This window comes from Paroedura picta, chromosome 13, assembly GCF_049243985.1.
Source record: "Paroedura picta isolate Pp20150507F chromosome 13, Ppicta_v3.0, whole genome shotgun sequence".
Lineage (NCBI taxonomy): Eukaryota > Metazoa > Chordata > Lepidosauria > Squamata > Gekkonidae > Paroedura > Paroedura picta.
In genome coordinates this window covers 10,999,523-11,287,880 of record NC_135381.1, presented here as the reverse complement: position 1 = coordinate 11,287,880, position 288,358 = coordinate 10,999,523, and the positions used below count along the sequence as shown (strand labels likewise).

The window sequence follows — 288,358 nt, the reverse complement described above, 5'->3', positions numbered from 1 at the left end:
GTGGGGGCCATCTTGCTTGCCCCTCCAAAGAACCCTCTGAGCCGCTCTGAATCTGAGAAGTTGGATCACTACTTGCTTTTTGTTGTTCCATGGCCATTTTATCCCATTGGAATCTCATTACTGTAGTAGGAGGTAGGACCCTCAGGGAAATGCTATGTAGGATCTTGTTAGTGGCCCTCTGCCTGGGTCTTTTGCTCCTCTGCATTTTCACTTCTCTTCCCCGACTCCCTACTGCCCCATCATTCCCATCCCTCTCCATTCGATATTCGCCTTCCCTTCCACCCTGGCTTCCTTTCCCCACTTCCTTCCACTCCCCTGTCACTTTCCTCCCTCCCCTCCACCCCATCCCAGCATGCCTGGAGCTGGAGCTGGAGCAGGGAGAGTCTGCAGAACCTTTAATTGCTGCTCTACAACCTGATGTGGATAGGAGGTGACATTTCCCGAGAAGGGAGCTGCAACCGTCTTGGTGCATATTCCCTCTGTCGGAGCGCATCAGAGCAGATGTCACAACCTCGAAAGCTAGAAGCCACGGGAGGAGCAGGGAGCCACTGGAATCGTCGCGAAGCTGGCATGAAGCATCAAAGAGGTTGGTAGACCTCGCTTTCTGCAGCGGGTTCTCCCAGCGCTTTCTGCACTGTTGGTCTCGGGCGGTGAGCAGTTACAGGAACTGACATCCCAGGGTTTGCATGCAATGCTACACCAGGGTTTTTAAGCAAAACAAATGTTTGCTTCCATCCCCGCCATGGCTGCTCGGCTCCCAGTGGGAGAGTGGCGTTCGGTAATTGAGCGAGAGGGTGTTTGGTGGCACGGGAAGGAGCAGAGAACGGATGCTTTGGCTTCAAAGATGCTTGACTTTCCATGCTTTCCACGTCACATGGAGAGAAGAAGAAGAAGAAGAATTGGTTCTTATATGCCGCTTTTCCCTACCCGAAGGAGGCTCAAAGAGGCTTACATTCACTTTCCCATTCCTCTCCCCACAACAGACACCCTGTGAGGTGGGTGAGGCTGAGAGAGCCCTGATATTACTGCTCGGTCAGAAAAGTTTTATCAGTGCTGTGGTGAGCCCAAGGTCACCTAGCTGGCTGCATGGGGGGGAGTGCATAATTGAACCCGGCATGCCAGATTAGAAGTCCGCACTCCTAACCACCACACCAAACTGGCTCTGACAGCTGAATGGGAAGAGCAAAAGCTGCAAATCCATGTTGTAGTCCTTGATCCTAGGACATGACCTTCTGCTAAATCTAGTTCGATATGATCTGTTCTGACTGATCTCAGGTAGACAACGGGTCCTCCTGGATGTCCTTGAACTGGAAGTGCTATTCTGTGCATTGCGTATGCACAAGGTCCCCCATGCTTCCATTCTTCAGTGAAAATGGTCTTGAGTCTCAGGCCATGGGCAGTAGAGTCAATTAATCAGCTGGGGAGGAGTTTTGACAGGCAGTAGAACATCTGCTGGACAGGCAGGAAACCCCCAATTCAATCCCCAGTATTTCTAGTTAAATCAATAAGGTACTAAGTCAGCCTTTCTCAACTATTTTACCATTGAGAAACCCCTGAAACATTCTTCGGGGTTCAAGAAACCCCAGAAGTGGTACAATCATGTAGAAAATGGTTGGGAAGCATAGCTGTGTACATGTCTACCTGGGACCTCTCCCCTTCCCACCCCCTCCAGGCCAATCATTGGCCATTTGGGGAGGGGGGCATATATGGTCATATCAGCCAATATTTGTTTAACAAATGTTATCTATAACTCCCACCCATTCAAGAACCCCTTTCAGAGCCATCAAGAAACCTCAGTATTTCATGAAACCCTGGTTGAGTATACCTGTACTAAGTGATCATGGATGCTTTAGGCTGATCCTGCATTGAGCAGGAGGATGGACTAGATGGCCTGGACCCTTCTAACTCTATGAGCTCTGCCTAGCCCAGGCTGGCTCAGTCTCTTCAGATCTCTGAAACTAACTTCCCATTTAGATATATGTGCCCAGTAGCAAGGGGAAGTCCTTGCTGCTGTGGTTTCCTTGTCTTGAATTGGATGGGAGGCTACCATGGAAGTCCATGATTACTATGCAGGAGCAGGCAATGATGGCCTAAGTCAAGTGTGAGATAGAAGGAGAAGGAGAAGAATGAGTTGGTTCTTATATGCCACTTTTCTCTACCCAAAGGAGTCTCAAAGCAGCTTACAATCGCAGTCAGAGCTCTCTCAGCCTCACCTACCTCACAGGGTGTCTCTGGTGGAAAGAGGAAGGGAAGATGATTGTAAGTTGCTTTGGGAGTCCTTCGGGGAGTGAAAAGTGGGGTATAAAACCCAACTCTTCTTCAGACATTTGGATAACCTGCACCTTGAGCTGAGTGGACCAGTAGTCTAGGACCCTTCCCCCTTGCTGAGGGTCTCTGCCCCATCTATATTTATAGGGAAATGCCATTTGGCTTCCTTTCCAAAAATTTGCTATGACTGGGCTAGTTAGAGGGCAGAAAAGTCCCATGTGATAGTGAAGTTCATTCTCCACTGAATCATGTTAGAAAGGTGGCAGCCACATATCTATCTGCCTCCACCCTCTGAGTGCCTCCAGCCTCTCGATGTGTCCTTCAATCTCGCAGTCCCTGCTTGCCCCCAGCGCACTCCTGTACCAGTGGTGATGACATGCTTTCTGCCTGCCCCTAAGGCACTGATTTGCATCAAGCAGCCCATCACGCCGGACTTTCCCCCGGAACTTTGCCCCAGAGTAGACACAGTGAGATTGCATCTGTCACAGGAAGCCCCTGGAGAAGGTGCCAGATTCCTTCACATTCCCCTCACCACCCCATCCCCAGGTCCGAGGCGTTTGCTGGAGGCAGACATGATTGCTGTGCTTTCTCAGAGCGCCTGCCCATAACGAACGGTGTTTATCTCCACCAGAAAGCTTCTGCTGTGTGTAGCAGGAGGAGCTGAAGGCAGTTTCCCCAAGCGCCAGTACTACGGGAAACAGGATGTGAGCCAGGACAACGCTCCTAAATGAGAGAAATGCACGTTCCAGAAGAAGCTCTGTGGGGGAGGAGATGGGACCAGGCTCTCCACCAGCCTCCACCATGCCTCGACCCAGCTCAACGTAAAACCACCTGCCTTCCAACTTTCCCTCTTGAGGACCTTCTGGAGATGACATGGTTTCCATTGCAACTGCTTGTAGGCTCCAAAATGAGAGGAATGTGTGGTCCAGTCTTGCTTGAACACTGTGGAGGAGCTGATGGGACCAGGCTCCCCAGCAGCCTCCACCATGCCTCGACCCAACTCAAGGTCAAGGTGAAACCACCTGCCTTCCAACTTCCCCTCTTGAGGTCTTTACAGTGAAGGGAGGGAGATTACATGGTTTCCACTGCAGCTGTTTACAGGAAAGGAAGCATATCTGAGAACTGAAAATACCCAGCCTCAGTTTGGAAGGAGGATATTTGGGGAAAGGGGTGAAATGGGAGAAAAGGCAAGGTACATATACCATTCATGCGTTGGTTGCAATATTTTAAAACCTTTCTTTGTTATTGGCCATGAAGACTGAATAGGCTCTCCATGTCTGAATGCCAGTTGCTGAAAAGCAGCAGCACAGGGAGGTTCTGGCTTCCCTGTCCCATAGGACATCCCACATCTTTGGCCCTCCTGAGAGTACTGATGCTCCAGAAGACACCCTCTTCCCACCAGAGCTTCAGCCTGAGCTATCCAGGAGGCATCATGGCAGGAGAAACGAAAGCAAGACTGTGACGCACAATTGCTGTATTATTGTATATGAGAAAATGTCTATGCACACGAAAGCTCATGCCTTGAATAAAACCTGGTTGGTCTTAAGGGTGCCCCTGGTCTATAAACTAGACCACAGGAAGTCCATCCAACCAAGAACTGTACAAGGTTCCCATCCTTTCGTTAAAGGTTTGCAAAGAAGGGCTTCCTGAGGGATGACAGTCTCGGCTTTCCATCATGGATCAGAAGCATTGAGGAAACAGGAAACATCCCTCCGGTTTACCCAGCAGATGCAGGACCCTGCCAGAGCCCATGTTGACAGGAATTCATTTATCAGCTCTTGTGCCAACAGTGACCTCCTCCAAGTCTGGGAGAGCAGGATGAAGAGGAAGCCAGACCGTGGCTCAGACCGGTCTTTGTTGGCAGAGCAGCTGTCTGGCATCAGGAAGGCAAATAGCCGGGGGACATTGTAATAAAGTTATTGTCTGTTCCAGAGAAAAGGAGGAGGCACAGAGATGGATCGGTAGAGAACATGGAGATGGCAGGAAGAAATAAAACAATCCCCGAAGAGTAAAGGAAATAGAGGCTGGGCAGCAAAGCATGGTCCTGGGTTACCCCGCCCCCTTTAGCAAAACAGATTTCAACCATTGCTAAACAGGAGGATAACTAAATAAAGAAAGGTTAGGGAGCTTTTGGAAGTTTGCCTTGAATTGGAGTTGCAAATGGTAGCCCTGGACGCTGCAACAGCCTGTGCCAGCTCTTGGGTTTCTTCTGCAGGTCCTTGTGAAGCAGATGAGGCATTCTGTCATTTGGCAGCTGGAAGGGCGGATATGGTGCTCCCCTCCTGGAGGAGATGGTAGAATGGTGGACTGTTTCTGGGCATAGCTACATTGCAGCTGTAAATGGGTATATTAGCCACCCCAGTAGGTATAAATAAAGCCTGCTGGATATGAGCAGGGATGTTTTATCCAAGACAGCCAAACGTAACATTGGAAGGAGTAACTTCTCTCCAATGAGGAGGGCTTGTGAAGTAGAAGCTGAAAGGAAAGGTAAGGGGGGACAAACACCAACAGGAATCTTGGAGACTTTTTAAAACTACCATACTGCAGGACAGGAAAGGTACCGCTAGGTATTAAAAGGCCTGCATAGTAAACCAACAATGTAATGGAAGCAGTAAAAAGTAAGAAGGATTCCTTCAAGCAGTGGAAGGCTAGTATGAATGAGAGAAATAAAAGAGATCACAGACTACAACAAATAAAATACAAAGACAGGCAAAAGGGACAACGAGGAACATATGGCCAAAAACATAAAGACCAAGAATAAAAAATTCTTCAAGTACATTAGTAGCAGAAAACCAGCCTGGGAGGCAGGCAATGAGGCCTCTGGAAGACCAAGGGGTAACAGGATCACTAAAGGATGCTAAGGAAATGGCACGGAAAAGGAATTTATTTTTCGCTTTGTCCTCACTGTGGGGAACTGCAGTTTCAACTTGAAAATCTGTTTGGGTTTCTCTTCCTGTACCAAATTGAACCCATGTGTCTTTAATCTGCAAAGAAATCTATAAAGCCAAGAGTATAGAAAAGTAGAGAATTGGAACCACAGACAAATATATAAATGAATATAAAAAGAAACAGAATCGGGAACGTTGGCCCGTTCCTGCTTTTAGTACACATACGCGGCTATAACAAATGAAGAGAAGCTCTGATCGTCTGCCAGACCTTCACCACTGAGAAACCATAACACTCTCTGTCCTTTGAATGCCTAATCTGCTGGCCTCCAGTTAACACAGAAGGAAGGAACAGCAATGTGTTCATAGAATCATAGGGTTGGAAGGGGTCATGCAGGCCATCTAGTCCAACCCCCTGCTCAACGCAGGATCAGCCCAGAGCATCCTAAAGCATCCAAGAAAAGTGTGTATCCAACCTTTGCTTGAAGACTGCCAGTGAGGGGGAGCTCACCACCTCCTTAGGCAGCCTGTTGCATCAGATAAAAAGCAAAGAAACAAAATGGCTGCTCCAAAGAGCAGGCCAGTTGGAACCAAGGAAATTAGTCTTCATGGCTACAGTAAACACCTAGAAGATGGTTCCTAAACAGGTCAATGAAACAGGAGCCACTGAAGAATGGATTCTAAAGTACTGTAGCTCGGATGGACAAATTTATTCTTCAGTCTTAATAGAGTTGGCACAGAAAATTTGTTGTAAATCAGGGAGTTTTCGATTGGAATCTCATTTCTGCTGTGAACACAGTAAGAGCTGCATTGTCCTGGGAATCGGCCCCATGGAATAAATCTCAGTAGAAATCTTTAGGGTTGATAACTATGTACAGGATATTCTTGGAACTCGTCAAAGTGTTGCGTAATCATATTGTTTTAGATGCCGGAACATGATGATCAATTGGATCCATGAAAATTCATAGTCCGTTTTATACCAATTGACAGTATAGGGTTTTTAACGCTCCCCCAAATCAAAACAGTTACTTGGTTTGGGGATCAGAGCTGAGAATGTGTGATTGCCCCAATGTCACCCAGCGAGTCTCCATGTCAGAAGAAGAGCTGGGTTTTTTTATATGCCACTGTTCTCTACCAGAAAGAGTCTCAAAGCAGTTTACAATTGCCTTCTCTTCCCACAACAGACACCATGTGAGGCAGGTGCAGGTAAGAGAAATCTGATAGGACTGCTCCATGAGAACAGAACTATCAGGACTGTGATGAGCCCAAGATCACCCAGCTGGCTGCATGTAGAGGAGCAGGAAATCAAACCCAGCTTGCCAGATTGCAAGCTGCCACTCTTAACCACTACACCACACTAACAGAGTGGGAATTCAAACATGGTTCCCTGAGATCGTAGTCTGACACTTCACCCATTAAACCACACACCTGGTTTTGACCTGAAGCAGGAGGAAGGAGCATTCTGAAATCATTCCTAGACCTAGTCTGCACACAATAGATAATGCACTTTCAATGCACTTTCGAAGTAGGTTTTCCTGTTCCGCACAGGAAAATCCAGCTGCCAAAGCACATTGAAAGTGCATTATCCTGTGTGTGCAGACTAGGCCCTAGAGTAGACAGATATTTCACCTGAGCTTTCGTTTTGTTCTGCAGAGCAGCAACAGGTTTGAGAAAGAACATTCTTTTTGAATATGAGAAAACAAATCACAGGCAGTTCGAATCTTCAGTCTGCACTGGGCTTGTGTCCCACTGAAAGTAATGGAACGGTATATAAGAGGCTGGGTTTGAATTATGCTCTTTCGAGATGCAAAATGAAGAGAGATACATAGGAAACTCTCAAACGCCGGTGAAAAGATCCTCTACAGCAGGGGTAGTCAAACTGCGGCCCTCCAGATGTCCATGGACTACAATTCCCAGGAGCCCCTGCCAGCATTCGCTGGCAGGGGCTCCTGGGAATTGTAGTCCATGGACATCTGGAGGGCCGCAGTTTGACTACCCCTGCTCTACAGCTTCCACCCCCAATTGCCCCTCAAAGCTTTGTTTAAGCAACGTGACATCTTCTTTCCTCTTTCTTCCCTCCCGGCTCACAGGCCCCGTTTCCGCCGGCAGGCCAGGAGAAACCCGAAGGCAACGTCAGCTGCCAGACACAAAAGGCGGCAGAAATCAAATAAAAGGAAAATGCGGCAGCCACAGGTCAGCCTAGTATAAATATTTATGCTGGAGGAAGACACGGTGCCTGAGTAATGACCTTGTAGCTGGTATTAATAGAGATAATGTGAGGCTGGCTGCCAGATTGAGAGCAAGAAACGGAAGGGTTTTAAAGCTCTGTGTTGTACTGCTGGCCTAGCTGACCTCTTCTTTGGAGTTTGCCTTTATGTGTTCAAATGCCAGTCCCTCCCTGCCTTGCGGGGTTGCTAGCCTCCAGGTTTGGCCTGGAGTCCTCCTCGAATTACAGTTGGTTTCCAGATGACACGGATCAGTTTCTCTATAGCAGGGGTAGTCAAACTGTGGCCCTCCAGATGTCCATGGACTACAATTCCCAGAAACCCCTGCCAGCATTCGCTGGCAGGGGCTTCTGGGAATTGTGGTCCATGGACATCTGGAGGGCCGCAGTTTGACTACCCCTGCTCTATAGCGTTATATCCCGCTGAGGTGCTACCCCTTCTGTTTTCCAACTACCTGGTGGAATGAGCTCTCGGAGCAGATTGGGCCCTGACAGAGCTGGTACAGTCCCACAGGGCCTGTAAGGTGTAGCTCTTCCACCAGGCTTTTTGTTGGGACCAGAGAAATAATAACAGCCCCTAGGTCTCCCCTACTAAATATACCACCTGACTGAAAACCAGCTCCGGGTGAACTGATGAACGGTCTCCCACCGGGTCTTTTGCCATTCAACTGCATCTTTGTGGACGGAATTAACATTGTTATGCAGACTGTCTATTTGCATGTTTGATTATTTGTTTTATAATTTTATTTTACATTTTGTTTTAATGGCATTTGACTTGCAGGAGGGCATTCCAGCAGCACTGTCCCTCCCAGCAAGCCCTCCGCCGTGTCAACGTTCAGCTGAGGTAAGTCTCGGCCGGGTTTTTGATTGTGTTTTAGATGTCTAAATGTTGCACGCCGCTCTGAGCCAGTTCGCTGGGAGGGCGGTATAGGAAATAAAATAAATAAATAATACTCCATTCTCCCAAGGCTCTACTCCAGGGGTAGTCAAACTGCGGCCCTCCAGATGTCCATGAACTACAATTCCCATGAGCCCCTGCCAGCAAATGCTGGCAGGGGCTCATGGGAATTGTAGTTCATGGACATCTGGAGGGCCGCAGTTTGACTACCCCTGCTCTACTCCATGAATTTCCAGGAAGTTTCCAACCCAGATTTGGCAACCTTACTCTACTATGACATCTGAGCAAAATTGTCTTTGGGTGTAATGGGCACTAACATGTCGCCCACTGAGCTTCCATGGCATAATGGGCATTCAAATCTCATAATCTAGCGCTAACCTTTGTACTGCACTAGTTTATGTTGGAAGGTGTGGGTTCGCCTGGGACAAGCATGTTTCATTTGTGTGCCATTTGAGTAGTAGGATGAGATCAAGGCCCTGTGCTTCAAAGCTTGTATTCCTCCTATGTTATCCCCAAATCAACCCATTCTACCAGTTTGGTATAGTGGTTAGGAGTGCGGACTTCTACTCTGGCAAGCTGGGTTCAATTCTGCAGTGTTCCACATGCGGCCACGGCACTGATAAAACTGTTCTGACTGAGCAGTGATATCAGGGCTGTCTCAGCCTCACCCACCTCACAGGGTGTCTGTTGTGGGGAGAGGAAAGGGAAGGTGATTGTCAGCCACTTTGAGACTCCTTTGGGTAGAGAAAAGCAGCATATAAGAACCAACTCTTCTTCTTCTTCTTCTTCTTCTTCTTCTTCTTCTTCTTCTTCAGTAATATCAGGGGTCTCTCACTCTCACCTCAATCACAGGGTGTCTGTTGTGGGGAGAGGAAAGGGAAGGTGACTGCAAGTTAGAGAAGTTGTGGGAAGAGAAAAGCGCCATATAAGAACCAACTCTTCTTCTCCTTCTTCTTTACAGAGAGAAGCCAGAAGGGGAGCTGCAGGTCCTGATCTATTAAGAGGAGGACCCAGACATGAAAGGAGAAAGTAAGCCCCACAATTGCCTCCATAATGGACCACACGTGAGAAATTAAATAAACATCATTCATCACTGGCCTTTGTCGGCTTACAGCTGTATTTATTCCCAGGCCTGCTGGTTATTTATGGGTTCTCATGATTTGTTGAGAAGCGGGGCTGATGGGCAGTGTAGGGGGGGGGGGGATATCAAGTGTTTCATTGCTTAAACCAACACTCAATCCTCCCTCCCCAAAAAGCCTCCAACCAAACTACACCTTCCCTGTTTCCCATTATCTAGTCCTGAGAGGTGGCTTGGAAGCCAGAGGTCTATAGTCTATAGCAGGGGAAGTCAACCTGTGGTCCTCCAGATGTTCATGGACTACAATTCTCATGAGCCCCTGCCAGCAAACGCTGGCAGGGGCTCATGGAAATTGTAGTCCATGAACATCTGGAGGACCACAGGTTGACTACCCCTGGTCTATAGTCTTTAGCCACTGGTCTACAGCGCAATCATGGGAGCTAAAAATTATGTTCCTGCAAATACAGAAATCATATCCAAGAAACATTTGCTATGTTTCTAGTAATCCTGGTGCTGTTCACCAAGAATACTTTGAGAGCACTATGTAAAAATAAAACTGATAATGAGAACTGGCTCGTAAATAGAAATGCCAGCCTGAGACCTGAGAAGGGAAGGGCATGAACCACATTTGTGCAATTCAGTTCATGGCTCATAGCTGAACAATGAACGGAGCCATGAACCCATAAGAACCAGGAGACTGATTTGCAAACCAACCTGGTTCAAGTTGGTTTGTGAGACATTTAAAGTTTAAACCCCTGCTTTCTGCTCCCTGATGTTTTTGTGGGGAGCAAAAAGTCGGGGAGGAGGCATTTAAGACAAACAGCCGAGCAGCAGTGATCTCCCCAATGCTCAGCTGTTTGTTTTAACTTTTAACTTTAAATATATATATTTAAAAGATACTGCTAAGTGTTTGATAACATTTATGAGCATTTGATCAGATGCTTTCAACCTGCATGTATATATTCACACATAGTTCCCCAGTTCCCCACCCATCTTCTAGGTCCCTCACCTCCTTTACAATATCTCTCCGACGGCAAACTTCGGAAAAGGAGTGAAATAACCTGCCATTCATCTTTAAAGGAAGATAGGGTCTAGCTGTATTATAGATTTCTCAATCTTCCCCTGGGTAACTTCTTGCTGATGTTGATGGGAACTGTAGTTTGCAAAGGTTCCCAGATTCAACCAGAAGGCCAAGAAAATGACAGCTTCCATCAACCACAACAATTCAATAGGTTCTGAGCATGTGCCAATGGTGGAGACTGGCCAGCTGCTTGTGTGATGATAAATGAATGCTCCTGCACAGACACAAGACACTCCACGTACTGCTCATTCTAAATTGTGAATAAATCACCTGGCTCAATGCAAGAGAAACTGGGCGTTGGGAGAAAGAGACAGGCCAGCTTCCAATCTGTTGCAAGGACTGCAACATTGCTGATTGAAGGCCTGGTCAACAAAACCTTAAGAAAAAACTAATTATCATTACAAGTGTGGGGAAACTGAACTCAGTGCAATCTTAAAAACATATTTTCATAGGTAGGTGCAAGAGAGCTAGGTGGGATTTATCCCCCAGTAAGATTGCTTAGCATTTTTATTTTGTTTTTGGGTGGGTTTTGTTTTTGTCATGAAGTCACAGCTGACTTATGGTGATCCTGTAATACAGGCTTTCTCAACCAGAGTTTCATAAAACCATGGGGTAGAGAAAAGTGGCAAATGAGAACCAACTTTTCTTCTTCTTCTTCTTCTTCTTCTTCTTCTTCTTCTTCTTCTTCTTCTTCTTCTTCTTCTTCTTCTTCTTCTTCTTCTTCTTCTTCTTCTTCTTCTTCTTCAGTACTGTCAGGGCTCTCTCAGCCTCACCTCAATGTGGGCTACGGCAAAGTAATTAACAGGCATCCAAAAATCCTATCTAGAAATATATGTTGATGGGCTCCAAACTGGTGGCAACTGAGTAGTTATGAGTTTCCTGCATTGTGCAGGGGGTTGGACTAGATGACCCTGGAGGTCACTTCCAACTCTATGATGCTACAGCTCTATGACCAGGAGAAAGATCTTGGAGTGATGTCAGATAACTCACTGAAATGCAACTGCAATAAAAAAGGCAACTGGTATTTTATTTATTATTTTTATTTATTTATCATACTTATATACCGCCCTCCCCGGAGGCTCAGGGGATATTCTGGGGATTATTAGGAAGGGGATTGAAAACATAAACCAGGATTATAATGCCCATGTATAAATCTATGGTGTGGACTCATCTGGAATACCTTGTACAGTTCTGGTCACTGCACCTAAAAAAAAAGTTGCCGAAATGGGCAACTAAAATGATTAATGGAATGGAACATCTTCCCTATGCAGAAAAGCTAAATACATTAAGGTTCTTTACTTTGGAGAAATGAGGATTGAAGGGATAGAGACTTACAGATTTATGTATGGGAAAGAGAAGGTAAAGAAAGAAGTACTTTCCCCCCTTTCTCACAATACACACACCTGTGAACGTTCCATGAAATTAATGAGCAGTAGGCTTAGAACAGATAAATGGAAGTATTTCTTCACCCAAAGAGTAATTATCATATGGAATTTAGTGCCACAGGGTGGTGGCAGCTAAGAGCAAAGAAAGCTTTAAGAGGGGACTGGATAAACATAGGGAACAGAGGTCCATCGGTGGCTAGGAGCAGCAAGGTGTAGATCAGGGGCTCATGGGAATTGTAGTCCATGGATATCTGGAGAGCCACAGTTTGGCCACCCTTGGTACAGATGGAATACTTTGTATTCTTGGTGTTTGGGGCAGGCTGCTACTGGAGTTCTGACCCGAATGGAGGATCCCCTGATGATATCTGAGTTCTGGCCCTAGTGTTATATACAATAGCATAAAGATTACTTTCTCCAATATCATAGAATCATAGAGTTGGAAGGGGCCATGCAGGCCATCTAGTCAAACCCCTGATCAACGCAGGATCAGCCCTAAGCATCCTAAAGCATCCAAGAAAAGTGTGTATCCAACCTTTGCTTGAAGACTGCCAGTGAGGGGGAGCTCACCACCTCCTTGGGCAGCCCATTCCACTGCTGAACTACTCTGACTGTTAAAAAATTCTTCCTGCTTGCATACATTGAAAACATGGTACTGAAGTACATGTACATTATTACATTGGTCATATGGTATACTGTTATAGGCATCTGTGTATGTTAGTAACACAGGAACGTGGACATTGCATTAAAGGAAAATGCAAATGGACTGAAGGAGTTCAAAACTGCTGAAGAGTCTGGCTTGGATCCCAGCTCGGGCTTCCATTGGCTTAAGGATTTCTGCCCTATGATTATTACTTTCTCATCTCCTTCATCTCATGGCACCTCAAAGGGCCTCTGAATCTTGATCCTGGAGGATAAAGAATCCTCCTCTGCCCCCCCCCCCAAAAAACCCAGCATTTTGAGGAACATTCTGGGCTGTCATAGGGAGGAGTGAAAAAATTACACACCATGCCAGAAACCCTGGCACCCACAGTGACATGGGTCATTCTGAATCGAAGCATTGGTGTGCTCTGATTCTGGAATTAACTTATAAATTATCTTAATTAGACAGGCATTAAGGCAGAATGAACTATTGCAAAGAGAAATTATGGCTCAGATATATGAACAGAGGCACCTTCTGGGTAAACCCGGGGCAGTTGAAAAGCAGCTCCTTTTCCTTTTCGGTATTTTGTTTGTTTTAATCACTTGGACATTGGCCTAGTCCTGCCTCCATCAGCCAAACCAGCACAGCTTTTTGCTTGGAAACCTTCTGAACCGTGGCTAAGGCAGCATCCATAAATAAAGCCCAACCTAATGAGCCTTTAATTAGGTATTTACATGACAGTCCAATTACGTTCCTGAAAGAGCGGCTAAAGACTATTGGCTAATTACAGAGATTATTTAGAATGAATTTTGAACCACAAAAGAGAGAGAGAGAGAGAGAGAGAGAGAGAGAGAGAGAGAGAGAGAGAGAGAGAGAGAGAGAGAGAGACGTGCTTATAAGATGTAAGCGACTGCCTTAAAACCACAGAAGCATTTGTCTGAGGCAGGAAGGCTGACTTTGGAATGGCCATGAGCTCATGTCGCTCAGGCCGTTGGGCCTCCTGCCTTGCAAACAAAACCAAGCAGAAACTTTGGAAGATTAAACCAAGCCCATTGCAGTAAATAGGAGGAAGTGACGGCTGCTACGTTGAGTGCCTCCTCCTCCAACCGGCTTGCCTGTCTGTCCAGCGGCCAGCCAATCACCTTCTGTCCCCCACTCCTGACCACCCTCTCCTCCTTCCACTTCCCTCTGAGGCTCGGAGGCTGCAGATCCCTGCTGCATGAGAGCTGCCCCTGCTGGTGAATTCCCTTCCTGCGGGGCCTCCTGCCTGCAGGCTTTCCAGGTCCTGGGGAGAGGGAGAGGCCATCTGCAGAGTTCTTCTGCCCCCACTCCCCCAAATCTAGTATCCACTGTAGTCCTGAATGCAATGGGCTTTGTCCCTAGTTTATTATATTTTTACCAGCCACTCTCGGCAAGCTAGCTTGTAGTGGGTTACAACATAAAAACTCCAGAACGATAAAATCCCATTAAAACAATACAAAGCATTACGAAAAAACAACATGACAGAAAAACCCAATCCTTCCCCATATGGTACTCCTTCCACCAGGCAGAAGAGGGCTATGTCATCCATGATGTTCTAGCACATTACGTGTTTCCTAAGGGGGGGAACCAGATCTTCCTTCTTCACCAGCCTCAACCATAGACCTGGTAGAAGACCTGTGGAAAGCAGACAGCTCCCGCAAAGCCCACAGCTCTTCCAGAAGCTCATCCCACCAGGTAGGGGCCAGGACCAAAAAGGCCCTGGCCCTGGTCGAGGATAGGTGAGCTTCCCTGATGCTGGGAATTACCAACAAGTTGGTATGCAGAAAGCCCAAAGCCCTGTGGGGGGGCATAGGGCAACAGTCAGTCCCTCAGATATGTGGGTCTCTGACCACGAAGGGTCCCAGACATGTTTTAGGATGTGAATAAATGGTGGCAAGATGTGAATGAAAGAATTTATGAGCCCCCAGTCCCACCAGCTCTCTGAAGTGAATGAGTGAGGGCCTGTTATTAAAGGTAGCTGGGCCTGCTGATATCTGTGAATGAGAGAACAGACCTGAGAGGTGACATGGTCACAGAACTCCAGAGATGTTAAGAAGAACAGGAATGATACTGAGGTATTATTGGAACCCTGAACCTGAGACAATGAGGTGTAGAGGGACAAGGGGTGTCACACCTGCCTCTATCACGTATCAACCACAGGCATGATGTCTGGCAAAGACACAAACAACCGGGAGCCTGTGTCTGCCTAGCCAGGCTCTTGTCAGCTTATGCTTCTTTCACTTGGGTTCCACAGCATTATATAACCTGACCTTATCGTGCACCCGGTGGGTGTGGCCGAGGCCAGCCCTACTCCTTGCCGTTCCGCCTGTGGCATGGGACTGTTTCGGAGGAGAAAAAGTTAGCACTGAACTCTGCAGAAGGAGTCAAAAGAAAGAATTGCCAGTAAATTAAATGAGTGAGCAAATGACACATGGGTGGGGTGAAGGATTGTGTGTGTGTTTTTAATGGAATGTCTGGTTCGTACACAGTTCCACCATTTCTGATTCAGGCACTCATCCCATACGGGTGGCAATAAATAAGGAACTCCACCCAACAGCACCCATCTGACATGTTAGATAGATCAGAATGGCAGCAGAGTCACTGGGTGACGTTATGTCCTTCCAGCAGGAGAGTTCAAGGTGACCCTCAAGAGCCTGGCTCGTTTCCTAGGATCCACATTAGTTGCTTTCTTTGTAGGCCCAAATTCATAACCTAAGTACGAAAGAGTCTAATTTGGAACTGGGTGGCTTTTTGAGCTGTCCGAGTCATGATAGCTCTTTTCAGTAAGGCTTCTTCAGCGCATTATGAAACCCTCATGGTTCCACTTTAAAGTTCCAAATATTATACACAGCACAATGTATGAGCAGTTTGCTGCAGTCTTCCATTCTTTCCGTTCACAGGCCTCTTTATCCACTCTGCTGTGAACAATGATAAAACGCTGCAGGAATGTTGCCTTGTTGATGACATGGACATCTGGAGGACCACAGGTTGACTACCCCTGCCCTACACAATACAACACAGCTACCCCTCACTCCCCCAGAGCCCCCTGCTCAATGCCCAGAGGAAAAGGGGAGAACTTCCAAGATACCTGGATCAATATGGCCGGCAGGGAAATTCCTTCCTGACTCCAAAGCGGTGATTGGCATTATCCTGGTCATATAAGAGAGGGCCATGAGAGCTTTGGTTCATCCCTTCCCACCCGCCTTCTCCCAATCTGCTTGATTACATGTGAATTAGTGCTAAATTGTCAAGGTCAATATTGTCTATATGGACTAACAGGGTCTACAGACTTAGATCTTTCACATCACCTGTTATCTGATCCTTCTTTAACTGGAGACACTGGGGATTGAACCCCAAACTTCTGCATGCCAAGCAGATATGCTGCCACCAAGCCACGCCCATTACCCATGTGCCAAAAGCCAGCTTGGTGTTGCAGTTAAGAGCAGCGGCTTCGAATCCGGAGAAGCAGGTTTAATTCCCCACTCCTTCTCCATCTGCAGCCAGCTGGGCGATCTTGGGCTAGTCCCAGTTCACTTACTCTCAGCCCCACCTACCCCACAGGGTGTCTGTTGTGGGGAGAGGAAAGGGAAGGCCATTGTAAGCCATTTGCAAACTCCTTCAGGCAGTGAAATGCAGGCTACAAGAAAGCAGCTCTCCCCCTCTTCTTGTTTGCTGTTACAACAATAGAAATTGAGAGAGTGAGAATAAACAAAGTAGGGGGGCCCTGGGAAAAATAAAACACAGCAGCTCCTTCCATCAAAGCAGCTTCCAGAAGCAAAAAGCAAACCCTACCGAATGTCTTGCAGCCCTTTTTCTTCAACAGTTAAGAGAGGACCTTGCCAAATGCCTCCCCCCCCATGGTTTTGCCACAGATTTCTGTGAGATTCCTAGAGCACCCCTGCAAAGTGGTTTCATCACTTCTAGTTGTGGGGGGGTGGGGCAGAAATGGTTTTGCAGCACCACACTCATCAGTCCTGCCTCTCCACAGTCCCCGGACACTGGTAAGAATCCTGTCAGCTGCCAGCCAAGGTGAGGACAGCACCTTGGGATGACTCCAGTAAAGGCACTGTTCCTAGTGAAGAAGAGTTGGGTTTTATATCCCACTTTTCTTTTCACTGCCTGAAGGTGTCTCAAAGTGGCTTACAATTGCCTTCCCTTCCTCTCCCCACAACAGATGCCCTGTCAGGTAGGTGGGGCTGAGGGAGCTCCGAGAGAACTGTTCTGCGAGAACAGCACTACCAGGCATGTTGATCATTTAACTGCACATCTAAGTCCAAATTAAATTCACAGTCCTCATCAATCCCATCGTCCTGCTGCAGATGGGGAGGGGCAGAAAGGGAAATTTAAACGGGCCAAAGCTACAGGATAATTATGTTTCCCCCTGGCTGAGTTCTGCGAGGAACTAACTGGGATAATATGGCCTCTCACAAAATCTGCTCCTGTCCATGTCTTACGAGCAAGCCAAAGAAAGAATTCGTGTTGTTGAAAGATAACATGAGCGAAACAAAATTAAGAAATGTAATTTTTGGTGTAACTACCCTGAGGATACCAGTCATGCCCTACCTTATATACCTCAATAATTCTAATTACAGGAGAGCCTTCACTTTAATGAGGCACAATGTGCTCCCGTTTGTTGTTCTTGAAGGCAGATATAGAAAGATGCCATTTGAAGAACACTTATGCCACTGTTGAGACGGGAATGACAAGACTCTAGGGGTAGTCAAACTGCGGCCCTCCAGACGTCCATGGACTACAATTCCCAGGAGCCCCTGCCAGCGAATGCTGGCAGGGGCTCCTGGGAATTATAGTCCATGGACATCTGGAGGGCCGCAGTTTGACTACCCCATCTTGGAATTGTAAAATCTATAAGCAGATTCATGAGGATCTCATCATTCCTTCAGTAAAAGTTAATGTTTTCCAGCATTCTACCACTCTACAATGTTTATTGTTATAACTATATTGTAGCTATTGTTACTGTTGCTACCACATTGCTATAAACTGAGTTGTTTGTATTGTTCCCGTTTCATGTAAACCACCCTGAGCCTTCAGGGAGGGTGGTATATTAATGAATTAATGAATTAATAAATAAAAACACAATGCTCCCCTGGAAGCCCCTCTTGTATGTTATCCGATAGGAATAAAGAATTCACTCTTAAAGTGGTCAAGTTTGGACGGCTGGCATCTAGCCTCAGAAGCCTCCAGACTAATAGAAGAAGAAGAAGAAGAAGAAGAAGAAGAAGAAGAAGAAGAAGAAGAAGAAGAAGAAGAAGAAGAAGAAGAAGAAGAAGAAGAAGAAGAAGAAGAAGAAGAAGAAGGCCCACCAGGAGGTTTTGCGGTCAGTTGCACGGACAGTCCACCCCATTATCTGCATAGAATCAGTGATTTCACCGCCTCAAACCTAAGGGAAGGCTCTCAGCCCCGAAGAATGTCAACCATGAAAAATTTCCATCCCAAAACTAGAATATCTGGGAGGGTCATGCCCTCCTGAAGATCACACAGCTTCAGAAGGTAGGGAACACCCGCCCAGCCATCCGGACCAGCCGGATCAACCCTGGCGATCAGTGGGGTGACGGATGTTGCAGCTAGATCACCCTCGCATCCAATTAGATATCAACCAAGCTGAGAATTGGTTTCTATAAAACAAAGCCAGATAATGTGTCTGGTAAACAGAGAGTCCGAACACATGCATTTGCCACCTTCCGGAGGTGCCTGGCTCTTCCTGCTCCTCTTCTGTTTTGTTTTCACGCAGCGCTCAGGGAAACAGAGCTGAGAAGGGGACGGCCTGTACTGCATGGCTCCGAGGGCAGCATTTTGTTCAGGTAGGGAGCGTCCTTTTCTACAAGGTAATTATATCTCTGTGTGCAGCTGTGCCCATCCTTGGACTAGGGAAGGAGTTTCAAGTGAGCTCTGAGAGATTTATGGCGACCCAACTGTACACATGCATCACCGGGTCAGCTCAATAGCCACATTCCTAAACAGAAAAGGGCCAGAGCATAAGGCTTGCTACTGGGATGGTCAGCTTCGGGTTTTGGGGAGCCATCAACAATACGCCCTCCTGTTTTGCACCCTGCTTCCACTGAAGCATGCACACTCCTTCCACAGCAGAACATGGCTTTTTTGCACTCCTCTCCACTCTGTTGAGGGCAAAAGAAGAAGGGGACGACAGAGAATGAGGTGGCTGGGTGGAGTCCCTGAAGCAGTTGGTGCAAACTTAAATGGACTCCAGGGAATGGTAGAGCAGGGGTAGTCAATCTGTGGTCCTCTAGATGTCCGTGGACTACAATTCCCATGAGCCCTTGCCAGAGTTTGCTGGCAGGGGCTCGTGTTAATTGTAGTCCATGAACATCTGGAGGACCACAGGTTGACTACCCCTATGGTAGAGAACAAGAAGGCCTGGAGGATCATTGTCCATGGGGTCATGACTTCCCACCTAACAACAACAACCACTCCGTCGGTGCCGGTGAGAGCAGAAAAGAGTTACACTCTAAACCCATCAAGCACCTCTCCCAGCATGAACGGGGGGGGGGGGGGGTTGTTCCAGACGTCTCCAGTGATCTGCCATTCCTAGTAGGAGCCCGAGCAGATTCCGAGCATTTTTGGGCTTCAGCAAACGGCCAACCATGCTCAAGGCTTCATATCTCCCTTGGAGCTAGAGCTGATGACTGACGCAAGCCAGCTCCCAGTGTGTTTAAGCCTAGGTCAAGGAAACCTTTTCGTTAGGATTGCCAACATGCAGGTGTCATCTGGAGAATTTCCAAGATGCGATTGATCTGTTCCGGGGGGGGGGGGGACATGGGCTCTATGGTAAGATAACCTCTGGGGTCTCCCCACTCCACAGACCCTGTCCTTTCCACTCCACTGTCCTTTCTCCCTTTAAAATACAGAGAGAAAATCCATTTGTGGCTCTTCATTGGTTATGTATCCATTTAAACTGCCTTATAGGTTCAAGAATCTCACATCTAGTCCTACAAACTAGACTGGGTAGCAAACTAACACGTGCCTGGTTGCTTGTTACGGTTAGTGAGAACCTAGAGGACCGTAGAGTATTCGTCGAGCACGTTACGGAAAGCAGAGGCCCCAAATTCCCCCTCTGATTCACTGCCACACAATCCTGTTTTTTTTCAAAGGAAACTGGCAAACTGGCATGCCATAAATTAAAAACCTGTTAAAAAAGAACCTTAGGCGGGACAAGAGAATGCACCCAGAAAGGAGGTGTGCCTACAGACACCACCCCGGCCATAGCCCTCTCTTGATCACACAAACGTTTCAATCCCAACCCTGGTAGGTGTGACCTTCAAATACCAGACTAAACAAAAGTCATGCGACACCCTGAAGTCTAATGGATTTATTATGGCGTACGTTTTCAGGATAGGGCTGCCAGCTCTGAGTTGGGAAATACCAGGAGAATATGGAGGTGGAGCCTGGAGAGGCGGGGCTTGGGAGGGGGAGAGGTCCCAGTTGGGTAGAAGGCCATAAACTCCACCTTCCAAGGCAGCCATTTTTCCAAGGGAACTGATCTCTGGAGATGGTTTGTAATCCCAGGAGATATCCAGCCTCTGCCTGGAGGTTAGCGACCCTATTTCATGGGCCAGAGCTAGAACCAGAAGGTTTCCCCTGGCCACCAGCAGGGATGGGGGATATAGTTACCAGATCAGGGTTGGGAAACTCCTGGGAATGTGGGAGTAGAATTTGGGGAAGACAAGGGGATCGGTGGGGTATGGTGCCTCAGAGACCACCCTCCAAAACAGGGGAAAGTCTGGAGCTGAGCTGTAATTGGGGGAAACTGCAGGACCCACTTGAGTCTTTTGTCCTTGGGGCAACAGCCAAGGAGGCCAGTTCCCTCCTCCGGAACCTGTCTGCAACTCAACGAGACTTTGAGTTGATCCAAGGCCATTAGCCAAGCAATCAAAAGCAGAGACAGGCAGCTTGCCGAAGCCTCTTCCCTTCACACGCCGCAAGAACATTACTGTAAGGCGTAGAATCCTTCTCTAATTTCATCGTAGCCACTCCTGCAAAATGGGGGATCCTTGATCCTTGTGGGGCCGTGGGCTGCTCTTTGAGCTCAAGCCGGCTGGTTCGCACAGACCCTCCTTTGTGGAGGAACACGCGCTGGAGAAGTTGGCTAGGAATCTCCTTTGTTATTTTTGGCAGGTGAGCGGCGGCTATAAGCTGAAACAAATGGCAGTTCCAGGAGCCTGCTGCGATGTTGCATGTTCCCAGAATCGTCTGGTATGTTTGCTAAGTGGCTGATACAAATCATTTTATCCTGGCCGATATGGGCCTGACTCACGGGGGTGGCTGGAGGTGCCGTTGAAAAGCCCGGGACTCAGCAGGCACCTGCTTCGACATCTTCCTTAAATGCTAACAGAGTCGTTAGCCGGTCGAAGAGCATGAAGGCCTCCGTTTTCCAGCAGGCAAAGAACTGCTTTCTCTTTAGGGCGCCGCTGCTCCGTGCAGGCGCTGGGAAACTTGCTAGTTGACGGGAGCAGCTGAAGTTCAAGAGACTGACAATTAGCTGCACTAAGGAGCCACCGGGATTATTGAGTGACGGTCTGCAGCTTCACAGAGGGGACTCCAAGAATGTGGCTTTTGTGTCCATCCAGGGAGGTAGCTGGGGGTTGCCAAATGGATGGGACTTTTTCTCCTGTGTTTAGAACTGGCTGGATTGTTCTTTGGAGCAGCGGGGCTTGATGCTCTTCAGTGCCTGTTCAACCTGTATCATGCCTTAAGATCATCCAATAAAAATAAATTAGCAGTCGCTGGCCCAAAAGAAGTACGTCTGGCTTCAACCAGGGCCACGGCCTTTTCGGTCCTGGTCTCGAACTGGTGGAATGAGTTCCTAGAAGAGCTGAGGGCCCTGACGGAACTGGTCCAGTTCTGCAGGGCCTGGAAAACAGAGCTCTTCCACCAGGCATTTGGTTGGGGTCAATGAACATATGGATGACTTCTTAAGCATCATTGGACATGTTGCAAAGCAGTGGGGCTTGTGAACTGTGCAATTGACTGAAGAATGGCCTAGGTACTGGTGAGAGGTGGAACATAGTGTCTGGCAAGAGAAAGCCAAGGAAACAGCATGGACGTTACACTGGAGAACGCCTTTGAAACATCTGTGTCGTTCTAAAGGTAAAGATAAAGGTATCCCCTGTGCAAGCACCGAGTCATGTCTGACCCTTGGGGTGACGCCCTCTAGCGTTTTCATGGCAGACTCAATACGGGGTGGTTTGCCAGTGCCTTCCCCAGTCATTACCATTTACCCCCCAACAAGCTGGGTACTCATTTTACTGACCTCGGAAGGATGGAAGGCTGAGTCAACCTTGAGCCGGCTGCTGGGATCAAACTCCCAGCCTCATGGTCAGAGCTTCAGACAGCATTTCGGCCGCCTTACCACCTTTCGGCCGCCTTACCATCCTTCTCTTACCCTTCTCTAGCACTGGCTAATTTTTGGCTTGGAGTAGGAAGGCTAAAAACAAAAAGGAGCAGTGCAGTATTGGAAAACATGGAGACAGCTGAGCCATAGGATCGCCAAGAATCGGACACGACTGAATGGCCAGCATCACATCGCAGGGAGACTTGGGTTCGAATGCCTCTCTAGCCATAGTTGTACGTCTGGCAGCTCTCTTAAAGCAAAGTCAAAAACGTAAAAAAATAAAGCAAGTTCCTGGAAGCCAACTGCTCCCCGCCCCTCACCCCAAAAGTAGCAATTATAATTTTCTGACAGCTACAGATTTCCATAAAAAGAGGTCAGCCGACGGCCCTTCCTAAAATTAACGGGCTGCATATACCACCTGTGTCCACGAAGATCCTCTTGCTTACTTTTTTTCACACGCATTAAGAGTCTGTGTTCGCTTATGTCTTGTGTGCGCATGAGGGGTCCATGACTCATGGCTGGGAGCTGCAGCATTTGCAGGGATCCTCGGAGAAAATCGGCCAGCAACTCTGAACAGGAGCCGGCTGTGTGGCTGATTTGTTAGGTATTCTGCAAATGAAAATCCTCGTTGGCTGGAAGCCCTCTCTGGAATATTAGCAATGAGTTTCTTCAGGCCAAGACAATGAGGTTTGGCAGGACAGGAGAAAATGGGAAGGTTCCTTCTGCATTCAGTCAGAAACTCAAGCCCTCCGTTAAATGGATATGCCGTTTTCTCCCAATGATTTTCTTTAAGGAGTCCCCATTGGCTTAAGCTTTCTGCTTTGCAGAAACAGTTTGGCTGAATGTGCTACAGACACGAGCCATACCCAAAAAAAAAGAAAAGAAAAAAAAAAGCGACTAGAGCTGGGGAAATGAATGGAAAAAAACCATTTGGCTTCATTCATTTGGGGCATTCTAAAAGCCTGAGAACTCTCAGAGCCAACGATAAAGATCAGGTAAACCCTTTTACGCCGGGCGCTGTTTATTCTAGTACATAATGCAGATTGCAACACCGCAGCTATAGCCCCATCTTTGTAAAAGATGACTCGTTTTTTCAGCTGCGTAATACTGCTGCAGGGTATAGTGGAGCTGCTAGTTTAGGGGGCTTCCAAAGGGGGTTGGAGAACTTCATGGAGTGTAGCTTCATCAAGGGCTTTTAAAATGGAGCTTACCTGTCCAGAGATAACATATGCCCAAATGGCTGGGCGCCCGTAACACAAAGGAGGGTTCTTTTGGCCTTTTGAGGGCGATGGCTTGGCCCCTCGACCAGCCACAATTCTAGACTCGATGGGCCGTGAAATCTGACCCAGTTGTTCTCTTCTTGTGCCCTAGATACTAAATGAAGCTTCATAGATAGCGTTGTTAACCTCAAGGTGGTGAGTGGAGATCTTCCACTATTGTAAACTGCTGCAAGTCTTTGAGAGTGGCGGCATATAAATGAATGAATGAATGAATGAATGAATGAATGAATGAATGAATGAATGGATGGATGGATGGATGGATGGATGGATGGATGGATGGATGGATGGATGGATGGATGGAATAGAAAGGACCAGGAAGGATTCCCATCGCCCCAGTTCCACTCTGGGTGCATGACAGGATAGTTACAAACTTCAAGTTCCATGCAAAAGTCAGATAGGAAGCATAGAAGCATCCCTGCAAAACGAACTTTCCTAAATTAATGTCTGCTGAAAAATGGATGCCGTGGGGAGGAGAGAAGGCCTTGAACAGTTCCACAGGGCCTGCAAAAGGGAGCTCCTCCATCAGGCATTTGTTTGAGGTCGACCCATGCCCTCACTTCCCAAGGGCCCTCCTCCTGAGCCCCCAACTATGACACCCACCATAGCTCCGCCCAGCCCACTGGGCTATCAGTAGGAGTTAATTTAACATTTCCCACATTTTTTCTACCATTCCATGCTGCTTGTGGTTTCACTTCATTCATTATTGTTAATCTAAGTCATCTGTATTGTTCCTGTTCTGTTCTAGGTGAACCTCCCTGAGCCTTCGGGGAGGGCGCTATATAAATATAATAAAATAAATTAAAATAAATAAATAAAATTGTACCATTTTCCGTTTACAAGGGTTAGCGGGCCAGGAAAAAAAAAAAAAGATTGGGATAGTAAAAAGTGTTGCACTGGACGCCTGCCACCCCACCCCACTGCGCTTGAGCAGAAAGCATAGCCAGATGGGTTGTGTGAGCTGGAGGTAATCACATGCCCGATGAATCTGTCTGGAAGGGTTTCCTGACCTGCCAGAAGACTCAATGCGAATAAGGCTGAGGCTGTGTACATATTGCATGGTGCAGTTCCCTGGGAGGACAGCTGGATGTAGGATTGTTTTAATCAGGCAGCAAGGGTCCCTTTTCGGGGTTTTCTGTGATCATCTGGTATCACGTATAATGCAAGGAAGCCTTGACTCTAGCTCCTTCCTCTCCTCAGCCCGGCAGCGAGCCAAGGTTTCCTGTATGGCTTTGCCAGAGAAGGACTCGATCCTGGTCCTACCCCACACCCCTCCTTTTGGCTAAAAGCTCTGCAAGGAAGTAGAACGATTTGAAGACCAGCTCAAGGAAGGGGTGATGTCCAATTTCTCATCCCCACCGTTTCGACCTGAAAATTCGCTTCTCCCTTTGCACGAATCAAATCCCTGATCTGGCATTTTTGTGTTGCTTTCTATTTCTTCAGTCTGAACTTTCATATACATTTTCAGCATTGTTTGTGCAGCAATTCATCAGCATTGGGTAGGATGGCCAAGCTGGCAGTGAGAAATTGCTGGAGATCTGGGGGTAGATCCTGGGGAGGGTGGCGTTTGGGGAGAGGTGAGACCTCAGTAAGGTACAGTGTCATAGAGGTGACCCTCCAAATCAGCCATTTTCTCCAGGGGAACAAATATCTGCAATCTGGAGATTCATTGTATTTTTGGAAGTTCTCTAGGTCCCTAGCATTAGGCTATTCTCCACTCCCCCACTGACACACACAAGTGCACACAAACATGTACACAGTATATCTGTGAGGGAATTTGTGCCCCATTTTTCCCCTTTCAAAGTGGAACCTAAGACTCTGAACTGGCAGAGTTGGGTTGAATTCTTTGTGAACTCAGGCCAAGAGACCAATAGGCAGGGAATATCCTCTCTGCCAGTTCTGCCTCCTAGGCCACAGTCCTTTGGCTGAGTTAGCTGCCCAACCTCCTGTCATGAGAATGTGGGCCTGGCTGGTGAACTCAGGGACCAATCAGAAGCTTATACAGCTCCCCTCAGATTGGTCTCAAAGAGGGTTCCTTTTTTCACTAGCTCCCGACAATTTTATTTCTCCAGTGCTTTTGTGACACTACAACTGAACTCAAGGGTTGTTTTAGCAAAGAATGTTTTAGCAAAGAATTTGCTGTTTTAGCAAAGAATTATCCTATGGCTGAATTTGGATATTGTGACATGGTTTACTAATTTACCGTAATTAGCATTTGCCTTATATTTCCACTGTTATGATGTTTGTTCATTAGTCTGAGGAAGGGTGCCTGCACTCGAAAGCTCACGCCTTGAATAAATCTTTGTTGGTCTTAAAGGTGCTATTGGGCTCTAATTTTGTCCAGCTAGAGCGTTCAACTTGGTCCTCTTTAGGGTATGGCTGCGTGCTAGCTCAGGATGGCAGGAATAGCAAGATTCGTCATAGCCTAGGTCGGGACAACTGGAATGGAGAGGAAAGCTGGTGTGCTGCATTGCTAGAGAGTCAGATGAGAACAGTTTGCTGTGGTGCTTACTCGAGTGGCCCTGTCAAACCGAGAAAGAGACGCTAAATCCGGCCCCCAAAAGGTCGCAGTCTTATTCATACATGTGTATAAACTGCTGTCAGGTTACAGCTGACAGAGTCACTGCAGGGGGTTTCAAAGCAAGATACATACAGACCAATTCCACATGGCGGCAGCTGTACTGGGCGTCTGCCGGGAGTTTGCAACAGGGCTTTTAGCCCCACCACTTCCTGATTCCTCATGGGGGACAATTTTCCCTGCCGGACCCAGTTTGCCCTGGACTGCTTCCTCTACATGAGGCAGCTGGGGGGGGGGGGGAGATTCCATCATGCTCTGCAGTATGACAATTGCATCGTCATACAATCCCACCTTCCTGCAAATTAAAAAAATGCCCCAGTCTGCCCTGTGCTGCCTCAAAGCGTCACGGAGCTGGCTGGGGCATCTTTTGTCCCTTATGAGATGCCATAGGAGGGGAAGGAGCTGGGCCTGGAAGGCCTGACCTTCCCCGTCCACACAGGCCTGGCTTGCAATAGATCCTGTTGGTGCCCGGGGCAGAAAAGGGAATGTGGACTGCCCGGGGCAACAGAGGTCTTAAAGCATGCCAGGCCCAGACTGGGGCTAGGCTGGTGCCAACAACATGTGGAAGCAGGGATTAGACCCTCTGCCATTTGAGCACCTGCCCAGCCTTTTAAACCCATGTGGAATTAGTCATTACCTGGCTCAGTCTGGCAACCTTGGATTTCAATGGGAGTCTCCAATTTGGTTATTTTCCAAGAACTGAAGAGATCAGGCTAGTCGGGGCCATTAAGCCAGCGCTATGTCCACATGCTCACTGAATAAAATGGGATGTACTTCTTAGTAGGTATGTCCTGGATTGCGCCATGAGACATTGTGCAACATGACAATAAATACCTGAGACTTGGATCTTGACAGCTTTAAATGGCAAAGCCTTGGCACTGTGAAAGGTCTTCTCTTTCAGAGGCCAAAGATGGAACAGTTCCCGGTGCTCCAAACAACAAAATAATTGCTATTGGCGTGTTCTTATTTCCTCTTAAGATACATATGTATTTTGAGCACAGGGGAGGGGGAATTGTTTTAATTTTCAGGGGTTTGAATCAGGTTAAACTGTGATTCTCAGAGCTCTCCAGGATTCTTGGTGTGTGTGTGTGTGTGTGTGTGGTAAGACCTATAGCTCACGGGCATTCACACATTTTTGGGTATTGAGGTATGCTTGCACTACAACATTCAGAACTCGGTGTGTCTGTTTCGGCAGGACAATCCAGGGGGTGAGTGTTTGCTTTTGCACAGTGTCAGTCAATATTCAACGGTGTGTAGGTGCAACCTATAATTAGGGACGATTATGAACTTCTCTCTGTTTCAGTCCCTGAATCCCTGTTCTAATTTTGCTTCTCTTTTGTAAAAAAAAAAAAAAAAAGGGGGGGGGGAGAATTGCGATTGCTCAGTTTCTGCTTCCTTGCCTCTAATTTTCCTCCATAAAACATATGTATTTTCAATGTTGTTGGTGCATCGATAAAAAGACATTATATATTCAGTGTTTGCACCACACCCGTAAAAAACAATGTAAGCTTTGTAAGTTTTGTGTTGAAATTGTTTAAGAGGAGTCGATAATCCAAATAAGAAAATAGCAAAAAGCAGAATTCTGGAGCCATTCTCCAAAACAGAACGGAATTCAAATTGAAATTACACATTCACCAGTTTTCAAGTCATGATAATTTTAGGGCCAAACGACTCATTACAGCAACTATGAGATTGACCCCCATTTTACATAAGAATTTGACGATCGGTGAGAGACAGACCTTGATTAGGAGGGACTGAAACCCAGCAGTATAGCTTGACGTGCAGAAGGTCTCAGGTTCAATCCCTGAAATCTGCATGTAGAATGTACATTAATATACAAATATAGTATAATATGGATTTAGTATTGTAACTTCTTGTCAGAGCATAACACACAAGAGTTGGGCATTTGTTCGTGTTTGGGATCTTTGGGGGGGGGGGCTGAAAGCTTGTGAAAAGTACCTGGTGCTTTCCTTGTCTTTTCTTCCTCACCTTTCACCGCTACGCTAATAACAGGTTACACCACTTCTCCGTGAGCTTGTAAAAACAGTCCCCGCTCTCCAAGACGTGAGGATTTTGAAAATAGATCTCTGATAAAGATAATTTAATCTTTCTGTAGAAGTCCACGCAACGCCTCAACTTCCCAGAACTCTGTTGTGGCAACAGTGTTCCATTTTTGTCAGTTGGGCACAGTTGGTGAGTTGTCGTGCATTCGTAAAAACGGTTGGGTGTTTGTTAAATCCGAGGGTTCAGGAACACACCCACTATGGAATCGTTGCAGCTCTGTATGCACATGACCCAAGTAGCACCAAAACTTCACTGTCTCCCCCTCCAATGAACCCCACAATATATGCACATAGGAGAAGCATGGATCTACCCACAGCTGTGGGTGATTGGACACACTAGGTATAAATCAATTGGATCCCTGGAGGATCCTGCTGCAAGCTGACCAAACAGGCTGCGGCTAGCCCATTTGAATCCACTGGCTCCCGCAGGGAAGCCCGCTAGCCATGAGCCAATCAGAGGCTGCAAATCTTGTTCCTGTCTTGGACCCAAGCTCGGTCCTTGGCAGTGCTGCATACAGGACAATATCTATTAAGATTTGGGCGTGACGTTGGACAGATGTCCTTCTGTTCCATTCTAAATATATTCCATAGTTTTGCTGCTTCCCTCAACCTTCTATCGATCCTCTAAAAATGTCAGTGAATTTAATTTGGGTAGGTAGGCCCACGATGCATGTTTTGTGTAATGCTTCACAGAGGCTTGCTATGCTCCCCAAGCTGTACCTCCATAGATCTGTTTGGACTTGAGCAGAGCCAGGAGAGAGAGATCAGGCCCCCGACGGAAGTAGCTAAGTTCCGCCAGGCCTGCAAGATGGAGCTCTTCCACACAAGCCTATGAGTGAGACCAATTAGAACTTACATTAGATCAACTACCAGGCCTTTCTCTTCTCCCCTGTTCCCGCCCCCTACGATGACTCTTACTTCCTTGTATTGCTATAATGTACACAATCAAATTAATCGCTTTTACACTGTGATGAACGTAACCTGATTATGATGTTCACCGCTCCGCGATGGCAAGTCTGAAAGGGGTGGTATATAAATTAGATAGATAGATAGATAGATAGATAGATAGATAGATAGATAGATAGATAGATAGATAGATAGATAGATAGATAGATAGATAGATAGATAGATAGATAGATAGATAGATAGATAGATAGATAGATAGATAGATAGATAGATAGATAGATAGATAACATTGAGTTTAGACACATCATTAGAAAATGGGCAGGGAGAGACTATTCACAGAATTCCATACTGCAAAGCAAGGGTCTCAAATTGGATCATTCTTTTCTCTGAAGGATCATTACTGAGAAGAAATCCAAACCATCCCTGGCAGGAATGCACCAGACTCCCTCACCTACCTTAAGAAATTGTTTTGACATTTCCTGCATCTTTCTCCTTTGAGGGTGTCTCCATGTTTGACTTCTAAAGCAACCTTTGGTGATAAATCCAGATGTTATCGACTTGGCTCGCCGTGCAACCCGTCCCTCCAGAAACACCGGACTCCCCACGGAACACCCAGCACTGATGAAAGGCTCTCACGGTGCCGTTTGATGGACAGGCTACACAAATATTTTTGAATGATGATCCAATCCTTGCGCGGAGGGCATTTGAAAAATCTGAACTTCCTCTGCTCTCCATGTGCATGTTCCCACAAGCTGAGCATCCCGTACAACTGATGACTTGTTTGCAGTTAGAACATGAGCGAGGGTTTTGAAGATGTTGGCCACATTCAGCATGATAGCTGGCCAGGTAGCTGTGGTGTTGGTGCATGTTCACAGTTTAAGGCCCTGCAGAACTGACATTTTGAAAGATTAAGGCTAATGTTGCAGAGAACATCATCTAGCTTTGAACTATAGTATGAAAATAGCTTTGGAAGTAGAAGGGCCAGAATAGTCCTCGAAAGTGCCTTATCCAGAATCTCAATTTTGTAGCTTCCAGGTTGTAATTGCCTATCAGATATTACTTCAGTCCCGTGTATATATTATGCAATTTTACAGTGGAAGAAGAAGAGTTGGTTCTTATATGCCGCTTTTCTCTACCCGAAGGAGTCTCAAAGCGGCTTACATTCACCTTCCCTTTCCTCTTCCCACAACAGACACCCTGTGCGGGAGGTGAGGCTGAGACAGCCCTGATATTACTGCTTGGTCAGAACAGCTTTATCAGTGCTGTGTTGAGCCCAAGGTCACCCAGCTGGTTGCATGTGGGGGAGTGCAGAATCAAATCTGGCTTGCCAGATTAGAAGTCTGCACTTGTAACCTGGCATACCTTCTGGCCTAACAGGCACAGTAGATCAGGTAATTGCTTTGAGCAATCCAGAGTTTGGTGATCCTGACTGTCTGCTACTTATATGTCCAACAAGAAATATATTTCCCCGAGTTGACTTCCAGGGACCAGCAACGTTCTGATGAGTCCATGTTCCTAAGAAACGTCAAGAACCTAAAAAGGTCAACACAAGGGAAATGAACTATGTAGGGTAGACAACAGTTTTAAAAATATAGTAGTAGTATTTATTTAAGGTAAATACCCAAGGCTTATAGCATAGCCTCAATAAAAATCAATGCATACATGCATACTAATGCCTCTACTGACCAGTCGTGTTTCGCCATGACCGCCTTTATCAAGGGTCATGTCTCAAATAAAACCAGCATGCATAAAATGCGGTAAGTACAAGAACTGTTATATGTGGTTAGCTCCTTTACATAAAATGATATGATATAAAATTATATACTCAGGACACTGTGGAGCTATAGTCAATTCTGTGGAGCTTAAGGCCACATAAGACTATTCGAGGCCTCTAATGTTGCCAAAGGTCAAGGTAAGTACTTTCCAGTAGGACCTAACCTTCATCCAAAGTATGCTGCAGATTCTTCCAAGAACCTTCAAACAGAATGTAGGCCCATGAATTATTCCTGCTATATACTGCTCAGGTTTTGATTTGTAAAGGGAGTGAAACCAGCACTTTTTGAGACTCATCCATTGCAGGTAAACCGACAGTCTCGAAAACCACAAACGGTTGTTAGAAACCTTAGGATCCCTCCCCCCCCCCCCCGCCTATTTGTAAATCACAATTGAACCCAAAGGGCTGGTTTTGTTATTCTAGCAAGGACCTATCCAGTCTCCATTCTCATGCTGGATATTTGTCTTTTACTAATTTACTCCTTATTTACTATCTCCTTATATCTGTACACTTATGAGTCTTATTCCATTCTCCAAGGAAGTGTGCCTGCACACAAAAGCTCACGCCTTTAGTAAAACTTGGTTGTCCTTAAAGGTGCTGTGGGACTCCCATTTTCTTCCCCGCCTATTTGTCTCTCAACTTTACACGAGGCATCCTAATTCGTTTTTCTTTCCATTTTCTTTTTCCCCTCTAGGTGTGTTCCCCCCCCCCCCACACACACACACACTTCTCTTTATCATTTAAAGTTGGGTGTTTTTTTTTGTTGTTTGTTTTTTGGAGGGGGAACACGTCGTCTGCTTTTTCAAAGCACTGCAATGTCGCGAGTCCTGCACAACCAGTTTATTTTAGACGTGCAGGAGAAAAAGTCTGGTTTCTCCCTTGCCAAGGTTGGAAGAAGGGGGTTGCTTTTACCTTTTCACCTTGTATTTTGTAAGTGATTCCTCTGACAACGCATCTCAGTCTCCGGGCTGTCTTTCATCATAGATTTCTGCGGTGAAGATTTACAAGGAGCCGAGCGCGATTTCAAAGGAAGAACAGAATTTGCAAAGTGAACCTTGTTTGAAATCCTCCAGACGACGTCTGGGGAGATGCAGAAGGATTTTCCTCTATGCAAAAAAAGGTGGGGAGGGGGATGCTGCTCTCGATAGCACTCCCCACCCCACCCCAACCCCAACCCCCATTTATTTACTGGCAACTAATTCTGCACAGAAAATCTAGGAAGCAGACTTGATCTGTCTTGGGGGGAGGGGGGAATGTCATCTAAACACACTTTGATTTAAATAGGGGCAGGAGCAAAAAAGAAAAAGTCCACTTTTTGGGCCGCTTTGCAGGTCTGTTGGAGAAATTCCATAAAGGAACCGTGGCGAAATGCTTCCCCCCCCCCTCCCCAAACGTCCACAAAGCAGTGAGCGAGTTTTTGAGTTCACCAGAACCCTTTGTGGGGTTTGCTCGGTCCAAAAACAAGCAGGGGGGTTGATATTTCAGAGTGGAAATGTGCAAAGTCTGCTGGTTGTTGAAAGGTGGATGAGGCAGAGCTACAGATATCGATTCAATGGTTGGTGGAGAAAAGCGGATTTTAAGGGGCACCTGGGGTGACAGGGACTGATGAGCAGAACCTGGCCACTCCGCCTTTGAAAATCAAAACGCCAGAAATTTGCCCAGGTGCTAGAGGAGATTGTCGAGATGAATGCTTAATTTCCATGAAATAGTTTCCTTGGGCATTTCTGCATGTTCTTCTCCCCCTCCCCAGACCTGACTTGTAAGGATTCAGTTTATTCCCCTTAGTTTCCACAAGCATTTTGGGGCCTTGGTTTTTCACTTTCTTGGGGGGGAAAAGTATTTTTCCACAGTATTTCCACACTTTCCACACTTTATTTTTCTGGATCTTTTAAGATCATTTTCCTTCTGATCTTTTTCTGAAAGCCATTTTGGCAATCTCATTTGTGCATAACATTTCTGTCTCTTTTATTTCACACACACACACACACACACACACACACACACTTCTGCCCACCTCCATCCCCCTTTTTAATGCTTGGACTCTGGTGGCCAAACCACCCCTTCTCCCTCTCCCACCCTGAAGAGCAAGACTAATGTCTTCTTTTCCTTTAAAAAAACAAAACAGCACTGAACTATCGATAACACTGCAGCAGTTTCTCCAAATTCCCAGCTCTTAAGTTTTTAAAAGAAAAGTAAGTCTCCAGTTCCCTCCCTTGGGGACAGATGCATTGTTAATGAAACCTGGGGCCTCAGAGAACCTGCTAAACCTATCATTGCAACCCTCTAGTGATACAGCAGTATTTAGTGCCTTTTTCCCCCAGAAATGGAGGTTTGCTATGATGCCCCCAATGATATCACCAATGATGAGAGTGTCATTGCTTGAAAAGCCTCATTACTTAGGCAGAAGAAAATAAACTGACTCTATAATTGGGCAAATGCCCAGGGAGGGAAGACTTGTTGAAAGACCATGCCCGAACTGATTTCAGGGCTTGTGGATTGCTTGCCAAAAAAATCAGGGGTAAATTGGGCAAGTTGAATATTTCCCCGCATCTCTCTCTCTCTCTCTCTCTCTCTCTCTCTCTCTCTCTCTCTCTGCATCCTGTAAACCCAAATGCTGTTTGTAAATCTGCTTTTCATATGGGTCTCCTAGACTGACTTGGAGAAACAGGAATGGCTCGACGCTCCAGTCAAGCAAGCCCTTGTAGATATGGCTGTAGTTTCCTGGACTTTTCTAAGAGCTCAAGTAGCATTCCTCCTTAGTATTTTTAGTTCCCGAGATTTTCGAAAGAAGCAAAACCTTTTGTTTATTTGGTTTGTAAGACAATCCGCCCTGTAAAAGCCAGGATCAGAGGAAAGCTTTCTTCAATGAAAGCCCCAGTTTCACCGTTTTTTTTTCCTCTTTAGCTCTTAATTTAATGAATGGCTCTTTCCTGCAGACTAGGAGATACAATAACAGATATATAAAAAGACACAAAAGCCGGCACCGGACTGGTTTGTATTAGTTTGCTTTTTCTTTTATTGATGCCATTGTTTTTAACAAGAAATCGTCCAAAGCAGACCACGCAAACCCAACTTGTTTCTTGTTGGCTACTATCGTAGATCGGCGTCTGATAAGCATTTAATTAAAGGCACTTGCACATTCCAATTATCTTTCATGTTCTCTTTGCATTTTGAACCGAAAGACTCGCAAAAATAAATCTTTTCTAATGCCCTCGTTCATTGTCCGCGGCGGCAACCCTCTGGCCAAACTGCTACGATGCTCAGAGGCCCAGATTCCTCCTCTCCCTCCCCCCCCAAAAAATGACTGTAGACAAGAGACTTGCTGAGGTTTTCTTTTTAAAAAATGTTTCCCAGCAAATAGCAATTCTGCCAAGAGGGGAGGTCTGTTGCCTCTGTGCTCTGTTTAATGGCGTCCCTGATACATCCGTCTGGGTCACTATCAGAAACAGGATGCTGGACCAGATGGACCATTGGGCAGATCCTGCAGGGACAGTCGGATGCCGTTGACACTCCCCCTCCCCTTCATAAGCATTTTCCTTCCGAGAGTGATCAGCTCCAGCATGCGAATCCAAAGCCTTAACTGAGCTGGGAGTGCAGAGTTATGGCAAATATTTTTCATTGTTACTATGATCCACTTGGTTGAATTCGAGTTTATTGCTTTTAACCAAAGGTCAACATGAGGGGTGGGCATGTGGATCTCCAAGGAATATCACATGCCACATAATAAAAGAAATCAACATTGGATTCCAGGTTTTTTTTTTTTTTCTGTGCTAGTGGCCTCCTGACCATGGTGCTACATTTTTGCATCACACATTTTTCTCGGATAATTTCCCCCCCCCCCCTCAACAGTGTGGCCTCCCTGTTCTGTTTAGGACCCCCCGTAAAATGAAGGAAGATCATTAAAAATAAATCACAACCAACCACCAAGAAAAGAATCCGTAGAATTACAAAGTGAGGGCAGAGAGGGACCAGTTAAGGAAACAACACTTCGCCCTCCTCCTGAACAAACTTCTGTTCTAGAAACTTTAGAATTTGAACCTAACAGAGGTCCTTGGAGATGGAATTTAGGAAGAGAAAAGCTGAACTGATCTGAGCTTACCTCTTAGAGATTTCTCTTAACTTCTCTTCTTGGAAGGGAACATGATTTGTTAAGGGTCCCTTTCCTATCCCCCCCCCCCAAATCAAGTCACAATTGACTTTCACGGCAAAAGACATTCAGAGGTGGCTTGCGATTTAAGCACGGAAGAATGTTCTACTAAAGCCCTCAGTGCTGAAGACAGTAATTTTTGAAGCAGGAAACTTGTAGGGGAGATGTTCCTTGTATCCTGGATGGGAATGGCTGGATTTCTCTCCCCCCCCCACCCCGGTAGTTCTTTCTACCGATCTAAAACATTGCTGTCTGCCACCTTTCATAATTCTATTGCCGTCAATATTGCTGTCTGCCCCTCTTCTGTAACTCAGTGTAAAGAGCAAGAATTTCTAACACAGATTTCAGAAACGGCACCTGGCATGTTCGCTCTCCGGCGCTACCTTTGACGTTAGCGATGCTCACGTTCGGGCTGGCGAAGCACTGCCAACAAAGTAGCCAGGTTGCAATCTCACCTGTGAGATATTCTGTCTTTGTGCACGCTTCTGATAGTTTACTGATGTACTGCATGTGCCTGGCTAAAACTCTGTAAAAAAAAGAATTTTCTCACAACCCGACATACAAGAAACAGTCAGAGTGTTCTTTTGCCATGTTTTATCCACGGGCGCATGCTCCTTGTTAATGTGCGGAAGGGTGAGATGCAAAGGAACTGAAAAGCTACTGAAAATGGTACACATATCACACGCAAAATTCCGACATTAAAAAACAGAATAACAGGGAATTTCGTAAAGCAATTTGGAAATAAGGCCAGGTGATTTGGACCCCCATAATTCAGACGAGGAGAATTTCAAATGCAAACCTCAACCTAGACAAGGGCCATTCTGACCTTTTAAAATCAACATCAGTGTTTTCAGTTGTGGCTGGAAGGCTTCTAGCTACCACTGGCTCTTAGCCCCCCGTTTTTGTTTCTTTTAAAAATAATTTCAAGTATATATTTTGTTGATGGTTTCAGGAATTTCCTTTTCACTGTCCCTTTTTTGGAAGCATTTGCATTATGTATGCATGCTGTATGTTTTTGATATGCATTTTATCTGACACTTGCATGTAAAATGTACATTAATATACCAGTATAGTATAATGTGGATTTAGTGTTGTAACAATGACAATTGGGGAAATGTGCATTCTTTACAGGATAAAAATCAAGGCAAGGAAACAAAATCATGCAGAAATAAAGAATCATGTGCCAGATTTTCAAAGCAGAAGCAAAATCAAATTTGAGGGTGGGGGGTCTGAAACGGCAGGGAGAAATCTTCCAGAATTGTCCCACCACTGAGAGATCTATCTGGATTTTTTTTAGATCTCCACTAACATTTTATATCACATATGACATTTTTTTAAATGGCTTAATATTTTTAATAAGTAGCATCATTATTTCATGCTTTTACTTTCCCATCAGCAATTTAAGTTTAACACCTTTGTGTTTTATCATTTTACTGAGTAGGGAATTTTCCAGTCTGGGGCTCCTCTTCAGTGTTAAAGGGAGCAGGGGGGAGAAAAAAAAATCAAGCCATCCTAAATCTTTTTTTTTAAGCACTTTTAAAATGAAGCAGTGAAAAGTTAGGAGAAAAGAAACTTTTTTGATCTGTCTTCGTAATGATTTGTCCTTGCAGTAATGAATAGAAGCAAGAGCAGAGAAAAGAGAATATAAAAACTCTTCTGGTTTCCTTTTTTCATTTCCTTTGCTGGAATACAATTTTGGAACATCTAAAGAGACCAAAAAAAGATTGGAAATTGGATTTGCTTTTCATTGGGCTGTTGAATTAAAAACCCTGCCAGGAATTGTCTGGCATAAAAGTTTGTGGTGTCATGGCACCCCCTGGAGGAAGCTTTACACTTTCCTTTTTTCCCTTTGGAATTTATTTTCCTTTTTTCAGTGTTGGGGGAACGGCCTTGGTTCAGAAAGTATAAGGGACTGAATGTTCAAGTCTGGATCCTTCTGATGAAGTATGCAAATTTCAATCACATTCATTGGTGTGGTGTTTATTTTGATACATAGGCGATGTCTTATATGTATTAAGAGTATATGGAGGGAAGGCTACATGTTCTAGCCTGGTCTCATCAGACCTCGGAAGGTACACAGGGTCAATACTTGGATGGGAGACCATAAAGAAAGCCTCTGCTGAGAAAGACCATACATGATTTAAAATGGAGCATGGTCACTTTCTCTCTCAGCTTAACCCACTATACAGGCTTATATGGGGACATAAAACAGAAATGTAAATACATAATCTGTATAGTTATGACATATAGCCAAAAGAATTCAGAACTGTCCTCAAGAAATTGGGCATTGTCCAATATTTTCAGGATCTTAACTGTTGGAAGATTTCTGAAGGAGCTTCCCAGATATTTTAAATGTGTTTTTATGCATTCACATGGCAAAACATTTCTCATGTTTCAATATTCTCCGGCTACCGATCTCTCTTCAGCTTCTAGTGCCAAACGGTTACTGTTTTGCCAAGAAGTTTCTAAGAGCACAGATAATGCATTGCTAGAATTCCAGTAATTAAAAAATAAATCCCATTTCCTTGGTAACTTATCTGCCATCTGTCTTCATCTTCTTAAATGTACTAAATGTGTCGACCGCTCCATCTCCAGGATACCATGAAGTTTAACAAACAAGTCCTGAGGATTCTTCCATTTGTAATTGTTATTTGGGTTGGAGTTTTGCTTCTTTTAGCCATTCTGTGTGTTTTAATCACTTCATTATCACAGAGAGAGACCCTGTTTCAGTATATAGCACATTATTTCATATATATTTTTCCACACATTATTTCAGTATTTTCAAAATAAGGCCGCTCTGTCCAAACAAACACAAAAACATATTTTTCATGATTCTTTTTTCACTATTTAATTTTCTAATGGTGTGCATTTGTTGCACCTGATTTTTTGAGGGTGTTCATTTGTTTACGTAATGCTAAAATTCTATGTATATATACTAAGCAGAAAATCCCCTAAGAAATTCAAACCTGATTTAGTTGGAGTGAGAGGGAGGGAACCCATCCATGTGCCGAGCATCTTACTTAAATTGTGCTGCTATCAATTCAGCATTAGCACACCAGTGCAACAGGTTATGGATCTCTGCCATGTATAAGGTGGTCACAATGCTGCAGTGTCAACAGGCTTGTGGAACATATTAAAAAAAACTTTTATGGATAAGGGGTTAGATCCAGACGACTTTTCTTTTCATTCAGTCTCACCTAATTTCCCTCCTCACTGCAGCTCCTGTATGGGCAACTCCCATGATCCTTGCCATGTGTCCTTGCATTGGCCAAAGAGAATTAGAATCATAGATTCATAGAGTTAGAAGGGTCATCTAGTCCAACCCCCTGCACAATGCAGGAATATCCCCCCTCCCTTTTTCACCTACAAAAAAAATCTGGTTGGATCTGACCCAAAATCTCTTTTCCGACCTCCATCAAGTTTAATTCAGGCCTTCCACCCAGGTAAACGTAATGTAACCACACAGAATTCTAGATGCCAATAGGAAATAACTGTTATTTATATTAAGGAACCCGCCCTTTCGATGTGGTTTTGCTGCTAGATTTTCCTGTGCGGAACAGGAAAATCTAAAGTGCATCGAAAGTGCATTATGTAACCTGTGCGTGGTCAGGAAAACTTTGGTTTGATTCGGTTCATGGTGAGCCCAGTTTGTGAACCACAATTTTAACTGTCAATGAACCATTAAGGTTGATAATGCAGCAGAATAGCTCTGCGGTTTGCTACGGACACCAAACTCACAGGGGATCTCTGGATGACTCTCCTCTACCTGCCTTCCAAGTTTGGTGAGGACTGGATTTACAGGATTCAAGTTACAACCTCTCCCCCCACCAAGGTGCTCCTGGGAATGTGATTTCTGGGGACACGACAGGTGCAGGTTCAGTAGTGTAGAGGACAGACACTGTTTGTGCTAGGAGCATCAAATTCACAGGTGATGTCCCCTTGATGTTTCTCTACATGTCCTCCAAGTTATGTGCAGATTGGATTTATGATGTTCAGGATATGAGCCTACTAAGAAGATGTCCCCAGCAAATGCACAGGAAACCTATTGGTGTTTCCAAAGTTGGAGAATTCAGCTCTTTTTTTGTTTTGAAGTTGCTTCGTTGTTTTGAAGTTTGGTGAACATGTTGAGTAAGCAAAGACAGCCTGTCTGAAAATGCATCCCTTGACAAACCCCCACAAACAGCTGGAAAGTTTGTGGAAGGTTGGTTTGTGCCAGTTGACGTGCCATGAACAGGCCGAAATTTATCATGGACTTTATCATGCTACACCTCAAACTGTAACATTAACTAGGGATGGGCATGAACCAGCTCATGAACTAGTTACAGTTATAAATGTGTTGTGGTTTAAGGGGGTTTTATGGGGAGATTGTTATGGTTTTAATTGTTAGCCACCTTGAGGTGACAAAAGTAATGAGAAGTGGGATATAAATCCAATAAATAAAACAAACAAACAAATAAATAAACTGCTCCTGATGAACAGGACCAGTTCCGTTAGGGTCCTCAGCTCGTCTGGGAGCTCATCCCACCAGTTTGGGGCTCCTGTAAATATTCCTAAATTTCTGCTTTTAAAATCCATTCTGTATAATATGGAGCTACAAGCAGTTCTGATATGCTGCCTTGCAACAGGGTACCAGGAAGTCTTTGAACTGACACCCTGGCCAATCAGGGAAGACTGCTTTGCTACGTTAACATTGCAGGCACTGAGCAGGAAGTTAATAATTCGCAAAAAGCAAAAGTCTACACCTATACTGGGGCCTTTAAAAGCTGGGTCTTCAAATATAGCGAGTTATATCCACTCCTGGATATCACAGGGGAAAGGTAGGGCCACTGTGGATCAATCATGCGTGTTGCAGAGGGAAAATTTAAAGCACCCAAAATCAAAATGGAAATCAAATTCAGTGTAGACGGGAGGGATTGATGTGAGCTGGGAGTGGATTCAAAGCAAAGTGCAGACTCGACCCACGGCTCAGTCCACACACTTTTAATGCATTTATAAGTAGATTTTCCTGTTTCCAACTTCAAAAACATATTGAAAGTGTGTTATCCACCATGTGTGGAATGAGCCCAGGATAGAAATACTTAGAAGGGATGGGTAAGACGTGTTTTGTTAAGGTGTTTTACTTCTGTGCCCAAGGCATGAGTCCATCAATGCAATGCTGTGCAAAAAGAATCTTTTTCATTTTTTAATTACTTCTTTTCACAACCAAGAGAGCATCTGCCACTAATCATGAACCGAAACATTTTTATTCCCCTTCTGTTTTTGTGCACAGGAATTGAACCCAAAGGACTGATCAACTGTGTTATTCAAGCAAGATGTTGTGCTGCATATTTGTGGGCTATCTTCATGATGCTGTTTACTAATTTCCTGCTAATTTACTCTGTCCTTATAGCTGCAATCTGATGATTCCCGTTTCATTGTTGGAGGAAGCATGTGTGCACACAAAAGCTCACACCTAGAATGAAACTTCATTGTTCTTAAAGGTGCCAGTGGACTCAAATTTTGTTCTGCTTCCCCAACCCGTCTACACACCACAATGCTCAGGTACACACTACACAGTAATGGCATTGGGTGGAGAATTGATCCTATTGGAGTGAAGGGATCCGAAGAAGTGTCTGATTCCATGATTAATTTTTTACCAGTTCTCCAGAATTAAGGAGGAGTGAACAGTAGCCAAGAATTAACTGATGAAATGATAAAGGAACAGAGATGCACCAATCCTGAGAGCATCTTTCCAGTGCCGTCTGTTTGGTCAGAATTTTTTATCCATTTATTCAAGATTAAGCCACACTGTACAGGCTACTAAATCAAGGAAAAGAGACGGGTTTTCATACGCTGCCTTTTACTGGGGTGGACCTCTGCCGGGCCTGGAGCATATTAGGCCACTGTCGCCGCACTTTAAGGGAATGCGGATGTTTTCGACATTCCTTTAGGTGCTTCGGGGGCTAACTGGGCCTAGCCTGGTGGTCACCCATGCAGACATGCCTCCCTGTCCCATGGAGGTCTGGAGGGAATAGAAAATGCCCCACTCAGATCCACGGTGCTTCATGCTACCGCAGGGCCAAATAAGGCTCTTTTCTTTCTTTCTTTCTTTCTTTCTTTCTTTCTTTCTTTCTTTCTTTCTTTCTTTCTTTCTTTCTTTCTTTCTTTCTTAACAGATAACATCATCATCATGACTGTATATGGTCATGTCACACACACCACCCCAAATGGCCAATGATGGGCCTGGAGGGGGTGGGAAGGGGAGGGGCCCCAGGTGGGCGTGTCCACAGCTCTGCTCTCCAACCTAATTCTGCACCATCCCACCACTTCTGGGGTTTCTCGAAGCCTGAAGAATGTTTTCAGGAGTTTCTCAACGGTAAAAAAGCTGAGAGTGGCTGGCCCAGAAGAAAGCGTTTCCCTGCCTCGAAACCCCACACGTCACTTTCAGAGAAAGAACAGGAGTAAGGGAGGGACAGAGTGTCGTTTTAGCTTTACAAGTCAGCCATGAAAAATCTGTTGTACCGCCCGGTTTTTTTTGGTGTGTTTCTTTTTTCCCTCCCAAAGGAACAGGCATGTTACAAAGTGCCCAACGATTGCTTGGTACTGAGATTCCATAAAGGAACCCTTGTACCCCTGGAGCGCTGTTATTTATTATGGTTGGTAAAAGGGGAAACTGGTTTGGTAATCTTAAATGTATACATGTAAAAGATTTATTGTACATTAAAAGCCTTTATTGGTTACGGGCCTTTTCACCCCATTGTTTATTATGAGCAGGGGTAAGGCTTAAACAAATGAAACATTGAAGGCACTTCCTTGTAGCTGAGCCTGCCAGAGAGTGCGGCTTCTCCGTTTGCCACAATGCAGCCCTTCTAGCGCACAGAGGTCCAGATGCGTGCACTCTGCACCAAGCAGCAGGTCCCTGCAGCTGCCCTGAGACCAAGTTGCACATGTGCTCCCATGCGCACACATGCATAGGTTCTCTATTCGCTATCTAGCTCTTTTCTTTAAAATTATTTATTGAGGAAAGAAAAAGACGCGGCATATTGGAAGGTGTAGGAAACAAAAAGACACAGCATGTTATGTTTACAGAACTACACATTACCGCAGTGCATATTATGTTTTCTAAATCTTAGAGGGTTTTTAAAGTCACTTTTTAAAAATTTTATGTATTTATTTATTACATTTTTATACCACCCTTCCCTGCAGCTCAGGGCAATTCACAACACAGTCCAATCTAACACACTCAAGTATAATATGCTCTAAAATTAGTCTCAGTAAAATTGCATCAACATTTAAACCATAAAAAAACATTTAAAACATTTAATCATAACTCAGCAGATTGGCTGGATTGTAAATTACTTCACAATGTACCCGGTGGGCATTTTTGATGGGGGGGGGCGAGTTCTGGAGGGCCCAGTCGATGTTATTGGCTCCTTGGCCCCAACCAAAAACTTCCTGCTGTTTTCCCACAATGCACAGGTCCACACCATACAATGTGGGGTGGGGAATGATCCTGTTGGGTGAGTAATGATCCTGTTGGAAGGAAGGAATCCAAGGACGTGTCTGATTCCATGATTAATTTCAACCATGTGTTGTGAGTTAAAGTGAACAATTGTTTTTTTTCTTGTTGAGTATATTTGTTTGTTTATTGTTTAAATTTCTAGACCACCCCTGTTGAACCTGTCATCTCGAGGCAGGTTACAGCATTCATAAAATACAATGAAAACAGTTTAAAACAATTCAAATCAACTGTATATGATCATGAATGGTACCAAAACTATACGCCAGGCCTCATTGGTGAGACCAGTCGGTGGACTTGATTCTGGGTGTTTCTCATCCTTTTCATTTGGTGGAAGGCAAGCAAGAGTGGAGAGCTGGCAATATTTCATGTTATTTATTTATTTTATTTCAGCAGGGGAGGCCCGTCGATATTCAGGGTATTTAGTTGTCCAAGCTGGCCTCAACCATAAGTCTGGCGGAAGAGCTCTGTCTTGCAGGCCCTACGGAACTCTGTGAGTTCCATCAGGGCCCTGATATCCTCTGGGAGCTCGTTCCACCAGGTAGGGACCAAGGCAGAGAAAGCCTCGGCCCTGATCAAGGCCAGTTGCACTTCTTTGGAGCTAGGAACTAACAGACAATTTGCAGTTGTCATTTGGGCAGTTTGGGCAAGCCTGGCTAGATGTTCCTCCCATTGTTCTTCTCAATAGGAGCTCCTCTTCCACTGATCTCTGGGCAGTGGAACATTCCCTCCAGATGGCAACTAGTACCAGTCCACCCAGCAAGGCAGGGAGGCGGTGGCATGCTGCAGACACCCCAAGGGTGAAGTCCCTCCTTGCCCTTTTATTGGATCTGACCACATGAAGTTGCCTTACAGTGTGTCCGACAATTGGCCAGTGTCGTCTGTTTTGGACAGTGTCAGAACCTTTGTTTCCCATGCACGAGGCCCCCACTTCAGTCGCCAATGTCTCCAGTTAAAAGAACCAGGCAGGAATTGTTGGGTGACTTCAACCTGAGACCCTGGAGATTCACTGTCGGTCTGAGCAGACAATACTGGTCCATGGTCTGATTCAGTAGAAGGCATTTGTGTTTGCGACTGGTGGACCTCCAGAGTCAAGGCCTTCCCTTTCACCTGCTACCGGATTATCTCTCATCCCAATATTCACCAGGGCTAGCCACGCTTAGCTTCCAAGGTATGAAGAGATCAAACTAACCTGGCCCATCCAGGTCACGGCAAGTTGCACCTTCGCCATCAACAAATAGTTCAGTTGACAGTGGCTAATATAGCTTCAGGGTCAGGGGTCAGCGTTGGCCTTGATCAACTTGCTGGATAAATGAGTCACCAAACCAACAGGCTCTGCCAGCGTTCTTCAGCCTTGGCCCCTGCCAGTCCCGGACGCCAGCCTAGGGAATGTGGATGCTATTCTCCTGCCGAAGCTAAACAAGCCTTGAAGGCACCTGGAAACCATCTGTGCACCATTCCCAGGTCCTCCGAAGAAGAGCAGGGTATAAGTTTAATCAATGCTAATACGACCAAGATGTTACAAGATGTGGTTAGGACACTAAGTAGCTCATCTAAATAATGAGATAAATCGATGAGGGCAGCTGAAGAGGAGGGAGACGAAAGATGACCAAAAGCAAACAGAAGATTTGGGGCAATCTTTCAGTCTTTGGGACAAAAGAGTGTTTTTGCAGAGCCTCAGATTCCCTGTATCCTTTTCACTCCTATCCATTGCCTTCATTTCTGCTACTTGCCTCCCCTCTGAATCAGTGTCCATCTTTTTCCATTCCTCACTATGATGTTTTGGAGTTCGTCAACCAGTCACATGGACAATTTTAGCTAATTGCGATCACTGGATGAAACATGCCGTACAGTCTGTCCTCCACAGAAACCATTTTCTCCCAGAAAGCTGATCTCTGTATCCATGGGATTGGTTGTAATTCCAGCAGGTCTCCAGGTCCCATCTGGAGGTTGGCAAGCCTAGTTCTGTGGCTCCGTTTTACTAATGGTGATGCTTCCCCCTCCGCCATGTGACAAGAGGCTTGCAGGTAGTCAGCTCCAATGGATAAATTTAAAATATTGATGCTAGTATTCCCTCACTGAAAGGGGATTTTTTCCTGGTGTTGTTTCTACATTCTGGCAAAAGGCTTTTTAAAACTAATTTTATTCATCATTACAGCTTGGTGTAGTGGTTAGGGGTGCGGACTTCTAATCTGGTGAGCCGGGTTTGATTCCCCGCTCCTCCTTCACTTGCAGCCAGCTGGGTGACCTTGGGCTCACCACAGCACTGATAAAGCTGTCCTGGTTAAGCAGTAATAACAGGGCTCTCTCCGCCTCACCCACCTCGCAGGGTGTCTGTTGTGGGGAGAGGAAAGGGAAGGCGATTGTAAGCCGCTTTGAGTCTCCTTCAGGTACAGCAGAGTGGCATATAAGAACCAACTCTTCCTTCTTCATCATCATCCATTTTTTATATGTTGTAATTTTTTTTGATAAAACCTTTATTGGCATAATACATAATATTTTAGATACTTCGTGGTGAGCAGAAAAAAAGTGTGTGTGTGTGTGTGCGTGTGCGTGTGTGTGTGTGTGTGTGTGTGAAGGGGTGGGGAACTCTTCCTTAACAGAAATGTTTTGAATGTGTCAAAAGTCCTTTCAAAGGGTGAAAGAGAACATTTATTTTCTGCCGCTGAAATTCCAAAACAGAAAGGCAGGGAGAGAGAGGAGGTGAAACGAATTTCACCTGCATTCTTTTGTCACTGCTCGATTTGGGCTAGTAAATGATTCCTTTCACTAGCCAATAAAACCAAATCAAAAGCAGATTTTGGCATGGGGAGGGGGGAAGCGACATGTGAAGCCAGGCCTTTGAAGGACAACTGTAAACGTGCAGACAGCAAGCTTGTCTTCATTCCTCCCGACCTTTGGCCTGTATGGCCCCTTCCAACTCTATGATTCTAGGATTCTATGATCTACGTAGTACCATCCACTTTATTGCGTGAGCATTCTGTCAGTGGGGAAGGACCACATTTTAATGCTCCTTTTCCATTAAGATTTTCCTCTCTGTTTTCCCACCTGCAGAAATGGAGAGGGGGGCAACCACCCCCCAAAAGTGGGTTTTGTCCCTGTTATTTCCCCTTGCCTGTGAAATGCCCTTCCTCTGGGCACTTTTCCAGCTCCTCCTCTACTCTCATAGGACCGCAAGGCCAAAACACTTATTTTTAACTGGGCTTTTAGGTAATGGGTTTGATTTTTAAAAATTGTTTTTTACCTTCTGCTTTCAACCTGAGGACTGTTCAGCACTAATCATTTTAGGCTGCTTAAGTCTGTTATGCTCTTTTTAAGTCTGGCTAGGTTTTTTTTTTTAACAGTTTGATTGTAATTATTTTTAAGTTAGGTTTCCATCATATTTTACTTTGTGAGTCGCCTCAAGCGGGTCCTCCAGAGAGGGGACCCTATAAATTAAATAAAAGCTTGCCTTGCAAATAAAATTTAAAGAGTAGAAAGGCTCTAAACCAGCCTTTTGCATGCTGTGCTAGTTTTCTATGCAGGGGATTATTAATGTAAGTAGGGGAAGTTTGCTCAATATAACCTCTCACCTGCCTGCATTTCAAACTGGCAGTCTGTTCTAATGGGAGCTTAAGAAGATCTTCTTAGTGCCCAGTCCCTTGTGAAGGATGGTTTATTTCATAATAATTGTGTGCCAAGTGGCTGATTACTTGTGGTGACCCCGGGACTATGGGGTGTCCAAACCAAGAAATGAGCAGAGGTGATTTGCCACTGCATCTGCATAGCACCCCGGACTCCCTTGGTGATCTCACACCCAAATTCTGACTCTGCCTGACCCTGCTTAGATTCCAAGATAGGACAAGATCCAACTAGTCATGGTTATCCATCATGTATAGCAGGGGAAGTCAACCTGTGGTCCTCCAGATGTTCATGGACTACAATTCCCAATGGAAATTGTAGTCCATGAACATCTGGAGGACCACAGGTTGACTACCCCTGATGTATAGTACAACTTGAACCTAAAGACCATTGCTGGCAGACGTTTGAGACTTTATGGAGTTACCTAAGTTCTGGAAGGCTTGCAAGATGGTACTCTTCCACCAGGCATCTGATGGAGGCCAAGAACCACCAGCACCATCAAGTCGGGCACCAAGCCAGACCCCCCATTATCCTCTGTTTCTGTTGGCGAAAGGAGGGTTTATTTTGTATAAAAGAAGCAGAGTTAATATAAAAACAATGAGACCAGACAAGGCAGAGTTAAAGTATCTAAAAAGACTATTCTACTAGCTCACAGGGTAGGGAAAACTCGAAGATAAAACGAATAAAGATAAAACTCGAAGAAAAATGAATTGCTTCCTATGAGCTCAGCCAGGAGCCCTAAACCTCAGCTGTCAACATGGTGAAGAAAATATTCAAGATGGCTTCCCCTCTGTCTAAAGCAGATGTCTTCTCAGACAAAGAGAGGAAGGAGAATCCTTCTCTTCCTCTTAAAGTTGAGGCCGTGTAGAACAGGCACATGGCCTATGACCCCTAAACTTCTTTGCATATCTATAAGCAGACCACATGACCCACTCGGCCTGTTCCCACTAGCAACAGGTGTAAACAAACAGTTTAACCCTTTAACTGACAGTCAGTGGTTGATGTGCTAAAAGACAAAGGCCAACAGTTTTTGCCTTGATTGACCAACTACAACTTTCGCCCCGAGATCGCAAGGAGAGGGGTGACCTATAAATAGTAATTAATTCTGCATGTCTTTAACTATCAACATGGTAGGGTAAGACTACCAAGAGCAGTTGGCAGATGGAGCATTTTGCGCTGAGGAAGGGGATATCATGTGATGAAGTGATGTCACTCGACTACATCCCATTGCACAACACTCTATTTCCACCCAATCTCTATGGTCTTTATCATAGAGATTGGAGAGATTCCCAGAATGTCCCAGACATAGCAGGCACCTTAATATGCTTACAGCAAGGAGTTCTCCCCTTTCTTTTCCCTTCATCCTACTTTCTTTGGATGAGAATTTCCTCACCTCCGTGTGAATTCCATGGTTTCCCTTCTCTGGGAAAATGGAGATACAGTTTTTCTCACTTTTTTTTTTCTCTTTGCATGGCATGCAGTGGCTTGCACGAAGGGGTTGCTCATCGTGCACAGAAAACAATCTCACTTGCAAGGCTGTATGAAGTGCCTCTGTTTCTTCCCTCTGATCTAGCATTTTGGGTTTTGTTCTCTGGACTAGGTACACCATGTACCGCAGGCTTCCTCGTGCGCGCATGGTAATGGTAACATTTGAGCAGGTATGACATAAAAGCAAATTTATTAGCGTCAAGATAACTGCTTTGGCACTATCGTATGACACGCCTGTTCCAAAGAATTATGGGATTTACAAGTGTAGAGAGGGAAATAAAGAGACATTTGGGCAGGAAGGAAAAGGGTTGAGATAGTAGGGAGAAGTGTGTAATGGCCATTTGCAGAGCCCAAAGCTTGGCATGGTTTCACGGGTAAAGTGCGACTGGCTTTTGGCTTGTACCGTTGTACCATTGCTTCCATAACAGTGAAAAACAAATGAAGGAAGACGTATTCGGGATCCGTCTTGGGAATTTCAGTAGTACGTACAACAAGGGGCAGACCAAGGAGAGACAAGGGTCTTCCAACACTGCAATTTTATTCTTTTGGGAAGTGTATATCTCACCTTTAAATGGACTTCAAATGGACTTCAAGAAATGGTAGAGGACAGGAAGGCCTGGAGGATCATTGTCCATGGGGTCGCAGTGGGTCGGACACGACTTCTCACCTAACAACAGCAATCTCACCTTTCTTTTCAAAGGAGTGGGGTGTCCAAAGCGGTGACAAAAAATAAAATAAAGTAACTAAAGTTTATAGATTGATTGCTTCATTTGATTTATATACCACCCCTCACTATGACGTCTTATTTACCTGGTGGGGCCTGCTTATGTCTTTTGTGGCATATTTTCTTAAGTTTTTCTTAGTCAGTATCATGATCAAACCAGACCTGTTACTACCCAAAGTTCGGAGCCTGTGGGCATTTCTAGAATGTTAAGAAAGGGGTAAGTGTTTGTGACAGACTGGACTTTTGAAAGCTTAGAAGTACTGTGTAAACAGATAAAAGACTGTGAAGGGTTAATTCTTCACTGAAACAGGGAGCCTGGAGTGATTGGTTAGCATCAGCTGAGCAGATGAAGACTTGAGAACTGCATGCTGAGGAGAGAGTCAGTCAGATTCCTGCCTTTACTGAAGAGGGTCTGATTTCACACTTGGCAAAGAATGAATTAACACAGACAAGGAATCGGCAGGGGAGGTTGGCAAGGAAGTTTGGAAAGTAGATGAAGACTCCCATTCAGGCCAAAGAAAGTCACTTCTGAATGGATGTTCAAGATAAAAAGCTTGATGCCTCCTGGGTTCTTCTGAAGCACCTTTTGTTCCACTAAGGTAGTAAAAATTTAGGACTGACATTGGAGAAGAAGTAATTAGAAAGACATCAGGGTGCTTGCTGGGTACCCCATTGGGAATTACAATCATAAACACATACCTACCTTCTATGCCTTACCTTGATTGGTAGGGTGTTTTTGGAGCTTTTCCTCCATAACTAAGTTTAGAGAGGACATTTACCTCCTTAGCCTTAGCCAGCATTTAATGGCTTCTTTCTTTCTTTCTTTCTTTCTTTCTTTCTTTCTTTCTTTCTTTCTTTCTTTCTTTCTTTCTTTCTTTCTTTCTTTCTTTCTTTCTTTCTTTCTTTCTTTCTTTCTTTGCCTTCTTGCCGGAAGATTAAGATGTATAGCCTGTAAATTGCTTAAACTTTTCCAGACCCTCTCTAATAGGGTTTGTGCTTAACTTTTTTTTTTTAAAGCTTTCCTTAACATGACCCATATGGAAATATAAAGTTAAATTTTCAATGTAGACTAGATTATGTGCGACATTTCCCCCCAAATTAAAATCCATGCTTCACTAGCAGCATGCGTTCTAAATGATGTCAAAGATATTGCCGTGGCCAAGTGGTTTGGCTCGGGGAACTCTGGGAAAGCAGGACCTTTGGGCCCCTGACAGCGAGACAGCCCTCCTTGCGAGCACGATAATGGGGCCTCGTGAGGAAACAGATTCTGGAAAGGAGAGTGGAAGGCACAGAGATCTGAATGACCCTGTGGGCACAACCCACCAAGACATTGTCCCGTGTCAGCCTTGTTGAAATAAACATCAGTATGAACTCCTGTCCGTTCGGACGGGGCTGAACGTTCCTGGTGGATCGGGTCCTGTGTAAACTTATGAGAAGGGATGCCGCTTGGATTTTCTGCCTCGGATGACAAAGAGTCTAAGGCTGCTGGCACAGATTTTGCTTCTGTGTGGCAGCAAAGCATGCTGGGGGAAAGTTGCACCTCTGGAGCAGCTGTTGGGTGAGGACACCAGTGGCGTCCTCAAGCAACTTATGATGCATCTTCCCCCTCCACCCCACCCCTTGCACGCCTATCTACAACTTAGCATGCATGCCCCAGGCAAATTTGGATTTTATGTTTCTCACTCCATTTCTTAAAGGCTGTAGGTGGAAATATACAACCGCCTCCCTCTGCATTAGCTCTTTTAGTGTGAGTTGTCTTTTCAGGTAAGGTTTCTGATGTTGGTAACGCCTCACCCGTCGCCAGTGATATTTTATGATATGTTACTATGGGCGGGGACAGACTAATTTCCCTGATGTTATCATGCGCGTGATAGGTGTGGAAGGGGGACTATGCCGTCTTCTTGTGGTTTTAAAGGGGATTGGTTTTATTGGAGCTTTTATCTGCTTTATGTAACCCGCCGCGTGCCTACAGAAAGTGGCGGGATAGAAATCGGATGGATGGATGGATGGATGGATGGATGGATGGATGAATGGATGGATGGATGGATGGATGGATGGATGGATGGATGGATGGATGGATGGATGGATGGATGCAATAATTTCACATTGCTGAAGGATCTTCTTTCCCACCTGTGTCTGTTCCCCCCTGCAATAACCTGGCCTCTAAAAATTTTAAAGGTAATGGTTGCGTGTTCTTTCAGTATAGGTATCCTAGGCTCTGCTGAGAGTGGCAGGCAATAAATCAAAAGTATTATTATTATTATTATTATTATTATTATTATTATTAACCTATAATGTGGTTTGGTTTAATACCAAAACATGGTTTGAAATTCACTGCTTTAGTGATGTTGAATTGAAAAGCAAAACAAATCTGTCTTAAGTAGGGATGCTTGAACCCCACTTTGCCGTCTGCCGATCACAGAAAGGGAGCTTCTATTTTTCCCCAAGATCGGTTCAACCATCTGCAGCCATTCAGCGGGTTGCTTCGCTGTATTCCTTCCTAATAATGCAGAATAGCACAGTTAGTTCTGTGCACACATACATTTTCACACTGCTAGAGTTATATTCCTCCCTCATCCTTGCTGGAAGTAAAAGAGCCGGGTATTTGTACCCCACTTTTTACTACCTAAGGGCGTCTCAAAGCAGCCTACAATTGCCTACTGTCCTTCTACCTTCAACAGACACCCTGTGGGGTAGGTAAGGCTGAGAGAGCTCTGAAAGAACTGTGACTGGCTCAAAGTCACCCAGCTGGAGGCATGTGGAGGAGCAGTGGGGAATCGAACCCGGTTCTGCATATCAGAGGCCACGTCTCTTAACCACGACACCAACTGTTCAGTGAGCAGTTGCTTATACAGGCAATTAGATCCGTCCGAAATTATTTAAATTGATCATAAATAAAGGCTGTTTTTAAAATAAAATCTGTCTATTCCCTAGCGATGGTCATGGTTGCTGCCTGCATGGAATCGAGAGCACCGTTGTGCATGCTCATGTTTGCAAAAGAAAAAAAAATAGGTGCACATTTGTTTGACAGACTTTGCAGCTGCTCAGTATGAATCGCACAGACCGGGTGATGGGCACATGTTCCAGTCATCGCCCTTGAATGTGATAAATTGGACTGTCGAACAAGTTCATGGTGAAATTTGTGAAATTTTCGTATTTATGGCAACATTTCCCTGTTCTTTCTTAAGCCGTAAAGCGCCTCTGGACAGCTGACTTAAAGATCTCCGAAAGTAGAATAAATAAAATTAATAGATTCCCACAGGCCAGTCTCTGTCCTAGATCAGGGGTAGTCAAACTGCGGCCCTCCAGATGTCCATGGACTACAATTCCCAGGAGCCCCTGCCAGCAAATGCTGGCAGGGGCTCCTGGGAATTGTAGTCCATGGACATCTGGAGGGCCGCAGTTTGACTACCCCTGACCTAGATCTTGCTGAGGGCCAGGCTGATGTGAGACACTCCCAAGTGATTTTTTAAAAGGTAATTTTAGACCAATGGGGTGCAAAGAAGATTGAATTTCTTCCCCCTTCCACCTAGATCGGAACCGTCCTTCGACCAGTTTTGCTGTTAGGCTTGGAAGGGGGAAATGAGGGGCAAAAAGAAACGCCTTCTCTTTTCCTTCCACAGGCTAACGACTGCGTGGAGGAGTTGGTTTCATGCGGCAAAACCACGCGGGGAGAACGATCAAACCCTTCCTTCCTTTCACGATGGCCCTGATCCAAATCCAGGCTTGGCCGGCAGACATAACACACACGTGCAGCGTATCTGATCGCTCCTATTTCTGAAAACCATTCTATCATTTCCTTCCAGGTCGGCCCGTTATTGAATGCAGCTGGGCCGAGAAAATGTTAACTATTCCTAAAGCACGACTTTCATATGAAGCCATTAGTGGACGTGGGGTGTGAGTAGGATAAGTCACTTGAAAGCTACGTTTCAACAGTTGGGGGTCAAATTGAAGGGAGAAGTGGAGAGAAGTGAAATTTATAATCTATAATATGAAAATAAAGCAAGGGTGAGGCAATCTTATTTGAAGAACTGGGAAGGAAAGGCCCGTGATATATTGCCTGATACAGCCAAGGAAAATGAATGCTGCCATTTTGCTATTACCTCGCAGACAACCCCATGATCTAGAAGGCCAATTAAGGCTCTCTCTGTGGAAATCTAATTACCTCAGACAAACGATCTCTGATACCGGGGGTGGAGAGAGGCCCCCTCACGCTGCTTGACTTCCACCACAAAAAACGGTGTGGTTTGTGGTTAGATCAAGCATACAATAGGCAGGAAAGGAAACCTAGCGGACTTTGGCATGACAATAAAAGCAGGGAATCCAGGCCGAGGAAGTGGGCCGCAGTTCAGATCTCGAAAGAGAATTTAGTGAGAAAAGGTGACCGAATGTGGCAGCTGTGGGCTTGTTTGGTTTGTTGTTGATTCAGTTGTATCCGACTCTTGGCCGATCCAATGGCGCAACTGTCCCCATGATCTACGATTCCACACTGCCTCCCTCAGCCATGCAATGTTCTGGCCAGGGTTCATTTCATAATTAATGTTAAACATTTATTGGGTGAGATTCACGGAAAGCTCATTCCGTGAATAAAATTTTGCTGGTCTTCAAGGTGATCGTTGATTCTACATTTGTTCTGGTGCTTCAGATGAACAAGGCTGCCCCTGCTTGGTGTACAAAGAAGAAGAGGAGAAGACCCTGAAGTAGGCAGCAAGAAGTCAATTAGATAAGATATTTAGGCAAAATGAGACCGTTCGGACAAAACGTGATAATCATGCGCAAATTAAAGAACAAATCCAAAGGCAATGGTTTGGCCATGTCTGCAGAATGAACACCAGCAGACCGCCTTGTAAACTCCTCTGGCGAGAACGACCAACTGAAGGGAAGATCCAATGACTGGTGCCAAAGAAAACATGACTTAGAAACCAGCAATTGACTGTCCATGTGGCCAAAACTACTGTCACCAATCGCCAAGACTGGAAACATATTACAAACAAGGCAAAAAGCCAGCGGCAACTACATCAGCATATTGGCTGAGAGGACAACGTGCTCCACCAATTGCCAGCTAAAGCAGGGGTAGTCAACCTGTGGTCCTCCAGATGTTCATGGACTACATTTCCCATGAGCCCCTGCCAGCGTTTGCTGGCAGGGGCTCATGGGAAATGTAGTCCATGAACATCTGGAGGACCACAGGTTGACTACCCCTGAGCTAAAGGATAAAAAGAAGAAGAAAGAAGATCCTGAGAGCAACATCTTCTTTCTCCAGTTAAGTGTCGTTCCTTGGCTGTGTCCCTATTGCTACTTTTAGGGCAATTTCCCTTTTCTTCTCAGTTCTTCTCATCCATCTCCCTCCTTCCCAGCGAAAGGTGTAGTTGGGAACCTATCTCAGCCTCTCCTCTTTCCCATCAAGCATACTAGTTCCTAAATGAACCTTCATTTACTCTTCAGTCAAGTTTTGCACCATCGCTGTGTTAATTACTCTGCCAACATAAAGAATTAGACTTGCAACTGCTGAATGTCCTTTTAGCCCATGTAAGTTAGTTCTTGAGAGTAGGGTCATCAGGTAACCCCTGGCCACCAGTGGGGAATACAGAGGCATGCTTGCCAGAACCAGGTTGGGATACTCCTGAAGACTCAGGGATTGAGCCTGGAGAGGAGCTTCAGTAGGTCATAGGACCATAGAGTCCATTCTCCAAAGCATCCATTTTCTCCAGGAGAACTGATCTCTGTATTGGTGAGATGAGATATAATTCCAGGGGAGCCCCAGGTCCCACCTGGAGGCTGGCATTCCTATGGGAGGAAAGACAGCATGGTGTAGCCTCTCTCATCTCATCAGGTCTCCTAAGCAAATAGGGGTCACTACTTGGATGGAGAATCACCAATGAAGACTCTGTAGAGCTGGGTGATATCAAACCACCCTTGCTTCTCATTTGCCGTGAAAGCTCCTTGTTGGGGTTTCCATAAGTCTGTTGCGGCTTGTAGGCACCTATGTACATAGGTCAGTGTTTGGTACGTTGCTTGCAAAATGGAGGCTCGGGGGAGAAGATTTTAGAGGGCATCATATCATAATTACCTTCACAAAGCCCGTCTTTCAAGTACCTCGGTAAACCTGAAAACCCCTTTCGTGTAGGGCAGGCCAGGAAATGAAGTGGAAAGGCAAACGGCTGGCATCGTGGAGGTGCTTTTCACTTTGGACTGAGTTAGAATTTATTAGCGGTGGGCGTATACCTCGTGCAGGTCAGGGCCGGGTAACGGTTCGAGGACCCGTAAGTTGGGCTTGAAAAGGGAAACTAACAAATGAAGCAAGCTTATGTTTCTTGTCCTAAGCCAGTAAGGACTTATAAAAAATATAGTAGTTTCCGTGCCGATTATACCCTGGCACTCTATAAATCTGGGGGTGCCGTCATAGGAAAATGTAGGCTGTGATTTGGTACCCTACAAAAACGGGCCAATACGGTTTCCCAGTATCTCCTATGACATCATTGCTGCTCAATGCCCCTTTGGAATAAATAACATCTTCCATATGTCCCCCAGCGTGGAGCTCCTGAAATACACTTTATTTGATATAAGGTTCGAGGATGCCCTAAATCACATAGGCTAATGGGCAGGTATAGGAGAAGCAGAGGAGGAGGGGTCCCGTTTTAATTTTCATTACTCCATCAAGCAATGTTTCAGATGAGGTCATTTTGAAACATATCAGATACGGTGCGGGGCAATCAGGAAATCAATTGTGCAAGAAGGGGAAGGGACGTTTGCCTCCAATACGGCAGGACAATATCTTCATGGTGTAAGTGGTTAATAGAGGAGGCATATTTCTGAACGGTAACAAATCCAGAGGCACGTTTCTGATAACCTTACATAGTCCTGGGCCTGAGTCGACATAAGATTTGGCATAAAGCAAATTTCTGAAACAAACTGGCAGATCTTTGAGAAAGCAAAACAAAGAGTTCCTTCCCGCATTAGGCTTGCTATTTGATTATCTGCAACAGGTAAACCCTAAAGAAATTGAGAAGGAGAAGAAAAAAGGGCAAATGGTCTCCATAGAGAAATTCTAGGAAATTCCCCATGTATCTATGGTATTTGCCACAGAGATTAAGGATATTCCTAGAACATTAACTGTTGTGACATCAAATACTCTATAAACCCCTCCCCTGCCCCCAGCATCACCCTCAACATCTCCCAGAATTTGCTGAACCTTTGTTTGTGTTGTAATATTGATGAAGTCAGTCTTGAAGGGCTGTTGTTAAACTGTTGAACAAACTGAGCTGTATCTAAGTGCTCACTAGTGGCATCAAGTGGTCACTGGTGAGTTTGCAATGGAAAGACCCTGAGAGCCAGCTTGGTGTGGTTAGGAGTGCAGACTTCTAATCTGGAGAGCCGGGTTTGATTTCCCGCTCCCCCACATGCAACCAGCTGGGTGACCTTGGGCTCTCCACACCACTGTTAAAGCTGTTCTGACTAAGCAGTAATATCAGGGCTCTCTCAGCCTCACTTGCCTCACTGTTGTGGGGAGAGGAAAGGGAAGGTGAATGTAAGCCACTTCAAGACTCCTTCAGGTAGAGAAAAGTGGCATATATGAATCAATTCTTCTTCTTCACATGCTCTGGGGATTCCTTTGTTTAAGGTGGGTTCCTGCCCACTTACTCTTTCTTCAGGAAGAGAGGCTTTGTGTGCTTTGCTGAAGCAAGCAAGCAAGCAGTCACCATTAGGCTCAGCTCTCTCCATTTATTTGTTTGTTTGTTTGTTTGTTTATATTTCTATACCGCCCATTTCTTTGCAGCTCTGGGCGGCTGTCTGCTGATGTAAAGGTAAAGGTAAAGGAATCCCCTGTGCAAGCACCGGGTCATGTCTGACCCTTGGGGGTGACGCCCTCTAGCGTTTTCATGGCAGACTCAATACGGGGTGGTTTGCCAGTGCCTTCCCCAGTCATTACTGTTTACCCCCCAGCAAGCTGGGTACTCATTTTACCAACCTCGGAAGGATGGAAGGCTGAGTCAACCTTGAGCCGGCTGCTGGGATTGAACTCCCAGCCTCATGGGCAGACAGCTTCAGACAGCATTTCTGCTGCCTTACCACTCTGCGCCACAAGAGGCTCCTCCTGCTGATGTATAAGCATGTAATCTTCTTGCAGCCTAGCCATAGACGCTTGCAGTGTGCTGTTTTGTAACTACTCTTTACGCTTTTGTACTCTGCTTCAGTAAGGAGACTGAAGCAGATTAGTATGATATTTATTTGTAAATAATCTTTCCAGTAAAGATTTCTCTCTTTTAAACCTCAAAGTGCTGTGAGCCTGGATCTGTGCCTCATCCACAAAGGTAACTAACAACTGCATATCTGCAAATGCTCTGTTACTCTATAGCTCTGTTTCTCTGGAGGGACTCAGGATTAACTCAAGTCCAAAAGTCCCAAAAGCTGGAAATCCTTCTCCACACAGAAAAGCATGCTAGCCTAACTCCCTGACAGTTTTCCATGAACATGGTCCCTCCCAGTCCTGGCTCTACCCTCAAAGATTCCAAATATTTCCCAATCCAGAGCTGGCAACCCTATACCATGCTAAACTGTACGTGGTTCAGGAATTCTGTGTTTGAATATCCAGGCATATAATTTGTCCCTTAAAAGTTTCCATAGGAAAGAGACCAAGGGCTCCACTACTACAGAAATTAATTAAAACATTTATGCCCCCAACTTCTTTTGCATGTTTATATCATATGCATTTAAGAATAGGAGCAATGGTAGGAAATAGCTTCCTAAGGAGGTGGTGAGCTCCCCCTCCCCAGTGGTCTTCAAGCAGCAGCTGGACAGATACTTATCCTGGATGCTTTAGGCTGATCTTGCACTGAGCAGGGGGCTGCACTAGATGGCCTCTCTGGTCCCTTCCACATCTATGATTCTATGATTCTATAAGCAGCAGCTGGACAGAGACTGACCCTGGATGCTTGAGGCTGATGCATTGAGCAGGGGGTGGGACCAGATGGCCTATATGGCCCCTTCCCATTCTATGAAAGCCACACATGCACCAAACTGCCATTCAGAACAATTCTGAGTACTCAATAAATAAGTAAATGTTGTTCTTTTGAGTTAGATTCATGTGAGTCGCCATGCTGGTCTGAAGTAACAGAACAAGGTTGGCGTCCAGCACATTTCTAAGTCTCAATTGTCAGAGAATCCCCATCTATGAATGGGTAGATGTATATGAATGCACACACATCCACCAGATTGCACCTCATATGCATGGCTGTTTACAGTCATTTCCAATCAGTGGCAAACTGTGACTAGTTGTTTGTGGATGGGGAGGGACAAAATCTCCCGAGTTTCCTCTGGCATAGGAGCATCTGCAGAATGCATTTTGGACATCTGCAGAGTGGATGGCTGTTTACAGTCATGTCCGATCAGAGGCAATCTGCAGCAAGTTGTGGGAGGGGAGGGACAAAATCTCCCGAGGTTCTTCTGGTGCATGAGCATCTGCAGAGTGCATTTTCCTTCACCTAGGCAAGCAACACTCATTTCACAAATTAAACACTCTTTAAACTTTCTTTCCTGGAGGCAGAACCATTTCCTTTTCCAGGCTAAATGAGCTTGTGTAAGCTCCTCAGACACTCAACTCTTGCGTCTTCAACTTGAAAAACAGGCCGTCTCCATGGAATTCACCGCGCAATTCAGACCTATACAGACTGGGAGAAGGAATTATGGTGTCCTTTGATAAAAGACAAAGACTTGTTTTCTTTTCCCTTGGACAAATCCCTGCTCCAATAATCTAGACCAAGCTGGTGAAATATCACACTGTATGGATAGTTAACTCATTAATTGCCACACCTGCCGCATTCTGAAAATATTAAAGCAGCAAAACTAACTCTCTTCTGCACCATTTTGCCTTTACAATAATCCAGTGCGGGAGGCTGAGTTCAGACAGAGTGTGAGGAGAGCAGGGTCTCACAGGGAGCTGAGTGGGGGTTTGATCGTGAATCAAGGTTGCCAGCTGAATGTTCAGTTTGTTTTTAATTGTGGTTCCAAGGTTTTTGTGGGGGAGAGGGTATTTTTAAAAATTATTGTAACATCCCTTGTGCCAGCGTGGTGTCATGGTTAAGACTGGGGATGCTTCTAATCTGGCGAGCTTGGTTTGATTCCCTGCTCCTCCACATGTAGCCAACTGGGTGACCTTGGGTTCATCACAGCCCTGATAGTGCTGTTCTCACAGAGCAGCCTTGTCAGAGCTCTCTCAGCTTGTATCTGTTGTGGGGAGAGGAAGGGAAGGTGACTGTAAACCTCTTTGAGAATTCTTGGGGGAATGAGAAGCGGGGTATAAAACCCAACTCTTCTTCTTCTTTTGGGAGACAGGCTGGATAGAAATGTGTTAAGCAAAGAAATTTGTTTGATATTTGTTCCTGTCTTTATCAAGGGATTGGAGTCTGCATTTTTCACTGTTTTGTACATTCGTTTTTACTGCGTAAGGAAGTTTATGTCTTAATGCAGTGTATGTCATATGCTAAGGACAGTTCATTTCAAAATTTTTGTAAGCTATCTTTCCCCTGGTGGACTCAAGGTGGTCACAGAAGAATAGCCAACATTATTCAGAGAAGCAATAAATAGGAATAAACAGCTTTAAAGGGGAATTAGATAGATTCATGGAAGATTGGTCTAACAGTTGCTGCTAGCCATGGGGATTGAAGGAACCTCCGGATTCTTCTGACCTCCAGAGCCAGGAGGAAACATCAGAGGAAGACCTCAGCCTCGATGCCAGTGGTGGCCAAACTGTAGCTCTCCAGATGTCCATGGACTACAAGACCTATGAGCCCCTGCCAGCATCTGGAGAACCACAGTTTGGCCATCTCTGTTCCATGCCCTGTAGTTGACTCTCCAAAGGAACAGGATGTGAGGCTGGATGCTGGACTAGATGAACCATTGGTCTGATCTCACAGGGTTCTTCTTATGTGCTTAATTATATTAAATATAGCTAAAATTCCAACAATATATCACTCATCCACCCCAAAAACATGCGAATTCCCCACCCTATACTAAACACGGCAATTCTCTAGCCACTTCCACTGCCAGTTCACAGTGCCTTATACCTCTTTCAAAAGAATCATTTCTAATTTCCTCTGGCAGACCCTTTAAAGTGGTGGCACTGCTGCTAAGAAGTTGTGATCTTCAGCAAGGAAAGATACATCCTTCCCAGAAGGAAATCACAAGCAAAATCCCATAACCAATGCCCAGAATTCCGTAAGGAGAGATGACTCTTCAGATAAGTCAGTTCAAGCTTTTGAAGGGCCTTGAAGAACCAGCACCTTAAATTGAGCTCAAAAGAAATAGCTAACCAGTGAAACTGCTACAATATATGTGTCATATGTGCTCCCCAGTTAATCCCAGACAATAACTGGACAGCCAAATGGAAGTTCCCTGAGTGTCGTTAAGGGCAGCCCCATGTATGGTGTATTACAGTAGTCTATCCGTGAGTCTACAGAAACATAGATCAGCAAGTTAAGGTCAGATGAATCGAGAAGGAAGGAGAACTCACAAATAATATTGAAAATGCTTATAGTGACCTCTGCTGTTTGGCCAGAGGAAGGCAAAAAATTCCAGGATCCTTGGACCAATCTGATCAGGCAGGAATTTTTGCCTTCCTACGAACATACAACAGGAGTCACTGGAGGATTGGGGGGGAGGGGGTAGCAGTGAATGTTCTGCATTGTGCAAGAGAAGACTAGATAACCCGCGGATATCTCTTACAAATCGATGTTTCTATTTTACCAGGGGGAGATTTGGTGTGAGGTTATATACCATCTCATGAAAAGAAAGAAACAGATGGGCAAATTAGTGTAGGGCAGAGGTAGTCAAACTGCGGCCCTCCAGATGTCCATGGACTACAATTCCCATGAGCCCCTGCCAGCGAATGCTGGCAGGGGCTCATGGGAATTGTAGTCCATGGACATCTGGAGGGCTGCAGTTTGACTACCCCTGGTGTAGGGAGATGCCTATTAATCTGTCCATTTTGAATGCACATCCAAACTGAACACGGAGTACGGTGAACAGGTGAAGGAAAGGCACGTGATGTTTTCTGCCTGAAACGGTATCTCTTTTTCAGACAGGAGATGCAGCTACCCTCCTAGCCCACTGGGTGCCCAGCTTTATCATGAAGACCAACCTGTTGCCAGTTAAATTAGCAGGATATTTCCCACCGTCCTTGAGGTGCTCAGCTGACTGCCGACAGCTCTGCCCGAGGAGCAGCCCTTGTGTAAACCTCCCTTCCGCTCCTGCTTGATTCTCTCCCAAACACGCCTCCTGGAAGGACCTCTTGCCATTCGCAAAAGGAGAGTCTGCGTGAAGGGAGAAACGGGGCCGGGACATCCTGTCTGTGTCCATCTCCTCCTCCTTTGTATTCTCCAGCTCCTGCTCATTAAAATCCCACTTTAATGGCTTCCATCTGGGCTGGTTAGCCAGGCTGAGGATATAAAAGCAGGCAGATCTTGAACTTCTGAAGGCCACAGCAAAAACAAGCTGGAACACCCATCATGTTCTCCTAGGCCCAATGCAAAGAAGAAGAAGAAGAGTTGGTTGTTATAGGCCGCTTTTCTCTACCTGACGGAGTTTCAAAGCGGCTTCCATTCGCCTTTCCTTTCCTCTCCCCACAACAGACACCCTGTGAGGGAGGTGAGGCTGAGAGAGCCCTGATATTACTGCTTGGTCAGAAAAGCTTTCGCAGTGCTGTGTTGAGCCCAAGGTCACCCAGCTGGCTGCATGTGGGGGAGTGGGGAATCAAAACCAGCTCACCAGATTAGAAGTCCGTGCTCCTAACCACTATACCAAGCTGGCTTTTGGCATAGGTCACGAAAGCTTTATTCAAGTTGTAAGCTTTCGTGTGCTTCCTCATCTGCTATGCCCCCAAATCTTACAACTTGAAGAATACTTAGGTTGATTGGAAAAGTGCCATCCGCAGCAAGCCTACCCAGAATCCTCCTCAGTGTGGTTTAGTCCTAGGAACTAGTTCTTCAGATTGCGATGTAATCCTCACAGCCCTCTTCTCCTACTTCTCACGTGGGGAAGCCAAGGGCCCTTTCTGCTACCGTCTGCTCAGTTGCCTTCCTGACTCGGCATCCCAGAAACCACCCCTTGTCCCACAACACATCCTGCCTGCTTGAAGCACTATTTCCCCCTCCCTGCAGCTCTGCTTTGGCAGTATGAGGCCGGGCCAGGATGACAGACAGCAAGCCCAGGGAAATTTAGTGTAGCAGACTATAAATCGTGCTCCCCCTCCTCCCCTCTTTATTGCCTGTCTATGGAAAACACAATCCGATATAAACCAGAGAGAGAGTGGAAGCAGGGTCATAAAACTGTATGGCCCAAGCATCGAGTGTCGCAAGGGTGTTATATTACTGGCATACCAAGTGGCTGATGTCAGACAGCGCGCAGGCGGGTCAGCAACCCACCGGGACAGGCGCAACGATGCTCCGGCTGGGCCCACCAAAAGATGTTCGGGTGCCTTGGGCAGAAAACCCCAAAGGCACCAATGCACACATGCTGATTAAGGCAAGATGGCATGCGCCAAGAAGCTTTGCACAACTGCTTTGAGATGAGCAGGAGCATTGCAAGGGTCAGTGCTGCCTATTTCTTGGTTTGATGCCATTAGTGGTGCCTAAAATCTTCAACATGACCCTTCTCGATATGCCTCCTGGTCAACTGTGTTTTGCCGGGTGACTCACAAGTGTAAGATTGGCTTGAGGATTGGTCGTCTGTGTTGCAAACATAGATGCAGGGCTGGTTTATCCATGTAGCTCAGTGGTTCTCAACCTGGGGGTTGGGACCCCTTTGGGGGTTGAATGACCTTTTCACAGGAGTCACAGCAGGGCAAGCAGCTTGGCCGGAGGGGGGAGCATCTACACAACAGCCTTGTGGGGTAGATCAAGATAGAGCGTTAGTCTGTCTGGAGCAGCGGAAAAGAGCAAGATTGGCATGGTGGGACAAGAGGCAGAACTGAACTGAGAAACCTCGGGAAAAAAGCAATTTATATACAATCATGAACAATGGATCTTCACGCCATTGGTCAGTTTCGGTTTAATTTCTGTGAAAGAACCCTTGTATAATTTTATGGTTGGGGGTCACCACAACACGAGGAACTGTATAAAAGGGTTGCGAAATCAGGAAGGTTGAGAACCACTAATGTAGCACATGCTACGGGCTCTGTGTTTCCAGGGGCCCCACAAGGTGCCTCCCCCCCCATGGATTAGGGCTGCAGCTCCACTCTTTCCCCCCTTTTCCCTCTATAAGGACATTTGAAGTGATGCCCATTTCCACCGTGGGGCCCCCTTCACTCCCATTTTGACTGTATTCTGCTAAAGCCCCACGAATCCGTAGACCACTCCTACATATATAGCTGCCTACCAGTTAAACTGTCAAGGCTTCCCCCAAAGAATGAAATTATTTAGTATTTGTACCGAGTTCTCAAGTGGTCCAAGAGACTGCTTCATCCACATTATCTTTACGAGCCCCCTGTAAGAAAGCCCAGGATTATTACCATTCTGATGGGAAAGGACCCTGGTCCAACTTCCCGTGTTGGGTTTTTATTCCCCATAGAATCATAGAGTTGGAAGGGACCTCCAAGGTCACCTAGTCCAACTTCCCATCCGACCATCTTGGGAGGGAAGGCAGGATGGTGTAGTACAGGGGTAGTCAACCTGTGGTCCTCCAGATGTCCATGGACTACAATTCCCATGAGCCCCTGCCAGCAAACGCTAGCAGGGGCTCGTGGGAATTGTAGTCCATGGACATCTGGAGGACCACAGGTTGACTACCCCTGGTGTAGTAGACTGAACTTGTCAGACCTCAGAAGCTAAGCTGGGTCAGCTCTTGGGTGGGAAACCACCAGGACAGACTCTACAGAGGAAGGCAATGGCAAACCACCTCTGCTTCCCAGTCTTGGAAGCCCCTTGGGGTCGCCATAACTTGGAACTTGCTTGAACGGATGGGAACCGAAGTACATGCTTAGGCTGCCTAACGTGGCCCAGCAATTCCCCCTCCTTTGAGAGTACCAACAATGACCGCCCATTCCTAGACTTGAAACGAAATGTGTGGCTGCTGTCTGTCTGTATGGTTATTCTTTCATTTTTAAAATGAGTGTGTTGTTACCGCCTGCCTTGGGTCCCAGGTTTCTCTGGAAAAGGCATGCCTATACAGGCTTTACAGGAACAAAATCAAACAGGATAGAGCACATTTATTCATCCTGGATGCTTGAGGCTGATCCTGCATGGAGCAAGGGGTTGGGCTAGATGGCCTGTCTGGCCCCTTCCAACTCTATGATCCTATGATTCTATAAGGAGTGGCTGGACTGATACTTATCCTGGATACTTCAGGCTGATCCTGCATTGAGCAGGTTGCTGGACTAGATGGCCTGTCTGGCCCATTCCAACTCTATGATTCTATAAACTGTAGCAGGACAGAGACTTATCCTGGATGCTTTAGGCTGATCCTGCACTGAGCAGGGGGAGGGACTAGATGGCCGGTCTGTCCCCTTCCAACTCTATGGTTCTGTGATTCCATCCTTACTTAAGACAGCCCTAGCCAGGGGGACTGTGTCCTTGTGGCCCTGGACTGAAAAGCTGTTCTCACTTAAGAGCAGTGTTCCGCTTTGACGGAGTGACAAATAATGACCCCTCCAGCTCTGCATGTGAAGAATGAACAAGAATCTCCTCCGCCAAAGCCAGCCTGTCCCCCCATCTTGCAGCATGGGGAGTTTCTTTCTCCTCCTAATCTATTGCATTAGCTTCTGGCTATTCAAGCACCATCTACTGAATTGCTCGGGGTGAAAGGTCAATGCATTAAGCGTAGCAGATTAATACGCCACAGTAAATCCCAGAGCCGGCACTTTAAGGAGCCAGTCATATTTCACACGTGATTGTTCTCTCAATTGATTGCGCCGTCCCACAAGGGTGTGCGTGTTTCCTTTTTTACAAGCTTTCCCAAGTTCCCCTGTTTAGTGGCAAAGGCTGAGTCCCACACCAGTTCCACTTTGATCAGGGAAACTCAATACCTGAGGTCTGGGCTTTATAGGAAAGCAAGGTCCAGATTAAGGGAATTAGCCACAGTATATCACAACCAATAAAACAGTGATTGCGCCCCACCACAGCGCTGCCCCAGGGGACGGGATGGAAAGGAGGGGGGCACGGGGAGGGGGAGGAGGGCAGGCCCTGGTTCATATTATAATTAGAATGAGCGACTACCTGCACAGGGAGGCTTCCGAGTTGTTAATGCTTCTTTAGGGGCTATGAAAGAAAGAAAGAAAGAAAGAAAGAAAGAAAGAAAGAAAGAAAGAAAGAAAGAAAGAAAGAAAGAAAGAAAGAAAGAAAGAAAGAAAGAAGAGGTAAATGTTCTCCCCCAGTTGGTTTTTATACCCTGCTCTTCCGTACCAGAAGGAGTCTCAGAGCATCTTACCTTCGCTTTCCTCTCCCCACAACAGGCACCCTGTTAGGGAGGTGAGACTGAGAGAGCCCTGATATTACTGCACAGTCAGAACAGCTCTATCAGGCTGTGACTAGCCCAAGGTCAGCCAGCTGGCTGTATGTGGAGGAGCAGGGAATCAAACCCTGCTCACCAGATTAGAAGCTGCCACTCTTAACCACAAGACCAAGCTGGTTATAAAATCTAGAAATTGGCCTAGCTTGAGCAATACAGTTCATGGCAAGACTGAATGTAGAACCAATGACTGATGATTAAGAGGCATTCCATATGTGAAGACCCAGAAAACAAGAGGAGGTCCAGTGCATTCCCTTCCCTCTGTCCAAGCTCACATATGAGCCTGACAAAGTATCCCCATGCCAGCATGCCTGAGGACCTTCTAGTTTGGGTTCCATCCTGCTCAAGAAGACATCCAAAACATGCCTTGAGCTAGGCAAATGTGTCAAATGTATTTAGATTTGTCTGCTTTGTATGATTATGTTGCTTTCTTCAATAATCCCAGTAATCTTCTTTTGCAATAGTCATATACACCCTGCCAGTATTCTCTTCCTGCCTGCCGATTTTTAAAAGCTATATAGTTAAGGGGGAAAGAAAAAAATTAATTTCAACCGATGAACACTACTTAGGTATGTCTCCATCAGCCACTCACAATGTCTCCCTCCGTTTTCCTGACATCGGCAACATTATTATTATTGTTATTTTAACTTTGTGCCGATGAGCACTATTACATCCTCACGCCCAAAATATTGCAGATTGGTAGAAATGGTGTAATGGCACCTGTTAATAAATACTGAAAGTCTGTAGAGTCTGTAGAGAAAGGATGGGTAACCAATGTAATAAATAGTAACAATACTAATAAGGCTGATAACTGGAAGAGCCAAAGGTGCAATGACTGGGAGCACCATAGAATAAGCAGCTGCTGAAGCTATGCAAAGCTTCTTGTCGCTAACCAAGGCAGTATCCACAGAGCTGGGAGCTCTCAACACTTCTGATCAAGGGAGCTGAGAAAGGGATGTTGGTCTGATGATCCATGTCAAAGTTCCCATCAGCATAGCCTCAGGTGGGGCAGCTGCTGGGATGTCCTCTGTTCCTTGACAAATGTGCTGCAAGCCACGACATCATCAGGTGGGACCAATGACCGGGGAAGGCACTGGCAAACCACCCCGTATTGAGTCTGCCATGAAAACGCTGGAGGGCGTCACCCCAAGGGTCAGACATGACTCGGTGCTTGCACAGGGGATACCTTTACCTTTATATTTTAATGGGGTTTTTACTGGGGTTTTAGGTGAGGACAACTGTAACCTGCCACGAGCAGGTTCTGAAAGTGGCAGAAAATAAATAACAACAACAACAATAATAGCGAACTTTGTATGAGCTTTGTACTTGAGTCCCTGGTTGCCCACAGAATGTTTAATAAAAAGCTACGGAGGCAGATTTAATTATTTTCCTCCTGTCTGTCTCTATAGACAAATGTTTTAGATAAATATTGTTTGTTTCAGAGGGATCAGGAGAGGACTGCTTCCTCCTTCCTAAGCCTCCCTTTTATGTCTTGCTACGGAAAAGAGTGTTTTAATAAGCTAATTTGTTTTTAAGTCTTTTTGCCAACTTGGCCTTTCATGTTGGAGAGCAGAGTGCCTCTAAGAGCCAATTTCTAGACAGAGATTATCTCTGCAGTGGGGGAAAAAGCATGTATTCTTCCCATCATGTGTGAATTGCATGAGAAAAGCATATGTTAGCCACAGCTGATGTTGAAATCCTATACCTATTTAGTTAGGAGTGAATCCGGTGACACCAGTGGAATCACATTCCAAGACCTGAGGGCTAAGATTGCCCTTGGATTCTTTTCAGTAGCATTGAGATGCACCTAATCTCTGCCCATGTGTGCCAGTAGCACATGGATCACGCACGGATCATACAATGGCATGCCAGCTATTATTAATTCCAAAGTCATAGGTATCTCGCCAAGTGCAGAGTGGGGATCTGAACTTGGGCGTCCCAGATCCTAGTCTGACATTCTGACCAATCTTCATTCTTACACTGCTTATTTGTTGCGACACTGTTTACTAATTTACTACTAATTTACTCTCGCCTTATATCTGTTCTCTTATGATTCTTGTTCCATTGTCTGAGGAAGTGTGCCTGCTCATGAAAGCTCACCTCTTGAATAAAACTTTGTTGGTCTTAAAAAGTGCCACTGAACTCACATTTTAAGGTTTCTCTGTGTCCCTTTCAAGCCTCCAGCTGTGCATGGTGTCCTAGTATGTAAAGGGGAATTTTTCTCAAGAGAGACAGCTATTCGGTGTAAAATCAGAGTCCAATGGCACATTTAAGACCAACAAAGATTTATTCAGGGCGTGAGCTTTCGACTGCAAGCACTCTTCCTCAGACTATCCCTCAGTTATTCGGTGTGTTACCAAATTGCACGAACACACCCATTTACTTCCCCAAAGGAGAAAATCAAGGTACTGCTTCAAGACGAAGTTAGGCAAATAGCTCTCTGCACAGCTAAATTTTGCACTGCTGCCATGAAACTGCGTCCTATGTATGTGGATCAGAAAATTTCTATCTGATCCAATTTCAAAAGTACAAAGAGCCAGTTGTCACTGGTAACTTAAAGTATGTTTTAAATATTGAATCGAACATCTTAAAGTTCCTATGACGTCAGACCTTTTAAAAAATTTATAGTATTAGTACTGTTTTCTCTCTTTTTAAATTGTTTTAGTTTTTAATTACATGAATCTGACGTTTGGTCTGAATGGCCGTAAATAAATATTGATTGATTGAACACATCCATTGGATTCAAAAGTTCCACTTTCTGCTGGTGTTTCTTCGAGTTTCAGAAGATGTTCAAGTCATCTTCCCCCCCCCCAGCCCACTAACAAAATTTGATAGAAAAGAGAATCGTTAAAATTGACACTTGTTTTTATGTTGGTTGGATAAAACGGTGCAAACACTGTATTTAAATTGACATATAGGTATTTGGAAGGGGGTGTGGCTCAGCAGTAGAGCATCTGCTTGAAGGTCCCTGGCTCAATTCCTGGCCGTCTGCAGCCAAAAAGATCAGGCAACAGGTGATATGAAGGACTTCTACCTGAGACCTTGGACAGTCACCACCAGTCTGAGAAGACAATATTGACCTTGAAGGACCAATGTTCTAATTCAGTATAAGGCAAACATGTATATTAAAGGCATAGAAGTTGATTAAAACAGCACAGTTCTTTTAAAAACTGGATTATTCAAGAGGGTTCTTCTGCATGGGTAATTGGAAAAAACAATTTGCAAACGTTTGAAAAAACAACTAGGAAATTAATGTGTCATGCGAACACTCATGCTGTGCTCCATTTCTTTCTGGTTCATTCCAGACTTCTGCTGATTGTACTGTCTCATGATTTGTGATCCACCTGGAGTCCCTGAGAGGAAAGAGCGCTACAAATAAAATGTAAACAATAAAAAGTGTTAAAACACCACTGAAAAAAACAAAAAACTCAGAAAAACCAGGAATAAAAAAGGACAAGACAAACAAACAAACAAAAAAAAGCTCAGAAAGACAACATGCAAAAACTAGAAGAAACTTTTTAAAGTATGCATCTTGAACCAATGAGGTTGGGGCTGACTCCAGCAGGATGGGTCAGAATGGAGCACTGCTGATTTGCAGGGAATATCCTCCACCATCCATGCATATTTTAAATAAAGATTTCCTCGAACATAGAACCGAATTTTCGCTCACTAAAACTGCCAAGCTGTCACCATGATTCTCACAGTAGGGAAAGAATCAGCTTTTTAAAAAGTGGGGTAGATCAGTGCTCTAGGTCTGGTTGGTGCGTTTGCTGACCCCAAACTGGTTATAGACCCATTGATGGGCCCTGTTAAGTGGCAGATTTCAGGGGCCACAGACACCCCGTGTAAGCTGCATGTCCTTCTCAGTAATGGAAGCAAATAGCCTTCTTTGTTTCCCATTGTTCCTTGCTGGGCTGTTTGCTGAGATAATTTAGCCTGCTGAAGGAGCTCTTTGGGCTCTATTGGGTTTCTAGAGACAGTAAACCTCTCTAGGTTAGCAATTATGTGTATGCCTCACCCCCCCCCCCCCCCATAAGCTGATCAAATAGCCTTGTCGATTAGTCTTTATGAGAGAAGAAAACAGGAAGATGGTTTATTTCTCAGACAGAAGGTTATTGGGCAATTATGCTTTTTATAGAGTTGCGTAGGACAAATGACCGGCCCCTCTTGCCTTTGATGCAACCGGGCAGACGGCCCAATAAAGATCAGAACAAGGCAGGGCAAGGAGGGTCAGGGACAGCCCTGCTGGTGGGGCCCCTGCTTTGGCCTCTCTGCTCTGAAAACAGACACCGTGGCCAAAAGTCCTGCCTGGAGTTTTGGAGGGGCCTCTGTGCTAGATGTAAACCTCGCCAGATTGACACTTCTCCATATTTCGCAAAGAAAGAAGCGTTAGGTAGGGACCAAAGGAAATGTATCATCATCAGCTAAAGAAAAAAGCTGAATTCCGGCAAACAGGGTTCCTTTTCCGTAGGGGGAGCCCACGCAAGGGAGGAGGAGAATATCAAGAGAGTCCTGACCACTCATTCCACATACAGCTTGGCACTGAGACCCAGCTTGGCATAGTGGTTGGGAGTGGCAGATTCTAATCGGGTGATCTGGGTTTGTTTCCCTGCTCCTCCAAGTGCAGCCAGCTGGGTGACCTTGGCCTAGTTACAGTCCTGACGGAGCTCCCCATAACAGATACCCTGCGAGGTAGGTGGAGCTGAGTGATCTTCTGAAAGGACAGCTAGGTCAGAACAGCTCTATCAGGGCTGTGACTAGCCCAAGGTCACCCAGCTGGCTGCATGTGGGACAGCGGGGAATCAAACGCGGCTCACTGGATTGAGAAGTCGCCGCTCCTAACCATTAACCCACGCTGGTACCTGCTTCATCCTCTGTACCTCTTAACCTCTGAGGTTCTATCAAAAGCATCAATTGAATTACACTGTATTTCTTAATATTCCTGTGCACCCTCTTGTTTTTGGTGTCTTTATTTAAAGCTGACCAAGAGCCCCCCCCCCCAGCCTCCACAGGGAGCATGTGGCCTCCTGTTTGGACTCTCTGGTTGATTTTAGCAGCCTTGGACTGGTGTGACTCTGAGTCAGATTGCACTACAAATTAATTAAAACAGATGTACCGAAACAACCCATGCCTCTTCTTTTCAAACTTCTTGCAATGTGCAGATCTTAGGCGTTCCCATGTGGCCAGACTGCCAAATGTCCATTGATCGGAACCGGAATCCTCTGCCTGCCCAATGCCTACAGACCAAATCTCACTTCTATTTACACTAAGGAGGTCGCCAAGAAATGCAAACACACGAGGCCCGCTCAGGTCTAAGGATAAACAGGGAACGCCTTGAACATGAAATGATCCGTGATTCTGATCACCGTCCAATAGCCGGACAGCTCAAACCCTTCTGGGAAATCCGAAGCATCCATCCCCGTGCCCTTTTTGTTCTCCACATCCCTGCGACTTGCCCCGGAGTCAACTTGGACTCTGTAATTCACCTGCCTCCCGAAACCTGCAAAATCTCACCTATGACAGCTCTCCTGACAAACGGGGTAGAGGGAATCAGAGCCTTTTATCTGGGTGATGAACTGCCAGCCTGTCAGGACACGGGAGCATCTGTGCTGAGACACGCAAGGGCTGCCCCAGGGGAAGGGGGAGTGGAGCTGCCGGGCTCTGCTTTGACCTTGGCAAGCACGACAGACAACAGGGACTCGGAGGAGCCTAGGAGACAGGAGCTGCCTGTGCGGATGTGTACTGAAAGTGAGGGCATGAGCACAGCAGAAGCATAAGGAAGAAGGCTCTGCTTTGGAAACCGGAGAAGGGCTCGGTGATTCCCAGAATATTAAAAGTCCCTCTCGGAAGAGAAGCCATCATTCAATAGCAGAGGGCATGCTTGGCATGGGAAAGGTCCCCCAAATATGTCTCAGGCACCTCCAGGTTGCCAGGGGATCTCAATGAGAAAGGGACCGGGAAAGACCTTCTCCTGAGACCCTGCAGAGCAACGACCTGCTGAAATAGACAAGAGAGAACTCCATGAGCCGACAGTTCCGTTCAGTCCTTGTTAACCTTCAAATCCATTGCACGAAGTCTTTGTAAGCGAAGGTGCTTTGGAAGGAATGCACTGAACCAAGGTGTAAACCAGGGGTAGTCAAACTGCGGCCCTCCAGATGTCCATGGACTACAATTCCCAGGAGCCCCTGCCAGCGTTTGCTGGCAGGGGCTCCTGGGAATTGTAGTCCATGGACATCTGGAAGGTCGCAGTTTGACTACCCCTGGTGTAAACACTCCAGAAGTCCCATTCCCATCCATACAACTCCGTTCCTTCACAAAAGGTCCAGTGAGGCGGGGAACTGTAGGGGAGTCACGCCAGCTCCGACAGACACCCACAATGCAACGGCAGCATCGTTCTGCACCACGCAGGGCGTGCGTGTATGTTTAAAGGGCAACCAAATTGCAGCCGAATTCTAGCAGCCCCATAGGGCTTTCAGGGTAAGAGATGTTCAGAGGTGGCGTGTCATCGCCTGCCTCTGTGTAGTGACTCTGGACCTCCGTGGTGGAGTTGCTCTTCTACATGATTCTATTCTGTCCTGAGGATCCCTAAAACTGAAATCTTTGCAGGCAGAGTGGATGCCTTTTATCTCCTCTGCATATGCACAGGTGCCAGCATGCATGAGCACAAAAAGCTCTATCCAACACCCCCAAAATATATCAAAAAATCATAGAGTTGGGAGGGAACTCCGGGGTCATTTAGTCCAACCGCTTGCCAAAGAGAGGAACTAACTTTGACCAAAAGAAGAAATAAAAGAAGGTGAAGTTTTAGCAAAGATGTCATAACAATGGTGATAACAATTGGGGTGATAAACCTGCCAGCAAAATGTATGTCAGTAACAAGGAAACATTACCAGCATAAAGGAAAATGTTCTCTATATGTGATTGCTATGTGGGATTTATAGCCGGAACATGTAGTGATGGCCATAGGCACAGGCAGCTATAAAAGCTGATTCGAAAGATTCTTGGAGGATAGACCTATAAACGGCTCCTAGCCATGGTGACTGAAGGGAACTTCAAATTCAGAGGCAGCCAATCTCTGAATGCCACCAGCACCAGGAGGTGACATCAAGGGAAGGCCTCAGTCTCTATGCCCTGTTGTTGTCCCTCCAGGGGAACTGGTTGGCCTCTGTGTGAGACGGGATACTGGACTAGCTGGACCACTGGCCTGAGCCAGCAGGGCTCTTCTTATAGTCGTGCAGGTGTCAGAATTTTAAAACCCTGAGGTCTCCTCTAAGTTTCGTCTAGCTGAAGATCACTAACTTCCAGAAATACCTCTGGGAAGCCACCAAGGCAGACCTCAAAAGAAATATCCTTACCGCGTTTTACTTGTGTAGCAGCTTCACGGAGCCCTTCCAAAGTAAGGGAAATCCTAATGAAACCAAGCTATTGTAGGCTGGCAGCAGGATGGGAAGTGTCTGCAAACAACCCCCCCCCTTGCCGAAAGCCCTGAACGTGAGCATCCACGACTGTCCCTCTAGCCCACCCAGATGGTCTTCCCTTCCTGGGCCATCTTTCCATACAAGAGTTCTGTGCCGCTGACCCCTATTTGAAAAAGTGGAACTCCGTGCAGCCTGCCGGCAGCTCGAGCCGAGATATGTTTATCTGGAGAGCTGTGACCTTGATCACCGGGAGCTCAGGGTTAATGCTTTAAAAGACGGTAATTATTGTTATTATAATCATTCAGCGCCAGCAGTTTACTCGGTGCTTGATAGACAAGTATCAAGAAAGCGGGGGAGAAGGTCATTCCACTAAAGGGCTTGCAATCCAAATGACTCTGAATAGGAAGAATTATCGGCTTTATTGAACACAGCCCCCCAGGATGGATGGGCGTCTGAATAGAATCGCTATTCAGAGAGAGGAAGCTCGTGGAAGTTACGGAGTCTTGGAGTGCAAAACGTCCAGACCCCTTTCCTGCAGAGGCCCTTCAATGGAAAGCCCAAATCAACTGAGGTTGCCAACCTCCATGTAGGGCCTGGAGATTCCCCCCCCCCCCCCCAGCATTATCCTGATAACAGAGATGGCTGCTTTGGAAGGTGGACTCTCATAAAATCATGCCCTCCTGACGCCTCCCCCCCCCCTCCAGCTCCTCAAACTGTCCAAAATTTGCAGAGGGAAGGGGCCTCAGAATAATATAATGGCTGGTTGGTTTTCATAGAGCGTTTTTCTCGAAGTGGCTTACAGCCGCCTTCCCTTCCTCTCTCCGCAAGAGGCACCTTGTGAAGTAGGTGGAGCTGAGAGAGTTCCGAGGGAATGGTGACTGGCCAAGGCCAACCAGCAGGTCTCATGTACCACAAAGCAGCTGACAATCTTCTTCCCTTCCTCTCCCCACAACAGTCACCCTGTGAGGGAGGTGAGGCTGAGAGCCCCGATATTACTGAAGAATAGTTGGTTCTTTTATGCTGCTTTTCTCTCCCTGAAGGAGTCTCAAAGCGGCTTACAATCTCCTTCCCCTCCTCTCCCCACAACAGACACCCTGTGAGGGAGGTAAGGCTGAGAGAGCCCTGATATTACTGAAGAGGAAGAAGAAGAGTTGGTTCTTATATGCCACTTTTCTCTCCCTAAAGGAGTCTCAAAGCAGCTGACAATCTCCTTCCCTTCCTCTCCTCACAACAGACACCCTGTGAGATAGGTAGGACTGAGAGAGTCCTGAGACAACAACGACTGGCCGAAGATTACCCAGCAGGTTTCATGGGGCAGACTGAGGAATGAAACCTGGTTCTCTAGAGTCTGCCACATCCTTCCCTCCAGAGCAGCCATTTTTTCCATGGGAGAACTGTTGTCACTTCCACACCTTTAATAATTGTGTGGAAACTGGTAGCTTTTCCTCTCGCACCATTTACATTTGCCAGAACTCCCTATTATAGAAAAAACATGGAGAACAGTAAATCGACGCATACAGATAGCCCAGTGGGTTGGGGGATGGCCCTTTGAAAGTGGTGGTTCAGGTCAACCCCAACCAAATCCCTCAACCAACATTAAAGAAGCATGTGTGTGTTCCTCCCCAAAATACATGTGCATGTACTGTTTCACAAGCATTCTATCCAAATACATAGAAAATAATGATCAGAAAATATCATTATTTTAAAAAATACAGTGTCCTGAGCACATAGGGAACATCTGACGCAGGCCCATAGAGAAACTTAGTTCGTGTATTTTAATGCTAATACAGCCAAATCAGCAGGAATGTGCATCAGCACATCAGTTCCTTGCCTAAACATACCGCATGAGCGAATACATTCAAGCACACTACAAGCCAGGCTAATTCCATCCGCTGCATTGTGAATAAGCTCAGCTTCCAGGGAATCGTTTAGTGCCTCTTATGTGCCAGCCACCCCTCATGCTTGGAAAGCGATATTTGCATTCTGGAAGCTGATCCCTATGTGCGGTGACACAGGCATGCACGCTTCACCGACAGGTTGGGAGCTGACCTGCAAAGGTAGCACCACAGACCCAGGCCAAATGTCACGGGAGCAGTAAAAGGAGGTATAGTGGAGTAAGCAGTAACAAATTTAGGAGACTTAGCTGTTGCAGCACCTTGCTTACGGGCCTCCCTTTCTGGACCGTTACCTGGCATTGTGGCACCCGTTTATTTATGTCTTTATATCCTGCTTTCCTCCCCAGGTTCAAGTGCCCTGGTCACTCTGGCATTTGAGGTTTGCTTTCTTAACGGCGGGCTGTGCATTTTTGGGATTGTGTGTGTGGTTTCAGGATTGGGTCTACGGGTGGTTTTAGAGGTTTTGCTTTCATTTTGTGTGGTTTTACAGGCTGCTGGCTGATGGTTTTATAAGCTGTTGCTTTTACTTCTACTGGCTGGTTGTTTCGCTCACACAACCCCCCCTCCATCCCCCCGCCCGGCTTTTAATATGGTAGTTTAATTTCTCTTCTTTTATGTTATAGCATTACTGTTCATAACCGGATTTTGTTATATGATTACCGTTTTATTGTATGGATTTTTTTTCCTCCCCTACGTGAACCGCTGCAAACAACATTTTAGAAAGAAACGGTCTACCGGTATCTTATAGAAATAAAATGAACAGCAAGGGATATCTGTGGCACTTCTATAATTCCCAGTTTTCTCGTCCTATTGTTTCCTCCCTGAGAGATCAATGGCACAAAGTCACATTTGCGGGTAACTTCTGCATTTGGTGATTTCAGGAAATCTCCAAGCACCCCCGCAGAGAGCCAGGGGACCTTGTCTGCATGGACATTTATTTATATGGTGCCTTAACCAGTGAAATTGATACTGTGTTCAGTTTCTCAGAGATACTGTGTTCAGTTTCCCGGATAAAATACAGGAGTCCTCTTCATGGTCGAGGAATTGGGCTGTGCTCATTTCAAACCCTAATCTGCAACACAGCTATCTAAAGACAGGGGAAGTTACTGGATTGCTAGGGAGGGCAGACAATATAACCAACTGGCAGGAATACTGGCCCATTCAGCCATTAAATTTACGTTGGACTCACACCATCTCCACTCTCATGTCTTCGCCCAAAGGATCTTGGGAATAGTAGTTTTCTGAGACTTCAGTTCGAGATTCATAGCAATGTTCACCGAACTCCTGTTTTCAGAATCCTTTTAGAGAAGAGGGAATGATTATTTTTCCCCATTCCTTATGTATCATTAGCTCCAGTGGACACAAAGGGATTCTGTCTTCCTTTCTGGGAAAGTCCCCCTGTCTGAACAGGTAATATTTTCCTGGTGATGGTGATTTATTAAAGGAGGATAAACGGAGGAATTCCCCCCCTTCTCTTTCTACCAGAATATCATAACGCGGTTTCTTCTTCAAGCCGTATTTCTACATGTTTCATTATTTCTGTGACATCCATCTGATCCGGTGAAACGGCTGAGTTCTCTAAAGTGCTTATTAATTTTTACAGCATCACTATTTCCTGCATTTTTATGCACTTCCTGGCCTAGAACATCTGGGATACACTGCCTGTCACTTTGCATGACCCTTTTTATAATGTACTAATAGTTGCGGGCTCCGTTTTCTTGTGGTAGGAGCTAACGCCTGTTAATTCCGACAGTATATAAAATATGGAACTAGAGAACATTTGCTGCAAAATAAAGGGAAATATCGTCCTTCTCCTGCTGGCTGTTTGTTTCTATAATCAGTATTTTCAAAAATATTTGGTGCCTCAGTCATTGGCTAGATTCCTGCTTCTAAATGTCCCTACATGGGTACCTCTTGGGATCCATACCATGGGTTCTAACTTCCTGATTGCTTTCCCATAACATCCTCTGAACTGGGCAAATTCGACTGATACCATGAGAGTAGAACAGAGATGATTTCAGATTTCTTATCCATGATGTCTTGTCCTCAAAATCCACATCTTGCTTTAAAATAAGCCATGCGTCTTTATTTTCACAGCATTTTCTGTTCTCTTGCACCAAATCTTTCCTCCCTGTGGACCGAGCAGCAATATACAACACAGTCCCAAGAGGAATTGTATCTTTCTAAGTCCATTGACTTCAGTGGAATTATAGTGGTATAACTCTGCTTAAGCTTGCCCGGTTTATCAACATGAGATGTATAAATGCTGTAGATTATACATATAAATTCCATACAACATGTACGCTTGATGAATGAACCTGCAAGACCTGGAGAACTGATGCCTTTGACAAAAATATGAAGTCATGCAAAAAGAATCAAATTAGGGATGTTCGGTTTCAGCCCTACGGCAGAGTGAGCATATAGCTGAGAAATATGGTTTGCCAGGCATTCTCTCACTGTCTGTATTTACTGGGGCTAGAGCTCTTTTCCTTACTATATTTGTCCCTGTTAAACCACCATCCTCCTTTTGCCCCAATAGTTGTTTGTTTGTTTGCTGTGGAAAGACTTTTTCCAATTTTGTTAGCTTCCAGTACTATCGACCCTTGATGGTTAAGGTCTTTAAGTCTTAAATCTCTGAACCAGGTTTTTGGGGGATGCTGGGGTTCCATGAGAGCTCTCCAGGGGTTCCCCGGCCTTTCCCAGATGTTTAGATGGCCACTGACATCACTAGACATCACTGGAGCCCACTTCCCCTGAAGCTCTACAGGCCCAGCCTGTTTCTCCACGGTGGAAACGGCAAATGAACGCTCAGTTGGACTCTCAGTTGGACCCACATCTTGCTTCTACACCTACTTCTCTGAAGGGGCATGTCACCACTTCTGGGGTTCCTCGAACCCTGAAAAATATTCCAGAAGTTCCTCAATTGGTCAACAAGTTGAAAAAGGCTGGACTACAGTAATGGCGGGTGGACATTGTTCCTCATGCATATGCATATTACTGCAGTAAGATGGAAGAATACAAATGAATACAAAAAGGAACAATTTACTCCTCCTTAAATCTTACCAACTTTAGAATCACCCGGTACGGACTTCAAGGCTAGAGACATTCAGAGGTGATGGCAAATCCCCCCTGCAACCCCAATCTGAAATTGTGATCGGCCATGGGGGGAGCGGGGACTAGGGATGTCTGAATCCTGGCTGCTCAAGTTATGTTCTGCTCGCTTGTTGCTAACAGAGCAATTTTGTTTGTTGAGCAATTCAAGCCAATCTGTTCAGCAGCTCACGGTCTACATATTCCAAGCAGTACAAAACAATTGGTAGCATTTTTTGCCTGCACATTTTCAGAAGAAAATTGTATAATGTTGCCTTTTGGATGTGTGGTCAAAAAACATTTTCTGTATAAAATGTTTTGCATTTTTTGGATATTCCAAAAATATTCCTGATGAAGACTCTGTTGGAAATCAACTTTATCCAGGAAGTCACCTGAGGAAATTTTGTGCATATAGATTTTTTTCTGCCACATTTATAGTGTAGATGTTTGTACATAGCTACTTTGACTTGATTCAAGTGGGTGGCCATGTTGGTCGGAAATAGCACAACAATTGAGTCCAATGGCACCTTTAAGACCAACAAAGTTTTATTCAAGGCGTGCGCTTTCGTGTGTCACAATTTACTTTTGCCTTATATCTGTCTGCTCGTGGTCCTTGTTCCATTGTCTGAAGAAGAGTGCCTGCCCCCGAATGCTCTTGCCTTGAATAAATTTTTGTTGGCCTTAAAGGTTCTACAGGACTCAATTTTTGTTGTCCTTTGACTTGAGTTTTGCAATCAAACTTTAGGAGATTTTTTTCTCCCTTTGTGAAGCGCTTGAATGAAAAAGCTTAGATAAAAGGAAACAGTTTTATACTTCATAGGAACACTGCATTAAAACTATTTTTGCATTTTGTCTCCAATGGTTTTTTGACTATTTTTTTGGCCAACTTGTCTGTTTGGCCGCCGGGTGGGGGCTGAAGATCTCCCACAATTACAGTTGATCTCCTGGCCACAGAGATCACTTCACCAGGAGAAAATGGCTGCTGGTATCTGTTGTATTATGCCCCATTGAAGCCCCTCCCCTCCTCCAACCCTGCTCTCCACAGGCTCCACCCCCAAATCCCCAGGGATGTCCCAACCGGGAACTAACACCCTACTTATTTGTCAGCCTCTAATCCAATAAGCTATGCTAGTTTTATTTTAACAAATTCATTTTCTCAAAGTACTGCTTCGGGCTTCCCCATCTGTGCTTGTTGCTACCACTGTTGTTACCGAGACGTATACAGAGAATTAGTCCTAAAATTAATCCCTTCTACAAGGTCGTCCAATGACCAAAAATGCACTGGCTTGGGGGAAGGGGGGGGAGGGAAGGAGATCCTTCATGGAAACGTTCCAAGTTCTTCAAATTATGCATCAAAGCATCAAGCCGAAGGCTCCGAGGTGATAGAACGATCCCTTGAGGCACAACTTCTGTGTCAGGAAGACTGTAAACACTAGGGCCATAAAACAATATTTGAAGAAGGGGGGGAGGCAGAACACCGAGAGTAAGAGAAGGAGAAGGGGGGGAAGCCTCTTATTAGCTACAAACGACGCCTTTTTGATCGCAATCTCTGACAAGGAACAGTGCTATTTGGACAGTAAATCATCCGGGCTCCATTGAAATACCTGCTCTGATAAAAGGAGCCTTTGACAGACAGCTGAGAGAAGACATTCAGGTCAGCTTGTAGGGAAACTTTTCATTCCCCACAAAAAAATACACACACACACACACACCAAAAACAGGTACAGACAAGCAGCCAATCCAGAGCTCAAGCCCATAATGGCGGTTGGGGAACAGATATGCAGTTGCTCATTCAGCCAAGACAGACAGAAAATATTCTAGCTCCATACCCTGATTCTGCTTTTGGAGAGAAAATTAGGCTTTTTTTTCTGCACTGGGTTTCACGTTTTGCCACTCTAAAAATGCTTCTCACCCATTTGGAGTGAACCAATTGGCCGTTGGGTTGGGTCTTGTTTCATTCTGGCCTCTGTTTGGCCTCTCCCCCCCACCTCCAAGTTTTCAGTTATGTATATAAATCAGTCTAATGGATAGTACACCTCATGCGCCTGACATAATGAGTTCTGACTCATGGAAAGCGTATGCTGGGCTGGGGGGAGGCAGGCTTCAAGGCACCATCGTGGAAGGCTTTGCTTTGCTCAGGTCCTCCCGAGTTTGTTTTCCCATTGCCACATTTCACAGACAGAAATGGGGACATGTTTGAATTCTGCTTTGGGGGAAAGGGAGCTAAAAGGGCCTAAAGAAAGGAGAGCAGGGTCTCCAACGCTTATGAGTGCATGGGCACATTTCGAATTCTGACAAAGGATGGGGGGTACAATCACAAAATGGCTGCCATAGACAGACAGACAGACAGACAGACAGATGATTGGCAGGCAGGCAGACTGATACATAGATGATAAACAGACGGACAGATGGATGGACGGACGGACAGGCAGATAGATGATTGGCAGGCAGGCAGGCAGAGAGATAGATGATAGGTGGGTAGACGGGCGGGTGGACGGATGGATGGATGGACAGATATATAGATGATAGGTGGGTGGACAGACAGACAGACAGACAGACAGACAGGCAGGCAGGCAGGCAGGCAGACAGATAGACAAATAGATGGAATGCATCAACACAGCAGATGTATACAAAGGCCCTATGGTACTAGATGTTACCGTGTGCACATTTTGGATGCTTGTGCCATTCCCTTAATTTCAGAATCCATTTCTTTCTTCTTTTTTTTAAGGACACATAAAGGACAATAACACATATTTTTCTGGTGTTGCCATTGTAACTCCCTGCGAATACATAGGGTGTTATTCCCCAGTGAATGACAACCTGTGATTTTCTCATGCTGGAACACACTTTAAAAGTTTATTATGAGACTGTGCCCTCTGCACCACCTGCACCTCTTTGGGTGGGGCCACCTATTAATCATAACTCCCATAAAAAAAATTAATTTCCTTTGATACTGGTTCTTGGTAAAAACTGCGCCTCTGAGGGCAAAAAGGTGAACTAAAAGCACGGCAAGGTGGAGGAGACAAGGTGGGTGTCCCATTGGGGTCCTATTGGGGGGGAAAAGTAGAGTATAAATGTATAAAGGGGGAGAGATGGTAGCACAGCATAGCCAGCCAATGACAATAGTCAGGTAACTGTTATTTGTCAGCTACTCAGTGTGTACAATCCATCTAATACTCAAATTTCCCTCCCTGCTTCTTCCTTTCAATGTCGATCCATGGCTTTCAGGATTCCATGACTCCTGGAGTATGCTCAATGCTTACCAATCCCCCACCTCCATGTAATTTAACTGAAAATCTTACCCATAGAAGTCCCCTAAGTAAGACAGAACCAATTTTTGTCGACCAGTTAAGCTGATTTTGTCATCCTTGGGAGGAAAGCCATCTTATTAGGATCTGTAGAAGAAGAGCTGCATTTTTTGTAGTACCCCACTTTTCACTACCCAAAGGAGTCTCAAAGAAGCTTCCGATCGCCTTCCCTTCCTCTCCCCACAATAGACACCCTGTAGAGGTTTGATTCCCTGCCCCTCCACATACAGCCATCAGGGTGGCCTGGGACCAGTCACAGTTTTCTTCAAGCTGTTCTTGCAGAGCAGTTCTGCTAGGGCTCTCTCAACCCCACCCAGCTCACAGGGTGTCTGTCGCGGGGAGATGAAGAGAAAGGGGTTTGCAAGCCGCTTTGAGAGTCCTTTGGGGAATGAAAAGTGGGGTATAGGAAAAAAACAGCTCTTCTCTTAAATGGCAAGGCCCTCATGCCCTGATCATGAGTTTGAGTATTATGCGGGCTGATTGCATGCGGGTGGCACAAGTGCATGCCTCTTTTCTCCCAGCACATGACAACTTTACACAAAATTATTACAGAATTCAACATTATATTGCAAGGCAGGCTTTTTCAGCCAGGGGTTCCTGAAATCCTAGGGTTTCCTCACAGCCCTGGGAAAGTTTCCGGAATGAGTGGGAGTAAATTAATGTTTTTTAAAAAAATGTTTTAAACATTTATCGGGTGATTTGACCTTATATGGTCATGTTAACCTCCCCCCCCCACCCAAATAGCCAATGATGGGCCTGGAGGGGGTGGGAAGGGGAGGGGCCCCAGGTGGGCGTGTTCACAGCTCTGCTTCCCAACCATATTCTGCACGATCAGGCCACTTCTGGGGTTTATTGAAGCCTGAAGACTGTTCTGGGGGTTTCTCAACCATAAAAAAATTGAGAAAGACTGCTGTAAGGTCTTTGGGGCAGGGACCTGCCTTATGCATATATACGGCACCCCAACGGTTGGGACTTTATAACTAGTAATTTAGACATGTCAAAAGAAAGAACATTCCGAAATTTCCTTGCACGCACCGCTTCTGGAAACAATCGCCAACCAGGACGGAGCAAAGGAAGACGGCAAAATAATTAGCTCACAAAGCTATCATTAATATTTCTTTGTATAAATTATACAATGCGAACCTGCACCCAGGGAAGGGCAATTAAGAAACTGCTTTGGGGACAAAAGGAGCCTTGCCATAAACATGCGCTGGCGTCTTTGTTTGGCCACGACATCCTTCCTCACAGTATAAATCACCTGCTGTCTCCACAAAGAGCAGAGGCTGTGATCCGGGCATGTTGGTCCCCCGTCCCCCACAAAGCCATCCCTAGAGCCAGGGGAACCCAAGTTCTTTCACGGCCAGTTCCCTCCGTTACCAGTGTTAAGGTAACTGCAGGAGATGATTTGTCTCCGAGGAAGTATTCAAGATGGGCAAGTGTGGATCTAAAGAGAACCTTTCCTATGTTCTGCTGCTGCATATGGGGCTCCTCAACCAATCAGGGTGCTGTTTACACAAGGGGGAAACCAAATCAAAATTGTATTTCTTGGAGATTTTCATGTTCAAAGTGCAGTGACGGGAAAGTTCCAAATCATCCTTATCAGTAGGAACTGGCAAGACTGACCTAGAGGGGCCAGAAGCCATCTCCTGAAATTTTGGGGGTTCAGAACTTGACCCCTAGGCTGAACTTTCCAGTAAAACCAGGCGCTTCCGTAACACCCTCTCTAACCACCAGGAATAAAATCAGAGTCCAGTAGCACCTTTAAGACCAACAAAGATTTATTCAGGGTGTGAGCTTTTGAGTGCTTGTAATGAGTTCCTAGTCCGAGGAAGAGTGCTTGCACTCGAAAGCTCACGCCTTGAATGCATCTTTGTTGGTCTTCAAGGTGCTCCTGGACTCTGATTTTATTGTGCTACTTCAGACCAACATGGCCACCCATTTGAATTTAACCACCATGATCTTCGCCCTGGTGCATCCAAGTTATGTGTTTCGGTGCGCTCTTGGGGCAAACAGGCTACTCTGCACAGCCCAAGGGATTAACTTGGGCCCCTACTGCTTCTAACGTGATTATATTTTGGACAAATGGACCGACTCTTTAGCATATGGCAGAGAGCATCTGCCGAAATCTCTCTCTCAGAGTAAGGCGGGGAGCCGTAGCAGTAAATCCATTATCTCTCCTTTTGTTCCTTGCAAGGAAAAGGGGACGGGGGAGAATTGGTACCAAGAAGAACCCCATAATTGTAGCTCCTGAGTATACCATCTCGAAAGTCGCCACGGCAACCTATCCGCCAACGGAGAAGACGCAGATAGCTGAGTCAAGATGAGGCTGTTACAAATCCCCAACGGGCGGTAATCATATAGTAAAACCGATGTTTTTCAAAGGCCCTTGTGTGAAGGAGCCAGAAGGGAACAGGAATGAGGAGAAATTAATTTCCTCTTATTTCCCCCCCCCCACACACACACACACACAAATACACACACGCACATCGCTTGCCTGTTGATTGAGGTCCAAGAACAAATTGTTTCCGCTGGCCCTGCACCTGGGCCAGCAGCGCTGGCAGCTGAGGGCTTGCCCCTTGTCTAGCAGACACAACACTGGCCTTGCAGCAAAGACGCTTCCATCTGAGGAGAGATAAATGCTGTGTTTTCCAACAGGAGCTCTTGGGAGCAGGCAATCTCGTCTCTTGAAGTCCTGGCGCTCCCTTTGTGATGGGTCTACAAGGCCTTCGAAATGAAGGAGACAGACTGGCAGGAGCATTGCTGTAGAAGGCAGCATCTCGAAGGTAGACCAAAATAGACAGCGCTCGGAAATCGGACAGGAGACAGGACAGGTGCCAATTTGGTCTGAGCCAAACGTTCGTTTGTCTGGCTTCCAAAGATAAGATTGGGTCCCACAAAATCATAGAAAGTTTGAATCCAGTGGCACCTCCAAGACCAGCAAAGCTTAATTCTTCCAATCCACTGACAAAGACTTCCCCAGCCATTCTTATCCGAACATATCTGAAGAAAACTTATGCCACAAAATCCAGTGGCACATATAATTTTGATCTGGTTTTTATCCTATGTACAACTGTTTTATTGAGTTTTTAGACCATGTAAACCACCCCGAAACGGATGACTGAGACTAAAAGGTAAAGGTAAAGGTATCCCCTGTGCAAGCACCGAGTCATGTCTGACCCTTGGGGTGACGCCCTCTAGCGTTTTCATGGCAGACTCAATACGGGGTGGTTTGCCAGTGCCTTCCCCAGTCATTACCGTTTACCCCCCAGCAAGCAAGCTGGGTACTAATTTTACTGACCTCGGAAGGATGGAAGGCTGAGTCAACCTTGAGCCGGCTGTTGGGATCGAACTCCCAACCTCATGGGCAAAGCTTTCAGATGGATGCCTTACCACTCTGCACCACAAGAGGCTCTTGACTGAGACTATACATACATACATACATACATACATACATACATACATACATACATACATAAGACTTTATTGTTTCCAGCCATAGGCCATTACAGCCATAGGCCATTACAGTGCAATGCAATCAATATATCAGTTGATATAAAAACAGTAAAAGTAAAAGAACAGTAAAAGAATTAGAACAATACATGCGGTAGTCCATAGATAATAAAAGACAATAAATAGACAGACAGACAGACGGACAGACAAAGCCAACAAACTTTCATTCTGGTTAGGAGCTTTTCTATGCAGGGTCTGTTGCTTCCGACCAACATGGCTACCCACCTGAACACATAATTACATGCACACTCTGTCTTCCTGGGCAAATGTGAGGTGAAAGAATATTTTTGCCCTAGGGAGTTTCCCACTGATGAGCAAAGTATAGGGATGGGCCGCACCTAGACAGTCTGTGGACAAACGGGCAAGTCAGTGTTGTGCAGTAGCTAGATCGCAAGGCCTTGATCTAGAGGGATTTACGATTATTTATTGTTCTTATTATTTATCATGTGGCGTGTGTGGAGCATAGCCAGGAGATCCTGGGATTGTTTGGCAGCCAGGCAAGAGGCGTTTGGAGGTGGTTTGATCTCGCCTGCCTCCATGTCATGACCCTTGGATGTGTCCCATCCAAATACTATGCAGCCAATGGACAGAGTACACGGAATGTAGCAGGTAGACCCCAAATGAATCCATGCAAGCTCAATAAACAGTTTAATGTGGAAACCGCCAAACAGGAGTATGCCAGTTTCCAAAAAACAACAATCAAGTCCCGTTGAATTACCCTTGTTTTGGTATACTTTGGCAGCATATAATGTATCAGTCAATGGACAAAGTGTGATAGAATGGAAAACGCTTTGGGCCATTCTGCACCCGAGCGATAAAGTGAAATGCTTACCTTATGCAGACACCATATTTTTGGCGTTTTACACGTCGCCAACATCCAGCGTCCAAGCAGCAAACCGGTAGCTGCATTCTCCATTTTAAAGTGCTACCTGGGGAATCACATAAGGTGATTCTGTAGTGCTACCCAGAGGAAAGCAAGCAGCAAGCCGCACACATCAAAGAAATGTGTGGAGGCGAAGTAGCGCTATCTCTGCCTCCAGTGCAACTCAGAAGATCCCGTGCTGCCCCCTGGGGGCTAAAGGTGGATTCTCTGCTTGGAGGACTAAAAGGGAACTGGAGTGAATAAGTACAAGACCATTTTTCTCCCCAGGAAAGGGGGATCTAAAAGTTTTAATATGAATATCCAGTGGAAGTTGCAGTGGCTTTCGTTATTTGTTGCCAAGATCAGGTTTACCAATCCAGAATGGAGTTCCAAGCATAGAGGGCAACAAGGAAGAACACCCAGAACTGTACAAGGAAGTACGACCCCTCCCAATCACAGAAGCGCTAGTTAGACTAACTGTAGACTAACCCATAAACATACATTTCAACATAGTTCCCATGGCTGCTTAAAGTGGATGGGTTGGACATTTAGGTCCATTGGTGGACTTTCTGACTTGGGGCCTGAGCAGATGCCCCAATGTTCCACTCACCTAAGCTGGCCCAGGTAGCTCATTTCCCAACTGGGCTGCCCATCTACAGGTGGGACCTAGAGATCTGCGATTCTGACTCATCTCCAGGTACCAGAGATCAGTTCCCCTGGAGCCAATGGCTGCTTTGGGTGCTGGACTCCATGGCACTGTGCCCTGCTAAGTCCCTCCCCTGGCTCCACCCCCAAAGTTTCCAGGTATCCCCCCAACCCAGAGCTGGCAACCCTACTTCCCAGGAGCATCCCATGATCAGTTTCCCAGGGCTCCTGCAGAGCTAGGCTACAGACCATAAAAGCCCGTGACAATTGACAGTCTTCCCCAACTGGGCCTCCTTGTTTCTTCCCAAAGGAAATTATATTATGAGGTTGGGCAGTGGGTCTCCGTTGCCACCTGGTCCTTTCCAGGCCCGAGGAAATATTTTATTCATCCTCTGGGAAATGATGTTTCCTGACTTCTCTTTCATGCTGACTCCCCAAAGTCACAAAGCCGGGCCACCTAGGGATAACCGGTGTGAAAGCAAAGCTGATGGAAAAGTCTCAACCGCGGTGACTGGCAAGAAGAACGTTCGCTATTTATTCAAAAACCTGCCTAAATCTCCCCCTTTTAACCGTTTTAAACATATTAAAACGCCACCGCTTAAGCTGAGAGATTAAATAAGTTTCAACCTTATCATCTCGGGTCGGAGATTTAATTCCAACGGAATAAGGAGGGGCCGAGAGACGCGTTGTAACACGAGCCCCCCGACTCAGGAACTAATCACCTAAAAAGCTTTGGGGGAGGGGGGAGGGAGGGAGAGGAGAGGAGAGGGGCACGTGGACGAGAGGATCGAGCAAACAATACAGCCAAGCTCCTGGCAACCCGAACAGCTTGCCATGGAGATGTGTCAGTGGAAGGCCACACAAAGAGCAGACAACGCAAATCTCTTCTCCAGCAGCTGGGCCCAGAGAAACGGCATTTCTGTTGTGCCTTACCTGCGCGTGGTGTAGTGGCTAAGAGCGGCAGCCTCTAATCTGGAGAACTGGGTTGGATTCCCCACTCCTCCACGTGCAGCCCGTTGAGTGACTTTGGGCCAGCCACAGACCTGATTAGTGCTGTTCTCACAGAGCAGCACTGTCAGAACTCTCTCGGCTTCATCTACCTCACAGAGTGTCTGTTGTGGAGACGGGAAGGGAAGGCGATTGTAAGACACGTGGGGGCTGCTGAGAGACCTTGGGCCAGTCTCTCAGAACCCTCTCAGCCTCACCTCCCTCACACACTGTCTGCTGTGGAGAGAGGAAGGCTAGACTATTGTAAGCCACTTTGAGGCTCCTTTGAGTAGGAAAAAGCGGGGTACAAAAGAACCCAGCTCTTCTTCTTCCTGCTTTTTGCAGGTGTGAGCCTATCTGGCATCTTTTAACAGCAAAATGGTAGCCAGCCCGTATATTTCAGAGATGTAAGCTAGGCTATACAATGAATATGTGAAATATTTTGTGGTTTGGTTCAGGGTTACCAGACACATACCACCCCCTGGTAGAAGCAGGGGTCCCCCACCACCAGGTCATGCCCCCCGACCGTCCATCCGTCAGTGAGAAGACATACCAGTAGAAAGAGGAAGGTAACAACATATTAATCAACAAATGAACGAACAAAAGAACAAACAAACAAACAAAACTACAATATCATCATTGAACATTAGATTCTATTCCATGGGCCTTACTCGCAGGAAACAGTTCTTAGATTACAGCCTCAACCAGACTGACCCAACTCCAGAGTTAAGCACACCCCCTGCTATTGATTTTAATAGTCAAGTGCTTCTTGCCCTGGGAGTGTTTATCCTGCTTCTGTGTAGCAGAAACTTGATGTTGAGGCCTTTATGGACAACAGAGCTTTAAGGGGATTCCACTGTGCCTGCTGATTTCTTCAGGTCAGGTTTCCGCTGAAGGCAGAAGGGAAGACTGGACTCCATGTTCCTTGATCATTTGGCAGCCCTACATTGGAGCAGTCAGTTAAAAATCAGAAGGCTGAAGAGGCTTTTTTAAAAGGTGGGAGTCACAGCATTAAAGGATGAATGAATGAATGAATGATTCAACCAATCAATCAATCAGTTAATCAATCAATCAATCAATGATGCAATTTCCATGACTTGTTTGGGTTTGCACTCCATCCCTAGTCAGAATCATCACCTAGCCTAAAGGGATTTATCCTATCCCTTTCTTCTTGAGTTGCCATTTCCTTGCCACCAAGGCTACGGTGTTCAAATGGTCAGATCACACGTTCCAACTCTTCCTGCATAGTAGAGATGGGCCCTGTCTTCTAGTCCCTGCCCCAGGGCTATCACCCTCCTTATTTTGGATTTTTGGATTTGGGGGAAGTCTTTTTCAAATGTTGTGTGCGCGTGTTGAGTTTCTGTGCAGCAGGAAATGACAGGAGCAACTGGTAAAAGTACCTGCTCTTTGGGCTCTGCCTTTTCCCCAAGCTCTTTGGCCCCGATTTGTTTGAAATCATTCTGATCTCCCCCCAGGCCTTTGAACTTGAATGGGCGTATCAAAGCGCGTCGTGTGATCTTTCTGCTGTGACCAGGGGCTCTGGGGAGGCAGTTGTTGATTGCCGGGCCTGCATTCGGTTTTGCATTAGCGTTGGCTATTTTTTGCATGACTATTTGTATTTTTAATACGAGGCAAAAGCCACCTAAGTGCCCTGACGAGGCACTCTTTAATGCACAATTTGTATAAATCCAAATCGATACATTAGTCATGAATAACAACGAACAGGGAGAAAGCACTAAGTTATGGGAACAGGGCACTTCTCGGTTCTTTAGCTATGCAGGCCATTAACGGCGGAAAGTCCGAAGCCAGGTCTGTGTAGCAAAGGGACGGATGAGCCAAACACGGCCCTGCAGAACAGCACGGGGGTCTGGCAGGTGCCTGGAAGGACTCTCATTTTTGCCAACATTGAAGGTTCATCTTGGACTGCCCTGCATGGTGATGGAGTTATTTGGCTCCTGGGGTCATACAAGTTGGACGGTTCTGCTCCCCAAATTCTAAGGTAAAGGTAAAGGTATCCCCTGTGCAAGCACTGAGTCGTGTCTGACCCTTGGGGTGACGCCCTCCAGCGTTTTCATGGCAGACTCAACACGGGGTGGTTTGCCAGTGCCTTCCCCAGTCATTACCTCTTACCCCCCAGCAGCAAGCTGGGTACTCATTTTAGCGACCTCGGAAGGATGGAAGGCTGAGTCATCTCCATAGAATCCCACCCAGTTTTGAAAATGAAGAGTTCCTTGTTATGTCCAAAGCATCTCAGATTGTACCTGCTGTTTCCAAAATATAGCATGAGCAATCCCTGGCTAGTTCCTCTTGATAGTCTGAGAGCATCTCAGTCCTTTCTGCCATATTCCCCGAGCATGATGTATGCACCGCCTAAACAAGCCCAGCAGCTGTGACTTGAGCCTCACAGGGAAGAGAAACAGGGAAGAGCAGAGAAGGCGATAGGCAAAGAAAGGGGTTGAAAAGTGGTCTCCCAAAAGCCCAACATACCCCACCCCACCTCATCTCCAACAGGGCCCTCGTCCTGCAAAGAGTCAGGTCCATCTTCTCCTACCCTTGTTGAAGCAAGATTTAGCAACGGTGCTAAGTAGGTACAGAATTGTTGCTACTTCCGGAAGCTTGTCTGGAAAAGCCCTGCAGAATCCCACAGAGGTTTCTCAGGGTATTTGAGCTTCCCGGGATGTTTCTGAAGTTTCATTGGATGTTTCAGTGAACCAAAAAATGGCCTCACCACTTCTATAGTTTAGCCCTGACAGTGAATTAGGAACAGGAAGTCATATTATGAATTTAGGCAGATTGGGAGTGCGTGGGAAGGGATGTGCCAGAATTTTTCTCTTGTGGTATATATAGAGAGCCAGCTTGGTGTAGTGGTTAGGAGTGCGGACTTCTAATCTGGCTAGCCGGGTTCGATTCTGCCCCCTCCCACATGCAGCCAGCTGGATGACCTTGGGCTCACCACGGCACCGATAAAGCTGCAATGATCGAGCAGTGATCTCAGGGCTCTCTCAGCCTCACCCACCCCACAGGGTGTCTGTTGTGAGGACAGGAAAGGGAAGGCGACTGTAAGCTGCTTTGAGACTCCTTCAGGTAGGGAAAAGCGGCATATAAGAACCAACTCTTCTCCTCCTCCTCCTCCTCCTCCTCCTCCTCCTCCTCCTCCTCCTCCTCCTCAAAGGGCCATGGCCTCCAAAAAAACATGCTGAACATGGCTACTCTAAAGGGCACAAGAAGAGCGCGAGTCAAAAGGTGAATAATCATTCATGTCTTTTTTTATTGTTTCCCATCAAATCCCGCCTGTGATTTTTCTTTTAGGCTGAACATTCAAAATCCCCTTGAGATGAACAAGTGCTACCTGTCCGATTTCTTCCCATAGTTCGTATTTCAGTGTAGATTCTTTGCTTTCCACCGGTGATTTCATAGATTCTTCTTGTATTTCGTATTTCGTTTTTTTATACCTAACATGCCGCTGGCATGTTATATGTTATACCTAACATATAGAAGCTTGTAGTATGGGATACATACAGTGCTCATGGATTGATGCCGCTCTTGTCACTGAACAAGGCATCCTCTGAAAGGGGTGGATGCTGCAAGGGAATATCAAGTGGCAGCAGAACGGTTGATTTGCAACAGGGGAGAAGCAAAATTGCGGTGGGGACATTTGGATCAAAAGATCAGGGAGGTCAGATCTTAACAAAAAGAAATCCTCACCAACATTTAGATAATTACCAGAAGAGTCCTCAGCGCTTCCCCTCCTGACTCAAGACAGGTTTGCCAGGTGTTCTTCACTGGGTGATGGGCCTCTTATCCGACCTGCAATTTCTGCCCTCCCCTTTCCACCCCGGCTGCCTTTCTGCCTTCCCCTTTCCGCCACCGCTCCGTTCTGTGGGCCTGTGGGGACATCTGCTGGAGAGAAGCAGAAGCCAACGGTGTACAGCGGGGGGACTTCCCCTGGGTGCTGCTGCCAGGAGGCAGGAAAAGAAATGCCCTCTTTTCCGTGGACCATCAGCTATTGCCTTGGGACTGCAATGTAGTCCCCTTTGTGGTCCCCACCGGCGAAGACGGATGATCCAGCTTCCTAGCTGAGCTGCAGACACCTGGTTCCAGAAAGCCTGTCTTGCTGCAACCTGGTTCTTGGCAATCCAGAAAAAGTCAGACCCTTCAACAGGGGAGAGAGTTACTTTCAATATTAACCAAAAGCCCTTTGAACCTGAAAAAACAAGTCGTGCAAGACCTTGGGAAAGAAAGCAGGGTTTGAGCTTGCTGCATGGGCTCAGGAAAGCTATTCCAGGAAGCTGGGGCCATCGGATCCAGGTCTGATTTCTGGGGGGGCTAAAAGCCACCATTCTTAACCACTATACCAGGGGTAGTCAACCTGTGGTCCTCCAGGTGTCCATGGACTACAATTCCCATGAGCCCCTGCCAGCATTTGTTGGCAGGGGCTCATGGGAATTGTAGTCCATGAACATCTGCAGGACCACAGGTTGACTACCCCTGCACTATACCACACTAGGCCCCAAAGCACAGTAGTGTTTTTAAGGCATGAATTAATAGGAACACTTAGCCACTCACACTGCGAGCTGCAACGTGCTGGTCAGATGTCCTCCTGGCAGTAGTGGCCCAATTGTAGAAAGAAAATGTCTGCCAGCACCCTTCCCTGCATTCCATCCGGACATAATAGGGGATCCAGTGGTAGCCAAGCCCAGCGGTAACCTCCACAAGCCTGATCCTATCAGAGCTCAGAAACTAACAGGGTCATCCCTGGCTGGTATTTAGGAGACCTGCGGGGATTTGGGTGGTAATTACTCCAAGGAAGACTAGGGATCATGGTGTTGGGGCAGGCAATGGCCAACCACCTCTGCACATCCCTTGCCTGACCGCCGGACTAAACTAGGAACACCTGACCATACTGCACAAACCACGTGCTAAATAAATAAGTGGCCAGGTACCTCCGTGTTGGGGAAACGCCTCCAAGCTCCCTCCAGGTCTCTTTCTGCTTGTAGTCTCATACTTGCTAGCCAATTCCTAGGACATTTAAATCCACAGAGGGAAAAAGCACAGGTCCCTTGCTAAATTGAGGGCTGGATATAGAACCGGCTCGAGAATCCTGGACTGTGTTGGTGCTTTTGGACTCCCGTCTCCTGTAGAAGATAAACAGTCGTGATTGTCTGGCCACTTGAGATGATGAAAACGTCGAGACCATCCGCGTTTGACCCGAGCTCTTCCATTTCCCTTTTGTGTGTGTCGTAATTGGACAGGAGGAGGAACGAGAGGGACAGTGGAGAGGTGGTTGCCGGTTGCTATGAGTGCCACTCTGTACCACGTGACCGGTGACACACGTCCGCTCTTCCCCTGTTGAGGCTTCGAGGATCAGAGGGACGCAGGTGAGACTTCCAGAGGTGGCCAGAGGAGAGGGTGAGCATCAAAGATGGACAAGGGAGGCTATTTATTTTCACTTTATTTATGTCTTGATTTATATGCCGCCCCTCTCGGCTAACCCATCTCAGGGCGGTTGCCAAGGTCTGAAAAACTCAATAAAACAGCAGCACATGAGATAAAAGCCTGGTGAAAATTATAGAAGGCCACAATGCAACCCTGTTGCATGAGTGTTTATTATTGAAGTCCAGATGTAGGCAGCAGATGTTGGAATAGGCCATGTCTGGTGTACAAAGTTAAGAGGAAGAAGAACACCCTGAAGGGGCAGCAAGAAGACTGTTAGACAGGTCAGAGAGTTCAGGACTTTTCTATCTTTTGTTTATTTATTTTATTACAACTATTTTTTATTAATGTAAGCTTGTAACATATCAATGAAGAAAAAACAGCTAATAGCTAGATGGATAATATAAAGAAAATCCTTACACGATACAAAAGGTTAAAATGTCAGCCCTCCTCGCCATATCTATGCAAGTCCATGTTAAGATTTAACATACCTAGCTTCCTTTCTTTAAATAGTTCATACAATAGCTCCATTGCTCATCATATTCTTCCTAGGACCTTTCTATCTTTTAAGTGTGCTTTTTGTCTATCCCTAGATTGCTACTCTCAGGGCAATTTCCTGCTTCTTCTCAGAAACTTCCTCTCTCTTCTATTCAGGTAGTTAGACAGAGCGGACGTCTCTCTCCATCCCTCTCTGCACTATCCCAGTATGGTGTTCCATCAATGAATCCTTTCTACCTCCTTTATTCTAATTACAGCATCTGCATATCCTTGACTTATTCACCCTAACAGTTAACAGATGGGAGGGGGAGAGGAAAAGGAGGGGAGAGAGGGCAGGAGGGAGGCCTGATATTGCTAGAGCTGTTGTCTAGCTATTTGTCTGTCTAGCTGGCCTCAGCCATAGGCCTGGCGGAAGAGCTCCATCTTGCAGCCTCTGTGGAACTCAGATAGTTCCGACAGGGCGTGGATCTCAACTGGCAGCTCATTCCGCCAGGCAGGAGCCAGGGCCAGCCGTATTTCCTTGGGGCCAGGGATCCTCAGCTGGTTAGAATTGCTTGTTGTTGTTGTTATGTGCGAAGTCGTGTCCGACCCATCGCGACCCCATGGACAATGATCTTCCAGGCCTTCCTGTCCTCTACCATTCCCCGGAGTCCATTTAAGTTTGCATTGCTTATAGACTGTCATTCAACTCAGTAGCCATACTGTAATCTCCCCGGGTATGCAATTGGGTAGGGGGAGGGGGAAGAGTGAGCTGAGGGTTGGTGTGAGGTGGGGGTTAATGGGGGGTGGGTGGGATGGGGTTTTATTGTTGCTTTGGTTTTATATGAATTGTTGTGATCCACCATGAGCCAACTGTGCTCAAAATGGCGGAATAGAATGAATGAATGAATGAATGAATGAATGAATGAATGAATGAATGAATGAATGAATGAATGAATGAATGAATGAATGAATGAATGAATGAATGAATGAATGAAGGGGAAGCCACTAGGAATTGGAAGCCATAGCTTTTCTCCCTCCTGGCATGCCCATCATCATGCTCATCGCTTCAATGGTTAAAAGCTGCTCTGGTCACTCCCCAACAAAACCAGCCATGTCAGGCTTCTTCGTCAGATGGGTAGCCAAAGTAGCACTTACGGATGAAGTAATGATTTTGCAAAGTGACCTAAATGCGGAGCAGCCACTTCTTGATGGAGCTCTGAAAGGTGAGCTGCCTTTGGTCCAGAAGCCGCTTAGAAAGGATCCAGTGACCCTAAGCCTTGCTGAGACAGCCACAAGCCCAGCTGGAGGCAGGGAAGAGAATGTCAGCCATGCCAAATGCAGCCACTGGAACAGCAGTCAGAAGAAAGGAGGCTTCCCTGGGCCAAGTACACGTCTCCAGACATGTAGCCACCAGCCTTGAGGTTTCAAACGCCCAACCAGGGGTAGAGCGGCCACTGAACTTACAGGGAAGGTTCCTGGTGGGCCACTGCAGGAGGCACACAGAATTCTGATACAGGGTGGTGGGCACAGCCAGAAGACGACCACGCAGTATCTGGAAGTGAAGTTCTGCATATCTCTAGTAATAGTGCCTCAGCGTTTTGGACAGAAGTTCAGTTTAACAGGATGCCTTTTGATTTGCACAGCTGATCAGAACTCTGTTACCCAGTCAGAAGCCCTGGTGGGAAAAATACCCTCCAGATCCCACCCGCTTGCTAAAAACCCTTGTTGTGTACCAATCTGACGACCTCGACATTGGATCTTCACTTACTTAGAAGGTGTCTAATGCTGCCTAATACGATGTCCAAGAAACGTGATCCGACATCTCTCTCACTTCAGTTGCTCTACGGCCGACGCAGGACTTCTCTTGCAGTTAGGAAGTTGATAATAATGTTTAACTAAATCGACTCCCCAGAATTTTGTTTTATTGACATTTCTGATTTGGACTCCTTGATGACTGCAGCAAACTGCTACGTCTCTGTTTTCTGAATTCATCTTAAATAGTCATATATATTGTCTCGTTCTTTTGTTGTTTAAGGTTGTGTTTGGCCCTCTTATTGACCTAAATTAATGCGGCTGATATAAATAACACAGCCATTGATTGTAATGTCTTCTAGGTCGACATTGTGCGTTTGATTCCCCTCCATGGAACTCATTGCAACAACTGTGCATTTGGGAATTTGTGCAAAGGACAACGGCCTTTCCTCTTCTTCAAGGGGGTCAGGTCTCTTGTTGTTGCCCTGACACCCCATCACGACCTTGAACCTGTCTCTGTTTCCTCTTGAAATGATCCCCTGAAGCAGCCAGGGTGCTTGTTCTTATATATAACTCAATCGGCTGGCTCCCGCATCTCACTTCCGCGCCCAGTTCTCTGAAAGGCCACGTCACCACTTCCGGGGTTCCTCGAAGCCTGGAAAATAATTCGGCGGTTCCTCCACAGTCAAAAGGTTGGAAACCATTACACAGCCCTGGCTCTTTGGAATGTGCCAGGAATGGAGTGCAGGGCAAAGGGGGTGCATGAAACAGCGAGAAAGAGAGGGCGGTGGGGGGAGAATTCATTTACTTTTTCTTGCACATAAGACTCTGTCTGTTAACTCGTGAATTATTATTAACCGTCCAGGACGGAGAACATCATTCCATGCTCCCGCCACCTAGCACACTGGTTTATTTCACTGCACGGGCGATTGCCCTGGCAAGAACGGCTCCTGACCCCCACCCAGGCACCCCTCCGCACCTTGCTCCAGTGCACACTAAGACTGGCCTGCCTTTCCCCAGGCACTAATGAGATTACCACTGTAACTGATTACCCAGTGGGCAGGTTAGCTAAGCAGCTTGTGTCTGGGGACAAGGTTGACCTTTTTATGGCTGAAACTTCAAAGCCTGGAGTTTAGTTCAGGACTGGGTGTTGGCAGAGGCCCCCCCCTGGCTTATTATTCCGGATGGAGTTTACAGATTTGTCGTCAAAGCCTGCCCTCCAGTGGACAAATCAGGGTATGGCCGCAATTTCCTCAATGCATCGTGACAAATGGGAAAGCGGCAGGGTTTCGTTGTCTGAAATGTGTGGGGTTATGATTTAGCAGGAAACAACACAAGAGGAGCTTAGCCAGTAATGGCTGGAAGGCTGGGTAATTGATGGGATTTCTGAAATGAATAAACATGTGTGCATCATGTTGTGCAAGAGAAACTGTGGAATGAAGTGCATCCCCAATTGCTAGCCACTGCCCAACTTCCTTTCCATCTACTGGCGCGCTCCCTGGGGCAGGACAAAGGGAGCGCGCCAGCAGATGTGTTTCCACATCATAAACAGAAAATGCTTTCCTATTAAGTTAAATAAGATTAAAAATGCTCCAGGAAAACTTAGGTGAGATATAATTGCAGGGAGGTGGAGAGGTGTTCTTATATATAACTAATCTCCAAAACTCTGAAGTTCCTCCTTGCACATCCCATTTATTTCTAGGGGACTTTAGCAGGAGAATATGTGGCACTGAGGACCAGGCTTTGAGCAGACTACATGCAACGGAGCCACGATGGCTTTTCTCTGAAAAGAGGGGGATATTTAAGCCTTCCCCCCATTAACGTCTCCATTGCACATCTGCAATGCCTATTGAAAAACTTTTGGAATAGGGGGTGTGACAGACGGAGGGAGGAGAGCTCCGTGGGGGGGGGGGTGTTGTTGGAACACGAAAAAGCACAAGGAAAAGTTCAGCATCCTTTCCGCTGCTTCTCTGCTCCGAGTGGCTTTTCCTGTAAGACAAGCCACTAGCGTGGCCTGTATTTCCATGCACCGCGTCACTCAGTTTTCGCTGTTTCTTTGATGCTGACAAAATGCAGAGGTGGAGTCTGTTCTGGCCTGAAGGCATCATCCTTCTGCCCAGTGCAAACATTTGCCAAAGCGATAAGATCACATTTCAAACACAAGGAAATCGGTAGCTTGCCGCTGCTGTGGCAGACCAAAGTCTTCCTGTTTGGGGTTGTGGAGGATGTTTATGTTTTCATTCCGCATCGGGAGACGTTTGACAGAAAGCCTCTGTTTATTTCGTGGGGGCAGCCTGCAGCCTCCCCGTCTCGAGACGCTCGCACTAGTCAGCCTCGCTTTGAACTGCATGCTAATGAAAGCCAGAAGCATTTCACAAGCCAATGAGGAGCTCTCCCAGTTTGGAGCCATTTCCTGCTCGCCATCCAGAATGGCTAGGCCTGCCGAAGAATGAGAGTGTTTTGGGAGCACTACACCACCAGCTTTCTGGGATTCTCCAGATATAAAGCTCAACTGTTTATAGTGGGGTGATTTTCTGCATTTTCAATTGGCATTGATAGCATCAGCTATTTTTAGCATTTAGAATCATAGAATCATAGAGTTGGAAGGGGCCATACAGGCCATCTAGTCCAACCCCCTGCTCAACGCAGGATCAGCCCAAAGCATCCTAAAGCATCCAAGAAAAGTGTGTATCCAACCTTTGCTTGAAGACTGCCACCACCTCCTTGGGCAGCCTATTCCACTGCTGAACTACTCTGTGAAATTTTTTTTCCTGATATCTAGCCTATATCGTTGTACTTGTAGTTTAAACCCATTACAGCGTGTCCTTTCCTCTGCAGCCAACAGAAACAGCATCCTGCCCTCCTCCAAGTGACAACCTTTCAGATACTTAAAGAGGGCTATCATTTCAGGAGCTTAGATAGAGTTTATGATTGAGGGTTGGACAGCCCCAAGCTGCATAAGGTTTTTGGCAAGCAGACTTCAAGCAGCAGCTGGTTAGTCATCAAGGATGCTTTAGGCTGATCCTGCATTGAGCGAGGGTCACAAGCAACCCAAGAGAAATAAGCTCCAAAACCACACAGAAATTTCAGTAATTCAATAATTTATTCATCTAAAAAAGTGTGTAAAAGTATATAGCTCTCATCCACAAGGTATATATGAATGACATTTAAAATGGAGGTCTTTTATTTATTATTGTTTCTTCTTTTTATCAAAGTCCTTTTTTTAGTGTATTGTACCAGCGATATACTGTAGATTTAAAATGAACCACATAGTTCTTTTTTTTTGTTTTGTTTTGTTTCAAATTGTTGGCTAGATATAAAAGAGGCTCACTGCAAAATGCTCAAGAAAAAAAAACAACCAAAAAAAATCAGAACTCCCCAAGAAATGTACAGCTTTTACATTTAAAAAGGTTCGGAAATATACATACAAGCATGCCGGACATCCCCTGCATAACCCCCCTCCCTCCTTTTGCTCAAACTGTAATAATTCTGATTTCTGCATGATTTCCAAAATTAGAAATTAAAAAAAATAAAATAACTTTTTCACTCTGTAGGAAAGCCAGGGCTTGTACATTTTTCAGATTAATTCAGTAAAAAACTCACAAGTAAAATAATGCATATTTAAGGGAAATATTATACAGATTTTTTTTCTCACACTGAAGTACATAAGATTTTTTTTCTTCTTTTAAAATCTATTGCCATTCATTTATTTTTGCACAAAAATGTATAAATATGTTACCAGTTTTCTCTTAACTTAAAAAAAAAATTAAATAAAAGCAACACCAGATGAAAACAACTCCTTACTGCCCCCTCCCCTCATTTGGAGGCAGGGGCGGGATATTAATTTTTGCATTAGAACTGGATCACTGGGGAAGAAAAACCCCTTGATAAAAACTGCCCATTAGAAGAAGAAGAAAAAAAAAGCTAACCAGAATCCAAAGTTCAGGTGAATCTTGGGAACAAATAAGCCCAAAGTAGTAAAAGATGCCTTTACATAGTATTCCTCACCATTAATTTTTTTTATTTTGTATACAAGTTTACAATCTTCATCTTTTAATGCTCTTCAAAAGGCCTTGAGAATTTTCCTTTCTGATTAAGAAAAAATAGCACTGCAATATTCTTAAAATCAATTTTACACTGTATACATTAGATACAAATGGTTTCGATATATCCGATTCTCCTCCTGTACATTGCAAAGGTTCCCCAGGTGGACAGCCTAGAGCAGAGAATAAAACAATCCATTTTTACAGGGCCCTCCTCTGACCGGTCCTTCCTCACTCTTGTGTGGGATTAATTCTTCTAATAATAAATTTGATTTAAATGTTACATCATCCTTTCAAGAAAAATATTTCTTTAAAATTCATAGAACTTTTTATTTTATTTTTTTTAACCAGAACAAGACAGACTTTTGGAAGAACTTCAAAAATGGTTAAGAGTATTCTCCGAGGACGGCCTGTGAGCCAGTCCCCCTAGCCCGACTCCTCTTAGAAGCAGCCCCTGCCTGCCGCACAGTGCAACGACCAACGCCAGAAATGGGAGTTCACATAATAAACCTCTCGAATCCTAGAATTAAGGAGTCACAAAAATACTATGATTTGCTTTAAACTTTTCAAATTGGGAAACGTTTTAGCTAAACCATCATTTCCCCCACCACTTTCAAGTTTCACTTTCAAGTACTAATTTAATGATATAACTTTTAAAATTAATTATTTCTTTGAAATAATATTTTTTTCCCTATAGATAGAAAAAAACACACACACACCAGATTTTAAACTGATTGCGTGTAAACAGAAAAAAAAATCTCTGACAAATAAGGGGGGACTAGTCTGTCCCGATTTACGGATGATCCAGGCTTTAGAGATAATTATGAAATTGATTAGAGATTCCTCCAAACCGAATATTTGCCTTCCAATCTGCCTGAATGTCGGACTCTAAAATGGGTTATCATTTCCCACTGTTCTCAGTTATTCTGCCTCATGTTATCTTTCATCTGAGTTATTTAGATCTCGCTGCAGAAAGCTTTCATTAATCCAAAATGTCCCCTAAAACCTGGCAACTCCCAATGGGTCTTGCCAACTTGCTCTTCCTAACTGATATTTGGATTTTTAACGGGTTTCGCCCTTTTTCTCTAGGTCAGGAGAGTGAGAGGTATGTCGATAAATAGTTCTGAGCAGAACGGAGCTGGATCACCTACTGTACCTGGTCCTCTATAATTTAAAATATCCCCCATAAATAAATTAAAAAAAATATCTCCAGACCATTCATATCTACATGGACAGGTGTTAAATGCAGGCATTCATCCCAATCCACTTCTGACAGGAATTCCAGGTAGACAGAAAATCCCATATTCTTAAACTAATACAGCTGGTTTCTCCTTTGTAGCCAAAGTCCCATCTTTTTCCAAAGGACAGCTTCAGGCCACCCAAACAGGTCAAAACACTATTTTGCTTCCTCTTTTAAGCGAAGAGATCTGTGCACAGGAATGATGCCATCTTCTCCGTGGCCCCCAGTTTCACAATGTTCAGCCACCAAATTAACACTGGCTTGAGGACGCTGTAATACATCCGCCATCCGAGACTCTTGGCAGAAGTGCCTACATGCTCCGTTCCTAACACTGAAGGGACCTCCCCCTTCCATTAAGCACGGCTTGGGCCCTTTGAGGCTGGTCTGAAAAGTAGGAGAGTTCTAACCCTTGCAAGGCCATGGCACATTTTCTCAAGGTGAAGGGGATAACCCGCCAGGCGTTTCTTCCCTATGACAGGATATTCATGATGGCATTGTATAGCTGTGTGAGCACCACAAAATGGACAGGAAGGCAGGAACTGCGGTCCTGAGTTGCAGGGTTGCACGTGAGCCACGACAGTGCATTGTACTGTTCTAGAACAAACCTGCGGGAGACAGAGGGGGAAACAGAAAGAAAGGCACATCAGGCTCCGAGCTGCTGCTGGCTGGGATGAGCATTTTCCAGGGGCCACAATGAAAGTGTCATACCATCAAACTGTTTCTTCCTGAACATTACGACATTTGAGAGAAAACCAAGATGAGTCCCCCCCCCCCCCCGAATGATGAACAAGAGATGGGGAGCTACTAAAGCTTTCGTTAAACTGATTTTGTACCCTCTGCTTTTTCATGAGCCCAGTGGCATTTGCACTTCCCACTCCTGCGCCGTTTTCTTCTCTCTCTCTATATATATATATATTTTTTTAAAGGTACAAGTTTCTCTTGTTCTGAATGGCTTCAAGCTTAATCAGAGTGTAACCTTATTACTTTTTTCAAAAAAGGGCACAAAGGAAGAACAGCATTTCCATCACTCTGAAGTTGCATGAATACTCTGGGCGTTTGTGACCACCATCTCCAGAATTTATACTGTGACCTGCCCTGAGTCTGTTGAGATAGGGCAGAATAAAGGCTACAATATAAAAAAAACCCAAACAGCTGTGGGAGGAGGGGGGCAGGGAGTAAGCTCAGCTCTAGATGGAATCTTGAGAGCCTTCTGAAAGCGGGCAGTGATGGAATCTCGCAGCCAAATTAAACACTGTTGAACTGTGGCTATCATACTTCGGGGATTATTCAGGATTGGCGATGATCGACAGCCAAAAATACACCCCCTCTATACCTGGCTGAAAGAATAGTTGATAAATACTGATAAGGTATTTTTAAACTTTCTTTTCTCAGCCAAATGCTCACCCCTGCCCTTATCCTACACATTTTCTGACAGCTTGGATTAGAGACTTCCACTGCTGTAATTCTTAGGCGTGGATTTCCCAACAAGGGGGGTGGGGGGAGTTGAATCCTTACTGTTTAAGTTCCCATGCCCCTCTTCTGCAAGTCTCCACAGAACTCTTTCAATTACTACTACTACTACTACTACTACTACTACTACTACTACTACTACTACTACTACTACTACTACTACTACTACTACTACTACTACTACTACTACTACTACTACTACTTATTAAATGAGTGAAGATTTAAAAGAAAAAAATCTTGTTAACTCCCAGACACGGAGAGGGGAAGAGGGGACAATGAGAACGCAGCACTTGAAGGTCCATTACCTCAGGACATCTGACGTGGTTTTAGAGTCCAAGGGGTGGGGAACCCTCTGTGAGTTCCGGGCAGGGAGGAGCTCATCCATCTGTGCTACAGAGATGTGATGATGCAGTGATGCCTAGTTGTGGAAGAAGACAGGCATCAGAGTAGAACCGTTTTCTTTCAGATTTCACGACAATCACACGCTACTGTTAAGCAACCACCACTACAAGGCTTTGTCTGCCTGGGACGATAACCTACTGACTTGCTCTTCCTCTAAAAATGACAGCGTCCCTCCTCCAAATGCCTGAATATATCTCTGAAAGGTTCTTAGCCAAAGTTTGAAACTTTGAAATTATATGAACTAGGGTAGGATGGTTGGGGAACCCAAGAAACCCACCACCCAAGGACCCACCGTTTTGGGGCTCCGCTGCACGTCCGCCCAGCATAAGTGCATTGCACAATGACATCACATAACATCGGAGCTCCGTGAAGAACACAGAGAACGGTGGTACGTCTCTGTCCTCCCATTTTTTTTCTGCAGGAAGCAGTTGAGCTGCTATTTGTCCCCCCTCCCCCCAAGAAAGGGCTTTACAGGAGGGTCATTATAATCACAAGCCACTGCTTTAGCCCCCCCCCCCCCCCCCGTGGAGGTCATCCACAAGACAAGTTCCAAACTACCAATGTGGTGCATCAGACTTGGACTGGAGAGACCAGCATCCAGACCCTACAAGGACAGAGGCTGTTCTCAGACTAGCCTCTCCTAGATTATTGTAGAGAAAACAAAAAATGGGAAAACCCCACACAAGCTATCCGGGAGCTCCCTGAAGGAACAGCAAGAAGGAAGTAAATAAAGGCATTCCAGGCTGAAAACTGCTCAGGCACATTTGTTCTGCCTCCTTCCAACAGCCAGCCGAATTTACCGGATCAGACCCCTGGTCCATTAAAGCAGGGGTAGTCAACCTGTGGTCCTCCAGATGTTCGTGGACTACAATTCCCATGAACCCCGCCAGAGTTTGCTGGCAGGGGCTCATGGGAATTGTAGTCCATGGACATCTGGAGGACCACAGGTTGACTACCCCTGCATTAAAGCCTTCCATTCACTGCATCTGCTGACAATATCACTTCGGGAGGAGAATCTCAGCCCTGCTAGCCAAGATCTTTTTGTCTAAAATACTGGTGACTGAAAGAGGAATCTTCTGCAGGCAAAGCATGGGCTGTACCACTTGATTATATGCTCTTTTCTTTATAGTCTCACATGCACTACTAAGAAGCGATGCCCGTAGCACTAGCACAGCAGAATATATTGCTGATCAAGAAAGGCTGCCTTCCAGTGACATTTGTCAATAAAAGAGGGATTTCTACTGTCCGACCAAGTGTAAGGTGCTCCACAAACCTTCAGAAAGAGGGGGCACTGGTTCTGGGCCTGCGGGCAGGATGACCAGAACCACTGAGGAAGGTTCTCAGCTTTGGCAGTAGAGACGAAGTACCCCAGTGCAAGAGGCTGCTGCTTCAGCTCTTCAGGGGCTTCACGGGAAAGGAGACGTTCTCCTTGGCTCTGGAGAAACAAGAGGAAGGAAGGCAAGTCAAGCATCGAAAGCAAGTAACCTGGGGGAGGGGACAGGACCCACTTGGCTGGTGGTCAGGATTCAGGCAGAGGCTGATGACAGGAGAGACCATGTTACGCTGCCAATTTGGGCCTCCCCTTTCAATCTTGCAAATATAACCCTTTTCCCACATCTCCTATTTTTACAGCATTCTAAGCTGATTCAAGAGGCCGTATGCAAGAGCTAGAAATGTGCACAGGACAAGAAACATCACTGTCCCCAATGGTTTCTCGTTGCTAGTTAATACTTCAGGATTTCTGTATAGATTGCACCATTTTGTCGTGGGCTGATGCAGTGAGCTGGGAGCAACCAGCCTCAATGGAAATGGTGCCATTCCCTGAAATTTCTTGACCCCCCCGCCAAAAAAAAAACTGCCACCACCTTCTTTATCACTGTCTGCTCATAACACTGTCTGTACCCCAAAATCCCATTCACACACACTTCTACTCAGCAGTGTCTCTCCCATCTAGTGGGCATACTGCTCATTCCTGTGACCCAGATGTAGAACTCTGCACTTCTCCTTACTGAACAGTGTCTTGTTCTTATTTATTCACTTTTCCAGCGTGTTCAGATCTCTATCTTCTGTCTTCACTACTCCTCCCAATTTGATGTAATCAAAGTCCCTCTACCCCTTCATCCAGATCACTGATAAAAATGTTTTAAAGTACCAGATTCTGTACCAAGCCCTGTGACACCCCACTGATCACTTCCCTCCAATCGGATCAAGCACCACTGACTCCTTGTTTGCTGTTTTCTAACCATTTCCCCATCCACCTAACTATCTGAAAATCCAGTCTGCAGTCCTCCAGTTTACCCATCAGAACCTCACGGGGACCCTTGTCAAAAGCCTCACTGAAATCCATTCACATCTCCAAGCTGCAGCAATCAATTAGAAGGGCCATGGATGAAGAGGTGCCCTCCCTTGCAGGGGGGCGGCTGATCGCACACTGCTGGTTTTATAAAAACAAAAATTACACCTCAATTACCAGAGTTGTGTTAATGGTTAAACAGAGCTGCTTCAAAAGGCATTCACCTAGAAGAGGCCGTGTCACGTTTCCAAGCTCCCTGATCACTCATCTCATTGCAGCAGAAACTGAAACAAGGCAGTGTGGCCACTTGGGTGTGCAACAAAAAACATGCAAGCATTCCTAGAAAAAAGACTAAGAAAATTCCTGTTGGGGGAGGCATTTGTGAACAGGTGTGTTGCTACGTGTTTAGCATAATATGGACGTCAAAAATGGGATATTGCTAGACCAATTCCGCATGAGAAATTTGCCCCTCTGGACAGCCTCTTGTTGCTCACGGGTTTTAGTGCTGCTTCCTCATGATGTTGGCAGCAACCCGGAGCTCTCCAGCGGCTGGCACGAGTTTTTGTAAGATTTGCTCCACAATGAGGGAAATCGCAAAATCACGATTTGCCACTTCTTGTTGCACTTACAATTGGGCTGCAAACCGGGGCAAGCCTGTGTGGAGGGAGAAACGCGTGACAGCCCTGTTAGACAGCCCTTCCCTCTCCATTTCCAGATCGAGAATTTATTATTGTTTTTAATGGCGCAGTCCGTGTTGCTGCAGGACCACCAAGCTACGTGGCCTCAATAAAAATGAAATGTTCTCCTCATTGTGCTCGGTAATTTTGGGATCAGATGCCCCAAACACATTCTTGTGCATGTTTTCTGGCGGTGGGGTATTAACAGGGAAAGGGTGTTTGTGAGAGAGAGATGAAGCAGCCCTCTCCCTATTAGCTTGGCGCCCATGTTTTAAACCTTAACAGTGAACACACAATCATTGGGGTCCAGTTACCATGGCCAGCTTATCACAAATGTACTCGCAAATAAAGAGAGACCATTATAAGAATCCTGAAAAGAGATCTAAGGGCAACACGAAAGTGTAGCTTTTTTAAAAACAATGCTTTGCTGTGGTGGCATTTCCCCATAGCAACGTGGAAGTGCTTTTTTTTAAAATTAATTTCGGGGGTCGGGGGAGAAGGAAGTTGGAGTCCCCAAAACAACAGCTCTGAAGGGATTGTTGGCTTCCTTTGATTCAGAAGCTGAGGAGCGGGCAGAGAAGATTGGGTTGTTCTCTCTTCCAGCTTCTCCGCCACCTTGTCGAGAGGCAAAAAGGTGCAACGAGGTGGCAGGAAAATGAGGGAGGGGGCTCCCATCAGGAAGCTTGCAAACACATGGCTTCCAATCACACGTTTGCAAGCAGGAAACGGAGCATGTTTTACGACTCTGTGCAGAATCAGTCTTAATACCTAAAAGGGGAGGAGAAAGAACCTCTATACAAATAATGCAAGTGACTTCTCTCTTCCAACTTTCCACCTCACTTACAGCAACTGCCAGGACTGAGATTCCTTTTTGCCAACCAAAATAAATCTACATACTAGCCACCTGTGGCAATAAAATAACCTGGACAAAGTGAACATGTCTGAGGAAGTGTCCCTGCACACGAAAGCTCACGCCTTGAATACATCTTTGTTGGCCTTAAAGGTGCTACTGGACTCAAATTTTGTCATGCTACTTCAGACCAACACGGCTACCCACTTGAATCCACTTCAAGACTGAAGTACATCCACAACCTTCAACATTTTAAGAAGTTATAGAAGTTCTGAGTGGAAGAAGGGAACAGATGTTTCTCTTATTGCCACCGTGAAACCCACAGATGTGGAATCACTCGGGAGAGAAACATCAGAACCTTTCTGCTGACTTTATAACCCCCATTATCCTCCGTTCATTCGGAAAGAAGATGAAGCAACGTGTACTCTCAGGAAAAACACTCCAAGTCCTGCTGCTGCCATCATGTTAAAAGAGCACTGCCTACAGGTTCACTGAATTTCCAGAGCAAAGGATCATGGACATCGATAATAACCCCCATGAAGTGTTTCACACCCCAGAGACTGCGAGTGGTGAACTCCACTAAATGCCTCCGCATTATGCGCCGTTTTTAAGGTTTTTAAAAGAAAAGCATTTTCTCTCTAAAATTAACAAAATTAATTTGCATTTTAAATGAAGCTTTGATGTTGGAACAAGCCTCTTAAAAGCCACTTTAAAGCAAAATTAACTACTGAGCTGCAGGCACCCAGGACTAAGAAAACAAAATTTGCATAAAATTCCAGCACCTGGAGAGCTTGCGTTCCGATGTGCGGTTTTATGATTAGCAGAAAAACCCTCTTCTCTTACGGAAACTCTTCTATGGAGACTTAAATCAGCCCTATTTCCAGAACGAGCTTCTTAAACATGGTCTCCTGATACCAAGGGTACCTCAGTGCACAGTGGAAAATCCACCTTTGTGCTAAGCTACCATGATTGCTGTTGGATTCCAGGAAATCATTAATATACGCAATATTACCTGAAATAACACAGATTTCTCTACAGTAAGCTCCTTGGGACTGAACCCGCAGAGAGACAGGCAACAGAAAATGCTTGAAAGAAACACTAATGCAGAAAGCTGAATCATGAAGAAGAAGAAGAAGAAGAAGAAGAAGAAGAAGAAGAAGAAGAAGAAGAAGAAGAAGAAGAGTTGGTTCTTATATGCTGCTTTTCTCTACCCAAAGGAGTCTCAAAGTGGCTGACATTCCCTTTCCTCTCCCCACAACAGACACCCTGTGAGGGAGGGGAGGCTGAGAGAGCCCTGATATCACTGCTCGGTCAGAACAGCTTTATCAGTGCCGTGGCGAGCCCAAGGTCACCCAGCTGGTTGCATGTGGGGGAGCGCAGATTCGAACCTGGCATGCCCGATTAGTCCATCAGCCACTGCATGACTTTGGCTTGAAGTCAAAGACGCTTACCCGACTATGTTGGAAAGATGGTCCTACTCCAATCCCAGAAGGAGAGCCAGGTGAAGGGACAGGGGAAGAATTTGGAGATGAATGGAGGTTCCCAGTAATTAGAATTCCAATGTCATTGTCCATGTCATCCGGGAAAGGAAGGTCAAACATGTCATCTGAAAAGAAGAAATAAAGGCAAAATAAAGGCAAAAGAAGAGATGGGTAATGTTTGCTGTATGGTATATGGAACTCCTGCATTCCACTTGTCACTTGCCAGTACTGTGTTTTTAGAAAGAAAGGCATTTCCACTCACCGGTATACTAGCCATGGCTGGACCCGCAGCCCCACAAGGCCTATTAGGTGATAACTGGCCCACAATCTTTCAAACTAAGTGATTCTGCTACTCTGACTTCTTTTCAAGTAACTGAAATCAGCTGCTCACAATCAACTGCTCTGCATTGTGTGTTTTTGTACACCATTTAAAAGACGCTGTAAACAGAGGTAGCAAAATCTCTCCTATAAGGAGGCTACATGAAAGGAAAGGTTACCAACAACAGAAGGTCCCCTTCTGGGATTATTTTCATGATACCCTTTGAAGAATACCATTGAAAGCTGAATCAGAGTCCAGGGGCACCTTTAAGACCAACAAAGATTTATTCCTCAGGAAGAGTGCTTGCACTCGAAAGCTCATGCCTTGAATAAATCTTTGCTGGTCTTAAAGGTGCCACTGGACTCTGATTTTGTTTTGTTGTGCTGCTTCAGACCAACGTGACTTGAATCTATCTTCACTGAAAGCTGCTGTGATAAGCTGGGAATATCCGGCAACTGGTTTGGACAAGTGGTGGTGGAAAACGCCATCATCAGAGCCAATTTATGAGGACCCCTTAAAACTTTCAAGACAAGAGATGAACAAGGCGGTTTGAAATTGCCTACTTCTACCTAGTAACCCTAGACCTTCTTGGTGGCCTGCCATCCAAGTACTAAAAAACAAGAACCAACACTGCTCAGTTTCCAAGATCTGACAAGATTGGGTAAGCCTGGCCTGTTTCTATACAAAGACAGCACCATAGGGCATGGCTGAAGGGAGGTTACCTTAAGGCAGGGGTAGTCAAACTGCGGCCCTCCATGGACTACAATTCCCAGGAGCCCCTGCCATCTGGAGGGCCGCAGTTTGACTACCCCTGCCTTAAGGAGTTCATTAGAAATACCTTAGAATCCAAACATCCACCACAATCTCATTGCAACAATGGATTTAAAAAAAATTAAAACCTTCGCATCCCACCTGTCTACCCAATTAGGTCCCTCTAGGTGTCGTAGAGATTAAGAAGTTTAAATTGACATTTTAAAAAGTACTACATGTAAGAACAACCAATGGCAACGAACAAGAATGAGAGTCAGTAAGGGAATGCTTAGGGAAGCAGAAAAGCTCCCAGAAGACAATGAGAAAGGAAGTCAGCCAAACTGCCCCTGGGCAGGGAATTCCTTCATTTTTGTGCCCCAGCTGAGAAGGCCCTTTCTCAGGGCGCTACACGTCCAGCCTCAGATAATGGGAGCACCTGAACCAGGACATCTAAAGATAGTCATACTGGTTGGGTTGGTTCATATGGGGCTAGATGGCCCTTAAGGTAGGCAGGGGAAAGTGAGCTTTGGAGCAAATTAGTTTTATTCTGCGTCACTGACAGAGAATAACTCGTAAAGCTATAATATCTGCACGAACGCTCTGGTCAAGTTCCCTGGAGTTATCATTGATTATTTTATCATCTCTGGGTAGAATGCAATTATACATCCAGTTGTCTGGGAGCTAAGGAACATGGAGAGCGTAATGAGCTTTTTCAACATCTGGTTCACACAGGAGTGGGAGAGAATCATCCAAATTCAACAGGCTGCTTTTTAGGTGTTTCAGAAATCACCTATTTTCCTTGTGTCAGGTGCTCATAAAAAATGAAGGGTACCAAACTAAGGTTGTCCTTGAAAGGAGCCAAAGTCCTCACCTGCCCCTTAAATAAGCAATCTACCATTTCTGCAGGATGAGAAGTGCTAACAAAGATCCTGAATTCCAAACAGACTTTTTTTTTCCTTGCCTGCTGCTTGGTTTAAACTGATGATTTGTTCAGCCTATTAAGTGCACTTGTAATCTTTTTCTTTATTTCTTTCTAAAGAACCCTGTGTGAAATGGCTAAGACCGTTCATCGGTTTATTGATGCAGAAACACTGTGACACTTTACAGGTCTCAAAAGAGAATTTTTTATTTGCAATGGGTCCCTGTTAAAGCCAAGAAAGCTGCATATGAAACACACATTCTTATTGCTCAGTCATTTGAGACAGAAGTTATCATTACTTGACTGCTTCAGATGATGGAAAGTTAGTAATTTGAACGCAGAGAACAAAATAACTTTACACACTGTGTCAGTTTTGATGCTACAGAGGCACAGTCCTTTTACGGTGTGTGCAGCCTGTACCAAAAAAGGTACAAGACAGAGCAAAGATCAACCTTTGCAGCTCAAAGTAAGGCTACTAAATGGCAAACCACTTCTGCAGAATTGTTTTCTCAGCAAGAAGGCTCAAAGATTAGTTCTATATCTTACAGAGACCTTTTCTACACCCAGAATTCGTTGCGGCCCAGTGCTTGTCCAGTTGCGTGGCTAATTCCTGCTTCCGGATGTGGTCCTGGTCCTGGCATAACTCAAACCCTCAGTTGGCCCACGGTAACCCAATTTATCCGTGTCCCCTCCTTCCTTGCCGCGAGCCTCATCAGGCCGGGGCGGTCTGGAAGGGGGAAAGTCGGGCCGTCCTGGCCCGGGCTTCTTCTCACCCTTGCAGTACCGCATTCCTAAAAAAAAAAAATGTTTTTATGCCCCAGGTGGTTCTGCCATGCTGGGCATTTTTTTTAAAGGAACGCGGTACTGCATTGTGGCGTAGCACACTTGTTCCTAAAAATAATTTTTAAAATCGGTCCACGCAGCCTTGGTTTCCTTGTGCTGGAGCATGAATCTGAGGCGGGTGGGGGGAAGCGGTCCAAATGCTCCCCCCCCCCTCCGGTGCAGTACTGGGAAGACTCAAGACGACCTGCCCCAAGCCAAAAATTAGGTAGCAGCGCGGCACAATGATCCCTGTGCGGTAAGGTTCAGAGGTGGAATTTAGGTGGGGGGAAGTTTAGGGTTAGGGTAGCCCAACTGGGCCTGTTGGCTACTCCATTCATTTTGGAAGTGGGTCACTTCCATCATAGGAGTCCCATGCATCTTCCTATGCCACAAGTGATTTTAATCCTGTTTATTAAACTGTCCTCCCCCAAGCTTGCACACAGAGCAGAAACTGCAACATGTTGTGCTTAGCCCCCAAGGCACAAACGAGAGAGCTAATAGCTGCAAAGCCTTTTTAATTATTAAACACAGAACAGGGTTGAGAAAATTCAATCTAACGCCCTTTTGGAAAACGCTACCCTTTGGACTAGGTTCCAATTAGCATGGGAAACCCTGAAGGGCCAGGTTAATACAGGTTAAATATTTGTAAACATCGTGTTCGGGCAGGAATCTGGGGCCGTGAAAGGATAGTGGCACACAGGTATTAAGATTAGGCTTCTCCTGTGAGGCCCACTAAGTTCCAGCATCAGATCAAAGCAGGCTGTTTAATTTAAAAGAGGGGGGGGATCCACACTGCGACTTGCTTCGTAGTTAAATAATTGTCCCTGTAACTGCTCCCTTCAATTAGTTTGGAAAGACACTGGAGAACAATTTTGTGGAATTAACTAGTTTATTTACAAAGTTAATTATAACCTTGACACCTTCCACGTACTACAGACCTGCCTTTTACTGAATCAGACACTTGCTCAGTCAAAGTCAATATGATCTCCACTGAACAGCAGTGGTGGTCCACAGTCTCAGGAGGTCTATCGCAAAACCTGCTACTGGATCCGTCTGACTGGAAATGCAAGGGGTTGAACCTGGGACCTTCTGGATGCAAAGTGAGCCAAGTCACTTCCCTAACAGTATCATCCCTCTGGCAGCAAAGGGTTTTAACCTTTTCTTTTTGCTCCTTGCTGAAAGGGCTCACACCCGCCCCCCGGTAGCCCTCCTCCTCTGGATCATTACAAGTTCTGCAGCTGAGAACTGTCCAGTGATTACAGCAGGTTTTCTCAACCAGGGTTTTGTGAAACTCTAGGATTTTTTGATGGCACGGGAAGGGTTTTCTGAATGGGTGGCAGTTAATTAATTTTTAATATATTTTTCAATTTTTCAAACATTTATTGAGTGATATGACCATCTCAAAATGGCCAATGATGGGCCTGGGGGGGAGAGAAGAGACCCCGGGGGTCCACAGCTATGCTTCCCAACCATATTCTGCACGATCGTGCCATTTGTGGGGTTTCTTGAAGCCTGAACAATGTTTCAGGAGTTTCTCAACAGTAAAATAACTGAGAAAGGCTAGTTTACAGTGTCTGACTAGGACCCAGGAGGCCCAGATCAAGTGCCTGTTCTGCCAAGGAAAGTTATCATGGGACAGTCAAACATCCCCATCCTAACCTACTTCACAGGGTTGTTCCAAAATGGAGATGGGGAGAATGGTATAAACCAGGGGCAGTCAACCTGTGGTTCTCCAGATGTCCATGGACTACAATTCCCATAAGCTCAAGGGAATTGTAGTCCATGGACATCTGGAGGACCACAGGTTGACTACCCCTGGTATAAACCACTTTGGGGCCCCTCTAAATAGAAGGAAACCAGGATTCCAGCCTCCATTTAGCTGCTAAGTAGCCTTGGGCTAGTTGCTTGTTCTCAGCCTGCTCTCCTTTACAGGACTGGTGGGAGCATGAAATACGCTAACTCCCAATGTTTCCCACACTGAGACGGTTGGCGGAAGAGCAGGACACTGTTACCAGTGAGAACTTCCAAACACGAGCTACGTTTGGGAAAATATTTATTTTCTTAGATTTTTAGACCGCCCTCCCATACAGCCCAGGGCGGTTACATGACTCCACCGAAGGAGGGAATAGCTGCACCTCTGCAGAACCATTTCAAAGCATTCCCTTTCCTGCCACAGGATTCTAAAATCCAGACAAGCCCCCCCCCCATCCAGTTTATGCCACGCTACCTGAATAGGACGTTGCCAGCCATGGACAATAAATCCCACAATAAACCCACAAAAATATTTGTTTTGTTTTGTTTTTGAGCGAAGAGCAGAAAATCACACTTTTATAGAGTCTTTGCAAGTAAGGCAGCTGGGAACATGCCGTCTACAGATACTGGTCTGTCTGGGCTTTCTCAACGAGTGTCATAAAAGCATTGAGGTTGAACCACCTGTTCCAGGAAAGCCCCATAATCTTCCATTTCTCAGTGAATGATGAGGAGGTTCGATGGAGCCAGCAGGGCTTTCAATGGAGTTTTAGGGCAGAAGTCTTGTGACAAATCCAAAATGGCAATCAGTCCCACCTTCTTTGGACTTACCATTATTAGGGCTGAATCCATCCTCGTTTGGATAGTTCGCTGGAGCAACCTGGATGGTTGCCGAGGTTGGAAACACCAAGATGTGTGTACATGAGGCATCCTGCGGTGTATTCAGCTGGGACGACTGCAAATTCAGGGCAGTGCTACGGCCAAACACAGACCCCATGGTGACAGCATCTTTGAACAAAAGCACAGGACAGCTGTCAGGGCTCAGGTATGATCGCAAGTGGGTGAGAAGAATAAGACTCTGTCAAGAATAATAACACTGTCAAGGAAATTGGCTTAAAGGGTTTAAACTTTACCCTTTAATCTTTACTTTTTTAACATTGCCCTTCCTCCACCCCCCACCCCAATTTGTATAACTGCTTTTTCCTTATTCTGACAGCCTGAAATGTTGATCAATGCAGTTCAAATTTTCATTAGTTTCAGGACAGAAAAATTCTTTGTCCAGTTCCCATACTATATATTTTCACAAGGTGTGGTGTTTAAACATGGGCCAGGAAGGTATTTCAACCAAGAAACAAGTTATCAGTGCTATATTGAAAATAAATCTAAATAAAAACATTGAAGAGGAAATGTCTGTGTGGCCCTGTCCATCAAGCAAGACGTCAGCTAGCGGCCAAGATTTACCTGGCATCACCACAAATGACCCTTGAGGCTCCATGGCAACCAAACAGGCACTGAGAATGGAGGGAGAGTCTGCAGATGAGATTCCACACATCCGACACACCTCCTTCAGCTGCTTGCTGATTGTCTGCAGCGAACACTCCCCAAGCAAGATACTCCAGTCTGGAAAAGAAGGCAGGAAGGGGGGGGGGGGGGTAAAATGCAACTGGTCTTTGGGAATATTCCCCCCCCCCCATACCGAAGTCAAATTGTAGCACAATAAGAGCCATCACAATGGAAAAGAACAGTACTGGGAGGGACAGGCCTCAGCAATGAAGTAGTTTTAAAGCAGCCTGCTGCTGTCATCTCTCCTCTCTGCGTCTTCTACAAAAACTCTTCCCCTTGCTCTAATGTTCCCTTATCTAGGCTACTGATACCTCTGCTTGAGAGGACATCTCCTCCTACAGCAGGAGTAGTCAAACTGCAGCCCTCCAGATGTCCATGGACTACAATTCCCAGGAGCCCTTGCCAGCATTCGCTGGCGAATGCTGGCAGGGGGCTCCTGGAAATTGTAGTCCATGGACATCTGGAGGGCCGCAGTTTGACTACCCCTGTCCTACAGTCTTTCTGCTACCTGAGTCTTCCACTCACATAACTGTAATGGCATCACTTCTGCATCACTTCTGCCCCTTCCGCTATCTGCTTCTTTCCGTCCCCTTGCAAGTGTCTGCTCTTTATGCTATCTTCCCTTCCTTCTTGATCTCCCCCCCTCCAACTTTTGGCTAGCCACCAGAATTTATTGCATCTCTGCTGTTTTGTTTTAGGGATTGCAGTTTGTTTCCTTTTGTGCTTTTAGGGGCTGGCATGGAGGCTGCTGTTGGGGGCTGCTACTAAACCCGCAATCAATTTGAAAAAGCCACACTGTCAAGTTCCTGTGGTCATCCTCACCATTTAATATCCCAGTTCGTGCTTTTCTCAACTACAGGGAAGCTTAGCTATTCATTTTAGTGGCAGTCGTTTTCTTCCTGGGCAAGCCTGTCAAGATGGGCAAAACTACAATGCATCTCTATACCAAACTGGATGCGACGCAAGCACAAATGCGAAAATCCTGTATCCAGCCCTGCACAATGGGAATACAACGCAGCAGCCAGCTCACTGCACAGTGGCAATACTGAAACTGGAGTAGATGAAACTGCCTGAGCTCCAGCCACTTAACTTGGGAGGTATACCCAGGGTGTGCAGTGATCCTCCCAGAAAGAGAGCACCAACCTGTCATCCTAATTATCCAGCTGTTATTACAACTCAGCACTTGTCTCATTTGTAACTGACCCAAAACAAAAGCAGTTTGCACCTGGCTAACAAGCTTCTGGATGGAGTCCTTGGAGCATTAATTGCAAGGTGACACAATTTCCACAGGTTCATGTGAGTAGCGTGGAATTTTGTTCAAACCTAACCAAGGGGGCCAAGGAGAAGGCAAACAGGCATCGTTTCTGGAAAATGGATGCGAGACACCTTGCAGAAAAGTTCTTTGTATAGTTGTCAGCTTAGCTATGAAGAACTTCCATTGCTTGATTTGGTGTATCCTTTTTGTATATTATAGCAAGAAATCTTGCACATAAATGAACTGACTCAGAGCCAAAGGAAAGGAGTTACTGAGGAAACTCAAGTTTTCAATCTGTTCCTTATTTTCACTCCCTCTCCGGTGGCTGGCATCGTAATCAAGAGAGAGAACCATTGCCTTTCCTTGCAGGAACAGATGCTATTCATTTTTTTAAAAACCTTTATATTTCAGTTTTTAAGTTTTATCATGAGTTTCACCATTGGTATTGTAGGACAACTCTAACATGCTGTTTCAGGTGACTACTCTCCAGCTCAAAACACCTGCTTCATGTTCCACTTCAGAAGGTGAAATCACATTGTCTTCTCTAATTATTGCCATATAAATAGAATAGGGAACTGTGGAAAGTCACAGTATTGCTTGAAATAAGAAGGGGTCAAATGCAGAGATGACAACAAAGAGAATTAAGTTGTGTAACTAAGGTATGGGATTGGAACAGCTGAACTCTGATAATTTAAAAGGACCTAATAAGCATGACCGTTAAGAATAACTGTGGTGTGAAAATTGATTGTTCCAATTTGTACATTAGTTAAATACAGAGAAATCATGCGTATGCATTTGAGTCGCTTCATACTTCCCCTGTACCTTTCTTTCCCCTGCGATTTCCTCTTTCTCTTCTAACTTTTTCGCTTGATTTTGCCAACACTGGCTGCTCATGGATCTTTTATATTTTGTTGTTACAGGACACAAGTAAGAAACAACTCAAGATGCAGAGTAATTTAGGAGTTTCTTTGGGTGCTGCTATGAAGAAAAAGCTACATGTGCATAGTACAGATTACCTGCTAGACCTCACATTCCTGGAGAAACACAGAATGTAAACGTACAGAACATCAATCGGCAAGAAACCTGTATGCATGCTGTCACTTCAAGCAAGGGCGGAGGCCTGTTTCAAATTACGTCTTAGGCCCAATGGTGTCATGACCCATAAGAGCGGAGGGCGGGAAATAGAATTTGCCTGCCTCTGGTCTAGACTCGCTAACAAGGACACTGCTTAATGAAAACATTGTGTACTTTAGTCACTATGTGACTCCTTATACACTACAAAATAATGTAAAGCATTAGAAAAGTTGCTAACTGAGTAGTTCTGCCATAAAATACACAGTTTATGGATGGTAGAAAAGTCCTGTATCCTTAGGGGATTTCCGAGGAAGGGCTGGATTGGCACAACTCAAGGAATGCTCCGAGTTCAGCGTCTGTTGTGTGACAGCGGCTCCGTAGGATTCTTTTCGACAATGTGCAGTCCCTTGTGTTAAGAGGTAGTACTAATACTTTGGGCTGTCTTATGATTGGCTCCTCATTGGTTCTGCTTCGGTTGTAAGCACAACCGACTGCAAGTAAATCCTATTATTGTCATCATAACCTGAACATGAAATATGTTTAGGCTCTACCAGCCACCGGTGAATACTAACAAACCTAAAACAGCAAAATAAGGCATCCAAAGCCTAGTAAATGAAGAAAAAGTAAAACTGGTTCCAATGCTAGCTAATTAATACCTCAAGGGATAAGTTTTGCTTTTTTAATTTTCTGAGAAGCCCACAAGGACACCCTTTCATCTACGGTTGCTGTTCTCAAAGCAACGTAATTATAACCGTTCACATCCTAATGAACATGCAGGCCAACAGTTATCATGATGCTCAGCAGACGATGAAGGAAACAAAAGATAATTTAACAACCTTTCAACTCCCCGTGGCCGAGTCGCCCAAGGCGACCAATCACAACTCTCCAGGGCAGTGACGTCATCTGGACGATTCCAATGCACCATTCCCACAGCTTCTGCAAACCGATTTTCCGGGCAGATACCTTGCATCGTCTTGATCTGTAAAGAAGAGAGCACCAGGGTTCTTTTTATGTCAGCCAGGTATTTCTGTCCCTGCAAACCCTCATCCCTGATGATCAGAAACTCACGTCACCTGCTTTTCGATATCATGCGGCCAAACAGTTCTCTTTTCTGATTTTTTAAAAATTCAGTTAAATTGGGGAGTCACAAGTTAGCCTTAGGCAAGCCGGTATCGGTAAGCTTGGCACCCCGCAATAAGGGAACACAGGGCTGTTCTGAGAATGCATTGATGTGTGTGAAGTGCTTAAAATACCCAAATGCCCTACGCCAGTGGTAGTCAGCCTGTGGTCCTCCAGATGTCCATGGACTACAATTCCCACGAGCCCCTGCCAGCAAACACTGGCAGGGGTTCATGGGAATTGTAGTCCATGGATATCTGGAGGACCACAGGTTGACTACCCCTGCCCTACACGAATAGTAAGTATCATCCCTGACTTCACAGTATCAAAGCCAGTTATTGCAACATGTTGTACATGGAGTTGTCCATGAAAGAAATTGGGATACTTGAGTTGGTTCAGAACACACTGGCCAGATTACTCACTGATGCAAGCTGATCAGAATACATCTGATTCCAGAAACAATTTAAAGGTGCTGTTTTTGACAGACAATGCCTGCGTCTGCATGCCCCTGGATGAACAGGCTTGGACTTCATTGCATTCCCAGCTCCCTCAGCCTTCAGAAGAGCAGGAGGCAACTGGAGACAACCGACTTCAGTGGTGGCTCTGTGGTATTCTCCTCAGGGACAGTCAGCTGGTGTCTGCTTCAAGGCCAGGGGAATATAATTGATTTCTCCCAAGTTCTGAAGATAAGTTTCCAGATTGTATCACTGTTGACCTTTCTGTTTTATCCTGATAGCATTGTTTTGTTTAATCCCCCCACACACACACGCGCAACATTTTTGTTCCGCTCTTATCCACCTGCCTTGAGAGCAGACTGGAAGGCAGAGTCAAAACTATCCGGGGCAGGCTGTCTCAACCAGGATTTTGTGAAGCCCTGAAGTTTCTTGACAGCCCTGGAAGGGTTTCCTGAATGGATGGAAGTTAATTTTTAATATCTTTTGTAAATTTGTTAAACATTTTTTGGGGATATGGCCATATACGGCCATGTTGACCAACTCACCCCGCCTGAAGGGGAATGGAAGGGTAAGGACTCTAGGGTTGGTATGCACACAGCTATACTTTCCAACCATATTCTCCACCACCGTGCCACTTCTGGGGTTTCGTGAAGCCTGAAGCATTTCAGGAGTTTCTCAATGGTAAAAAAGCTGATAAAGGCTGATCTAGCCCTGATATTACAGTCGCCTTCCCTTTCCTCTCCCTACAACAGACACCCTGTGAGGGAGGTGAGGCTGAGAGAGCCCCAATATTCCTGCTCAGTCAGAACAGCTTTATCAATGCTGTGGCGAGCCCAAGGTCACCCAGCTGGCTGCATATGGAGGAGGAGCAGGGAATCAAACCTGGCTCGACAGATTAGAAGTCCGCACTCCTAACCACTACACCAAACTGGCTCTCTCTTTAAAGAATGTAACTAGCCCAAAGCCATACGGAGAGCCTCATACTGAAGGGAAATTCGAGTCTGGGTCTACAACCCTCTAGCCAGGTCTCTTACGCACACCATCAATGCAAAATAAAGAAACACAGACTGGGTGATGCATCCTACCTGTTTGGCAAATCGATGTTGACAATGCATGTTTCCAACAGCTCCCCATGCAGGTCAGTGCAGGAGGCCAGAAGCCAGCGCTGGTCATGGGACAGACAATATCCAACGAAGAGAACATTGTACTTTTGACTGGCTTCTCCAAAGGTCTCCCCGAGCTCTGTCTGTTTGTCTTTGATGGGTGCCAGGATAAATGGAGGGGAGTACAGCTGGATAGGACTAGGCCGCTGTAAGGACAGGATATCAGATAAAGATTTTTTCTTTAAAAAGAAACATTATGTGGATTAGTATTAACTATCAAGCAATACATGTTAAGAGCATAGCAGCTATCTGCTTGCAGAAAGTATTCCGTGACTGTTTCTGCACTGGAGGCTCTGTACCAGGCTGCGGGCTGGAGTTAGGGACAGGGAGAGGCCATCCACAGTGTTCTTCCACCCCCACCCCACCCCCAATCTAGAACCCGTTGGATTCCTGAATGCAACGGGCTTTGCCCCTAATCTGGGATAGTCAGCTGAAGTCACAGCAAAACTAGCCACAAAAGTCAGACCTTACAATGGTGGCTTCAGCCAAATGCATATAAATGGATGCAAAGACAAACGTGGGAAAATTAAACAAATCAACTTGCAGGTGGGTGTTTCCACACCCCTGCTGTATACGCTAAAGACCAACCTTAGCAACCATAGTGGACCACAAAATTCAGCTTCAAATCCCCACTTTCAGAGTGGACACATAACCTGAAATCAATGCAGTACCAATTCCAGAGTTTAATTTTCAAGAAAATTTAGGATGCTTAGGGCTGATCCTGCGTAGAGATGGCCTGTATGGCCCCTTCCAACTCTATGATTCTGTGATTCTAAAATATGCTGAAGTAAGACACCAAAGGAATGCTCCATCTGTGAGGGAGGCAAGGAAAGCAGATGGTCCCATTGCCAACTCAGAATGAGACCAATGCTCTGCAAGCAGCCTGAGCGGGAGCCACTGGGCAGGATAAATCTAGATTCCCTGAAGATCCATTGACTGTGCAACTGATTAACTACCAGCTGTATAGAGGGCTCTTCCAGCAGAAGCACTTTTAAGGTCCCTTTTGAAAGGGCTATATGTTTCAGCAGTAGCTTTACACCAGCAAAATTGGCGTTTAAGTCAATAAAAGCTCCAATTTAGAGTAATTAAGGCTGATGAGAGGAATAAGTAACCTCATCTGTGTATTTGCCTCAGTCCAAGAGAGAGCCATTGAAATATTTACTAAACAGGTGAAAAGGAAGCATATTATCCCTCGGCTGAGACTTCTGGAATTCAAGGAGGGAAATCTCACAACCCTCTGCAAATGCAGTTGTACAATTAACTTATTTCATACACAGAAACAGGTTGAATAGCCCTGGAGATCGCTGATGCTTAAGATTCTCAAGAACCACTTGGAAGCATGTGCTGTGCAGGTCACTTACTGTCCTTTATGTCTGCTCCTCCTGGTAACTTGAGAAAACAGTAATTCGGCATTTGGTTTACACACCATCTGCTATTTTGACTTTTCTGGGGAGGCTGAAATTCCCACTGCACCTCTTTGGTTAAAGTACTCACCTCGGGGTTCTTGAGGGTCATCTCAATGCTGGCAGCTGGCCCAAAGCCAGTCAGAGACTTAATGTGAATCTGTGTGGGGAGCGGCCGCCTGCACTGGCAGTAGACTGAAAATGCCAGAGATTTCAAGTGCTGAATATAAAAGACCTGCTCATCCTTCATGGTCTGCAGCATGTATTGGCAAGGCACAATCTGGAGTGTGACAGATGTACAAGTCAAGATTAAATGGCCATTCTGCTTAACGTAAGACCTCTCTTGTGCTGTAAGCGTGTAAAGAGCATGCACACAACCATTTTACAATGCTACAAAAATGCAGGAATGCACACAACATGCAAAAACAACCCACTACCTAATGGACCGATAAAGGTAAAGGTAAAGGTATCCCCTGTGCAAGCACCGAGTCATGTCTGACCCTTGGGCTGACAGATAGCATGAGGCAAAACCACGGTTAGCAATTATGTAATGTGTGAAGCAGCCGTTAAATTGTTCCACCTAAAAAAGGAATAGGGAGACGCCTTTGCTACTGATTGCAGCAACCAACAGGAAGTTCACCAAGCTCTGAACGTGGCCCCAGCAACGCAGATACAAACATACATAGGTTTAGTTGTTATCATTGTTGTTGTAGTCTGATTTATAGGCTGCCCCTCCCTACAAGCAGGTTTGGGGCGGTTTACAGTAAGAATTTTAATCATAATGTAAGTAAAGTAAGTGACTCTTGTTTTCTTATAATGTGACCAAAGTACAGTATAGGGAAATGTGCTGTACCTTGTATTACAAAAAAATTAAGTGCAATACAGCAATAAACATGGAAACACACAGCTCTTAAAACGTCTGTATGAGCTGTGTTCTTAGGAAGAATCTTGAAGGGAATGTATTGCACTTAGTATGTCCTTGACTTCTATTGGCTAAATGCCCTGTCTTGGAAAGTCAAGCTATGGGTGCGTGTATATAAACCTGATGCATCAAGAGCTAGCAGAAATATTCTTTAGTTCTAAGCACACATGCATGTTATTGGCCTATGGGTAAGTGCAGATACCTCTCCTTGGCACATAACTGTTACAGCTCCACTTTTATGTTTTTGGGAAACACTAGAGGAAGAATTACCTGGAGTATGAAAGAATTCCTCATCTTCTCAGGCAAATTGTCCAGCATCTCTGTGTAACATCTCATCAGGCTCAAGAGCCAGAAGTTGGCAGAGGCAGATTCCTCATCTGCAGTGTAGGTAAAGGGATCCACCATATAGATGACAACAGCAGGGGGGTAGGCATGGCTATCTGCTGACTCTGGCTCAGTGGGAATGCCTATCCGCTCCCTCTCCGTAGAGCTAGAAAAGACGCAGGTCATGAGGCGTTAGTTTAAAAGTTCCTTTACAAAGACATGCAAAACAGAAGACTGGTCCAACAATGCAGAAAGAAAGAAAAAATAGTAAACGTCAAAGGGAGAGCTGTCTTGCTGAAAATGAATTTAATGCAGTCAGTAAAAACAAATTACAGAAATGCGCCAGCTTAGAGATGCGTGTTCTCTTGTCCTACTATCAAACTTAAGCATGAGCTGTCAAATACTCTGAAGCTACAGGCTACAACTGAACACTTAAGGCTCGATTCAGACAACATCAAACCACAACCTGCACTAACCTGTTAGAACCCGGACACACGACGTGAGGTTCCAGCAATACAGGTCCATTATAGTTTAGAGCCGCTGGCTAGATTTCGATTTAATATCAGCCCAGGCCCTCACCCAGCCCTATTTAAAAACCACAACATTCAACAGTTCCCTACTAAAACCCACTGGAGTCACGCTCCTCCGCTCAACTTACCTTTCCTGCCCTTCTTGTTGCTGTTGAGAGGGGTTATGTCCCATCTCTGTGTCTCCTCCTGAGACTGTGCTTCCTTGGGGTCTCTCCGTGGAATTGGCCCCAGGGGCTGAGTTTGGACCTGGAGGCAGGCTGCCACTGAACCCTGAAGAGGAGGTAGTGCTTGTCTGGTTAATACTGGGTACGGCAGAGGATGCTGACAGTTGTGGCACCGTGGATCCAGAGGCTGAACTGCTACCAGCTGGGAGGTTTGTGGTCCCACCACCACTGGGTGTGGAAGTGAAGGTAGTGACAGTGGGGGGAGCACCTGGTGCGGAGAGACAGGAAGAGTTGGGGGGGACTGATGCGGAGTTCCCAGATATAACCTGCTCCTGGCTTGAGGGTGGCGGTGCAGTCTGGTGTTTTGATGGGGTCAGCAGGCTGCTATCGAGTTGCAAAGTGGCTAAGTAAGGTGCTGAAAGAGCATAAAAATAGAAGGAGAGGTCAGAGACTGACTGGGAATCAATGCGATGCAAAAGAGAAAGCACTATACTGATTAGGGTTTCAAAATGGCATCCAGGTAGGCAAATGGAATTTTTTCCATTACAAATCCGTTGACGGACTGGGGGTTAAATGCCTTTGCAGAGTTCCTGCAGTATAACGAGTGGGAGGAAAGGAAAGGAAACGCACTTGACTTGTTATTGCCGGTGAGAGCTGTGGAAGCAAGAGATTTGTGGCTGGACATGACTTCCAGCTTTACAAAATGTTCCAGGACATGGCCCAAAGTTTCTTATTAGAAAATGTCACTTCTCTGGGATGTCCTTAACTCAGAACTCGTTGTGCAAAGCTCTCCAGAATTGCCAGCTGCCCTGAGATTATCCAAAGAGCAGGAGATCAGAGTCCATCCAGTAACTAGAGGTCCAATAGTTGATGCAACCCCAATGTCCCTTTCTACCAGACTCAGTGTCCCCACATACTGGCACTCCCCACCCTTGTGGCCAAGGAGAATTTGCAGTTATTTCTGGCTATTTAGCAGGCTGCATCTCGTATGCCTAGATTCTTCTACCTAACCTGCACAGTCTTGCATAGTCACTATGTCCAGGCTCATCTGTAGGTCTGTTGTCTGGGGAAAGGGGGGGGGGGAAGAGAAGGACATGACAGATCAGACATCGTCTGCCAGACCTCACATCGCCTACACGTGCTTCAACTTAAAGGAATACACACAAACATACTTATATTGACAAGATATAGTAAAAGGATCCATTAGGTCAAGAAAGGCTCCTTTTCAAGTTCTTTACAAAGACAGCAGGTGAGTTTCTGAATTAAGCAGGACTATTGCAACAATGTCAAACACGCTTCTCCCAACTTAACTGCCTAGCTAATCCTGTTCTATAGAGAAAACATTATTAGAGCACTTAAACTCTTTTACAATCTCCCAGTGCTCGGTTGAGTCAAATATTTACAGCTGAACGCTAGGTCTTCCTCAAGAACAATTTGGCCAATGCTGTTATTCCTGAACTGGAGAATTCTCCACTGACTTATCTTTTGATAATATAAACTACAACGGCTTTCTATGATGAGAAAACTCTTCTGACAGAGTACCAAACTGGCTTTACACCCCGATGCATCCTGGAATCACCTCTGTAACACAGCCGCCAACAACTGGTGCTGAACTCAGAGCAGGTGTTACCTTCCCCGTCCTTTTTCTTCTTAATGCCTAGATGGGAGCAAAACCTGATCTAAAACCTTTTAAAACTCAAATGGCTCTCCAGCCATATGATTTACTCCTCTTCCATACTAACTAGACTGACAATAATGCATTCTGAGGTCCAAATCACACATTACAAAGGGACGCATGGGGGCCATTGATCTGTGTTTCCCTGACTCACACGCTTCTCCCAATAATGTGCAGCTGAAAAACCACCTGATACAACATCATATTAATGTTCCTTTGCCCCCAAGGACATCACACATGCTGCTTTCCATCTACAAAATATCAGGGAGAAACAAAGAAAACTATGGGGCAGCAGCAATGAATCTTTTCATAGCGTATAGTCTGGACCGAAGAGGTTAAGAGCTAACTGTGGGTATAAGAGCTTTTAAATAACCCAAAGGCCAGGCCAAGAAACTGTTACATAAACTACTCTGTGATTCAGATATTTCAGGACAACTGCTACAAAATCAGCCGTGTAAGAAAACAAAAATTAGTACTCATTACGTCGCTCTGGTATAAATGTTAAGTTGGAGGATGACAAGATAAAAAATTACAAGCATTCAGCATTACAAAATTGTGCCTAAATCACAATTTGGCCACCCTGATTTGGAGCTTTCAAATTATGGGAATGAGCAGTTTGGCTCGGATGAGATTAAAAAGCACCCAAACCACCCATGTCTACATCAAAAATACAGTATTCATCAAGATTCTGCATGATTTATTTAACAGCTAGCAAGCTTCTCTCTTTGCAGGGGCACATACTTTTTAATGCACGATGGTGGCCTATAGGACACTGGTCTGAAACTCCTGATCAATATGCAGATGAAGCACAAGGAAAGCAGCTAATTGAAATCTGACTAACACAATTAGTCAAGTCTCCCAGAACAGAGCAGTCAGTCTGGCAGGAAAGGATTGCACATGATCGTATGAACAACAAGAAATAAATGCTAATTTGTTGAAAGATGCCACCCTGGAACAAAGATTAACTTAGTTTGGAAATCACAGCCTTTGGGCCAGACTCAAGTCTATCAGCCAAAACGGATACAACTGACACTCAAGAAGTTCATCTAATCTTTTCTGATCCACCAATTTAAAGCCGAGTGCCACGGCAAGAGAAAATTACTTCGGATGACAGAACAGGAAATCACTGCAGAAGCCAAGCTGCACTTGGCGCTAAGGCAAATTATTCAACCATTTGAACCTACCCAAGATGGCATTAGAAGGGTACTAGAGGAGCTCATGGAAGACAGATGTATAAAAAGCTATTAACCATGACAGCCAAACTGATGAGCCTCCATGTACAAAAAATCTCAGAAAAAATCAAAAGGGTCACAGAAACCTTTGGCAGCATGTTGACACAGGATTCTGGATTAGAGGGCCTTCTACTCTCACCCATTAGGGCTATTCTCATTGTCTAAAGGTTAAACTACCTGTCCTCAGTTAAGCCTATTCAATATGTATCCACATTTCCACGTCAACCCTCAGGGTACACCTATGGGAAGAATGAAGAGTGACTTGACTTTTGAATTAAAGAGATCTGTCACATGAAGGAAAAGTACAGAAGATCAGCCACATCAGTCCTTACCCATCGCTGCTTACCTAGGTGGTGACGACAAACTTGAGCATAAAGTTTGAGCCTGGAATGATTGTCAGAGTCTTCATTGCCCCAGGGTGGGTTAAACCAGTCGCTCACAAGCTCATCTGTTAGCTTCTGGGCCACCGTCTTTCCCACTCGCATGATCCCATCATGCAGCACTTTACAAATTGGCTTATGCTGGCCAAGCCGACACATCTGAGGACACAAGGGAAGAAATGATTGCAATAGCATAATACTCTCACCAATTATGCGCCCATACAGACAAAGAAACTCTGAACAAGTGCGCGCATCTTCTGTTCGCATAAAAAATGGATTTTTCAATCAGTAAATTGCACAAGCAGAAAATCCATCTTTCACTCTCTTTCAATTAGATTGTAATTAAGAGACGGTCTTGAAGACAATTTCCTTTCCAAAATTTTCAACTTGGCTGCCAAACTGCTGTTTCGGTGGCATTAACTGCAGTTCCACTAACAGAGCAGCATTTCCATTGGTGCAGGACTTTGCCCCTCCCTCTCCAGACCTCCATTTTGTTCCCCATACTGTCCTTAGAGGTCCACTGACCCCCACAGGAGTTTGGAAGGTGGGGCAGATGGAAAAGTTGCCTTCCTCCACGATGAGACTGCTCACACTGAAGAAGAAGAGTTGGTTCTGCTCGGTCAGAACAGCATTATCAGTGCTGTGGCAAGCCCATGGTCACCCAGCTGGTTGCATGTGGGGGAATGCGGAATCAAATCCGGCTCACCAGATTAGAAGTCCACATTAGAAGAGCTATGAACACTTGCTTTGGGTGCACCCAACAGCAAGCAGATACAACAGAACTTTGCACCATCCACAGTATATACAACTGCGGAAAGAGCCATGCTCTTTCATGGCTTGAGCAGGACTGCATCCTAGTGGATTAAAAAAATATTGCTGCTATTCAAGACTGAAAAAAACAGGCCTGTGATTCCAATAACAGCAGGCAGGTGAATGAAAGGACTGGCTTAGATACACAGTGATTTGGCTGACATTAATAAAGGTGACAGAAGACTATGTAGATAGTTTTAATGCTCTAAACTTGAAATTATAGGTTTTGTTTCAGTTGACTTAATTTTGGGGTCAAATTTACTTTTGAGTTTTAAACACACAAACACACTGCACCTGACCACAAATGTATGCAGATTTCAAAATGTAAATAAATTTAGATTTTTGAAATGCAAATGAGAAGTTAAATGAATTAGTGTAATTTAAATCATGTGGTGGAAGAGCTGGAAGTGTAATCTGAGCTCTTCCCCACTGATTTTGAAGTCCCAGTGATGTTTGTAATGTCACCAAAATTCATTCTTTCTGAAGGGTTTCCCTGTACTCTGTGGGATGAGTGAGAACAGCATTACATGGCATTGCTGAAAGTAGGCAAGGCCACATTAAATACCAAAACTACTTCAATTAGAACCTGCTATTTTAAAGCCCCTGTTCATGAATTCTCTCAAACTGGATTAGCCATAACATTTCAGGAAGAGAGTCCAATAGCACCTCTAAGACCAACAAAGGTTTATTCAATGTGTGAGCGTTCGAGTGCAAGCCCTCTTCCTCAGACTAAACGAACAACCATCATAAGTGTGGAGACATAAGGCAAAACAAATTATGGCAAATTAGTAAACTGTGTCATAATATCCAAATTAAGCCATAGTCTTTGCTAAAACAGCTAATCAGTCCTTTTGAGTTCAGTTTTGAGTGCAGGGATGTTTCCACACTTGGGTGGAGATGGGGCCAGCAACAACTGGAAAAGTGTCTGCCATTAATTACTAACGTGGACAGTTTTATTTCTCCAGTGTTTTTGTGAATTCAAAAGGACTGATTAGCTGTTTTAACAACAAATTATCATATGGCATCATATGGCTTAATTTGGATATTATGACACAGTTTACTAATTTGCCATAATTTGATTGGAATGTCCCCTCTGACATCAGCGTCCTTCCTCCTCAATGTTTTCTTTTTAATGTTTCTGAATATATTTTAGCTTAGTCTTTAATTGTTTTAATGATGTGTTGGGGAATGGGGTCCCTTTAGTGGCTTTAAAATGTGATTTCATTAGGTACACTTTAACTTGTTAACCAAATCGGTAGCCTTTGTGAGAGCTGAAAGGTGGGATAGGAAATTTTTAAAGTATATAAAAATCAAACCTCGTATACGGCACTCAAGTCCCTGAAGAAAGTTTTGGCTCCGTCAAGCAAGGCCTCGTTTTCTGGACACACCACAATGTAAGCAACATCTCGATGGCCCCCGTATGGGTCCAGCAGTAGCCTCTCCCAGAACGGCAAGGAGAATGGAGAGATTGTCAGGAAATCCTTGTCGTACCCAACCAGCAACGTAGGAATTGGAAGAGGCTCGGGAGATTCTTCTGAACCTGAAGCAAAAACAGGGTGTTAGAAAACCAACTGTGAAGAGCTGATAATGTACTATAGATGGGGATATTAATGATTTTTTACAAAAGTGTTTTTTTGTTTGTTTGTTTGTTTGGCAAATCAAAATCATTGGGAACCTCCAATGTCTTCTGTTGAGAAGCTTCTTTAACGGCAAATGTACCACACTTCCCTCTACTCAAACTGCAATGTTTTGATGCCTGGGGAATACAATTCTTCTTGCAGCATTGAGTGTCATCATATGATCATAACTGGCACTTAATGCCTTATGCCTGTAAGTGAATATGATGATCATGCTGCCCTGCCCTACAATGTGATAAAACTGCTTTAAAATAGTGTTGGAAGGGATCTCATGGGTCATCTAGTCCAACTCCCCTGCACTATGTGGGACACTCACATCCCTATCGCTCACCCACTGTAACCTGCCACCCCCTTGAACCTTCACAGAATCAGCCTCTCTGTCAGATGGCTATCTAGCCTCTGTTAAAAATCTCCAAAAATGGAGAACCCACCACCTCCCAAGGAAGCCTGTTCCACTAAGAAATCGCTCTAACTGTCAGGAACTTCTTCCGGATGTTTAGATGGAATTTCTTTTGAATTAATTCCATCCCATTAATTCTGGTCCATCCCTCCGTGGCAAGAGAGAGCAACTCCATCCTCTATATGGCAGCCTTTTAAGATGTGAATGTTCTCATCGTACAACACACTGTACCGTAAGTTCCCCGTCCTGCCATTTTATGGAACTGCTGCCAGGTGAGGGGGCCTTGAACGTGCTGGATGTTCTCCCAGGTCCTGCCGGTCCGCTTCTTCTGGATGGCATCCTGTAGAAAAGGCTGGAGAGACAGGAGCATGCGTACTGCATCCTGGGAGGATAACATGCTGATGTCTAGGACTGGGGGAGAAAAAAGAAGGTGGTCTCAGATTGAGTGAGACATGTATCAGTATGGCTCAGTTCCTTTACCTGCTTCTTTGTTACACATTCCACTTTTTTAGCTCTAAACTTAATGACAACACTCCTTTTAATATTTTCTCTTACAAAACATCCCCAATATCAAAGAAACTGCATTTATTCCCTTTACCAGAATATCAGTCTTCATAAGATTGCATTCCTATTACTATTTTTAACCCTGTTTTCCTCCTTCCTACCACATGCAGCCTCCTTTCAAAAGACCAGTGTGAGAGGTAGGCTACGATTGTGTCACCCAACAAGTTTTACCGCTTTAGCATGAATTTCGCAAGTGGATAATGATCAATTCTACTTATCAGTGTTTTATTTATAGCAAGGTAAAGTCGTTTCTTAAAATTCAACTCATTCAAGACATTAAATTGAATGAATTTTGGTAGAAGCAGCAGTTGAAACAAAATTGTGGGCACGGACACAATCCAGAGAAAAGTGAGTTGTGATCAATTCATATTTAAATAAGTTAATAGAGATGAAGCTATAAATTAAAACTATATCAAAGAAGCTGAGATGCAATTGATAGGCCATTTAGCTCATTACGTTTCCAAAACATGCAACTTGGATACTTAATATATGACTGTGACAAACACATCCTCGCAAACATTTATATAATCCAGCAACACTCAGCAAGGAACTATTTAGCTTTAAATTGTTCTCTCTTGATATAAGAGCTTCCTGTTCTAACCATGCCAAAGCTATACATAAGCTACAGTCCAGAGATAAGGGTGCCCTGACATCAGTTTAGCAGAACTGGAAAGAGGGTTGCAAATTACCAAATATACTCGAGTATAAGCTGAAGGGGGGGGGCTTTTTCAGTGTAAAAAATGTGCTGGAAAACCCGGCTTATACACGAGTATATACGGTAATTCAAAAACTTGCTTTTTATAGGGCACATAGGCTGTGAAAAAGGAATTGTGAATAATCCCTTGTACAACTGATGAGAGTCATGATCACACCTTTTCAGAGATGGCTCACTCCTGCTGAAAAAGACTGGTGGTACAGACGGCAGCTCTAGACCCTCCCCTCCCAAATTCCCCAGGAAACGGCTGTATGAAGACACTGATAAATGACCATTAGAATAATACTAATGAATAAGTGGACACTAGTGCTTTTGATTACAAAGCATGCTAATTTATCTATACTCCCCCCCTCAGCAATACTTGCACAAATTGTGTGTTGTCAACACGTTTCGGTTAAGTCTCTTTAAACTGGCAAGTACAGCAAATGCTCCAAAGAAAATGTTTTATGAAAACAAAGAAAACCATACCGTTGCTGTGAGGCCAAGAGTGAACTGTAGCACTTCTGACGAGGGCTTCATCCACTTTCCCGCCTGTGGGGTTATCCACATACTGCCTGCCTTGCTCTAGGGCATTGAAACACTCCATCCAGGAGTCGTTGCTCTCTGCCTGGACTCTGTCGTAACTCCAGTTGGTGTAAGAGAGTGTTTGCCGGCCGCTGGCAGACATGTAGTCCAAGTAGCTAAGGGAGGCGAAAGGCTGGGTGTGTTGATTCTGGAGGAGGAGGAGAAGGCTCACGGGGAGATCGTGAGCCCTTCTGGACCCCTCTCCTAGCTGCGGAATCAAGGTGGTCTGGCACATCATTAGCCTCCTCTCTGCAACTTGGCCAATGTCTGAAGTCCTGCCAAAAATATCCAGCTCATCCTCAATAAACAACCCAGAGCTGTACCCTAGTTTGCGGTTCATAATTGCACTAAATCCACAAGTGCACCGATACTGGTCCTCGTTAGACGAATCTGGGATATACAGCCCCACATCTGCACCTTTAATATTCATGTTGCAAGCACAAATGCAGCAGCTGTCAAAGTTGCTGTCTTTAAAGATATTCAGCACAGAATCTGACAGAATGAGTGTGACATACAAGCTGTGAGCTTCCAAAATGGGTTGGACAGTGGCCGGCTCCACAGAATTGAGAGGCCGGGTTGTGGATGGAGTAGAGGCTGGGGACCCTTGGTCCGTGCTGTCGTATTTTACAGATCCTTGCCCGCTCGCGGTGCCCCCACCCCTAGGAGTTCTTGGGGTCCTGGGTGTGCGTGGCGTAGGGACGGAGAAGCGAGGTGTGGCGGGAGAAGGCAAGACTCCCGCTCCACTGTTGCTAGCTGGGGCAGTGCTGTTTAGCGTCAGAGGAGTGCTCATTTGCGGAGTGTTCATCTGAAGATAGTCTTGGTCGGCTAGGCTCCCAACACTGGGCACGTTGCTGCAAGGAGATAAGCGGAACAGAAAAACTCAACTGGTTGGCTTTATTAATTTCTTCACCGAGTGCTTTGTCTTCGGGGGAAGCAGACAAAAGTAGCCTTACAGGAAGTCCCCCAAGTAATATAAAGACATTTACACATCGTATATAAGGTCTTAATCACATTGAGCAAGTTTTGTGCGGACAGCTTAGGTAGCGTGAAATACCAAATCTTGCATTTGTAGCGTGAAATACCAAATCTTGCATCGTGACCACATTGCAATATTATGAAGAAAGAGCAGAATTCTAAATAAATCTATCATGGGACCCCCTGCAAATAGGATTCATTAAATTTTTTAAAGGAATATTAGGATTTAAGGGGCTTACATTTTCAGATGGGAATTTAAACAGATCAGACCTATTGAAATATAGAAGCTGTTTGTCATGCCTTTTAGCCGAGCAACTGTTAATTGGTGATACATCTGTTTGTGCCAGTGCTGCTGGGGGGGGGGGCATCAGCACCTGTCATTGCATTTCATATTAATTCTATTATCTGTACAATCTCTGTACTCAGAACATGGCAGCAACTTTCAGAGAGCAGATCATACTGTCATGGAATTTCACAAAGCGGGCAATGTGGGTAATGTTGTTGTCAGGTGCGAAGTCGTATCCGACCCATCGGGCCTGCCTGTCCTCTACCGTTCCCCGGAGTCCATTTAAGTTTGCACCTACTGCTTCAGTGACTCCATCCAGCCACCTCATTCTCTGTCGCCCCCTTCTTCTTTTGCCCTCGATCGCTCCCAGCATTAGGCTCTTCTGCAGAGAGTCCTTCCTTCTCATGAGGTGGCCAAAGTATTTGAGTTTCATCTTGAGGATCTGGCCTTCTAAGGAGCAGTCAGGGCTGATCTCCTCTAGGACTGACCGGTTTGTTTGCCTTGCAGTCCAAGGGACTCGCAAGAGTCTTCTCCAGCACTAGAGTTCCAAAGCCTCAATTCTTTGACGCTCGGCTTTCCTTACGGGTAAAGATCTCCATAATTAGCCCTACTTGCATTGCTAATAAAAGCACTTTTCTTAAAATTCGCTCCTAACTGCAATCACTCCCTTGATGAAGAAGTGGAAGCCTGTAGGGGTCCCCCCCCCCCCCACCAAACACCTCTACATTCCTTTTAGGTTAATCTGAAGGCTTAAATATTCATTCTGATCTCCCATTTTGCCACCCATTTGAACAGGAAATGCAGTGAGACCTGATTCTCCGGAATAATTTTCTTGTTATCTTTAACGCACTTGAGTGCCAGCCAGGAGAAGCGAAAAGAGCCATCCTCAGGTTCAGAAAGGAGGCCGAGGCACAGTGAGTGCCTTACAAAAGGTGACCTAGAAATCTTGATTAGCAATCACCTCTTGGGCAGAAGCCTGCAGTAGCAGTCTGTGTTCTAATTGGATTACACTGAAAATAAAAGATTTTTATCCCAATAAATACCTGCAATTAATAATCAGCTCAAGCCTGGGTAAGCAGTTGCTATTACAGAAAACTGGGAATTAAATTGCTGCCTAGACTGTGTCAAGGGCTTCACGATTCTTTTGTGCAATTCCTTTGAGAGCACTGCAAGACACTTTGGAGCTGGAAAGTGACTGATATAAAAAGACTGATATAAAGATACAAGCTGCTTCCTCTCTCTGAAATTAATTCACTGCTACAGGAGAACCCTACACTATATATTAGCTTTTAAAGGGCTTTATACATTTAATAGTTTCAATCCTTGCTGTGCTTCGAGATCAGCCACTGGGGGTTGAGTTTCGTGTAAAGACCTAAACTGGGTTGCAATTAATTTTCAGTTAATATCCTGGCACCCGTTTCAGGGTAGGCACGATTAGGCACAGCGAGATGACAGGTTGTTTTATCCAAAGTGGGGAAGAGGCACCAAAATGAATAAGAAATTTAGGAGAGAAACATTCCATCGGGATTGAAGGCAGCCCTTTTTTCCCTTACCGGCTGCGCTGCTAAAATATTTATTTCAACAAGTTATCTTCTTATATCTTAATAATAATACAGTAAAACATACGCAGTTTGTCTATTGTCAACAACAACAGCTAGTCATACCTTGGTGTCTCTATGAAGCTGTGAAAATAATGTACTTAAACAAAACTGCTGTTTTTACATTACACAGTTTGGAGATGAATAGCTGAGCAAGCAGCTTCTTCCCCATACTGCCAGATTCATAGTTACTATGCCACTGAGAATCTCTGCTTCCTGGGAAGCCTTCAGGTGACACCATTGGGGGTTGACTCCAAGGTCAGGAATGGGATACAATCACTAATGGAGCCGAAAAGGATTCCTGTGACCAAGGATGAAGCCTTCTCAACAATCTACTTTCAAGCAAAACAAGGAAAACACAATTTGAGTGTGGCTACAATGCCACAAATAAAAGGATAAAAAGAAAGAGGACAGGTTAAGAAAGGGCAGGAGAGATTACCCATTCCCTAATCTCTGGGACTACTCAGGGAACACAGTGCAAGGTTATATGAGGATAACCAGGCATGCACTTTCTGTTCTGAGAAGAGTTGTATCTATTTATCTCTTGCATTTATATACCACCATTTGGAAGAACCAGCCCCTATTTGTAGTAAGTGAAATCCAGTAACTAGGAATGCTGTGTGTGTGTTTGTGTGTGTTTTATGACGCTTGATGGTCAGCTGCAAGCAATCAATTATTTTGATATTGTTTGTAGGGAACAGAAGTGGAGATTGATCCCATTCTTTACAGAAAGGTTCAATCTCCACTTCTGTCTAAATATTCTAGATACAAAAACTATTTTAGCAATTTTTATCAGCTGGCAATTTTAAGTCTCCATCCCACAATGATGGGATTTTCTGTCTTGAGGCAGACAGAAAAGGCGTAAGATGCACATCAGTGAATGAGGATGCTCATTTTCCTATGCAAATATACCCTGCTTCCACTGCTGGACTTACTTGTAACCATCTCTGATGAAAGCAGCTGTAGGTGGTAAAGGAAGTTGTTCGATTTTTGGAGGAATTGCCCAGGAAGGCCGATAGACACAGGCCTCTGGAATCTTCAGAGGTAGGAGGCACTGGCTTGGGAGCATCTTCAATGGAGCAAACATGGAGGACCCCATAAAAGGATGAAAGGTTGGAACTTTGTGCACAAAGGAGAAATCCTGCAATGCCAAAAGAATTGCACTAGTTTTTTTAACACATTTGTCCTGGCCAACTCCATTGCTTAAATCACAAAAAGTTCATTTGACTTTCCTTGACTGAAATCCATCAGCTACTAGACATTTTCACTGGGGTGCTATGATTTTGCAGGAAGTAAGCGTGGAATTAGGTATTGCCTGAAAACTGGGGCTGCAGCCAAACACAATGGCCCTCCCTCTAGCTCCCTCTTTCTGTTCCCTGTAATACAGAGTCATACAGCATAGGATGAAACACTGTCCTGATAGATGTCTTAGCATCCATTGGTGGGAAGGCATATTAAACTTCCCTGGATAGGAAAGATGGACACCAAGGTCAGCTGGTGGCCCAATCTGCTCCACTCAGTTCCATTACTCTGGCATCCCTTCCGCACAAAGCACCTGGAAAGAACATGGGATGCTGACACATACCTGTATGCCATTATTGGCACAAACCATGGTTTACAAGCCTAACACATTGCTCATTCTGGTAGACGAGCCAATTATACTTCATAGTTAGGCTAATTCAGGTATCATTATCAAACCATACAAACTTCCTTAACCATGGCTTAGTGCAATAATTGAACTCAGCCCATTACACATAATAATTACTTAATATAAAGGGGTAATGAGCGAATCAGCCATCAAGTTACAGAATAAAGCACACAACATTCATATTTAATTTTATAGATGGTAGAATAGAAGAGCAGACATGTCAGTTTGTAGCTGCAAGGTAATGCTGAAATACTATAATTTAAAAGCTGATTACTGTGATGAGATTTCATCGGATCAATACTATTATAGCCTACGAAAGCTCTTGACATGAGATACTAGTTATGTTCAAAGTAAAGCTGCCCTTGAAGTGGATACTTTACAATGACTCTGGGATAAGGATTTCTTGATACCGAATTCGCACTGGCTTACCTTGATCTCTTCAGGTTTAGGGCTGCCTAACCCGTCTTCTACCTCCATCTTAAACTCGGTGAGTTGATTTGTGACCATGTTGACCACAGGACTTTCCATCATCCCCAAGGTTGTCACTGTTTCTGAACTGATGCCATCTTTGTAGCTCATCACAGGGGAGAAAGCAGGATGCTGCTCCAAGGACGGTGGCGTGGGAAACATCCTCTGCAGATCGGCCACGGCTGAAACACAGGCCAGACGCAGGCCTTGTAAAACTCAACCTTCCAAGAGGCTCAAAAGACAATGGACAGAAAACTACAAGGCTGAAACCTGAGAGAGTAAAAGAAGGCAGACTTGCTGCCAGGGTCAAGATTTTGCCCCACGAATCAGTTGCAGCCCGTAAGAGCAAAATCCTGCAGAGAGTGCCTACGCTTAGTGTTCAGTTCAAGAAGTAGCATAAGCTACCAGCTACATTCTTACAGGTAAATATTTATTTATTTAAAATATTTTTTATAAGCCACAGTGAGCAGCAACGGCTAAGAAAAAGCCCTCCGGACTGCTCCAGTGCTCTGCACCACAAACAAGTAATATTTCACAAAACTGACCAGGATACCTCATGCAAAATCCTTCAGGCACTTGTTACAATAAGCATCCAAGGCCTTTAAAAGGGGCCTGGGCTGTACCTCTACACCTTTACCCCATACCTTGGGGAGGAGGGAAGTTACAGAAGTTAAGTTTTTTCCAAAGCTAGACAAAGGCTGCAAGTGCTGCCTTGGATTTAAAAACCTGTGAAATTCCCCATCTAATCAGCCTCATAACCTAATTTAGGAAGACTACAAAAGAAAGCTATTCCGACTCCTAAAATGCAGTTTGGTAATTAGAAATTTTGCCTCAAGACATCTCTGGGAGAGCAGGCACGCATCAGAAGAAATTGCTATCGTTGCCTCATGACTCGCAAAAATGATTTTTTCCCCCAATGGACATTTATTAAGCATATTTATTAATTTATTTGTTTCCTTAACAGGGTCAGTTTTCAAACTGGTGGTGTCAATATGCACCAAGGGTTTTAAAAGGGTGTGTTTGAGCAGGCTCTATCACTGATCAATATGCAAACGCGTGCATAATTTTCCAGTGTTGCTTATTTATAAAAATATTTTATAGGGCAGAAGAAATCCCTAACAAACACATCCACTACAGGAACAAATCGGTAAGATGCAAATACCAAAAAGGCACTGTTCATTCTAACAGTTGATCACATGAACAGTTGGAAGAAGAAGAAGAAGAAGAAGAAGAAGAAGAAGAAGAAGAAGAAGAAGAAGAAGAAGAAGAAGAAGAAGAAGAAGAAGAAGAAGAAGAAGAAGAGTTGGTTCTTATATGCTGCTTTTCTCTACCCGAAGGAGGCTCAAAGCGCCTTCCCATTCCTCTCCCTGCAACAGACACCCTGTGAGGGAAGTGAGGCTGAAAGAGCCCTGATATCACTGCTCAGTCAGAACAGTTTTCTCAGTGCTGTGGTGAGCCCAAGGTCACCCAGCTGCATGTAAGGGAGTGCAGAATCGAACCTGGCTCACCAGATAGAAGTCCGCACTCCTAACCACTACACCAAACTGGCTCTCGCTGTGTACTCTCGCGGCTGCAAAGGCAAAAGAAGCATCCTTTCTGTTGCTGTTTGCTAAAACAATGCAGGTTGTTCATACTGGTCCTCTCGATGACATCACTCTGTTCTATAGGCACCAGAACGAGAAGTAACAGGCTGGGAAGCATTACGAGGGATCTAATCTCCAAGCCTTACCAGCCAAATCTCATTGATAGAGACCTCTAAACCTTTAACAATCCCACCTCAGTCACCAATTGTGAACCAGCCTATAACTCTATAAACTTGAACACACACATTAAGGGTACAGAAGCAACTCTATCGTATCTCCTTCCTGAAGGCCCCACGACCACTCTGAGCCAGCTTAGCAGCAGAAGCATCACTGAGACATCCCTTTCCAGTGTGTAGGATGTGAAGGATGCAACTCGCATCGGATGTCCTTGTAATTTCTCAGTGACAATAACCTGAGGGGATTTCTGAGGAAACAATCTAATGGAAATCCTTCACAGAGGGATTAGATTTCCAACTTGTCACAGTGCAGTGCTATGAAAGACAGGTTCTGCTATCGAGCTGTCTGACATATCCTCCCACTCCTCCCAAATTTCCCCCCACACACATCCTGAACACAAATGGCTCTATCTAAAAGTAACACCATGGGCCAAACCATATCTGCTTAACTCTTTCCAAACAGCTCCACGGTATACCACTGGGGGGAGGGGGTCCCCCTCAATGTTTTAAAAAAATATTCTGCTATGCAGTGTCTTAAAAAGAATAAAAATGTTTAATTAAATAAACCCACAGAACGAACTGGGTCTTATTATTCATTTTCATATGTGTCATGCTTGAGAAAGCCTTGCATATTTTAAGAAGCGATAGATCTACTAAAACTGTCAAAATCCAATCTCTGTGTACCTCATAGTTCTGCATTTGAGTAAATCAGCACTGCTTTTATGGGTCCATAAAACTCTCTGACTCATCCTTGTGACACCATGGTTTTTCCCCTCAATTTGTTCTCATTACCAGCCAGAGCTAATGAGATAACATTCAGGAATGATTTGCAGGGGAGTGAGATTTTTTGCTTAGAGTAGCCACGGTACCTTTCCTTCTGAAGCTAAGAATCTTATAATTCACAATGACATCTGTTACGATCACACAAAATACTATTTCCAAATACACATAAAACATTTCTAAAGTATATCACATACATGAGGATTGAAGGGTTGGGGTGGAGAATCTGGAGATCTGAGACAAAACTCCCAGTTCTCTGCAGTTTCTGTCCAGATTGAAAAGAATGGCACTGAAATCTCTACGCAAACATGTGCAAGATCTAGAACCTTGGCACAACCTAAATGCCCTTTGAGTTCGCCAAAGCCGTTTAAAGGCATACTAAGAACCAACAGCTGTACCTTTGACAGCCTCAACTTCTCTCTTGCTCTACGGATTTAATGAAGATATATAATACAGTTTCAATTAGAAACCATTGGCTTCCATTACACACAGTAAATTCCACCTCCACTCGTAAATTGATAGCTTCTAAATGAAGACAGCTCAAATTAAAAATAATTACATTTCCCCCACAGTTCTTGTACAGTCATATTTGGGTAGCAATACTCTGCCTCAACAGAGCAGCTAATAAACCAATGATGATTTTTGCGAAGACGGGTATGTAAGAGGAACGGCTGCTCAGCTTATACCAGGAAGATAGAAGCAGCTTGTTTCAGCAACAAAGACTTCTTTCAGAGAGAAAACAGTAAGGAAATCACCCCAGATCACCCAATTGCTACTCAGATTAACAGATTAGTGCATATGTGCAATGTATCATTTTTTTAAAGATGGCTTTTAGTGATCAGCTCCTACCAACTTTCACCACAATCAGAAGCCAAGAGCCATCTTGGTTGGGTTGAGACCTCATCAAGAAGCTCTCCACCGGAGCATATTTAATGACAATTTAATTCCTAGACTGACTTTTAATGGCCTCTGGCCAATTTGGGGGTGATAGATGCGATACAAATTCACATCCTGTTTTTTATTCTCTCGTTTCTGACAGTCCTATAAGAGAGGGGAAACGCTAGCAACTGGCCGAATCCGGGAATAAAGCTGCTATCAGGCTCTGCTACTTACTTGGTGGATAAGGAACTGCTGTTCTGCCATCCTTACCCAGAGGGCGTTCTTCAGTTCCCACAACGGGAATTTTTGATGATCGCAGGGCAGGGGATACAGCCTAGGCATAGGAGATAAATCAATAAATAGATAAATAATTAAATAACTAAAACTTGCAAAAAAGAAATTAAGGTGTTAACTTAATTACAGCATGAATTTCAGAGCTCATCCCAATGCTGAAAAGATGATTAATTTTTTATTCCCAAATAGACAACAGTATCCGTTCATAGCATTTTTTTATTTGAATAGGGAAATTATCATTGGGGAACAATAACTAAGTCATTTACTTGCTCCAGTTTATTCCTAATTATTAAAAGGTCTATATATCCTTTTTAAAATTAATTAAGTGCCCAGTTAATTTTCATGAGTTTGGCACATTTTGTGATCTGATAATGAGAAATGCCTGCAAACAGTATAAAGCTCCTGCTATCATAGGCACTAACGTAGAGTACAAAACCAAGTTCATGATCACAAAAAGCACCAAGTTATCAGTTACATCAGTAGGAACATTCCTCTTCTAGAAGCCTCCTTTGAGATCACAGGAAAACAAGTTGTGTGATGCTCCTTACCCAGTTCCTTGCCTAATTCATTCCCTGGGACAATAGGAAGAAGAAAGAAACAATGCCTGCCATTCTCCCAATGGAATCAGATATTATTCTATAGCCACACAGAGGCACAAGGTACACACAGCACAGCTCCCCTCATCATGCACTTACTCCAGGCTCATCTTCATCTGAATTATCAAAGAGGTTGTCTAAATCATGTAGTGATGGAGCCAAGTCTGTTACTTGTGTGAGGCTACCAGAACCAGCACGGCCTGCTGCATTATCTTGCCGGGTGTCTAGGAGAGAGGAAAGGGGGGGAAAGGGCTTCAGGACTACGGCAGAAAACATGAAAGACACTGCAAATTAAATGGCAAGAAAACACAAGTGTTCCAAAGTTTCTACTAGAGATAATATGAGCCTCCACTGAAATGGAGACAGTTAAGTATAGAATAATAGATGCTGAATGGCATCATTACAGTCCCCAGTTTTCTTCTTTATCAGTTCATAGCAAAGTTTTATGGCAATGAATCTTGACAAGTTTTCCTCTAGTATTCCTTCCAGGAGGTGTGGAAGAGATTTTAATATACCTGTTTTAGGAGCAGAACTGAAAATGGACATTGCATCTTTCCCATCTGGCATGGTAGTAGAATGACCGGATGCAGAAATCTCCTTAGTTACAGTTCCATCTTCTGACTGTGAACATAGAGTACACAACACTATTTGTATCAAAGGTTGGGATATCCAGGAGGAAGATTTTTAAAATGGAAGCTGTGTTTGTCATTTGAACATATTTACCTGTGCCTGCATTGAATGGCCAATGTATTCGACACTTTCCAACACAAAATTATCAAGAACCACATAGAAAACATGGCCCTGTGATTAATACCAGGAAACAAGAGACCATGGCCTCTTCAAAATCATACTTTAAAGCTGTGCTTACCAAAATCAATGCTTGTAGAAGAGAAATGTTTAAGCAAATTTGAATCACTGCTTTCCAGAGTTGCAGGATTATTAGGAAGTACCAATATAAATGGTAGCAACGTGACCACAGCACATGGATCCCCCAACCGTGCTCAAGGCACAGCTATTCTATTGCAGATGATCTTCAGGTCAACTTGATCCTTCTTCTCCTCTGCCCTAGCACATGGCAAGCCAACTGCTTGCTTCTGGGCTTCTAGAAAATATGGGGTGGTACATTATAGGCTGTGACCACAGAATATGCTTTCCTTGTGCTTTCCCTACAAACCGGAATGCCAACCAAAAGGGACAATCATTGTTCACCCGTTAAAATCAAATGCTACCATTTTGGACATTAGGGACATGAATGCTAAATTTCATACTATTGTGGTCACTATTGTGGTCACTGTTCCTAACTTCTGCAACGATCTGTACATCTGTCACCAGTTCCTGTTTCCCACTCAGAACCAAGTCCAATATCACTACCCCTCTCATTGACTTTGTAACTAAATTTCAAGTGCAGTCATGTATGATGTCTAGGAATCTCAGTTCTACAGCATGACTCAGTCAATAGGAGGGTAGTTGAAGTTCTATCTATCTATCTATCTATCTATCTATCTATCTATCTATCTATCTATCTATCTATCTATCTATCTATCTATCTATCTATCTATCTATCTATCTAGATCAGCAATCCCCCCCTTGCTTTGGGTCACTGCTGGGAGGATAAGGTTCTTTAAAACATATTCCTTCATTGTTTTTTTCTGTTGATTCACTATACCAACGGTTCCCAACCTTTTCGATATGGTGACCCACAAGTCCCAAATTAGTTGCTATGGAGGAAGCATCCAGGACTGACTCAAGTTTTTTGGTGAGAACCAAAGAGGATAGGGATGAAATCAATTTTATAAAACAATATAAAAATTTATTAGAGCTCAAATATTTTAAAAAAAAGAATATCAGTTGGCAAATGTAAGATATCCAGTACTGCCAAATTGCTAGGACCTGGACTTAACCTGTTTCAATCTAAGAGATCATTATCAGAGGACAATTATACAGATGCACCCATACGTAGCTAACGTATTTATACAATTTTAACAGGAGGCTGAAAAAACGTATTTGTCTGGTTAGCAAAATCCTCAGCCAGCACAGGTCTTATTCCTCCCCTGGGCATTGTGTGCTTCTCTGAAGAAAGATGCAAAATCAAATGGGTGATACTGTTTCCAGTGTCAGATCTTGATTTCCAAAATACAAAAGACAGCAATGGAAAGGACTAGGGCAGTCTTTGGTGATGGCACTTTCAGAAGCTCGATGAGCCACTTTTGGTTCCCAGTCCACAGGTTGGGAAACACCGCTCTATTAAGTGCTTTCTTCATAGAACCTAAACTGCCTTGAGTCCTGAGAGGTAGTAAAATAGGAAGCGTTTCCAAATAAATAAAATTAAACTGATCCACTCTAAGAACAAGGTACCTTATTCTTCTTCAGAGAGTCTCTCTCAGTCCCGAGTTTGCATTTTTTAGTGCCAGTGAAGCTGTATTTGATGTCACCGTCCTGAAAGGTATATGGATCACTGACATCTCCCAAGCATTCGCCGGGCTGCTGTATCAGAGGTAAGGAGTCAAGGTAATTCATTGCCGACACTGGGGGAGTTTCTTCCAAGATTTTAAATCGTTTATTAGGTTGTGCTAAGAGCCTAGAAAAAGGAAATGGAAAAACATTCAGCGAAGTTTGTCCGGCAGGTTTATAGATTTTCCTTACAGAAAAACAGCCGACGTAATCCCCTTTTCTGACTCCGTACAATTGAAACAAAGTATTTCTCTAGGACAGCATGACTAAATTCCTGACACTTTTAAACATTGGCTGCTGCTCTGCACACTGACATCCTGGGCCAAAAGAAAGTAGATATTTACAGGTTCGTCACAGATTAGCAAAATCAGCAACATTTCAGTGCGTTTCCAGTAATGGGTGCCAAAGGAAAAATGGTACAAATCTATCTTCAGTGTCTGCTTTGGACATTATTTTACTTCACAGGAACAGGATGCACAATGTCCATGCACTGCCTTTTCCTATGAAACAGCATGATGCAAAATATGTAGCCCCATCATCTGTCTCCCATTTGAGGCTATTTTTGATGTAATGTCATTGCATAGGAAGGGATTGGTCCCTACATAGAAAAATAATGCCGAATGGTACTCTCAGCCATCTCCTGTCCGCTATTCTTACAGGTCTAGTTTTCAGCACTGTTGATTCTAACCAACACGGAGAGGCATTTTTGCAAATCCACACTTATTTCTGTGAAAGCGCACCATTCTGACATTTGACAGGGGGAAACAAGTTCAACAAGCCAAATGAAGCAATATGCTATGGGGCAAAGTTCTGCTCACCTAGAATCCAGCCTACTACCTAAGTCCCAACAGGAATAGAACATTTTTGGGTGTGCATTTGAGATCTCCTGTTTTATCATTTCATTCTGTGTGTCTTCTCTATGCAACATGAAGCTGCCTCACAGTTAGAACACTGGTCCATCTTTCTCAGTATTGCTTACTGTAACAGGAAGCAGTTCTTCAGGGTTTCATGAATAGAAAAATCTTGTCCAATATCCACCAACCTAAAGCCAAAAGGCTCTGTCGAGGTTAAACTTGTCACCTCCTGCATACAAAGCGTTAAAAAACCCATGGCATTCAAGTCAACTGACCAGTCAAATTTTATTAATTGACCCCCTCAACTGACCACCTACTACTTCACGGGGATAAATACTGTCAAGTTAAAGCACATAACCAAAAACGCCACTATAGAGATGGCAATTTATCTATTATGATGATGGCCGTTAGAAGTAAAAACTCTTTGCCTCCTAACTCTGCAGCAGGTCAAGGACAGAGCAATGCTATGCGGATTGGTCCCCTACATCTTCAAACTGGAAAAAATGACCTGGTCCCTACTTTGCATAAGAGCCGTTCAAAAACCAGTTTTTAACAGACACTACTTTGATTTCGTTTAATGTTATTTTGATAAACTAGTTTATTATGCTTATTAGCGAGAATGATTAGTTTACAAAACATAGCTGGTTTGTTTTTGGAATTACTATAAGTATTGAGTGTGCTCATAATGGAAGCATTTTTACTAACCGAGACAATATTTGAAAAGTCGAATGATGGCCAACGTTACACGGAAGCAAGTAATGTAAGTAACTGAACCCACTAAACACACGGCCACATGGAAGCGAGGGACTTTTGGGGAACGGGACGACATGGTGAATGGAAGTAATCAAATCCAGTATCTGTATGCAAAACCATTGTTCTCAGGAATGGTAGCCAATCTCAATATGAGAGAAATTGAGCAAAACTAAGATTTCTAAGACAAGTGCCATGCTGAAGATGCCCCTGCAACAGTCAAGTTATAGCACCAATTGTAGAATTGTCAATTTGTGCACCAAACTTTGAAACTTATTGCACAATGCAACATTCCAACCCTTCTCCTTGATGACTAACATTCCTGTAAATAAGTTCTTTGGTCTTGCTGCCCCCCATCTTCTTTCTCAAGCTTCCTTCTTCAGCGTCTACCTTTGGACTGACTTAACCAGTGATTCTCTTGAACTTGTCTTCTGTAAAATTCCCCTTCTGGCCATCACCGCCTCTCTTGCAACGCGGTATAATCCCCACCTGCTTCCCCACCTCCTCTCTGCCCCTCGAAATTAAGTGATTATCATTCTTGAGCCTATGAAAGCCAGCTCAGCCAAGACTTGAGGAGTGGATTCACAGTGTTTGCTTCCTAGAGCTGCCAATAAAGTATTTGTTGTATCCTTGTATAATCACATCTTACCCTCAGGGACACCAATTTAAAACAACCTTTTCTTCAGAACCCACATAATCATCTTTAATCCCAGGCTTACAACTATTTCCTTTGGCCTGAGATCTACAGGGCTTCATGGGTGTGCCAGACAAGAAGCCTCTTTTCTCTCTTGCGCTGCCTGCAAAGGGGCTTGTATAGTCAACATAAATATGGACAATCTTATACAATTTAGGGATGCATTTCTCTGGCTTCCCCCTACACCCTGGTTCCTCTGTCCCTCTCATGCACAAAAACAATCTGTTTTAAACCAGAAGGGGGGGGGGCAAAACTAACTGGTGAAACAGCTCACAGCCTTTTCAACCGGTGGGGGCAGCTGTGCCCATTCCCTCACTTGGAAGGGAATGTTCCAGAAAGTAAATGTTCCAGGAAGGCACCTTCCTCAAACACCCATTTGGAGGCTCCAAACTGGCTCAGGTTTGTGCCAAGTTTGGATTGTGAGCCAGTTCATGCCCATCCCTAGTCTACACTACAGCAGAACTGAAAAAGCACAGGAAACCAATTGACATTATGGAAAGGCACAGGGCAGTCCCCTAAAACAACAGCCTCACATTTCCCTCTTTTTCTCCTCCCCAGCGACATTCAGTTATACAAAATATGTACTATGTCATCACGGTACTGTCAGCTTCTGCACCCTCCTCCCAGTAAACAGTAGCCAACAGAGAAGTGGTGAGAAGAGTCATGACATGGCCACATGCTGGATTATTTTGCTGTACGAGACGTTAGTGCAAGAAGAGGAAAGAGATGCTATTTAGGTGGCAGCTACACAATGCCTGTAAGGTCTAGCTTTGCCCAAAAGATGATGGTTTTGAAATGCCTACAAGGGTTGGCAACATGGCCCCATTGGTAGTATTCCATACAATTTTACTAATCCATAACTGAATTTGAACTGGGAGTCTTACAGTGGCTCTATGCCAGGGGTAGTCAAACTGCGGCCCTCCAGATGTCCGTGGACTACAATTCCCAGGAGCCCCTGCCAGCATTCGCTGGCAGGGGCTCCTGGTAATTGCAGTCCACGGACATCTGGAGGGCCGCAGTTTGACTACCCCTGCTCTATGCAAATCCATAGCGATTGAAATACAGACACATCACCTATAATCACTTGTAACTCCTCCTGAACTTTACCGAATACACCCTGCTAAATATTTGTGGGACAGAAACATTTTCACCTATGCTAGTTCATCTCAATTAATTCATGTCTATACATGAGCATAACGTATACTTAAAAAGCAAAGGTTCTTTCAAATTTGTTGTTATATTTAAAAAACTCCAGGAACATGTAACTCCAAGACAAATAATACTGTCTGAAAGTCTATAAACTAACAAACTTCTACCACACTTATATGCAAAAGCCATTTTACTTTTCTTTTGTTAAAAATGCATGTAAATAGATTTAGGAAGGAGATATTGATGCAATCTTCAGTGAAACTGTTACTTTCAATAGTTCAACACAAAACAAGAATCAATATTTCAAAAGGTATTATACACACTATGCGTTTGGCCTTAGCACTGTGTGATAATCTGAAGGCAAGATCTAAAAGCTCATGGTTCAAATGATCTAGGTATTTCTCCCCAACTGTGCATGCATCACCTCCACTGCCCCCACCATTACAAAACTTATGTGTTGATTTTTTTAATGCAATAACATTTTGTACTCTTGCAAGACTCAAACCTTTGGGAAACAAAACTAACAAGACAAGGCCTAACATGTATATCTGACCTTGAGTCTTCTTCAAAGGCTCACAGCCCTACCCCATCTTCATTTTCCTCCTGGTAGGGAAGGGCAAAACATGAGTACCCCAGTGCATGCATGTTTGAGAAAAATCTGCATAGGTCTAAAGAAAACCCATCTACTGTGGGCTGGGAAACCATTCTGGAAATGCTTCTAGAGTTCATTTCCTTCCCATGTTCCTGCTTGACATCACTTAACAGCAAAATCTAACCTGGGAAATCATCATAGACAAAAATATCTCAAACAACAACAACATTTGGGACATGCAATACCTTAGGGATCGTGTTACCTTTTCAGTGCAGTGCTATCAGAGACTGTATCCGTCTTGCTGTCGTATCTATCACACTGGAGCTCTGGTGGCCTGAACTCTGAATCATCAGTTGAGGGAAGAACATAGCCCTGCCACTTAGTTGACGATTCTTGGTTGGGTAAGACGCCGCAGTATAAAGCTGTCTCACTAACTTCTGCCATCAGAGGCAGCCTCTGGCCTACAAGAACTGTTCGGTCCTCTGCACTGGCCATGGGCTGAAGTTCTAATCCACTGTTGTAGAGGGCTGGATTCACAGGAACTGACGGAAGGTCTAAGCTATCGGTTTCTTGTCCTCTTGGCTGGGGGCTAAGTGTGGGAGGCAGAGGAGATGTGGGAGAATGGGGGGAATCCATAGGATTCAAATTTGTCGGTTTGCTTGGGTGCCTTGGCGGCAGAGAGAGCGGCTTCTCATATTTCCTGCTACTAGAGGCTTCCAAGGAAGGGTCCATCCCTGCCAAGGCCAACTTCTGTCCTGATGGGTCCTGCTCCATACACAGCTCTTCACTGACAGAAGGACGATGGTGAAATGGCAGCAGTGACCTCTTTTGAAGTTTTTCTGATTTCTCCTGTCTCTCAGTGGTTTTGTGCTTAGAGGCAGGAGGTGGCAAGGAGGCAGAGGACAAGGATCCCGCACCAAATCCTGGCTGTGATATCGTTGGTGGACGACTCGAACCCACAGCGCAACGTTGCTTGAGAAGCTTGTGCCTGCAAAAGTAATCGGGAAGCCTTTGCTGAATGGGTTGTGAAAATAAAAAGGGCATGGGACAACCCCCCTGGACGCCCCAGTTACTTCTCAATCTCATGGGAAAACCACCTTCCAAATGTAACGTAACAGCCATATTTTCCTTCTGTTCTTTTAACTTTTAAAAATAACCACTCCCTATGAAGAAAGCTTTTGTAAAGTGGATATGAACAAGCTTCTTTCCTTTCTGGCTGTGGTAAAACATGGAATTACATTGGTATGTAATAGCAGACAAATAAGTGCTTTGGGTTTAAGGGGTGATAGTTACTTTTGTGGGCTTGTTCGTAATGCTGTTCTAGTAGGAAAAGTCTCTTCTGATCAAACGTTTTTGAAGCACCTTTATAGACGGCTCGTCTGAGTTTAAAAATATAGAATACAATGGTTTAGAATCATAGAACCATAGAGTTGGAAGGGGCCAGAGAAGCCAACTAGTCCAACCCTCTGCTCAAGGCAGGATCAGCCTAAAGCATCCAGGAGAAGTATCTGTCCAGCCATTGCTTATAGAATCATAGAATCATAGAGTTGGAAGGGGCCATACAAGCGATTTGGCCAACTCCGTGCTCCATGCATCAGCCTGAAGCATCCAGATTTACTTCTGAAGGCTGCAGCTTCCACTTCCCTCATTCAGCAAGAACTGACTACAAGGGATCTAGAACAGTAACTGTTGCTCACACTCCTTTCACACTGCAGGACAGAGATGGCATTCATCTCTATTATACAAGTGCTTACTCACTTCCACATCTCACTGACCCAGAAAATAATAATAAATTTAATACCATCCTCTTGCATGTCTGACAAAAAAGACAAGAAGTACCATGGGTACTCCCTCAACAACCCCTCTTTCCTAAACAATATTTTAATTTTTTGTATGTTTTTTAATGTGTTTTAACTTTGTTGTAAAACTGCTTTAATGATGTCTGGTTGGGAGCGGCATTGATAAGTAGCCTTAATAATGTAATTTTATCTTGTGTGTTTCAAATTATTAGCCATCTTTGTGGCCCTTGTAAGAACAGAAAAGTGGAATACTTTTGTAAGTCAGCAACAATATGGGCTACTTCAATGTAGTTTGAAAAATCATGACAGCTCCAGATACAGACTTTATGATTTATGACTAGTACGATGGCAGCACTACCCACTTTTGCTATGCAGAAACTATACAAAACTTCTGTTTGTTCAGAATTCCACCATGGTGGCATTTTTGATGGCACCTGTGCCCTAGCAATGTGAATGATGCTGACACTGTCCTCTTTTTTATTTTTTTTTTGTACACACCTGGAACAAGAACAGCAGACTCTTTGGACCGGATCAACAAAATCCCAAGACACACTGTTGTTGGGGGCTTCTTCCTCCACAACTGTAGCAGTAATCTGATTCCTTCTGAAAGGGGAGGGGGGAATACACAATTGTGTCAGTACACTGACAATCCTCCATGCATGGTTGTATATGCTAACAAGAAAACCGTGGAGACTAAGTGATTATTTAAGTCCAATCGGGTTTGTTTCTATGCATTTCAGGGTTTTTTTCCTGACCTGGACCGTGAACAGAGGGCAAAAAAATATTTACAATACTTGCTAAAGGGAATTTCTAAGAGCCAAAGACTAGGGAGAAAACAACCCGTTTCCTGATCACTGCACCAACCCAGTCACCCAGTCAGAGTCATTAAGTATTAATTCTGAAGCGGTGGCTGTAGATTGGAGTTGTGCAAGAGGGCAGTGATGCTCAACAGACAATGGGCAGGGACAGAGAATATTCTGTAACAAACTTGTTTCATCATCATTTAATATAATTTTCTTTTAGATACAAGTTCAGAAGGAGAAGACAACAGTGACTCCAGTTCCATGCCCTGATGAAGAAGAAGAAGAAGAGTTGGTTCTTATATGCCGCTTTTCCCTACCCGAAGGAGGCTCAAAGCGGCTTACAGTTGCCTTCCCATTCCTCTTCCCACAACAGACACCCTGTGGGGTGGGTGAGGCTGAGAGATATCACTGCTAATATCTCTGCTCGGTCAGAACAGTTTTATCAGTGCCCTGGCGAGCCCAAGGTCACCCAGCTGATTGCATGTGGGGGAGCGCAGAATCAAACTGGCATACCAGATTAGAAGTCCGCACTCCTAACCGTACACCAAACTGGCTCTCCAACATGCTGCCCAGCAAGACATCATGTTAATCACTTCTGCCTTATGGCAGTAAAGGTCAACTTTCACAGGTTTAACTGGAAGTTGATTGCTAACCTTCACAGTGGCAAAAATGGGCAATGCTCCTATGACTATGAGGAATCTCCATGTTCAGACACAATGCACCACTGAACACAGGTTGCAGAAGGGAAACAGCATGAAAGGGCTAATGTCTTCTTACTTTGCTCGCCGGTTTCCAAAACTAAGACTGGACACCGTGGGAAACAGGGTGACTGACTAAACGGACCTCTGATCTGATTCAGCGAGGCTCTTACAGTATTTCACACTGAATGCTAACAAAAATGCAAGTGAAAAAAATGATATATGTGAAATAACTGCTTGTTAAGAATCTGCACAGGCACCCAATCCTAAGAGAGGAAGCTGCTGATCTCTTACTTGGATGGTGGCCTGTTGAGGATGCATTCCTTCCAAACTCTGTGGACCATGCGATTCTGGAATTTTGGAGGGATCTTCCCTGATTTCTTTGGACTCTGCACAGTGACCACCCCGTCTGGTGCTGCCGAGTGACTGACTATGCTTGGAATGCCTCCACTTTCCCCTGAAAAACAAATGGCAACAATGCAGAAACTGTCAGAAGGGCAAGCGCTATTTTCCTGAAAAGGTGCTCTTTGGAAACCTGATGATCTCACATGCACACTCAGGTCTTCTGAAACACTTTCACAGATCTAGAATTGGTTGCCCGGAGGCTGATGCTGAAAGAACTGTGCGGAGAACGATGCATAACCTTTGCTACTGGTGATATTACAGAAATCAAAGATACATATTTGAGGGGGTGATATCTAATGAAACATTTGCATCACCACAGTTACCGGAAATCCGAACTGTTTTAACACTGGGTATGTGAAAATGACATATGAGCACACCAACAGTATAAGACATCTTTACACCTAGGATTTGGGGTGTGTCCCCCCCCCCCCGCTTTCTTGAATTTCAGTACTGAAGAGGAAGTTCAGCCTCACATTTATGGTAAGCTGCCTAACATCCACTATCAAAATGTTCCAACGCTACGTGCAAGCCATTTATAAATATCTGTGCAAAGCTGCCAAAGAGCTAAGAAAGCATTCTTTGGATGCTGTCCACAACCATGCAAGAATGAGAGCACGTTATTCCCATTCAGGAGCAGTAAATTATGTCATAAACCCCACAAGCTACAGCTCCAGTTCTTGCCGTTATGAGGACATGTGCTAGCTGACTGCAAACCCAACTTGGGCAGCAGAGGGAGCTTTTAGTTTTCTTCGTCTCCTGGCTGCCTACTACATGCTCTGTGCTTGAGCTGGAAAAAAAGGTAATAGTACAAATCCTCAAACAAGGTCAAAGATGTTTACAGAACTCCTTGTCCTTATGTCTGGCATGGGCAGGGAGGGGGGAAAAAACCCTTATGAATAAAACACTGAAAGCAGCCAAAGCAACACTACACCAGAGGCAAAAAAAAGAATCTACTTGTTGATAGCTGTCTTCTACAACTATAGAAAGGCTTATAAGCAATTTTTTTTTGCTTCAGTTTTTATTATTTTGATGGCTTGCCAACCAGACTCCTGCCTTCACCAGTAGCTTACTACACTCGGTCAGCACAAAACTCCCTTCTAAAACTTGCTCGAATCCCTTCTAAGACCGTTTATGCACTGGGCACTTCACTGCTCCAGCTCCCGTGCAGGAGCACAAACAGGGTGTTGATAAGGTGCACCAGGCCAAATGCTCCCCCGTGTGGGTGTAGGAAGAGGTGGGGCAACCTGCCATGATTAAAACTCCAGCCTGCAGCACAGCATGAAACCTCCAGTGCATAAACGGCCTAAAACTTACTTGAATCAAAAACAAACTTTTCTATCTGATTCAGATTCAGAGTACCTTTATTGGCATTTCTGATCTTTAAGTAATGGCTTAGACGTTGTCTAAGCTGCTGTGTCACTGGGACAACCCAAACATGGTGCTTTTTCAGGGTAAAAATAATATTTCAAGTCCCTGGCTTCCACCATCACAAGGTTTGACGTTTGCCCACAGGAGGGGGTAAAAATATAAAATCACATTTCGGGGATATTCCTAGTGCTGACCTTCGGTGCTATTGCACTCCCACATTGTCACAGGACCCTTAGCAGTTGGCTGCTTATGCTCTGGTCCTGCCAAAGCCATTAGCTTCTTGTAATGAATTTCTGTTTCGAATTTAGAATTTACTAAACTGTGCTTTTGAAATAAACGGCTATACCACGAAAAGGCATCTAGAGAGAAATTTTAGTGGAACAATCCTTAGTTTAACAAAACCCAACTTACCCACAGCTGTCAGAAAAATGTTGAAGAAAACACAGATGGCCTTAACAATAATTCACCAGTGTCTAAATTCTAAGATTTCAATTATTGCTGGAGCGCTTCACTGAATTATGAGCAATCAAAGATCCCAGACATGGGAGCATGCACAAATGTACTGCAGAACATTAAAAAGTGGACTGCAGAAAGTCTAAATCGGTTCTGAGTGTGTACAATCTCTGCAAAGCAAAAAAGTCCGAATTAATGTCATTACACCAGCCTCTTGCGGCGCAGGGTGGTAAGCGACAGAAATGCTGTCTGAAGCTATCTGCCCATGAGGCTGGGAGTTCAATCCCAGCAGCCGGATCAAGGTTGACTCAGCCTTCCATCCTTCCGAGGTTGGTAAAATGAGTACCCAGCTTGCTGGGGGGTAAACGGTAATGACTGGGGAAGGCAGTGGCAAACCACCCCGTATTGAGTCTGCCATGACGCTAGAGGGCGTCATCCCAAGGGTCAGACATGACTCGGTGCTTGCACAGGGGATACCTTTGCCTTTGCCTTTAATGTTATTACGGATGTGGGGAAAACAAAAACAAAAAGGAAAGCCACCTTGCATGAGGAGGAAGGGGCACTTGGCATCAAGGCAAAAGCACTGAATTACAATTTTTTAAAACAAATCTTCACTTGTTCAATTTACATGCCTCGGGTTTGTTTTATTTACTGCCATTATTCACTGAACTGCCCTGCTCTGCCACCACTTAGAGGATCAAGTGAACTGTGAGACGGAAATCAGCTTTAGCAACAACCTACTTGGACAGTTCCCCTCTTTCCAATAGTTCTTTAAGAGTTGCTGTTACATTTCATGGTATCCAAATCATTACTGGGAGGTATGAGATACGCAAAGAATCTGTTGACTTTATCACATATATATATAGAAATAAATAACTTATTCAAATTCTCGCAACTGTATGTTGAATGTATGGATGGGGCAAACGGAATATTTCTTCCTAAAGGCATATTTGAGCCACATTCTTTGAAACAAAGAAACACAGCTGGAGCAGACCTCTAAAATAGGGCACCGGCAGCACAGTAAGGCAATCTCTTTAGCATGTTGCTAACTGATGAGCCTCTTGTGGCGCAGAGTGGTAAGGCAGCAGTCTGAAAACTTTGCCCATGAGGCTGGGAGTTCAATCCCAGCAGCCGGCTCAAGGTTGACTCAGCCTTCCATCCTTCCGAGGTCGGTAAAATGAGTACCCAGCTTGCTGGGGGGTAAACGGTAATGACTGGGAAAGGCACTGGCAAACCACCCTGTATTGAGTCTGCCATGAAAACGCTGGAGGGCGTCACCCCAAGGGTCAGACATGACTCGGTGCTTGCACAGGGGATACCTTTACCTTTAACTGATGGAAGCTCTTTCTAACTTCCAATGTTACGGGATGATGTATTTTTCTGGAGCACTACACTACAGATTGCTATGCGAATTCTGCTCCTTTCCCCCAAATTTCACAGCTGAAATATTAGGAAATGACATTTACAAAAAGAACAAACCAATCATGGAACCGACTGCAGCATCAACAAAAGTTGAGCAACTTAATGTTCCCAGAAAATCCTTTGATTATCTCTAATGGCTTTCCACGTGTCATTTATGTTTCGTGCTTCCTTATTACATATTAATTGCCCACGTTTTTTTCATTCCTCAGGCCTCCCCATATAGCTGTAGTGTTCCTTCAGATAGAAGAATAATGATTAATAGGTACAGGCATGAACCAGTCCATGAGCCAACATTCATAATGAATTTGGCCCGGTTTGTACCCCCTGAACATTTCCCAGACTTCTGTCCAGTTCAGGGGTTCTCACCACTCAATCTTAAGAGCAGCACAGGGTGGTCCACCCATCAGCTGCTAGGTTTAAATGGCTCAGAGCCATATAAACGGTCAATTTCACTCCCCCTTTTCCAAGCGGAGGGAAGTGAAGCAGACCACAGAAATGTCTCACAGCCATTTCAGCCTAACAGTGTATACCACCCCACTGTTAGGCAGTCACAGCAGTAATCCATTTAACTCCTCCATTTCCCTTCTCCATGCTTGGGAGGGGGAGAACGCAAGGACTGCAGCCGTGGCAGTACAACGCGGACTGCAGCCGTGGCAGTACAACAGCAAGACGCCTGTTCAAGCAGCAAGAAGGAAGACAAGAGCTTAAAATGATCACAGCTATGACAGGCCAACACCAGGGTGGCTGCCCCACTATTGGACTGTCAAGCAGTGAGCCATTTAAACCCTTGTTTTCCCCTCCCCCAGCTGAGGGGGGAGAAGGAAACAGAGAGTCCAGCACGCTGGGCTGTCAAGCACTGAGCCACCGAAGCCCATTTTCTTCATTTGGAAGACTTAAAAGGATCGCAGCCATGACAGCTTAATACGGAGCCACAGTTGGGCTCTCACAGCTGCAATCTTTTTTAACCTTCTGCTTTCCTCCCCTCCTAAGTGGAGAGAAGGGAAGCGAAAGGCTACAATGGCTTGTTGCTTGCATGCTTGACTGAAGTTTCATTGCGTGTTTCAGCTCCAGTTGAATCTCTTACTTCCTGAAACCTGGAACTAAGTTTGTACAGATTAATTAATAATCTGGCCAAGTCACTGCATATCAAGAGTTTATAGTTATTTTAACCTGGGATGACCATATGTAATAATATTGCACCTGTGTGTTAAAACATGGTTCATCACTAAATTCATACAAAACTGTGTGTGTGTGTGTGTGTGTGTGTGTGTGTGAAGTGGTGGGCCATTTAAACCCTTGTTTTCCCCTTGCTTGCCTTGCCATTTTAGGCTTGCAACCCCTACTTCAATCTTGGACCATACTATCTGTCATTCAAACAATCCGGTGACCATAAAGTTAGAGGTCAAGTAAGCAATATACAAAGCGTTATCAGCCAGTGGTAAGTAATTAGCTGTTAACAAAACATGGGTCTAAGAAACCCTTTTTGAGACAGGTGGTCTCCTGCTTACCGATTACAGTCTGCTCTGGTGAAGTGGGTGGTGTGAGTAACATTCCACAACCGCTGGGATCTTTCGTGTTCCCCGCTCCCTGTTGTGCCACACTGCTATGGCCTCCTGGCGTAGAAGTGCTCTGAGACACGGGAATGTCATTATGAGAGACAAGAACAAAAGCTGAAGGATAGACCATTCGTACACCACCTGTTAAACAAAGGGGAAAGAAAGGACAACAGTTAAGTTTGGTATCTAAACACACTTTTCATTTAGCAACAAAGCAACATCACCTGCTTCAATATACCAGCTTTTAAAATATATTTAACAGAGAAAAAATAGTGATCAATATCTGATGTGTCATTTTTTATATAACTAATCCAGAGCACAAACAAATAACTTGAGGTTATGGTAACCTGTGAGAAAGAAAATGTCAGATTGTAAAGTGAGTTAGTAGCTTGGAACTCCCTAGTAATCAGATCCCATAAGCTGCTGCTGTTGATTTATTAATTTTAACTGGAGTGGGAAGGAGAAATTCTTCAAGCAAAATATTGACTCTCACCAACTATGACTTCGACAGCCACAGGAAAATCGTCATCGTATCCGAGTTCTTCTTCCTCTTTCAAGCTCTCTTTCTTCTTCAGCACCATTGGGTAAAAATATTGCCATTCCTCAATTAGCTTACGGGTTGCTGGATCAGACATCTTGTACGCTTGGCCCGTCAAAGTACCGCTTAAACCATAAGGGCTTATCAGCACTGATAAAACAAAACAGACTGTTCAGTGTGCAGGTTCCAACAGTCCCTCAGCTGTCATTCAAACTTCTTTCTCATTAAGTCAAAATTTTGTTCTAATGAACAGATCCTTCCCTATTCATCGGCCACTGAAAGATGCAAGAAATATTTCACAGTACATTTTCCCCAATTCAGAATGTGAATCAAGAAATGTGTTTTTATTCAAGAAAATTGTTTAACACTGTCACAGTTCAATTTAAAGTTGATTCCTCAACCAATGAACCCTCATGGCCTCTGAGGTAGTCTGGGCAGCTTGATGCCATGGCACACTGGAAATGTGATGGCAAATATTAAGCAGTGCAAATTAATTATGTATAATCAATCTGCCAGCCCACCCAAATATCTTTTCTTAAAACTCGACTGATTCATTTTAGATAGGAGAGGTGTGGGTTTCAAGTCTTTGGAGGAATAACACTGGAGTACAAATATTACAAAGTAAGCGTGATGTGCCCTCCAGCTAAAGCCTGGCACACTACTAACATGCAAATTATACTAAATGTATATTAACTGGAAACATTTCTCATTTCTTGCTTTGTTCACCTCCACAACAACCAAACTTTTACAGCCTTCAGTCATCTTAAAGCATTTCCAATCCTTTCTCTTGAAATGCCGTTTCAGTTAAACACCCACAAAGCCTCCTCAATTTTATGATTCATATTTATTGGTGTGAAATAATTCTTTTGCTGTCAATTGTTCGGATGCTCCCCCTCTCAAAAAGAACAAGGTTCAAATCCCAACACTACACCAGAGAGCTGCTAAGTCCTGTATTATTTTACAAGAGAGGTTTATCCATCTAGACTGGGAGGAATATTTGGCTACCATGGAGAATTATCTTCCAAGGCTGATAAATACTAAGCAACTAGCAGAGGTAGAGACTGAAAGTCTGGAAAGCCAGAGAATGTCCAGGGTTTCCCTACTGTGGACAGGCCTGCTCTATGCCCAATGAGGCTTATTCCCATTTCAACAAATTCACTGGGCTGGGAAGGGTCACCAAACCTTGATTTTTTTCCCAGTTTTTAAAATCAGGAATGCCCCAGAGAATACCACATTGGAAGCACACACACTAACCTTGGAATGGTGTAGGGGAGGACTGAGCCATGTGGAGATACTCCTCACTGACATGATAGATTGGCTGGTGTTGGGCAATCTCCACACTTGTACACACATTGCTTTCCCCATGAAGGAAGAATGTGAAGGCGCAGGATAAATGTTCACTGAAGGAAAAAGAAGAGAAAAACCTGTTTATTACGGTATCAATGCCTCAGATGGCAGTGTTGGGATCCTATGCGTTTTGAAGCCACAGGACAAGTAAACGTCGTCATTAAATCCAGTAGATTTCTGTGCTTTTATCTTCTACTAAAAGTCTCTCTTAAGTAGAATTTGCCACCATCTCCGCCTATATGCAATCAAAATGATAAAAACACATCTGTCCTTTTCTCTACTCAACTAAACAAGCTAAGCAAAATCTCCTTATGAAAAACCAGAGAGTCAATTAGGGAAAGGATTGCAAATGTTCACTATTACACACTATTCCAAGTTCAGAGATCAGGTGTGGTAAAGCTGTTGTATATCGAAGATCCTGCAACAATAAGCCGTTCTTCTGAGTCAACACTCCATTTTTGTAATCTCATATAATCACGAGTACCTAAGAAAGTTGCCAAATAGGGAACATACATGTTGTCCTATTAAGTCAACTGTTCCCACTATTATTTAGTTGTAGTATTAAAGAACTCGGGAAGGTGAACAACAAGGGGATTTCCGCCCCCTCTAAAAATAGCGAGATACTTACCTTTCATTGTCATTATATTTCAGCCCCACCACATGACGTTGCCAACATGCAGCATCTGAGCAGTAAACAGCCGGCTACATCCTCCATTTTAAAGCGCTAGTTGGTGAATCCCAAAAGTGGATTCACCAACATATGTAGCGCTACCTACCGGAGAGCAACCAGCAAAAAAAATGTATGGAGGTGAAGAAGCGCTATCTCTGCCTCCAATGTCCCATCCTCACACCCGCCTCTCTCTCCCTTTTCCCAGAGAAGGGAGTTTTTTTTTTTTAAGTGAACTGCCTCAAGCAATAAATAGGAGTTCAATTGTGCAGGCAAAGGAAAAAAAATCCCCCAAAATTGTAGCACAAAGCATGCCTCTCTAAGCTTCCCCTCCCCTTATCAGGAACGAGATTTATTTTTACAAGAAGCAAGACTTGTGATTCCATAAGCAGTGGCAATAAAGAAGAACTATGCATGTATGATCAGATGCATAGGAGTTTCAACGGAGAACTATTGATTTAAAAAAAATTAGTGGGCATCGCTAAAGAATAGAGAAAGGGGATTGGCTGCCTGGCTTGGTTGACAGGCGGAAGAGAGTCATGTATAAATTGCATTGCTCTCTTTCTCCATTCCCAGCAGGGAGGGAGAAGCACGAAATGGTGGCAGAGAAGAGCGAGACAGCAAAAAAGGTGAGGAGGGGCCGGGAGGTGCGATTATATGTAGCATTATGCCACTCAGCTGGCATTACGCTATTTTAAACCATGTGCGGAAATGGCCCCAAAATTGAGTCCAATAGCGCCCAACAAAGATGTATTCAAGGTGTGAGCTTTTGTGTGCAGGCATGCTTCCTCAGACAAAATGGAACAAGAATCATAAGAGTACAGATAGGTATAAAAGGTAAAACAGTGGCAAATGAATAAACTGTGTCATAGTATCCAAACGGTATCCAAAAGCGAAGGAATGGTCCCTGTATTATTTTCTATCTTCCTCACCTGACCCCAGATATTTAAGAACCAGGGAACTATTGTTTCTGCAAGTTCCTAGCTGTCTTTAACTCTGCAGCCTGACCAAAGGAAATTCTATTGCAATTCACTGTTACCCATGAGGCAGGACTATTTCACTTATATGCAAACCCAGAAGGAAAAGCACTCTATTCTCAGGAATTGTAAAACAGCAGCTCTCCTCTCAGCCTAACATTTTGAGCCAGCGGGAGAGTGAGACACTACTCAGTCCAAAGAATGAACTGCTTCTGAGTGATATTCTCTCAAGTATGAGTGTTAGCTTAGATGATTTTGGCAGAATTACAAGGGCCATGTGTTTCATCCTAGTTGCTACCTTTGGAATAAAGCCAGCCCTAACAGCAACATGCTATTCAGGTCAACACATGAGAACACTTGAATGAAAGAATACAAACAAGTGGGATAATTTAGTAACCCTCACTTCCAATCTCTGCAGTAATTGAGCTAATCTATTTTTCATTTACTATGAATTAAAAGTTGTTTCTGAAGATTAGCAATAAAGGAAAAAAGATTTACTAAAAATATTATCTGAGCAGACTAATAATTTATAAATGCACTGAAACCATTATTAACTTTATTTTTACTGCAGTGTCTCAGAACCGTTGCCAAATCATTTCAGTTAACCCTTCACAACACTATAAAGATACAGATCTTCTTCTGCCCTGCCTCAGGGAAAACTTCAGCTCACATCCTGATCATCTCTTATTTTGACTACTATATACCTACCTCTTTTCATTTTCACGTGGCCTACTAACACACCTTAGCCACTCTCCTTTATCCAGCCCTCCATCAGCAAATCATTCGCCTCTCATTTTTCTGACCATGCAACACCGCTCCTTAAATCTATACACTGGCTTCCGGTCTATTCCGACATCTACACCATGGCTTTGTTTTCCACTATTACTGCCTTTTCATCATCATCACTTGTGTGAAGGTTTCCGCTCCCACAAATGACTCCTCTCTTACTGCTCTTTATATGCTTGGCTATATTTTCAGTCACTGTCTTTTAAAAAAAACACTAAACTTAACATTACACTTCGCTGTATAAATATTTGCCCAGAGCCCTCCTAGGCGGAGCTGGTCCCGCTTCTGCTTCCAGTCCCTGAAACGTTACAGGCCAATCCTGATTGGGCTGGCCCTACTCACACTTACCCCCAACAAACAGGGCAAGGAACACTCTGGCACACTCGCTGCCATTCCCAGCCTGAATGCTGCTGGAAAAGGAGGTCGAGAGGTTCATGAAAGGGTGGGAGTTTATATGTGCGTGTGTTTGTGCATGTGCCTCCACCTCCCTGACTGAGTCAGGGAGGGTACTTAACCCCCAGAGGTACAGGACACTCCATCCCCAACTGCCTCCCTCTCTGCCTTCCAGCTGCACAAGGAGACAGCAGTCAGGTAAGGTGGCACCCACCATGAGCAGCCCTGCTGCAGCCTCACCAGGCTTCAGTGGAGCTGCCTGGGTGGTGGGGAGGGAGGTAGGGAACCTCCACCAGAGCTCACCACTGCCTCAAGCAGCCCCGCTGCGGCCTCACCAGGCCTCGGCAGAGCTGCCTGCTTCGGAGGGGAGGATAGAGCCTGTTGTATTTTTTGTACAACGGACTTTTCTGCTAGTTTGACTATAAAGTGATAGAGGAAAGCGAAATTGAAGTATTAATAGCCTCCGACAGATCCACTGTGAAGGAGAAGGGCTACAGTCTGTAGTATCAAAGGGAAAGCTAAAAAACTATTTCCTCAAGAGCAGAACCAGCTCCCTTTGTGAGTGAATTTGCCAGGTTAAGAGGGGGAACTGGCAGGCTGACAGTCTTCAGCACAAGCCAATTCACTTCCAAAGAAAGGTTGGAAAACGTTGTATGAAAGGCTTTTAGGTGAACCCACTGGGGTAGGGTCTTCACAATGAGGGCTGCAAAGATCCACCTGAAAGGAACCCCCCCACGCACGCACACACCTTCCTCCCCCTTCAGATCAGCCTGTGAAGAAAGGCAACTGTGAAATGGGAGACAAAAGTCCTTCCTTGTCAGCTTGTCCACTCATGAGTAAGAATACTATGAGTCAGCACTATGCAAAATGTACAGTGCTTGATATTGATGTGAATATTTGTTACCTAGAGATATAGAAATTAATTTATACATCTTTTATCTCTAATATTAATCTTTCTGGAACAAAGGAAATGTCCCTTACATTCATAAACTGTTGCTGAACAACACACACGGCACAATCCTATGCAGGCTTACGCTGACAATTCAGCATAGAATTGCCTGGCTGGTCAAAAGACAGTCAAATTTTCTAAAGTGAATATCACTGTAAACGAAATAACATAATTTATAAGTACACCCAGATAGTCTCCTGGTCCCACCAGCTTCCTATAGTATTGATTGTGAAAGCTCTGCTTGCCTGAGGGAGGAAAATGGCTTGCATAAGACTACTGATTAAATATATGGCGGAGAGCCAACTGAAGACTACTCATACCTTAGTCTCTGCTACTACGCTGCACTGGCTGTGAGTACCCCTTTCAGACATTTCGAAATGCAGTCATAGAAAACAGAAGACAGAAAAGTAGCATATCCTTTCATTGTCTAGTCCAGGGGTAGTCAAACTGCGGCCCTCCAGATGTCCAAGGACTACAATTCCCAGGAGCCCCTGCCAGCATTCGCTGGCAGGGGCTCATGGGAACTGTAGTCCATGGACATCTGGAGGGCCGCAGTTTGACTACCTCTGGTCTAGTCTATCATCCAAAGCCATCCTAAAATTCAATGTTACATCCCCTGCATGCTAGAAGAGGCCAAGCAATATTATCAGGTATGTCTATTTAGGGTTGCCCTCCACCTGCATTCACACAATTCACACACACAACCTGCATCCACCTGCAGCCTCCACCTGCATTCACACAATAAGCAAAGCAAATCCAAACTGGGTATGAGATCCACAGCATATTAATTAGTGTCCACACATGCAAGAATGAAGAGGCAACTGTAGGAGTACTCAAAGCCACTTCAAAAAGGAGGCACTCTGACCAAGAACTGAAGCGAAGGTAAAACAAACTCAGGTTTTCAGCCTCCGGCGTCTTTGAGTGAACATTTCTTCAATCAAGTTGTGGTTGGTTTCGACGTTTAATGCCTTTGATGAACGATTTATATATGAGCAGTAAAAAGCTCCTTTGGTCTTCCTCCAGAGGGCTCCCTTGCAGTAAGAGAATGAAGTGGAAGGTACATTAAGTCATCCCTCTGGCAAGAGACTCCAACACTTTTTTAAAGCACTGCTTTCAAAACCCCAAAACAATTCAGATCAAGGCTTGGGGACTCCCTGATCTCTCCTTCTGATCTTTTTTTTTTTTTTTTTTTTTTTTGCATTCTCTACAAACCACATTTACTTAGCTATCATTATCTACATTTTATTTTTTTTTAAGTGTTGTGTTGGTATAGAATGCCGTGCTTCTTTCAAGAAACAAGCACAACTTGTTCGCTCCCTCTGAAAGAGATCATGGGCGGGATGCAGAAAACCACACTTGAAAAAGAAGAGATTCTGCACAGGCAGAACACACTAAAGCTTTGTCTTGTTGTCCTAACCGCTGGCCACGTGCATGTTCGTAAACTGATCTCTGATGAATAAGAGACTTCAAATTCCTCCTTTAGCCAAACATTTTAAGGAGCTGATGTCTTTATTAATGGGAGCTCAACTGGAGATGTTTGAGCATTGCTCCCAGAACTGGAATCCGACCCTTCCTTCTAAAATTACAATAGTTCTGACAGTCTTCTGGTTGACAAGCGTAACAAGTCACAGATTTAGATATATCTGCTTAGGTTGCTTTCCAAGCAAAACATGGAAAGATGTTTTGTTATGCTGTAGTTATCTATAGCTGCTTAGGTCGGAAAGATGCTATCTGTTTCATAGGCCCTGTCATCTTCCACAACTATATTATTATATACTATATTAACCATTAACTGTTAAAACAATTTTATAAACTCAAAATATTAACTCTTAAGAAAATTTTATAGACTCTATTAACCATTCCTTCAAAATTAAGGAAGGGGAGGGAAGGGAGGAAAAAGAGTTAGAGAAAGGTTAGGTACAAAGATAAATCCAGCAAAAGGGTGAAGAGCAAAAGCTCACACCACTGTACTCCCTGCGAGGTAGGAGAAAAACTGGAGAAGATGGGTGGTTCTACCAACGAGACAGGAAGAGGAAGTACTTTTTTTAGTTCTGCCTCCCTAGCAACAATAGTAGGAGTCACCCATCTGGGATGGAGTCCTACAACCAGGAGAGAATAAAATAAACGTTCTGTGTTTTGCACCAAGGCTACACTAAGTTGGGTTCAAGAAGAAAGGTGTTATTATAACAGTGAGGGTTTAAAAAAAAAACTTTGATGTTTCCCACTGTTAAAGATATTTCTAGTATCAGGAGACCCAACAGGAACACAGAATGGAAGGGGCCATACAAGCCATGTAGTCCAACCCCCTGCTTAATGCTGGATCAACTTAAAGCATCCATGATAAATATCTATCCGGCCGCTACTTGAAGACCTCTAGTGATTCTTCCTTCTATTTATTTTAGTTATTTATTTATAGATTTATATGACCGTCCCTCCCAGAAAGCCAGCTCGGGGAGGCGAACATCATTATATAATAAATGACATTTAACACAATCGTTAGTTGAAAACCGATTAAAACAGTACCCTTCAATTCTGTTATAGCCGGTAGGTCTTAGAACTCCTCTCAGGGACCTATTTTTACCTCAGCTTAAGGAAAACAGATTCTGCTGCCTGAGAAATGTCTCCTATCATAGTCTGTCCTTGTACCAAAGCAGCATACTGCTAAAAGCAATCTATATCTTCTCCACGTTGTCCTCCCATGGCAGCATTCAGAGATTTTCTCCATTATCCAATAAACTAGTGATAGCTTAGTGGTGCGCTCACTTGGTTTAGGAGCCTCATGCCAAGTTCCTACTTACCATGCAGACGTACTAACTAATTCAAAACTAGAATGAAACACTAGTGTGGGTAGGGGGGAGATACTTCAGTTCACCTGGGCACCTGTACATACAGTAGAAAGAACAAGGTGAACAGGTGAGTCTAGCAAAAAACTGTTTTAATACTCATCACAGGTGAACCTCTTGTCTATGATGCCACTGGTGCCATGAACATTTGTAGACTTGTACCTACTTGATTGGATGTATGCAATAACCTGGAAAATAAGCACGGGTATGTGTGCAGGTGAGATAATTCTATATAAATAATGTTATTTTTTTTAATTAAAGGGGGCAGCATGGAAATCAGAAAAAACTATGACATATAGAGGAGGAGCTAATGCAGAGATGATAAATTAGGAGATTTGATTCTTCACCAGACAAACCAGGGAGTCGACAACAGCCCTGCTCCCTACTTGTCTTAAGATAAGCCTTCTAGTGGTACTATGGAGGAAGTATTGAGTTCAGTCTCATACAGAAGGTGAAAGGAAAAAAAATTAATATCCAGCCTCTGACTTCTAATGTTGCAAAAAGTCTGGTTTCCCTCTAGGAGCCTTCCCCCTTTTTCTGGGTCAGCAAGTTCCCCTTCCTGATTTAAGTACAACCTGCCAGATGTTTATTCAAAGCAGTAGTGCTGAAGACCTGAAAACGTGGAGCTAATCTGAATCAGGAGCCAGGAGGCTAGGTGCTTTTGGCATTCCAGTGTGGCACCAAGCCCAGTTTCCCCTGTACCCTGAGTCTTAGCATGAAGTAATAAATGTACCCAACATCTCTGACAATCAGCAAGGAGTAAGGAAATCCATGGGTTCACAATTCAACAGTGTCTACTGTGGTAAACCAGAAAAATATATAGAAACCAGAAAAGTATATAGAAAAATATATAGCGAACAGGCAACAGGCGGTCTGGGCCAGTGTACCTAAGAGACCGTCTCTCTGCCTATGCCCCTCAAAGAGCTTTATGCTCCACCACCTCCAACTGGTTGCGGATCCCTGGCCCCAAAGAAGCACATCGGTCCTCAACGAGGGCCAGAGCTTTTTCTGTCCTGGCCCCCACCCGGTGGAACAAGCTCCCTGAAGAGATCAGGGCCCTGCCTGAACTCCCACAATTCCATAGGGCCTGCAAAAGGGAGCTCCTCCACCAGGCATTTTCCTAAGACCAACCACAGGTCCCCGTCAGACATCCCCTCCATGGTCTAAACCAGTCTGACCTCTCTAAGGGCCTTAGCTAAGTTCCTGCTCCTGTTATATTGTTGTTTAAGATCACTGAAATTGTGTTATTTAGATTATTGTTGTTGTTGTATCTGTTTATGTTATATATTAATTAGTTCCATGTATCCCCCATGTTGTCGTATGTAAATCGCCCTGAGCCATATGGAAGAGCGGTATAGAAATCAAATAAATAAAATAAATAAGCTCTCCAAACATACACAGGAAATGTTCTAGATAGGCTCTGGTAGCATATGAGAACACAAGTCTCAGCCTTTTAGCACCTTTAAGACCAACAAAGATTTATTCAAAGATTGGGCTTTTCACAAATCACAATCATCATCATCATCCTCATCATCAGTTTAATGCTGGTAGATACCGTACTTGGTCTGCCATACAAAATGGGCCTGATGCTAGTTACCAGTGCAGTGCAAATCAATACTATATTATATATGCCTATTCAAATTGCAGCTGGGAAATGAGTGCATGCTGCTTTCATAGTGCATATTGCTTTTCATGACACTGAATAACTGAAGCTGAATTTGGGGTCAATTCTGAAGGGAAGGAATTTTCTCTGTACAATCCGACACAGTGTTTCAGCACATTCTTCACTCAATACACATGGAAGAACAACTGTATTTCCACTGGCAGTTAAGTAATTTGTTGGATCACAGCCAGAGTATGTTCTAAGCCACAAACTGCATAAATGTTAAGGAAGAGCTGCTAGAAATGTTGTAGGAAGAACAGGTTGTTCTGCACAGAGCTTGAACATCTATTCTTTCTATCTAGTTCTCTATTAGAGGACAAACTTTACTTGTTGCCTCAACATCCTCAAACTACCTTTTAATCTCAACCAATTAAGGAGCCCAATGATTTTTTTTTAAAGATCATCCTCCATTTACAACCTGTTCTTTTATTTTATAACAATCCTTTGGCATAATCATACATGGAAATTATAAATTGTTTCTTTTTACCTATGCTATCAACTGCATTAGAATCCACCTTGTCTCTACTTTAAAGTTTGGACACTGTGCAAAATAAAACCTCACACTTTAAGTTCTCTTTGGTATTAGAACAGGTTTTCATAAATGAAGTCAAGATATTTAAAACCCAGAGCTAATGTAAGGTTATATGTTCATTCTTATGTTAATTGCATATGGGGTACATCATGGGGCCCTAGTGATTTTTTTAACCCAAGCCCACCTTTAATTGAAACCCACATAAATATCCTTTTCTTATCCCATTAGAAGAAAACAGTAGGTAGGGGTAATGGGGACATACAATTTTTTTAACCTGTATTTTTCAGTTCGGGTCTATTGAACCCCCCAAATTACTTGGATTCCTGAAAAGAGTTCATCACTCTTAACCACTTAACCACTTAAAACCAAAATAAACTATTCTCTGCTTTGGAAAATGTGGAGGGCTACTGATGCAATCCACTTTTGACTGGGGTAGGGCTCATTTGAAAACCTTGACCAACCAACTAGAGATCTAGACCTAAATTGCTCTGAGGCCTACCAATGACTCTGCTACTGCATAAGAACTATCAGAAGCTGAAAGATTTGCTTACCCTCTATGAATATTAATTAGCCTGTTTCTTTCAGTAGCATCAAGAGTGTTGCGATAACAGATTCACAATGCAGAAAGTGTTTAGATAACATAGAAAGTGTTTAGATAATGTTATGAACCCATTATCTTGACACTTCGTACGCTTTCTTGCCAGAACTAAGTTGCTAGAACTAATTTGCTTGACTCTTGATATTCGCTTCTCACTGATTTTATCTCTAACCCTCTCTTACCATTCCCATTCACAAGCAAAGCTGAAAGGGATCATAGAGCAGCCTGTGCTCCTAAGAGGGCTGTCATCGGCTGACAAGGCGATGCAAAGGCAGAATCAGGCACAGGGAATGCCTCACAACTGCCTACATCTTGGCAGACAGCATTCTGATCCATGTTCACATTTCTTGCAAACTGATTCACAAAAGCCCATTTCAATATTGTCAAATACTGTACTCACTCTTTGATCTGAGGTCTGCCCTGTACCGCCTGTATACACTGTTTAAGCTTACCGTATATACTCGTGTATAAGCCGAGTTTTTCAGCACATTATTCACAATGAAAAAGTCCTCCTCGGCTTATACGCAGGTATATACGCGGTACATATACGCGGGTATATGAAATAACCGCCTCCTCCCAGCCAGCCAATCGTTACATTGCTTTGCAAACCTCCTGCAAGCTGAAGCTGGCTTGCTCTGGCTGCTTGTAGGACAGCAACGGTTTGACTGACGGACTCTGATCATTTTTTTTCCTTTTGCCTTCACTTCTTCCAAACTATTATTTTGGTTTCTGTGGGGTGGGGTGATGTGGGTTTTGGGGGTGCTTTGGGATTTACTGTTTCTCCTAGTGTTTCTTTCTTGTTTTATTTGAGGGGCAGCATTGTTTGCCTTTTCTTCTTGGAGTTGTGTTTCTTTTAAAGATTGATTTTTACTGTTCTTTCTTTCAGTGTTGAGTTTTACAGTTCTTTAGTTCAGTGTTTTGTTCTTGGGGGGGGGGGGGCTGCAGTTGTAGTTAGAGTAGTTCATTCTTCCAGTTTGGTAGCTGTTGTACTTGTTGTAGTAGGTTGCTAACTTCTGCTCTGGTTTGCTGGCCCTCTTTTGCACTGACAGAGCTAGTTTTACTGTTTTTCTTTGAAATAAATATTCAAAAACATTTAACCTACTGTTGCCTCAATTTACTAAATTTACCAGTAACTGCTGCATTTCTCACCCTCGGCTTATATGAGAGTCAATAAATTTGCCCAGATTTTGTGGTAAAATAACGTGCCTCGGCTTATATGCGGGTTGGCTTATATGCCAGTATATGCGGTATTTGGCCAGAGCGTTTCCAAAACGGTGGGCTCACCAATCAGAAGACAACATCCTAGTAATACTACATACATGTCAGCATTGGAATTTTTTTTTAATGTAACCTGAGCCCATCCAGCAACTGCAGGCAGCCAAGTACCACACATTCCAGAAGATAATATAAGCAGAGGACCGCAGAATTGGACACTCCATATTATTATCCTGCAATTGTATTACATTAAATGACCATATTCTTTTGGTCTTTTATGCACTGACTTCATATAACTTGGTCTGAACGACTATAATACAGTTTGATTGATTGATTATCCTGCCTTTCTTCCATCACTGAACTCAAAGGATCATACAAAGGCACAGTTCCTGCTGGAGGATCTGGTAGAGGGCAGCAGGTGGTCCACTGTCAGTTTAGTGATGGGCTTTGGCAAATGCAGCACAAGTCTCTTTGACTGATTCTGCAACAGGATGTGAGTGCTGACATGAACTCTCCTCCCTAAACATTTCAGGAGAGTGTGGAAAAATGAGCCCTGCAGTCACCTCATTCTACCACGGGGATTCGCTCAACCAGCCCTAGTGTCAAGTTTCTAGACCTCAGTGGGGAGGGTCATATTTACAACTGTATCTCTGCACGTATTTACGGCTTTATCGCCGCACAAATATACAGGACTCCATTTCACTGCCAGCAGTTTGGGAACAGGCGTACTTGTCTAGCAGCTTATCAAGAATCAGACTGCCAGTCCAAATCACTATGGATGTAGGGGAAAACCTAAGAAATATCACTTGTCAGAGTAATTCAAACCCAGGTAAGCATCACTCTGTCTTTTATTTTTATCTTGGTAAGCCAAGTTAAGCTTTTACATTTGGGTACAGAGACTGTATTCTCTAATATTCATTGGCTACAGAAAGAAAAGGAATACAGCTGAGCCACTAACTAAAACGTCCAAGCAAAGGGAAATAAAATGAATGATACGTGCATCTTCTTACCCTGTGCCAAGCTTACCCACTGCAAGATATTAAGATGCAGACAGAGTATTCCTAAAGCTTCCAGATAGCTTGCTCATGCTCAATAGCATCTACTTATTCTGCCATCATTAACCTTGAGATTTCATGTACCTCTCCCTTCCTAAAGAACACCAATATCTTCATTCTCATCTGACCATCTGAGTTCATCTGAGTTCTTATGTCTTACAAAAAGATCGGGGATTTTCTATATCATATATGAGACTTCTCACCTGCTATTTTGAAGGGAAATGACCAACTAGATGCTAGAAGGTTGTGGCTACCGTCACGGAATACTGCTGCTTCTTAGAACCTAAACTATGGCTAATCTATCAGAATATGAATTGGCTTCTCTTGCCTTTGCCGAATGAAAGCAGGAATGAAAACTTTGCTTTGTAACTTCCTGACTACCTGTCAAGGCAACATAAGTTTAGCCTTGAGCACCGCCCCAAGATGCAAATTCTACATTCACCTTGCAAAGTGTTCCATTTAGGGAACTGCTGTTATCTGCTTTGGGGCAACTGGAACTTTTGACTGGGCTTTGTACACAATAGTGATATGATAGCTATGTCTACTTAAAGAGAGGAGTTTTTTTTTAAGTCGCCTATTAACATTCACACTGTGCTGGGGGAGAACAAGTACTTTAGGCACCTGTTCAGTGATAAAGGAGACAACCTGCAGGGCCTCAGAATAGGCAATGGTTTTGCTTGCTGGCCAGAATACGGAAAAAGAGAAGATTCAGAACAGCAAAGACTTAACTTTAATGTTAATAGACTTAGCCAGAGCAAAGGGACCTGTTCTTCAGGGTTCCAAGGTTTCAGCATTATGTGCCACTTCATTATTCTGCTTTCAACCTCCTTGTGATTTTCAGTAGCTTCACTATGTCCTCTGTGTTAAAAAGCCCTTGCGTGTGAATGTGAATGAGAGAATAGTTAGCACTGCTGATGGTTTCTTTTTATAACAGGTCACTACTCTAACTGCAAGGAATTGAAATACATTACTAGTAAAAACACATTATTTTTCTACTCCCTACAGCATTTTGCCTTTCGAATAGCACTAAAGGTTATTTACAGAGCTGAAAATCTCAAGTGCCTAAACCACATGATGCTGACTTTCAGGATTTTGAAATATTTCCCCTAGTTATCTACATTGTGCAAAAAAAATAACAGCTGGAGAAGCTGTACTATACAAGCTCAGTTCTGACATTTAAGAATAAATTCATCTACAAATAAACCTGGCATTTAAACATTTTATTCACTAGAACATTTATTTTTATTTCAAAAATTCAGCTCTGAAAACACATTACACTAACGCCACTGAATTTTACAGCTTTTGAGCAGTTCAGCCAAAGGATAAAACAGGCTCTGAACAAATGGAGGGGAGGGGAGAGAACGTACACACACACACACACATACACAAAACCATTCATGGAAGGCAACAAATTCTCATAAATTATATAAGTTCCTCAATAATTGTTTATTATTATTATCATCATCATCATTTAAAATTACCTTAAGATTACCAGACACCCTACAAGGTCTCAATGGCTGAAACCAGGCAACTGCCACCCATTCAAATATTTTATGCCCTATTTCTCTGAATATTGTAGCACAACCCTTTTCTGTTCGCACAATCCATCATTTCACAAAAACGACTAAGCAACAATTCAGACATCAGATCCAAAACACATGGAAGCTTGACTGGTTTGGTGCAATCTCTGTATTATTAAGCCATAGTTAATTGCCAGCCATGAAACCAGAATCAGAAACCATGGTTTGAAATTGAGCTGCAAACCATAGTTTTTGCCTATGTTGATGTGGCATCTGACTTACTGCTGCTCCTCTGCTTCCAGAGTCAATTAACTTCAGACTGAAATGCTGATCAAATAGAAAATTAAAGCAGACAAGTAAGCTCTAAACAATTATTTGCCTGTAAATTCGGAAACCCAAACTATTATCTGAATTCTAAACTCTGCTTTATATGAGACATAGTTTGGAAGAAAGCCTAGACTGAGGCAGAGTCCTTATGATGCCACTGGAATTCTTTGCCAAAACTCACAACTGTGGATAGTCTTCTGAAATGTTCCTTATTAGAAAAAGTAACACAAAAGCTTTACTGGCACCCCTAGATAAAGCTATTACAATAACTATGTTCTAAACATTATCAACCATAGCTTTTGTATCGATTCAGAGCTCAATCTAATTTCTTAAAGAGACTGATTCTTGGAATAGAGACAACATGCTTTAACACAACAGATGGAGCACCAAAACGTTGCAGTACGACACAAATTTAGCATTACGTATAAAGGAATGTTTTTATATTGTCGGAAAACCAATTTATAAGGAAGATTACAAGATGAACCTCCTGACCTGTTCACTTTCTTATCATATTATCTTTGAGACTAGGGCCATTTAAAGCAAATCTATAAGAATATAATTTAATTACTTTATTTTAATTGCACGTGAATGACAACAATGATTGAATCCTGCTGTTCTGTAGGTGCCTGAATTCCTTGAGTAAATCCCGAAAAGGCTCAGCCCTTGACAGAGCGTTCAGCATCTTGGCACAGAGTGGCATGTGCTGCTGACTCAGGAGCTCTGCCAGATCAAACAACTCTGTGAATATTAGCTGTGCAGTGAAATCTCAACCACAGGCGGAGACAAAATAGTTGGAGTTTGAGGTCAATTTGATGGCATTAACTTTTATGGTGGAAATTCCCCATTTGCTGGTGGGAATCATAAGCCATTTTAGCTGAATGCAATGTGACATCTAATCAGAGCTGGCAATTAGTCTTCAACAGCTGGCACTGTATTAATTACTACAGAGTAGCCACATTTCCTGCACAGACAGATCTGCATGAACTGTGACCTCGGGTTGTTAATTCTGGCTAACAGAAGGGGTAAAAAAAAAAAAAAAATGTGAGGAGGCACCACTGAAACAGTCCGTCTAGCAAATGCCTCCTAATATGGAAATTTACATTTTAAAAAGATAGTCAGCTCCTTGCCAAGGACTTGCAAGGCATTTCTAACCCAGGTTCATAGGCTTTTCCATGTGACTGTTTCCACTGCTGTATCTTGACATCATTTGGACCTTCCATGAAACAAGAAAAAAAAATACTAGTCAAAAGCTCAACAGGTGTTCAACACGCACTCAAAGCGCTTTGACAACAAAATCTTACTTATTCGCTGCTGTGTCAGTAAGCGTGAGTTAGGAATGCCTCTGCAAAGCGGTCTGCAACATTAAAGAAAATCCAGAACCTTTAGTACACATATCTCCAGGCATTCACTGGAACACTTAGAGAAGTGTTTGGGCATTTCACCCAAAACTGACAAAATTCACTAAACACTAACTTTGGCAAACAGACTTGGTTATAGAAACTGATAAAGAGAAAAAAAAAACTCAACACAACTATCAGGTATTAGGATATTTTCTAATTTTATATGCACAGAGCCCTCCTGGACCCGACCAGTTTTTAAGTTTCCAAGAGACTACTCAAAAGTAAGCTCCAGGAAGTAACTTATATAAAGCAATGGAGAAAAACTGAATAATATGATGGATGAGAGAAGAAGGTGAGAGATTTTTGTATCCAAAATTACTTTCTTGGTGTGAGCCATATTATCTTGAAACTAGTAATCAAGTCCGTTGTACTTCCAATACAGCGGGCGCTAGCGGGGCAGCGCGCGGCCGGCGAGTCCAGCCCACTCTCTTGGAAGTTTAAAGCACAACACAAGGTGACTTCAGGAAGTGCTGTGGATTGAAATGAGTATGTTGGGGGGGGGGGGGGAGGACGACTGGCCCAGGAAAAAATTCCAAGTCCTTGTTTTGGAACATGTACAAACAGTGGACAGAGTTAAGAGCTTCCTTCTTGCATCTGCTGCCTTATGTTCCTTCCTTGATACATGGCATTGTCTTCTTTCAGCAGATAAGTTTGAACAAATGAGCGCTGTTATAAGAGTACAAAATTCTACCATGAGATGTTATACCAGGTTTAGAATCCAACAAGCACCTCACTGTGGTAGGCAAGGGCTTCAGCTGACGTAACCCAAACCCAGCTATATCTCTGAGGCCGATCTGGCTCTCAGTGATTTGAACATACCAGTTTAACTGAAACATTATTAATGTTATATACTGACATTTCTTTTAAAGGTTTTCTGGTAATATTCTTGCAAAAAAAAAACCCTTCACGGTCACAAAAAAAGATCCATCTCATGATTTTCTGCAGCTAGGAGGGGAAAAATCGGAAGGCCAGCCTACCTTATGATGTTTTAAAGTAATTTATTTTTAAAACACCTGAACACATATGTGGTTTGAGCCAATGCTCTTCTGCTGACATCATGCCTATTTCTTTGCTACTTAGAACCTGTTACCATGGCAACAGCTAATGTCTCAATGTCACACTATGAATAATTGCTGGCTGAAAATGAAGAGTGCTACAATCACAGCAGTTCTATATTCAAAAGCGAGGGGGGGAAAAATAAAGAGTCTTATGTTCAACTTGACATTAGAAAGTCAAATGTTTAAGTTACGGCAGCATTTAGAGATCTAAGAACAAAGCAGAGGATCCTTTGTCTTAAGTAGAGTAGGGAGTGTGTCTCAGATGAAAATGGGGTTGTACTTACCTGTAACCGTTGTTCAGCAAGTGGTCTTCTACGCAGGGACGCTTGGGGACTGCGCTTGCGCAACCCGGTCACCGAGAGGAGCTAGCAAGCTTTACAGAGAAGTTTCTAGAGCCCAAGGAGGGGGGGCCCCTCCCCTCTATCTTCAACATTACCTTTCCTGGCCAAACGGTCACTTGACAGGAGCGGCAAGCACTCTACCCTTCATTCTTCCATAAGGTATGGAAGGTCATAATGTGCAAGAGAAGCCCACAGTGGGGATAGGGGGAAGGTGAGCCTGCACAGAAGACCACTCACTGAACAACCTTTGCATTTTCATGGCTTCTGTCTAATCCCACATGGAAGAATAGCGTGATCATATACTGAGGAAGGGAGGAAGAGGGGGTGGGCTGGATCAGCAGAAGATGCCCTGCGATCCTGCTTTCTCCACAGCTGCCTCACTCCAGGAATCAACATCGATGGAATACTGCCATCGAGGGCATTGACCAGGTGGCTGCCTTGCATATATCATCAAGTAGTAGCCTGGATGAGAACGTTGATGAACCTTAGAAGTTATCCAAGACCACCCCAGCACCCCAGTCCTGGACCTACTTGTCTCCTATGCCACCTGACAGCTGGAGAGATTCAGCTCAAGGTTTTACCATCAAGAAATGGAGATGACAGACACCCCGACAGCTAATTGGCTGGGTGGTCTCTTGTATGGGTTCCCTCCCTTCCCATCCATTCTGAGACTACTCTGTTCCCCTTCCTATAACTCCCATGTTGGGTGAAGCCCATTCTTCAGCTGCCAACTCCAAGAGGTATAGAGTTACAGTATCTGAATTAACTGTCATAACTTAACAATTTGAATAGCTTAGAACAGGAGACATTTGACAAAGGCAAGAAATAGGAAGCAGATGAAAATTCAGACCCCCATGTGGTGATTCATATATATCTTGGCTGTTTCATTGTCTGTACAAATTAGTATAAGAGCATTGACAATTTGATCCTGGTTATGCTGAAGCACTGGAAAGATGGACTTTAGCTCCAGAAAATTTATTGTCTCTTGACTGGACGATATCTCCATCCTTTTAGGCTTGAGTCGGTGAATATCTGAAGTCCCTTTTCTATAAAAAAGAACTTCCCTCTAGTCAGGTTGTAGGCTTTTCATTCAAGTGATACCTTGATAGAGATATCTGTTGTTGGTATAGCATGCAAAATTTTTGCAGATGTCGAGCATGGAATTTGCCCCCATTGGATTGCCTCACAGTTGGACACCAGAAAACCTATCAGACTGGAGTTGTGGTAGCTTGTGTAATGGCTACTACGGCCACCACTATGATCACACCCAGTTGTTCTAAACGCTGGGATGGTGACAGTGAGCTCTTTGTCATGTTGACAAGAAACCCATATTTTTGCAAACATTCCATAGTGGAGTTGGTGTCCTTGGAGAACTGTGAATTGGACCCTGACCTTATCAGCAGGTCATTGTGCAAAAGGAGCATGTGAATCCCCTGTAGCCTCAATGTTACTATGGGATTGATGAGGATCTTTATAAAGACCTATAGGGTTGCAGAGATGCCAAATGGGAGTGCGTGAAACTGGAAGAGAAAATCTGAGGTTCCTGCACTGACTTAGTAGAATGGGTATGTTAAAAATTCTTATTGAGTTTGACCACCAACTGTTCAACTTAGTGAACACTGCAATAAATCCACATGTAGATGTAGAAAGTAGTAATGGAGGAAGTCAGAATGGGTAGGAGATGACTACAGAGAGATAATGATGGAGCAGGCACTACCCTATCACCTAGCATAAGGTTATGTGGAATATATATAAAAAACACAGTAAAATAATTATATCCAGGGTCAGTTTTCCATTTTTAGGGAATAGTGTAGAAATTTTTCAAGCTCTTCATATCTCTAGCGTATTTGAATTGTGTACTATAATTATTGGAATTTATTCTTTTCTCTGTATAAATGCAGAGTCAGCTAATTACATTTTTCATAACTTTTCTCTGATGAAGAGCTAATTTGCTCAAAATGCAATGGGATTCTCACTTTGGTATGAACCATTTGTTTTACATCTGCTAATTTTCTTTTTCTTCCTTTCTCCTTTTTTTTCTTTTTTGGCTGCTGACTGCTTAATAACCACATTTTGAACGCGTTTGAAACTAAACAACGTTAAGTGGTAACAGTTGTGCAGACATAAAGAGAGCTGAAACAAAAAAGAGTAAGATTCCATGTTGCAAATTTCTTGGTACCTAAAGAGATCATTTGGGGGATGGGGGGGGGCAGAAGACAGACCAAATATGAACAGTGGTTACTGATAATGTGTTCACTCATCAACTAGGATTGTCCCTGTGAACTGTAAAAAGAAATGCTATTAATTTAAAATGTGCCATTAGTGGCATCAGCCAGTAGTCACATCTGGCTAGTCACAAAGAACATCACATTACTGTATTTAACTGGACAAGAACACTTGAGGAAAAAATGAAATGGGGGGGGGGACTAGCCACTAAAGCAGAAGCAAGGAAATATGGGTTGTATGTAATGAGTATTACTGTGTGGGTTTCCATTGAACTCCAAAATCACTACTTTGGAGTTGAAAATCCAAAATAGAGAACATTCTGGTGAACTATGAGTACAACACCGTACCATAGTTAGGATTGCAAAAGGAAAGGATGAGAAGGTAAATAACCATTCTATTCAGGTCTGGAAGATTTTTCCAGACCCTAATCAAGGTTAAATTGTAAATACTATGCCCAGACTGAGCTAAAGTGATACAAACAATATTTTATTTATGAAGGTAAAGCTAAAGGTATCCCCTGTGCAAGCACCGGGTCATGTCTGACCCTTGGGGTGACGCCCTCTAGCGTTTTCATGGCAGACTCAATACGGGGTGGTTTGCCAGTGCCTTCCCCAGTCGTTACTGTTTACCCCCCAGCAAGCTGGGTACTCATTTTACCGACCTCGGATGGATGGAAGGATGAGTCAACCTTGAGCCGGCTGCTGGGATTGAACTCCCAGCCTCATGGGCAAAGCTTTCATACGGCTGCCTTATCACTTTGAGCCACAAGAGGCTCTTTTAAAAATTATTATTATTTTAATAAATATTTTATTTATACACACATACAATTTTAAGCACTCTCTTAACCGTTTGGTCTTTTGTTGTGACACTGCACCACAAAAAAATTGTTTCTCCTCATTCCAAATAGGTAGCTGCCTTAGTCTGTGAAAGCAAAACACCACAGGTGTCCAGTGGCCTCTTGAAGACATGTTTATTTCCGTCTAAGATTTGTTTATTTTAATCAGAGCTCACCCTTCTCTCTGAGGCTCAAGATGGGTGACAGAATAAAAACAATGGACTTATACATCATTAAGCCACTCGATGAACAATACAACACAGGATTAATAGACAATGCAAACAAGAAACTGCATCAGGCAAGACATAAAAGTGACTTCCAGAACATTTCTGTCTTGCAGATTATATAGAACTAGGTGCCAAGGCACATTGAGAAAAGGAGGTTGAAAGGGGAAATGATAGCCCTCTTTAAGTATTTGAAAGGTTGTCATTTGGAGGAGGGCAGGATGCTGGTCCCATTGGCTGCAGAGGAAAGGACACGCAGTAATGGGTTTAAACTACAAGTACAACGATATAGGCTAGATATCAGGAAAAAAATTTCACAGTCAGAGTAGTTCAGCAGTGGAATAGGCTGCCCAAGGAGGTGGTGAGCTCCCCCTCACTGGCAGTCTTCAAGCAAAGGTTGGATACACACTTTTCTTGGATGCTTTAGGATGCTTTGGGCTGATCCTGCGTTGAGCAGGGGTTTGAACTAGATGGCCTGTATGGCCCCTTCCAACTCTATGATTCTATGATTCTGTGATTCACTCACGAATACAACGGGCGCTAGATTTGGGGGGGGGGGGAGAACTCTGTGGATGGCCTTCCCTTCCCCCCAGGACCTAGATAAATGAAGAAGAGGAGGAGTTGGTTTATATACCCTGCTTTTCACTACCCAAAGGAGTCTCAAAGCAAACACGGTCTGCCAGATTAGGGTCCGCTGCTCAACTACTAAACCACAGCTGAATTACCTTGCTTCTCCAGCAATAATGCTCGTACCAATGTAACCTCTAGGCTCTTAAACCGAATCAGAGTTCAAGCCATCAAATAATTACATTGGACTAATTTTGTTGGTCTTTAAAGTGCCAGTGGGCTATTATTGTTGTTGTTGGTAATGCTGTTTAAACGGAGTAAAGTCACTTTGGGAAGCCCTTTGGGAAATTCACAAAAATACCCAATTCTCTCCTTGAGGACTGATTCATAAAACTGCTAAGGTTTACAACAAGCTCTCAACAACTATCACTGGAACAAAAATACAGCCCTTGGGCTGGAAGGGAAACAAACCATGCCCTGAAGCATCTGATAGCTAAAAACAACTCTCTTTATAAAACCACTATAGAACTGAACCTCTTCAATCTCCCAAGGCATCTTGCTTACCAAGGGAATGTTCTTATAGTTAAGGAAGACTTCGCTAAATTGCCCCAGTGAGGCAGTTTTCCTTATTGCCTGTTGTCCAAACCACTTAATGGTCACAGTCCTGGATGGCCAAATTAAGGGAGGGGGGGGAAACAGGCACATAAACAGCCGGCACTGCTTTGAATGCTCTTATTGCAGCTGGTCCATCTGGCAGAAGAGGCAAAATCCTGTTCTATTTAAAACAAATTTGCCTGTTGAGCTGGGAAACTCGCTACAATTTAAACTTCGAAGACAGATTTTTGTCTGCTCACGCTTTCCGACTCTAGTCCTGCATATGTCTGTACAGGATTCTTTTTCATCTTATCCTTTTGCTAGTTCTAATTATAGTCCATTTGCTGACCTCTGCAGACATAATCACTGATAACGTGCTGTTTGTGTACCATCTCTGTAGGGCAAGTACATGTCTTAAAGAGGCTGGTTCAATTTGTTCTCTCTAACTTTAATGATATGTCATATTAGTGCCTTTTGAAGCTACTTAATTTTCAAACCAGGACCTGTAAATTATTCCTTATCGCAATATAAGATTGGCATCCATGACTACTATGATTTCTGACATCTGGAATGGCAAGGCAAAGCATGCTGGGTTTATAATGTCTTTACTTGTTTCAACTTAACAGGCTCCTAGCCAAGGTCACTGTAAATTGCAAATGGATTATGAAGCACAAGTCCAAACAAGGTGTCACAGAAGTAATTTTCTCCTCTGTTGCTTGATGGGTGACTGTAGTATGTGCTAATCCTATTTGTGCCCAGATCTTGACAGTATACAGACCATCATTCCTGTACAGGAACAGCCAATCAAATTAAAAGCTTTGTTAAAATGGATAAGACTAGCTGTCTGTCCAGCAGCTTAAAAAAATAGGGCTAGTGCTTAAATTTCCTTGCCCCCAACCTTGCACAGGCCTGGTAACTTTGAGCAAAAATGATTTTAGTACTTAGGAATTGGAAACTATTTTCCAACCATGCAAATAAGGTAAGGTTAATGTAATGGGCCAAAAAGCATGACAAAACGAGTTTGCCATGATTTCTGTCCCTAGAAAAACTATAGTAAGGTACCTTACTATAAGGTGCAAAACAAAAGTGCGTTTTGTCAAGGCTATGGTCTTCCCAGTTGCAATGTATGGCTGTGAAAGTTGGACCATAAGGAAGGCCGAGCGTCAAAGAAGTGAGGCTTGTGAACTCTGGTGCTGGAGAAGACTCTTGTGAGTCCCTTGGACTGCAAGGCAAACAAACCGGTCAGTCGTAGAGGAAATCAGCCCTGACTGCTCCTTAGAAGGCCAGATCCTGAAGATGAAACTCAAATACTTTGGCCACCTCACGAGAAGGAAGGACTCCGTGGAGAAGAGCCTAATGCTGGGAGCGATCAAGGGCAAAGAAGGGGACGACAGAGAATGAGGTGGCTAGATGGAGTCACTGAAGCAGTAGGTGCAAACGTAAAGGGATTCCGGGGAATGGTAGAGGACAGGAAGGCCTGGAGGATCATTGTCCATGGGGTCACGATGGGTCGGACACGACTTCGCACCTAACAACAACAACAAAGGTACCTTAATTTCAAGTTGGCAAACTGGGATGAGGAACAATTACCACAACTGCTACAGGCAAGGAAAGCAGAATGGGTGACAGCTATACAACTGCTATACAACTGCTAGTTTGCCAGCAGTATATCCAGTGGACTACATTGTCTCATCTCCTGGATCTCCCTGAAAGGGCTGCATGTAGCCATAATGAAAGAGAATGCACACACGTGAGCCAGGCTGTGTGTCATGAACCTTAAAGCTCCAAATAAAAAATTAATGGGTAGCATCAGCATTCATCAGATAAACCATGCAATTAAACCAGTGAATCAGTCGCTAACTGAATACATGGCTAACTAATGAATGAGGTCCACTACCCAAAGGTGTTAAGCAGCATGGGCACACTTGTTTTGCAACGGCTAGAGGTGCTTTTCGCCTGTACACACTGGTGAGCTGGCTGTCATGATTCTCTCAAAGGATTTTCTCCTCACATAGCATGGGGATTGCTACAATGTGCTGCCTATGAAGACTTATTCAGAAGTTCCTGCTAGTGCAGAATATTACGGTTCATCCACCAATGAAGAAAGGCCACAGGAAGTATATTATTCATCTTGCACCTCAACTGTACCGGCTTCCTGTTAGTTTCTAGAGCAGTTCAAAGACCTTGGGGACCGTTTAAAAGCCCCACACAACACCACAGAGCCTTCTCCTGTTTTCAGCTCCACATTCCCACACTACTGTGCAGTGTATGGAAGCCGCCATGCATCATACCCATGACACCTTTGAACAGCAAGGGTGCAAGGCTACAGCCCTTCCATAGTAGCACCCACAGCAAAGAACACAGGTTAAAGACTGAGGTTCGTCTGATATCATCCATGCCGGCTTTATCATAAACTGCTTCCTCTTTTTGGTTTCATGTGTGTGTATTACTGGGATCTGTTATTCCTGGCTACTTCCTGGTTTCTTAAATTTGTGTTCTGAAATCTGTAAATTATTTCACTGTAATTACAAACTGCACCGGGAGTCATGTTTCTGGTAGAGAATGCAGATGGGATGCCACAACCAACCTGAGAGTACCAACCTACACGTTTTCAAAGATCATTAGCTTTAGGTCACTATGAGGATGGGATTTTAAAAACATCCCATGAACCTACCAAACTGGGATTGGAGAGTTCTCAAATAGTTTTTCTTTTAATGGATTGGGTCCGGCATACTGAAGACATGTTGCAACCCTTGTAGAAGATCATGAAAACCGAGCATCTCCTGCAGGGCTCTCCATATTAAGAGAAGGCATTGAATGACACAGCACAGTTACTCTTATTGGCTAGCTTGTGATAAAGATCACACCTGCACTAATTAGCCAATTTGATGCCTGTCCTCTCTAATGCATTATTATTGTTGTTGTTGTTGTTAACAACATTCATGTGCTGCCCTTCCCTGGTGGCTCACAGGATTAAAATACACACAATCTAAATATAAAAATTTAAAATACTATTACAATATAATGTAAAATAAGCAGCACCAGTTCACTCTGAATCATCTCCTATTTCCAGGGGATTGGGAGTGATGAGTCATGGAGTATATCTTCAGTAGATGTAAATGGGTGAATTCGGGCAGGAAGGCCAGCAGACATCAGGTGTAATCTTCAGGCCTCAGCCATATACTTGGTGGAACAGGTCAGTCTTGCAAGCCCTGCAGAACAGTTTGAGGTCCCGCATGTGAACATGATTGTAGCTCAAGTCGTTATTGGCTGTAGCCATTTATCAACTAGAACTGAAGGAGAGAGGCAGTGAACAAAGCTTCATCAACCCACCTTGCCAGCTAACCATCGCCTGTCCTACACTCTTTCAGGCATTCTGCAGCAGAAAAGAAAACAAGCAAATCCCTATTCCGTTGAACTATTTTCATCCATTTGTAGTTTTATTTTTTGGCCATCCTGAGGGGTTCAGGGCTGTGCGGAAAAGGATGGACTATAAATATAATTTAACATTTATTCTTAAACATAGTATTTGAACAGTAGCCTCATGAAAATAAGCAAACTCAATTCAGTCGGGCCTTTTGTTTCCTTGACAAAAGAGCAGCATGTGGCTTTATTTAGACCACAAGGAAGAATACCTTCTACAATCTTATTTAATTTTAATTTATGAGACAGTCAACACTCATTCCAAGTTCCCTCTCTTTGAAACTGGTAGGAATTAATATTTAATACTAAGTATAATACTTTTTTTTTTACATAGTGTGGTGTTATTCTTAGGAATGTGTAAATCTAAGCAGCCAAAGCTGTAAAAGCCCTCAAATGATGCTGTAATTCATCTCATCTTTAGAGATGGCTACCTTCACACGAGGCAATTAACTTGCAAGAGTTTGCACCTTCCACAACTTATATGATTTAGTGGTATTCAAGATATGTTTGAGTTTTATTACATGCTCAAATGGTTCTCTAAGTAAGCGTTCTGACTGCTCAGCATACCACAGGCATCTGCACTAATATGCAAGAATTACTCTGTGTGAACATGACTGACCCCATTTATCTTGTCCTATTGTTTGACCCACAGGATTCTCGGTACAATTGTATGGGACATACCATATACCATATTTGGGATCATCTCCTCTGTATCATTTGTCACACCAGATGTCCAAAGCTATGATGTAGCATCAAACTTCCAATGTTGTTTTGAGAGATTCTGAATGGAAAATTTTTTTTTGGGGGGGGGGGCGTGCAGAGGACTGGATTTTTAGTTTTAATTTTAGGATATTTTGTCTATGAATGTTTCAATCTAGGTTGTAAACTGCCCTGAGCCCACTTGTGGGGAGGGGTGGTCCATAAACTGAATAATCAATAAATTACTATGCAATGTTTCTATTTCTAAATATACTTTGTATCATAAAAATAGTGTAAGAATATGCAGCTTGACATGCTGACTTAGATTAATACATGCATTTATTGTTTTTCCCCTTTCTCTGCCTACACATCATTAAAATATAAATGTACCTTTCTCAAGACACCTGAAAACAATAATGACAACTTTGAAACTGCTAAGCCTGTCTAATAATGTACTAGCAATGGCCCAGAAGTGAACGGCAGCTGATCATACTTTGCCCAATAGCTATGTTAAAATATTTAGCAATAAGAATGATACATGACCCTTGTTCTTTTTCTATGAAATATGAATTAACATTCCCGGGGGGGGGGGGGAGAATAGCCAAGGTGAATACATTTGCACATGACAGCAGACAAATGAATCCCATTCCAATTCAATGCACAATGCTGAAGTCAGTAAAAACAATGCATATTTGTTGAAGATCCAAGGAGGAAATGAAGGAGGCAGAACAATATGGTGATAAAAAAGTTATCTGATTTACAACCTGACCCATCTCCAAAATTCCAAATTACTTACACAATATTTATTTATCTATTTTACAAAGGGGCCAAAGATTCCAGCCATAACGGAATTTTGTTAGTGAATCCAATAACAGTTTATAGAGGTTAGTATATATTTATACTGGGGGGGGGGGGTGACTATCCATTTACTGGAACTAGGGGGGCCACCTCTTCACTTCTGTAGCTACAGACAATTAACCATTCTGTACACAAACAGAAGTGAAAAGACAAAACGACAGAGTCCAAGAAACTTAGTTTGTGAATATACAGGGAGCAAATCTTTTGTATCTACGCTGTAGTAAATTCTCCACCAGGTGCAACATACTTAGCCATTCTCCACAAACCGCAAAGAAAAGTACTAGTGCCAATAGATGCATTGTGAATTTTCAAGGTTTCTGGAAATCCGGCATGCCTATGAATCCCATCAAAATAGATAATTAACTTCATTTGTCTAGGAAAAATATTACAGAATCTATGAACCCACAGCCAGGTATGTCTATTTCAAGTAGCCTCCCTTTTTGCTTAATGTTGTTTAGCTCAATCTCTCTCGCACATGTATACTTCAGGAGACATCGTTATTGAAAATAACATTGCAGATGTTTCCATTGTCAGGTGCTACAAATGACATTACAAGAGTATCAAACTGGAAAGTGAAAATATTCTCTCCTATTGCATTTACTATCACTTACACACCTATCTGTATTAAATTAATGCAATGCTCTCTGCATGTTGCTGCCCTTGAAAAGTGTCCATAAACTTCGAGCGGTGCAGAATGGGACCATATCACTCCAGTCTTGGTACATTTACGCAGACTTCAAATTTGTTTCAAGCACAATTCAAGGTGCTGGTGTTGAGCTCTTTGTTGGCTGGGGACCAGCTTACCCAAAAGTCCACCTGCTCCATTATGATCTTACCTGACTGCTATAGTCAACTTCTGAGGCCGTGTTTCAGGTGCTCCCCCCCCCCCATATCTTCTGAAGTTAAGTGGAATGGCATCCCAGGAGCCAGCCTTCTCAGTGTTGGCACCAGAAGTATGGAATTCTCTTTCCAGAGAACTTCATCTGTCCCCTTCTCATCCTCTGCCAGTGGGTAAAGACTATTGTTTTGTCTAGTGTTCCCCCATCAATCCCTCCTCCCTGGCCCATATTTAAGTTATTTTTATGTTTTTATACATTTATTTTTCACTTTATTTTAATTACTCTAGCGATGTGTTTTTATAAAGGTTGTAAATAAAATTTTCACTATATTCAAACTAATAGAGTACCTCACCTAAAACTGGACATTGCATCTGTAAGCATTTTCCAATCAAAGAGGCTAAATTCTAATGTAGTACAACTTGTACTGAGAAATGGCAGAATTCGCTTTCTTTGGAGCTTGAGCTGGCAGACTGTGTTAATGATCAGAGGGTTTATTTTTTTTAAGAGGAAGCTTATTCTGTAATCAAGGTTTTTTCCCTGATGTACAATTCAAGTTGTCATGCAGGGGCAACAATATTAGAGTAGCCGTTCAGAAAATAAAAGAGCTGCTCAATATTTACAGATGCCCTTAAGACAATTCATTATGGATATAGTAAGTGACAACATTGCGTGGCAGGCTGCACAACTGGGACTCCTGACAAATCTAATTAACTGCACATCAGGGGTATTTTACTTATCCTTTACATACTCTGCCAGTCTTGAGCGTCTAATGAGGAAAGCAGCTTAAACATTCCTCGAACTTCACTAGTAGGACAAAAACAGCTGCAACTAGGCCTCCTCTCATAATCCCCAATGGTCAGATGCTTAGTATGTTTCGGTAAACAAAACACATTCATGGCAAGACAACCAAAGAAGTTATCAATAATAATGACCAAGAAAGATCATCAGACAAGAAACAAACATTCCTGACAGTCAGCCGCCATTTGTAAACCATGAGTAGTTCTGAGTTAATGTTATAACTCAAGCAATCAAAATATACATTGCATTTGTCTCTAACCTATTTTCTTTGTGCTGACATCCCCAAAGGTCAGACATAAGGCTCTTACAAGCCCATGCAACAACAACAACAAAAAACACCATTATTTAATTTCACGTCATAGTGAGGCTGGCTCTTTTACGTCCATTCGTTTCTTCTTAAAGCATGCTTCTACACACCAAATGACCATATACTGCAGGCCTCATTACATTTTTATCTATATTGTTTTCACCCAACTGTTGTAATCCACCGGATTCAAAGTTAAAGCATGTAATATTTAATCTCTTGCAACAAAAGTACAGCCACCCACAACATTCCAAGTTAAGCAAGCTTACACTTAACCCACACAATATAAATCACAGCCACCGCCTACAAACTGCCTTAAGAAAATATAAAGCCAAGTCTTCCTATTTGGGGAGAATATACTGTAGCCATGCAGTCTGCAAAACTATGAGTTACATAGGTCCTGTGCAGCCTTTCTTCAAAGCACATTAAGAAAATCATACTGCTGCTTGATAAATCTCAGTCTTTTCAAACGTATGCAGCAAAGATAATTAATTTCAAATCAAGCAGGGGCCATCTGCACGTCTGGGAAGAAAGGGAGCTCTTATGTGTCAAGTGAGACAAGACTTATCAAAACCTCAGCAAATCATGCAGGGTGGGAAGCAAATGCTCCTCACATTTTCTTTAAGGCTTTTTGAGGTCATTAAGAAATAACAGGGTGGATGTATGCTACTTCAAGTACAAGCACTATCATGCATACCTTAAGAGGGGACCTGTGATACTCACAAGATACATTTCCTACTCTTTTCCCCTCAACCTTCCTGTTTCTGTTCCTTCCCTTCTTCTCCACCTGATCTCCATGTCTTCTCTCCATGAATCCCTGGACCTACTGGGAGCTGATTCAACACAGGGAAGAGATCAGTGGCTCCTAGAGCCCCTCTTCTTGAAAGGGACAATGTTACCACCTCAACAACTGACTGATGAAGTTGCAGGGCAGAAGAAACCAGAACAGGGCAGCAGAGGCCGACTACTGACCATGGAGCAGAAAAATCGAACTGGCAACAGCATGGCAGTACAGTTAATCCCCACTTATGTATAATGTTGCCAGCATCCTGACCCCCTCCCGGCCCTGGCCCGATTTAAGGCTTCTAATGGCCCGCAGCAAGGGCCACAGCCACCATTGGCAGCTGGGCTGGGACAGGCCTGTGCACACAGAAGGCCCGGCTCCTCCCTGTGCTACAGTGGCCGGGGATGTACCAAATATGCTCCACTTGGCTCTGTGGCGGTGCATGGCACCAAAGGGTCGACTGGGGCTTTGTGCACCATTTTGCAGGAAGATGGAATTGCAGTCTGGAGAGGAAGGGTTTTTTTTCCCTCACTGTAAACAAAAACACTTGGCAGGGGGGATTTAAGATTTTTCTGTGAGCCTGAAAGTTCCTTCATGTTCACATAAGCATCTCCAAAATCTGTACCTGGCACCAAAATCTGTACTTGAAGCTACATTCTAGGCAGCATGTTTTGGAATTAATATAAGATAAATGGAAAGCAACCAGACATCAAAGAACGAGATAAAAGTGTGTGGTACCTCCGGCAGGATTAGGGAAAAGGCTGGGTCTGAAGTTACTGTTGGCATACCATGAACACTGCCAGTTCAGTAAAGCATCTCAAACATGTGTTAGATCTCAGTAGAGTCATAGCCATCTTGTGATTAAGGGCATGGCAGTGCCACAAACAGAAGGACATAGCTTCATATTTCTTCTTACAAACAATCAAGTATTACCATTTTCTATGACAGTTTATAATATGCTAGCAGTCCCTTACCCACATTTCAAAAAATAAACACACACAAGTTGGGGGCAATCATAATAAATTCAGAGATTCTCAAACACAAAGGCAAGAAGTCTTGTGAAGATTATTCAAAATTTCATGAAGGTTTCTACAACAAGGGCTTCCTGAACTGAAAGAACAAATCCAACAAGCAGAGCCATTAAAGAAGGCGGGACATGTGTTCACATACTATGAAACTTTCATTTCAGGAACAGCCGCTGCTCAGTCCATAGAAATGTGTATGGAAATATGCAGAGACTCAAAGTGAAATGTCTTTCACAGCAACCAGATAAGGAACAGAAAATAAGAGGACACTTAGGCACACCGTTTCTACATTTTGAGCACAATAATCGTCCCACACTTTGGAAGTTTGTGCTCAGCAAAAAAAAGGCAAGTATATTGAGCCAGATTATTTGAATCTGTAAATATCTATAGAAAGTGCTTTCAGAGATGACATGCTAGATCAAAGGAATGCAGCCTGCAATCTTCTAGCCGACACATTCCCACATTCCAGAAATACATTATCTTCTTCAGCAATGTCTCTGTGGGATCTCCCTGGCCAGTCACTTATAACCAATGGAGAAGTCATCCTTCTTTTAATATGACATGCTAAAAATCACAGAGCATGTTGCCAGCTTTTACTACCAGAGATGCAAAGCTGGAGTCAAAAGTGCAATGAAGGAACTGTAGTCTCAGGGGCAAACCCAACCTTTTAAACAGTATATGCTGAATTCATAATAAAGTGCTAGACTGGCAGAATCGCTGAAATCAGAAAAAAACCCTGAAAACTCTCTTCACAGCTGGGGGCACAAACAAAAGCCCAACACAATATCAAAAAACTAATCAATTCTGCTATTTTCATTTCAATTTCAAAAATGCATAAGAGTAAGAGTAGTTACTGCCCTAGGCTTTTAAGAATAAAAACAAAATTATTCATAGTTTGTCACCGTGGTCTAAAATGGCCTGTTAATGGTTATACAGGTGAACTTGTACTTCTCTACCAATTATTTCTGTATTGTTTAGTAAACACTTGCTGCTTTCTGTATTTCTGTTATGTCCAGAACAGGTACAAATGAGTGTGACAGAAATAAACTATAGTAAGGATCACTTTTCTTAAGTGTTGTAAAAGAACCTTCTCTTTTGTGATGTCAAGTTGCAGCCAACTTAAGACAATACCGTAAAGCAGGGGTAGTCAAACTGTGGCCCTCCAGATGTCCATGTACCACAATTCCCAGAAGCCCCTGCCAGCGAATGCATTCGCTGGCAGGGGCTTCTGGGAATTGTGGTACATGGACATCTGGAGGGCCGCAGTTTGACTACCGCTGCCGTAAAGCAACAGCGAAACAGAAGTGGTTTGCTATTATCTGCTTCTGCGTAGCGACCCTAAAATGTCTTAGGTGGCTTCCCATCCTTGATGGGCTACAATCCAAGTACTAACCAGTTCTTGATTTTTGAGACTTGGCTATCCTGAGCAATCCAAATCAGACCATGAAGAACCTTCATCTCAGTTAACTGGCAAGCATACACACAAACCACAAATCAGCTGTGGCAATCTCAATACTATAATTCCTAACATTTCCATTAAACTTCAACTATTTGCTCTCAAAGTCCCAGAGGGCCTGCAAAACAGAGCTCTTCCACCAGGCCGCGAAACCCCATCTTGACCCATCTTAACAATGTGTCATTGTTACTGACATTCCTGGCTCAGTAGGTGGCGCCTAGGAGATGTTCGGGATGGAGCATCAACAGCAATGTTAAAATATTGTTTTTTGTACAGAGTTTGTTTTCACATATTTTGTATTAGCCTTTTTTATATCCTAATGTAAGCCACCTGAAGACCATCTTGGGTGGACTAAAACATTAATTAATTAATTCATCATGTATGTATGTATGTATGTATGTATGTATGTATGTATGTATGTATGTATGTATGTATGTATGTATGTATGTATGTATGTATGTATGGGGGTACGTACGTACATACATCATACATACATAATTTCCTCATAGTCCAAAAGGAAAGCTAGACAAAGAACAACTATATGGTCCACCATGTAAGTTGTACATTTAATGTCTCTTTCCATTTGTCCTAATATTTCTTCATTTCAAAAACTGATAAAATATTGAGCAGCAGCAATAAACAAAAGATGCAAGGAACAGTTACTGAATCCAGTTTAAAATATATATATTTATACACCCCCTCCCCCAAAATTGGAGTAATTGATTGTGTTCGCCACAGTTGGGTGATCACAGCTTGGCATATTTCAGAGGCAGCTTTTTAGTGACTGGTGGGCACAAAGCCAAATATACGAACAGCTTTCCTTTGATAGGTTTAAAATAGAAGCTCTAGTCTTAAAAGTAATTTATTCAGTACCATCTAAGTAAAAAATATTAATACCTTAGAGCCATGGCACCCAACGTGGGCTGGGGATCCCCAGGGAGCAGGAGGGTATTGCAAGGGATCTGTGAAAGGGGGGGGGGGCTATGGCCACCATGGATGTGCAGATGGCACAGGTAGGAGAAGTCAGCCCAAATTAATTTGAAGTATTACTGAATTCATAATAGCTTTTGTTATTATGAATATTCTCAGTCAATGGATACAAATACCATAGCTACTATTCCATTTCCATTGACATTAAGGGGGCTGGAAAAACTCTGCAGATGGCCTCTCCCTCCCCCCCCCAGGACTTGGAAAGGCTGCGGGCTGCCGGAAACTCACCAGCAGGGGCAGCTCTCATACAGCGGAGATCTGCAGCCTCTGAGCTTCGGAGGGAAGTGGAAGGAGGAGGGGGTGCTTGAGGTGGGAGATGGAAGGAGATTGGCTGGCCACTGGAAGATAGGCAAGCCAGCTGGAGGAGGTGATAGGGGCGGGACAGCCGCCCTGAGTGGGTGTTTAGCGCTGAGTGACACAAGCCATGAGACCAGCTCCTCCTCCAACCCCTTAACAGAAATATTAAGTGGAACAGATTGGGAGTCATAGATCCCAAGTAAGAAGGAGATTTTGTTCTACCTAAGGGGTTTAAGTCACATCCTCCAGGGAAAGGAAGAAATATGACGACTTCTACTCAGTTGGGATAAAAATGCAGGCAACCTTCCCCTCTCCCAGTTGTTAAATGACCTGGTTTAGAGGAAATGTTGGCATCTAGCTCTCCAATCTGCCTTAAAGTAAGAAATAAAGCCCTGTTGCTGACAAAAAACCTGCTTCAAGTGCTGCAAACAAGGTGTGGAAAGAGATTAAAAATGATAATCTTGTGCTCAGTAACATGATCAACAAGACCTTGTTATTAAACGACACCACAGGGAGGCAAAATGTTTCACATTTCTCAGCATAAGCAGGGAAAATGCCATAAGAATTCTGACTGTCATGGCAATTTATTTCAAAGTACAAAGATATTTTACCTTTTGTTAATGGGCTTTTCATCTTTCTCATATGGCCGAATGAACCATTTTCCAATCCTCACGAAGTTCTTATCCATCAGGCATCTGAAAATGAATCACAATAGCAATTTATTCAGCAACTGCTGAAAATATTAAGACTCAACGACAAACAAACTCCACTGTGTCAAGCTTGTATAATTCTCGGGTGTGTTCTTTGTCACTTAGTCAGTGCTGCATACACAAACTTCTTTCCTTAGGGAGTATGAATACAGTATCACAGCCTTAGTTGATTTAAAAATTATTAATCAAAGAAAACACAATCTTTAACCTTTTAAATGTGCATAATAAACATCCTTTGTTTTTCCCCCCTCTGGCTGCCAAAACAAATAGAAAACAAATCATCATGTCAGTTTGGCATTATATCACTTAATATTGAGCACATCAGATTTTTAGCATTAAATTCAGGAAACAAGAGATACTGTATCATTAAAGCCAATAATCTTTGGTTCCTAGAAGTGTTTATATTTATAAAGATACTACTATGATGGTACTGATTAAGGGAAAAGACATAAAAACAGCAAAAAAATTAGAAGCAAAAAAATATGAGCAAAAAAATTATAATCAAAAGAGAAGTATTTTAGGACAATCAGAACTTCCCTAACAATTTACTAAAGACCATTCTGCAATCTTTCAGGTGAAAGTGACTTCAAAATTAAATTCTGATGAGTTTTAAAAACTTTTGATTTAGTAAGGAACCTAAACAAGATTTACAATGGCCAAACAAGCAGATCAAAACAAGCAGACAAGCAGCAAGAATTGCTTGCTACACACAATCTCTTTAGGTACAACAAGGAGACAAACAAAAGGATACAACTTTTAATTCTGCAAAACAGATGAAGCACTGTACCTACTGAATTTTCAAGAGGAAACTTCAAATATAAAAAAAAATAGAAATCTAAATCTATAATAAAATGTGCATACTTTGGCTTCTGATCCTGAAATAAGTACCTTTCTGTTCAGCATTCTCACATGCAAATGCAGAGGTGGATATATTTTAGCCAAAGGGGCCACATCTAGCTTGCAGACATTTTTCATCCATCCCCCCCATGTTGCTGATGGATCGTGGCACTGGCCAGTGAGCTGACAGACTCAAAAATTGTTAATGAGTGCCATTAGAAGTCATTATGCATAGCAGAGGAGGGAAAGCAGAATGCAACTGGGTCTATATGCCTCCAGCAGCCAGGGGAGGGGTAGAACATTTGATCTGCATTTAGATGGTCCCAGGTTCAGCCCCTGAAATCTCCTGTTAAAAGATCAGATGGTGTGAAAGACCCTCTATCCAAGACGATGGAGATCTTCTAGTCAGAGCAGACAATACTGACCCTGAAAGAACGATGGTCTGGTTTAGTATCAGGCAGCTTCCTACATGTACCTTTGGGTTTACCAGATGCCACCAGCTCACCTCAGTGCAACATGGCTGAGTCAGAAGTGACTTGCCAATGCCAGTGCTGCACCAAAAACAGCTGCTTATCAGATTTTGTACCTAAATGCTATTGAGAATCTGACTTAAAATCCTTAACAGCAGCATTTTAGTTATTTAGTGTAAGGGAGGGGCCATGGCTCTTTCGAAGAGCCTCAGTTTTGCTATGAAGAAGGTTGCAGGTTTACTCTCCAGAATCTCCCATTTAAAGAATCAAACAGTAGGTGATATAAAACAGGGGTAGTCAACCTGTGGTCCTCCAGATGTTCATGGACTACAATTCCCATGAGCCCCTGCCAGCAAACTACCCCTGAATAAAAGACTTCCAGCTGAGATCCTGGAAATCTGCTGCCAGTCTGATTTACTGATTTATATAAACCAATGGCCTAATTCAATATAAGAAAGCCATCCCATTGTAACTCCACAAGTCCAACTGTAGGGCTTGAATGGCTGCAAGTCATTGCAGCAGTCCTTAGAAGGGGGGGGGGGAGTAAAAGACAGGGTTTAAATGTCTGTTGGCCATTTAAACTTCAGCTGATCGACAGGCCAGTCAAGCTGTTAAGCTTAAATGGCTGGCAACCATTTTAGTGGTATACCTGCTGAATATGCACAAATAAAAGCCAGGAAAAAAATGGTTTTTACTTTTATCAGCTATACCCAAAGCTATGCCAAAAGCAGATTAGAGAAATATTTTGGTATTTTCTTTCATTTTGGGTGAACTGAATGCACATGCCTAGTTATATAACTGGGACACACAGCAAGGTTTCCAGTAGCCTTTTCCATGCAATTCCCTGTCTGTGAAGTTCCTTCACGTATCTTGGTGGGTAGGTGTTGAAATCACATGCTTGTATTGTTTCTTCATTCCCCCTCCCCCCCCCCACCCTGCATACATTTCATTCCTAGTTTTAAAACTATTAAAATGGGGGTGACCCGCCCCACAGAGCCAGCACATGCACAATTTTTTCCCATCACAGGTGTCATATGCTCCACAGCCCTCTTCCCATCAGTTTACCTAGCTCTCCTAATGCTTAAGTATATCCATTAAACAAGACCACCTCTTGTCCCTCCAGCTTCTTGCCTCTTTTTTCTTTTTCTTTCTTTATTTTGAGAGCTGATTGCGGGACAGGAGGGAAAGAATGTGCATTTGCACAGAAGATATCAATGAACAACAGTTACAGGTAAATGTAACTATGTTTTTATCTTCTGCCTTCTGGTGCAGCCCCACACTGGGACCATTAGCAAGCGACTAACTTTTGTTACCATTCAAAAGCAACATTCCATCAATGACACACAAATCATGTCCCAGACCTTAAGCCAGTGCAAATGCCATACTCTAGAGGCAAAATTCAATTTCTACAAGTTGAAATTAATTATAGAAAGTTGCTGATTCTTTTTTTAAAAACCCTTCTATGCTGCTGAAAATAAACTGCCAGAATGCCAGATCACAAAACCACCACCAACTTCTCCAATCACTGTGTAATGCCAAAGCAAAAAAGAAATAAACAAATTGAAACTTTATGTCAACAAAGATACAATGTGGCCAGCTATCCTAAGAACACTTAAAGCCATTTTAAGTTAAGGTTCATTCAGAACAATTGGGTATATATAATATAATCAATATAATCAATAAATAGTGCATGTTTTACCTATCCCATGTGAGTACTAAAACATGTTTAGAATACCAGCCAGATAAAATCTGTGTACAATCTGAGTCAATTGCCAAAGGAAGAGTAATTAATAGTGCCTCATTACTGCTACCAAGCTCACATTCCCTGTTGTGAACCAATCTGGAGTCTCAAACAGAGAACACATATCCAAACAAACAACATTTAGGATTTATATTTTATTCTGAATTATTTTGAATTCTATGCCCTTAATTCTATTGGATTTCTGAGCCACAAATACTACTTGTTCATTTACCAAAACCTCAAGAGGAAGCCCTTAAAGCGCTTCAGCTTACAAGTATTTTTTTTTTAATATTAAGACTTGATCTTTGTTTGGCTATGCTTTTTGTGGCTTCTATCCCACATTCAATTTACAGAGAATAAGAGGGGAAAATACACATATTAGAAAAAACAGTGAACTTCCCGTCTTTCCTAACAGAGAAGAGAAAGAACTGTAACTCTGAATCTCACAACTATTGACACTGTACCTTCAGCACCATTTTGCCTATCATGTTTGGAGCTACTGCTGGATCTTCTAAGAACAGCTAAAAAGGTAAAAGTAAAGGTATCCCCTGTGCAAGCACCGGGTCATGTCTGACCCTTGGGGTGATGCCCTCTAGCATTTTCATGGCAGACTCAATACAGGGCAGTTTGCCAGTGCCTTCCCCAGTCATTACCGTTTACCCCCCAGCAAGCTGGGTTCTCATTTTACCAACCTCAGAAGGATAGAAGGCTGAGTCAACCCTGAGCCGGCTGCTGGGATCGAACTCCCAGCCTCATGGGCAGAGCTTTCAGACTGCATGTCTGCTGCCTTACCACTCTGCGCCACAAGAGGCTCAAGAATAGCTAATAGTATTTTATTTTCTTATGTCATTCATACCCCTTCTTTCTTGCAATGGTGGCCCAAAGCCATTTATGTGGTTCTCTCCTGCATTTTATCCTCACAACTATCATGTAAAGCAAGTTAGGCTGAGAGTATATAATTGAGCCATGATCACCAAATAAGCTTCCATAGCAGAGTGCATCTCCCAGATACTAGTCTAACCACTGTAATGAAACAGTGGTCATACCTGAAGGTTTCTTCTCTTCAATGAGAACCAGAGATTGTTAGGTCACTCCTCAGGTAGTGCTATTAAAATTCAAATTATTTGAATGGAATCAAGAATGCTTTGGGGGGGGGGAGGGAACCTAGAGCTTGTAGGAAGGAAAGCGATGTCTCACCGGGGGATCCAACTGCATGAAGCCCTGGCTGTTTCTTGACGTAAGTTTCTCCCTTGGTGGGTGAGTGGAACTAGCCATGAGCCTGCTACCTGAGCAGAGGATGATCCAAAAGTGTGAAGGTAGCCCACGGTCACCCAGAAGGCCACCCAAATAATTTGAATAGCCCTACCTGAGAAGCATTACATAAATATTGCTCATAAACTGTGATCACCTGCTAAGTTTAAAATAAGAATCGCTTCCAAGTGAAGTTAGTCCCCCCCTTTAGTCCACATGATTAATATTCATTGACTGGTGGACTAATGACTTATAGCAACATTTGCAAAGCAGTAATAAATAGCTAATAAACTATGTATTGCATAGTTATTGATTTAGTAGTACATACTTCTATCTTTCATTGTTTTCACATTCACAGATTAACCTAATAGAAAAGAATAAACCGAGTAGTCATCACCATCAAAGCAGCCAAAAATTGGATAACATTTTTCCAAAACTTATATTGTCCCATTCCTAATGGTTCTTCTGCTATATATTTGAGCCAAAGCTGAGTTACAGTGGAATATCTGGTACCCTTGGAATCAATGCCTTTTTTGCATCCAAGACTGTGGAATATTCACTAGCAGTAGACATTTGAACAGCAAGGATACATGCCCAACGTCAACTTTATTGTGTCACAGCAAACTACGCTGATTTAACATCTCTGCACTGGCAAGAACATCCAAGATTACACCCATCTCTTTCCCTCCACTCTGCTGGTGTCTTCATCACTTGTCAGTTTTACGTTAGGACACTGTATAACCAGAAATTATAAAACAAAAAGCTGAAGCTTTCCTAAGTGCATAAGACAGTTATAGATTTAGGGACCTTGTATATTCTCCCAATGGCACCTAGCCTTCTTCTCTCTGGCAACTGCCTCTTCCTCTCATGCCCAGGCCAAAACTTCCTGCCTCCATAATTGGTTCTCATCCAAATAAAGAGAACTTGGGAGAAAGTTTTGGTTTGGAGAAGGTTAAGAAGAAACAAGAATCTCTCCAATATCTAAGAATAAATGACAGAAAGTCACTATTCACCAACCTCTAAATTTCCATGCAAACTGGTGAATGTTAGCAAGAAGTTGGATAGGCTGAGACCCTGTTGTGATCATGTATTATTAAGCATATACACTGAGTTGCCTTACCTTTCTAGCAAATTGTGGATTGCCTTGAAAAGGAGAGTTCTGCACTCATACGAAAGCCCATTCTCCCAGAGTCCTTCTTCCACCACTGTGGACGTAAACAAAGTGTTAGTATATTACTCAAGAAAATGGGGATGGGGCAGATGAATAATCAAGATACCACAAGGTAAAATAAGACAAGATAAGGTAAAATAAATAAATATGGAACAATAAATAGGAAACTATTCTAAGACGGTAATTCTAAGACGGTAATTCTAAGGTAATGCTTGGGGAAATGGCTGAACATCCCATTATCATTTTCAATAGTTGAGCTATTATCAAGTCATTGACTACTCACAAACACTCATTGTTAATGGAAAGTTAATAGGAACACTGTGCTGGAATGTTGAAACTTCTGTGAGTGATGTGAAACTAGAATGGAATCAAGGAAGCATGGGGGGGGGGGGGAACCTAAGACAAAAGGGTTAAAGGGACAGGAGAACTGAAGGAAGGATTATCAAGTAGATTCAGTGCTGAAAAACATACATCTAAGGGAATGAAGGTACAGGAGGTTGGAGGCAAAGAAGAAAAGGGACGGAAAAGGTATAAATACTGAGGGCAGAAAGGAACAAAGAGTCCCCTAAGGCAGGGGTAGTCAATCTGTGGTCCTCCAGATGTTCATGGACTACAATTCCCATGAGCCCCTGCCAGCAGTTGCTGGCAGGGGCTAATGGGAATTGTAGTCCATGAACATCTGGTGGGCCACAGGTTGACTACCCCTGCCCTCAGGGTTGTACGGTACCAGCAAAAAAAGGAAACATGCAAGGGAATTCTAGAAGGACAGTGTGAAGAAAAAAACTGAACTTTCCACATAACTCAAAGAGCCAAATACGTGATCTCAAATAAAAAATAAACATTTCAAAAGCAAACAGACATTCACCAGCAGACAAGAATACTGAAGTGCAATGCTAGACCATTTTTCCATATTAGGACCTCACTTTCAGGAAGTAGCACTTCCAGTCACTCAATTTCTGCTTCTTTTGTTGCTCCATACTGGAGAGCATGCTGCCTTCAGCTACAGTCCCCTAAGAATATGAATACACCTCAGCAAACAGATTGCAAAACATTCAAAGGATTTTTGGTCACATGGGATGAGTAAAAATTTTAGACACACTAACCAATAGTACTTTTTTGCAAATAAAGTACAAAATGTTAACCAGACTTTAAAAATGGCCCCTTCAATTTTACTTCCCCATGCATAACAGCAAATGTGTGGATCTTTCTGTGTAAATATTTTTGCCTGCCTGCAAAACTACCAACTGCAGGAAGCCAAGCCAAGACAGAAACTTCATATAGGGACACCCCAGGGGGAAAACATAAAGCAAATAATACAAGTTTTATTATTTATTCAATGTAATATACATATGGGTAATATATATCCAACATAAATACAATACATTATAATTAAAGTTGCATGTGGGAACAAAGAAGCAATTCCCACTGGCATAAATTTCAGGTGTATTTTTAGCAGAGAAAACAGGTACATGCAAACAAAATCTTCAAACAGCCTACTGATGAGAAAAACCTGCAAATTGTTATGCATCTGTACTACAATGGAGACTGTTATAAGATTTCAGAAAAAAAACTCTGCTAACCTACTTCTGTATTCAGCAGCAAAAATTCCAAATACAGTTCAGTATTTTACACCATCATTTAAACTGTCAATATTCTTCAAGAAATATGGCCAAATTCTTCCTTTGGCTCTTAATATTCCTATTTTCTCTATGCAAAAATAAATTTCATTTTTATTAGTACATTTTATAGCTCTGTCTTTCTACCTGTCATCCCTAGTATCCAGCTTCTTGCAGATTTGTGCATTCTCTATTTTATCATTATGTAAAACAGATGACAAGGAAATATATGGGTATTTACAATTATTCTAATGGGTGGAAGAAGTTTTAGTACATTGCAGCAGATCCTACTTCAGATTTAACTTTTCAGGACCCACCTATAATTCCACATCGCAACCACCCCACACAGGAAAAAATTAGGTTTTATTTTTCATGCTTATAGTATTTATAAATACGACAAGTTACAGATTATACATGAAACACACTGCAGGAACAACTAAAATTTGTCACTGAGCCTTGCAGAGTCTCCTCTCTCAAAACTCCCAGTTCCACCTGCCCTCTTTGAGGTTCAAGCTAGTTTGAGATCCCCTGGCATATTGCACAGATGCTCAGTCTCTGCAAGGGGCTGCAGATATTAATGCACAAAAATCCTGCTTTAGGAATCTGATTTCTATGGACATAAGGTCTAGTATTAGCTCAATACGCAACAACAACATGAACACAGAAAACTGTGGTTTATAATTTCAGCATTAAAATTCAGGACAATCAAATAGAATTTTAGAAGAGGAATCGATTCCAATCAACATCAATTTCTTGGATACAGTTTTTTTTCTTTTTATGCACAGGAATTCTAACAGCAAGGGTCCCTATCCACTCTGCCAAGTATGATGAGCTAAACCCTTTTCCAAGCCAATGAAGAAGGCAGGGGATCACAGCTGAAACACCAATACCTTTTCACGAGCACTTGGTACCCAGCATAACATCAAAACTAAAACTCCATCCCAGGGGTAGTCAAACTGCCGCCCTCCAGATGTCCATGGGACTACAATTCCCATGAGCCCCTGCCAGTGAACACTGGCAGGGGTAATGGGAATTGTAGTCCATGGACTTCTGGAGGGCTGCAGTTTGACTACCCCTGCTCTGTCCCTTCTCTAAGTTAAGGGGTGCCAGTTGAGGCAAACACAAATTCGACCTGGATAATAATAATAATAATAATAATAATAATAATAATAATAATAATAATAATAATAATAATAATAATAATAATAATAATAATAATAATAATATTGTATTCCATCCTTCCCTAGTTGGCTCAGTGTGGATCACATCATTAAAACAATGAAACAAATAAATTATATATAATAATAACAAGGCAAGATTTCTGTATCCTGAGTCATGCATCACAATATCTCAAAAGCTTAAACAAACCACTATAAATCTTAAAACAAAAAAACAGAGAGTCCCACCTATTGCCTTGGGTGACAGAACTAATTAAATCTTATTACCCAGAACGTTGACTATTATAACAATATTGGCCACTGTAAACATAGAAGGAGATACACACTCTGAGACAAAACTAGCTATTTGGTCATTAAAATGACTGGAAATCAATCTCTTGCTCTAGAGAGTGAGTGCGTAAGAAAATAATCATGTCAAACAACTACAGAGGATGTTACTCTGTAACCAGGGTTACAATTGCTTTTCCCTATGCTGTCCTTTCTTCTACGTTAAAAAAAATCAATTTAAGAATTCAATTCATTGGCAAACGTATGCATTAAATAAATATTTCAAAAATTCAATTACCACTGACCTGTATTAAACCCTTCATTTTATTTTTTTATTAAATGTTCCTATAGTAAAACAATTTAGTGACAAATGCAGACAAATCAGCGTGACGGCAAATGACATATGAAAAAAGGAGCAAGTACGCGACACTGATTCTGAAATACTGAATTAAGGTCATAAAATATCTAATTAAGTGCAATGCTATTGATCGATCATTGTTATGCAGCCATTGATTCCGCTATAAAATGTGTGTTTGAAATCCTTAGTGACTAAATGGACTTGGTACTTTATTGGAGTCCATCCTACGTGTAACTCTAATGTTCTTGCACTCTTTATAGTTCTAAAAAAATACCATCACCATAATTCAGAATTCAAAGGAAGTAACTTTCCTATCAGGTCATCAGTAAAACGGAAGCAATTATTTGCTAAGTGAAGCTGTTTACTTTGATCCTTTTGTAAATACACTTACACAGCAATCCTTGGGGGGGGGGGTTGAAAGCACTCAGGGAGCCAACTGACCTTTGCATGAGCCTGTGTTCAAGACACATCAGTGTAGGGGCTAGTTCGAATGGCAGATTCCCCCCCCCAGTGCCACACTGTCACTGTTGGGTGCCAGTCTTGGGGGGTCAGGACAATGCACTCAATGACTCTTCCTTCAGCATCCAGACAGTGTGAGGTAACCATTTTTAATTTCAAAAAACAGCAAAATAATATTTGTATTAGAGTACTTGAATGGATCCTAAAAGAAATTTGGTATATATTAACTATGTGTTAATTATTCAGATAATTATATTATCTGAAATCAACTTCCAACATTTTAAATCAAAAAGGCTCAGGTGTAGGAGGTTGGTTGTCAGGAGATTAACCTTCTGAAGATCCAAAATTTGCAACCCAATGCAGAGAAACTCAAAACCTTCCTCAACCGTGCAATGAAAATGTTGCTGGTCCTAACAAAAATGGTATTAACACCATTGTTTTCTTGAAAGATTTTTTTCTAATACATCAACAGCGCAACCTAAAATCATTTTAGCTTCTATACAATTATCTACAGACCAACTACTAAATCTCAAGGGGAAAGCAATATAAAATCAAGAGAGGCTGCACATGAACAAAGGAAACCCAATGTAAGCATCATTTGCTGAAAATTTGCCGAGAGTCACTATTAATTTGAACACTTCACAGTTGAACAGCTACCAAAACTGCTGACAATTTATATAAAGAAACAAATGGCCAATTTAAAATACAAATGGCCAATTTAAAATATGGGCCCAGATCCTAAAGAATTCTATAAGCTGTGGAATTTGGGGATATTTTATTTGAACAGCCAACCTCTGTGACATATCAGAAACTCCTGAAAAATCCCCTCAGATTCAAAGGCAGTTTGCACTGTGGCATGACTTGAAAAACAAAAACCTCTGGGGCACGTACACAGGAATCCAAAACGCAAAATGATAATTGGATACTTACCATGAAGGGTCCACTTCCTCTGAGAAAAGGAGAACATCTTGGAGAGTGATTCCCACTATCCAGGGAGACAGGAACTACTTTTTCTTCTTCCTGTCTCCTTGATGGGATTCAACCTCTCTTCAGTTCAGTGAACTACAAAAGCCATAGTCATAGCTAGACTATAAAACTGTATATAAAGGATAACATGTAACATTAACTTAAACGAGTAGTAATATAGAACAGTTATGACAAGAAGAAACTAGGTAAACTAGAAAAGGTGGTAGGCTGATAGTCCTACTAGTTTACAATGACTTGGGAGGAACAAAATGTCCTCTTTTCCTCAGAAGAGAAGAACCCTTCATAGTAAGTATCCAATAGTCATTCTCCCACTGAGGTGGAAGACATCTTGGTGATAACTCCCATGACAGTTTTTTCTGGATGGGTCATTATCATCTGCATCTATTATGTGCTAGAACACTCTTCTGCTGAACACAGCATCACCTGAGCTGTATACACTGAACTTACAATACTTAACAAATGGAAGACCACATTGGGTCTCCTAGTGACTGTGCTGGTCTTACACACATTTGCTACTCCCTCTATATCTTCCTCCCAGATACAGAAAGTTCTTCTCTGTCCACACCAAAAGTCTGGAAGTTTCTCTGAATAGTGCTGTTAAGTCATTTATATACATTTTAGTTGGCATACTGACAGGATATACTCACACAGTATTTGATCTTTGAAACAAAGAAGAGCTAGGTAGACTGTAAGGCTCCAGAAGATTTATCATTAGTATTATTTGTATGGGCCTCCACTGACCCTGTGCTGGAACCCCATCCAGTATAGTACTTCTAACCAGTCAGGCTGGTAGCCATGAAAATTAGTTTCTTGCCCTGTTCGAGATTGTGCAACTTTGTCCGCCATGCTAATCTGAATTTCACCTTCAGTGGGAATTTGGATGGAAATGTCTTGTTGCCTCGACAGCTGATTTTGGAAGGGTCTGAGTAACTGCTGCAAAAGTCCAGAGTGGAATCTGCCCCATTGTATTGTATCTATGTTTGTCTCCACTGGTTCCAGCTGATTTTTCTGGTTTAAATCTAGGCACTAAAGGAATAACTTCCAAAATGTCTTTGGTCAGGATGTCTTAAAATTCTAAGGGGGACTTTTTCTTGTCCCTGGTCTCAACTAAAATGAGAAAGATTCTGGGGAAGATTAAAGAGCCTGGGAGCATTTACATTGCTAATCTGATGAATTCCTGATGGAATGCAGTCACTAGCTCTCAATTTGGTGCCTATTACATTTAAAGAAGCTATAGGTTGAGCTATGCACTAAATGATTACAAAATGGCCACCACTCAGGTTTGGCCAATTAGAGCATGCCCAAATAACCCTAGGCCTCACCTATTCTCCCTTTATCTGCCTTTCAAAGAATTCTGGGAAGGGGGACATCTTTTGTTCCCTTTGGACCTGTCCAAAGAAGAATTTTTTGTTCCCTTTGGACCTGTCCACTGATATAGAGGTGCCTTTAAAGGGCTCTCCTGAAGCTCTAAAGTTGCCATAGTATAGGTTAGTAGGTAATGATAGTCCTTTGATATAAAAATATTTTATGGACTGTTCTGGAGTCTCAATCTAAATTTAGGTCAGATTCCCACTGGTAGTTCTCTCTCATTCACTTCTTGCTGAAATTGTCTTTTCTAGCAGTGTTAGTGCATTTTAAATTTATTTTGAACTCACAATACGAAGAACAACTGTGGACTACTGAGCACAAATGGGACCAAATTTCCCTGTTCGATTCTGCGCTCCCCCACATGCAACCAGCTTGGGCTCGCCACGGCACTAATAAAACTGCTCTGACCGAGCAGTGATATCAGGGCTCTTTCAGCCTCACCCACCCCACAGGGTGTCTGTAGTGGTGAGACGAATGGGAAAGCAACTGTAAGCCGCTTTGAGCCTCCTTCGGGTAGGGAAAAGCAGCATATAAGAACCAACTCTTCTTCTTAAATATTTAGTACTATTAGGGAAGGCAAGTCCTTCACCCTTGGATTCAGCTGCAGAACTTTCTGAACATGGATTGAACATAGACCACAACATGAGAGTGAACACAGACCACAACAACTAACTGGGGAGGGAAGGCATTGACACAACATGCACAACCACTATTCTAGTGGCCACTACCACTACTGAGAAAAGAACCCATGATTCCATGGTAGACTAATAGCCTCACCCTTTTAGATGGTCTGACAGTGGCTGGCTGAGGACTACAACTCTGACAAACCCTATCTGGAGTATGGGGTGAGTATATGCCTTTGTATGAAGTTTGAACTGTTTAGGTATGACTGGGTCATGCATATCCTTCACTACTGTGTTTTGCATAACAAGTTAACTTTAGTCTATCTCTAGTCATCATTCTCTGTAAATAAAAGAACTGCAGCCAGAGCAGCAGTGGCAGAAAGACCTGAGTGACGGGGGGGGGGGGGGGGGGAAGACACTGAACGAAAAACATTTTCCTGCAAGATTAAAATAAAAAGGAGCTTATTGTATTGCCTATGGATTCTGAAAGTCTTCCTGAAGTCTATGTATGCAGAAAAGAAACATTAAAATGTTTTAAACAGAAAAGTTTTTTTTTAATTAAGGTGCTATGCATGCTTTGTTACTGAGTTATTCTGAGTAGCAGACACTTCTCAGCCAACATGGTATTTTCTTTGTTTAGTAGAAGCCTGAAACAGTTATATCGGTAGACAGTGTTGTAAGCTGAAATATGACCACCTCTGTCTCCAAGAAAAGGGTTTCTTGGTGTGTGTGTGTGTTTTTAAAAGAAATATACTGAGTTAGTTGTCTATCACCACTAGTGACAGCAAAAAAGCTCTGCAGCTGTACTAGCTAAAATGCAGCTGCCTCATTAGCATTCTGCCCCATCCCCCTCCCCAAACCACCACTCATCCAGCATTTCTGTGCTAGCAACAATGATCTTAAAGAGCGTTTTGCAGCAGACTTAGCCCTGGCTAAGGGCATTCTGTGGCATGATCGAGAGAACATGGAAACACGATTCATTAGACACGACTGGAGGGATAACAATGGAGCTGCTTCTTGCAGCCTTTCATTTTCTTACATGGCGCTGAGACTAATGCATTCTTGTTACACGACTAGCGAATTTACACCTCGGAGAAAACTGTGATCACCTCTGATAAAGAGATGGCATTTTCACTATAATAAGAAGCTAGCCGGAACGCTCTCTTTTTTTATGGCGACGTGTTAAAATGGTAAATACCCACAGGCGTAAAATTCCCCCAAACACGATCCAATTAAACTGCCTTTTAACAAGTCTCCATGTCCTAATATGAAGCACGCAATAATACGCTGGTGCCTCTCAACCACTGCATGTCTTTAACCAGGGCTGCTACTGAAAAACACCGCTCAGAAATCACAGCTATGTTTACCTGCCCCAACAGTTCTAATGTTTGCCTTCTTCTGAAAGACTGTATTAAGAACAATGACGCTTTATCTATTTTCCTTTCAGCATTCTATTGTTCTGTACTCTCTATTTCTTCTAATCATCAACTTTCCTTTTCTTAGCCGATTACTACGAAAAGCTTAAAACCAACGAAATACAGATCAATGTACATGGTCATTCAACAACATTAAAAACAATTTATGTTCCCCTTCACTATGAACAATGTGCCCCTGATTTTCAAGCATCACAATCGATCTATAATTTAAACAAAACCCAAGCAGTTGTGGAATTATAGTGTTTCATTTTTATCAAGACTACAGGAAAGTTAACTTCTATAAAATACAACCATAGGCGCAGGTCCAGCAACTTGGCACAGATTATGTTTGTACAAGAACTTCTCAATGCCTAGCACTTTCCTCCCTAGAATTTGTTTTCACAACACATTGTACAAAGACAAAAGCAGTCAAGAATACATGCAACTTAGTTTAAGGGCTAATATGAAGTCTTGTTTTCCCAAACAATGCCCCTAGTACATGAGGCAATCTTCCAGTGTAGCTAAGCCATAAAATATCGAGATGACCCAGTCAAAGCTGAGCACTTTATTCATGGAAAAGTACCTACTTAAACGTCTTCCACTGAATTTAATTACTCTTTTTAAAATCCTTACAGTAGCAAACCACTTTCTTCCCAGAACCCTTACAAAACAAAAGACAAATGAAAAGCAGATGTTAAGCCATAACATTTTGCCTCTAAAAGCTAATTTGTTTGATAAGCTAAGAAAGAAATCAATTAAAAGAACACTATACTATTATCCAACACCCTAATAAAAGCTTCCAAGTCAGGCTCACTTTCGTGTGAACAAAAACAGGAGTTCTGCTGAACCCTGATAAATATGGATCTTTCATTAAGTAGGAAGAGCCTTCCTCTGGCAGGAAAATCTTTTGTCCACAAGGAAGCCTCTTTCCACCAAGAGAAGACTCTATAGTCAACACAACAGCAGAATAAACCTCCCTTACCTTACCTTCTTCCCCCCCAAAGGGAAATAACTAAATCAAATATGAACTCAGGAATGTACACGTGACCGAATGGCATCAATTTTGACTAAGTACTATCTATGGACTTCCCAAATACAGGACACTACGATCTGTTGTTTTATTTCATGGTTAATACAAAATATAACTCTTTATCCTTCCCTACCCATTACAAGTCAGAACAGGTAGCAATAATACAAAAACATTAAGACTGAAACATTCCCCATATCTATTCACATCCACTCAAAGGCTGCTGAATTTTTGTGAAAAAATAAAAAACACCCTACGCCACCTTACCTCTTAAGTAATTTAGGTTCACATAAACAAGTTATTTAATCACTTGCTAAATACTCCAATAGGACCAAGCAGAGGAAGCATAATACACTGTGCTGTGAAGGTACTTGCCTTAGTTTCTAAAATAAGACCCAGAAGATTTCCACAAAGCACTACTATTATTTGAAAAACAGGAACCTCCAGAGTCAACTCCACAGAGAGTAAAATACATAAAGAAGCTGGTTTTAGGGGCAGGCAATAGGCAACCAGGAGGAAGCTTACGAGATTGTGGAAACTCGGCTGGTGTTGTTTACCTGGATTTCAGGAAGACTTTTGATAAGGTTCCAAATGATGTTCTCAAGGGTAAACTAGAGGACAGTGGACTGTCCAAGTAGTTCAGCAATTTGAGCAGTTCATCAGCACTGGAATGAACTGCTCAGGGAGGTGGTGAGCTCCCCCTCATTGGCCGTCTTCAAGCAGTGACTGGACAGATACTTATTACGGATGCTTTAGGCTGATCCTGTGTTGAGCAGGGCACTGGACTAGATGGCCCATTTGGCCCTTTCCAACTCTCTGGTTCTATTCTAGAAAAAGGAGTAGGCAGCTTTTACAAAGTAATGTTGGTAGAAGACAGCAAGAACAGGCTGCCCCTTTATAACTCATGTGACCATCAATTAGACTCATATTCACCATTATACATGGGGCTACACAACTTATCAACGCAGGAGGCAAAAGACCTGTGTCTGTAGCCCAACCCCTAACAATTCAGGTATAGTGGTGGTTGCTTCTCCAACTCTTCCACATCTTAAACATGAGTTCCGTTCTTGATAATCAAACACTTCATGCTCATTGGGTTAAACTTCCTATACATGTTTTGCATGGCAAGGTGCAGACAAATGAAAACACCTCATTCATAAATACAAGTGGGTAGCCATGTTGGTCTGAAGCAACAGAACAAATGTAGACTCCAGTGGCACCTTTAAGTAGCACCTTTTATTCAAGGTATGAGCTTCTGTGTGCTTGCACACTTCCTTAGGTACAATTGTTGGTCTTAAAGGTCCTACTGGATTCTAAATTTGTTCTACATCATTCATAACTTTAAGATAAGGTGACCAGATTGTCCCACTTTTGGAGGGACATCTGGGGGCACCTGGCAAATTGCACTTATGTTGAAATTTAAATATATATATAACAATACTATTTTTGCGTACTTTGCATTCTATGAAACTTTTTGTTGCTCCATATAGACCAAATTTTAATCAAGAACCCCCCCCCCCCCGGTCAATGGTGTCCTGCTTTACCAATGTTAAAATCTGGTCACCTTACTTTAAGATCTGCCTAGCCCAAGCTAGCTTGACCTCATCAGGTCTCAGAAGCTTAAGCAGAGTCTGTATTTGGCCGGAAAACCATCAAGAAAACCTTGTACATTTTAACCTGAATTTGGGTCACTTTAGTACAGAACTTTTGGTATTATAGAACATAGACAGCTTTGTAAATATACATATGCAGAGGGGGGGGGACTGCCAGTCTGCATTAACACCCCCCCCAAAACAGTAGTTCACAACAATCTAAACATGGATTGTGTGCAAACGGCGCCAACCAAATGTTAGCAATACAATATAAAACACTTCCGAATGAAACAGGACTGTCAAAGAGGTTTTAAGGTATTATCAACAGGAGAACGCTGAAATTAACAAAACATACAAAGCAAGAAAGAACAATAAAAAGCTGGAAATGCCAAATGCACCTCAGAGTTAATTATCCCATCTTCCACGGCAACCACTCTAAACCTTAAACCACACAGATATGCAACACTATGCTAGCTAGTGTGTATTTGTTAACTGCAGTCTGGAACAAGAGGCAGCAATTCTATATGACCGAGTAAGCCAAACACTAAACCACAGCAAAGGAACTGTAAGCAATAAACTCATGAACCCAGCCAAGAGTTAATAGGAGCTATGTCTATAGCTATACAAGGCAATTAGTATATTAAAGAAGGTCATCTAGTATCCACAGTGGGTCTCTACCCACACACACACACACACACACACACCTTTCCCTTTCCCCCCACTAAACACCATTCATATGCAGGAATGAATCAAAACATACCTACAACGACATTATGGAGACTGAAACAGACAATTAAGAGTTGAACTTGCTCAAGCACAGAAGCATGGTTATATTTTTGGCTTTATTGTATCATGCAAACCCACAGATTCCTGTCTTATACAACTGGAGATAACTAAATTGCAAGTTAAACCTATAAACACATATTACATACACGTAATGTAAACAAACGCATCATCAAGCCACTAAAGTTTCTATAGTCAAATATAACACCATACAGCACTGCAATGTTACCATAAAATTCAAGCTTTGGTCTGCTCTATCCTATATACTTGAAAATCAGCATGCAAAAGTCTCTGTAGGGTATTTGGTATTTCAGAGTTATTACTGGCTCCTTGACGGAATAGCTATCCTTGTGCTCACTACAACTTCTGCTTTGTTTGAACAAATATATAAAGAGGGGACTGCAAGGAAAACAACTGCAGAACTCTTTTTATCTGTAAGAAATGGAGGAGTGAGAGTCCACAGAGCCACTGGAGGCCTGCATAACAGTTGTCCCACAAACAAAACACAGGGTCACATCAGCAAGCGATTTTGCAGTCACTTCAGTTTGGTCTGTTCATAAACTTTTGTGATTAAAAGTATTTATTCCTAGTCCTCTGACCACTTCTATAACTAAATAATACTTTGACACTAAACGTCATCCTGAGAGTAGCTGCTATGCTAGACATCTAACAGTTGGTGCAAAAATGAGTCCAAACAAATCAACTGATCGAGTCTGTACATACTGCTAGTGCTGTTCCTGATACAGCTATCTCCTTTCGCTGAGAAATATTCATAAGTATATGTGTTTGGAAAACACCAATTTGCCCTACTTTTCAGTGAAAACGACATCCCTGGTGTGTACAAAACAAAGACCTTAACAGTCAAGCAGAAAGCTTTATCTGCAGAAATCCTTACAAAGACTTAATTGGAATCTAAACTGACATTGCCTTCCCCACAGTTACAGTGTAGCCCTAAGCTGATATTTTTGTTCTGGATGACCATGCAGCCCATGTCACCATGTATTAACTTCAGATCACTCAGCCAACAACCATCCGATCCTTTTTGCACTTGCCTGAGACCAAAGCTTGCTTTTGTTTATAATCAAAATGACTACTGGGCAGGCAAACCTACAATTTTACTGACCAAGGATCCCTAAAATCATGTTTTACCCCTACAACAGACAGCGCAATTTTTTAAATCAAGGTGAAGCATACATTAACAGATGACCCAAAGCATTTTAACAATGGAAGATCTTTTTGTGTCTGCTGTGACTCAACTCATTAAGAATGTTCAATACTTTTTACCACAAACAGTATTCTAATGCAGTGGTCCCCAACCTTTTTATCACCGGGGACCACTCAACGCCTTTTACTGAGGCCCGGCGGGGGGGGGGGTAGTTTACTCCTCTACTCTCAACCACTGCCCTAGCGCTCTCTGATCGCTATGGTAATGTTTAAACATCCCTTCAAAATAAGATACAGACACGCCACAACAATGAACATAAGGAACATTCTATTTTCGTGGAAATTTTAACTTATGACAATGACAAATCAATGGGAACCCTGAGCTTGTTTCTCTGCAACGAGATAGTCCCATCTGGGAGTGATGGGAGACAATGACACCCGAAGTGTGTTGTAAAGGGCCGGGGGGGGGGGGGGGAGAAGGCGTCCTTTGGGGCCCACCTCCAATTAGTCGAAGGACCACATGTGGTCCGCAGCCCACAAGCTGGGGATCGCTATTCTAATGCACCTTTATTTCAGTAGCTTAGTTCAGACATTACACAAAATCCTGATTTGTATATCATGGTTCAAACTTCTAACGTATCTGGCCTGTATGCATTTTTCACCTGCTCTGGCACAGAGGCAGGATAGTTTCATTCACTATGAGTGGTCAAATCCTATAATCACCTACATGTCATATTGTAAAATCAACATGACTGTACAGTATTTTAACTGGACAGTATTTCGGGTGCAGTAACTTACTTTTCAAAACATTTCACCAAAGAAACGTCACAGCAAGCAATATATATTGATTTAGTTTTTCTTTTCACTAATTTCACAATTAATTTAGCATCCCTTAAAGCCTGCCTAGTTTACCAGTATAAGTCTCCAGCTGGCGATGGCGAAGTGACTTAATGTTCAAAATATCAAAATGTTCAAAGCAATTTCAAAACGGATTTCCAGGTATATTCCGTTTTCGCTTACTTCATCAGTGAATTCTAAATATAAATGCATGATAATATATATTATATAACATATACGTATATCCACATTCAATATAAAAATAAAAATAAAAATAGGGATACCTCAATATTGTAATCTCAATCTTAATAATGTTTGTTGGAAATAATGTTTGTTAAAAATAACCTACAAAGATAAATCATACATGATATAAATCCTTGTAAAATGTCACTAAAGGTTAATTCTGTTTAAATGGTGAATACTACCTACTTAATCGCTTACGGTTACTTGGGTATATAATTCAATCCCAAACTGGTCGCATGAATTCAAATTTGTAGGGGTCTAATAAAATTCAAAAGCAATACTAATATCATAGATCAGCTTGAGACTTTTTTCTTCTATGGTATCATGGCTGACGGGTCCACCTGTAGTTTACCAATATGCCAAGTCGTGACAAGGATGGTCCCATCCAGGGATGGAGACTGCAGAAAGGCCCATTGCTTTTCACAGCACAAGGCATCAAAGCCAGAACAGATATCTCTTAATTACCCCAGCCCACTTTCCCAAAGCTGTGACAATATTTGGCCATTACCAAAGTACACTACCCTTGCCTCAGAAAGACATTTCTTTACAATAGACAATCAACATTCACACAATTAAATGCAAATTATCCCTATTCAATATATGAACACACACAGCTCAAGGGGGGCATTAGCATGTAATTAAGCAGCTACAGATTTAACAAATGTTTCCCTGAGTAGAGAGACACAGCACCTTTCATAGCATAGAATTAAATGAAAACTATGGTTTTCATAGCAGAAGAATCCGAGAGCTGTAAATTCTGCTGTGATGCAAAGAAGTCCACTTGGAGACTGCTGAAACGTTAGAATATCTCCTGGAATATCCTTGGATCTCACTTCCATTCTTCCAGATCACTGAAAATCTTCACATTACCACTCTAAACAGGATGTTGTTGTTGGCCCAATTTCCATGTAATGAGACTTCATACAGTGAATTTCCTTCAGTTCATGAGCCACCTCTAAAATGCTATAGTCATTTCAAACAGTGCCACTTTTTAACCGCACTTTTTCGCTGTACGATTTTCCTCTGAGTTTTTTTAAACATCTGCATTGAGGGCTATAGCGCTAAACCAGTATAGCATTTAAGTGCTATAGCAACACTATAGAGATGCCTTGACTCTGTTGACTCTCGACTTAGACATCCCCCCCCCCAAAAAAAGGTCTATGCAAGACTAAACAGCAAAAAAGGGTGGGGAGGAAGAGGCATTGCAGGAAGCACTATAGACAGGGTTGTAGCTCTGGGCGGGGCAGAAAGGGCCGGGCCTGTCCTGAAATTTCCCCTCCCTACTGTAGGAATCCAGTGGTGTGAGACCATTGACCTCCTAATCTTGAGGGGAGAAAGGAAGCCAGAAGGGCAGCAGTATGGCAGCTGATAGGGGACAATAAAGACAGCCTGCCCTGCCTGACTGCCTCCAGCTCTTGATTGGATTTGGGAGCTGGGGGACAGAGATTCTTAGCCTCGTTGTGGCTGTGCATGAGAGATTCCAGAGGAACCAGCCTTCGTTCCTCCACCACACACGCTTTGCCTGTCTTCACAACCCCCAGCAAGATGCCACAAGCCAGATGCCACAAGCCAGATGCCTTCCTCGCTGCCAGAAGCAAACAGTATGGAGGTCTCCTCATGATCAAGCAACTTCCTTCAGGTGATGCTGTTTCATCTCGCTTCCTTCGTAGTGCCCTGATCTCTATTCCAGCAGTAAGTACTAATGGCTACATTTCATCTAGGGTCTGAACAAAAGTGGCCTGCCCATGCTGGGTAAATACCCCCCCTCCCAAGGCATTTGTTTAGATGATCACTATGTTGAAGAATTTCCTTAATGTGTGCTTTTGTACAATATTCCCTTTGAAGCAGCAAAATTGAGTATAGTAAAATCGATAGTAAAGAGTTAACTGGAACCTGATCAGGAGTGCATGAAAACTCCATGTCTAAATTTGTTCTTTTTCCTTAGCTTTCTGCTCCTACTAGTAGTAAAGCCCATTGTACACAGGAATACGTGTGCTAGGCTGCTATTCTGGGTGAGGTCACTGGACCAATGTTCTTTGGGCAAGTCCACGTCTGCAGGGGTAGTTTGTGTTGCATGTAGTAGCATCGTCATGATGTTGGGCATGTTCATTGACAGCAGCACTTAGCCACTGGCTTTAGTTAGATGGGAAAGCCACTAACCCCAATGAAGTGGTTTGCATGGGTGGAGCACACCTATCAGTGGATGATTTCACAGTGCACAACATTCTTCATGATACTCTGGTCTGAATCTTGGATCAGCATCCCCTGCTCTGGGCCAGCAACCACAAGGACCTGGGGATCCTGAAAGTGTCTAACTCTTGAGATGGCAACAAAGAGTTCCCCATGGTTAAATAGAGGCTCCTCTAGTTGGAAGCCTACTTTTTCCAGGGTCTGCCCTTAAATTTGTTTATTGTCATGGTAAAAGCCAACTTGATTCCAGAGGAACCAACTTGAGGAGGAACTGATGGGGGCAGAGGGAATGACATCAAAGTAGCCAGGTCTGAGCCAGAGATGTGTGAGAGAACACCTAAACGGGACCCTCAGCACGGGCAGCAGAGGCGAGTATATGGAGGCATGGACTGATGCATAATCTAGGAGAGACCCTTGAATTAGACCTAAGGTCTGCAGAGTCATAAGAGGACGCATCTAGGAGACAATGAATGGCTGTGAGGGTGGAAGAGGGGGGACACAAGGTCCTCCTGTGGACGCCCCCGTATCAACTCAGAGGTCTTGAAAAAAGTCTCCAGGTAGCAGGCACCTGAGTCCATATCTGAAGAAGTGTGCATGCTCACAAAAGATTCTGCCTTGAATAAAATTTTGTTTGTCTTAAATGTGCCCAATCTTTGTTCCTTTTAATGTTTCTTTGACCCAGCTGTTCTAACACATGGCTCTGTGTTTGCTATGATCCTTGCCAGGAAGTTCAGTGGTGTTTACTGCCAAGTTACTGTGGGGAAGGTTATTGCTGCTTCAGATCAACACGGCTGCAGACCAGATAATGTTCCTACAAGCATGCAGATTTGAAATAATTCTGATGGTAGGTTGTACTTAGTGCTTTGCGGAGCAAAAGACAGAAACGGGATTTCTTTTTAGTCAGGAAACACAGAAATCACTTGGTGATGATTTGCATTCTTTTATGCACAGTGGCTTGCTAGTCCATTTGTCAGATACTTTTCTTTAGTTGTGTAAGAATAGTAGAAAAGTGTTTAGGTGTGTATGTGAGGGTGGGTAATTTCCACCGATTCTCCCTTCCTTCTGTATTCAATCTGTGAAACGTTTTTCTTAATGCATAACTCTGGATTGCCAACTGGGTTATCTGGCAACAATTCAAGAACCTCTATATTTTCTTTATACAAAATGATCAGGTTCTTAATCAGAGGTGGACACCAACATCACTCAAGGTCAAGTGCAGAACAACAGGAGAGTGGAAGTAGAAGATCAGCGGTTCTATATAGACACATAGTGGACTGCTGTTCACTTTGCTCTACTGGCCCCTCACCAAAAAAGTTGCCTCCAGAACAAAAAAAATATTCTGGCTATGGCCATTTTAAACAGCTCACCACAGAGATTCATAAGTGCTCCAGAGGGGTAGAAAACAAAAGAAAGCAGTTTCCCTCCAAAGCAATTCAATCACACTTTGCTAACCTGATGCAAGTGAGTTTGTATGAACATGTAAATAGTCCACTAGCAGCCTGTCACTAAAAGGGGTCTGTGTGAAATTACAGGAAAAAAATCATTATTGAAACAGAATACAAAGGCAGTTCCACTTTCTGATTCAACTGCTTTTTAGGACACTTAATGAATCTACTGAAAGGGACAGGAAAACTTCTATCACATAACCAAAGGCTCTCACTCAACAACTAAAAGATATTTTTATCCAGACCTGTGGAAGAAACTGAAGTTTGGCTCTCACTGGAATTAGAATTATGCTCTCTACTGTTTGGCTTGAGTCCCTTAAAAATAGCAAAGGACTGTCCAGTGGTGAATGTCCTTTAAATGTGAAGTAATTTTCAGTCTCTGGGTGCTGACTTTCACTTTTGGAAGAATACTGAGCATTGCTTTCTTTCTAGCTTTGATCTCCATCAAGTTGTCAACCAGTTTATTGCTAAACAGCTTGCCCCAATGAAAGCAGAGAACACTAAGGTGAAGTTAGGAAAAATTTCTTGAGGCACCAAAAACATCCTTTACACTCTTTTTATTCCCCAGAGGATGGATATAGTAACCTGCAATGAAAATCATGGTATCTGATTCCAGAGGAGAACTTTATTGGTTCACCCAAATCCCAAGGATTTACGTTGAGCTGAACTAGAAATACCTGATAAATGAGTGAGAAATGTGGTTGCAGAAACAAGACATTTTAAAATATGGTCTTGTATCAAGCGAGAGTCTGACAGCTTGAAAGCAGCTGAGAAGTGAGTGGTCTACACTTTTATCACTGTATTTCCTCTGTCAATCACATGTACCATTTTTAAAAACTCTTGTTCTATGTACAAGTGGGCCCATCCTTGTTTAGTGGCATATGCCCAGGGGGGTGATATATTTTTGTTGCAAGCATGAAGAGGATTTTTACTCTCTAGATGTAAATCATGGCTGAAATATCTAGGTTAAAATATATCTGCACTGGTAAGGCACTTCAAAACAAGGCTTAAATTCATTTTTGAGAAAGACAAATAGAATGTCTTCAAAAATTGCAGCTATCCTATAAATGTGAAGGTCCAGAAGGGCAGAAAAATACAGGAGTTGTTCATTGGGGGGGGGGGCAGTGAACAAAACTCCTATGACATATTGTTAGTTTTCGAATAAAATATTTCATAAAGCTTTGAACATTCAAAATCTACAGCATGAAAAGGCCTGAGTCTGCTTTGGGGGGGGGAATACCTGTGATGGATACAATCTGGGTGATTAAGGCAAGAAAGTATCAACACACTTCATACATGCACCTTTTCTGATGCTAGAATTACACTATTTTCTCAAAGAAATCAGGCAGTAGAATTCACACCTCCAACGTATTACAAACACTAGTAGGGACACCACTCAGTAACATGCTACATAGACAGAGGGTTTAGGAACAGGTACCCAACTAGAAAATTTAGGACCTGTCTTCTGAGACCCTTCCTCTAAACTCTAAACTGGCAATTTCATATCTGAAATATTCAACATTAAAATTTATCAGCACCCGGGGGGAATGGGGGCAATTTCTGTAGCTATTTCTCATCTCTATTGAGCTCCAGACATAATTGATCTGTAGATTTGACATTATTGAATATAGTTAACAGACAGGGAGCTGCTAGATCACTTCAGAATCCTCAAACACATCGGAGCACACAGACAAGATAACAGCAAAAAAAAAATTATGTGTGTACATATATTATAAATCAAGAATTATACATCCCTTTTTAATTAATATCCAATCCTTGGAAAGCCAAAGGAAAAACATGACAGAAAGCAGATGCCCCTCTTTTAGTGTTTAAAATCGTAGGCCTATGATACTTAGAGAAGATTCCATCTTCCCACTCCCTTGTTCAGTGGAACAGGTTTCCTCGGTAGGTGGTGTGTTCTCCTTCTTTGGAAGTTTTTAATCAGAGGCTAGATAGTCATCTGACAGAAAAGCTGATTTTATGAACATAGGCAGATGGTGAGTTGGTGGGCAGGTAGCTGTGAGTTCCTGCATTGTGCAGGGGTTAGGACTAGTTGACCCTGGAGATCCCTTCCAACTTTATGATTCTATGATCTTGCACCTCTGTCACTGGCAGGTAAGTCACAACTTCTGGGCTGCCCTCCTGCTGCCAGCAGACCCAGCATAACTCTGCGGCCACAGTCACAGCGCCCAACGTATCTCCTGGGCTGTGTGGGAACAATGCAGAGGCCCAGGCTAGGTGGCCACTCGGCTGTGTGGCTATCATCACCAGGACCAGCACAGAGCCTCAAGCTAAAAATCCACTGCTGATGGGCCCAGTGTAGCTCCTAAGGTGTGGGTCTGCAGCAACCATGCCCCATACAGAGCTCTGGGTTGCGCTAAGACAGCTGTCCCTGGGCCCCTCTACCAACTGCCTGGGGGAATTAACCGCCCGCCCCCTCCGTGTATTTTTCTGAACATTTCAGATCTTCTTGCAACCTTGGTAAGTCCCCCAAGTTTGCTGAAAAATCTGTTTACTGACCATGTGAATCCAATCACACATTTAGGTATTTGCAGATGGTTGTCACATAATAATAGTACACGGATGTACACTATTTAATTTTGCCAATTAATCAGCAGCTAGGAGAGGGTCATCCCCAATATTTTTTATTCTTTTTTTCTCTTTTTAGTTTTCTCTCGATTATTCTCTGCATAGGAGCATGATTCACTCCTTCCTTTCATGTAGTAATATAATATGATCTAACATGTATGAATATAATTACATGTCTACTGAAGCCTACTGAAATATCAAGTTTGTCAGCTGGTTTAATTATTAGTGTTTGAATTTACAGAGTGTGTTGAGTAAAATGCTTTCAAGTTACAGAAACATACAGAAGTGAATTTGACCTTTAACTTCTATTTACTTCCTGTTATCCTAATGTAAATAGAACTAAGCAGCTTGAAGGTCATAAAGAAATCGTGCCTGACTTATACAGCAGTTCTAAGAGCATTTATGTAAAATCATAGCCCACTACAAACAGTGGACACAATACAGACATAGGTAAGCATGTTTAAGTAATGTTGACCCCAGTGGGCTCTAAGGTACATTGATTTCAATGGGATTTGGTTGCATTCTATAAGACCTATAGTCATGGGAAATGGCAAAATACAATCATTCCAATTAAGACCCGGACTTAACCAGCACTTAAAATCTTTTTGCTTAGTGCAAATAACTTTCGATTGGGCTGATCACACTTTTTGGCAATACTGAACATCTAACTTAGAAGTTTCTGTAACGTTATAAAGACAGGTTTGAAAACGATCCAATGTCTACGTTTTGTTCTATTAACAAAGTGGTGATCTAGAATACTATCCAGTTTCTATGGTTTGTTCTGTTAACAAAATGGTGATCTAGAATATTCCAGAAACTGGAATGAACTAAAAAGCAAATATGACCAGATCTTGGTTAGTCTAGCATATAGTGCCCATCAGGATGGCATACAAAATGTATATGAGACCCATGTACGTTGCATAGGGTCCCAACTCAATGACGATAGAGTATCTCACTCATGGGTAGCATTCTGAATACAATGTATTTTATTTCTCCATAGGAGAGAATGACAGAAAGTCAATTACAAGAGGAAACTGGGGCACTGCTCGAGGACGCTACTGAGTGGGGTCTAATCATGGCTTCCATAATCCCAACATTTGACATAATAAACTGGGTTGGGCTCTACTGATCCTTGCTTCTGCCTGTAGTTCATTTGTATTGCTCTGCCAATAGGCAGACACACACATGTTAACAAAATATCTGTCATTCTAGCTGATGCCAAGGGGTTCAGAGAAAGGCTGTGGAACTATTGCCTAAGCTATAGAAGAAAAGGAATACGCCAAGACTGATTATCTTGTCTTAAACAGGTATGAGCCCAAATGCATTAATTTTGTCTTACTCGGAATCTTTGCTTTTAAAGTCAAATTTTATCATTTCTTGTAATCCACTTACAGATTCCCTGATGTTATTTTGCAATACGCCTACTGATTGCCTGAAAGAGACTGAGAGAAAGAGAGTGCAGACTAGAAATGAAAAAATAACAACCACTGCTTTCTTTATTAAAGATCTTCTAGATTTACAGTAAATTGGCTCATGGGAATAGGCTGGTACCACAAATTGACCTCCAACTTGGAAGTAGGTGGAAAAGTGGTATTACATTTAAAGTTAACATCAATCTGACAAAGAAATACATAGTATAAAATGGACAAAGAAGCCACAGCACAGTCATAGTTTCTTTGCAGTCAAAATACACTATACAAAAAAAATTGCATTTACTATGTGTGAATAAATGTGTACAAATAAACTTGGGAATAAAGTTACAAAGCACACAAGTGCAACTGCATATATACGTTACATATAACGAACAATGCAAACTTACATAGAAGTCTGCCTTGTAGAATAAGCAATGAGAGGTCAAATTCCTGCCACTAATTCAATTTTACTGTCACAGATTTAAAGAGGACTATACCAGCTATGGCACCTGAATACCTTGCTTAGACATTTTAAATGCCACAAACACATCACCGGTAACTGGTGTGGGTGTTCCCCCCCCCACACACACACTGCCCTTTTGTTATGAAGCATTGCTGAGATGCACAAACCCGGTAACCAACAGGAAGGATTTAAGTAAATCAATACTTGCAGCATATCAGTTTGATGTTTCTGGAGTAGTTCTTATTTTAGCTGAGGAGAACTACGAGGCAACACTGAGTAAGACAATGTAAAGCTAAATCCAAATCTTTTTGCTAACAGAAAATAAATCTTTCTGCTCCAGCGAAGAGCTTTTTCAGCATACAAAATGAGTTCCAGAGAAGTGCAAAAAAATTACATTTCCACTCATTCCCTTATATACTTCTTCCCTTGCAATTTGAAAGGTGGCCAGATATTTCATGTGAAGAAAAAGATTTCTGAGAAGCTTATAAAGAGCTATGGTCTTATGGCCAAAACATATAGAGTGCTGTTTTCTCATCAGAAAAAAATGGATCAATGTTACATTCAAGGGTGTCACGGCTGTGTAATAAGATGCTCTTGCTCACACTGCAGAAGATGTCTAAATGATGTCAATAGTTTGTTCTCTGTTTGTTCTACTTGCTGATGACCTTCAGGAAAACCCTTTATTTTATCTCGCCATATAGAGCGTAATTGATTTGTTTCTCTGTTCTTGTATTCCACTTTACATTTTGGCAAGGAGAGAGAATTCATTCTTTTACCCCCTCTGGATAAATTCCTTGATGCAAGTATAGTATCTGAGGTCCTTGCAAGCTGAGCAGACTTCTTCATATGCAATAGAGACAACATTTCAGTTGGCTTGTAGGATATAGCAGGAAATATTCCCTAAATATCCAAATGGGAAATATGTGATATAATCAGATGAGGAATTCTTGGTGAGTAAAACTGAAAAAAGAGCCTCTTGTGGCGCAGAGTGGTAAGGCAGCGACATGCTGTCTGAAGCTGTCTGCCCATGAGGTTGGGGGTTCAATCCCAGCAGCCGGCTCGAGGTTGACTCAGCCTTCCATCCTTCCGAGGTCGGTAAAATGAGTACCCAGCTTGCTGGGGGGTAAACGGTAATGACTGGGGAAGGCACTGGCAACCCACCCCGTATTGAGTCTGCCATGAAAACGCTAGAGGGCGTCACCCCAAGGGTCAGACATGACCCGGTGCTTGCACAGGGGATACCTTTACCTTTACCTTTAAAACTGAAGCAAATAGCAATCATTAGCCCAAGGATTTGGAAATGTGTCAATAAATTTCAAACCAGCTGAATTATAATGTAAAGTGAACAAAAAGCTCAAACTAATTTTGCTAATGAACTTGGGAACCAGCGAATTCTCCTACGCCAGCTTGGTGTAGTGGTTTAGGAGCATGGACTTCTAATCTGGCAACCCGGGTTTGATTCTGCGCTCCTCTACGTGAAGCCATCTGGGTGGCCCTGGGCTTGCCACAGCACTGATAAAGCTCTATAAGCAGAGCTCTATAAGCAGAGCACAGCAGCATTTTGCTCTCTCCAAACCTAAAAGGGAAGACCATAGGGTGCGGGAGTGTATATTTTGCCTTTGCTTAGACTTCTTGTGATAGAATAGTACCCAAAAAATACAGGACACTTCTTCCCCCATCCATTTTCAAGGAACTTATATACCTAGTTTTACTTGTTGCAACAGAAGTATGACTCAACTTACAGAGAATAGTCCAGTATCCATCTTGATGACAAGACCAGCATCTGGTCATTCCAAAAATATTAAAACATTTTCCACCCATTTTCTGCCTTCTATTAATACAGAAAAGGAAAAGCATTCTATTAGCCCCCCTCCCCCCTCCTATGGAGTCATTCAAAGCAATTCCTATACTGTTGCACGTGTGAATTATATTTCTCAACAAGTCTTTTTTTTACAAATGCTGCATTTTCTATGTGTTTATAACTTTGGAAGAATAATTTAGAAGAATTATTAAACATCATGGGAAAGCACATTAGACCAGCAACAGGAAAAAAAGAATTACAGGAATTTATGCTAACAACAGGGTTTGCAGAGAACTGGTTATAAGAAAAACAGAATCCAGCATCTGTTATTGACTCAACTGTTCCACTGAAACAGGAAGCTAAATGAACTGGTAAGGCACCTCCTCTTTGCCAGTTTCCTAAAGAAAGAGCAACTGGCTACTAACAGATCTTAATAACCCACAGTGCTTGACAGAGATCAATGAAATGCCTCTTAAGCACAGCAAGAAGAGAGTCTGCTCTCTCTACAATGCAAGCCTCTGCAGACCAAGAGAGTGCCAACAAAAGGGGTCACATTTCTCAACCATTCACTGGATTCATTCGAGTTTCACATGCTTACAATAATCTGAGCAACACCATTACTTCCCATTTAAAAGCCTTTTTGAACAATCTGTTAAGCATATTACAAAGCCACCCTGTCTCAAAAAGCTACTCCAATGTACTGCTACAACTGACGTGGGTCCTGTTCTGCTTATATCCTGTCTCGTAATAAAAATTCAGACGGAGAAAGAGAAAACGAATGTGGTTTTGTTTCCATGACACTCACTGTACTTCAACGAAAAACATATTTCACAACTTCAGCAATCAAGAAAGAGGCTCACCTACCCAGCTATTTCCCAGAACCAGACAGAAAAAGATCAACTTAATGCCAAATAATAGCAATGTACAACTCTTTGTTTATCAGTGTCAGTAATCAATCAAAAGGGCAAACATTGATTTCCCACAAGATTCTGCTTCCACAGGAACTAAACTGCCATACATTCACACGTACAGATACATCTCAGATTGTTCTGTCTCCATCCCTTGGGTTCATTTGTTCCATCCATCCAGATCTGATTACTGATTACTGTGACACAGGATGGTAGGCATCGCTCTTCTTGTCACAGGAAGCTTTCAAGAGAACAGCAGCAAACTGTATAAGATATTCCAGTTGGGTATATTCTAGAGAAGGGAACACAGCACTTTCCCAAACACTTTTCTCCATAAGGTATGTCATGTTTAAAGAGGCCATGAACAGCTAACACAAGAATGATCTTCAGTGCTGTCTTTCAAGAGGAAGAATTGTCTTCCTCTACATCAGGGATGTGGCACAGAGTGGTAAGGCAGCAGACATGCAGTCTGAAAGCTCTGCCCGTGAGGCTGGGAGTTCAATCCCAGCAACCGGCTCAAGGTTGACTCAGCCTTCCATCCTTCCGAGTTCAGTCAAATGAGTACCCAGGTTGCTTGCTGGGGGGTAAACGGTAATGACTGGGGAAGGCACTGGCAAACCACCCCGTATTGAGTCTGCCATGAAAACGCTAGAGGGCGTCACCCCAAGGGTCAGACATGACTCGGTGCTTGCACAGGGGATACCTTTACCTTTAATATGTCGTACACTGCACAATTTAGTCATTCATTATGTGTACTTTATTCTGAAATATATATATTTATTAAAATTTCTTTATTTGCCCGTCCCCAAGTGCTCAAGGTTCTGAGCCACCCGTGTCTCTTTATTTCAGCTGCATAAAATTTTGAATGAAAATTATACAGGCTCTCAAACAAGCCTACTTACTGAAGATATGATATTATTTCTATGCTGAGATAAAAATGTACATACACTAATTTATAAGTATGTGACATTACCACAAAACCACAGACTGGGAAGCCAGCAGCACACATTTGGCTTCACGATTCATGTTTTCATACAAAAATAAGCACTCATCAACTTCACACATCTGTGTGCATTTTTTTTTCTATGCAGAGCCTCTCACCATTTAAAAAAATCATGAGTACAACACACAAAAGAACCCAATTTCAGACTGTAGCTGAAATTTCTTCAGCATTGCTTTTCCAGATGTCAGTTCACATTACATTTGTTATTCTAACTGTGGCACAAGAGGGGCTTAAAATGGAGGTTAATCCAATCCTAGGAGCCAACAGACAGAATGTAATTTAAAATGGTGGGGGGATAGTTAGTGACTTCTTTTTTTTAAACTATAGGCTGAATGACATATCAGAAAACGGTATGTCTTTGTAAAGCAAGAGATGTCATAGGGATCACTATTTTAGCAAAGGCTAAGATTTGCTATTACAAGCTATATTCATGGGAATCCAAATACACAATTAAAGAAATTACATGAGATGTTCAGTCACACTAACATACATTAAAATCCTAGGCCTCTATAAAATCAATTCTGATTCCAGAGAGAGCTGGCAAACCTTCCAAGATTAGGAAGTTCCAAAGCTGTAGGAGAGTCAGAAGGAAGGACTCTGTGTGGACAATTGCCTTATGAACATTGTACACAGATTATGACTTTTGACAAATGGATCTGAGAAAGGCAAAGGAGAGGCTATAATATCTATGGTACATCTAAAACATACCACAGCAGAAATGAGGGATGTTATAAAACAATATATGGCAGCCACTGCTTCAAAGTTGCAATTAATCACAACTGAAAACCTGAATATGAAGAGATACTCACATAATAGTGGGGGGAAGATGTCTTGTGGCACCTTAAAAACTACAGAGATTCACTGCGGATGAGGATTTTGTGCACTGGAATCCTTAAAAGCTGAAAATAAAATTGGTTTAGTCTCTTAAGATGCCACAAGACTTCTTGTTTTTGCTTTGACATACTGACATACCCCTCTAAGAGGAGCTTTAAAAACCCAAGTCTTGGAACATTTTAAGTTAAATGACTGGATAAGCAGTCTTTCAAACTGACTGCCTTTAGAAGTATCCCTTTCCAGAAGAAGCTATTCTACTAATAAGTACCATATATTCCAAACCAATTCTGGAGTATTCAAAAACACAGCACTGGAATTCTCATTAGCGGTTCTCCTACTGGGGGTTCACAGAGCATCCTGTTTGGTGGATAATCCCTTCCACCAGAATCTGGAGGCAAGACTATCTTCCAGCTTCCTGTCTCAGTAACAAGGTCAACCCTCCTACTGTTTGAGACTTTCATGCCAGAGGTAGTCTAAGAAAAATAATCTTCCAGATTATGAAAGCACATTCTCTTCTAATGAAAGAAAAATCTAAACATGATGAAGCGAAGAAAAGTGCAACTAGAAAATCTAACTAGAGAACAGTGGTCATGTAGTAGGCCTGTTCAAATGTTTTTTTTTAAGGTGTAGATTGCCAGGGTTTTGCTCCCCTTCAAACCAAAACATAACAAGGCAGTAGGTTTGATTCACTCCTAAGCAGTCAACTGACCAACTCTCATTTACCTGATTGATGGGATGGCCAGGTGGAATATCCAATTTGTAAAGAATGGCTATAGAAGAAGAAGAGTTGGTTCTTATATGCCGCTTTTCTCTACCCAGATTAGAAGTCCGCACTCCTAACCACTACACCAAACTGGCTCTCACTGTCCAGAGAAAGAAGGCTTTGTTGGACTTGCCCTCTCTGCCAGTCCTGCTGGTTCAATTGGCATTGGACTTGCTGAAGCCTGGATTGAAGGTACCCCACTTGATTCCATTAGGATATGGGCACAAAAGGAATAAGAACCTGGTGATAGCTGTGACATAAGTGAGCACCCTCTGTTAGCCTACTACTGTTACCAAGAATAAAAGCTTCCTAGTCCAGGCTGTTGCTGCCCTTGAAATGAAGCACACAGTGGAAGACGCTCTGATCACCATGGCAGTAGCCTTATGTTTTCAAAACAAAATCCACTCTTGTCTGCCACATCTCTGATATGCCCTTCCTCATCTGATGGAAGGTCTGAGAACTGGTGTGATGTGACTGATGTGCTCACCAGGGGTACCTACAAGAAAACCTTCACATAGGAAGGCAGTGAGTACAGCTTTTTAATAAACTCCTGGAAATGTTTGTTGGACATGGGTCATGATCACTCAAACCTTTTTGTGTCTTTCAAAGAAGCCAGGAAGAGGAAACTTTTTACCTTTCAGAAACCCCTGAAACATTCTTCAGGCTTTGAGAAACCTCAGAAGTGTCGCAATCATGCAGAATATAGTTGGGAAGCATAGCTGTGTGCACGTCCACTTGGTGCTAGATCTTTCCCTCTTCCTGGCTCCTTTTGTCAGCCCTTGATGTAAGGAACTCACCACACTCTTTGTTACCCTGAGAAGAAGGGTAGGGGTAGCTATAAATTGGTCTATATTATTGAAGTTTTTCTGTTGAAATAAATGACCAATTTCCTCAATCCTGGTCTGCCGAATATGAAAATGAATTTTCAGGGAGGCTTAAATCCCCAGGAATTACCCATCTGAAATGGTGCAGCTGAAGAATCTTGCTAAAGACCTCTCTGGAGTATGTGGCTTCAAGAGGCAGTGGGCTGGGCTGCATTCATAGAAGGGGCACTTTCAAAATCGCTGCTGTCAACTGAGATCAGCTTCTAAGCTTCCACAGCATCCAAGCACCTCCTTTTGGCCTGCTACTTCTTCCATGGCAAGCACAGTAACATTTGCTCCTGAGGAGACCAAGCCCGTTGCATTCAGGATCACTGCACCTCCAGCAGTAATTGTCACCTCCAAATCACTTTCAAAAAGAATGACTGGAATGGTTCAGTTCAAATGATGAAGGTCTTGAGTGCCCTTTGTGCATCCAATGTGTGCCAGGCGATCTCTTTTAGATATTTGGGCAAAATGACAGCAGAATGATGTGTGGAATGAGGAATTCAAATGTTGATTTCGTTCTGAGCACTACCATGTCTTCATGAAAAATACAGAGGTCAATCCTCATCGACAAAGCAGTTATTCTGAGACTCTCCTCACTGATGTAATTGCTATCAGAAAGATGGTCTTCATTCTTTCAAATTTTAATAATGACTCTCTCATCAGCTCAAAGGGAGATTTGGTCAGGCCCTTTAGAACCACTGTTAGATTCCATGCTGGGAAATGATGTATGACTGGTGTGTCATTAGCTAACAGCCCCTTCAGGGACTGAACATGTATATGCTTAGACAAAGCTTTACCATTGCAGTATCATAGAACCAATACCAGCACTGCAACTTGTCTTCTCAAAGGAACTACTGTGTTTCTCTCTTACTCTGTCTTGAAAGAATTCCAAGACATCTTTAATATCAGGCAAAAGATTATCAATTCTCTTATGACAGCATCGCCTCACAAATATCTTCCATGTATAGTTGTACATTCAGTTTGTTGTTTGCCTTCTAGAGTAAAAGATGGTGCTTCCCCCCTCCTGGCTATATCCCAGTATTCTCAGCTGCTCCCTTTCAACCTCCAAGCTGTTAGTTTCAGCCATTCCAGTCTTGGATGTCACACCAGTTCCTGGCTTAATAGGTCTTGTGGTGTTGGAAGTTGAAGTGGTTCCTGTGTCGTCAATTGAATCAATATCAAGAACAGATGTCTTAGCCAATAGGGTGCCATGAGTACAATTTCTGCCTGTAGTTGACGAATTATTCTTAGGAGTTTTGGGAAGACCAGTAGATATGTTAAGGTATGAAGAAGTGTTCTGGGCCATGGAGACATCAGAAAATCGGTCCCCTCCACAACTGGGTGGTAAAATCTGGGCAGGAATCTTGGAATGTGGCTATTGAGGTAAGATGTGAACAGATTTATCTCCAGTTTTCCAGAGAGTTCTGTCAACCAAACAAATTGCCTTTTTAAACTGCCATTCTACTTCTGATACGGTATGCCAACTTAGGCAGTCTGCTAATTTCTCAAAATTTCTATTGTTTTTGTGGGGGGCAAGACAAAAAGAGCCCTTTCCCCTACGGCTTCAGTATTTCTTTTTTAAAAATGCATTTCTAGCAGCAACCAGTGTGGTGCATTATGCCTCTAATCTGGTGAGCCAGGTTTGATTCCCCACTCCTCCACACGCAGCCAGCTGGGTGACCTTGGGCTAATCACAGCCCTGTTAGAGCAGCTCTTACAAAACAGTCCTGTCAAAGCTCCCGCGGCCTCACCCACCTTACAGATTGTCTGTTATGGGGAGAGGAAGGGAAAGCAATTATAACCAGCTTTCAGACTTCTTTGGGTAGTGAAAAGTGGGGTATAAAAGCCAACTCTTCTTCAAACTGTCTTTATTCTGAGGGTAGACCATGCCAGATACTTCAGCACATATGAAAATACTCACATGAGTTTCACATGCGTAAGAGGGCTCTGGACTTGCACTTTTGTCTCTGTCAAGTCATGCAACAAGCCTCTTTTGAAACTAGGGAAAATTTTCAGTTGGAAATATGGCATAGATTTCATGTTCTTCTTAAAAGTGGAGAGGATCACAGTGGAGAAACACAAAAACCCATGGCACACCTGAAGTAATTCTCTGTATCCCAATCTTTAAAATGAAATGCAGGTATAAAAAATATCTCAACTCCTATTATAGCAGAAACTGCTTCAAAGTTCTACTTACTTCTCTAACACATATTCCCAAAGGAAACCTCTGATCACATTATGCAGAAGTAAAACTATTTCCATTTTACTCAAGAAGACTATCTAAATATAAGCACTTAATTTTGAAAAAAGTACACATGAAAGAACAGCACATGTATAGAAAAATAACATTTTACTTTAAAAGGGAAGAAGCTAGATTATGCAAACTTCCAGTTTTATGTGCTTTTACTAAGCTTGAGTGATTCTTTCAAATGAACTGCAACAATTATTATTTGATCTCATCAAAACAGATGTTACTAAGATAAAGGAAAAGCGCAGCAAGGGAAATCCAGTAATTATTAGGGTAACGTAACAAAAAAGATCTTAAATAACTTTGGTGATCTTTGCATCTCTCTTTGTATGCTTTATCAATCAGTATTGTTTCCCACAGTCCATTATTTAATACAACATCTAACGTTGATAATTATATCGTGCTTGAACAGAGGTACTTACAGGTCAAGCAAATTAAGCAAAACAACTTCAGTTGAAAGGATAAAACAAAACACTGCTAGGATCATCTTTCACCAGGTTTTGTAAAAATCATGGCACAAAACTATATTATGTAGTTTTCATCCTTTATTTATATGGAATGTCTCTGGAGCAGCACAATGACGTGGACAACACAAAAGGAGAAAATCATTGCCCTCACTCCAGCTTACCACTGAACAGTTACCCAAGCTGTCTTTAGCTCTAGTGGGAAAACATTCAGATACCAGTAAAGATTCTCTACTGAGTAGTGTTTATTATCAGGAAAAGTGGGTGAGACACTTCAACAGGGCCTAGTTGTACCCCTCTCTGCTCATCAGCCTGATCAAACTGGAATTTGCAGAAGCAGTAATCTGAAAGAAATCAAAATATCAGTAAAAAGATATCAAAACCATGTGTAACATATAGATCTAGCTTCAAAGATTACTTTGTATGTAAAAAAATGGCCCTCTGTGCTTCTTTTCCAGTTTTCTAGTCAATTTTGCAGGATTCAAAAAGGTTGGTATTTAAAACAGTGAATTCATTATAGCACTGGAATAATAGAAGGGCAGACATGAAGAGTTGCATAAGAACAACACAGAATCCATCTTGCCAAGGCACCAGACTTCATGCAGATGCAAGATGATGACTACATGAGATCACCTATATCAGGGTTGGCCAAACTGTGGCTCTCTAGATGTCCATGGACTACAATTCCCATGAGTCTCTCAGCACCACCCTTGACCTAGATTTTAAAGACCTCTGAAACCCAGACCAGAGGCATGTTTTGTTGACTGCTGAAATCACTAACCAGAAAAAAAAACTATGCAGGAGAACTGGTGCCTGTGTACTATGGAAACCCCTACTAAAGAAAAATCCTGCTGTATCAGATAAGAGTAACTCCTCTTCCTGAGTTAAACACAAAAAGGCAATCTCCTGTAACAGATAACGTGAGCGACTCCCAGTATTACAACCTCTACCCCTCCTCCCTCCAGCCAGGTAGTTTCCTCAGCAGGACTGTCTGTACTACTAAACTGCAAAACTCAAGGCTATTGCTCATGCACTGATATCAGGAACATATCCATGGAGCACAATTTTCTCAGCTCACTCTTCCCATATAAGCTAGAAATGCCTCCGCAAACCAGTACTCATCCCAAACCAAAGCATTTAATGGTGCAAATTGTAATTTCTCTTTTCTGCCTTTCCATTTATCCCATAAGTGTCAATAAAAACGAATCCATGTGCTTTAAACTGTCTCTTCTTCTCTCCGAAGAGGACAGCCGACAAACACACTTGATAAACCTAAATTCAAAGAGCCCAGACACCAGAGTATGTCTGAATGCACAAATCACTTTATTCTGTAGTAACACAGGGCACAATTTCAAAAGTAGATGGCTCCTTTCTGGAACAAAGTTATATTTTGCAGCCATTTGTTACAATTTTGCTTGGAATTTTGCTACATATTTCCAGGGACTGTTTCATATTTATTTGTAGCTAGTGGATTTTAAATGTTCAAAATCTTTTCCTCTATAAATTGTTTTACATCCTGTGTTACTGCAAACCACTTTTAACTGATCATGACCCTAATTACATTGAAAGCAGGTCAACATATCACATTATCCACTGTGTAAATCTATGTGCTTAAAGAAATTACACTCTGGTTTTAGCTAATGAGGTATATAAATAATAAGAATTAAGGACTAAAACTCCAAGATTTAACAATAATACTGTCTGTTGTTCAAGGACAAAGTAAACAGGCTTGAAATTTAATCGTGGCTAACACAAAAAAATGTGTTTATCCAACAGTCTCTTAGAAGACAAATACCATACTAACCAAAGAACATGCTCTTTAACATTATAAATCAGTAAGAAAGCAATAATTATTGGTTGAAACAGAAAAATGTATATTCCAAGGTAACAGTTGATCTGTTGGTGAAATTAGCCATGTTTTTATCCATATGAGGACTCAGGATACAGCACAGACAGTGAATTATATTAATAGTGTTTTCCGTGGAAGGTAACTTAGATTTACTTTACACAGTTAAGTGACCTCATTTCACTACAAAAAGGACTCCCCTGAAGCTAAGCATATCTACTACTGTAAAAGACACTACTCGAATTTTCCCAAAGCATAGCAAAACCCACTCCTTATTAGATTTTTTCCTCAGGCTACCTTTTTTTTTCTTCTTCAAAAGTGCATCTTTTAATGATTGTTTAATTTTCATATAATTCTCATATAGCTAGAATATAAATTCTTTGCATCCTACTCTGCTGCAGCTTCAGATAACGTCTTATTTTCATGGGAAAAAAACTAATTACATGGTTCAGTAAGTTGCCTGTGCTAACAGTGATGTTATTTACTTTCAAAAGTTGGACCTCAGTTCACTCTCAACACTATAACTAATCCCAACCATTTGTTATAGCCCTCTCAATCCCTTTCAGGTGTTTAGATTACAAGGGTTAAAATAAGACATGGAAATCATTTTCCCATAATTTGGACTTATTTGTTGATGAATTCAATATTTCAGGGAGTGTTGTTTAATGTATGTGATCTACCTACTACACAAAAATCTCATCTCAATATAAATATTAAGTAATTACTAAAAGATAAATGGTATATGATGGCTTTATAACATTTTGGTAAATAAATATAGGCTGGGAACCAAATGGCTCCAAGTAAGTACTTTAAAGTTTTATGAGATTTCACATGTTCCCTGCCCCCCATACCACATCACAGGAGGTCTCCTGAGCCTCAAGAACATATTTCACAAAGGCAACAACAGGAATGTGGAAGAAGGATATTTGGATTCAAGTCACTGTCAGCATTCCTGGAAGAAGCTCCAGTCTTAGACACATCCCAGTCAGGTTTCCAGCCTGGCCATGGGGTAAGAACAGCGCTAGTCGCCCTGACGGATGACCCCCATCACCAGTTGGACCAAGGCGGAGTGGTGCTGTTTACTAGACCTCTCAACAACGTTCAACACATTCTATCACAAGCTCCTAGCTCACCACCAGGATACAGGGGACAGCCCTTCACTCCCTAGGGTTGGGACAGAAATTTGGTAGGACTAGTTCCTGACTAAGAAGAAAAGCTGTGGGGACTTTCAGCTTAGAAGTAGGGTCCATTCTCCCTCTGGGTCAGGAGGACAGCTTGATGGGTGTTTCCCAACTCTCATTAAGCTGTCCTCCTGACCCCTGAGGAGAAGGACCCCTCTCGGTGAGTAATCAGGGGTCGTTCTCCCTCTGGGTCAGGAGGACAGCTTGATGAGTGTTGGGAAACACCCATCAAGCTGTCCTACTGAGCCCTGAGAAGGACCCCTCTCGGTGAGTAATCAGGGGTCGTTCTCAACACCCCTCTGTCCTTATGGAACAGACAAAACTCCGTAACAGACAAAGTTCCCAGCTTGGATACCCTCCTAGCTGAGGTTATGTGAATTTTCATCTACTGGAGAACTTTGTTTTGCCTCTGTCTGGAATCTGGCGGACCTGGAGCCTCTCTGGTGGTTTAGATATGCTTTGGTGGCAATGTTGTCTGTTCTGATTACGACATGCTGATTCTGAAACTTTGGAAGGAAATATTTAAGAGCCAATCGAATGGCTCACAGTTCTAAAAAAATTATGGTACACTTGGACTCCTCTGACCATTTTCCTTGGATTCCAGGATTGCCCCTCCCCCATCCTAATAGGCTGGCATCCATTAAAAATTGTTTCTCCACTGAAATGAAAAAGGTTTTGCCCTGACATAAAGTTTTAGAAACAGTACAGCATCACAGAAAATGCTTGGTGTCTGTCGGTACCTTGATTGGCATGTTTAGTTTCTTTGAAATCCTGAACTGATAGGGTTGAAGAAGATGCTGAAGTGACCTGGCATGAAACTTCCCCACTGTATGGACTCTATATATTGGATATTAGCAAGCCCATGAGACTTCTTAACTGGAGAAGATTGGAATGGCTTGCTCTGAGCATGCTAGTGTTTTGTCTTTTCCACTTGTTGAGGTGTCATGAACAGTTTGTTCTGTTGCGTGTTCAAAATGACCCCTAAATGTTCCAGTTTTTGAGTTGGAATTAATGAACTTTTGGCAAAAATTTACCATGAACCCAAAGTGCTGGAGGAGCTGGGTGGTTCTTTCTGTGTGTCTGACAGCCAACTCCCTGGATTGTGCCCTCAGTAAGAGGTCTAAATAAGGATGAGAGTTCCTTCCAGTAACAATTGAGATAAGGCATTTACCAGGATTTTTGTGAATACCCTCAGAGCTGAGGATAAGTCAAAATGTAGAGCCTTGTACTGGAATCGCCTGTGAGGGGGAAAAGTGGGGATGTGGCCTCCTTAAGATCTAGAGACATTAGGTAATCCCCTGGTTGCAGAGCCTCCGCTATAGACTTTAGGGTCTCCATCCTGAAGTTATGAAGGAGAAGGTAACAATTTAGGAATTTTAAATCTAAAATGGCTCTCCAATCCCTATTACGTTTTGGGACGGTAAAAAAGAATACTCCCTTGCCCTGGTCTTGGTAGGGAACTGGCTCTATAGCCTCTATGGCCAACAGTTGATCTATGGCCTCCCAAGTTCTTAACCTCTCTGGATCCTTTAATTTGGGGGAGAAAGAAAACGGTTTGGTGGTTCTTTTTTTAATTCTAATTTGTACCCTTCTGAGACGGTGTCTCTTGTCCAGGAATCTATATGGGTGAGGTTGCAATTTGCTGCAAACCATTGAAGCCTGCCCCCCACTAGAATTTTTATGGCATTACCCCTTGAGGGACTTGAAATCCTTGTCAGCCCTGTTGGGTTTGTTTGAGTAGTTACCACCCCTGTTACCATAACCTCCTCTGCGACCTGAGTAATGAAAATTAGCATGTTGTTGTTATATCATGATCCTCTCCTTATAGTTTGATTTAAATCTAGGCAAGGTATGTTGTAACCTAAAGGAAGACCTTTCTCTTTGCACCTGCCTCGACATAGCTTTTTTCTTATCTCTAGTCTCAACCAGATGTTCTCCGAAAAACTTGTCCCCTACAAATGGGTAGGCCATGACTATGGCCTTGGACTGATAGTCAGCCGACCATGCTTTCAGCCACAGGAGCCAGCATACAACAGGGTTGGAGGCCAAGGCCCTGGCTGCAAAAACAAGAGCATCTAATGTAGCGTCAGCTGAAAATGAAAAGGCTTTTAACACTCGAGTGACACCCTCAATCACCCTTTTTTCTTTTTCAGGGACCAATTCAAGAAGTTTCCTGCATCACGCTATACCGGCCCTGTTCATTATAGATGCAGCGGAGGAGGCCTTTATTGCCATGGCAACAGTCTCATGTGTGCGGCATAGGGCCGTCTCGGCTTTCTCGTCCATGGCATCTCTGAGATAGCCTTCGCCATCCTCCGAAACAAGGCCACTGGATTGTAACGCTGCAACAGGGGCATCGATCAAAGGGACCTGAAGGAGGGATTCCCCATAGAAAGGTAAGGAATAAAGCTTTTTTATGATATCTGCTTGTTCACCAGAGGTCTTTTCCACTCTGCCCTAATTTTGGTTCCAAAAATCTTTGGTATATGGGAAAACTGCCTGGGTTGGGCCAACTTTTGGGAGATAGTCCCCTTTCCCTTTAGGTCCCCTGGGTCTCTTTTTAGCATCAGGCTGTTTGTCCTCAGGAACAGACTCATTCAGAGCCAGGGCTCCTAATGCTTTATTTAACATGAAATGTAAATCTTTCCCCTTAATTAAACGTTCTGACTGAGCTGAAACATTGATGGGTTCTACCTCCTCCTCATCTGTCAAGAGGGCAATGTCATCTTCGGATCTGACTCTAAATCGTCTTCCTCTGAAGAATGAGACCTATCAGAACTTAGTCTGGGACTCTTTTGTGCAGCCTTAGTAGACCAATAGGGAATCCCTTCTACCTAGGATCTGGCATCAGCCTGTCCCCTGGGAATGTTCTCCCTAGATCTCTCATCATAATTTTCTATTTCTGCCCTCATGGCCACTTTTAGGAGGTTAAAGATTTCAGCAGGCAAGGAAGGAGCATTAACAGATTCAGTCCCAATCTGGGAACTGCAGCCTGGGGAAGGTTCAGCACTTATCTGGTGCGCCACACCAGATGCAAGCTCTTAAAAATGGCTGCCAATCGCCAGTTCTGCTGGGACCTCTCTCCGTGCCAAAGTAGAGCCACAAAGCTTTTTTGTGGGCAGTGCTTCCCGGCGCTCATTGCCACTCATGGCCCCTGCAGTATCAACAGCTCAGAACGGACCGCTATTAGCCACGCCCACGTTCGGCATAAGGGGAACTGGAGGGTCACCATTAGAGGAAAAACCCTCTGAGTGCTCCTCGCGCGTCGCCATCCTCGACCTCAAAATGGTGGGTGCAACTAAAGAACGTGGCCACGTTCAGTTTGAAAAAAAACACTGCCTGAGAATAGTGCAACAATAAACTACAATGAGGAATGGCAGTCTGATTAACGGACATATGCCCCAATTTAACAATAATTTTAACAATTAAGTTAATGATTAAGCAAAAAACTTTTTTGAACAATTAACTAACAACTATTAATTATTAACTATACTAACTTATCAACTACTAGTTTTATCCAAGCAAAATACTCAAATTAGCTGGAGAGGTTAGTCAGCCACATCACTCCCTGGGAAGCAGGAAGAAGGCTGGAGCAGGGTGCCTTCTAACACGTTGGACAGGAAGTGAAAATTAAGTCCTGCCTCCCTGTTAAAGTGGCGGAAAAACACCCACCAAGACATCCTCCTGGATCTCAAGGGAGAAGCAACAGAGCGTTGTGCTAAGAACTGACACCATCCTTGTCCATTCCTGTTGGAATCCTTGCTTGCTGGACTTTTTGGACTTTTGACCTTGATCCAGACTTCATGACTACATTTGTGGAATTTATCTGCCTGCCTTGTACCACCTTGAGTAATAGGAACAAGGATATAAGGAGAAAGAATCAAGAGCAGATAAAGCACCGCCTATTCTACACTGCTCTCCCTGATAAGGCGGGGAAAGAATAGAAAAGGAGGATGAGTCTCAGAGTAGAATCAAGAAGTGGAAAGAATTTGTTCATGCTTCCCTAAATGAACAGTGGAAATCATCCACCAAGATGCCCTCCACCTCAGAGGGAGAAAGGCAGGTAAAACAGAACAAAGAGTAAGCAGCTTTGCTCCAAAGCTATTCTAAAAAGGCAGAAAACAAATTGAGCCACCCAAGAGACAGGAAGTTGAAGATTTCAGTGTTGCCTTCCTCAACAATTGGTGAAAACCACCCATATCAAGATGCTCTTCTCCATGGAACAACAGAGGTCCCTTTTGATCACCAAAAGGCTAGTCCAAGGATCATGGGGTTACATGAACAAAACATATGTGGTATTAAGTAAAGGAAATAAGGTGAGATAAGAATGGAAAAGCTGGCCAGACTAAACTCAATAGATTCTCAACATTGGCAGTGCTACAAAAGTAAAGATTAGGGATATGATTCATATAGGAGTCTCTCTGGCAAAAGGCATCAAGATGAATATGACCTTTTAAAAAACTGCAAGAAGTGTTTTATATTGTTAGATCTGATTTGTTCTCCCCATTTCAATTATACAAAGGACATTAGCTATACATTAATGTATTAAGCATCTATTCTTTAACCTCTTGTGCAATGGGTGCCTTAACTTCAGAGTTTAAGCAAGACTTTTACTGTGGCATTGCTGCATTCACAGCATACTCTCCTATAACCACCATTCCAATGACTTTCCAAATTGGGGTGGGGGGTTGTTCTTGGAAATATGCCAAATTCTCTTCGGAGCCCAGCCATGAATTTGTAGTCTGACTGCAATTAGTAGCTTGAACTGGCATTTCTCATGGTGCTTTTATTGCAAATAAAGTCATCCACTATGATTGCTATGAGAGTTTCAGAAGAGCACTATGAATCAGACCAAAAAGACTGCATGTGTACTGCTTCCTCAGATGCATTTTGGAAATTCAACATACACACATGCAAAAAAAGGGAATTTTTCTAAATCAGTAGCTCTTACTAGTCTGCAACAAGCTCAAAAACCTTTTTTTTTAAATTCCTTTGTGAACTCCCTGTTCTCATTTCCTGAAGGAGGAAGGAAGCTAAATATATACATATGGAATGCACAGGAACTGTACTGCAAATGGCAAAGAAATAAGATGTCCAGGAAATGCCCAGCAAACTACACAGAGGCTATAACTCTCATCAAGCAACGGCTTATGCTACTCTTAAGATGTCAACCAGATGTTCAAGCTGTATTAGGAGACTGATACTTCAAAAAAAATCGATGTACAAAAGGTTAGCATTAGGACTGATATTGCTAACAGCACAAGATACAGTATTGTGAGCCACTCATCTCTCTAGTCCTGAAGGGCGGGATAGAAATGTATTGCATAGATACAACTGGATATACTCACAAATCTAAACCAATATGTTAAATTTTATAAATATGGTACAATGTTATATGTTTGATAAATTTTGAATGATCCATTTTTTGTTGTTAACAGTAAGAGAAATGTAGGATTGGAAAGAATACACTGCACGGTATTTCAAGTTTTCCCAACGTTTTATTTCTCCCCCATTCCCCAACAAATCCCCAGTACTACAATAGCTCAAAACATTTCCAGAATATTTAGATCTCTACTCAGGACTTTTCCCCCATTCATATCTATTTTGTCCTTTCTTTCAACCTTATAGATCTCCCTACTATCATATTTACTTCTTTCCTTTGCTTCCTTAGGAGACATGATTAGCAGAGAGATTCTCCATTATTATCTTATATAAATCTCAACCAGTGACAGGTGGTTTCTTTTCCTGTAAAATGGATTAGATTCTATCATATTAAGTGCGGAAATACAAACTCATGCATACGATTACAAATTCAAGTCCCTAGCTATCACATGATTTCCAATTCATAGCTAATTCCAGAAACAGTAAGTGCTATAACTCTGTTACTTAAAGCATTACATGCAAACGAGGGACACCTTTCCACAAAAGCAAAGGCAACAGTATGCTGCCATTTCCATCCAACAAGATGATCACTGAACACACTTAAGCCCCAAACCATACTTGAAATATTAAATAAACTACATTTCATAAGAGAAAACATATTATTAAAGCTTAGCTGGGTAAGTAGGAATGTCACCCATAACTCCATTCTGAACAGGTGCCTCATAAAAAATTAACATCCATGGAATCGCTTGATGCAGCACTTCTGAGCCATCTCTTTAATTATACATGAATCCATTGCTACCTGCATAAAATAGGCCAAGAGGCACACAGAAATCATCCCTGTCCTGAGATTTCTCAAGTTCCCTTGCCAAGTAAACAATCTGGTATTCATGAAGACATGTATCTTGTAAAGACATATGGATGGTAATACTGGTATGTTTACACAGGCAGGGTAAAATAGCAGTATGCTAAACCTTTCACAACCACAGTCCCAAACTAAAGCAGCAAGAAGCACTAATTAGGCATTCTGAACTACAATGTCAGTTTTACAACAACCACCCTGAGCCTTAGGGGAGGGTGGTATACAAATGTAATAAAATAAAATAAAAATAAATATATCATTTACTGCCTTTGGGGTACTGACCATGCAGATTACAGGTTAAATAGTTTATTGACCTATAACACTGTTTTATATCAAACCCTCCTGGCCAATAAAATATATAGTACACAACACACAAAGCAAAGAACCATTCCTAGGATAACAGCACTGAAAAATCTAATAAGCTGAACCAACAGCAATCATGGTACTGGATTTTTAAAAGAAAAAGTAGAGCAAGATGGTTCTCCTGCGTCCTTTTTTGGGGTTGGGCGGGGCGGGGTAATCTTAAGTGGCCATATTTGAAAAATGCTGACAGTGATTTTACATGATGATCTATTAATGTCTTGCCTCTATCCCTGGTACATTAATACCTACTAGTTTTCAGTCCTCATTTGACAGTGGTACTTTTCATTGCAATGACAGGAGTATTTATGCTGCACCCTTGAACAGAAATAGTGGACCATATCCCAAACTGTTTCAACCATATTCGAAAGAGCATAGGACTTTCCTCTACAGTCAAGCATTAAGTTTAAAGTAATATTCTCATGGATCTATTTTCTGCTACAATCATTTTCAGAATAAAACAATCCTATGAAAAGTTAATCTACAAATCAGCTAGGACTACACCAGGTGTGTGTGAAATTTTATTTTTACTGTGAAAATTCGGTTTAGGGACATGTAGAACTGTTTTTTTTAATCCTCTCCCTTTTTTACCTGTTCTTTAATAATAATCATCTTTATTTTTATTTGTTTGTTTGTTCAATTTATATACTGACCTCCCACCAAGCTGGCTCAAGGTGGTATACAGTTAAAAACATTATTAAAAACAATTTAAAAACAGCATCTGTATCTAGCAGCAACATTAATTATACTAGATTTCTAGCACAGTCTCCATCAGGTCCTTTTCTCATTGATGTTGTCATGGGGGCGTTTTGTAGGGGGGCTCATTTGATGTTATCAGGCCACTGGCTCAAATCAGTGGTATTTTGCACACACATCCTAATAGCTCAGAGCAGGCAACAGCATATATTAAAACAATCAATTTCTTTAAAACAGTATAAATATTAAAACATCTATATTTACATAAGCCCCATTTCACTCCAGCTCACAGCTACTTCCAAAGTTCAGCAGGGCCTGCAAAATGGAGCTCTTCCACCAGGTATTTAGTTGAGGCTGACCAAAACAACAGCCACTGCCCCCCCCCCCAAAAAAACCATCCATATACGGAACCCCACACCAGTCTTCCTACTGAATCACTGTTCATAGTTAGAAAGTTAACTCACCGTTGTACAGTTAGCAAGTTATCTAGTTATTATACACACCATTATCACCAGTTAAAATCACTTACTATTGTTTATTTGAATTTATGAATTATCTCGCACCTTGTTATATGTATTTCCTCCTGTTACATGTAAACCGCCCTGAGCCAAAAGGGAGGGCGATATACAAATATAATAAAATAAAAAATAAATGAATATATAATAATACTGTTCCTTCCCAATGTACTGTCACCGCAGAGACAGCAGAAAGAGAATACATCATTATTGCCTAGAAACTTGAGCCATCGCATTCTGCTCTGTGTTGGTAATTCCACTCTCCATTAACACTGCACATCAAAATATTTGCCTCAATATAACAGTAGTCATGCAATGTTATGCATAAAGCAGACGGGAGAGGATGCATCCAGTCCAGAAAAGTTCAGAAAAACCAAGCACATAGGTTTTCTCACAAATAGATCATGATGATTGTCACATGGTTATCACAAAGAGCATACCTACCCCTAAAGGCTAGATCAGCCTTTCTCGACTTTTTTTACCATTGAGAAACCCCTGAAACATTCTTCAGGCTTTGAGAACTGGTGTGATCATGCAGAAAATGGATAGAAACCATAGTTGTGAACAGGCCCACCCAGGACTCCTCCCCTTCTTACCCCATCCAGGCCCGTCATTGGCCATTTTGAGAAGGGTGGGTGGGTCAACAGGTCCATATATGATAATATCCCCCGAGAAATGTTTAATTTTAAAAACATATTAAAAATTAATAACTTCCACCCATTCAGGAAACCCCTTTCCAGAGCCATCAAGAAACCCCAGGGTTTCACAAAACCCTGGTTGAAAACGCCTGGCCTAGATAATGCCTACTGTTTTATAATGCTTCTACAGAGCTTATCCAACAACTTTGGGGGGGAAGGGGTGTGAAATATTAAAAGGTATCTTTAAAATTGGGGGTAACAGTATAGGTGGGGGGTAACAGTATGGACATTTAATGGGCTGAAAGGTTACTGAGAAGTATAGGAAACACCTCCCTATAAAACATTTCATGGATTTGAACACAGGTCAGTGAAGTTTACACTGTACAATCATTTCGTCGCCATTTGGGGGGACCTTTCATCTGCATAATTCAGTTTGCAGACAGGAACCTATATTTCAAAGCACGAATATATCCACATCTAATTCATTTCTAACCTAGTACCTCAAATTTAAACCCTGTTGTACATCTTTGGCCATACAAAGCCTGAAGACAAAGTAATATAGAGAAGCTTTTATTTTTAAAAAATCAGAATTCCAAGATGGAGGGAGGTGAAAAAAAAAAGACTTACTGTGCAGCTCACGATGTATCACATCTACTAAGTTAGGTTCATCTCCCCACCAGAAAATCCATAACTCCTTACAATCCGGCTTGACATCACGACGCCAGACACACAGCAGATTGGCCTGCAGACAGCGGATGAAGCTCAGAAGAATTGGATCATCTTGAGCAGGGGCTGAGATAATAGGGCCACAATCTCCATGGCCTTCAAAGTTATACCTACGCCACTTGATGCCTGTGAGTTCCGCCTGCAGGAAACAAAATTGAAATTTGTACAGACTGTTAGAGAAATCTGCATACACATTCATTCCCAAGCAAAAATCTTAAATTCCCAGATTCATTTTATTGCTGTGCCAATTGTATGCTGACCCTGGTGCTCCAGGATAGAGAAGAGCTGTTCAGTAAGTTTTACGCACCTATACTAATGCACTGTTAAGTGCTCCTTTAGTATGCATTTTAAGAGCTATTTACGTCATTATAGTTTCTAAAAGTTAGCTTCATTGTTTCAGAACAATTTATTTTAGTAGTTTAAGCACTCAATTTGTCAATGTTTAAAGTATCTTTTTTGTTGTTTTATAATGTTCTAAAATCCTGAATCAATATTTAATTATCAATTACCAAGCTATTTTTGGACAGAAATGCCCATTCCTACCTTATACTAAAATCAATGGAACAAGAGCTTTGCTTTGAATGGATTGTCCCTTATAATAGTTTAATTTAAAAAAAAACAGGCTCTATTAGTGTTCTTCATTAAACTTTCAGTATCTCTTTAAAAGAAAAAAAATTGGTAAATATGTAGCATATGTTCATTAATCCTGCACAAAATGAATAGGAAGAAGCTTTAAAAATTTTAAAAAACTAGGCGCATTTCCATTCAACTCAATCCTTTTGCTTTAGAACTCCCCATGCCTTGGTGGTAGGTAGAATTTTGTGTAACGAAGGAACCACAGAAATAGATATATGAAAACCAAATGTCAAGTAACCGTTGTTTCATTTTCAGGGGCATGTTGCTATTGACTTTAGGTCCACTAAAATTCCAAAAACAACAGCTGCGAACAGTACCTGGACTGGCTATGACAGTCATTTAGTTCATTACAATATCGAAACAGAGACTCTTTTCAGTTAATAAAAATTGTGTGGGGGGGGTTATTTTTATTCATTTCAGTTCAATTTCTAACATTATGACCTATACTGAAATTACATTTTTAAACTACTTGGTTTTGTAAAGCCTTTTCATCTGTTTCCAAAGACATGCTGGCATACACGAGACTAAAAGAACAGGATTACCACAGAAACTGATTTTTTTTAATGTAATATCAGAAATCTTGATCTTTAGAGACTACTCACTCTGTTTGAAAGTACAAAATACATTTCAGAAATAATTTGGCATATGGGGGAAAACAAAAGGCAGTTCCCTTGTTTCAACAGCAAACAAACATTCAAGCTCTACTTATCTATATTCTACCTACTGATGGAGACAGATTTGTGGAACAGATAAATGAAAATTCATGTGCGTTCATCCTAATTCATTATGTGAATTATTAAATTGGTACATCTAATGGCTCCATTGTGCCTGGCACATCTAATATGGTCTTCATATGCTCCCAATATGGGAAGAGTTAAGAGCAAGATATTAAGATAATATAAATGTCAAAAGACAAAGAAGCTCAAGATGATAAAATTCCTACCATCACCAGTGATCACAGTAAACTTAATTTTGCACTATGACCAGAGTACTAAAAGGACAGAGATAGCTACAATGCCCTGGACCAGCCGGCTCCTGTAGAGCTAAGTGATGCAGAGGACTCCTCTGAGGAAAAGGCAGTCAAGCAGGCTGACCCAGGGCTACTGCCAGTGACACAGACACTGCAGGAGGAGACAGTCTATGAGGAGCCAGACACAGATCCGCAGCCAAGTACCAGTATAGTGACCTCTCAGGCCTGAGTTGGAAACAGACCTATCTGCTGGCCAGTTCACCTCCCCTGTCACCGGACCCTTGGGAACCACACAGAATGGCTGATTTGGCTAGTCCACACTGAAAAAATACTCCCAAAACATCTTATTGGTGGGTATCAATTTAGATAGATTTTTTTCCTATTTTTCCATGTATCCAAAATGGCTGGCCCAAAAAATTCCAGACAACCACAGCTTACATTTCAACCCCTCAAAATGCCTTCAGAGTGAAAACACACGGCTGAAGCTTGCAAAGGCATTTACATTTTAAAAGGACTATGTCCCCTTTAAAGTTGAAAAGCCTTTTTTCCCCCCTCCATTGAAAACAATGGAGGATGGGAGCACATTGTTTGAGGGCTCAAAGAATGGGACCTCAAACAACAACAAAACAACCCATTCAGGTATACTGAGCCTGAAAAAAACACCAGTATTTCCTTATATTACTGAATCTCAATACTGGTATAGTATTTGGATTCAATAACATTTGGGAATGCCAAATGTTTTCAGCTCCACTATAGCCTATGGGGACTATTATAGTCAATGGTCTCCTTAGGCCAGGGGTAGTCAAACTGCGGCCCTCCAGATGTCCATGGACTACAATTCCCAAGAGCCCCTGCCAGCGAATGCTGGCATGGGCTCCTGGGAATTGTAGTCCATGGACATCTGGAGGGCCGCAGTTTGACTACCCCTGCCTTAGGCTATAATGGAGAACTGATCCGGAGATATCTGAGGATTGGGGAGGGGGCTGTTTTTTGAGGCAGAGGCACCAAAATTAGCAGCACAGCTGTGGGTGCCTCTCTTCCCTAAAACTCCCCAAAGTTTCTAAAATATTGAACCAGTGGGTACTTTGTGCCCTCTTTTATGTTTGGAGGATTGAACCAGGATGCTAGCTGATAGTATGTTTCAATTCTCCAAATATAAACAAAGTGGGCTGGAGGGAATACCCAAGATGGTTTTGTAAACCAAGTGTGCAGATGATACCATATTATTCAGGATGATGATCAGAACAAGGTGAATTGTAAAGACCTATCGCAGAATGGTCAATTCAATTCCCATGGCAAATGGAGTTCAATGAGAGTAAGTATAAGGTGATGCATAATGGAAACCAAAAAACTTATTGTAAGTATAGACGGTGTCTGAACTGGCTGAGATCAAGACTGAAACTTAACTTGTGTGTTGTGAAAAGCTCAATTAAATTGTAAAATTTACTGCCAGGGAACGTACTAATGGGCACAGGCGTAGATAGCTTTAAAAGCAGGCTAGGCACATTCATGGATCAATGACTGAAGGAAGCCTCCATATCCAGAGGCAGCAAACTTCTGAATACCAGTGGCCATGGACTTCAGCAGGAAAGGATTTCAGCCTCTATGCTATTTTGCCTTCCGGTGCAACTGGCTTGACAACGTGTGAAACAGGATGCTGGACTAAATGGAACACCAGTCTGCCCCAGCTCTTATGTTCCTAAGGTTCTGATGACTGAATGGGAATGAGGATTATCTAGACTTGGATCTGCCAGCATTAGTCAAGAGATGAGCTGATGAGAGTTATCTTGTGAAGGTGGTTCTGGAGACTTAAACCAAAGCGCTTGATTAATGTTCTCCTGTAGATTTCAGGCAGTTGACTACTTCGACTTGGTAGAAAATGGGAGGTCTTCTGCCTCAAACTAGGTACATTTCCCCACACATACTGCATCTGAAGGCCAAATTATCTCGGAATCCAAACATATCTCTGCATAGGGGGTACTATGCAGTAATATCTAGGCACAAAGGGATTTTTAAAAAATGCATTTCTTAAGAAGCTTCAAATTTGTAAGCCTTTGAGGCAACAAGAAACCCAACATTTTTACTGAAAACAATACAAGGTAGGCAAAGTGACAAAGAATGCACAATCCCCTTCTCCCCTTGCATTACTTTTACAAACATCCCTCTCTACAGTCAAACAAATTCCATCTCTAAATCAGAGAAGCAAACAGGCATGAGAACACTGCCAAACAATTTCCTTGGAAGAAGACAAGACAGCATACAAGGTGCCTGAAAGCAATAACTATTCCTAGGAGTCTAGAATCTAGGGAAGGGGAAGAAGCAAAAACTCTGAGACGAATGATTGAACAGGTGGAGGTGTGCCAGTAAGCCACTCTGATCATGCAGGGGAACATCACTCCAACCCTATTACCCCTCTGCTCATCTTGTTGCTATTCTCCTAAAACCCGTCTTCAATTACACTGTATAGTTTAAGTTTCCCAGTTTCCCTTCCAATTTGCGTCCTGCCAAATAATTTGACGGAATAGTCACACGTACATACGCTCTCATTCCTTTGGCCAGTACAGAGCTCCTTCACATGTTGTTCCTTCCTTCTCCCTCCAATATTATATAGCTTGCCTTAAAGCACCATAGTGGTAACGTAATACTGCAATACACTAGAGATCACATGCACAGATCTCCAGAGGCACACGGAAAGGGCTCTACATGAGGAGAAAATATCATTTTGTCATTCAGGTGCTTTTCAAGAGTAAGTACTGCTCTCCCCAAGAGAACCACCTAGTAACAAATCACATGACTGCAGTGAACTGCCTGGCACTGAATGTCCTGTTAGCCGAAGCATTTCTTTCCTAATGCCTGCATCCAATCCCTCATTTCCTCTCTAGACAGCATCACACTGCTCCCATTGTCCAACAGCAGCTCCTTTGCTAACGTCTGTCAGATATTTTTTCCCTTTCCAGAATCTTAGTTGCAGCAATCCAAAGCTCTTCTTCCTCCTCAAATAAAATGGACTGATCAAGGACCAGATATTTGGTGGCAAGGTCATATGCCTCAACTCATTTTACTAGAAAGCACCAAGGAACATTAAAAGCTAAGCTTTCAACAACATAACTCTACCATTCCCATTACAGAAGTCCCTACTAATCGCAAGTCTGTGTTATAATCTGCTCTCTAGCCACTGTTATGCCAGTTTCTAACTACTCTGTTACTACTATCCTACATTTAAGTAGGCTGTCATTTTATGCATTGTTGTTGTTATTAGGTGAGAAGTCGTGTCCGACCCATCGCGGCCCCATGGACAATGATCCTCCAGGCCTTCCTGTCCTCTACGATTCCCCAGAGTCCATTTAAGTTTGCACCTACTGCTTCAGTGACTCCATCCAGCCACCTCATTTTATGCATCCTACTAATCAAATTTCCTGAACAAATATTTTAATGCCCTAGTTAACTAGTTTAAGATTCTTCCTCTCCATTCACTGTCTACTGCATCATCAACGTTATTATTATACATGCACAATTTCAGTAGCCTCTTATTATGTGTGTGCTTTTTCAACTGGCGCTATCGGGCATTGAACCTGGGACTGTTTTTGCATATATGATGCACTATGAACTATGGCTCCTTTCCTATTTCTCCACATTCTGCTTTGTATCACTCCCGTATCCGTATCCTTGTACCTCAGGATGCTTCTGAATGAAGCCAAGTACAGCAGAACACCTGTGCTACCTGCTAGCACAACCAAAGCAAAATGAAAGAAAAAAATTACAAAAGTCCACCCCTTCATTTTTATGGTCATACATGAAACTTAAGCCCTAGAATTAAACCTACACTTTCAAAATTCTATTCTCAAGGGGGAAAAAAGACTTCCACATATTTGCACTACTCAATTACTCTACAGCTCCTTGATAAGCAGGTAACCCAACCCCACCGAAAGGTTATTCTTGACTTCTGATTTTAATGCTGATACGACAATCAACACAGCAGTGACCTAAACAGATTCTGTCATCACATGGATGCCCATGTTCAACATTCTAGCTACAAAGAAGTAACTTACAGTTTCACACATTGTCAAAATAATTTCAGAGCTGACAGAGCTTTGCCCAGGCTGAGGTACTTTTAAGAAACCTCTTTCAAATCTCCCTAACCATTACACAGACACATCCTACAAGCACCTTATGAGGTTGTTACTGCCAAATTTAAACCAAAGCTGAGCTACACGATAACACTGCAAAATGCATCATAATTTTTCCACAAAATGCTGTAGTTTGGAAACATGAGAACAGTATTTTAACGTTCATCTGGCTCTCTCTACTCAGAAATGAGGGGGTGGGGGAGAACACAAGATGTTTGCTAAGTGCTACATGCACCTAACTCACTGGAAGAAGACTGCAGGTACTTAAGCTGAATGGTTAATGTGACTCTTTTCCGAAAGGATAAAAAGAAACATGCCTGCATTCCCTTGCTACCCACTTGTTGTTATGACAATAGAGATGCATTCAGCTACCAGTTTCATATTTCCATCAAGCTAAATTCTAGATAGAAACAAGTTCTTCCAACTGGTACAGAAAAACTACCACTGCAAGGAGTCCTGCCACGATGGAGAACCGCCACTTAGGTAGCTGCACATTTGGTGCAGCAATTATATTTGCTATGAATACACTGGTTCGGTGCGAACTTAAATGGACTCCGGGGAATGGTAGAGGACAGGAAGGCCTGAAGAATCATTGTCCATGGGGTCATGATGGATCGGACACGACTTCGCACCTAACAACAACAACATTGGTAGTTCCTACAGCAGACATGTAAATCAGGGGTAGTCAACCTATATCAAATGCTGGCAGAGGCTCATGGGAATTGTAGTCCATGAACATCTGGAGGACCACAGGTTGACTACCCCTGATGTAAAGCATGAATAGTAAGATCACAAAATTCAGGCAGAGGAATGCATGAGACCCCCAACTGGAAAGATACAGTAATGTTAAATTTTCTCCTGCAGGGCAAAACACAGCTGTGGGTTATTATAGCAGGAAAAAGCACCACAAGGTTTGAGCCTTTCCAAATACTTGTACTAGGTTTCCTTGCCAGACTACAGCCTCCATGGCTGCCTTGGTAAAAGATGTCTGGGTGTATTAAATACAACAATCAGCCGTATGAAGTCTGACCCTAAAAGATTTACTAAATATACAGCAACTAATCAATTGGCTATGGGAAGCATATGCATGCACACACAGCGAGAGCCCCATGTCTATTATGCTACAACTGCCCAGTGCAAACTAACATGCCACTGAGAGAGCAGCTAACATCTAATGATTTCACAGTACCTAAAAAATTATCCCCAAGAGACCACTGCAATGTATCAACTGAATTGTGCCTCAGCTGGTCCCCAATAATACTTCCAAGCAAGACTAACCAATCACAACCTGTCCATCAAGACTTTTCTTATAGACACTTTCTCCCCCTCAACAAAAGCTACAGGTAAGTCACAAACAGCAGCAAAATGGGACTTAACAGACTAGAGGGAAAGTCTCAAAATATTAGGTACTGCCTACTAATCTTCTACATTTTAACTCAAGCTAAATTACTTTCAGTTAATTTTAAATTAGCCAACATGTGTATGAATTAATAATCTGACAAACAGGGTAAAACCTGAGAGGGAAGAAATCAAAATTCACCAATAGTATAAATTTAAAAGCCAAACTGTTTTTGTTTGTAAGCAGCTTCCTTTTTCTTAGCAGTGCCAACAAACTATTTGCATATGACCCAATTTACTTTTTAAAAAAATATTCAGAAATTTTAGGGATTCTCAACCAGTGTGCCTTGAAGCACCAGTGTGCTAAGGGAGCCTCCAGGGAGTGCCATAGCATTAGAGGGGGCAAATTATTTGTTGTTTTTTAATTAAAAAATTAAGATTCCCCCCCCTTATGTGGGCAGGTCAACCCGTCCCCTCCCAAAGTGGCCAATGATGAGCCTGGAGGAAGTGGGAAGGATAGGGGCCCCAGCCATTAAAACCTCCCATTTTGAGTCAGCCTGCATCAGTGGCTGCTTGACAAGCGATTTGAGTGTTTGTGTATTAACTGGGGGGGGAGAGCAGAGGGGACAAGCTCTAGGTCACGAAAGGCCCCTGGTGAGCTCTGGTGCTCTGGGTACAGCAGAAGTAAATAACAGACAATCACACCCAAAAATGAAATTAACTTCTCATTTAACAAGTATTTTATTTTATGAATGAAGCCATGCACACTGTAAACAAGTGAGAGCTTTTTAGAGGGTTGTTTTTTTTTTTAGAGTTTAGACTTCACCATGATTTTTGGTGTGTGGAAGAGAGAGGGAATCTGCCACCTAGACAGCTTTCTTTTTTTACTATGCAGGATTTTGGCTGTGGATCAGTTCATGGTTCTGTGAGATCACCTAGAAGTTGCCAGTCTCAGCAATGCAGATCAGTTGTGTCTGGATGGTGTCACTTCTAGTGATGTCTCACATGGGGAGGGGGGGCAGGGAGGCATGGCCAGCTGACATCACTTCTTGCATGCCTTGAAACCTCCATGGGTCAGAAGGCTGGAAAAGGCTGCTTTAGACAATCACTGAATACAACATTGTTCAAGAACATCTGGTAGATGATTCCTAAGCACTGCTATTCTGAACATAGACTATACCCATGTTTACCTGTTTGTCCAATTTTAACTGCCCATCGTTTCTATGTTTCACTTTGAAATTTTCATTGTACTATTGTAATACTACTAAAATATATTGTAAGTCAAGTTAAGGCTTCAGCAAATTACAGGGTATAAACATTTTAATAAATAACAAAGCTTTTATTAAAAAGTAAAAGCAGCATATGTTTAGGGAAAAGTTTAGGAAAAAAATAAAAGTAGCATATGTTTAGGGAAAAGTTAAACCCTTCAGTGACAAATTTCACAGCAAGATGGGGGATAATAGTACGTACAAAATTGTGCTTAGGAATCAAGAGTTCTGTATCAGAATTACTGATATGTCTAATTCTGAACATGATCCCAGATTACAGTTCAAAAAATCTATCCAGTGGATCCATATACAGAGAAGGGTCCATCCCCCCGCAAACCCAAGAAAACCCTTCAATTTCCAGAAAAATCAAAGTGTGTGTGTACATTTCTCCTCAAACTATAGAAATGAAGTTATTCCAATGAACAGCCTTGATTCAAACCATACAAGATCACAATCGACATCACAAGGAAAATTTTTTAAAGCTACTGATGGAAAGAGGCAAAGGCTGAAGAAGTGTAGATATAGGACAATGGCTGGAAGTTTAAAAGAAGAGGAATGACAAGGTGACCAGAGGTCATAGGAGGAAGACAACCAAAGCAACAGAAACATTTGGAGCCATCCAATGCATACTCCATGTTTTCTTCTTCAAGAATCTTTCTACTGCCACCACTGCCTATAAATCTCATGACCATTATTTTCATTACAGTTCTGAGTATACAAATTCACTTTCAGCTATTTAAAAAAAAAGAACTCTAGGACTTTCCTTCTGTTTTATCTGAGCAAATTGCACTCTCTCCTGGTCACGCAATGTTGTTGTTGTTGTTAGGTGCGAAGTCGTGTCTGACCCATCGCGATCCCATGGATCCTCCAGGCCTTCCTGTCCTCTCCCATTCCCCAGAGTCCATTTAAGCTGCTTCAGTGACTCCATCCAGCCACCTCTGTCGTCCCCTTCTTCTTTAGCCCTCAATTGCTCCCCGCATTAGGCTCTTCAATTGATATCAACTATGGTCACACATAGTTGATATCAATTGGCTTCATAATTGATCCTCAGGACCCAGGTTCCTTTAAAAACCTCCAAACAGCTGATTCCTGAAGATCAACTGTCTGGCCATTGTTTTGGCTGAATCAGTTCAAAGTTCCTGTATCTGTCAACCTCAAATCAATATACAAAATCAGTGATTTGGTTGATATGAGTTGTACCACATCGGGAACTCAAAAAGTCCCAAGTTTTCCCCCATGCACATCCTTAATTTGTGCTACCTGGAAATGCAGTTACGGGGACGAAGAAAAGGAAAAGGGGAACCTTCGATTGGTATCCAAGAAGACAGAAAGTATCCTCAGGGGTAATACTTGGCACAAAGAGAAAGGTGACAGTTGATAACACAGAAATAAAACATGCTGAGTGAAGTCAATATCAAGAAACCAGGAATTCCTTAAGGAATGCTACTGCTGCTTCCACTAGAAAACAAAGGTCTATTGGGATTCTTAACAGCTGAAACTTACTTTCACTACATAAACATATACACCAAAGACCACTTTGCACATTATGTTCTTTTAGCCCAGAGACAGTATCTGCATATAGGGAGAAAGTGCACTGCAGCACTAACATTTAATTTTGCCATGAATACACTATTCTGACCAGTGTACATACAACAAAACAAAGAACACTTGTACCACACTGTGCAAGATATAGGTGTTTTTATGACACTCCCCTCTACTTCCCTCCATTCTTGTTACTCTTTACTGGCCGAGCCACCTTAGCTATCTGTTTTCTTTTTTCCTGATGAATTCTAGCTTCCCACCCTGTCACATTACAATGCTTCGGTTGTTTGCTCAGATCAGGACCCAAGGGAATGAATGTGAGCAGACCGCTTTGAGAGGTCCCACGAAAATATCCTTCACCTCAGAGGGAGAACGGACCACTGGATACTAACCATGAAGGGTCCTTCTCCTCTGAGGAAAAGAGGACATCTTGTCCCCCAGTCAGTATGCACTCTTCTATTCAGCAGTATCACTTCCTGTTTTTCCGTTTACTTACCTTTCTTCTTCCTATACTACTTTTGTATTTGTTTTATCATAGCTGAGGTTTGTTACCTGTTGCCAGAATTGAAGAGATAGGTGACTTCTACCAGGATACAGGAAGTAGAAAGACTTTGGTTCTGACTCCCTGAAAGGTGGAAATCACCCACCAAGATGTCCTCTTAGAAGACCCTTCGTGGTATTCAAGCTCTTCTAAGCTACGGCTAAAATGATACTGAATCCTCCTCAGCATCCCATTCAGAAATCTTTCTCTGCTCAACTGATGCTAACCAATAAGATTACTTGGAGCAGCCTATCACTCAAGGCTCTCTAAAGAATTAAACCTTCAGAGTCCTTTATCGGTTTAAACAGCACTTCTAAGCTTTATAAATGCAATCCCTCAGTTTTATCTCACTACCCAAAAAGTCATATGGTGAATAAAAACTGGAATTCCAAGCCTGTTTGCTACAATAAGAATGTCAGAGAAATTTTTAAAAATCCAATTTATATGGGGAGGGGGGCTTGGAATGAAAAAATTCACAAAATCCACTCCAGTAATATCTCCCAGCTTAATATTCTGGGACCATATCAAAGACAGACTCCAGACCTATAAATTGATATAAAAATGCATTTGGAAAAATATGATCCCTGAATAATCAGCCACATTCTCTAGAATCCATTCCCAGTAAAACTAGAACTCTAATATAGAAAGTAGTTGCATTAAGCTCTGTAAACAAAGAGGCTGCAAACCTTTTAATATAAGGAAATAGAACATCAGAAAACAATCAATTAAGTGTGCCATCTATGAATAATCCCTAACCTTGGGAGAAATAGCAGCTTGAGGCATTTTACACCAGATGTACATCTCAGAAAGAAAAATTATGAGAATGAGATCAAGGACATATGCCCATACAGGAATTAAGGATGCAAAACTATCTATGTTTAACTTTTCTGGTATCTATTTTAAAAAATCACTATTTCAAAAGATTTCAAAAGCTCTAAATGGCATTCTAAAACAGGCACACAAAAATAATTTATCTTCTTAATGGAGCACAGCCTTATATCCATGTATATTTGTGTCTGGCATACTTAAGAGAATACAAATAATATTAAATTTGTCGAAAACCAAACAACCATCAATGCTTAACTACAGGCTGCAGTATAATCACAGCATTACAGAGATATATAATCTACCCAGTCTCAATCTCTTAACAGCAACATTGGCACTTGTCCAGGAGACAGGTGGTACACCAAAGGGCACAAAGTCCACCAAAAACAATACTCTAAACATTAGTTCCTCAAGCAACAGGGAGGAAAGTCCAATCTGATTGCTAAATCCCAGAAACTGCAATCTCTCAGGACAAGCACATACATTTTCCAACTTGCACTGATCAGGTGATATTAAAAATGAATCTTATTAATTATCAAAAAAATGTGAAGGCCCCAGGGATTGGGGGGGGGGGAACAACTTTTATTTCTTCCACAGTTTCCCAAGGCTTTTTCAAAGGGAAAAACATAAAGTGGGAGGAAATTGAAAAACATCTGACAAAATATTTTCTGTTACCAAGAGTGAAACATGAGACTTTGAAATGTTGTTTAAACTGCTTTTTCTCCCTTAAAGGTCTTTCTAATTAGTGTTCCAGTGGAATAGGCATGTTAGTGTGCTACCGAAAGTAAAAGAAGTAGTTGTGAAGCCCCCTAAAAACTTAAGATTAAGCATAAGCTTCTTTCAGGCTACATCCCCCTTCCATTAACTGAACCTTACACTTCAAAAAATCTGGTAGTCTTTAAAGCACCACAGGACTCCCTTCTTTTTCTAATAACTATGTAAGAAAATTTACAGTATTCTATAATTATAATTCCTATATATACTATAGTAGACACTGTAACTTCTCACCTGCATCTCATTCCTCCATGGTCTATGTTTGAAAACACACCATCTTTTTTTTTAAAGCTAATATGGGAAACCTTATTGACAACCACATTTATGGTTTGTCTCCCTCCCTTCCTTTTTCTAGGGTACTTAAAAAATAATGGTAATACATGTAGAAAGCAAAACTATTTGCATGTTTGTCATATGTGACAGGGTGAATCAGAGTCTCATTTCACTAGCAGAATGACACTTCTTTGTTGCCAATTCCAACATCCTACTGCAGATTTCCAAAACCACATTCCAGCACTTCAAGGAGTATGGTTGTTTGCAGCAGAGGGCGGGGATCCAGTTTCCTGAAATTTTTCATCTGTAACAGAGCCAAATTAACTTCTATCCAAAAAAGCTTCTACCAAAGTCATTCCTGTTCAAAAGACACTTCGGTATACCTTTTTAAAAATTTTGTTGATAGGATAATCAGTATATTATTAGCTACTGCTTCACATCTTCAGGGAAGGGAGGCGGCTTAGTGGTATGCCATCTGCTTGGCATGCAGAAGGTCCCAGGTTCAATACCCAGTATCTGCAGTTAAACAGACATGATACTTAGATCTCAGGCGCTAAGCAGGGTTAGCCCTGATGGGAGACCACCAACAATGTCCAAAGTTACCACATGGAAGTAAATAGTAAATCACCTCCGAACATCTCTTGCCTTGACAATCCTATGGGGTCACCATAGGTCAACTGTGACTTGATTGCACTTTCCACTACCATCAGCATGTGATGTGATAGATCTTTGCCTGAGACCCTCAAAAGCCACAGTCCGTCTCAACAGACAATATTGACCCCAATTGACTATTGGTCTAATTGAGTATATGGCAGATTCATGTGTTCATCTTCCAAAGCTTCAAATGAGGCAAAGTGAGGAGGTCAGTGCAAGATTGTTTGATGATGATGTTCCCAAGAACTATATATGTAGCAGGGATTGCCCTTGGATAACCACAGCACAGCTCTTATATTTCCTACAGGACTCCAGGAATGGGAGATCAGGCCCCCAAGCTGAAACATATGTCGAAGTGTTTTAGGATCTGTCAAAGTAGCTGTGTGCCTGATGGAGTGTTTTAAGCACTGGTTTAAAGCACTAAAGGTGCCTGTTAATGTGACAAAGTATTTGTTAAGGTATTTGGCAAAGTGACAAATCATCTGTCAGTACTCTGTGAGCGTCTGTAAGTGTACTTGGGTGCAAAATGATTGTCAAAATTGTAATTCTAGCAAGGACTGAGGTGACAGAATGGAATCAGCATGAAAACTGGAAGCAGCTGTATATATATAAAGGAATATTTTTTCCTCTTGTCTATCCCCACTTTCACCTCTCTTTGTCATCTTTCTTGTCTCTGCAAAGCATCACAACACTTCAGTTGGAGCAATTTCAATACGTAGTAGGCATTTGAGTTCCAAAGGACACGAAGACCAATTCTCACCAATTCCACACTCTAACTGCAACCCTCCTCCTTGACTCCAGCAATTTTCCTAAAACTTCACTGACAATTGAGGGGGTACAGAAGTCTATCATGGGTGCAGAGCAAAGTCTCCATACCTGCACCACAGCTTCACACATGCTGCATAGCTGCTGATTACCCCTAAAATTACTAACAGGCACAAAGGGTTTTGTGCATAAACCATCTTTGTATTAGTCTTCAGAAACAATCCAAGCATTTCCAAAGTTTACTCAAATGCCACAAAGCAGAAATTTACTTGGTTTTGTGAAAATTAAAACCAAAATTCCACACCAGTTGAAGAGATTCCACATTTGTACAGCCAGTCCATCAAATAACCACAGACCTACCTCTTAGGACTTATTCCTCATTAGATAACAATCTGGCTAAGAATTATTTTTCAGATTTTTATTATAACCAACACAGGCAAATAAGTCAATATGAATTGACATGAAGCTTAAAACACGGTCAAAAGACGAGCTGCCAATCAATCCTGCGCTCCCTTCACAGGAGAACATGCCATTCCCAACATAAAGCCAGCTTAAGCAGAAAGTTATCAGAAGATATTTCTGCATTCAAAATTCAAGTTCCCACCATCAACAGTTGCTTCAGCTCCTTTAAGAGCACCAAAGTAAATGCACTGACAGTCAAACTTTAACCTCTCATTATGGCACAGCAGCCCTCACTGCCAGAAATCCACACCTCTAGCTGCAGGGCAGAGACAAGACACCACATAAGGCACTGAAGGAAAGCAGGCAGATAAGCTGACCAGTCAGCATTTTGTAGAAAGCTGCGTCTGCCAAGTGTTCCATCTGACAAGTCTCTCAAAGGAACAGGAGACTCCCCCCCTTGGTACCCAAAAACCCTCAGGAGAAAGCAGCCCGTCACCAAGCGTGTTTCAGATCAGCTCCAAATCCAGGAGCATTGTAAAGAAGCTGACCCTCACACAGGAGCATGATATTTATTTTCATGGCTGGATGCTAAAGGCTATGCTTATTTACATTCCAAAATTCAGACCTAACCAAAATTCTTCCTACCACAATACACACATTCAAAAGTGGAATACTGAACTACAACTCTAAATCTTCTATTTCTACATGAAGCAGCAGTAACAAAATAATCCTCCCAATTGCTCTTTTTAAGAAAATGCTTCCCACATACAACTTCCAACCCTCAGACAAATATTGACTGGCTAGACCTCATGAAAATTCTGTTATCTACCTTTTGGCACAATCCTTAAACAACATTTGCCTGAAAGTAGCATAATGGCTTGCAAGTTATAACACAACTTTTAGACGGATAAACATCCTTTTTTGAATACTGCATTTTAAAGATGAGTGATCCCTCATTAGGAAGAAAATAAAATCTTTACATTTACTTTTATACAAAAAAGGCACTCATAATAAAACGAGGCCAATGAACATTGGACATTTGTATACATGTACTAGGAGCCAAGGTTATATACACTCAAGTCCTGCAAGCTTACCATGCATTAAATCAGTGGTGGGAAAATGCTGGCAGGGGCTCATGTGAATTGTAGTCCATTGACATCTAGAGGGCCACAGTTTGCCCACCCCTGCATTAAATAAAACAGATCAACTCAATGGCTCTGTTGCTACACAGCCTCCCCTTCAAGACACAGTGGTTGCTGGGTTGTACCAATTTAGGAGCCAGAATCTATATAAAGGATTGACCTAAAAACATTAACATGGCAAAATTACAGTTAGAATGCTTTATGAGTCCAAGAGAAAATTACAAGTATTTATTACAACGGACACAATCCAGAAAACTGTTCTAAACCCACAAGTACTAGGGCATGACAATAAAAAGGGATGAATCTTGTTTCTCCTGGACAAAGAAAGTTTTCTGCTATAGTTTTCTGGAACTTTCTTTTTTAATCCAGGAGGGAAAAAACATATTGTTTTATGCTGGCAATTAGTTAAGACTACATGCCATATCAAACAGATTTTATGAAAGAATCGAAGAGCTGCATCACCATGACTAGATGTTATACGTATATCCCAGTCAATGTTCCCTTCTCTATTAAGTTAAAGAGCTCAAAGCTATCAATCTAAAGAGAAAGAAGGGAGCAGAAAAGATTTTAAAAGATCAGAAAGTGCTGTGGTTGAGAGAATGACAAAAGGGAACTGTGGCCATTGAATAGTTATGTCCTAGGGGAATTCCACCATCCTAAGACAAGGACATCTTATAACAGCTGAGCATATGGGCAAATCAGTTGTTTTTTGCAAGGCCTTATGCAAAGATCTCAATTTATATCCCTTCCTCAAAACTGCGCGCAATATTTTCTTTAAAATATCGTTATCATAGCAAGTATTCTGTTGCATTGATGAAAATGCTGAATGAAAACATATGAAAAGTAAGTTAATGTTCCTTTGTAAGAACTTAAGTCAACACTACTGTTTGCTTAAGAATAATGCTTGAGCTTTTCAAAGTCTTAATTCATTTAAACAACCTAATTTAAGACTACTCCCTCAGTTCAGAGAACAGCAGGAACAATAAAAGTGCAGCGTGTTCTGCTGAGCAGAAATGCCAAGTTGTGCATGGCATCGGTGAACTCTCAGCAGATAACCCAAGAGGGATACGTGCACATTTTGAGGACATATTATAAGGTACCCCTACAACCAGTCTGCAATAAGATTGCCTGTATCCCAACACACCATTTCTGTATACAGAAAGAAATGTATATAACATGTATACAACATGTGGTTTGACAGTTACTTCCGCTTGACTTAAAACTGTTCAATTAAAGGTTCATTTCTGAAGGGGGAGGGGGTATTTTAGAACACTAAGAAATCCATTCCGCTGGCAAATACAACAAAGTTTCTCCGTTTATGGAATTGGAAAAATAGTTTAGCGACTGTACACAGGAGCAAAAAGGAAACTGTTTACATAAGCCAAGGTAGTCTACAGCAGATGTAATAATGGATTACAGGTACTATATTAAATGTGGGTCGTTTTCATCAGACAACCATGACCCCTCAGTGTCAAACACTATTAAGAAACCCTGAAAGATCATGTTTATGGCTGTAATAAAATGTTCTGAGACACATGTTACAAAACTTGATCCCGAATTAATTAGGGGAGATGAAATTAAATATTAGATTACTTGTATAAATTCTGAAATCTAGAAATCACTTGAGATGGAAAATAAGCAGCCTCTGAACAAGGACACTTTTATGCCATACCATGAGGACTAACATAAAGCAATTCACATTCTTCACTAAGGATTAAAAACAAAATTAAACTCGTATCTTCCATTGTACACTCTTCGCTGAAGTCTGGATAGGACATTTCTCTGAAGCCTTCAGTTACTTCCTTGCTAAGCAATTATGTTCTCCTATATTCAGCTTACTAAAATGTTGCCGTGCAGCATATTTTCAGAGGTCAACGTAGATCAACAAAGTGGGAACCAAACTTAACACCAGAAGTATGCCTTCACTGATAATATCACAGGTTTACAAGCCTCTTGACTCAGAACTTCCTACTCTCTACGTCCAAAAGCATTTTAGGGGAGTAGGAGGGTAGGACTGCAGGACACAGTGAGGCAAAAGCAGATAGAACGCTTTCTTCTCTTTGCCTACTTTGCATGGTTAAAGATACACATTTATTCTCTTGTCTTCCCAGGGATAATTAAAAACACAACAGCGATTGTTAGTGTTTGAAAGAACAGAATCACGGACAATAACACAGCATAATATGAGTCTTTATCTGATTTCTAATTAATTTCCATAAAGCTATCATTTAACAGCAAAACAGACCTTTTGTTGAGTTTCACCAGTAAAAAACCTGTATCGTATTTCCCATCTAATTATGAGAAGTTACTATGTAGCAGATGGATACACAATACAAGATAACCTTATCCAGGTGACAGACTCAAACCCCCCAAAGAATCCTCTCTTGGGACCAACCTCCCCCATCTGGATCTCTTTTCTGGGGGTGGGGGGGGACTCTTAGAATCCCGGCTTCCCTCTGTGTCAAAAATGCCTACACCTTGCCTCTCCACATCCAGGTCATTTCATGATCAATCAGCATTTCTGAAAATCTGTGGAAATCCACAAGAAACCCAATACTACCACACTATGTGAAGGCATATCATTTCCCACCAGGGAGAATGCAACAAAAGCCCGGATATGAAATAGCCAACATTCAAAATCACAGGAGCCTTTACAGAAGTTTAAATCACCCGATTGCTCATACACTGAAGTTATTTTCAAAAGTCTGTATTCTCATATGACAGCAGACGCCAACACCACGATAAACACAGCCTGTTTTGTGAACTTCTCGGATCACTTATTTCTCTTTTACAAAACACAGTCCATGGGGCTACAATTTGCAGTGGAAGGCCAGAGTGTGTTGGGAGTTCTTAACCCTTTCCCCCCCTGTGGTAATTTTCCCAGCTTACACTTAGCAGCAACTTTTCACTCTGCAGCAACATCTTTCCTCCAGCAAAAAGGGGGGGGGGGGGGGAGAGAACAGGATCCAGGAATGGTTCACAAATGACACACTTGACTGAGTACCTGAGAAAAGAGGCAAAGAGATGCACCAGAAACTTCAGCCACACTACCCAAGGCTGAGGAAACCCCAATATCTTGCAAGGACAGGGAGATAGAAAACACGTTCGAGTCTAAATCTGCTCAACCACAGGCCAAGAAAGGCTTCCTCATTGCTCCAGAAGAGAAACAGGAGAACAAACCAGTTGCTTAAACTGTCTTCCCTCTAGAGCAGAGTCATCTGAAAAGCAACCTAGATGGGAGATACAGAGGCTAGCAACTGGGCCTTCACTCACTCCCAGAACATGGGGACAACCACCAAGACTGTTGTCCAAACGCAACACTGGAAGCACACAAAAAAATCTACCCCTAAAGAAAACTGTCAGAAAGGAAAGGGTTAAAATGCCTTAGCACAGTCCTCCCAGAGTATTTTATCCTCACCCCCTCCCCTACATGTTCAATCCTTCTATGTTCATGAGATGGGTCAGACGCGAAAAAGAACAAAACTACAGAATATAAATTTAAAGCCACAACAATAAAACATGTATTTAAATCCTAAAATCTAAGTGCAAATGTTAAAAACGCTATAGAAGCAGCATTATTCTCTCACTCCAAAATGCAAGCAACTGGCTCTTCGATGTTTTCCCATCTGAAGTAGAACGACTGTACTGCTGAAGCCTTGGCTGGCATGCATACTGGGGAGCAAGCAGTTAAAAAGCTCCGGTTTTGCTTATGTAAAATGGGATCTAAGCTGCGGGGCCAGAGAAGGCCCTCCTCAAGGCTGAACTGAACTCTAGGCTACTGTTGTCTAATCTTGTAAAAAAAAAAAAAAAAAGTACCATCCCTGCATTCACAGCAGAGATGAAGAGGAATTTACATCAAACAATTTATGAGTTTGGTTTGCTGTAATTTTATCAGGATTACATCATAAGTGTTTGGGGGCAGGTAATTAAACTTGAGGAGATATAGCGTAAGTGATCTAACACAAATTAAAGCGTATAGTGAAGAAAGCATCGTTCAAGTAATTAAGCAATGGCTTTTTAAATGATTACCAAAGCTAACAAAGGATACAAACACAATATATAAGGTAGATACTACATTTAAAAAAATCTTTCTACTCAAGTTTAACAGATATGGGCTGCAGTTCCTGCAGTAAGGCTGTCAAATTCAATTGACATCAATGAGATTCAAGCGGCTTGTGAGCAAGATTGGAGCCAAAGCCTGGGAAATATTACTGGATAAGAGCAGCTTGGTAACCATTTCATACTATTTTGGTCATGTGTATGAACATAACCTGGTGCTTTAAAAGCATTCTTTTTCACTAGCAGGAAAAAAATACAGTTCTGAACCCAGCAATTCCTACTGGAACAAAAAAAAATCAGGTTTCTGCGCTTTTGTATCTTTTTTGCAAATCTATTAACTGTGAAAAAAAATCTGTAAGAACGAAAGCTTTCTGAAATGTCAACATTACAAGCAAATCATCATTCCTGTACCTCTTTTCAACAGGCTACCTTTTTATGATATTAGCTTCTTAAAATGTTGATTTATCAAAAAACAGCAAGAGTCATGTTTAATTCATTTGGTAATGCTACACAATTAAATTCCCATTATACTCAAGTTAATAGAGCTGGATCACACCCCAATGGGCACAATCCATAATGCCAAGCAACTAAGAAGTCTCCCAGTAGGAAGACTTTGTGTGCAATAGGAAATACATTTCTTATTATAGATCTGTTGTATTCAGAAATCAATCCTGCAAGTAAATACCTGAGTTTTATTATTCAGTCTACAGTGTCTTTAACCTTTTTAAAGTTTAGGTAAACACTAAATCATCTGATCTTGTTTTTTTAAGCCTGGTAAATGAATATTTACACAATACTATGTGCTCTTCATTGTAGTTTCTATTGATCGTTTAGTATTTCTTACCTATGCATTATGTGATTTCATTACAAAGAGACCCTAGTATACCAAAATTCCCTTGCACAATACAGTATAAATTAAGTGAGAAGAGCCAGTGTCAGACAAGGATCTGTGGGACTCAAGTTCAGACTCATACTCTGCCATGGACAGTTCTATACTCTCAGCCTGACCCATCTCGCAAGGGCTATTCTGAGGATAAAAAATGGAGGAAGAAAGCACCTTGGGTCTCCACTGGAGAGAAAGCTAGGGTACAAATGAAATTTGAAGGTAAGAGCAATGTATCAGCTCTGTAATGGTAAAATATTACCTGAAACAGCTCCATTAATGATGTGGACACTCCTATTTCAGAAAATGAGATTATATAAATGTGGATGTGCCACTGATACTACCATATTATACTTCAAAAATAAATGTGCAGGTGGACCATCTACAAATGTACAAGTTCTCCATATTCAACTCAGATTCTTCACCAAGTATTACAAACAAACCACTCAAGTTAATGATCACCCAATGATCATTAGTCTTTTAAGAAAAACTTTGCATTGCTACTGCTTAGTTTTTGACCTTTTTGTTTTTACCACTGAAAGAATGATCTACACATAAGCCCCTACCAGTCATATCAACCAGTCAATCAAGCATTACAAGCACAAATCAAATCAGACCCTGCACAAAGTAGTGGAAAAAAACATTCCTGGAGAATCAACCCTTCCAGGATAATATCAAAAATGTAAGAGGCACCAGCCAAACCAAACAGTTCGGAAAAATACAGGAAGCCACCAAAGTTAGATGAAAAAGTTAGATACATCATCTATGCACTTTAAAAAGAGGAGTGGTGACAAAATACTGCATAGAGGCATACAGATAGAATTGCTATAAAGATACAAGGAAGAAGCAAGTAGCAACCTTTGGGATACTCAGGCTGAGATGAAAGTGGAGTGGTCATGTTACACAGCTGCAGAGAAGGGCTAGACTAAGAGCTGTCCTTAACTCTTTCAGATCCGAGCCCCATCACTAACCAAACTGCTTCATCTATCATTCTGTTCTTATTTTTCCTTCCCTCCCTTGTCCACTTTTCATGTATGACAAGCTGAAACACCATAAACAAGTAAAAGGCTATGGCACTATAGGTGCAGCCCATTTTAATCCAATTGAATTCTTTATCCAATTCAGCAGTTGCAGACCAAAAGATATAAACAACTCAAGTCCTTCATTCCTTATCAAATCTACCCAAAGGGGATGATAAATTGCTTAGGACCCCACACCTTGCACTCAGTGCCCTTTCTCTTACACTGGAGTTCAGAGGGGCTACACTAACTTAACCGGTGTTATTAGCTACCATTTCAGTTGTAAACAAACCCATGCACTTAATAAACCCACCTCCTGGGAGGCTGCTGACCAGGGAAAAACCCACCAGCCAAGAACTCCTTTCTACCTGGCTTTCAGAAAAGTAGATCCCTGATGCTTTCAGCGATCCAGTTGGGAAACAATTGTCTGCCTCATTCATGTTCCACTGACCTTCTCTGAAAAGATCTGTAGGTAGCTGCCAGTCTGAACAGCTGACCCTTGAAGAAGACGGGCAATCCAGAGTGAAAGTTGTCAATTACCAACCTTCTGTTGGGGGAAGGGGAAAAAAGAAAAGAACCATGCCCGTTTTCTAAAGACCCTCCAGCAAGCGCTGCAGTTTCGGCCAGAAAAACGCGCTGGCGGGGCTGTTTTGTTTCCAACCCGGGCGTGATCGGCGGCAAAGAAGGACTAGGCTGCAACACCAGCCAAGCCAGCTGACGATTGCAGGTCGCCGGGGCCCCGAGTGACAGCCTTGCACGGAGGATCACGATGCACGAGCGGCCTGAAATGGCGTGCGGGAAAGGGAGAAAGAGACCATTCTCCTCGCAATGCACAACCCCCCCCCCCCCAAGGAGCTGATAGGATCGCGGGACTCGGCCAGGTTTTTCTTCCCTCCGCGCATCGGGAGGAGGAGAGAACGGCGTAGCCAGAGCGCTGCACAGCGACTGTTCTACATGCGCGAATCCCCGCAGGGCGCAATCTCCCGCTTTGCAAGAAAATGGGGGGTGGGGCCGGCGGGGGGGGAGGGACAAGGAAGGGGTGTCAAATCCTGGCTATGAAGGCCGGTGAAGTTGCTGCCACCGGGAGAGAAGAGGTTTGACGCCGGATCGGCCAGAGCAGGCGGCAGGCCTGGATCTGAGCCCCCACCCCCAAGTGTGTGTTAGCCCCCGACACGCACTTTCTCCCCCCTCCATTCCGTCTCCAAGGTACACTTTCCTTGCCGGGCGCCGCGCGGAAGGCCGGCCAGCCAGGCTTGCTCCCGAGCCAACGCTACATAGGATCGCGCCGCCGCTTCGGAAGGCGCTTCCGGCTCGAGGCCCGACTTCCGAGCAAGATCCCGCGCCGGATCCTGCAGCGAGCCCCATTCCGAGGAAGCATGCACGGGATCCAGACCCTGTTGCACACTTCCTCGGGAGGCCAGCCAAGAGGAGCCAACACGGGCTCGTAGGATCGGGGTCTCTTTCTCTTCCCCCCCACCCACCCTCCCTCCCTGCCAGCCTCGCAGCCCCTCCCCCTCCCTTGCAGGCCGACTCCCCCCCCCCCTTCGCGACGCCCTCCCGTCCAGCCCGTCACTCACCAGGGAGAAGAGGTTGGAGTGACAGTCCTCCAGGCTCGCCCCGTTCGCCGCCGCAGTCATGATCCTCCTCGGCGAGCCCGGCCTCCAGAGCGGGGCATGTCTGAGGACGACGCGGAGGTGGGCGGGCCCGGCCGGCCGATTGACTGGCGACGGTCGCGCGGGGAGGGGGGGGGGTGGAAGAGGAGCGAGCGAGCCGCGCGCGCGGCAAGGGCCCCCCCGCCTCGCCTCGCCTCCTCCCCCCGGCGCAGAGGCGGGAGGGGGAGGAGGTGGCGAGCCGCCGCTCTGCCCGCCCCGGCCACACAGCCCCGGGCAGGGGAGGGGACGGGCGAGCGGGCGGGCGGGGCCGGATTGGACGCCCCCTCAGTCAGTCACTCAGTCGCTCGCTCGCTCACTCCCCCGCCCGCCTGCGAGGAGGAGGGGGGGGGTCGGCGAAGGCGCGGCGGTTGGGGCGGAAGGAGTGACGAGATGCGGGGCGGCGGCGGCGGCGCCGGGTGGGTCCCCGCGGAGGAAGAGGCCTCCTCGCCTCTCTCCCTCCCTCCGCTCCGTCTCTCTCGCTCGCGTCGCCTCTGTTCTCCTCACAAGGATCGAGCGCGGATTCCTCAGCCGCCGCCGCCTCCGCTGCTGCTGCTTCGCCTCCTCGGGGAGGCCGACGGACGGACGCTCGCTCGCTCGCTCTCCGCCGCGCCGCCTGCCCGGCCCGCCTTCCCCGCCTGCCGCCGCCGCTGCTTCCCCCGGCAGGCTGCCCCTCAGCGCCGTCTCGCACCCACTCGGCTCGCTCGCTCTCCGCTCTGACAGCAATGGCGGCCGCCAGGAGCACCGCGCCTCGCCATTGGCCCAGCCCGGCCCACGTGGGATTGTCTCCCGGCAGGAGGGGAGGGAGGGCAGGGAGAGGAGCGCGGCGGCTCTCTGGCGCGAGAGGAGACGGGCAGGACAAACAACCCGCGCGGCGCCACTGCCCCCCGGCGCCGCTAGGGGCGCTAGGGAGGGAGGCGGGCAGGGAGGGAGGGAGGAGCGCGGCTGGCTAGCCGGCTGGCTGGCTGGCTGGCTGCACCTCGCCGCTGTGGAATGCGCAAGGCGGGTAGCGGGCTCTCGCTCCCCGCCGCCGCCTCCCGGGCGCTTTGGACGGCGGGGAGAGCGGCGCGGCGCGGAAGGGAGCATTTATCGGACGAGGGGATTGGGCAGGCCAATGGCGCGAAGCTCGAGGAGGGGCAAGAAATGTGCGGTGCATTCCTGGGGAGGGGGGGAGGTTTAAATTCAGAAGTTGTTCAAAGGGACGCCTCACTCCCAAATAATTATGCTTGAGATTGTAGTACCAGGTCCCAACGTTTTTTTTTTTAATACACACACACATATATGCACAAAAACATACACACTGATAAGGATTCTGTTCTTCCCTGTTGCCTGACCCAGGCAGCCGTGGCAAGGCTGAGGCCAGAGCTGTTTGGGGCAGTGGGGGCACTGATGGGGGCTCCCTCTACCCTCATGCCCACCCCCTGGCTGCAGTCCCTGACCGTCTGCCCTGTCTCCCAGCTCCAGTTGCCTACTTTACCATATGGAAGAAATTGAAGGGGGAGGCAGCAAGGGACCGGGCATCCCTTCTGATTGGCTGCTCGTTGGTTGGCCAGCCAATCAGGGATGGGATAGCCAGGACAGCGTCCCTGATTGGTGGGTAGGCGAAGAGTCCCGGGTCTTCCCAGCACCCTCTTTTCATTTTATTAGGATAGATAGATAGATAGATAGATAGATAGATAGATAGATAGATAGATAGATAGATAGATAGATAGATAGATAGATAGATAGATAGATTGTAGCATAACCCCACTACCCAAAAGGAAGTTATCATTGTGTGCTTATATAAATTGGTTATCTTAACTGTGTTATAAATAATACTAGCAAGAAAGCCCATTGCAACCAGGAATGCAATGGGCGCTAGGACCCAGGGGACACCAGGAGGTGTTTTTTTTTCTGCTGCGTGGAGCTGTGAAAGGCTCCGACAGGGTTTTTTTGTTTTCTGCTGCTTGGAGCTGGGAAAGGCTCCTGCAGGGTTTTGTTTTCTGCTGCTTGGATCTGCGAAAGGCTCCTTCCGGGGTTTTTTTTCTGCTGCTTGGATCTGTGAAAGGCTCCTGCAGGGTTTTTTTTTTCTGCTAGCTCTCGTGGGCGTGCCGGCTTGGAGCTCCTACAGGGAGCTGCTGCTTGGAGCTGGGAAAGGCTCCTTCAGGGTTTTGTTTTCTGCTGCTTGGATCTGCGAAAGGCTCCTACAGGGTTTTTTGTTCTGCTGCTTGGATCTGTGAAAGGCTCCTGCAGGGTTTTTTTTTTCTGCTAGCTCTCGTGGGCGTGCCGGCTTGGAGCTCCTACAGGGGTTTTTTTTCCTGCTGCTTGGAGCTGGGAAAGGCTCCTTCAGGGTTTTTTTTTCTGCTGCTTGGATCTGCGAAAGGCTCCTACAGGGTTTTTTTTTCTGCTGCTTGGAGCTGTGAAAGGCTCCTTCCGGGGTTTTTTTTCTGCTGCTTGGAGCTGTGAAAGGCTCCTGCAGGGTTTTTTTTTTCTGCTAGCTCTCGTCGGCGCGGCGGCTTGGAGCTCCTGCAGGGGTTTTTTTTTCTGCTGCCTCTCGTCGCGCTAGCGAAAGGCTCCTCCGGGGGTGTTTTTTTTTTTTCTGCTGCCTCTCGTCGGCGCGGCGGCTTGGAGCTCCTACAGGGGTTTTTTTTTCTGCTGCCTCTCGTCGGCGCGGCGGCTTGGAGCTCCTACAGGGGTTTTTTTTTCTGCTGCCTCTCGTCGCGCTAGCGGCGAAAGGCTCCTCCGGGGGTGTTTTTTTTTTTTCTGCAGCTTCTCGGCGGCTGGAGTCTTGTGTTGTGTTTGCGGCGGGGGCTTCCTTGGTGCCGGCCTGACGCGGTGAGAGACGCTTCGCGCCTCTCACCACGTCAGGCCGGGAGCAACTGCGAGCCGCGCTGAGCGCGGCTCGCAGTTGCTGGGGCTGGGAATCGGAGGGACCAATCGGCAGGCGCTTCGCGCCTGCCGTTTGGTCCCTCCGGTTGTCTGTCATGAGGAAGGGTCCAATCCGGACCCTTCCTCATCCCGGACACATCCCGCCCCAGAACCCCTTACTGTTTTATTTAGTCCGTGGCGCCCGCGGCGCCACGGGCGGTGTACAGATATCTGAGGATAACATACAAATCACAAACACAACTTTGTTTTTCTCATGCTTTTCAGCAAACCCCCCCAAAAAAAACCTGGTTCCCAAAGCAACTCTCAAGAATTGACTGAAAATGCAAATGACAATTCAGTAAAAATGGTCCCTGGGGGAGAAGATTCTCAGCCCTGGCCAATCAGAGAAGACTGCCTTGCTGCAGCGTTTGAGGCACGAAATGGCAAGTTAATTCGCAAAAAGCAGAGATCTGCACGTTTACTCATGGCAGTTTTTGAAATAACGAGGCTTATATCCACTCCAGGATATCGCAGGGGAAAGGTAGGGTCACTGCGAATCAATCATGCATGTTGCAGAGGGAAAGATAAAGCACCCACAATCAAAATGGAAATCACATTCAGTGTAGACAGGAGGGATTCATTGGAACCAGGACTGGGTAAAAAGCCCCATGCAAACTACACCAGGTCACCAGCCCTCCCACTGCATAAGCTCACAGCTGCCCACAGCCCATTTACCCAAGACAGTGCACAACTCGGAGTGTCTCCACTGAAGCTGCCTAAAGCACTACTACCATACACAATGTGTGCAACTTTTCCCAGCAACGGTGGGCAGCCCATGTAGCGAAGACCATGGGTGACAGGATGTTCATAAGTGGACAGGGGAAATAATGCGTGGAGGGATGACTAGGCAGGCAGGTTGATAGATGGTACTGGGCCCCACTTGAAGCCCTGGGCCCTGGCAACTGGCCCATCTCAGGGTACGCTGACATGGCCCTGTACTCCTGGTGGCTCTTTCACAGCTACCTCTGACATTTAAAAAGAACCCTAGTCATAGTTCTACTCAGAAACCAGCCCTGCCCAGCACTTACAGTTTTTCTTTTGTTCCTTTATCCTCAATCTAATTCTGTTCTTCCTCCTCCCTTCAGACTTGCCCGTTTGCATGCATGAATCAATTCTACCTTAGCCATGCGTGCTTGAGGGTGGGGTTTGAGTGCACCTTCTCACTTTCCACCCAGCCAAAGGCACTGCTTATTTTCTCTTGGTGTACCATTCCTTACCACAACAATGAGATTAGAAAACTAAGCACAAATCAAAATTACAAGCTCCATGTTTCATCCACCTAGAATCATAAGGCATTTCCGCCATTGAAAAAAATAGCGTTATGCCAACAAAACGGCGTAGCGCTAAAAATTATCGTGCCTCCCGCCATTCCTCACCTTCTGGCTCTCTCGCTTTTGTCTGCCGCCTCTACATGCGTTTCTTACACTCCGCAAGTGCTGCTTGAAATGGCGGAAGAGAGCAACGCATTTTACCCCCAACTCTCTTCTGCCTGTCAATCAAGCCAGGCACCCAATCCTCTTTCAGCGGCATATAAGAACCAACTCTTCTTCTTCTTCTGCCTATGCATTTATAATCTTGCCTAAGTTCCCAGAACTTGGGACCCAGATTTCCCATGCACCCTTCCTTGCCACAGTGAGGTGTTTCCGAAACCAAGCGTGCTTTTCTGGACTTCCAAGATCTATCCCATTGGCCAACACAAGCAAAGCCAACTGACCTAGATGAGACAGAAAAGAAATTATTTATCGGAACAAAAACTAGCAGAAGGGTCGGGGGAATCGAGGCCCTGGAGTCAAACAAGATACGATGGCAACCATTCTGTCTGGTTATACCTGGAGCTAACTGGCTTATGTCAAAAAAGAACAGATGATGCATTTTTAAGCAGCCAAAGTGGAGCGCAGGTGAAAAGTTCAGAACTTCACCCCTTCCACTTCCAGAAGTCACCTCAGGGAACAGTTGTTGACAAACAGCTGCTGTCAGTCACAGAGACCACAGTGAGTTAGATGGTCTGGTTTGTATAAGGCAACTCCATCGGTTCACAGAGCAGCTAGAAAGACTGCAGCTCAGTGGCAGAGCACCTGTGAGGCAGGAAGAAGGTCCCAGCTTCCATCCCTGGCATCTCCAGTCACAGGATCTCAGGCAGCAGATATTTCTGCCAAAGACAGTGCCAGTCAGAGCAGCAATACGGAGTTAGATGGATCAGTGGAACATTGGAGTTGGAAAGTTGTGTGCCCCAGACATCAAAATGTGCTCTTTTGATGCTAAGTCAAGAGCCAAGGAAAACACCAATGCGAACGTTGCCTTGTGTTTTGCTTAATGTAGGTCCTCTCTATCCTCTCCTTCCACTAGCAGGATGGGTAGCCAGTGTGATGTAGTGGTTAAGAGCAGCAGCTTCTAATCCAGCAAGCAGGGCTTGATACCCCATTCCTCCACATGCAGCCAGCTGGGTAACCTTGAGCTCGTCACAGCTCTGATAGTACTGTTCTCACAGAGCATTTCTGTCATTGCTCTCTCAGCCTTACCTGCCTCACAGGGTGTCTGTTGTGTGGAGAGGAAGGGAAGGAGATTGTAAGCCGCTCTGAGACTCCTCCGGACAGTGAAAAGCAAGGTATAAAACCCAGCTCTTCTATGTCCATAGCAGTAGAAAAGAGCAAGAGTCCAGTAGCACCTTAAAGACTATCAGAATTAGTGGCATGGTATGAGCTTTTGTGAACCCCTCTCATGGTGACTCACGGAAGCTCCTACCGTGCCACAAATTTTGCTAGCCTTTAACGTGCTACTGGACTCTTGCTCTTTTCTACTTCCACTCTCAGCAAATACTGAGCAGGGGAGGTGGGAATGGTGAAATCTTTCCTACCTTGCCCAGGATGTAGGGCAGCCGGTGGCAGACAAGACAGAGAGCTGGTTTCCAGGGCTCAGAGACAAATGTATGAATCGACAGCAGAATCATAACTGACAGCCATATGGGTGAGATTGGGGAGTTCCTTGTTTTTTTGTCATACAAAAGCATAATAAATATGTGTGTTTAATAAGTGTTTGGAATAGCGCGTTAGGCAGTTCAGGATCCTTTCTTTTCCTTGGCAGAAGAGGAAAAGGAAATGTGGCCAGGAGCACAAAACGGAAAGTAACCCAGGTGCCACCTGGACGTAAAAACTGGGCTTGGGAGGGAGACTTGGGCAGGGGGCCGCAACTCAGTGGCAGCTCAGAAGAGGTTAGAACTGAGGCTGCGGTTCCTTAACACAGGTGTAGTCAACCTGTGGTCCTCCAGATGTTCATGGACTACAATTCCCATGGCCCCCTGCCAGCATTTGCCGCCTTAACAGGTTAGCTTCGGCCCAGATCAACAACCATCTAAGTGTCTCTTCCTTCCTTTGTGATCATTGCAGTGGACTTTTCTTTTGTTGCTCAAAGAAGCACCTGGCCTGGGCAAAAAGTTTTCCTTTAGGAATGCACTGCGTCTGGATGAGGAGGTTCCCTCTTAGTCATCATGGTCAGCAGCCATGAATATGTCTTACTATCCTTTTAATACTGTAACTGGTCCTCATCACTTCCTCCACGGGAATTTACTCGTGTAAAAACAGGGATCCTGGCTTCATCTGTAGACATTTAAATGTGCAGATCAGAGCCACAGAGACAGAAAATAGATTTTTCTGCAAACTCCCAGGTGGCAGAAAAAAAATTAAAAGATTTTTTGGGGGGGTTGATTAAATCCCTCCTAAAACATGAACTTAGGGAGATTGTGAGTGGGTGGGCAGGAAGGGATGTGCCAGTGTGTGTCTCTTGTATCCCTTCCTTGCATACCCAGGGAATTGCTGATTGCTACTGTGGGATGGTAGGTGAATTCCCTCCAGGCCAAGCTGGATTCTGGAGATTTTTTTGGGGGGGGGATCACTGTCCATAGGCAGGTAGTTGTGAGTTCCTGCATTGTGCAGGGGGTCGGACTAGATGACCCCGAGGGTCCCTTCCAACCCTATGATTCTAGGAGTGTTGTCTCCATAACTATAAACAAAACTCTAATGAATATAAGTTCTAAAGCCTTTAATTGTTGGAGGCTCAGACTTCTGTGCCCACATCTCCTAAACGAACAAGATATCAGAGGCATTTAAAAAAATTTGAACCCGGGATCACACAGCTTGTCCCACCCCCACCTCCCACATTCCATGACAAAATCCTTAATTGTCAATCTTCAGTAGTAATACTTTCCAAGGTGCCCTCTGAGTCTGAAAAAACACATCCATTCCTCTGTCCTAGTCTTGTTCCCTGAACGTTTTCCACGTTCTTGGTCCATCCAGACATTCCAAGGTCAACAGGTACCACCGCCATCAAAACTCTAATATGCCAAGCGGGCAACAGGGCAGGCAAAGGAATCACAGCTGACACCTCTTGGCGGTTCAGGACAGGTGGGTACAGGAGCCACCATTCAGGTGATGAGGCAGGCGGGCAGGGGAGCTACTGCCACCACCGTGGAGGCAAGCAGGTGGGCAACTGACCAGGTGGGAAGGTCGCTGCCAGTTTGCTACCACTGTGAAGATGCAGCTGCTGAGTGGCCAGCAAGTGGAGTAAGAAAGACAGGAGCAACATAGCCATGGGGTGGGAGAGACCAAGTAAGAGAAATAGGGCGGGGCAGAGATAGAGATTGAGAGATGTGAGGGGGGGGGAGAAGTAGAGGTAGAGAGAATGGGGTGGCTATTCTCATAAGTTTCTTGTGGGTCCCCACTTATCAATCTCAATGGCAAACATTCTAATAAAGCTCTTTTGGCAGGAGGAGATAAAAGGAGAGGGCGACTTCATCCTAAGAGGGAAGAAGTCATATCTGATAAGGGGCCTTTCAAACTGAAATGTTGCGGTAATAAAATTGAGCAACATCCCTAGTCATGATATTCTCGATTTGTGCAACTTGTGTTTGTGTGTGTGTGAGCGTTTAATATCACATGCTCATGCCTCCTTCTGCCCCCATAATGGCCACCAGAAAGACCCAGGGCTGTGTTGTCAATGGTGACCAGGTGAGGAGACGCTCCACGCCCTGGAGAAGATAAACGCCTTGCTCCTAAGCACATTTCAACATAGGGTGTGAGGGGGTGTTCTTTCCAGCATAGTCTTCACCACAGGCCTCATGGAGCAGGAAAACAGCAGCTGAAGCATCTGGAGGACTTCAGGAAAAGACTGATTACCACACACACACACACACACACACACACACACACAGGCAGTACCTCCCTCTGCCATAGCAACAGAGTCACCTTATAATCTGAATTCTTTTCATCTTGATTTATTTTTATTGTAAAATGCCTTGGGAGCTGTGGCTGAAAGGCATTCTAGGAATACACTGAAATAAATGCATAAGGGAACACGGCAACTAGGACCAGGGTACTGATGGATAATATCTAAAACAGCAAACACAGGGGCTATAAAAGATGCCTCTACTCAGCACTCTGAAGAGGTGATCATGAAACATTTTTATTACACTGCAGCGCTTTATGCATGCTGCAAAGCTCATGTCGGTTTTCTTTTTTGTTTGTTTGTTTGTTTTAATTGCCCCTCCAAAAAAAAAAAGAAGAAGAAGAAGAAAAGAAAAAGGCAGAGCCCTGAGTGATTTACCAATAAACTCTTTTAGGGCTTGCTTTTACAATACTCAAAGCACAACTCAAGACTCAAATAAGTCAAGGCGTATTTGGGATTGTGTTTCTCTGAGAGTCTAGGCAGAGGTTCCTCTTTACCTGCTGTCCAGACCCTCGACCAGGCAGGTCATTAAAATCTAATGTCCTGTTTACGCTGATTCCAGTGTGAGTAACCACCAGACACTTACTTAAAACTTAAGCGAACAAGCATTAACAATATGTCATAAATAGAATCAGAATGAAAGAGAGATGATGGGAGGCACTTTCAAATTCCTGCCGTGTTTGTCTCCCTTGTTTTACAGAAGGTTAGAGAACAGAATGCGGCAGCAGTGGCCAAATGGTGGCTCTCCAGATGCCCATGGACTACAATTGCCATGAGCCCCTGCCAGCACAGGAGCTCATGGAAATTGTAGTCCGTGGACATCTGGAGAGCAACAGTTCAGCTGCCCCTGCTTTAGTATACCATGAGAACATAACGGATAACTTTGTGACTGTAGAAGTGAATAAAATTTTGTTGGTGGTGTGTTTATGGCTCTGCTGAGGACCCAGCTTGTGGTCAAAGCAGGGGATGTAACTGACCAATGTGTGGCTAGATCCCTTCTGCAGGATCCAGTCAGTTTAATCGGAAACTGACCAATAGCACACACTGGCAGGAAGATCCATTGTTTGCCACTGTATCTAAGTTGGGTTTTTTTTCAGGGGTTTCTCAGTTCAGTTTTGCCTCTTGAAGCACCATGCTGGGATCACAATAAAGAGCTGATGGAACTCCCAGAGGTCCTGGCTTCCTTCGAACCCACGGATATAACACTTGGTCTTCAAGGTGCCACTGGATTCCAACTTTCTTCTTTTGCTTCAGGCCAACATGGCTACCCACCAGAATCTATCTTCTGTAAAACGTCTTTCCCAAAGCAAGAACAATTAAGTGGGGGGGGCTTGTTTTTTTGGGGGGGGGGTTGGCCTGGACCAAATAACACACAGGAGAGATAAAATATTTGTATTAAATACAGACCTCTGTACAATAATTCCAACATTTACAAAAGCAATCTTCGCAAATAAAATATATGCTACAAACTGCAAATTATAAAAGGCTAATTACTAGCTTTAAACAAATACAATTACAAATTTTTAGCAATTACAGTGTTAACAATAATTGCCACAAACACTATCATTACAGTAATCAAAAGGTTAGAGCTGGAATTGACATTTCTCAGTTTCAAGCTATTACACCCAAAATTATTTTAAAGTAAAATTAAGTTAATAGCAAACTGTATGCTTTTAGGTCTAGGAGGATTCACCTCCTGAAACCAGTACCCAGTGCTTCGGTGCTGCGATTCTTTCGATGTCTTCTTTTTTCTAGATTTCAGTATTTTGAAGGCTACTTTTAATAAACTCCAGCGTACTTTCAATGGATCCTGCAGTCTTAGTGTGTACTTCTTTAATTCAATTTCCATAATATGACTAATTAAAACATAATCAACCTAATGATCGGCGACAATGGAGATCGATCTTCAGATCTAGAAGTCACGGGGGCTGGCGTTAGCTTTTCACTCTTTCCCCACGAAAACAAAATCCATTTAATATGAAGACCAGCTACAGTAACCCCTGCCTAAGGAAGTGGGGAGCTCCCCCGCACTGGTGATCTTTTAGCAGGTCTGGACAGAGACTTATCCTGGATGCTTTTGGCTGATCCTGCACTGAGCAGGGGGTGGGACTAGATGGCCTGTCTGGCCCCTTCCAACTCTAGGACTCTATGATTCTATAAGCAGTGGCTGGGCAGAGACTTCTCCTGGATGCTTGAGGCTGATCCAGTAATGAGCAGGGAGTGTGACTAGATAGCCTGTCCGGCCCCTCCCAGCTCTATTTCTCTTATTCTATGAACCCAGCACAGTGTGCAAGCTTTTGAGTTGTACAAAATTCATCGGACAACTTGTTTTGAAAAAAAGACAAGAAAAAAGAAAGAGGGGAGAGGAGAAGGAAAGCATCTTGAGCCGGATGCTTTGCTGAGTTCAGTGAGGACAGGGTGTGGCTTAGGAATGCCAGCTTCCAGGTGGGGCCTGTAGTTCTCCCAGAATTACAGGTGGTTTCCAGAGAACAGAGAGCAGCTGCTGGAGTAAGTGGAAATTTCATGGGGCAAATTCTGTGGCATACCATAGTAGATTCTCTGTGAAACCCCTCTCCGAATTGCCCCACCCACTGTCAATACTCCCAGATGTCCAGGGATTTCCCAGCCTGGTAGCACCTTTTAAAACCAACGAAGTGTAATTGTGGGGCTTTTTCCACATGCAATATCCTTTGGATTTGGATTTTTAAAGGGTTGACTTTTTTTTCTGCATCTAAAGGCACAGTCTTGAATTGCCCCCTCACTTGCCCTGCAGCAAAGGAATCCCCAGAAAACCAGATTTCATCTTTTCAAGTAGGTTCTAATGGGGTCTAATTCAGGACTGCCCAATGCAGAAATTCATTGTTCAATTGGGTTTTTCCCTGCACCTGCTATTGTTGTCCCTCCACCCTTCTTCCCTTCCCTTCCCTTCCCTTCCCTCCCTTCCCTTCCCTTCCCTTCCCTTCCCTTCCCTTCCCTTCCCTTCCCTTCCCTTCCCTCCATTCCAAAAATATTTGCCTTTAAAAAAAGGGGGGGAAGTAATTGAGTTACAACACTGTTTCAAAGTTTTTTTTTTAAAGCAGTCTTGCAGTTTTGCACAGCTGTATTATAATGTTATAACCCACAGTGGTTTTTTAAAAAAAATAACTTTCAGAACACTTTGGAGGGAAGGAGTCTTAAAGTGGCTGACAATCTCCTTCCCTTTCCTCTCCCCACAACAGACACCCTGTGAGGCAGAAATTTTGCTAGTGAACACCAAGAACTGAACCAGTTTGTGTTTGGGAAGGAAGTCAGTTGTTGACTCTCCACCCAGATTGCAAAATTAGATTACAAACACAGCCATGTTTGGTACCGGAAGAAGGCTGGACTGCCTGGTGGTTGGCAGTGCACGGGGGAGTGCCACTTGTAGAAAGACGAGAGAGAGCACAAGGAAAGCCAATGATCAAAAGACTACAGCATACCGAGAAGTAAAATGAAAGATCAGAATAGCTGTTGTTGACGTCATCTATCCTTTAAACCTAGACTTCTATGTGAGGGGGAAGGGTTTTCGACAGTATAATGGTCAGGTGTTTATCCCATCCTACCACCATGGAATGGTTCAAGGATCCACACAACAACCCTGTGAAGTAGGACAGGAATGGCGGAAGAGAATGACGGAAGAGAATAACGGAACCATGGACACACAAGTAAATCTACCAAGGACAATTTCGATTCGATCTTGAGCCGGCACAGTGATCAAAGTGTTGGACGAGGACAGCGTTTCTCAGCTGTTTTACCCTTGAGAAGCTGCAGTCCTCCAAAACCTTGAGATCCCATTTCACCCCAGCTACTATCCGTTCAGCCGTTGCACCAGATATTTTATTTACTGCTCAGTCTTACCCGTGTTTCCCGTCACCATAAAATACAGCAAGATATCGCATATCTTCATCATTCTCAACTAGGCAAGTGCAAGCATCCAAAGTTATTCCGTGCCCATTCCGCACACCCCAAGAACCCTTTCAATCCACAGTTCATGGACAGTCCCTCCTCAGTTTGATTGATTTTATTGAGTGCGTTATAAACCGCCTTGGAGACTTTTTCGAGTTGAAAGGTGGTCCATAAATAAAGACGTCTGCGAGACAAAATGGGATGGGAGAGGGCAGTTTATCGGGTGCTCAGACAGAAAAGACAAACGGCCCACAGAACTCAATCTGGCCTTTCCGAAAGCTCCCCCCCCCCCCTGCCAGTCCTACCCCACAGAGCCTGCCTTTCCACGCAGAGGAATTGCAACATGGCGAAAAGCACAAAACAGTTTAAAAATAAACCCCGATCATCAACAAGAAACATGAAATCGCAATGGAACAGAAAGAAACCGGCAGCCCACGGCCGTCTAAATTTTTGATTAAATAGAAAGGTCTTGATCTGTTTCCTATAAACCAGCTGGCCCGTCAAGAACTCCGCCAATTGGCTAAGAAATCTGTCGTTTCATACCTATTTTTAAGTTTTCTTCCTTTTTTTAAAAAAAGGAAGGCAATAGATGAGCTTATGAACGGATTGTCACCCTTTTACACTAGCTAACTTGCTTTTGTGTAGAGTTGCCAACCTCCAGGTGGCACCAGGAAATCTATTACAATTGACAACCAAGATCAGTTCCCCTGGAGAAAATAGCTGCTCTGGAGGGTGGGGGGGGGGGCTCTAGGGAATTGCTGAAGTCTCTCCCTTACCCAATCCTGCTGCCTCCACCCAGGCTCCAGGTATTTCCTGGCCTCTTCTTCTTCTTCAGTATATCAGGGCTCTCTCAGCCTCACCTCCCTCACAGGGTGTCTGTTTTGGGGAGAGGAAAGGGAAGGCGAATGTAAACTGCTTTGAGAGTCCTTCGGGTAGGGAAAAGTGGCATATAAGAACCAACTCTTCTTCTTCTTCTTCTTCTTCTCCTTCTCCTCCTTCTCCTTCTCCTTCTCCTTCTCCTTCTCCTTCTCCTTCTTCTTCTTCTTCTTCGTAAGTAGGCACAGGGTGGCAGCTTGAAATTGACCTTTCAAGCACCACCAGTGTAAAGCAGCAGATGAAAACTACAGTAAAAAATGTTCCTACCTGTAGGGTTGTCAGCCTCCACATGGTACCTCAAGATCTTCTGCCAAATTGATCTCGAGATGCATGCAACACCACAACTGATGCCCCCCCCCTTTGATTTTTAACACCACAACATACCCACTGAGTCCTCTGGACAGGGGTAACCAGTTTCTTAGCTTGTGGTCAAGTCCATTAAGGGAGGAGTGGGCCCGCTTCTGGAGCTCCTGAGGACCCCCAGGGATCCGTGGCCCCCTGGTTGGGAATCCCTGGTTTAGACTGAGAGTCAGACTAGATTCTGGGAAGTCCCAGGTTCAAATGCCCATTCTGTCATGGAAGCTTGCTGTGAGACAGTGGGCCAGTCACACACATTCAGCCTAGCCCACCTCACAAGGTTGTTGTGAGGATAAATTGGAGGAAAGGGAAAGAATGCAAGTTACTTTGGGTCTCCACAGGAGAGGAAAATGGAGTATAAATGGAGCACAAACAAATTCTGGAGTTTCATGATCAGACAGCTGTCTACTGTGCCACATTATCTTACATATGCAGGTGATGGTGTGGAGAGAAGATTTCCCTTTTAAATTGTCATCCGCAGGAAAATGAACAGTCAGCTGCCTGCACTTTCCAAAGCAAGATTTTCTGGTATTAATGAAACCGAGTTATCTTTCAAGTCAAAACGGAAGGCTGTGCTACAGATTTCTATGACTGCACCTCAGTAGATTCCTTTGTACGGCTTCCAAAGTTGCGGAAAACGGACGTGTTTGTGACATTCAGACTTAACAAAGACATCCAGAAATCCAAATTACTTCAAAGCAAAAAGCAGATTAATAGGAAGAATAGCAAAAAAATTTTTTAAATAATATAAAAACGGAGAGACGAAAGGAAAGACGTCACTCCTGCATGTGATGCGTTCAAGTTGATGGGGTACTGCTAAATAAACTGAGACTGATTTTGCAAAGGCAACATTGTTATAGAGTCACCTGCAAAACTGGAACAGATGCTGAACTAATTCTCCCCTTTTTCTCCCCCCCTCCCTATAACTTCCTCTGCTCCAGCCCTGACAGTTGACGGTGCCTATGCCTCTAAGTCCGATTATGCATGGGGCAGGAAATCCGGGATGGCAGCAGCAGGGTAGTCCCGATTGTGCACGACACTGCTGCCATCCCAGCCCTAGCCTGGGATTGCACCCCAGAAGGCCCGCGATAAGGGAACGGAAGATTCCACGTTCCCTAGGATGCCACAGGCACCAGCAGGAGCTAGGTCAGGCCGGCGCTGTGCATAATCGGCAGGGACATCACATACCCCGGTCAGCTCCACGGAGCCGGCCAGGGAGTCCCCCCACCCCCACCCTGGTGGGAGAGTGGCATGCCACTCCCTGCTATCATGGGGTGGGGGCCCCATACCCCCCACTCCCGCCACACACTAGTGCTGCCTCCAGGCATTGTATTGGGCTTTCCAACCCTGGCATTTTGTGTGCATGTTCACTACGCCGGGGCAGCCCGCATACGCCAGGGGATTCCCTCCCCCATGCATACACGGGAAGCCCCAGGGCATGCTGCCTCAACGCAATGCACGGCAGTAGCTGCTGCCATGCATAATGGCTCTAAGAGGAGCTTGAGCTGCCAAAATCTTGTCCTAGTGAAGGGACGAGCATCTCATATGCTTCATTTAGGAAGGGGATCCTTTTGTAGTTTTTTAGACCCCTGGTAAACCACTGTTTTGTCACTATTTTGCCTCTGGGAGAAGATGCTGGCGTCTCCATCTAAAGTATTTAGAACAAGCACAGCCCTCCTATCTCCAGTCGCAGACTCAAGGTCAATGATAATTAAAACCATAATCTGAAACTCTTAGAACAGATATAACAGACAAGCTCTAGTTAGACACCATAAAATTGTGCAGTCATACATCTGCTGCCAATCACTTGCGAAAACAATTCAAGCAGTTCTCTAGGGAAGGACCTTCTAAGCACTGAGAATACTGGTGTACGGGTTCCACAAACACTTAAAAATTAATTCTAATGCAGAATTAATCTAGATTTAACGTACCAGTTGGGACAGGGGACTTATTCTGGATAGCCCACATACCTGTCTTTATACATCACAAGTAACAAGCACCAGGGGGGAAACTGTACAACACTTGTGCAAAAAGTTTGGTTTGCACACACCAAAGCAATTGTGGCTTTGGATTTCAGGCATTCCAGTAGGAAAACCTGCAGCTTGCTTAAAGGACTATATGCAAGCCCACCTGTATCCCAAGGAAATCTGCAGGTAAGATCAAGCCAGATAACTGCCCAACTTGTATTCCTATCCAGAGCTCTGAAGGACTGAGATTTTACAACCAGATTTTGAAACACACCTGCCCTGAGGACTGTGAGTTTTCAGGGGATTTCAGTGCTGATGAGATTTCCAAGGCACTGATGGCTTGACTGCAGCCATGAGTTCCTGATCAACAGTGGCACATTTACTAAGAAGTGTCTCACAAAGTTTCTCATTGACATCCTGAGAACAGGAAGACACCCAGAGGATGCAAGAAAGCAAAGACAGTCACTATTCTGCTACCTGAAAAACAAAAACATCTGTTGGATTTCCTTTCTGATCTCCTGTTATAAACGCCCCAAGAAGATAATCCTGAACAGAATCAGTGACAGAATTCATGAACATATTCCTAAACAGCAAGCAGGATTTATGTGAACTCCAGGTTCCCATCTTAACAATTTTCATTGAGGCAGGGTATCAGAAGCATCTTAAGACATCAGCAGTTTTTGTTGATCTGACAGCTGTGTGAAGGGATGGTCGGCTGTGCAAATTTCCCCTCGCAAAACATTTCAACTCCTAAATAACATGCTGAGTAATAGGACTTTCCAGGTAATTATGGGTCAGTCAATCAGCAAGCATAAGAAACTGAATAACAGTCTACCTCAGAATGCAGTCTTCGCTGCTTTCCTTTTCAATCTATACATCTCTGATGTTCCTAGGATGATATCCAGGGAGTTTGCTTATTCCAGTGACAGGGTGATTGCAGTAAGGCAAAAATCAATTGAAAGAACTGAGGAAATACTGTTCAGGGACCTTGAAATTTTGTTGGATTACTATCATAAATGGTGTCACATCCCAGATCCAGGTAAAATAGAATGCTACTATTTCCATCTCAATAGCAGTCTTGCCAACTAAACAAAGTTTGAGTCCAGGACCACCTTTCCATTTTATTCAAGGTATAAGTTTTTGTGTGCAGACACACTGAGCACTTCCGCACATTGAAAAAAATAGTGTTAACACCAGCGAAATGACATAGCGCTAAATATTATTGCGCCTCTGGCCATTCATCACCTTCTTGTCTCGCTTCTGTCTGCTGCCTTTTCATGTTTCTTACTCTCAACATGGCTGCGTGAAATGGGGAAAGAGAGCAATGCACTTTACACACGACTCTCTTCCGCCTGTCAATCAAGCCAGGCAACCAATCCCCCTTTAAAGGGCTCATAATGCCCGCTAATTTTATTTTTTAAAAATTCAATCCTTCTCTTTTGAAACACCTATGCATCTAATTATAGATGCATAATGTTTTTTGAAAGCCACCTTTTATGGAATCGCTAGTCCTTTGATACTTTTAAAAATTAATCTCGTTTATGATTTTTTTGGAGGGAGGGGCTTTAGAGAGGCATGCTTTGTGTTTAAACTGTGGGGAAAATTCGTTTTGACTTTGCCTGCATGATTGAATGCCTATTTGTTGCTCCAGGCAGTTTGCTCTAAAAAAAAAACATCCCCAGGAGAAGGGAGAGGGAGGTGGGTACGAGCATGGGACATTGGAGGCAGAGATAGTACTTCTTTGCCTTCGTACATTTCCTTAATGTGTGGCTTGCTGGTTGCTCTCCTGTAGCTCATGCTTTGTAGATTTGGGAATCCACTTTCTGTGATTCCCCAATTACCACTTTAAAATGGCGGATGTGGTGTTAGGTTTGCTGGCCGGACATGGGAGGCTGGCGACGTCATGTGAAATGCCAAGAATGTAGCATCTTCACACGGTAAATATAATGCTCAGGCTACGCTATACTATCAGGAGAACCTCTTTGTAGATCACTATGTATGTGTGGGATTTTTCTCAGCCATCTGGAGATTTGTGATATTTTAAGAGATTGGGGTTTTATAGGGTATTATTATGTAATCCGCCTTGAGTCCCAGGAGAAAGGTGGACTATACATTTAATAAACAGTAATAATAATAGTTAATGGCACCCAGCTTATACACAACCATAAAGTAGCTAATCATTACTCTGTACAAGACCTTGAACTATAAACACCATCTTACCAATGTAGCATCAAAAATGTACACACAAAATAATGTATTTAACCCAACCTTGGGCCTGTCACAGCCCTGATAGTGCTGTTCCCACAGAGCAGTCCTGTCAGAGGTCTCTCAGCCTCACCTCCCTCATAGGGTGTCTGTTATGGGGAGAGGAAGGGAAGGCATTTGTAAGCTGTGAAAAATGGGGTATAAAACCCAGCTGCTGCTGCTGCTGCTGCTGCTGCTGCTGCTGCTGCTGCTGCTCCTCCTCCTCCTCCTCCTCCTCCTCCTCCTCCTCTTCTTCTTCTTCTTCTTCTTCTTCTTCTTCTTCTTCTTCTTCTTCTTCTTCTTCTTCTTCTTCTTCTTCTTCTTCTTCTTCTTCTTCTTCTTCTTCTTCTTCTTCTTCTTCTTCATGGAGCTGAATCTTCAAAGGCCAAGGGCAGGTCTGTATTAGAATATGAGAGCACAAAACAAAGAAATACAAGATGGAAGACTTTGAAGATAAGGGTAAAGAATCTGTATTGGAACCTACTGCACATAGCAGCAAATCCACACAGTTTTTGTACGTGCCTCAATATCAAAATCTGGCAGAACAAATAAGAAGCAGCTTTATCTGCCTTTTACAAGCAGCGTTTCAGAGGACAGAGTATCCCTTGGAGTCCAGTGATTCCCTCACGGCTTCTTAAAAAAATCATAACCCTCCCTGAAATTCCAAAAGAATTAATAATTCTGCAACAGGCTCCTACTAGCCCTCTAGGCAGAAGCTGGGCCTGTCGGGTCGTGGTTCTCCGGCATCAAGCAAATAGCTACGATCGGGCCTTGCCAAGAGCTCAATTTATTCGCAAAAGGCTGCTGATCAAGAATCAGGCTGCGAGAGGCAAGCAGAAGTACATTGACATCATGCACAAACACCTTTTGACCTTATGCAACCCAGCCAAGCTACTTCTGTGCCTGCCAAGGGCTACCCAGAGGATGAAGGGCCTTTGGTGGTAAGTCAAGATCCTGAAAATGTCCAATCAAGTCACACCTCATGCGCAGCACATGTGGAACATATCCCTCTTGGCACAGAGGCTTCAGAGTTAAGATGGTCCCATAAATCTTAATGCTGCACATGAAGATTTAAGAACTTGGGAGCAGGGCTAGATCGAAATCCTCTTGGATTAGGTACAAAAAAGACTTGGACCTAACGTGTTTCGATCTATACGCTCTTCATCAGAGGTCAATAAAGTTATAAATACAATATAAATATAACTGTTTTCAGCCAGGGGGTAGAAAAATCTTTCCTTAAGTAGAATGCCTTTACATTCCCTAGGTCTGCAGTTTGTTATTGCTGGTTGTTGTCCAACTGGAGCATTTTTCAACAGGAATCTATCTGGAATCTCCCCCGGGTGGAAGTAGATCAAACAATTTGTCTCCCCAAGTGCAAGATCCAAAACGAGAGCTTCTCTCAACCTCTTTGACTCTCACCTGTTGCTTGCTCTTTTGCTGATGCCTGAGAAAGTAGGAGATTCCAGCCCAGGCTGCAATTTTATTAACACAATATGTCATTTCAGAACTAGGCATTTTTCTTCCATGACTCAGGAGACGGCATGTATGGCTGGCAATTGCGGGTGGAGTGTTACAAATTGTGAGCCAGGCCTTGCTAAGGCAATTGTTTACGTGAAGAATTAAGAAACAATCATGTCATATAAATACAAACTAATTTTTTTCACAAGTCTCACCATTTGGTGTTCATCTGATTCTGACACCCATCAGCACAAATGGTTGAGAATGGGACTGGATTTTGAACTGTTTGTACGTGTGCCTTAATGCAGGGGTAGTCAACCTGTGGTCCTCCAGATGTCCATGGACTACAACTCTCATGAACCCCTGCCAGCATTTGTAGTCCATAGACATCTGGAGGACTACAGGTTGACTACCTCTGCCTTAATGCACAGCCCAAACATAGTTGTCGTTTTCTACCCTCCCATAGCTTCATTAACTTATGCAGCCATGAGCCAGGTGGAAAAGCAGTTTCAGTTACTGTGCAGGTGTAAAAGTGCCTGCAAAGCAGAAGAAAATGAAATTCCAATATCTACCAGACCTGGGACCTGGGTAAAATGGCAAATATTTTCAACAGGAATCTTCCTAGGGAAGCAGAGCTGGCCTCGACCAGGGCCAGGGCCTTTTATAAAACAGAAAGCATACATACCTGTAATAACTCACAACATAATTAAGTGTAAAATAGTTTTACACAACATAATTAAGTGTAAAATACTTTTAACAGAATACCATTTTAATAAAATACATGATGACCTTTACTGACATTGTTTATTTGTCGATGAAACATGCAAAGTGGAGTCTCCCTCTATATTTAATAATTTTCTGTTAAGTCAAAAACAGAAGACTGGTTTCAATGCATGCATTGTCACAAAGGCAAATAAACGGTACATAATGACTATATTAATGTAATAATGTGAGGATCATTATGTATTTTGTTAAAACTAGACTTTACACTTTTAGATTGATTGATTGATTGATTGATTGATTGATTGATTGATTGATTGATTGATTCACTTATATCCCACCAACTAGCCATCTTGTGGTGGGTTACGTAATAAGTACACATTTAAAAAATCCCCTATTAAAAACCATTAACATACAATTCACAAAACATGGTGATAACGCACACCCTCTCTCCCAACCAGCGTGGCTACTCAGGATGCCAGCTATCACCAGCCGGTGATCTAAAAACGTATTCCTGAGGGCAGCGTATTCCTGGGGGCTGTCCAATCTCCTATGCCCTGGCCTCAACCATATACCTGGCGGAAGAGCTCTGTCTTACAGGCCCTGCGGAATGTCGGAAGCTCTCGCAGCTCTTCCGGGAGCTCATCCCACCAGGCTAGGGCCAAGGCCAGGACAGAAAAGGTTATTCCATGTACGTACGCTTTCTGTTTTATAGTGATGTTACTGACAAAGACTGCATGAAAACCAGTTCACGTTTTGACATAGAAGAAGAAGAAGAAGAGTTGGTTCTTATATGCCGCTTTTCCCTACCCGAAGGAGGCTCAAAGCGGCTTACAGTCGCCTTCTCATTCCTCTCCCCACAACAGACACCCTGTGGGGTGGGTGAGGCTGAGAGAGCGCTGATATTCCTGCTCGGTCAGAACAGTTTTATCAGTGCCGTGGCGAGCCCAAGGTCACCCAGCTGGCTGCATGTGGGGGAGCGCAGAATCGAACCCGGCATGCCAGATTAGAAGTCCGCACTCCTAACCACTACACCAAACTGGCTCTCAACATAACTAGATGAAAAGAAAAATACGTTTCGATTTACACCTGGTTGCTTGACTGTCAGCATTTTTTTTATCTTTTTTGCTTTCCCATCACCACCCAAAGTCTGGCAGCCTGAACTATGAGAGAGTAAATGAATAAAGTGATTAGAGTTACTCGTGTGCAATAATGATCCTGAGCAGTGATCCTCAATATGGAACGTATTTGACAGAATATGCAAGTTCTTCAATGTGCATGACTGAGCAGAATATGAAGAAGGGCCATCGGACAAGGGCCATGGGGGGAGTCATTTGTTTGTTTGTTTGTTTATTACATTTGTATACCGCCTTCTCCTGCAGCTCAGTGAGGTTCACATGAACGTAAAAGAACAATTCATGAAACTCAGATGGTGTCAGATAAAAATACAACAGTGGTAATAATAACAACAATAGAGAATAACAATTTAACAGCATAACAATCAAACAGGTCCAAGGTTAGACAAGGAACTTCTTGATGTTTCCCAGATAATCTTCTCCAGCATCCTGATTGACTCACTTGGGAGACTTCCTGCTTGCCACCAGAACAGACTGAATGAATGCAGAACAATAGTTAGACAGTTAAGACCCTCTCTCTCCTCTTGTTCTATACGAAGTTGCTTCTCTTTTAAATAAAGCTATTTTATTCTTTTAAGCAGTCTGATGCTCTTCTCTTCTATGCATATGTAAATTCTGCCAACACTATTGACATCTATGAAATGCTGAAGGGTGTGCAAAACAAAGTCTCTGTATAATGAAATTATACTAGAAATTAGATCTCCATCTTGCAGTCCACTTTCAGGTTCCAATGGCCATTGGCTTCTAACAATTAAACACAGTCCTGCCCAGGTCTAGGTCACTTTACTTTAGTCTGATTCTCCCATGCCCTAAAGTGAATTACACGGTTCATGTTTCACCTCTTTTTTTAAAAATCCAGTGAAAGAACAAAACCCTCAGCTAAAAAGTGAAACAATCAAGATGCCTGAACAGGCTGAGACCAAACAGCTGGTCTCAAGGAAAGGCCTTTTTCTACGGGGAAAAAAATCCTCCTGAAAATTTATGATGTATAAAATAAAATACTAGTGTAGAAAAGGTGGGTAGAAATTCCAGGCATTTAATATTCAACATGTACTTTCCTTTTAATGTGTCAGGGCATACTTAAAAAGCTGTTTCCAATCACTTACAGACCATCTCCCTCTGTTCTGTTTTCTTGTGGTTTGGCTTTTCCTGAGGGAATTACCACCTTCTTGGCTTGCTTGTAAGCTTGCTGGATCCACCTGGTTAGCTGATGTAGGAAAGAGGACGCGGAACTAAATGGATCCTTGCTCTGATCCAGAAGGGCTTAAAAAAATATTTTGGAACATGATAGGTAAAAATAAAACATCCAGATTCAGAGACAGGATTCCTCTGATGATGAATTCAGGTGTGTAGCCATGTTGATCTATAGCAGCAGAACAAGTTTTTGAGTCCAGTGGCACCTTTAAGACCAACAACATTTTATTCATGGTATTAGCAGTGAAACCCAGTGCATTCAGGAATGCAACGACTGTAGCCCACATGGCTGGCCCCTGGCCACCCAGGTTCCTGGTAAGCAGGAGTTGGTGTCGGGACTATAGCAGCCCAGCTGGGCATCAGGGACACCAAAGCCAGCCCTCCAACTATGGAGTCTGCTAGCATGGCCGGCCCTCCCCTGCCAATTCCCAGCATGCAGGAGGAGGCATCAGGAATGGAGTGAGCCAGGCAGTAAGCAGGGATGCCAGATTCTGCCCTCCACCCACAGCCCCACCAAGCATGGCCAACCCGCTTTCCCCGGTGCCCAGGGTGTGGGAAGCAGTGTTGGGGGCAGGAGTGGCATGGTCAGTGAACCAGAACCAAAGTAGCACAGTCAGGGCTTAGGAGCACTGGGGCCAGCCCTCCAGCTGCACCGCTGCTGAGCATGGCAGGGGGAGATGTGTGTGGATCAGAGCAGCCCAGCCAGGGAAGCTGGGCCATTGGGGCTAGGCCTCAACCCACTGTCTCAACTCACGTTGGGTGTCTTGCTGCAGCATGGGGACGGCTCTTATCCTGGCATGGTAAGTGGCCAGAAGAGGTAGGAAGGAGGAGGGTGAGGGAAAGGAAGACCAGTGATCGGCCCTCAGTGGAAGCGTGCCCTCTCCCTATTGGCTGCATAGCTCCCACTGAGGGCCAATCAGAGGCTTTGGAAAGTTCAACATGTCATTGGAATCACAGGTATAATTTTACAGGTGGTTTTAATAAGCTTTCATGTGCATGCACACTTCTTCAGGTATCCGAAGCACATGAAAACTTATGACCCGAATAAAAATTTGTTGGTCTTAAAGGTGCCACTTTGTTCAGTTTTTCTCTGAACAGAAGTGAGCTATTGCCTTCGCATCCTGTTTACCAGTTGGCCTTTGTGAAAGACAGAATGACACATTAGGTCAGATGCCCCCTAGCTTTTGGAGCCTGTAGGCACCTTTTGAATTCTGACACCGGGCACTAGCCTCCGACACAAAATGGCCACCTGGGAGGTGGAGCCAATGACACAGACAGAGGACCCCAAGAGTGAGGGAGGAGTAAATTTGAAAAATGCACCGAGAAAAAGGAACCTGAGAAAGAATAAATCAACACTATAGAAACAGTTGTTGGTGAAATACGATTGTAGCCTGCACAGCCCTTCAGATCTCAAGTAGGCAATTAAAAGCCTTCCTGGGCAGGAGCCAACCAACTCACCTACTTTCTAAAACCACTTAGCCTGTCCCGTGAAAGGTATGGGCAGGCACAATGGCACCTTTGGGATCCCTAAATTAGATGGACTTGGAGTGTGACTCAGTAGGACTCTTCTCATCTCCTTGAACATGACAGCTCGATAGAGCCTCCAGGTTCAGAGGTATCATACCTTAGAAGACAATGATTATGGGGACATATCGAGGGTGTTCCTCTACGCCTCGCTTAAGGCTTCTTAGAAACAGCTGCCTGGCCACTACGGGGAACAGGAACCTGGCTTAGATAGTGCTAAAGTCTGATCTTGTAAAGTGTTCTTCCTTGTTTCCCCCAGGACATTGAATGTCTCCACAATCATCAAATGATTCCACAACAAGCAGTACTTTTTCCAGCACAGGGAGCCAAACAATGCTGCACCGGTTAGATTTCTGCCTGTGAAGTGAAGCAGGCGGCTTACTCTCCTTGCCCTTTCTCATCTTGCTCAGAGCGGGGGGGGGGGGGAGATGACGTTTCTCCCCTTACGCCCACACTTTGGCATTCTTCTAAATCCTCTTGTAAAACATATCTTGACTTGCAAAGTTTCCTGCTCCACTCTCTGCCCAGGGTCTTAGTCACCTCCAGCTGATGTTTGTCTTCTAATGTTAGTTACTTAACGGCAAGGCTTCAAAACGGGATGATCTCCACAATTAAGATAGCTGTACTTCTCAGTGTGTGTGTGTGTCTTTTTAAAGAGCCTGTTGTGCAAAGGCTACACGGGCAGAAATGAACACGAACATATGTATGGAGAGCTTTTTAGACCTATAAAGAAGCAGCCATGCGGAATTTGGCGTAAAATCAGTCACAGGGATGAATTGGAAGGAGCCCTTCCATGGAGTAATGAGAGTGAGGTTACCAATTAAGGCTGCTCGACAGGCTCTCCTTCCCCCCTTGCTCATCCTCACGGCTAGCCAGCGGAAAACTTAACATTTACATATAATTAGCATACAGCAATGATGCTGGAAGGAGATGTGGCTTAGGTGGGAGAGCACATGATTTGCATGCAGGAAGTCTCAGGTTCAATCCCTGGCAATCCCCATTAAAACGGATCTTAGGTCGCAGATGCTGGGGGGAAAAACTCCTTAAGACCTGCTGGCTATTAGAATATCAAGCTGGATGAAACAATGATCTAATTCAGGGGTAGTCAAACTGCGGCCCTCCAGATGTCCATGGACTACAGCTCCCAGGAGCCCCTGCCAGCGTTTGCTGGCAGGGGCTCCTGGGAGCTGTAGTCCATGGACATCTGGAGGGCCGCAGTTTGACTACCCCTGATCTAATTTAGTGGTCAGGCAGTTCTATAAGTATATTCACGGGGGGGGGGGGTGTTGTATGCAAAAGGTATGGGGTTGCCAACTTCCATGTGGGGAATACAAAGAAAACAACCTGTTAGTAGTTGTGGTGAGCAACTTAACCTGGCTCTGTACTCTTCTTTATTTAAGATTTATTGAGTCATTTCGCAAATCGTCATCAAAGTTGAATGTATGTCTTGTCATTATTCTAGTAAATAGAAGACACTAAAAAAAAATGTTTGTCTAAGTTTACTTAATAACTAGGGACAAAGCCCGTTGTATTCAGGAATACATCAGGTTCTAGATTTGGCAGGGGGGGGGAGAACTCTGCAGGACCTGGAAAGGCTGCAGGCTGGAGGCCCCGAAGAAGGGAACTCACTGGCAGGGGCAGCTCCCATGTAGCCGGGATCTGCAGCTTCTGAGCCTTGGAGGGAAGTGGAAGGAGGAGGGGGTGGTCAGAGGTGGGGGATGAAAGGCAATTGGCTGGCTGCTGGACAGTCAGGTAAGCCGGTTGGAGGAGAAGGCACTCAGGGGTGGGACAGCTGTCCTGAGTGGGCATTGAGCGCTGAGTGGCACTTAAGCCATGAGACCAGCTCCTCCTCCTAGGCCTTTCTCATTGAAGACTGATAGTTGGAGTCATGTTGCAAATCAGCCTCAAAGCTGAATGCAAAACTTGTCAGTAAGTAGAACACACAAATATGATTTTTATATGAGTCTATTCCACAATTTTGGGTTGGTCATCCTGAACATTTATATATTGTAGCTAAGCCACTGAGGAAAGCTGGGGAAACATGTCTTCTAACTGGCCCACATATTAGTTTTATGTACTGCTCTGAATTAAAGACTACTCTACTACTTCATACTTAGTGGTGGCCTGTCCTCCAGCTTCGCCACAAATTTGCTACACAACAACTGACAGGTCGCTTTTTCTTCATAACCTCCAGGCAGGGCTTGCAGTTCTCCCACAATGACTAAAGAGGTCAGTTTCCTTCCTCTTGAAAGGTTGACGATATGACATCGTATCCCTACTGAGCTCCTCCCCCTCCCAAACTCCGCCCTCCCCTGTCTCTGCCCCCAAATCTCCATGAATGTCCCAATACACATTTAGCAGCCTTAAGAAGGGCTGCCCTGAGCTGCTTTGCTGGGCAGTATATTATATAGTAGTAGTAGTAGTAGTAGTAGTAGTAGTAGTAGTAGTAGTAGTAGTAGTAGTAGTAGTAATTCGATTTGTATGACAGCCATTCTCGGAAAACCAGCTCACGGCAGTTTACAATATTTCAGATAAAAGAAGTTAAATAAATAAATATAACTAAATAAAGTTCTAGGTTCATTTTCCCCTCATATCCCATACCCTATTTAAACAGGCCCATTTATTAATAGCTATGTTTTAATGACATTGGCCAGTTGTTTTAATGGTGGAGTTTGAATGCTTTAGTTTATTTTAATGTAATGTAGTGTAGTGTAGTTTAGTTTAGTTTTGTTTACTGGATTTTTAGACCGCCCTCACAACAAGCAGGCTCCGGGCAGTGTACAAAAATATAAAGTAGACAATTACAACAAATAGAATTAAATTAAAAATGAATTTAAGTAAGCAAGTTTAGTGGCAAGCCAGCTTCAGCAAGTCTCTGGATAGATGGCCTATGCATTACCTAAAGAAAAATAAAATCAAATAAACAGGATCTAAATAAATAGTAGGTCCTTGTGATTTTTCTGTCGCCTGTATTGCTACTCCCCCAAATTTTCATGCAGGCTGCATGACTTTGGGGGGGATGGGGAAATCCAGCATATTTAACTTGGCAGCACAAACATCCCTTCATCGAAACAATTGTTAGGCAGAATTATTTGATTCAGAATAAAAGTGGATTCTGTCCTCAATGGAGACAGCACCTGGGGCCTTTGTAATAGCCCACTAAGCCTATTTGGTATGCAGACAGCTGAGCCATGTGGAGTGAAGCAGTTGCTAGACAGTGGCCAGCTAGCCACGGTCCTCCCCCTTTAATAAAGTCTTGATAAACGGTTACTTACTTCTATGCCACGAAAAACTTCAACTTCCAACTTGCACACTTTAAGGCTCTATTGAAGTGACAGAACATTTTTCTGCAGGCCAGTTGGCAGGGCTGGGTGGCCCAGTAGTAGAGCATCTCCTTGGTACGCAAAAGGTCCCGGATCAATCTCTGGCATCACCAGTCAAACAGGCAGCAGGTGATAAGAATGCCCTCGAGAGCCTTGAGAGCTGCTGCCAGTCTGAGTAGGCAATAGTGAACCGATGACCAACCTCATGTGCACTATTGGAGCCGGTGAATTCAGGAGTCTTACCACTTTTTAATATCACGGACAAATATTATCTATTGATTATCAGCAATCCCAACCATAGATGGGCCTTTTCCAGAGCAAGGAGGGACACACTTCTAACAGCAATATTGTTTGGGAGGTATCAGCAGCACCCTCTACACTTGAGGCAACAGCCGATATTCTGTTCCATCACACACTATATGAGGCTGAAAAAGGAAAGAAATTATAATCCCCGCTCTCTCTCTCTCTCTCTCTCTCTCTCTCTCTCTCTCTCTCTCTCTCTGTAAGCCCTTGGGGAATCATCTTGAGTTATGCTAAGGAATATCTTGTAAGTTTCTTGATAGCCCCAGAAGGGTTTCTTGAATAGATGGGAATTAATTACTTACTTACTTAATTAATTATATAGTTAAACATTTATCATGTGATATTATCATATGTGATCATGTTGATCCAGGCCCCCCTCCTTCCCAAAATGGCCAATGATGGACCTAGAGGGGGTGGGAAGAGGACGGGCCTTAGGTGGGCATGTCACAACTATGCTTCCCAACTATATTCCGCACGATCGAACCAATTCTTGGGTTTCTTGAAGCCTGAAGAACATTCAGGGATTTCTCCATAGTAAAAAAGAAGACAAAGGCTGGCTTACACCTTAAATAAATCTTTGTTGTCCTTAAAGGGTGCTGCTGGGCTCAAATAATGCGTTGAGTTACCAATCTGTAGGTGGGGCCAAAACTTTCAGACCAGAGAGATGAGTTCCCCTGGAGAAAACTGCAGCTTCAGGGGAGGACTCTGGAGAATGCTGTCCCATCGGATATCCCCTCCCCGAGTTCTGCCCTCCCCAAGCACTACTTCCAAATTTCCAGGAATTTCCCCCAAGACAGAGTTGGCAACCATTCTAGCAGGCAATTTGCTCCTCCACAACTGCATGCAAGGGATTATGAGCGCTGCGTGTTTCAGCACGCAAAGCTGCAATGTTCACAACGAGACTGGCCTTGATATGAAATCATGGGAAAGGGAAACAGAGACATCCTACTCCCCACGTACACATCCGAAGGCTTAAGGGAATGCAGGCAGCATAAAACGGCAAAAGGTAATTCTGCTGCCCACACAAAGCCACTCCAAAGAAACAAGATGGCGGGACACCTTTGAAGACACTCCCTCGACAATTTAAAATGCTTGCTTGCAGTTCGTTTGACTCTCAATAAGCTGAGAGCCAAACGCTTTGGCTGGGGTTACAGGAGGGAAGAAAAGATGGAAAGAGAGGCAGGCTAGAGAAGAAAAGTTTTCAAATTCAGATTTCAAAAAAAGCTTTAATGGCATATATAGACATCATCAAAGTAGGAGTAATTCATAATTAATTGGCTTTTGAACTGTGGTGCTGGAGAAGACTCTTGCGAGTCCCTTGGACTGCAAGGCGAACAAACCGGTCAGTTCTAGAGGAGATCAGCCCTGACTGCTCCTTAGAAGGCCAGATCCTGAAGATGAAACTCAAATACTTTGGCCACCTCATGAGAAGGAAGGACTCCCTGGAGAAGAGCCTAATGCTGGTAGTGATCGAGGGCAAAAGAAGAAGGGGACGACAGAGAATAAGGTGGCTGGATGGAGTCACTGAAGCAATCGGTGCAAACTTAAATGGACTCCAGGGAATGGTGGAGGACAGGAAGGCCTGGAGGATCATTGTCCATGGGGCCGCGATGGGTCGGACACAACTTTGCACCTAACAACAACAACAATTACTCAACCTGTGGTCCTCCAGATGCCCAGCGTTTGCTGGCAGGGGCTCATGGGAATTGTAGTCCATGGACATCTGGAGGGCCACAGGTTGACTACCCCTGGTCTAAATGAAACAAATAAGTGAAATAAAATCAGCAGCAACCAACAACAGATTCCTCCAGAATGACCAGCAATCAGCAGTTTCCACCAACTGTAGATGCCCCTCTTCTAGAACTGTTTCTTGACTAGCC

General features: G+C 43.6%; 1 protein-coding gene and 1 long non-coding RNA gene across 3 annotated transcripts; one reads left to right on the top strand and one right to left on the bottom strand.

The window, feature by feature from the left end:
* The first annotated feature begins 7,245 nt into the window (after nt 1-7,245).
* LOC143822695 (uncharacterized) lies at nt 7,246-9,358 on the top strand. The gene is made up of 3 exons (XR_013226234.1): nt 7,246-7,346; nt 8,159-8,221; nt 9,237-9,358. It is a non-coding gene; the product is annotated as an uncharacterized LOC143822695 (long non-coding RNA).
* Nucleotides 9,359-96,884: 87,526 nt separating this feature from the next.
* Nucleotides 96,885-260,072, bottom strand: MED13L (mediator complex subunit 13L). Of its 2 annotated transcripts, none has more exons than XM_077308793.1 (31): nt 259,257-260,072; nt 236,363-236,600; nt 193,299-193,383; nt 187,781-187,864; nt 154,834-154,979; nt 153,535-153,729; nt 152,994-153,182; nt 148,132-148,294; nt 146,835-146,936; nt 144,800-145,525; nt 140,403-140,625; nt 138,563-138,668; nt 138,147-138,271; nt 137,392-137,491; nt 133,701-133,921; nt 132,559-132,764; nt 128,669-129,615; nt 127,153-127,332; nt 126,201-126,424; nt 124,041-124,233; nt 120,752-121,202; nt 120,040-120,259; nt 118,939-119,127; nt 117,367-117,590; nt 115,544-115,686; nt 112,277-112,435; nt 111,647-111,823; nt 106,227-106,381; nt 102,229-102,390; nt 100,859-100,971; nt 96,885-99,688 (listed from the first exon to the last, which is right to left on the bottom strand). In XM_077308793.1, the coding sequence occupies exons 1-31, from the start codon at nt 259,314-259,316 to the stop codon at nt 99,553-99,555; spliced, it is 6,642 nt and encodes a 2,213-aa protein (XP_077164908.1). In that variant the 5' UTR covers nt 259,317-260,072; the 3' UTR covers nt 96,885-99,552. The 2 variants fall into 2 exon arrangements, with proteins under 2 accessions (XP_077164908.1, XP_077164907.1); XM_077308792.1 differs by having other exon boundaries at nt 146,835-146,939; nt 259,257-260,071.
* Nucleotides 260,073-288,358: the final 28,286 nt, after the last annotated feature.

Excerpts from the sequence above, each read along its gene's own strand:
- MED13L (XM_077308792.1), bottom strand. The coding sequence starts at position 259,316 with ATGACTGCGGCGGCGAACGGGGCGAGCCTGGAGGACTGTCACTCCAAC. Across the intron at positions 153,730-154,833 it reads CTCCCCTACACCATTCCAAG|TGCTGATAAGCCCTTATGGT; the intron begins GTTAGTGTGTGT and ends TTGTTTTATCAG. Across the intron at positions 99,689-100,858 it reads ACCACGTCAGATGTCCTGAG|GTTTGTTCTAGAACAGTACA; the intron begins GTAATGGACCTT and ends TGTCTCCCGCAG.